Source organism: Hemitrygon akajei, chromosome 9, assembly GCF_048418815.1.
Source record: "Hemitrygon akajei chromosome 9, sHemAka1.3, whole genome shotgun sequence".
Classification (NCBI taxonomy): Eukaryota; Metazoa; Chordata; class Chondrichthyes; order Myliobatiformes; family Dasyatidae; genus Hemitrygon; species Hemitrygon akajei.
This window is the reverse complement of record NC_133132.1, coordinates 39,736,378-40,024,735: the sequence shown is the minus strand read 5'-3', so window position 1 is coordinate 40,024,735 and position 288,358 is coordinate 39,736,378. Positions and strand designations below refer to the sequence as shown.

At 48.5% G+C, this 288,358-nt stretch overlaps 2 protein-coding genes and 1 long non-coding RNA gene across 7 annotated transcripts; 1 reads left to right on the top strand and 2 right to left on the bottom strand.

The window, feature by feature from the left end:
• Positions 1–110,613: 110,613 nt before the first annotated feature.
• On the bottom strand, positions 110,614–159,278 carry LOC140733022 (interferon gamma receptor 1-like). Of its 4 annotated transcripts, XM_073055790.1 has the most exons (9): positions 159,115–159,237; positions 139,472–139,601; positions 135,234–135,360; positions 134,974–135,149; positions 131,755–131,909; positions 129,480–129,636; positions 119,145–119,330; positions 113,824–113,933; positions 110,614–111,596 (listed from the first exon to the last, which is right to left on the bottom strand). In XM_073055790.1, coding segments are annotated over exons 3-9 (1,206 nt in total). In that variant the 5' UTR covers positions 135,236–135,360; positions 139,472–139,601; positions 159,115–159,237; the 3' UTR covers positions 110,614–111,176. The 4 variants fall into 4 exon arrangements, with proteins under 4 accessions (XP_072911891.1, XP_072911888.1, XP_072911889.1 ...); XM_073055787.1 differs by lacking the exon at positions 139,472–139,601 and having other exon boundaries at positions 159,115–159,278; XM_073055788.1 differs by lacking the exons at positions 139,472–139,601; positions 159,115–159,237 and adding an exon at positions 154,305–154,472.
• Positions 159,279–166,907: 7,629 nt separating this feature from the next.
• LOC140733020 (interferon gamma receptor 1-like) lies at positions 166,908–230,738 on the bottom strand. 2 transcript variants are annotated; one of them, XM_073055784.1, is made up of 7 exons: positions 230,301–230,738; positions 183,694–183,823; positions 183,414–183,595; positions 178,441–178,604; positions 172,453–172,609; positions 169,749–169,855; positions 166,908–167,276 (listed from the first exon to the last, which is right to left on the bottom strand). In XM_073055784.1, the coding sequence occupies exons 1-7, from the start codon at positions 230,392–230,394 to the stop codon at positions 167,046–167,048; spliced, it is 1,065 nt and encodes a 354-aa protein (XP_072911885.1). In that variant the 5' UTR covers positions 230,395–230,738; the 3' UTR covers positions 166,908–167,045. The 2 variants fall into 2 exon arrangements, with proteins under 2 accessions (XP_072911885.1, XP_072911886.1); XM_073055785.1 differs by lacking the exon at positions 230,301–230,738 and adding an exon at positions 186,215–186,969.
• Positions 229,805–234,162, top strand: LOC140733021 (uncharacterized). The gene is made up of 2 exons (XR_012100205.1): positions 229,805–229,892; positions 231,768–234,162. It is a non-coding gene; the product is annotated as an uncharacterized lncRNA (long non-coding RNA).
• The last annotated feature ends 54,196 nt before the right edge of the window (positions 234,163–288,358 follow it).

The window sequence follows — 288,358 nt, the reverse complement described above, 5'->3', positions numbered from 1 at the left end:
ACCTCGTACCCACACTGACACACTCCTCTCCACAGTCCCTCACCACCCCTCCATCCCCCATTCACTGACACTCCACACCTCGTACCCACACTGACACACTCCTCTCCACAGTCCCTCACCACCCCTCCATCCCCCATTCACTGACACTCCACACCTCATACCCACACTGACACACTCCTCTCCACAGTCCCTCACCACCCCCTCCATCCCCCATTCACTGACACTCCACACCTCTTACCCACACTGACACACTCCCCTTCACAGTCCCTCACCACCCCTCCATCCCACATTCACTGACACTCCACACATCGTACCCACACTGACACACTCCTCTCCACAGTCCCTCACCACCCCCTCCATCCCCCATTCACTGACACTCCACACCTCATACCCACACTGACACACTCCTCTCCACAGTCCCTCACCACCCCTCCATCCCACATTCACTGACACTCCACACATCGTACCCACACTGACACACTCCTCTCCACAGTCCCTCACCACCCCTCCATCCCCCATTCACTGACACTCCACACCTCGTACCCACATTGACACACTCCTCTCCACAGTCCCTCACCACCCCCTCCATCCCCCATTCACTGACACTCCACACCTCGTACCCACACTGACACACTCCTCTCCACAGTCCCTCACCACCCCTTCATCCCCCAGTCACTGTCACTCCACACCTCGTACCCACACTGACACACTCCTCTCCACAGTCCCTCACCACCCCTTCATCCCCCAGTCACTGACACTCCACACCTCGTACCCACACTGACACACTCCTCTCCACAGTCCCTCACCACCCCCTCCATCCCCCATTCACTGACACTCCACACCTCATACCCACACTGACACACTCCTCTCCACAGTCCCTCACCACCCTCCATCCCCCATTCACTGTCACTCTACACCTCATTCCCACACTGACACACTCCTCTCCACAGTCCCTCACCACCCCTCCATCCCCATTCACTGACACTCCACACCTCATACCCACACTGACTCACTCCTCTCCACAGTCCCTCACCATCCCTCCATCCCCCATTCACTGACACTCCACACCTCATTCCCACACTGTCACACTCCTCTCCACAGTCCCTCACCACCCCTCCATACCCTATTCACTGTCACTCCACACCTCGTACCCACACTGACAAACACCTCTCCACAGTCCCTCACCACCCCTCCATCCGCTATTCACTGACACTCCACACCTCATACCCACACTGACTCACTCCTCTCCACAGTCCCTCACCATCCCTCCATCCCCCATTCACTGACACTCCACACCTCATACCCACACTGACACACTCCTCTCCACAGTCCCTCACCACCCCTCCATCCCCCATTCACTGACACTCCACACCTCGTACCCACACTGGCACACTCCTCTCCACAGTCCCTCACCACCCCTCCATCCCCCATTCACTGACACTCCACACCTCGTACCCACACTGGCACACTCCTCTCCACAGTCCCTCACCACCCCTCCATCCCTCATTCACTGACCCTCCACAACACATACACACACTGACACACTCCTCTCCACAGTCCCTCACCGCCCCTCCATCCCCCATTCACTGACACTCCACACCTCATACCCACACTGACACACTCCTCTCCACAGTCCCTCACCACCCCTTCATCCCCCAGTCACTGTCACTCCACACCTCGTACCCACACTGACACACTCCTCTCCACAGTCCCTCACCACCCCTCCATCCCCCATTCACTGACACTCCACACCTCGTACCCACACTGACACACTCCTCTCCACAGTCCCTCACCACCCCTCCATCCCCCATTCACTGACACTCCACACCTCATACCCACACTGACACACTCCTCTCCACAGTCCCTCACCACCCCCTCCATCCCCCATTCACTGACACTCCACACCTCGTACCCACACTGGCACACTCCTCTCCACAGTCCCTCACCACCCCTCCATCCCTCATTCACTGACCCTCCACAACACATACACACACTGACACACTCCTCTCCACAGTCCCTCACCGCCCCTCCATCCCCCATTCACTGACACTCCACACCTCATACCCACACTGACACACTCCTCTCCACAGTCCCTCACCACCCCTTCATCCCCCAGTCACTGTCACTCCACACCTCGTACCCACACTGACACACTCCTCTCCACAGTCCCTCACCACCCCTCCATCCCCCATTCACTGACACTCCACACCTCGTACCCACACTGACACACTCCTCTCCACAGTCCCTCACCACCCCTCCATCCCCCATTCACTGACACTCCACACCTCATACCCACACTGACACACTCCTCTCCACAGTCCCTCACCACCCCCTCCATCCCCCATTCACTGACACTCCACACCTCTTACCCACACTGACACACTCCCCTTCACAGTCCCTCACCACCCCTCCATCCCACATTCACTGACACTCCACACATCGTACCCACACTGACACACTCCTCTCCACAGTCCCTCACCACCCCCTCCATCCCCCATTCACTGACACTCCACACCTCATACCCACACTGACACACTCCTCTCCACAGTCCCTCACCACCCCTCCATCCCACATTCACTGACACTCCACACATCGTACCCACACTGACACACTCCTCTCCACAGTCCCTCACCACCCCTCCATCCCCCATTCACTGACACTCCACACCTCGTACCCACATTGACACACTCCTCTCCACAGTCCCTCACCACCCCCTCCATCCCCCATTCACTGACACTCCACACCTCGTACCCACACTGACACACTCCTCTCCACAGTCCCTCACCACCCCTTCATCCCCCAGTCACTGTCACTCCACACCTCGTACCCACACTGACACACTCCTCTCCACAGTCCCTCACCACCCCTTCATCCCCCAGTCACTGACACTCCACACCTCGTACCCACACTGACACACTCCTCTCCACAGTCCCTCACCACCCCCTCCATCCCCCATTCACTGACACTCCACACCTCATACCCACACTGACACACTCCTCTCCACAGTCCCTCACCACCCTCCATCCCCCATTCACTGTCACTCTACACCTCATTCCCACACTGACACACTCCTCTCCACAGTCCCTCACCACCCCTCCATCCCCATTCACTGACACTCCACACCTCATACCCACACTGACTCACTCCTCTCCACAGTCCCTCACCATCCCTCCATCCCCCATTCACTGACACTCCACACCTCATTCCCACACTGTCACACTCCTCTCCACAGTCCCTCACCACCCCTCCATACCCTATTCACTGTCACTCCACACCTCGTACCCACACTGACAAACACCTCTCCACAGTCCCTCACCACCCCTCCATCCGCTATTCACTGACACTCCACACCTCATACCCACACTGACTCACTCCTCTCCACAGTCCCTCACCATCCCTCCATCCCCCATTCACTGACACTCCACACCTCATACCCACACTGACACACTCCTCTCCACAGTCCCTCACCACCCCTCCATCCCCCATTCACTGACACTCCACACCTCGTACCCACACTGGCACACTCCTCTCCACAGTCCCTCACCACCCCTCCATCCCCCATTCACTGACACTCCACACCTCGTACCCACACTGGCACACTCCTCTCCACAGTCCCTCACCACCCCTCCATCCCTCATTCACTGACCCTCCACAACACATACACACACTGACACACTCCTCTCCACAGTCCCTCACCGCCCCTCCATCCCCCATTCACTGACACTCCACACCTCATACCCACACTGACACACTCCTCTCCACAGTCCCTCACCACCCCTTCATCCCCCAGTCACTGTCACTCCACACCTCGTACCCACACTGACACACTCCTCTCCACAGTCCCTCACCACCCCTCCATCCCCCATTCACTGACACTCCACACCTCGTACCCACACTGACACACTCCTCTCCACAGTCCCTCACCACCCCTCCATCCCCCATTCACTGACACTCCACACCTCATACCCACACTGACACACTCCTCTCCACAGTCCCTCACCACCCCCTCCATCCCCCATTCACTGACACTCCACACCTCGTACCCACACTGGCACACTCCTCTCCACAGTCCCTCACCACCCCTCCATCCCTCATTCACTGACCCTCCACAACACATACACACACTGACACACTCCTCTCCACAGTCCCTCACCGCCCCTCCATCCCCCATTCACTGACACTCCACACCTCATACCCACACTGACACACTCCTCTCCACAGTCCCTCACCACCCCTTCATCCCCCAGTCACTGTCACTCCACACCTCGTACCCACACTGACACACTCCTCTCCACAGTCCCTCACCACCCCTCCATCCCCCATTCACTGACACTCCACACCTCGTACCCACACTGACACACTCCTCTCCACAGTCCCTCACCACCCCTCCATCCCCCATTCACTGACACTCCACACCTCATACCCACACTGACACACTCCTCTCCACAGTCCCTCACCACCCCCTCCATCCCCCATTCACTGACACTCCACACCTCTTACCCACACTGACACACTCCCCTTCACAGTCCCTCACCACCCCTCCATCCCACATTCACTGACACTCCACACATCGTACCCACACTGACACACTCCTCTCCACAGTCCCTCACCACCCCCTCCATCCCCCATTCACTGACACTCCACACCTCATACCCACACTGACACACTCCTCTCCACAGTCCCTCACCACCCCTCCATCCCACATTCACTGACACTCCACACATCGTACCCACACTGACACACTCCTCTCCACAGTCCCTCACCACCCCTCCATCCCCCATTCACTGACACTCCACACCTCGTACCCACATTGACACACTCCTCTCCACAGTCCCTCACCACCCCCTCCATCCCCCATTCACTGACACTCCACACCTCGTACCCACACTGACACACTCCTCTCCACAGTCCCTCACCACCCCTTCATCCCCCAGTCACTGTCACTCCACACCTCGTACCCACACTGACACACTCCTCTCCACAGTCCCTCACCACCCCTTCATCCCCCAGTCACTGACACTCCACACCTCGTACCCACACTGACACACTCCTCTCCACAGTCCCTCACCACCCCCTCCATCCCCCATTCACTGACACTCCACACCTCATACCCACACTGACACACTCCTCTCCACAGTCCCTCACCACCCTCCATCCCCCATTCACTGTCACTCTACACCTCATTCCCACACTGACACACTCCTCTCCACAGTCCCTCACCACCCCTCCATCCCCATTCACTGACACTCCACACCTCATACCCACACTGACTCACTCCTCTCCACAGTCCCTCACCATCCCTCCATCCCCCATTCACTGACACTCCACACCTCATTCCCACACTGTCACACTCCTCTCCACAGTCCCTCACCACCCCTCCATACCCTATTCACTGTCACTCCACACCTCGTACCCACACTGACAAACACCTCTCCACAGTCCCTCACCACCCCTCCATCCGCTATTCACTGACACTCCACACCTCATACCCACACTGACTCACTCCTCTCCACAGTCCCTCACCATCCCTCCATCCCCCATTCACTGACACTCCACACCTCATACCCACACTGACACACTCCTCTCCACAGTCCCTCACCACCCCTCCATCCCCCATTCACTGACACTCCACACCTCGTACCCACACTGGCACACTCCTCTCCACAGTCCCTCACCACCCCTCCATCCCCCATTCACTGACACTCCACACCTCGTACCCACACTGGCACACTCCTCTCCACAGTCCCTCACCACCCCTCCATCCCTCATTCACTGACCCTCCACAACACATACACACACTGACACACTCCTCTCCACAGTCCCTCACCGCCCCTCCATCCCCCATTCACTGACACTCCACACCTCATACCCACACTGACACACTCCTCTCCACAGTCCCTCACCACCCCTTCATCCCCCAGTCACTGTCACTCCACACCTCGTACCCACACTGACACACTCCTCTCCACAGTCCCTCACCACCCCTTCATCCCCCAGTCACTGTCACTCCACACCTCATACCCACACTGACACACTCCTCTCCACAGTCCCTCACCACCCCTCCATCCCACATTCACTGACACTCCACACATCGTACCCACACTGACACACTCCTCTCCACAGTCCCTCACCACCCCTCCATCCCCCATTCACTGACACTCCACACCTCATACCCACACTGACACACTCCTCTCCACAGTCCCTCACCACCCCTCCATCCCACATTCACTGACACTCCACACATCGTACCCACACTGACACACTCCTCTCCACAGTCCCTCACCACCGCTCCATCCCCCATTCACTGACACTCCACACCTCATACCCACACTGACACACTCCTCTCCACAGTCCCTCACCACCCCTTCATCCCCCAGTCACTGTCACTCCACACCTCGTACCCACACTGACACACTCCTCTCCACAGTCCCTCACCACCCCCTCCATCCCCCATTCACTGTCACTCCACACCTCATACCCACACTGACACACTCCTCTCCACAGTCCCTCACCACCTCTCCATCCCACATTCACTGACACTCCACACCTCGTACCCACACTGACACACTCCTCTCCACAGTCCCTCACCACCCCTTCATCCCCCAGTCACTGACACTCCACACCTCGTACCCACACTGGCACACTCCTCTCCACAGTCCCTCACCACCCCTCCATCCCTCATTCACTGACACTCCACACATCGTACCCACACTGACACACTCCTCTCCACAGTCCCTCACCACCGCTCCATCCCCCATTCACTGACACTCCACACCTCATACCCACACTGACACACTCCTCTCCACAGTCCCTCACCACCCCTTCATCCCCCAGTCACTGTCACTCCACACCTCGTACCCACACTGACACACTCCTCTCCACAGTCCCTCACCACCCCCTCCATCCCCCATTCACTGTCACTCCACACCTCATACCCACACTGACACACTCCTCTCCACAGTCCCTCACCACCCCTCCATCCCACATTCACTGACACTCCACACCTCGTACCCACACTGACACACTCCTCTCCACAGTCCCTCACCACCCCTTCATCCCCCAGTCACTGTCACTCCACACCTCGTACCCACACTGACACACTCCTCTCCACAGTCCCTCACCACCCCCTCCATCCCCCATTCACTGACACTCCACACCTCGTACCCACACTGACACACTCCTCTCCACAGTCCCTCACCACCCCCCTCCATCCCCCATTCACTGACACTCCCACACCTCGTACCCACACTGACACACTCCTCTCCACAGTCCCTCACCACCCCTTCATCCCCCAGTCACTGTCACTCCACACCTCGTACCCACACTGACACACTCCTCTCCACAGTCCCTCACCACCCCCCTCCATCCCCCATTCACTGACACTCCACACCTCGTACCCACACTGACACACTCCTCTCCACAGTCCCCTCACCACCCCTTCATCCCCCAGTCACTGTCACTCCACACCCTCGTACCCACACTGACACACTCCTCCTCCCACAGTCCCTCACCACCCCCTCCATCCCCCATTCACTGACACTCCACACCTCGTACCCACACTGACACACTCCTCTCCACAGTCCCTCACCACCCCTTCATCCCCCAGTCACTGTCACTCCACACCTCGTACCCACACTGACACACTCCTCTCCACAGTCCCTCACCACCCCCCTCCATCCCCCATTCACTGACACTCCACACCTCATACCCACACTGACACACTCCTCTCCACAGTCCCTCACCACCCCTCCATCCCCCATTCACTGTCACTCCACACCTCATTCCCACACTGACACACTCCTCTCCACAGTCCCTCACCACCCCTCCATCCCCATTCACTGACACTCCACACCTCATACCCACACTGAACCACTCCTCTCCACAGTCCCTCACCATCCCTCCATCCCCCATTCACTGACACTCCACACCTCATTCACACACTGACACACTCCTCTCCACAGTCCCTCACCACCCCTCCATACCCTATTCACTGTCACTCCACACCTCGTACCCACACTGACAAACACCTCTCCACAGTCCCTCACCACCCCTCCATCCGCTATTCACTGACACTCCACACCTCATACCCACACTGACTCACTCCTCTCCACAGTCCCTCACCATCCCTCCATCCCCCATTCACTGACACTCCACACCTCATACCCACACTGACACACTCCTCTCCACAGTCCCTCACCACCCCTCCATCCCCCATTCACTGACACTCCACACCTCGTACCCACACTGGCACACTCCTCTCCACAGTCCCTCACCACCCCTCCATCCCCCATTCACTGACACTCCACACCTCGTACCCACACTGGCACACTCCTCTCCACAGTCCCTCACCACCCCTCCATCCCTCATTCACTGACCCTCCACAACACATACACACACTGACACACTCCTCTTCACAGTCCCTCACCACCGCTCCATCCCCCATTCACTGACACTCCACACCTCGTACCCACACTGACAAACACCTCTTCACAGTCCCTCACCACCCCTCCATCCGCTATTCACTGACACACCACACCTCGTACCCACACTGACACACTCCTCTCCACAGTCCCTCACCACCCCTCCATCCCTCATTCACTGACCCTCCACACCTCGTACCCACACTGACACACTCCTCTCCACAGTCCCTCACCACCCCTCCATCCCCCATTCACTGACACTCCACACCTCATACCCACACTGACACACTCCTCTCCACAGTCCCTCACCACCCCTCCATCCCTCATTCACTGACCCTCCACACCTCGTACCCACACTGACACACTCCTCTCCACAGTCCCTCACCACCCCTCCATCCCCCATTCACTGACACTCCACACCTCATACCCACACTGACACACACCTCTGCACAGTCCCTCACCACCCCTCCATCCCCCATTCACAGATACTCCACACCTCGTACCCACACTGACAAACACCTCTCCACAGTCCCTCACCACCCCTCCATCCCCCATTCACTGACACTCCACACCTCATTCCCACACTGACACACTCCTCTCCACAGTCCCTCACCACCCCTCCATCCGCTATTCACTGACACTCCACACCTCATTCCCACACTGACACACTCCTCTCCACAGTCCCTCACCACCCCTCCATCCCCCATTCACTGACACCACACCTCATACCCACACTGACACACTCCTCTCCACAGTCCCTCACCACCCCTCCATCCCCCATTCACAGATACTCCACACCTCGTACCCACACTGACAAACACCTCTCCACAGTCCCTCACCACCCCTCCATCCCCCATTCACTGACACTCCACACCTCATTCCCACACTGACACACTCCTCTCCACAGTCCCTCACCACCCCTCCATCCGCTATTCACTGACACTCCACACCTCATTCCCACACTGACACACTCCTCTCCACAGTCCCTCACCACCCCTCCATCCCCCATTCACTGACACTCCACACCTCGTACCCACACTGACACACACCTCTCCACAGTCCCTCACCACCCCTCCATCCCCCATTCACTGACACTCCACACCTCATACCCACACTGACACACTCTTCTCCACAGTCCCTCACCACCCCTCCATCCGCTATTCACTGACACTCCACACCTCGTACCCACACTGACAAACACCTCTCCACAGTCCCTCACAACCCCTCCATCCGCTATTCACTGACACACCACACGTCGTACCCACACTGACACACTCCCCTCCACAGTCCCTCACCACCCCTCCATCCCTCATTCACCGACCCTCCACACCTCGTACCCACACTGACACACTCCTCTCCATCCCCCATTCACTGACACTCCACACCTCATACCCACACTGACACACTCCTCTCCACAGTCCCTCACCACCCCTCCATCCCCCATTCACTGATACTCCACACCTCGTACCCACACTGACACACTCCTCTCCACAGTCCCTCACCACCCCTCCATCCCCCATTCACTGACACTCACCACCTCGTACCCACACTGACAGACTCCTCTCCACAGTCCCTCACCACCCCTCCATCCGCTATTCACTGACACTCCACAACTCATACCCACACTGACACACTCGTCTCCACAGTCCCTCACCACCCCTCCATCCCCCATTCACTGACACTCCACAACTCATACCCACACTGACACACTCGTCTCCACAATCCCTCACCACCCCTCCATCCCCCATTCACTGACACTCCACACCTCGTACCCACACTGGCACACTCCTCTCCACAGTCCCTCACCACCCCTCCATCCCCCATTCACTGTCACTCCACACCTCGTACCCACACTGACACACTCCTCTCCACAGTCCCTCACCACCCCTCCATCCCCCATTCACTGTCACTCCACACCTCATTCCCACACTGACACACTCCTCTCCACAGTCCCTCACCACCCCTCCATCCCCCATTCACTGACACTCCACACCTCAAACCCACACTGACTCACTGCTCTCCACAGTCCCTCACCACCCCTCCATCCCCCATTCACTGACACTCCACACCTCATACCCACACTGACACACTCTTCTCCACAGTCCCTCACCACCCCTCCATCCGCTATTCACTGACACTCCACACCTCATACCCACACTGACACACTCCTCTCCACAGTCCCTCACCACCCCTCCATCCGCTATTCACTGACACTCCACACTTCATACCCACACTGACACACTCCTCTCCACAGTCCCTCACCACCCCTCCATCCCCCATTCACTGACTCCACACCTCATACCCACACTGACACACTCCTCTCCACAGTCCCTCAGCACCCCTCCATCCCCCATTCACTGTCACTCCACACCTCGTACCCACACTGACACACTCCTCTCCACAGTCCCTCACCACCCCTCCATCCCCCATTCACTGTCACTCCACACCTCGTACCCACACTGACAAACACCTCTCCACAGTCCCTCACCACCCCTCCATCCGCTATTCACTGACACACCACACCTCGTACCCACACTGACACACTCCTCTCCACAGTCCCTCACCACCCCTCCATCCCTCATTCACTGACCCTCAACACCTCGTACCCACACTGACACACTCCGCTCCACAGTCCCTCACCACCCCTCCATCCCTCATTCACTGTCACTCCACACCTCATACCCACACTGACACACTCGTCTCCACAGTCCCTCACCACCCCTCCATCCCTCATTCACTGACACTCCACACCTCATACCCACACTGACACACTCCTCTCCACAGTACCTCACCACCCCTCCATCCCACATTCACTGACACTCCACACATCGTACCCACACTGACACACTCCTCTCCACAGTCCCTCACCACCCCTCCATCCCCCATTCACTGTCACTCCACACCTCGTACCCACACTGACACACTCCTCTCCACAGTCCCTCACCACCCCTCCATCCCTCATTCACTGACACTCCACACCTCATACCCACACTGACACACTCCTCTCCACAGTCCCTCACCACCCCTCCATCCCACATTCACTGACACTCCACACATCGTACCCACACTGACACACTCCTCTCCACAGTCCCTCACCACCCCTCCATCCCCCATTCACTGTCACTCCACACCTCGTACCCACACTGACACACTCCTCTCCACAGTCCCTCACCACCCCACCATCCCCCATTCACTGACACTCCACACCTCGTACCCACACTGACACACACCTCTCCACAGTCCCTCACCACCCCTCCATCCCCCATTCACTGTCACTCCACACCTTGTACCCACACTGACACACTCCCCTCCACAGTCTCTCACCACCCCTCCATTCCCCATTCACTGACACTCCACACCTTGTACCCACACTGACACACTCCCCTCCACAGTCTCTCACCACCCCTCCATTCCCCATTCACTGTCACTCCACACCTCATACCCACACTGACACACACCTCTCCACAGTCCCTCACCACCCCCTCCATCGCCCATTCACTGACACTCCACACCTCCTACCCACAGTGACACACTACTCTCCACAGTCCCTCACCACCCCTCCATCCCCCATTCACTGACACACTCCTCTCCACAGTCCCTCACAACCCCTCCATCCCTCATTCACTGAACCTCCACACCTCATACCCACACTGACACACTCCTCTCCACAGTCCCTCACAACCCCTCCATCCCTCATTCACTGAACCTCCACACCTCATACCCACACTGACACACTCCTCTCCACAGTCCCTCACCACCCCTCCATCCCCCATTCACTGACACACTCCTCTCCACAGTCCCTCACAACCCCTCCATCCCTCATTCACAGAACCTCCACACCTCATACCCACACTGACACACTCCTCTCCACAGTCCCTCACAACCCCTCCATCCCTCATTCACTGAACCTCCACACCTCATACACACACTGACACACTCCTCTCCACAGTCCCTCACAACCCCTCCATCCCTCATTCACTGAACCTCTACACCTCATACCCACACTGACACTCTCCTCTCTACAGTCCCTCACCAACCCACCATCCCTCATTCACTGACACTCCACACTTCGTACCCACACTGACTCACTCCTCTCCACAGTCCCTCACCAGCCCTCCATCCCCCATACACTGACACTCTACACCTCGTACCCACACTGACACACTCCTCTCCACAGTCCCTCACCTCCCCTCCATCCCCCATTCACTGTCACTCCACACCTCGTACCCACACTGACAAACACCTCTCCACAGTCCCTCACCACCCCTCCATCCGCTATTCACTGACACACCACACCTCGTACCCACACTGACACACTCCTCTCCACAGTCCCTCACCACCCCTCCATCCCTCATTCACTGACCCTCCACACCTCGTACCCACACTGACACACTCCTCTCCACAGTCCCTCACCACCCCTCCATCCCTCATTCACTGTCACTCCACACCTCATACCCACACTGACACACTCGTCTCCACAGTCCCTCACCACCCCTCCATCCCTCATTCACTGACACTCCACACCTCATACCCACACTGACACACTCCTCTCCACAGTACCTCACCACCCCTCCATCCCACATTCACTGACACTCCACACATCGTACCCACACTGACACACTCCTCTCCACAGTCCCTCACCACCCCTCCATCCCCCATTCACTGTCACTCCACACCTCGTACCCACACTGACACACTCCTCTCCACAGTCCCTCACCACCCCTCCATCCCTCATTCACTGACACTCCACACCTCATACCCACACTGACACACTCCTCTCCACAGTCCCTCACCACCCCTCCATCCCACATTCACTGACACTCCACACATCGTACCCACACTGACACACTCCTCTCCACAGTCCCTCACCACCCCTCCATCCCCCATTCACTGTCACTCCACACCTCGTACCCACACTGACACACTCCTCTCCACAGTCCCTCACCACCTCTCCATCCCACATTCACTGACACTCCACACCTCGTACCCACACTGACACACTCCTCTCCACAGTCCCTCACCACCCCTTCATCCCCCAGTCACTGACACTCCACACCTCGTACCCACACTGGCACACTCCTCTCCACAGTCCCTCACCACCCCTCCATCCCTCATTCACTGACACTCCACACATCGTACCCACACTGACACACTCCTCTCCACAGTCCCTCACCACCGCTCCATCCCCCATTCACTGACACTCCACACCTCATACCCACACTGACACACTCCTCTCCACAGTCCCTCACCACCCCTTCATCCCCCAGTCACTGTCACTCCACACCTCGTACCCACACTGACACACTCCTCTCCACAGTCCCTCACCACCCCCTCCATCCCCCATTCACTGTCACTCCACACCTCATACCCACACTGACACACTCCTCTCCACAGTCCCTCACCACCCCTCCATCCCACATTCACTGACACTCCACACCTCGTACCCACACTGACACACTCCTCTCCACAGTCCCTCACCACCCCTTCATCCCCCAGTCACTGTCACTCCACACCTCGTACCCACACTGACACACTCCTCTCCACAGTCCCTCACCACCCCCTCCATCCCCCATTCACTGACACTCCACACCTCGTACCCACACTGACACACTCCTCTCCACAGTCCCTCACCACCCCCTCCATCCCCCATTCACTGACACTCCACACCTCGTACCCACACTGACACACTCCTCTCCACAGTCCCTCACCACCCCTTCATCCCCCAGTCACTGTCACTCCACACCTCGTACCCACACTGACACACTCCTCTCCACAGTCCCTCACCACCCCCTCCATCCCCCATTCACTGACACTCCACACCTCGTACCCACACTGACACACTCCTCTCCACAGTCCCTCACCACCCCTTCATCCCCCAGTCACTGTCACTCCACACCTCGTACCCACACTGACACACTCCTCTCCACAGTCCCTCACCACCCCCTCCATCCCCCATTCACTGACACTCCACACCTCGTACCCACACTGACACACTCCTCTCCACAGTCCCTCACCACCCCTTCATCCCCCAGTCACTGTCACTCCACACCTCGTACCCACACTGACACACTCCTCTCCACAGTCCCTCACCACCCCCTCCATCCCCCATTCACTGACACTCCACACCTCATACCCACACTGACACACTCCTCTCCACAGTCCCTCACCACCCCTCCATCCCCCATTCACTGTCACTCCACACCTCATTCCCACACTGACACACTCCTCTCCACAGTCCCTCACCACCCCTCCATCCCCATTCACTGACACTCCACACCTCATACCCACACTGAACCACTCCTCTCCACAGTCCCTCACCATCCCTCCATCCCCCATTCACTGACACTCCACACCTCATTCACACACTGACACACTCCTCTCCACAGTCCCTCACCACCCCTCCATACCCTATTCACTGTCACTCCACACCTCGTACCCACACTGACAAACACCTCTCCACAGTCCCTCACCACCCCTCCATCCGCTATTCACTGACACTCCACACCTCATACCCACACTGACTCACTCCTCTCCACAGTCCCTCACCATCCCTCCATCCCCCATTCACTGACACTCCACACCTCATACCCACACTGACACACTCCTCTCCACAGTCCCTCACCACCCCTCCATCCCCCATTCACTGACACTCCACACCTCGTACCCACACTGGCACACTCCTCTCCACAGTCCCTCACCACCCCTCCATCCCCCATTCACTGACACTCCACACCTCGTACCCACACTGGCACACTCCTCTCCACAGTCCCTCACCACCCCTCCATCCCTCATTCACTGACCCTCCACAACACATACACACACTGACACACTCCTCTTCACAGTCCCTCACCGCCCCTCCATCCCCCATTCACTGTCACTCCACACCTCGTACCCACACTGACACACTCCTCTCCACAGTCCCTCACCACCCCTCCATCCCCCATTCACTGTCACTCCACACCTCGTACCCACACTGACAAACACCTCTTCACAGTCCCTCACCACCCCTCCATCCGCTATTCACTGACACACCACACCTCGTACCCACACTGACACACTCCTCTCCACAGTCCCTCACCACCCCTCCATCCCTCATTCACTGACCCTCCACACCTCGTACCCACACTGACACACTCCTCTCCACAGTCCCTCACCACCCCTCCATCCCCCATTCACTGACACTCCACACCTCATACCCACACTGACACACTCCTCTCCACAGTCCCTCACCACCCCTCCATCCCTCATTCACTGACCCTCCACACCTCGTACCCACACTGACACACTCCTCTCCACAGTCCCTCACCACCCCTCCATCCCCCATTCACTGACACTCCACACCTCATACCCACACTGACACACACCTCTGCACAGTCCCTCACCACCCCTCCATCCCCCATTCACAGATACTCCACACCTCGTACCCACACTGACAAACACCTCTCCACAGTCCCTCACCACCCCTCCATCCCCCATTCACTGACACTCCACACCTCATTCCCACACTGACACACTCCTCTCCACAGTCCCTCACCACCCCTCCATCCGCTATTCACTGACACTCCACACCTCATTCCCACACTGACACACTCCTCTCCACAGTCCCTCACCACCCCCTCCATCCCCCATTCACTGACACCACACCTCATACCCACACTGACACACTCCTCTCCACAGTCCCTCACCACCCCTCCATCCCCCATTCACAGATACTCCACACCTCGTACCCACACTGACAAACACCTCTCCACAGTCCCTCACCACCCCTCCATCCCCCATTCACTGACACTCCACACCTCATTCCCACACTGACACACTCCTCTCCACAGTCCCTCACCACCCCTCCATCCGCTATTCACTGACACTCCACACCTCATTCCCACACTGACACACTCCTCTCCACAGTCCCTCACCACCCCTCCATCCCCCATTCACTGACACTCCACACCTCGTACCCACACTGACACACACCTCTCCACAGTCCCTCACCACCCCTCCATCCCCCATTCACTGACACTCCACACCTCATACCCACACTGACACACTCTTCTCCACAGTCCCTCACCACCCCTCCATCCGCTATTCACTGACACTCCACACCTCGTACCCACACTGACAAACACCTCTCCACAGTCCCTCACAACCCCTCCATCCGCTATTCACTGACACACCACACCTCGTACCCACACTGACACACTCCCCTCCACAGTCCCTCACCACCCCTCCATCCCTCATTCACCGACCCTCCACACCTCGTACCCACACTGACACACTCCTCTCCATCCCCCATTCACTGACACTCCACACCTCATACCCACACTGACACACTCCTCTCCACAGTCCCTCACCACCCCTCCATCCCCCATTCACTGATACTCCACACCTCGTACCCACACTGACACACTCCTCTCCACAGTCCCTCACCACCCCTCCATCCCCCATTCACTGACACTCACCACCTCGTACCCACACTGACAGACTCCTCTCCACAGTCCCTCACCACCCCTCCATCCGCTATTCACTGACACTCCACAACTCATACCCACACTGACACACTCGTCTCCACAGTCCCTCACCACCCCTCCATCCCCCATTCACTGACACTCCACAACTCATACCCACACTGACACACTCGTCTCCACAATCCCTCACCACCCCTCCATCCCCCATTCACTGACACTCCACACCTCATACCCACACTGACACACTCCTCTCCACAGTCCCTCACCACCCCTCCATCCCCCATTCACTGACACTCCACACCTCGTACCCACACTGGCACACTCCTCTCCACAGTCCCTCACCACCCCTCCATCCCCCATTCACTGTCACTCCACACCTCGTACCCACACTGACACACTCCTCTCCACAGTCCCTCACCACCCCTCCATCCCCCATTCACTGTCACTCCACACCTCATTCCCACACTGACACACTCCTCTCCACAGTCCCTCACCACCCCTCCATCCCCCATTCACTGACACTCCACACCTCAAACCCACACTGACTCACTGCTCTCCACAGTCCCTCACCACCCCTCCATCCCCCATTCACTGACACTCCACACCTCATACCCACACTGACACACTCTTCTCCACAGTCCCCTCACCACCCCTCCATCCGCTATTCACTGACACTCCACACCTCATACCCACACTGACACACTCCTCTCCACAGTCCCTCACCACCCCTCCATCCGCTATTCACTGACACTCCACACTTCATACCCACACTGACACACTCCTCTCCACAGTCCCTCACCACCCCTCCATCCCCCATTCACTGACTCCACACCTCATACCCACACTGACACACTCCTCTCCACAGTCCCTCAGCACCCCTCCATCCCCCATTCACTGTCACTCCACACCTCGTACCCACACTGACACACTCCTCTCCACAGTCCCTCACCACCCCTCCATCCCCCATTCACTGTCACTCCACACCTCGTACCCACACTGACAAACACCTCTCCACAGTCCCTCACCACCCCTCCATCCGCTATTCACTGACACACCACACCTCGTACCCACACTGACACACTCCTCTCCACAGTCCCTCACCACCCCTCCATCCCTCATTCACTGACCCTCAACACCTCGTACCCACACTGACACACTCCGCTCCACAGTCCCTCACCACCCCTCCATCCCTCATTCACTGTCACTCCACACCTCATACCCACACTGACACACTCGTCTCCACAGTCCCTCACCACCCCTCCATCCCTCATTCACTGACACTCCACACCTCATACCCACACTGACACACTCCTCTCCACAGTACCTCACCACCCCTCCATCCCACATTCACTGACACTCCACACATCGTACCCACACTGACACACTCCTCTCCACAGTCCCTCACCACCCCTCCATCCCCCATTCACTGTCACTCCACACCTCGTACCCACACTGACACACTCCTCTCCACAGTCCCTCACCACCCCTCCATCCCTCATTCACTGACACTCCACACCTCATACCCACACTGACACACTCCTCTCCACAGTCCCTCACCACCCCTCCATCCCACATTCACTGACACTCCACACATCGTACCCACACTGACACACTCCTCTCCACAGTCCCTCACCACCCCTCCATCCCCCATTCACTGTCACTCCACACCTCGTACCCACACTGACACACTCCTCTCCACAGTCCCTCACCACCCCACCATCCCCCATTCACTGACACTCCACACCTCGTACCCACACTGACACACACCTCTCCACAGTCCCTCACCACCCCTCCATCCCCCATTCACTGTCACTCCACACCTTGTACCCACACTGACACACTCCCCTCCACAGTCTCTCACCACCCCTCCATTCCCCATTCACTGACACTCAACACCTTGTACCCACACTGACACACTCCCCTCCACAGTCTCTCACCACCCCTCCATTCCCCATTCACTGTCACTCCACACCTCATACCCACACTGACACACACCTCTCCACAGTCCCTCACCACCCCCTCCATCGCCCATTCACTGACACTCCACACCTCCTACCCACAGTGACACACTACTCTCCACAGTCCCTCACCACCCCTCCATCCCCCATTCACTGACACACTCCTCTCCACAGTCCCTCACAACACCTCCATCCCTCATTCACTGAACCTCCACACCTCATACCCACACTGACACACTCCTCTCCACAGTCCCTCACAACCCCTCCATCCCTCATTCACTGAACCTCCACACCTCATACCCACACTGACACACTCCTCTCCACAGTCCCTCACCACCCCTCCATCCCCCATTCACTGACACACTCCTCTCCACAGTCCCTCACAACCCCTCCATCCCTCATTCACAGAACCTCCACACCTCATACCCACACTGACACACTCCTCTCCACAGTCCCTCACAACCCCTCCATCCCTCATTCACTGAACCTCCACACCTCATACACACACTGACACACTCCTCTCCACAGTCCCTCACAACCCCTCCATCCCTCATTCACTGAACCTCTACACCTCATACCCACACTGACACTCTCCTCTCTACAGTCCCTCACCAACCCACCATCCCTCATTCACTGACACTCCACACTTCGTACCCACACTGACTCACTCCTCTCCACAGTCCCTCACCAGCCCTCCATCCCCCATACACTGACACTCTACACCTCGTACCCACACTGACACACTCCTCTCCACAGTCCCTCACCTCCCCTCCATCCCCCATTCACTGTCACTCCACACCTCGTACCCACACTGACAAACACCTCTCCACAGTCCCTCACCACCCCTCCATCCGCTATTCACTGACACACCACACCTCGTACCCACACTGACACACTCCTCTCCACAGTCCCTCACCACCCCTCCATCCCTCATTCACTGACCCTCCACACCTCGTACCCACACTGACACACTCCTCTCCACAGTCCCTCACCACCCCTCCATCCCTCATTCACTGTCACTCCACACCTCATACCCACACTGACACACTCGTCTCCACAGTCCCTCACCACCCCTCCATCCCTCATTCACTGACACTCCACACCTCATACCCACACTGACACACTCCTCTCCACAGTACCTCACCACCCCTCCATCCCACATTCACTGACACTCCACACATCGTACCCACACTGACACACTCCTCTCCACAGTCCCTCACCACCCCTCCATCCCCCATTCACTGTCACTCCACACCTCGTACCCACACTGACACACTCCTCTCCACAGTCCCTCACCACCCCTCCATCCCTCATTCACTGACACTCCACACCTCATACCCACACTGACACACTCCTCTCCACAGTCCCTCACCACCCCTCCATCCCACATTCACTGACACTCCACACATCGTACCCACACTGACACACTCCTCTCCACAGTCCCTCACCACCCCTCCATCCCCCATTCACTGTCACTCCACACCTCGTACCCACACTGACACACTCCTCTCCACAGTCCCTCACCACCCCACCATCCCCCATTCACTGACACTCCACACCTCGTACCCACACTGACACACACCTCTCCACAGTCCCTCACCACCCCTCCATCCCCCATTCACTGTCACTCCACACCTTGTACCCACACTGACACACTCCCCTCCACAGTCTCTCACCACCCCTCCATTCCCCATTCACTGACACTCCACACCTTGTACCCACACTGACACACTCCCCTCCACAGTCTCTCACCACCCCTCCATTCCCCATTCACTGTCACTCCACACCTCATACCCACACTGACACACACCTCTCCACAGTCCCTCACCACCCCCTCCATCGCCCATTCACTGACACTCCACACCTCGTACCCACAGTGACACACTACTCTCCACAGTCCCTCACCACCCCTCCATCCCCCATTCACTGACACACTCCTCTCCACAGTCCCTCACAACCCCTCCATCCCTCATTCACTGAACCTCCACACCTCATACCCACACTGACACACTCCTCTCCACAGACCCTCACAACCCCTCCATCCCTCATTCACTGAACCTCCACACCTCATACCCACACTGACACACTCCTCTCCACAGTCCCTCACCACCCCTCCATCCCCCATTCACTGACACACTCCTCTCCACAGTCCCTCACAACCCCTCCATCCCTCATTCACAGAACCTCCACACCTCATACCCACACTGACACACTCCTCTCCACAGTCCCTCACAACCCCTCCATCCCTCATTCACTGAACCTCCACACCTCATACACACACTGACACACTCCTCTCCACAGTCCCTCACAACCCCTCCATCCCTCATTCACTGAACCTCTACACCTCATACCCACACTGACACACTCCTCTCTACAGTCCCTCACCAACCCACCATCCCTCATTCACTGACACTCCACACTTCGTACCCACACTGACTCACTCCTCTCCACAGTCCCTCACCAGCCCTCCATCCCCCATACACTGACACTCTACACCTCGTACCCACACTGACACACTCCTCTCCACAGTCCCTCACCTCCCCTCCATCCCCCATTCACTGTCACTCCACACCTCGTACCCACACTGACACACTCCCCTCCACAGTCCCTCACCACCCCTCCATCCCCCATTCACTGTCACTCCACACCTCATACCCACACTGACACACTCCTCTCCACAGTCCCTCATCACCCCTTCATCCCCCATTCACTGTCACTCCACACCTCGTACCCACACTGACACACTACCCTCCACAGTCCCTCACCACCCCTCCATCCCCATTCACTGTCACTCCACACCTCGTACCCACACTGACACACTCCTCTCCACAGTCCCTCACCACCCCTCCATCCCTCATTCACTGACCCTCCACACCTTGTACCCACACTGACACACTCCTCTCCACAGTCCGTCACCATCCCTCCATCCCCCATTCACTGTCACTCCACACCTCGTACCCACACTGACACACTCCTCTCCACAGTCCCTCACCACCCCTCCATCCCACATTCACTGACACTCCACACCTCATACCCACACTGACACACTCCTCTCCACAGTCCCTCACCACCCCTCCATCCCACATTCACTGACACTCCACACCTCATACCCACACTGACACACTCCTCTCCACAGTCCCTCACCACCCCTCCATCCCCCATTCACTGTCACTCCACATCTCGTACCCACACTGATACACTCCTCTCCACAGTCCCTCACCACCCCTCCATCCCCCATTCACTGACAATCCACACCTCATACCCACACTGACACACTCCTCTCCACAGTCCCTCACCACCCCTCCATCCCCCATTCACTGTCACATCACACATCGTACCCACACTGACACACTCCTCTCCACAGTCCCTCACCACCCCTCCATCCCCCATTCACTGTCACTTCACACATCGTACCCACACTGACACACTCCCCTCCACAGTCCCTCACCACCCCTCCATCCCCCATTCACTGACTCTCCACACCTCGTACCCACACTGACACACTCCTCTCCACAGTCCCTCACCACCCCTCCATCCCCATTCACTGACACTCCACACCTCACACCCACACTGACACACTCCTCTCCACAGTCCCTCACCACCCCTCCATGCACTGACACTCCACACCTCGTACCCACACTGACACACTCCTCTCCACAGTCCCTCACCACCCCTCCATCCCCCATTCACTGACACTCCACACCTCGTACCAACACTGACACACTCCTCTCCACAGTCCCTCACCACCCCTCCATCCACTGACACTCCACACCTCGTACCCACACTGACACACTCCTCTCCACAGTCCCTCACCACCCCTCCATCCCCCATTCACTGACACTCTACACCTCGTACCCACACTGACACACTCCTCTCCACAGTCCTCACTACCCCTCCATCCCCCATTCACTGACACTCCACACCTCGTACCCACATTGACACTCCTCTCCACAGTCCCTCACCACCCCTCCATCCCCCATTCACTGACACTCCACACCTCGCACCCACACGGACAAACTCCTCTCCACAGTCCCTCACCACCCCTTCATCACCATTCACTGACACTCCACACCTCGTACCCACACTGATACACTCCTCTCCACAGTCCCTCACCACCCCTCCATCCCCCATTCACTGTCACTCCACACCTCGTACCCACACTGATACACTCCTCTCCACAGTCCCTCACCACCCCTCCATCCCCCATTCACTGACACTCCACACCTCATACCCACACTGACACACTCCTCTCCACAGTCCCTCACCACCCCTCCATCCCCCATTCACTGTCACATCACACATCGTACCCACACTGACACACTCCTCTCCACAGTCCCTCACCACCCCTCCATCCCCCATTCACTGTCACTTCACACATCGTACCCACACTGACACACTCCCCTCCACAGTCCCTCACCACCCCTCCATCCCCCATTCACTGACACTCCACACCTCATACCCACACTGACACACTCCCCTCCACAGTCCCTCACCACCCCTCCATCCCCCATTTACTGACTCTCCACACCTCGTACCCACACTGACACACTCCTCTCCACAGTCCCTCACCACCCCTCCATCCCCCATTCACTGACACTCCACACCTCATACCCACACTGACACACTCCTCTCCACAGTCCCTCACCACCCCTCCATCCCCATTCACTGACACTCCACACCTCACACCCACACTGACACACTCCTCTCCACAGTCCCTCACCACCCCTCCATGCACTGACACTCCACACCTCGTACCCACACTGACACACTCCTCTCCACAGTCCCTCACCACCCCTCCATCCCCCATTCACTGACACTCTACACCTCGTACCCACACTGACACACTCCTCTCCACAGTCCCTCACCACCCCTCCATCCACTGACACTCCACACCTCGTACCCACACTGACACACTCCTCTCCACAGTCCCTCACCACCCCTCCATCCCCCATTCACTGACACTCCACACCTCGTACCCACACTGACACACTCCTCTCCACAGTCCCTCACCACCCCTCCATCCCCCATTCACTGACACTCCACACCTCGTACCCACATTGACACTCCTCTCCACAGTCCCTCACCACCCCTCCATCCCCCATTCACTGACACTCCACACCTCGCACCCACACGGACAAACTCCTCTCCACAGTCCCTAACCACCCCTTCATCACCATTCACTGACACTCCACACCTCATACCCACACTGACACACTCCTCTCCACAGTCCCTCACCACCCCTCCATCCCCCATTCACTGACACTCCACACCTCGTACCCACACTGACACACTCCTCTCCACAGTCCCTCAACACCCCTCCATCCCCCATTCACTGACACACTCCTCTTCACGGTCCCTCACCACCCCCTCCATCCCACATTCACTGACACACTCCTCTCCACAGTCCCTCACCACCCCTCCATCCCCCATTCACTGTCACTCCACACCTCGTACCCACACTGATACACTCCCCTCCACAGTCCCTCACCACCCCTCCATCCCCCATTCACTGACACTCCACACCTCGTACCCACACTGACACACTCCTCTCCACAGTCCCTCACCACCCCCTCCATCCCCCATTCACTGACACTCCACACCTCATACCCACACTGACACACTCCCCTCCACAGTCCCTCACCACCCCTCCATCCCCCATTCACTGTCACTTCACACATCGTACCCACATTGACACACTCCTCTCCACAGTCCCTCACCACCCCTCCATCCCCCATTCACTGACTCTCCACACCTCGTACCCACACTGACACACTCCTCTCCACAGTCCCTCACCACCCCTCCATCCCCATTCACTGACACTCCACAACTCATACACACACTGACACACTCCTCTCCACAGTCCCTCACCACCCCTCCATCCCCCATTCACTGACTCTCCACACCTCGTACCCACACTGACACACTCCTCTCCACAGTCCCTCACCACCCCTCCATCCCCATTCACTGACACTCCACACCTCGTACCCACACTGACACACTCCTCTCCACAATCCCTCACCACCCCTCCATCCCCATTCACTGACACTCCACACCTCACACCCACACTGACACACTCCTCTCCACAGTCCCTCACCACCCCTCCATCCACTGACAGTCCACACCTCGTACCCACACTGACACACTCCTCTCCACAGTCCCTCACCACCCCTTCATCCCCATTCACTGTCACTTCACACCTCATACCCACAATGACACACTCCTCTCCACAGTCCCTCACCACCCCTTCATCCCCCAGTCACTGTCACTCCACACCTCATACCCACACTGATACACTCCTCTCCACAGTCCCTCACCACCCCTCCATCCCCCATTCACTGTCACTCCACACCTCGTACCCACACTGACACACTCCTCTCCACAGTCCCTCACCACCCCTCAATCCCCATTCACTGTCACTTCACACCTCATACCCACAATGACACACTCCTCTCCACAGTCCCTCACCACCCCTTCATCCCCCAGTCACTGTCACTCCACACCTCATACCCACACTGATACACTCCTCTCCACAGTCCCTCACCACCCCTCCATCCCCCATTCACTGTCACTCCACACATCATACCCACACTGACACACTCCCCTTCACAGTCCCTCACCACCCCTCCATCCCCCATTTACTGACTCTCCACACCTCGTACCCACACTGATACACTCCTCTCCACAGTCCCTCACCACCCCTCCATCCCCCATTCACTGTCACTCCACACCTCGTACCCACACTGATACACTCCTCTCCACAGTCCCTCACCACCCTCCATCCCCCATTCACTGACACTCCACACCTCGTACCCACACTGACACACTCCTCTCCACAGTCCCTCACCACCCCACCATCCCCCATTCACTGACACTCCACACCTCGTACCCACACTGACACACTCCTCTCCACAGTCCCTCACCACCCCTCCATCCACTGACACTCCACACCTCGTACCAACACTGACACACTCCTCTCCACAGTCCCTCACCACCCCTCCATCCCCCATTCACTGACACTCCACACCTCGTACCCACACTGACACACTCCTCTCCACAGTCCCTCACCACCCCTCCATCCACTGACACTCCACACCTCGTACCCACACTGACACACTCCTCTCCACAGTCCCTCACCACCCCTCCATCCCCCATTCACTGACACTCCACACCTCGTACCCACACTGACACACTCCTCTCCACAGTCCCTCACCACCCCTCCATCCACTGACACTCCACACCTCGTACCCAAACTGACACACTCCTCTCCACAGTCCCTCACCACCCCTCCATCCCCCATTCACTGACACTCCACACCTCGTACCCACACTGACACACTCCTCTCCACAGTCCCTCACCACCCCTCCATCCCCCATTCACTGACACTCCACACCTCGTACCCACACTGACACACTCCTCTCCACAGTCCCTCACCACCCCTCCATCCCCCATTCACTGACACTCCACACCTCGTACCCACACTGACACACTCCTCTCCACAGTCCCTCACCACCCCTCCATCCCCCATTCACTGACACTCCACACCTCGTACCCACACTGACACACTCCTCTCCACAGTCCCTCACCACCCCTCCATCCCCCATTCACTGACACTCCACACCTCGCACCCACACGGACAAACTCCTCTCCACAGTCCCTCACCACCCCTTATTCACCATTCACTGACACTCCACACCTCATACCCACACTGACACACTCCTCTCCACAGTCCCTCACCACCCCTCCATCCCCCATTCACTGACACTCCACACCTCGTACCCACACTGACACACTCCTCTCCACAGTCCCTCACCACCCCTCCATCCACTGACACTCCACACCTCGTACCCACACTGACACACTCCTCTCCACAGTCCCTCACCATACCTCCATCCCCCATTCACTGACACTCCACACCTGGTACCCACACTGACACACTCCTCTCCACAGTCCCTCACCACCCCTCCATCCACTGACACTCCACACCTCGTACCCACACTGTCACACTCCTCTCCACAGTCCCTCACCACCCCTCCATCCCCCATTCACTGACACTCCACACCTCGTACCCACACTGACACACTCCTCTCCACAGTCCCTCACCACCCCTCCATCCCCCATTCACTGACACTCCACACCTCGTACCCACATTGACACTCCTCTCCACAGTCCCTCACCACCCCTCCATCCCCCATTCACTGACACTCCACAACTCGCACCCACACGGACAAAAACCTCTCCACAGTCCCTCACCACCCCTTCATCACCATTCACTGACACTCCATACCTCATACCCACACTGACACACTCCTCTCCACAGTCCCTCACCACACCTCCATCCCCCATTCACTGACACTCCACACCTCGTACCCACACTGACACACTCCTCTCCACAGTCCCTCACCACCCCTCCATCCCCCATTCACTGACACTCCACACCTCGTACCCACACTGACACACTCCTCTCCACAGTCCCTCACCACCCCTCCATCCCCCATTCACTGACACTCCACACCTCGTACCCACACTGACACACTCCTCTCCACAGTCCCTCACCACCCCCTCCATCCCCCATTCACTGTCACTCCACACCTCGTACCCACACTGTCACACTCCCCTTCACAGTCCCTCACCACCCCTCCATCCCCCATTCACTGTCACTCCACACCTCGTACCCACACTGACACACTCCTCTCCACAGTCCCTCACCACCCCTCCATCCCCATTCACTGTCACTCCACACCTCGTACCCACACTGTCACTCTCCCATCCACAGTCCCTCACCATCCCTCCATCCCCATTCAATGTCACTCCACACCTCATACCCTCACTGACACACTCCTCTCCACAGTCCCTCACCACCCCTCCATTCCCCATTCACTGTCACTTCACACCTCGTACCCACACTGACACACTCCTCTCCACAGTCCCTCACCACCCCTCCACAGTCCCTCACCACCCCTCCATCCCTCATTCACTGACCCTCCACACCTTGTACCCACACTGACACACTCCTCTCCACAGTCCGTCACCATCACTCCATCCCCCATTCACTGTCACTCCACACCTCGTACCCACACTGACACACTCCTCTCCACAGTCCCTCACCACCCCTCCATCCCCCATTCACTGACACTCCACACCTCGTACCCACACTGACACACTCCCCTCCACAGTCCCTCACCACCCCTCCATCCCCCATTCACTGACACTCCACACCTCGTACCCACACTGACACACTCCTCTCCACAGTCCCTCACCACCCCTCCATCCCCCATTCACTGACACTCCACACCTCGTACCCACACTGACACACTCCTCTCCACAGTCCCTCACCACCCCTTCATCACCATTCACTGACACTCCACACCTCGTACCCACACTGACACACTCCTCTCTACAGTCCCTCACCACCCCTCCATCCCACATTCACTGACACTCCACACCTCATACCCACACTGACACACTCCTCTCCACAGTCCCTCACCACCCCTCCATCCCACATTCACTGACACTCCACACCTCATACCCACACTGACACACTCCTCTCCACAGTCCCTCACCACCCCTCCATCCCCCATTCACTGTCACTCCACACCTCGTACCCACACTGATACACTCCTCTCCACAGTCCCTCACCACCCCTCCATCCCCCATTCACTGACACTCCACACCTCATACCCACACTGACACACTCCTCTCCACAGTCCCTCACCACCCCTCCATCCCCCATTCACTGTCACATCACACATCGTACCCACACTGACACACTCCTCTCCACAGTCCCTCACCACCCCTCCATCCCCCATTCACTGTCACTTCAAACATCGTACCCACACTGACACACTCCCCTCCACAGTCCCTCACCACCCCTCCATCCCCCATTCACTGACTCTCCACACCTCGTACCCACACTGACACACTCCTCTCCACAGTCCCTCACCACCCCTCCATCCCCATTCACTGAAACTCCACACCTCACACCCACACTGACACACTCCTCTCCACAGTCCCTCACCACCCCTCCATGCACTGACACTCCACACCTCGTACCCACACTGACACACTCCTCTCCACAGTCCCTCACCACCCCTCCATCCCCCATTCACTGACACTCCACACCTTGTACCCACACTGACACACTCCTCTCCACAGTCCCTCACCACCCCTCCATCCACTGACACTCCACACCTCGTACCCACACTGACACACTCCTCTCCACAGTCCCTCACCACCCCTCCATCCCCCACTCACTGACACTCCAAACCTCGTACCCACACTGACACACTCCTTTCCACAGTCCCTCACCACCCCTCCATCCCCCATTCACTGACACTCCACACCTCGTACCCACATTGACACTCCTCTCCACAGTCCCTCACCACCCCTCCATCCCCCATTCACTGTCACTCCACACCTCGTACCCACACTGACACACTCCTCTCCACAGTCCCTCACCACCCCTCATCCCCCATTCACTGTCACTCCACACCTCATACCCACACTGACACACTCCTCTCCACAGTCCCTCACCACCCCTCCATCCCCCATTCACTGACACACTCCTCTCCACAGTCCCTCACCACCCCTTCCATCCCACATTCACTGACACACTCCTCTCCACAGTCCCTCACCACCCCTCCATCCCCCATTCACTGTCACTCCACACCTCGTACCCACACTGATACACTCCCCTCCACAGTCCCTCACCACCCCTCCATCCCCCATTCACTGACACTCCACACCTCGTACCCACACTGACACACTCCTCTCCACAGTCCCTCACCACCCCTTCATCACCATTCACTGACACTCCACACCTCATACCCACACTGACAAACTCCTCTCCACAGTCCCTCACCACCCCTTCATCACCATTCACTGTCACTTCACACCTCATACCCACAATGACACACTCCTCTCCACAGTCCCTCACCACCCCTCCATCCCCCATTCACTGTCACTCCACACCTCGTACCCACACTGATACACTCCTCTCCACAGTCCCTCACCACCCCTCAATCCCCCATTCAATGTCACTCCACACCTCGTACCCACACTGATACACTCCTCTCCACAGTCCCTCACCACCCCTCCATCCCCCATTCACTGACACTCCACACCTCATACCCACACTGACACACTCCTCTCCACAGTCCCTCACCACCCCTCCATCCCCCATTCACTGTCACATCACACATCATACCCACACTGACACACTCCTCTCCACAGTCCCTCACCACCCCTCCATCCCCCATTCACTGTCACTTCACACCTCATACCCACACTGACACACTCGTCTCCACAGTCCCTCACCACCCCTCCTTCCCCATTCACTGTCACTCCACACCTCGTACCCACACTGACACACTCCTCTCCACAGTCCCTCACCACCCCTCCATCCCCATTCACTGACACTCCACACCTCACACCCACACTGACACACTCCTCTCCACAGTCCCTCACCACCCCTCCATGCACTGACACTCCACACCTCGTACCCACACTGACACACTCCTCTCCACAGTCCCTCACCACCCCTCCATCCCCCATTCACTGACACTCCACACCTCGTACCCACACTGACACACTCCTCTCCACAGTCCCTCACCACCCCTCCATCCACTGACACTCCACACCTCGTACCCACACTGACACACTCCTCTCCACAGTCCCTCACCACCCCTCCATCCCCCATTCACTGACACTCCACACCTCGTACCCACACTGACACACTCCTCTCCACAGTCCCTCACCACCCCTCCATCCCCCATTCACTGACACTCCACACCTCGTACCCACACTGACACACTCCTCTCCACAGTCCCTCACCACCCCTCCATCCCCCATTCACAGACACACTCCTCTCCACAGTCCCTCACCACCCCCTCCATCCCACATTCACTGACACACTCCTCTCCACAGTCCCTCACCACCCCTCCATCCCCCATTCACTGTCACTCCACACCTCGTACCCACACTGATACACTCCCCTCCACAGTCCCTCACCACCCCTCCATCCCCCATTCACTGACACTCCACACCTCGTACCCACACTGACACACTCCTCTCCACAGTCCCTCACCACCCCCTCCATCCCCCATTCACTGACACTCCACACCTCATACCCACACTGACACACTCCCCTCCACAGTCCCTCACCACCCCTCCATCCCCCATTCACTGTCACTTCACACATCGTACCCACACTGACACACTCCCCTCCACAGTCCCTCACCACCCCTCCAACCCCCATTCACTGACTCTCCACACCTCGTACCCACACTGACACACTCCTCTCCACAGTCCCTCACCACCCCTCCATCCCCATTCACTGACACTCCACACCTCACACCCACACTGACACACTCCTCTCCACAGTCCCTCACCACCCCTCCATCCACTGACAGTCCACACCTCGTACACACACTGACACACTCCTCTCCACAGTCCCTCACCACCCCTTCATCCCCATTCACTGTCACTTCACACCTCATACCCACAATGACACACTCCTCTCCACAGTCCCTCACCACCCCTTCATCCCCCAGTCACTGTCACTCCACACCTCATACCCACACTGATACACTCCTCTCCACAGTCCCTCACCACCCCTCCATCCCCCATTCACTGTCACTCCACACATCATACCCACACTGACACACTCCTCTCCACAGTCCATCACCACCACTCCATCCCCCATTCACTGACACTCCACACCTCGTACCCACACTGATACACTCCTCTCCACAGTCCCTCACCACCCCTCCATCCCCCATTCACTGTCACTCCACACCTCGTACCCACACTGATACACTCCTCTCCACAGTCCCTCACCACCCCTCCATCCCCCATTCACTGACACTCCACACCTCGTACCCACACTGACACACACCTCTCCACAGTCCCTCACCACCCCTCCATCCCCCATTCACTGAAACTCCACACCTCGTACCCACACTGACACACTCCTCTCCACAGTCCCTCACCACCCCACCATCCCCCATTCACTGACACTCCACACCTCGTACCCACACTGACACACTCCTCTCCACAGTCCCTCACCACCCCTCCATCCCCCATTCACTGACACTCCACACCTCGTACCCACACTGACACACTCCTCTCCACAGTCCCTCACCACCCCACCATCCACTGACACTCCACACCTCGTACCCACACTGACACACTCCTCTCCACAGTCCCTCACCACCCCTCCATCCCCCATTCACTGACACTCCACACCTCGTACCCACACTGACACACTCCTCTCCACAGTCCCTCACCACCCCTCCATCCCCCATTCACTGACACTCCACACCTCGTACCCACACTGACACACTCCTCTCCACAGTCCCTCACCACCCCTCCATCCCCCATTCACTGACACTCCACACCTCGTACCCACACTGACACACTCCTCTCCACAGTCCCTCACCACCCCTCCATCCCCCATTCACTGACACTCCACACCTCGTACCCACACTGACACACTCCTCTCCACAGTCCCTCACCACCCCTCCATCCCCCATTCACTGACACTCCACACCTCGCACCCACACGGACAAACTCCTCTCCACAGTCCCTCACCACCCCTTCATCACCATTCACTGACACTCCACACCTCATACCCACACTGACACACTCCTCTCCACAGTCCCTCACCACCCCTCCATCCCCCATTCACTGACACTCCACACCTCGTACCCACACTGACACACTCCTCTCCACAGTCCCTCACCATCCCTCCATCCCCCATTCACTGACACTCCACACCTGGTACCCACACTGACACACTCCTCTCCACAGTCCCTCACCACCCCTCCATCCACTGACACTGACACTCCACACCTCACACCCACACTGACACACTCCTCTCCACAGTCCCTCACCACCCCTCCATCCCCCATTCACTGACACTCCACACCTCGTACCCACACTGACACACTCCTCTCCACAGTCCCTCACCACCCCTCCATCCACTGACACTCCACACCTCGTACCCACACTGACACACTCCTCTCCACAGTCCCTCACCACCCCTCCATCCCCCATTCACTGACACTCCACACCTCGTACCCACACTGACACACTCCTCTCCACAGTCCCTCACCACCCCTCCATCCCCCATTCACTGACACTCCACACCTCGTACCCACACTGACACACTCCTCTCCACAGTCCCTCACCACCCCTCCATCCCCCATTCACTGACACTCCACACCTCGTACCCACACTGACACACTCCTCTCCACAGTCCCTCACCACCCCTCCATCCCCCATTCACTGACACTCCACACCTCGTACCCACACTGACACACTCCTCTCCACAGTCCCTCACCACCCCTCCATCCCCCATTCACTGACACTCCACACCTCGTACCCACACTGACACACTCCTCTCCACAGTCCCTCACCACCCCTCCATCCCCCATTCACTGACACTCCACACCTCGTACCCACACTGACACACTCCTCTCCACAGTCCCTCACCACCCCTCCATCCCCCATTCACTGACACTCCACACCTCGTACCCACACTGACACACTCCTCTCCACAGTCCCTCACCACCCCTCCATCCCCCATTCACTGACACTCCACACCTCGTACCCACACTGACACACACCTCTCCACAGTCCCTCACCACCCCTCCATCCCCCATTCACTGAAACTCCACACCTCGTACCCACACTGACACACTCCTCTCCACAGTCCCTCACCACCCCACCATCCCCCATTCACTGACACTCCACACCTCGTACCCACACTGACACACTCCTCTCCACAGTCCCTCACCACCCCTCCATCCCCCATTCACTGACACTCCACACCTCGTACCCACACTGACACACTCCTCTCCACAGTCCCTCACCACCCCTCCATCCCCCATTCACTGACACTCCACACCTCGTACCCACACTGACACACTCCTCTCCACAGTCCCTCACCACCCCTCCATCCCCCATTCACTGACACTCCACACCTCGTACCCACACTGACACACTCCTCTCCACAGTCCCTCACCACCCCTCCATCCCCCATTCACTGACACTCCACACCTCGTACCCACACTGACACACTCCTCTCCACAGTCCCTCACCACCCCTCCATCCCCCATTCACTGACACTCCACACCTCGCACCCACACGGACAAACTCCTCTCCACAGTCCCTCACCACCCCTTCATCACCATTCACTGACACTCCACACCTCATACCCACACTGACACACTCCTCTCCACAGTCCCTCACCACCCCTCCATCCCCCATTCACTGACACTCCACACCTCGTACCCACACTGACACACTCCTCTCCACAGTCCCTCACCACCCCTCCATCCCCCATTCACTGTCACTCCACACCTCGTACCCACACTGATACACTCCTCTCCACAGTCCCTCACCACCCCTCCATCCCCCATTCACTGACACTCCACACCTCGTACCCACACTGACACACACCTCTCCACAGTCCCTCACCACCCCTCCATCCCCCATTCACTGAAACTCCACACCTCGTACCCACACTGACACACTCCTCTCCACAGTCCCTCACCACCCCACCATCCCCCATTCACTGACACTCCACACCTCGTACCCACACTGACACACTCCTCTCCACAGTCCCTCACCACCCCTCCATCCCCCATTCACTGACACTCCACACCTCGTACCCACACTGACACACTCCTCTCCACAGTCCCTCACCACCCCTCCATCCCCCATTCACTGACACTCCACACCTCGTACCCACACTGACACACACCTCTCCACAGTCCCTCACCACCCCTCCATCCCCCATTCACTGAAACTCCACACCTCGTACCCACACTGACACACTCCTCTCCACAGTCCCTCACCACCCCACCATCCCCCATTCACTGACACTCCACACCTCGTACCCACACTGACACACTCCTCTCCACAGTCCCTCACCACCCCTCCATCCCCCATTCACTGACACTCCACACCTCGTACCCACACTGACACACTCCTCTCCACAGTCCCTCACCACCCCTCCATCCCCCATTCACTGACACTCCACACCTCGTACCCACACTGACACACTCCTCTCCACAGTCCCTCACCACCCCTCCATCCCCCATTCACTGACACTCCACACCTCGTACCCACACTGATACACTCCTCTCCACAGTCCCTCACCACCCCTCCATCCCCCATTCACTGTCACTCCACACCTCGTACCCACACTGATACACTCCTCTCCACAGTCCCTCACCACCCCTCCATCCCCCATTCACTGACACTCCACACCTCGTACCCACACTGACACACACCTCTCCACAGTCCCTCACCACCCCTCCATCCCCCATTCACTGAAACTCCACACCTCGTACCCACACTGACACACTCCTCTCCACAGTCCCTCACCACCCCACCATCCCCCATTCACTGACACTCCACACCTCGTACCCACACTGACACACTCCTCTCCACAGTCCCTCACCACCCCTCCATCCCCCATTCACTGACACTCCACACCTCGTACCCACACTGACACACTCCTCTCCACAGTCCCTCACCACCCCTCCATCCCCCATTCACTGACACTCCACACCTCGTACCCACACTGATACACTCCTCTCCACAGTCCCTCACCACCCCTCCATCCCCCATTCACTGTCACTCCACACCTCGTACCCACACTGATACACTCCTCTCCACAGTCCCTCACCACCCCTCCATCCCCCATTCACTGACACTCCACACCTCGTACCCACACTGACACACACCTCTCCACAGTCCCTCACCACCCCTCCATCCCCCATTCACTGAAACTCCACACCTCGTACCCACACTGACACACTCCTCTCCACAGTCCCTCACCACCCCACCATCCCCCATTCACTGACACTCCACACCTCGTACCCACACTGACACACTCCTCTCCACAGTCCCTCACCACCCCTCCATCCCCCATTCACTGACACTCCACACCTCGTACCCACACTGATACACTCCTCTCCACAGTCCCTCACCACCCCTCCATCCCCCATTCACTGTCACTCCACACATCATACCCACACTGACACACTCCTCTCCACAGTCCATCACCACCACTCCATCCCCCATTCACTGACACTCCACACCTCGTACCCACACTGATACACTCCTCTCCACAGTCCCTCACCACCCCTCCATCCCCCATTCACTGTCACTCCACACCTCGTACCCACACTGATACACTCCTCTCCACAGTCCCTCACCACCCCTCCATCCCCCATTCACTGACACTCCACACCTCGTACCCACACTGACACACACCTCTCCACAGTCCCTCACCACCCCTCCATCCCCCATTCACTGAAACTCCACACCTCGTACCCACACTGACACACTCCTCTCCACAGTCCCTCACCACCCCACCATCCCCCATTCACTGACACTCCACACCTCGTACCCACACTGACACACTCCTCTCCACAGTCCCTCACCACCCCTCCATCCCCCATTCACTGACACTCCACACCTCGTACCCACACTGACACACTCCTCTCCACAGTCCCTCACCACCCCTCCATCCACTGACACTCCACACCTCGTACCCACACTGACACACTCCTCTCCACAGTCCCTCACCACCCCTCCATCCCCCATTCACTGACACTCCACACCTCGTACCCACACTGACACACTCCTCTCCACAGTCCCTCACCACCCCTCCATCCCCCATTCACTGACACTCCACACCTCGTACCCACACTGACACACTCCTCTCCACAGTCCCTCACCACCCCTCCATCCCCCATTCACTGACACTCCACACCTCGTACCCACACTGACACACTCCTCTCCACAGTCCCTCACCACCCCTCCATCCCCCATTCACTGACACTCCACACCTCGTACCCACACTGACACACTCCTCTCCACAGTCCCTCACCACCCCTCCATCCCCCATTCACTGACACTCCACACCTCGCACCCACACGGACAAACTCCTCTCCACAGTCCCTCACCACCCCTTCATCACCATTCACTGACACTCCACACCTCATACCCACACTGACACACTCCTCTCCACAGTCCCTCACCACCCCTCCATCCCCCATTCACTGACACTCCACACCTCGTACCCACACTGACACACTCCTCTCCACAGTCCCTCACCATCCCTCCATCCCCCATTCACTGACACTCCACACCTGGTACCCACACTGACACACTCCTCTCCACAGTCCCTCACCACCCCTCCATCCACTGACACTGACACTCCACACCTCACACCCACACTGACACACTCCTCTCCACAGTCCCTCACCACCCCTCCATCCCCCATTCACTGACACTCCACACCTCGTACCCACATTGACACTCCTCTCCACAGTCCCTCACCACCCCTCCATCCCCCATTCACTGTCACTCCACACCTCATACCCACACTGACACACTCCTCTCCACAGTCCCTCACCACCCCTCCATCCCTCATTCACTGTCACTCCACACCTCGTACCCACACTGCCACACTCCTCTCCACAGTCCCTCACCACCCCTCCATCCCCCATTCACTGTCACTCCACACCTCGTACCCACACGGACAAACTCCTCTCCACAGTCCCTCACCACCCCTTCATCACCATTCACTGACACTCCATACCTCATACCCACACTGACACACTCCTCTCCACAGTCCCTCACCACCCCTCCATCCCCCATTCACTGTCACTCCACACCTCGTACCCACACTGACACACTCCTCTCCACATTCCCTCACCACCCCTTCATCCCCCATTCACTGTCACTCCACACCTCGTACCCACACTGACAAACTCCTCTCCACAGTCCCTCACCACCCCTTCATCACCATTCACTGACACTCCATACCTCATACCCACACTGACACACTCCTCTCCACAGTCCCTCACCACCCCTCCATCCCCCATTCACTGTCACTCCACACCTCGTACCCACACTGACACACTCCTCTCCACAGTCCCTCACCACCCCTCCATCCCACATTCACTGTCACTCCACACCTCATACCCACACTGACACACTCCTCTCCACAGTCCCTCACCACCCCTCCATCCCCCATTCACTGACACTCCACACCTCGTACCCACACTGACACACTCCTCTCCACAGTCCCTCACCACCCCTCCATCCCCCATTCACTGTCACTCCACACCTCGTACCCACACTGACACACTCCTCTCCACAGTCCCTCACCACCCCTCCATCCCACATTCACTGTCACTCCACACCTCATACCCACACTGACACACTCCTCTCCACAGTCCCTCACCACCCCTCCATCCCCCATTCACTGACACTCCACACCTCGTACCCACACTGACACACTCCTCTCCACAGTCCCTCACCACCCCTCCATCCCCCATTCACTGACACTCCACACCTCGTACCCACACTGACACACTCCTCTCCACAGTCCCTCACCACCCCCTCCATCCCCCATTCACTGTCACTCCACACCTCGTACCCACACTGACACACTCCCCTCCACAGTCCCTCACCACCCCTCCATCCCCCATTCACTGTCACTCCACACCTCGTACCCACACTGACACACTCCCCTCCACAGTCACGCACCACCCCTTCATCCCCCATTCACTGACACTCCACAACTCATACCCACACTGACACACTCCTCTCCACAGTCCCTCACCACCCCCTCCATCCCACATTCACTGACACACTCCTCTCCACAGTCCCTCACCACCCCTCCATCCCCCATTCACTGTCACTCCACACCTCGTACCCACACTGATACACTCCTCTCCACAGTCCCTCACCACCCCTCCATCCCCCATTCACTGTCACTCCACACCTCGTACCCACACTGATACACTCCTCTCCACAGTCCCTCACCACCCCTCCATCCCCCATTCACTGACACTCCACACCTCGTACCCACACTGACACACTCCTCTCCACAGTCCCTCACCACCCCTCCATCCCCCATTCACTGACACTCCACACCTCGTACCCACACTGACACACTCCCCTCCACAGTCCCTCACCACCCCTCCATCCCCCATTCACTGACACTCCACACCTCGTACCCACACTGACTCACTCCCCTCCACAGTCCCTCACCACCCCTCCATCCCCCATTCACTGACACTCCACACCTCGTACCCACACTGACACACTCCCCTCCACAGTCCCTCACCACCCCTCCATCCCCCATTCACTGACACTCCACACCTCGTACCCACACTGACACACTCCCCTCCACAGTCCCTCACCACCCCTCCATCCCCCATTCACTGACACTCCACACCTCATACCCACACTGACACACTCCCCTCCACAGTCCCTCACCACCCCTCCATCCCCCATTCACTGACACTCCACACCTCATACCCACACTGACACACTCCCCTCCACAGTCCCTCACCACCCCACCATCCCCCATTCACTGACACTCCACACCTCGTACCCACACTGACACACTCCTCTCCACAGTCCCTCACCACCCCTCCATCCCCCATTCACTGTCACATCACACATCGTACCCACACTGACACACTCCTCTACACAGTCCCTCACCACCCCTCCATCCCCCATTCACAGTCACTTCACACATCGTACCCACACTGACACACTCCCCTCCACAGTCCCTCACCACCCCTCCATCCCCCATTCACTGACTCTCCACACCTCGTACCCACACTGACACACTCCTCTCCACAGTCCCTCACCACCCCTCCATCCCCATTCACTGACACTCCACACCTCACACCCACACTGACACACTCCTCTCCACAGTCCCTCACCACCCCTCCATCCACTGACACTCCACACCTCATACCCACACTGACACACTCCTCTCCACAGTCCCTCACCACCCCTCCATCTCCCATTCACTGACATTCCACACCTCATACCCACACTGACACACTCCTCTCCACAGTCCCTCACCACCCCTCCATCCCCCATTCACTGACACTCCACACCTCGTACCCACACTGACACACTCCTCTCCACAGTCCCTCACCACCCCTCCATCCACTGACACTCCACACCTCGTACCCACACTGACACACTCCTCTCCACAGTCCCTCACCACCCCTCCATCCACTGACACTCCACACCTCGTACCCACACTGACACACTCCTCTCCACAGTCCCTCACCACCCCTCCATCCCCCATTCACTGACACTCCACACCTCGTACCCACACTGACACACTCCGCTCCACAGTCCCTCACCACCCCTCCATCCCCCATTCACTGACACTCCACTCCTGGTACCCACACTGACACACTCCTCTCCACAGTCCCTCACCACCCCTCCATCCACTGACACTCCACACCTCGTACCCACACTGACACACTCCTCTCCACAGTCCCTCACCACCCCTCCATCCCCCATTCACTGACACTCCACACCTCGTACCCACACTGACACACTCCTCTCCACAGTCCCTCACCACCCCTCCATCCCCCATTCACTGACACTCCACACCTCATACCCACACTGACACACTCCTCTCCACAGTCCCTCACCACCCCTCCATCCCCCATTCACTGACACTCCACACCTCGTACCCACACTGACACACTCCTCTCCACAGTCCCTCACCACCCCCTCCATCCACTGACACTCCACACCTCATACCCACACTGACACACTCCTCTCCACAGTCCCTCACCACCCCTCCATCCCCCATTCACTGACACTCCACACCTCATACCCACACTGACACACTCCTCTCCACAGTCCCTCACCACCCCTCCATCCCCCATTCACTGACACTCCACACCTCATACCCACACTGACACACTCCTCTCCACAGTCCCTCACCACCCCTCCATCCCCCATTCACTGACACTCCACACCTCGTACCCACATTGACACTCCTCTCCACAGTCCCTCACCACCCCTCCATCCCCCATTCACTGACACACCACAACTCGCACCCACACGGACAAACTCCTCTCCACAGTCCCTCACCACCCCTTCATCACCATTCACTGACACTCCATACCTCATACCCACACTGACACACTCCTCTCCACAGTCCCTCACCACCCCTCCATCCCCCATTCACTGTCACTCCACACCTCGTACCCACACTGACACACTCCTCTCCACATTCCCTCACCACCCCTTCATCCCCCATTCACTGACACTCCACACCTCATACCCACACTGACAAACTCCTCTCCACAGTCCCTCACCACCCCTTCATCACCATTCACTGACACTCCATACCTCATACCCACACTGACACACTCCTCTCCACAGTCCCTCACCACCCCTTCATCACCATTCACTGACACTCCATACCTCATACCCACACTGACACACTCCTCTCCACAGTCCCTCACCACCCCTCCATCCCCCATTCACTGTCACTCCACACCTCGTACCCACACTGACACACTCCTCTCCACAGTCCCTCACCACCCCTCCATCCCCCATTCACTGACACTCCACACCTCGTACCCACACTGACACACTCCTCTCCACAGTCCCTCACCACCCCTCCATCCCCCATTCACTGACACTCCACACCTCGTACCCACACTGACACACTCCTCTCCACAGTCCCTCACCACCCCACCATCCCCCATTCACTGACACTCCACACCTCGTACCCACACTGACACACTCCTCTCCACAGTCCCTCACCACCCCTCCATCCCCCATTCACTGTCACATCACACATCGTACCCACACTGACACACTCCTCTCCACAGTCCCTCACCACCCCTTCATCCCCCATTCACTGACACTCCACACCTCATACCCACACTGACACACTCCTCTCCACAGTCCCTCACCACCCCTCCATCCCCCATTCACTGACACTCCACACCTCGTACCCACACTGACACACTCCTCTCCACATTCCCTCACCACCCCTCCATCCCCCATTCACTGTCACTTCACACATCGTACCCACACTGACACACTCCCCTCCACAGTCCCTCACCACCCCTCCATCCCCCATTCACTGACTCTCCACACCTCGTACCCACACTGACACACTCCTCTCCACAGTCCCTCACCACCCCTCCATCCCCATTCACTGACACTCCACACCTCACACCCACACTGACACACTCCTCTCCACAGTCCCTCACCACCCCTCCATCCCCCATTCACTGACATTCCACACCTCATACCCACACTGACACACTCCTCTCCACAGTCCCTCACCACCCCTCCATCCCCCATTCACTGACACTCCACACCTCGTACCCACACTGACACACTCCTCTCCACAGTCCCTCACCACCCCTCCATCCACTGACACTCCACACCTCGTACCCACACTGACACACTCCTCTCCACAGTCCCTCACCACCCCTCCATCCACTGACACTCCACACCTCGTACCCACACTGACACACTCCTCTCCACAGTCCCTCACCACCCCTCCATCCCCCATTCACTGACACTCCACACCTCGTACCCACACTGACACACTCCTCTCCACAGTCCCTCACCACCCCTCCATCCCCCATTCACTGACACTCCACTCCTGGTACCCACACTGACACACTCCTCTCCACAGTCCCTCACCACCCCTCCATCCACTGACACTCCACACCTCGTACCCACACTGACACACTCCTCTCCACAGTCCCTCACCACCCCTCCATCCCCCATTCACTGACACTCCACACCTCGTACCCACACTGACACACTCCTCTCCACAGTCCCTCACCACCCCTCCATCCCCCATTCACTGACACTCCACACCTCATACCCACACTGACACACTCCTCTCCACAGTCCCTCACCACCACTCCATCCCCCATTCACTGACACTCCACACCTCGTACCCACACTGACACACTCCTCTCCACAGTCCCTCACCACCCCTCCATCCACTGACACTCCACACCTCATACCCACACTGACACACTCCTCTCCACAGTCCCTCACCACCCCTCCATCCCCCATTCACTGACACTCCACACCTCATACCCACACTGACACACTCCTCTCCACAGTCCCTCACCACCCCTCCATCCCCCATTCACTGACACTCCACACCTCATACCCACACTGACACACTCCTCTCCACAGTCCCTCACCACCCCTCCATCCCCCATTCACTGACACTCCACACCTCGTACCCACATTGACACTCCTCTCCACAGTCCCTCACCACCCCTCCATCCCCCATTCACTGACACACCACAACTCGCACCCACACGGACAAACTCCTCTCCACAGTCCCTCACCACCCCTTCATCACCATTCACTGACACTCCATACCTCATACCCACACTGACACACTCCTCTCCACAGTCCCTCACCACCCCTCCATCCCCCATTCACTGTCACTCCACACCTCGTACCCACACTGACACACTCCTCTCCACATTCCCTCACCACCCCTTCATCCCCCATTCACTGACACTCCACACCTCATACCCACACTGACAAACTCCTCTCCACAGTCCCTCACCACCCCTTCATCACCATTCACTGACACTCCATACCTCATACCCACACTGACACACTCCTCTCCACAGTCCCTCACCACCCCTTCTTCACCATTCACTGACACTCCATACCTCATACCCACACTGACACACTCCTCTCCACAGTCCCTCACCACCCCTCCATCCCCCATTCACTGTCACTCCACACCTCGTACCCACACTGACACACTCCTCTCCACAGTCCCTCACCACCCCTCCATCCCCCATTCACTGACACTCCACACCTCGTACCCACACTGACACACTCCTCTCCACAGTCCCTCACCACCCCTCCATCCCCCATTCACTGACACTCCACACCTCGTACCCACACTGACACACTCCTCTCCACAGTCCCTCACCACCCCCTCCATCCCCCATTCACAGTCACTCCACACCTCGTACCCACACTGACACACTCCCCTCCACAGTCCCTCACCACCCCTCCATCCCCCATTCACTGTCACTCCACACCTCGTACCCACACTGACACACTCCCCTCCACAGTCCCTCACCACCCCTTCATCCCCCATTCACTGACACTCCACAACTCATACCCACACTGACACACTCCTCTCCACAGTCCCTCACCACCCCCTCCATCCCACATTCACTGACACACTCCTCTCCACAGTCCCTCACCACCCCTCCATCCCCCATTCACTGTCACTCCACACCTCGTACCCACACTGATACACTCCTCTCCACAGTCCCTCACCACCCCTCCATCCCCCATTCACTGTCACTCCACACCTCGTACCCACACTGATACACTCCTCTCCACAGTCCCTCACCACCCCTCCATCCCCCATTCACTGACACTCCACACCTCGTACCCACACTGACACACTCCCCTCCACAGTCCCTCACCACCCCTCCATCCCCCATTCACTGACACTCCACACCTCGTACCCACACTGACTCACTCCTCTCCACAGTCCCTCACCACCCCTCCATCCCCCATTCACTGACACTCCACACCTCGTACCCACACTGACACACTCCCCTCCACAGTCCCTCACCACCCCTCCATCCCCCATTCACTGACACTCCACACCTCGTACCCACACTGACTCACTCCTCTCCACAGTCCCTCACCACCCCTCCATCCCCCATTCACTGACACTCCACACCTCGTACCCACACTGACACACTCCCCTCCACAGTCCCTCACCACCCCTCCATCCCCCATTCACTGACACTCCACACCTCGTACCCACACTGACTCACTCCTCTCCACAGTCCCTCACCACCCCTCCATCCCCCATTCACTGACACTCCACACCTCGTACCCACACTGACACACTCCCCTCCACAGTCCCTCACCACCCCTCCATCCCCCATTCACTGACACTCCACACCTCGTACCCACACTGACTCACTCCTCTCCACAGTCCCTCACCACCCCTCCATCCCCCATTCACTGACACTCCACACCTCGTACCCACACTGACACACTCCCCTCCACAGTCCCTCACCACCCCTCCATCCCCCATTCACTGACACTCCACACCTCATACCCACACTGACACACTCCCCTCCACAGTCCCTCACCACCCCTCCATCCCCCATTCACTGACACTCCACACCTCATACCCACACTGACACACTCCCCTCCACAGTCCCTCACCACCCCACCATCCCCCATTCACTGACACTCCACACCTCGTACCCACACTGACACACTCCTCTCCACAGTCCCTCACCACCCCTCCATCCCCATTCACTGACACATCACACATCGTACCCACACTGACACACTCCTCTCCACAGTCCCTCACCACCCCTCCATCCCCCATTCACTGTCACTTCACACATCGTACCCACACTGACACACTCCCCTCCACAGTCCCTCACCACCCCTCCATCCCCCATTCACTGACTCTCCACACCTCGTACCCACACTGACACACTCCTCTCCACAGTCCCTCACCACCCCTCCATCCCCATTCACTGACACTCCACACCTCACACCCACACTGACACACTCCTCTCCACAGTCCCTCACCACCCCTCCATCCACTGACACTCCACACCTCGTACCCACACTGACACACTCCTCTCCACAGTCCCTCACCACCCCTCCATCCCCCATTCACTGACATTCCACACCTCATACCCACACTGACACACTCCCCTCCACAGTCCCTCACCACCCCTCCATCCACTGACACTCCACACCTCGTACCCACACTGACACACTCCTATCCACAGTCCCTCACCACCCCTCCATCCCCATTCACTGACACTCCACACCTCACACCCACACTGACACACTCCTCTCCACAGTCCCTCACCACCCCTCCATCCACTGACACTCCACACCTCGTACCCACACTGACACAGTCCTCTCCACAGTCCCTCACCACCCCTCCATCCCCCATTCACTGCCACTCCACACCTCGTACCCACACTGACACACTCCTCTCCACAGTCCCTCACCACCCCTCCATCCACTGACACTCCACACCTCGTACCCACACTGACACACTCCTCTCCACAGTCCCTCACCACCCCTCCATCCACTGACACTCCACACCTCGTACCCACACTGACACACTCCTCTCCACAGTCCCTCACCACCCCTCCATCCCCCATTCACTGACACTCCACACCTCGTACCCACACTGACACACTCCTCTCCACAGTCCCTCACCACCCCTCCATCCCCCATTCACGGACACTCCACACCTCGTACCCACACTGACACACTCCCTCCACAGTCCCTCACCACCCCTCCATCCCCCATTCACTGACACTCCACACCTCGTACCCACATTGACACTCCTCTCCACAGTCCCTCACCACCCCTCCATCCCCCATTCACTGACACTCCACACCTCGCTCCCACACGGACAAACTCCTCTCCACAGTCCCTCACCACCCCTTCATCACCATTCACTGACACTCCACACCTCATACCCACACTGACACACACCTCTCCACAGTCCCTCACCACCCCTCCATCCCCCATTCACTGTCACTCCACACCTCATACCCACACTGACACACTCCTCTCCACAGTCCCTCACCACCCCTCCATCCCCCATTCACTGACACTCCACACCTCGTACCCACACTGACACACTCCTCTCCACAGTCCCTCACCACCCCTCCATCCCCCATTCACTGACACTCCACACCTCGTACCCACACTGACACACTCCTCTCCACAGTCCCTCACCACCCCTTCCATCCCACATTCACTGACACACTCCTCTCCACAGTCCCTCACCACCCCTCCATCCCCCATTCACTGTCACTCCACACCTCGTACCCACACTGATACACTCCCCTCCACAGTCCCTCACCACCCCTCCATCCCCCATTCACTGACACTCCACACCTCGTACCCACACTGACACACTCCTCTCCACAGTCCCTCACCACCCCTCCATCCCCCATTCACTGACATTCCACACCTCATACCCACACTGACACACTCCCCTCCACAGTCCCTCACCACCCCTCCATCCACTGACACTCCACACCTCGTACCCACACTGACACACTCCTCTCCACAGTCCCTCACCACCCCTCCATCCCCATTCACTGACACTCCACACCTCACACCCACACTGACACACTCCTCTCCACAGTCCCTCACCACCCCTCCATCCACTGACACTCCACACCTCGTACCCACACTGACACAGTCCTCTCCACAGTCCCTCACCACCCCTCCATCCCCCATTCACTGCCACTCCACACCTCGTACCCACACTGACACACTCCTCTCCACAGTCCCTCACCACCCCTCCATCCACTGACACTCCACACCTCGTACCCACACTGACACACTCCTCTCCACAGTCCCTCACCACCCCTCCATCCACTGACACTCCACACCTCGTACCCACACTGACACACTCCTCTCCACAGTCCCTCACCACCCCTCCATCCCCCATTCACTGACACTCCACACCTCGTACCCACACTGACACACTCCTCTCCACAGTCCCTCACCACCCCTCCATCCCCCATTCACTGACACTCCACACCTCGTACCCACACTGACACACTCCCTCCACAGTCCCTCACCACCCCTCCATCCCCCATTCACTGACACTCCACACCTCGTACCCACACTGACAAACTCCTCTCCACAGTCCCTCACCACCCCTCCATCCCCCATTCACTGACACTCCACACCTCGTACCCACACTGACACACTCCTCTCCACAGTCCCTCACCACCCCTTCCATCCCACATTCACTGACACACTCCTCTCCACAGTCCCTCACCACCCCTCCATCCCCCATTCACTGTCACTCCACACCTCGTACCCACACTGATACACTCCCCTCCACAGTCCCTCACCACCCCTCCATCCCCCATTCACTGACACTCCACACCTCGTACCCACACTGACACACTCCTCTCCACAGTCCCTCACCACCCCTCCATCCCCCATTCACTGACATTCCACACCTCATACCCACACTGACACACTCCCCTCCACAGTCCCTCACCACCCCTCCATCCACTGACACTCCACACCTCGTACCCACACTGACACACTCCTCTCCACAGTCCCTCACCACCCCTCCATCCCCATTCACTGACACTCCACACCTCACACCCACACTGACACACTCCTCTCCACAGTCCCTCACCACCCCTCCATCCACTGACACTCCACACCTCGTACCCACACTGACACAGTCCTCTCCACAGTCCCTCACCACCCCTCCATCCCCCATTCACTGCCACTCCACACCTCGTACCCACACTGACACACTCCTCTCCACAGTCCCTCACCACCCCTCCATCCACTGACACTCCACACCTCGTACCCACACTGACACACTCCTCTCCACAGTCCCTCACCACCCCTCCATCCACTGACACTCCACACCTCGTACCCACACTGACACACTCCTCTCCACAGTCCCTCACCACCCCTCCATCCCCCATTCACTGACACTCCACACCTCGTACCCACACTGACACACTCCTCTCCACAGTCCCTCACCACCCCTCCATCCCCCATTCACTGACACTCCACACCTCGTACCCACACTGACACACTCCCTCCACAGTCCCTCACCACCCCTCCATCCCCCATTCACTGACACTCCACACCTCGTACCCACATTGACACTCTTCTCCACAGTCCCTCACCACCCCTCCATCCCCCATTCACTGACACTCCACACCTCGCTCCCACACGGACAAACTCCTCTCCACAGTCCCTCACCACCCCTTCATCACCATTCACTGACACTCCACACCTCATACCCACACTGACACACACCTCTCCACAGTCCCTCACCACCCCTCCATCCCCCATTCACTGTCACTCCACACCTCATACCCACACTGACACACTCCTCTCCACAGTCCCTCACCACCCCTCCATCCCCCATTCACTGACACTCCACACCTCGTACCCACACTGACACACTCCTCTCCACAGTCCCTCACCACCCCTCCATCCCCCATTCACTGACACTCCACACCTCGTACCCACACTGACACACTCCTCTCCACAGTCCCTCACCACCCCTTCCATCCCACATTCACTGACACACTCCTCTCCACAGTCCCTCACCACCCCTCCATCCCCCATTCACTGTCACTCCACACCTCGTACCCACACTGATACACTCCCCTCCACAGTCCCTCACCACCCCTCCATCCCCCATTCACTGACACTCCACACCTCGTACCCACACTGACACACTCCTCTCCACAGTCCCTCACCACCCCTCCATCCACTGACACTCCACACCTCATACCCACACTGACACACTCCTCTCCACAGTCCCTCACCACCCCTCCATCCCCCATTCACTGACACTCCACACCTCATACCCACACTGACACACTCCTCTCCACAGTCACTCACCACCCCTCCATCCCCCATTCACTGACACTCCACACCTCATACCCACACTGACACACTCCTCTCCACAGTCCCTCACCACCCCTCCATCCCCCATTCACTGACACTCCACACCTCGTACCCACATTGACACTCCTCTCCACAGTCCCTCACCACCCCTCCATCCCCCATTCACTGACACACCACAACTCGCACCCACACGGACAAACTCCTCTCCACAGTCCCTCACCACCCCTTCATCACCATTCACTGACACTCCATACCTCATACCCACACTGACACACTCCTCTCCACAGTCCCTCACCACCCCTCCATCCCCCATTCACTGTCACTCCACACCTCGTACCCACACTGACACACTCCTCTCCACATTCCCTCACCACCCCTTCATCCCCCATTCACTGACACTCCACACCTCATACCCACACTGACAAACTCCTCTCCACAGTCCCTCACCACCCCTTCATCACCATTCACTGACACTCCATACCTCATACCCACACTGACACACTCCTCTCCACAGTCCCTCACCACCCCTTCATCCCCCATTCACTGACACTCCACACCTCATACCCACACTGACAAACTCCTCTCCACAGTCCCTCACCACCCCTTCATCCCTCATTCACTGTCACTCCATACCTCATACCCACACTGACACACTCCTCTCCACAGTCCCTCACCACCCCTCCATCCCCCATTCACTGTCACTCCACACCTCGTACCCACACTGACACACTCCTCTCCACAGTCCCTCACCACCCCTCCATCCCCCATTCACTGACACTCCACACCTCGTACCCACACTGACACACTCCTCTCCACAGTCCCTCACCACCCCTCCATCCCCCATTCACTGACACTCCACACCTCGTACCCACACTGACACACTCCTCTCCACAGTCCCTCACCACCCCCTCCATCCCCCATTCACAGTCACTCCACACCTCGTACCCACACTGACACACTCCCCTCCACAGTCCCTCACCACCCCTCCATCCCCCATTCACTGTCACTCCACACCTCGTACCCACACTGACACACTCCCCTCCACAGTCCCTCACCACCCCTTCATCCCCCATTCACTGACACTCCACAACTCATACCCACACTGACACACTCCTCTCCACAGTCCCTCACCACCCCCTCCATCCCACATTCACTGACACACTCCTCTCCACAGTCCCTCACCACCCCTCCATCCCCCATTCACTGTCACTCCACACCTCGTACCCACACTGATACACTCCTCTCCACAGTCCCTCACCACCCCTCCATCCCCCATTCACTGTCACTCCACACCTCGTACCCACACTGATACACTCCTCTCCACAGTCCCTCACCACCCCTCCATCCCCCATTCACTGACACTCCACACCTCGTACCCACACTGACACACTCCCCTCCACAGTCCCTCACCACCCCTCCATCCCCCATTCACTGACACTCCACACCTCGTACCCACACTGACTCACTCCTCTCCACAGTCCCTCACCACCCCTCCATCCCCCATTCACTGACACTCCACACCTCGTACCCACACTGACACACTCCCCTCCACAGTCCCTCACCACCCCTCCATCCCCCATTCACTGACACTCCACACCTCGTACCCACACTGACTCACTCCTCTCCACAGTCCCTCACCACCCCTCCATCCCCCATTCACTGACACTCCACACCTCGTACCCACACTGACACACTCCCCTCCACAGTCCCTCACCACCCCTCCATCCCCCATTCACTGACACTCCACACCTCGTACCCACACTGACTCACTCCTCTCCACAGTCCCTCACCACCCCTCCATCCCCCATTCACTGACACTCCACACCTCGTACCCACACTGACACACTCCCCTCCACAGTCCCTCACCACCCCTCCATCCCCCATTCACTGACACTCCACACCTCGTACCCACACTGACTCACTCCCCTCCACAGTCCCTCACCACCCCTCCATCCCCCATTCACTGACACTCCACACCTCATACCCACACTGACACACTCCCCTCCACAGTCCCTCACCACCCCTCCATCCCCCATTCACTGACACTCCACACCTCATACCCACACTGACACACTCCCCTCCACAGTCCCTCACCACCCCACCATCCCCCATTCACTGACACTCCACACCTCGTACCCACACTGACACACTCCTCTCCAAAGTCCCTCACCACCCCTCCATCCCCATTCACTGACACATCACACATCGTACCCACACTGACACACTCCTCTCCACAGTCCCTCACCACCCCTCCATCCCCCATTCACTGAACCTCCACACCTCATACCCACACTGACACACTCCTCTCCACAGTCCCTCACCACCCCTCCATCCCCCATTCACTGACACTCCACACCTCATTCCCACACTGACACACTCCTCTCCACAGTCCCTCACCACCCCTCCATCCCCCATTCACTGTCACTTCACACCTCATACCCACACTGACACACTCCCCTCCACAGTCCCTCACCACCCCTCCATCCACTGACACTCCACACCTCGTACCCACACTGACACACTCCTATCCACAGTCCCTCACCACCCCTCCATCCCCATTCACTGACACTCCACACCTCACACCCACACTGACACACTCCTCTCCACAGTCCCTCACCACCCCTCCATCCATTGACACTCCACACCTCGTACCCACACTGACACAGTCCTCTCCACAGTCCCTCACCACCCCTCCATCCCCCATTCACTGCCACTCCACACCTCGTACCCACACTGACACACTCCTCTCCACAGTCCCTCACCACCCCTCCATCCACTGACACTCCACAACTCGTACCCACACTGACACACTCCTCTCCACAGTCCCTCACCACCCCTCCATCCACTGACACTCCACACCTCGTACCCACACTGACACACTCCTCTCCACAGTCCCTCACCACCCCTCCATCCCCCATTCACTGACACTCCACACCTCGTACCCACACTGACACACTCCTCTCCACAGTCCCTCACCACCCCTCCATCCCCCATTCACTGACACTCCACACCTCGTACCCACACTGACACACTCCCTCCACAGTCCCTCACCACCCCTCCATCCCCCATTCACTGACACTCCACACCTCGTACCCACATTGACACTCCTCTCCACAGTCCCTCACCACCCCTCCATCCCCCATTCACTGACACTCCACACCTCGCTCCCACACGGATAAACTCCTCTCCACAGTCCCTCACCACCCCTTCATCACCATTCACTGACACTCCACACCTCATACCCACACTGACACACACCTCTCCACAGTCCCTCACCACCCCTCCATCCCCCATTCACTGTCACTCCACACCTCATACCCACACTGACACACTCCTCTCCACAGTCCCTCACCACCCCTCCATCCCCCATTCACTGACACTCCACACCTCGTACCCACACTGACACACTCCTCTCCACAGTCCCTCACCACCCCTCCATCCCCCATTCACTGACACTCCACACCTCGTACCCACACTGACACACTCCTCTCCACAGTCCCTCACCACCCCTCCATCCCCCATTCACTGTCACTCCACACCTCGTACCCACACTGATACACTCCCCTCCACAGTCCCTCACCACCCCTCCATCCCCCATTCACTGACACTCCACACCTCGTACCCACACTGACACACTCCTCTCCACAGTCCCTCACCACCCCTCCATCCCCCATTCACTGACATTCCACACCTCATACCCACACTGACACACTCCCCTCCACAGTCCCTCACCACCCCTCCATCCACTGACACTCCACACCTCGTACCCACACTGACACACTCCTCTCCACAGTCCCTCACCACCCCTCCATCCCCATTCACTGACACTCCACACCTCACACCCACACTGACACACTCCTCTCCACAGTCCCTCACCACCCCTCCATCCACTGACACTCCACACCTCGTACCCACACTGACACAGTCCTCTCCACAGTCCCTCACCACCCCTCCATCCCCCATTCACTGCCACTCCACACCTCGTACCCACACTGACACACTCCTCTCCACAGTCCCTCACCACCCCTCCATCCACTGACACTCCACACCTCGTACCCACACTGACACACTCCTCTCCACAGTCCCTCACCACCCCTCCATCCACTGACACTCCACACCTCGTACCCACACTGACACACTCCTCTCCACAGTCCCTCACCACCCCTCCATCCCCCATTCACTGACACTCCACACCTCGTACCCACACTGACACACTCCTCTCCACAGTCCCTCACCACCCCTCCATCCCCCATTCACTGACACTCCACACCTCGTACCCACACTGACACACTCCCTCCACAGTCCCTCACCACCCCTCCATCCCCCATTCACTGACACTCCACACCTCGTACCCACATTGACACTCTTCTCCACAGTCCCTCACCACCCCTCCATCCCCCATTCACTGACACTCCACACCTCGCTCCCACACGGACAAACTCCTCTCCACAGTCCCTCACCACCCCTTCATCACCATTCACTGACACTCCACACCTCATACCCACACTGACACACACCTCTCCACAGTCCCTCACCACCCCTCCATCCCCCATTCACTGTCACTCCACACCTCATACCCACACTGACACACTCCTCTCCACAGTCCCTCACCACCCCTCCATCCCCCATTCACTGACACTCCACACCTCGTACCCACACTGACACACTCCTCTCCACAGTCCCTCACCACCCCTCCATCCCCCATTCACTGACACTCCACACCTCGTACCCACACTGACACACTCCTCTCCACAGTCCCTCACCACCCCTCCATCCACTGACACTCCACACCTCGTACCCACACTGACACACTCCTCTCCACAGTCCCTCACCACCCCTCCATCCCCCATTCACTGACACTCCACACCTCGTACCCACACTGACACACTCCTCTCCACAGTCCCTCACCACCCCTCCATCCACTGACACTCCACACCTCACACCCACACTGACACACTCCTCTCCACAGTCGCTCACCACCCCTCCATGCACTGACACTCCACACCTCGTACCCACACTGACACACTCCTCTCCACAGTCCCTCACCACCCCTCTATCCCCCATTCACTGACACTCCACACCTCGTACCCACACTGACACACTCCTCTCCACAGTCCCTCACCACCCCTCCATCCCCCATTCACTGACACTCCACACCTCGTACCCACATTGACACTCCTCTCCACAGTCCCTCACCACCCCTCCATCCCCCATTCACTGACACTCCACACCTCGCACCCACACGGACAAACTCCTCTCCACAGTCCCTCACCACCCCTTCATCACCATTCACTGACACTCCACACCTCATACCAACACTGACACACTCCTCTCCACAGTCCCTCACCACCCCTCCATCCCCCATTCACTGACACTCCACACCTCGTACCCACACTGACACACTCCTCTCCACAGTCCCTCAACACCCCTCCATCCCCCATTCACTGACACACTCCTCTCCACAGTCCCTCACCACCCCCTCCATCCCACATTCACTGACACACTCCTCTCCACAGTCCCTCACCACCCCTCCATCCCCCATTCACTGTCACTCCACACCTCGTACCCACACTGATACACTCCCCTCCACAGTCCCTCACCACCCCTCCATCCCCCATTCACTGACACTCCACACCTCGTACCCACACTGACACACTCCTCTCCACAGTCCCTCACCACCCCCTCCATCCCCCATTCACTGACACTCCACACCTCATACCCACACTGACACACTCCCCTCCACAGTCCCTCACCACCCCTCCATCCCCCATTCACTGTCACTTCACACATCGTACCCACATTGACACACTCCTCTCCACAGTCCCTCACCACCCCTCCATCCCCCATTCACTGACTCTCCACACCTCGTACCCACACTGACACACTCCTCTCCACAGTCCCTCACCACCCCTCCATCCCCATTCACTGACACTCCACAACTCATACACACACTGACACACTCCTCTCCACAGTCCCTCACCACCCCTCCATCCCCCATTCACTGACTCTCCACACCTCGTACCCACACTGACACACTCCTCTCCACAGTCCCTCACCACCCCTCCATCCCCATTCACTGACACTCCACACCTCGTACCCACACTGACACACTCCTCTCCACAATCCCTCACCACCCCTCCATCCCCATTCACTGACACTCCACACCTCACACCCACACTGACACACTCCTCTCCACAGTCCCTCACCACCCCTCCATCCACTGACAGTCCACACCTCGTACCCACACTGACACACTCCTCTCCACAGTCCCTCACCACCCCTTCATCCCCATTCACTGTCACTTCACACCTCATACCCACAATGACACACTCCTCTCCACAGTCCCTCACCACCCCTTCATCCCCCAGTCACTGTCACTCCACACCTCATACCCACACTGATACACTCCTCTCCACAGTCCCTCACCACCCCTCCATCCCCCATTCACTGTCACTCCACACCTCGTACCCACACTGACACACTCCTCTCCACAGTCCCTCACCACCCCTCAATCCCCATTCACTGTCACTTCACACCTCATACCCACAATGACACACTCCTCTCCACAGTCCCTCACCACCCCTTCATCCCCCAGTCACTGTCACTCCACACCTCATACCCACACTGATACACTCCTCTCCACAGTCCCTCACCACCCCTCCATCCCCCATTCACTGTCACTCCACACATCATACCCACACTGACACACTCCCCTTCACAGTCCCTCACCACCCCTCCATCCCCCATTTACTGACTCTCCACACCTCGTACCCACACTGATACACTCCTCTCCACAGTCCCTCACCACCCCTCCATCCCCCATTCACTGTCACTCCACACCTCGTACCCACACTGATACACTCCTCTCCACAGTCCCTCACCACCCTCCATCCCCCATTCACTGACACTCCACACCTCGTACCCACACTGACACACTCCTCTCCACAGTCCCTCACCACCCCACCATCCCCCATTCACTGACACTCCACACCTCGTACCCACACTGACACACTCCTCTCCACAGTCCCTCACCACCCCTCCATCCACTGACACTCCACACCTCGTACCAACACTGACACACTCCTCTCCACAGTCCCTCACCACCCCTCCATCCCCCATTCACTGACACTCCACACCTCGTACCCACACTGACACACTCCTCTCCACAGTCCCTCACCACCCCTCCATCCACTGACACTCCACACCTCGTACCCACACTGACACACTCCTCTCCACAGTCCCTCACCACCCCTCCATCCCCCATTCACTGACACTCCACACCTCGTACCCACACTGACACACTCCTCTCCACAGTCCCTCACCACCCCTCCATCCACTGACACTCCACACCTCGTACCCAAACTGACACACTCCTCTCCACAGTCCCTCACCACCCCTCCATCCCCCATTCACTGACACTCCACACCTCGTACCCACACTGACACACTCCTCTCCACAGTCCCTCACCACCCCTCCATCCCCCATTCACTGACACTCCACACCTCGTACCCACACTGACACACTCCTCTCCACAGTCCCTCACCACCCCTCCATCCCCCATTCACTGACACTCCACACCTCGTACCCACACTGACACACTCCTCTCCACAGTCCCTCACCACCCCTCCATCCCCCATTCACTGACACTCCACACCTCGTACCCACACTGACACACTCCTCTCCACAGTCCCTCACCACCCCTCCATCCCCCATTCACTGACACTCCACACCTCGCACCCACACGGACAAACTCCTCTCCACAGTCCCTCACCACCCCTTCATCACCATTCACTGACACTCCACACCTCATACCCACACTGACACACTCCTCTCCACAGTCCCTCACCACCCCTCCATCCCCCATTCACTGACACTCCACACCTCGTACCCACACTGACACACTCCTCTCCACAGTCCCTCACCACCCCTCCATCCACTGACACTCCACACCTCGTACCCACACTGACACACTCCTCTCCACAGTCCCTCACCATACTTCCATCCCCCATTCACTGACACTCCACACCTGGTACCCACACTGACACACTCCTCTCCACAGATCCTCACCACCCCTCCATCCACTGACACTCCACACCTCGTACCCACACTGTCACACTCCTCTCCACAGTCCCTCACCACCCCTCCATCCCCCATTCACTGACACTCCACACCTCGTACCCACACTGACACACTCCTCTCCACAGTCCCTCACCACCCCTCCATCCCCCATTCACTGACACTCCACACCTCGTACCCACATTGACACTCCTCTCCACAGTCCCTCACCACCCCTCCATCCCCCATTCACTGACACTCCACAACTCGCACCCACACGGACAAAAACCTCTCCACAGTCCCTCACCACCCCTTCATCACCATTCACTGACACTCCATACCTCATACCCACACTGACACACTCCTCTCCACAGTCCCTCACCACCCCTCCATCCCCCATTCACTGACACTCCACACCTCGTACCCACACTGACACACTCCTCTCCACAGTCCCTCACCACCCCTCCATCCCCCATTCACTGACACTCCACACCTCGTACCCACACTGACACACTCCTCTCCACAGTCCCTCACCACCCCTCCATCCCCCATTCACTGACACTCCACACCTCGTACCCACACTGACACACTCCTCTCCACAGTCCCTCACCACCCCCTCCATCCCCCATTCACTGTCACTCCACACCTCGTACCCACACTGTCACACTCCCCTCCACAGTCCCTCACCACCCCTCCATCCCCCATTCACTGTCACTCCACACCTCGTACCCACACTGACACACTCCTCTCCACAGTCCCTCACCACCCCTCCATCCCCATTCACTGTCACTCCACACCTCGTACCCACACTGTCACTCTCCCATCCACAGTCCCTCACCATCCCTCCATCCCCATTCAATGTCACTCCACACCTCATACCCTCACTGACACACTCCTCTCCACAGTCCCTCACCACCCCTCCATTCCCCATTCACTGTCACTTCACACCTCGTACCCACACTGACACACTCCTCTCCACAGTCCCTCACCACCCCTCCACAGTCCCTCACCACCCCTCCATCCCTCATTCACTGACCCTCCACACCTTGTACCCACACTGACACACTCCTCTCCACAGTCCGTCACCATCACTCCATCCCCCATTCACTGTCACTCCACACCTCGTACCCACACTGACACACTCCTCTCCACAGTCCCTCACCACCCCTCCATCCCCCATTCACTGACACTCCACACCTCGTACCCACACTGACACACTCCCCTCCACAGTCCCTCACCACCCCTCCATCCCCCATTCACTGACACTCCACACCTCGTACCCACACTGACACACTCCTCTCTAGTGTCCCTCACCACCCCTCCATCCCACATTCACTGACACTCCACACCTCATACCCACACTGACACACTCCTCTCCACAGTCCCTCACCACCCCTCCATCCCCCATTCACTGTCACTCCACACCTCGTACCCACACTGATACACTCCTCTCCACAGTCCCTCACCACCCCTCCATCCCCCATTCACTGACACTCCACACCTCATACCCACACTGACACACTCCTCTCCACAGTCCCTCACCACCCCTCCATCCCCCATTCACTGTCACATCACACATCGTACCCACACTGACACACTCCTCTCCACAGTCCCTCACCACCCCTCCATCCCCCATTCACTGTCACTTCAAACATCGTACCCACACTGACACACTCCCCTCCACAGTCCCTCACCACCCCTCCATCCCCCATTCACTGACTCTCCACACCTCGTACCCACACTGACACACTCCTCTCCACAGTCCCTCACCACCCCTCCATCCCCATTCACTGAAACTCCACACCTCACACCCACACTGACACACTCCTCTCCACAGTCCCTCACCACCCCTCCATGCACTGACACTCCACACCTCGTACCCACACTGACACACTCCTCTCCACAGTCCCTCACCACCCCTCCATCCCCCATTCACTGACACTCCACACCTTGTACCCACACTGACACACTCCTCTCCACAGTCCCTCACCACCCCTCCATCCACTGACACTCCACACCTCGTACCCACACTGACACACTCCTCTCCACAGTCCCTCACCACCCCTCCATCCCCCACTCACTGACACTCCAAACCTCGTACCCACACTGACACACTCCTTTCCACAGTCCCTCACCACCCCTCCATCCCCCATTCACTGACACTCCACACCTCGTACCCACATTGACACTCCTCTCCACAGTCCCTCACCACCCCTCCATCCCCCATTCACTGTCACTCCACACCTCGTACCCACACTGACACACTCCTCTCCACAGTCCCTCACCACCCCTCATCCCCCATTCACTGTCACTCCACACCTCATACCCACACTGACACACTCCTCTCCACAGTCCCTCACCACCCCTCCATCCCCCATTCACTGACACACTCCTCTCCACAGTCCCTCACCACCCCTTCCATCCCACATTCACTGACACACTCCTCTCCACAGTCCCTCACCACCCCTCCATCCCCCATTCACTGTCACTCCACACCTCGTACCCACACTGATACACTCCCCTCCACAGTCCCTCACCACCCCTCCATCCCCCATTCACTGACACTCCACACCTCGTACCCACACTGACACACTCCTCTCCACAGTCCCTCACCACCCCTTCATCACCATTCACTGACACTCCACACCTCATACCCACACTGACAAACTCCTCTCCACAGTCCCTCACCACCCCTTCATCACCATTCACTGTCACTTCACACCTCATACCCACAATGACACACTCCTCTCCACAGTCCCTCACCACCCCTCCATCCCCCATTCACTGTCACTCCACACCTCGTACCCACACTGATACACTCCTCTCCACAGTCCCTCACCACCCCTCCATCCCCCATTCAATGTCACTCCACACCTCGTACCCACACTGATACACTCCTCTCCACAGTCCCTCACCACCCCTCCATCCCCCATTCACTGACACTCCACACCTCATACCCACACTGACACACTCCTCTCCACAGTCCCTCACCACCCCTCCATCCCCCATTCACTGTCACATCACACATCATACCCACACTGACACACTCCTCTCCACAGTCCCTCACCACCCCTCCATCCCCCATTCACTGTCACTTCACACCTCATACCCACACTGACACACTCGTCTCCACAGTCCCTCACCACCCCTCCATCCCCATTCACTGTCACTCCACACCTCGTACCCACACTGACACACTCCTCTCCACAGTCCCTCACCACCCCTCCATCCCCATTCACTGACACTCCACACCTCACACCCACACTGACACACTCCTCTCCACAGTCCCTCACCACCCCTCCATGCACTGACACTCCACACCTCGTACCCACACTGACACACTCCTCTCCACAGTCCCTCACCACCCCTCCATCCCCCATTCACTGACACTCCACACCTCGTACCCACACTGACACACTCCTCTCCACAGTCCCTCACCACCCCTCCATCCACTGACACTCCACACCTCGTACCCACACTGACACACTCCTCTCCACAGTCCCTCACCACCCCTCCATCCCCCATTCACTGACACTCCACACCTCATACCCACACTGACACACTCCTCTCCACAGTCCCTCACCACCCCTCCATCCCCCATTCACTGACACTCCACACCTCGTACCCACACTGACACACTCCTCTCCACAGTCCCTCACCACCCCTCCATCCCCCATTCACAGACACACTCCTCTCCACAGTCCCTCACCACCCCCTCCATCCCACATTCACTGACACACTCCTCTCCACAGTCCCTCACCACCCCTCCATCCCCCATTCACTGTCACTCCACACCTCGTACCCACACTGATACACTCCCCTCCACAGTCCCTCACCACCCCTCCATCCCCCATTCACTGACACTCCACACCTCGTACCCACACTGACACACTCCTCTCCACAGTCCCTCACCACCCCCTCCATCCCCCATTCACTGACACTCCACACCTCATACCCACACTGACACACTCCCCTCCACAGTCCCTCACCACCCCTCCATCCCCCATTCACTGTCACTTCACACATCGTACCCACACTGACACACTCCCTTCCACAGTCCCTCACCACCCCTCCAACCCCCATTCACTGACTCTCCACACCTCGTACCCACACTGACACACTCCTCTCCACAGTCCCTCACCACCCCTCCATCCCCATTCACTGACACTCCACACCTCACACCCACACTGACACACTCCTCTCCACAGTCCCTCACCACCCCTCCATCCACTGACAGTCCACACCTCGTACACACACTGACACACTCCTCTCCACAGTCCCTCACCACCCCTTCATCCCCATTCACTGTCACTTCACACCTCATACCCACAATGACACACTCCTCTCCACAGTCCCTCACCACCCCTTCATCCCCCAGTCACTGTCACTCCACACCTCATACCCACACTGATACACTCCTCTCCACAGTCCCTCACCACCCCTCCATCCCCCATTCACTGTCACTCCACACATCATACCCACACTGACACACTCCTCTCCACAGTCCATCACCACCACTCCATCCCCCATTCACTGACACTCCACACCTCGTACCCACACTGATACACTCCTCTCCACAGTCCCTCACCACCCCTCCATCCCCCATTCACTGTCACTCCACACCTCGTACCCACACTGATACACTCCTCTCCACAGTCCCTCACCACCCCTCCATCCCCCATTCACTGACACTCCACACCTCGTACCCACACTGACACACACCTCTCCACAGTCCCTCACCACCCCTCCATCCCCCATTCACTGAAACTCCACACCTCGTACCCACACTGACACACTCCTCTCCACAGTCCCTCACCACCCCACCATCCCCCATTCACTGACACTCCACACCTCGTACCCACACTGACACACTCCTCTCCACAGTCCCTCACCACCCCTCCATCCCCCATTCACTGACACTCCACACCTCGTACCCACACTGACACACTCCTCTCCACAGTCCCTCACCACCCCTCCATCCACTGACACTCCACACCTCGTACCCACACTGACACACTCCTCTCCACAGTCCCTCACCACCCCTCCATCCCCCATTCACTGACACTCCACACCTCGTACCCACACTGACACACTCCTCTCCACAGTCCCTCACCACCCCTCCATCCCCCATTCACTGACACTCCACACCTCGTACCCACACTGACACACTCCTCTCCACAGTCCCTCACCACCCCTCCATCCCCCATTCACTGACACTCCACACCTCGTACCCACACTGACACACTCCTCTCCACAGTCCCTCACCACCCCTCCATCCCCCATTCACTGACACTCCACACCTCGTACCCACACTGACACACTCCTCTCCACAGTCCCTCACCACCCCTCCATCCCCCATTCACTGACACTCCACACCTCGCACCCACACGGACAAACTCCTCTCCACAGTCCCTCACCACCCCTTCATCACCATTCACTGACACTCCACACCTCATACCCACACTGACACACTCCTCTCCACAGTCCCTCACCACCCCTCCATCCCCCATTCACTGACACTCCACACCTCGTACCCACACTGACACACTCCTCTCCACAGTCCCTCACCATCCCTCCATCCCCCATTCACTGACACTCCACACCTGGTACCCACACTGACACACTCCTCTCCACAGTCCCTCACCACCCCTCCATCCACTGACACTGACACTCCACACCTCACACCCACACTGACACACTCCTCTCCACAGTCCCTCACCACCCCTCCATCCCCCATTCACTGACACTCCACACCTCGTACCCACATTGACACTCCTCTCCACAGTCCCTCACCACCCCTCCATCCCCCATTCACTGTCACTCCACACCTCATACCCACACTGACACACTCCTCTCCACAGTCCCTCACCACCCCTCCATCCCTCATTCACTGTCACTCCACACCTCGTACCCACACTGCCACACTCCTCTCCACAGTCCCTCACCACCCCTCCATCCCCCATTCACTGTCACTCCACACCTCGTACCCACACGGACAAACTCCTCTCCACAGTCCCTCACCACCCCTTCATCACCATTCACTGACACTCCATACCTCATACCCACACTGACACACTCCTCTCCACAGTCCCTCACCACCCCTCCATCCCCCATTCACTGTCACTCCACACCTCGTACCCACACTGACACACTCCTCTCCACATTCCCTCACCACCCCTTCATCCCCCATTCACTGACACTCCACACCTCATACCCACACTGACAAACTCCTCTCCACAGTCCCTCACCACCCCTTCATCACCATTCACTGACACTCCATACCTCATACACACACTGACACACTCCTCTCCACAGTCCCTCAACACCCCTCCATCCCCCATTCACTGTCACTCCACACCTCGTACCCACACTGACACACTCCTCTCCACAGTCCCTCACCACCCCTCCATCCCCCATTCACTGACACTCCACACCTCGTACCCACACTGACACACTCCTCTCCACAGTCCCTCACCACCCCTCCATCCCCCATTCACTGACACTCCACACCTCGTACCCACACTGACACACTCCTCTCCACAGTCCCTCACCACCCCCTCCATCCCCCATTCACTGTCACTCCACACCTCGTACCCACACTGACACACTCCCCTCCACAGTCCCTCACCACCCCTCCATCCCCCATTCACTGTCACTCCACACCTCGTACCCACACTGACACACTCCCCTCCACAGTCCCGCACCACCCCTTCATCCCCCATTCACTGACACTCCACAACTCATACCCACACTGACACACTCCTCTCCACAGTCCCTCACCACCCCCTCCATCCCACATTCACTGACACACTCCTCTCCACAGTCCCTCACCACCCCTCCATCCCCCATTCACTGTCACTCCACACCTCGTACCCACACTGATACACTCCTCTCCACAGTCCCTCACCACCCCTCCATCCCCCATTCACTGTCACTCCACACCTCGTACCCACACTGATACACTCCTCTCCACAGTCCCTCACCACCCCTCCATCCCCCATTCACTGACACTCCACACCTCGTACCCACACTGACACACTCCTCTCCACAGTCCCTCACCACCCCTCCATCCCCCATTCACTGACACTCCACACCTCGTACCCACACTGACACACTCCCCTCCACAGTCCCTCACCACCCCTCCATCCCCCATTCACTGACACTCCACACCTCGTACCCACACTGACTCACTCCCCTCCACAGTCCCTCACCACCCCTCCATCCCCCATTCACTGACACTCCACACCTCGTACCCACACTGACACACTCCCCTCCACAGTCCCTCACCACCCCTCCATCCCCCATTCACTGACACTCCACACCTCGTACCCACACTGACACACTCCCCTCCACAGTCCCTCACCACCCCTCCATCCCCCATTCACTGACACTCCACACCTCATACCCACACTGACACACTCCCCTCCACAGTCCCTCACCACCCCTCCATCCCCCATTCACTGACACTCCACACCTCATACCCACACTGACACACTCCCCTCCACAGTCCCTCACCACCCCACCATCCCCCATTCACTGACACTCCACACCTCGTACCCACACTGACACACTCCTCTCCACAGTCCCTCACCACCCCTCCATCCCCCATTCACTGTCACATCACACATCGTACCCACACTGACACACTCCTCTACACAGTCCCTCACCACCCCTCCATCCCCCATTCACTGTCACTTCACACATCGTACCCACACTGACACACTCCCCTCCACAGTCCCTCACCACCCCTCCATCCCCCATTCACTGACTCTCCACACCTCGTACCCACACTGACACACTCCTCTCCACAGTCCCTCACCACCCCTCCATCCCCATTCACTGACACTCCACACCTCACACCCACACTGACACACTCCTCTCCACAGTCCCTCACCACCCCTCCATCCACTGACACTCCACACCTCGTACCCACACTGACACACTCCTCTCCACAGTCCCTCACCACCCCTCCATCTCCCATTCACTGACATTCCACACCTCATACCCACACTGACACACTCCTCTCCACAGTCCCTCACCACCCCTCCATCCCCCATTCACTGACACTCCACACCTCGTACCCACACTGACACACTCCTCTCCACAGTCCCTCACCACCCCTCCATCCACTGACACTCCACACCTCGTACCCACACTGACACACTCCTCTCCACAGTCCCTCACCACCCCTCCATCCACTGACACTCCACACCTCGTACCCACACTGACACACTCCTCTCCACAGTCCCTCACCACCCCTCCATCCCCCATTCACTGACACTCCACACCTCGTACCCACACTGACACACTCCTCTCCACAGTCCCTCACCACCCCTCCATCCCCCATTCACTGACACTCCACTCCTGGTACCCACACTGACACACTCCTCTCCACAGTCCCTCACCACCCCTCCATCCACTGACACTCCACACCTCGTACCCACACTGACACACTCCTCTCCACAGTCCCTCACCACCCCTCCATCCCCCATTCACTGACACTCCACACCTCGTACCCACACTGACACACTCCTCTCCACAGTCCCTCACCACCCCTCCATCCCCCATTCACTGACACTCCACACCTCATACCCACACTGACACACTCCTCTCCACAGTCCCTCACCACCCCTCCATCCCCCATTCACTGACACTCCACACCTCGTACCCACACTGACACACTCCTCTCCACAGTCCCTCACCACCCCTCCATCCACTGACACTCCACACCTCATACCCACACTGACACACTCCTCTCCACAGTCCCTCACCACCCCTCCATCCCCCATTCACTGACACTCCACACCTCATACCCACACTGACACACTCCTCTCCACAGTCCCTCACCACCCCTCCATCCCCCATTCACTGACACTCCACACCTCATACCCACACTGACACACTCCTCTCCACAGTCCCTCACCACCCCTCCATCCCCCATTCACTGACACTCCACACCTCGTACCCACATTGACACTCCTCTCCACAGTCCCTCACCACCCCTCCATCCCCCATTCACTGACACACCACAACTCGCACCCACACGGACAAACTCCTCTCCACAGTCCCTCACCACCCCTTCATCACCATTCACTGACACTCCATACCTCATACCCACACTGACACACTCCTCTCCACAGTCCCTCACCACCCCTCCATCCCCCATTCACTGTCACTCCACACCTCGTACCCACACTGACACACTCCTCTCCACATTCCCTCACCACCCCTTCATCCCCCATTCACTGACACTCCACACCTCATACCCACACTGACAAACTCCTCTCCACAGTCCCTCACCACCCCTTCATCACCATTCACTGACACTCCATACCTCATACCCACACTGACACACTCCTCTCCACAGTCCCTCACCACCCCTTCATCACCATTCACTGACACTCCATACCTCATACCCACACTGACACACTCCTCTCCACAGTCCCTCACCACCCCTCCATCCCCCATTCACTGTCACTCCACACCTCGTACCCACACTGACACACTCCTCTCCACAGTCCCTCACCAACCCTCCATCCCCCATTCACTGACACTCCACACCTCGTACCCACACTGACACACTCCTCTCCACAGTCCCTCACCACCCCTCCATCCCCCATTCACTGACACTCCACACCTCGTACCCACACTGACACACTCCTCTCCACAGTCCCTCACCACCCCACCATCCCCCATTCACTGACACTCCACACCTCGTACCCACACTGACACACTCCTCTCCACAGTCCCTCACCACCCCTCCATCCCCCATTCACTGTCACATCACACATCGTACCCACACTGACACACTCCTCTCCACAGTCCCTCACCACCCCTCCATCCCCATTCACTGACACTCCACACCTCACACCCACACTGACACACTCCTCTCCACAGTCCCTCACCACCCCTCCATCCACTGACACTCCACACCTCGTACCCACACTGACACACTCCTCTCCACAGTCCCTCACCACCCCTCCATCCCCCATTCACTGACATTCCACACCTCATACCCACACTGACACACTCCTCTCCACAGTCCCTCACCACCCCTCCATCCCCCATTCACTGACACTCCACACCTCGTACCCACACTGACACACTCCTCTCCACAGTCCCTCACCACCCCTCCATCCACTGACACTCCACACCTCGTACCCACACTGACACACTCCTCTCCACAGTCCCTCACCACCCCTCCATCCACTGACACTCCACACCTCGTACCCACACTGACACACTCCTCTCCACAGTCCCTCACCACCCCTCCATCCCCCATTCACTGACACTCCACACCTCGTACCCACACTGACACACTCCTCTCCACAGTCCCTCACCACCCCTCCATCCCCCATTCACTGACACTCCACTCCTGGTACCCACACTGACACACTCCTCTCCACAGTCCCTCACCACCCCTCCATCCACTGACACTCCACACCTCGTACCCACACTGACACACTCCTCTCCACAGTCCCTCACCACCCCTCCATCCCCCATTCACTGACACTCCACACCTCGTACCCACACTGACACACTCCTCTCCACAGTCCCTCACCACCCCTCCATCCCCCATTCACTGACACTCCACACCTCATACCCACACTGACACACTCCTCTCCACAGTCCCTCACCACCCCTCCATCCCCCATTCACTGACACTCCACACCTCGTACCCACACTGACACACTCCTCTCCACAGTCCCTCACCACCCCTCCATCCACTGACACTCCACACCTCATACCCACACTGACACACTCCTCTCCACAGTCCCTCACCACCCCTCCATCCCCCATTCACTGACACTCCACACCTCATACCCACACTGACACACTCCTCTCCACAGTCCCTCACCACCCCTCCATCCCCCATTCACTGACACTCCACACCTCATACCCACACTGACACACTCCTCTCCACAGTCCCTCACCACCCCTCCATCCCCCATTCACTGACACTCCACACCTCGTACCCACATTGACACTCCTCTCCACAGTCCCTCACCACCCCTCCATCCCCCATTCACTGACACACCACAACTCGCACCCACACGGACAAACTCCTCTCCACAGTCCCTCACCACCCCTTCATCACCATTCACTGACACTCCATACCTCATACCCACACTGACACACTCCTCTCCACAGTCCCTCACCACCCCTCCATCCCCCATTCACTGTCACTCCACACCTCGTACCCACACTGACACACTCCTCTCCACAGTCCCTCACCACCCCTCCATCCCCCATTCACTGACACTCCACACCTCGTACCCACACTGACACACTCCTCTCCACATTCCCTCACCACCCCTTCATCCCCCATTCACTGACACTCCACACCTCATACCCACACTGACAAACTCCTCTCCACAGTCCCTCACCACCCCTTCATCACCATTCACTGACACTCCATACCTCATACCCACACTGACACACTCCTCTCCACAGTCCCTCACCACCCCTCCATCCCCCATTCACTGACACTCCACACCTCGTACCCACACTGACACACTCCTCTCCACAGTCCCTCACCACCCCTCCATCCCCCATTCACTGACACTCCACACCTCGTACCCACACTGACACACTCCTCTCCACAGTCCCTCACCACCCCTCCATCCCCCATTCACTGACACTCCACACCTCGTACCCACACTGACACACTCCTCTCCACAGTCCCTCACCACCCCCTCCATCCCCCATTCACAGTCACTCCACACCTCGTACCCACACTGACACACTCCCCTCCACAGTCCCTCACCACCCCTCCATCCCCCATTCACTGTCACTCCACACCTCGTACCCACACTGACACACTCCCCTCCACAGTCCCTCACCACCCCTTCATCCCCCATTCACTGACACTCCACAACTCATACCCACACTGACACACTCCTCTCCACAGTCCCTCACCACCCCCTCCATCCCACATTCACTGACACACTCCTCTCCACAGTCCCTCACCACCCCTCCATCCCCCATTCACTGTCACTCCACACCTCGTACCCACACTGATACACTCCTCTCCACAGTCCCTCACCACCCCTCCATCCCCCATTCACTGACACTCCACACCTCGTACCCACACTGACACACTCCCCTCCACAGTCCCTCACCACCCCTCCATCCCCCATTCACTGACACTCCACACCTCGTACCCACACTGACTCACTCCTCTCCACAGTCCCTCACCACCCCTCCATCCCCCATTCACTGACACTCCACACCTCGTACCCACACTGACACACTCCCCTCCACAGTCCCTCACCACCCCTCCATCCCCCATTCACTGACACTCCACACCTCGTACCCACACTGACTCACTACTCTCCACAGTCCCTCACCACCCCTCCATCCCCCATTCACTGACACTCCACACCTCGTACCCACACTGACACACTCCCCTCCACAGTCCCTCACCACCCCTCCATCCCCCATTCACTGACACTCCACACCTCGTACCCACACTGACTCACTCCTCTCCACAGTCCCTCACCACCCCTCCATCCCCCATTCACTGACACTCCACACCTCGTACCCACACTGACACACTCCCCTCCACAGTCCCTCACCACCCCTCCATCCCCCATTCACTGACACTCCACACCTCGTACCCACACTGACTCACTCCTCTCCACAGTCCCTCACCACCCCTCCATCCCCCATTCACTGACACTCCACACCTCGTACCCACACTGACACACTCCCCTCCACAGTCCCTCACCACCCCTCCATCCCCCATTCACTGACACTCCACACCTCATACCCACACTGACACACTCCCCTCCACAGTCCCTCACCACCCCTCCATCCCCCATTCACTGACACTCCACACCTCATACCCACACTGACACACTCCCCTCCACAGTCCCTCACCACCCCACCATCCCCCATTCACTGACACTCCACACCTCGTACCCACACTGACACACTCCTCTCCACAGTCCCTCACCACCCCTCCATCCCCATTCACTGACACATCACACATCGTACCCACACTGACACACTCCTCTCCACAGTCCCTCACCACCCCTCCATCCCCCATTCACTGTCACTTCACACATCGTACCCACACTGACACACTCCCCTCCACAGTCCCTCACCACCCCTCCATCCCCCATTCACTGACTCTCCACACCTCGTACCCACACTGACACACTCCTCTCCACAGTCCCTCACCACCCCTCCATCCCCATTCACTGACACTCCACACCTCACACCCACACTGACACACTCCTCTCCACAGTCCCTCACCACCCCTCCATCCACTGACACTCCACACCTCGTACCCACACTGACACACTCCTCTCCACAGTCCCTCACCACCCCTCCATCCCCCATTCACTGACATTCCACACCTCATACCCACACTGACACACTCCCCTCCACAGTCCCTCACCACCCCTCCATCCACTGACACTCCACACCTCGTACCCACACTGACACACTCCTATCCACAGTCCCTCACCACCCCTCCATCCCCATTCACTGACACTCCACACCTCACACCCACACTGACACACTCCTCTCCACAGTCCCTCACCACCCCTCCATCCCCCATTCACTGCCACTCCACACCTCGTACCCACACTGACACACTCCTCTCCACAGTCCCTCACCACCCCTCCATCCACTGACACTCCACACCTCGTACCCACACTGACACACTCCTCTCCACAGTCCCTCACCACCCCTCCATCCACTGACACTCCACACCTCGTACCCACACTGACACACTCCTCTCCACAGTCCCTCACCACCCCTCCATCCCCCATTCACTGACACTCCACACCTCGTACCCACACTGACACACTCCTCTCCACAGTCCCTCACCACCCCTCCATCCCCCATTCACTGACACTCCACACCTCGTACCCACATTGACACTCCTCTCCACAGTCCCTCACCACCCCTCCATCCCCCATTCACTGACACTCCACACCTCGTACCCACATTGACACTCCTCTCCACAGTCCCTCACCACCCCTCCATCCCCCATTCACTGACACTCCACACCTCGCTCCCACACGGACAAACTCCTCTCCACAGTCCCTCACCACCCCTTCATCACCATTCACTGACACTCCACACCTCATACCCACACTGACACACACCTCTCCACAGTCCCTCACCACCCCTCCATCCCCCATTCACTGTCACTCCACACCTCATACCCACACTGACACACTCCTCTCCACAGTCCCTCACCACCCCTCCATCCCCCATTCACTGACACTCCACACCTCGTACCCACACTGACACACTCCTCTCCACAGTCCCTCACCACCCCTCCATCCCCCATTCACTGACACTCCACACCTCGTACCCACACTGACACACTCCTCTCCACAGTCCCTCACCACCCCTTCCATCCCACATTCACTGACACACTCCTCTCCACAGTCCCTCACCACCCCTCCATCCCCCATTCACTGTCACTCCACACCTCGTACCCACACTGATACACTCCCCTCCACAGTCCCTCACCACCCCTCCATCCCCCATTCACTGACACTCCACACCTCGTACCCACACTGACACACTCCTCTCCACAGTCCCTCACCACCCCTCCATCCCCCATTCACTGACATTCCACACCTCATACCCACACTGACACACTCCCCTCCACAGTCCCTCACCACCCCTCCATCCACTGACACTCCACACCTCGTACCCACACTGACACACTCCTCTCCACAGTCCCTCACCACCCCTCCATCCCCATTCACTGACACTCCACACCTCACACCCACACTGACACACTCCTCTCCACAGTCCCTCACCACCCCTCCATCCACTGACACTCCACACCTCGTACCCACACTGACACAGTCCTCTCCACAGTCCCTCACCACCCCTCCATCCCCCATTCACTGCCACTCCACACCTCGTACCCACACTGACACACTCCTCTCCACAGTCCCTCACCACCCCTCCATCCACTGACACTCCACACCTCGTACCCACACTGACACACTCCTCTCCACAGTCCCTCACCACCCCTCCATCCACTGACACTCCACACCTCGTACCCACACTGACACACTCCTCTCCACAGTCCCTCACCACCCCTCCATCCCCCATTCACTGACACTCCACACCTCGTACCCACACTGACACACTCCTCTCCACAGTCCCTCACCACCCCTCCATCCCCCATTCACTGACACTCCACACCTCGTACCCACACTGACACACTCCCTCCACAGTCCCTCACCACCCCTCCATCCCCCATTCACTGACACTCCACACCTCGTACCCACACTGACACACTCCTCTCCACAGTCCCTCACCACCCCTCCATCCCCCATTCACTGACACTCCACACCTCGTACCCACACTGACACACTCCTCTCCACAGTCCCTCACCACCCCTTCCATCCCACATTCACTGACACACTCCTCTCCACAGTCCCTCACCACCCCTCCATCCCCCATTCACTGTCACTCCACACCTCGTACCCACACTGATACACTCCCCTCCACAGTCCCTCACCACCCCTCCATCCCCCATTCACTGACACTCCACACCTCGTACCCACACTGACACACTCCTCTCCACAGTCCCTCACCACCCCTCCATCCCCCATTCACTGACATTCCACACCTCATACCCACACTGACACACTCCCCTCCACAGTCCCTCACCACCCCTCCATCCACTGACACTCCACACCTCGTACCCACACTGACACACTCCTCTCCACAGTCCCTCACCACCCCTCCATCCCCATTCACTGACACTCCACACCTCACACCCACACTGACACACTCCTCTCCACAGTCCCTCACCACCCCTCCATCCACTGACACTCCACACCTCGTACCCACACTGACACAGTCCTCTCCACAGTCCCTCACCACCCCTCCATCCCCCATTCACTGCCACTCCACACCTCGTACCCACACTGACACACTCCTCTCCACAGTCCCTCACCACCCCTCCATCCACTGACACTCCACACCTCGTACCCACACTGACACACTCCTCTCCACAGTCCCTCACCACCCCTCCATCCACTGACACTCCACACCTCGTACCCACACTGACACACTCCTCTCCACAGTCCCTCACCACCCCTCCATCCCCCATTCACTGACACTCCACACCTCGTACCCACACTGACACACTCCTCTCCACAGTCCCTCACCACCCCTCCATCCCCCATTCACTGACACTCCACACCTCGTACCCACACTGACACACTCCCTCCACAGTCCCTCACCACCCCTCCATCCCCCATTCACTGACACTCCACACCTCGTACCCACATTGACACTCTTCTCCACAGTCCCTCACCACCCCTCCATCCCCCATTCACTGACACTCCACACCTCGCTCCCACACGGACAAACTCCTCTCCACAGTCCCTCACCACCCCTTCATCACCATTCACTGACACTCCACACCTCATACCCACACTGACACACACCTCTCCACAGTCCCTCACCACCCCTCCATCCCCCATTCACTGTCACTCCACACCTCATACCCACACTGACACACTCCTCTCCACAGTCCCTCACCACCCCTCCATCCCCCATTCACTGACACTCCACACCTCGTACCCACACTGACACACTCCTCTCCACAGTCCCTCACCACCCCTCCATCCCCCATTCACTGACACTCCACACCTCGTACCCACACTGACACACTCCTCTCCACAGTCCCTCACCACCCCTTCCATCCCACATTCACTGACACACTCCTCTCCACAGTCCCTCACCACCCCTCCATCCCCCATTCACTGTCACTCCACACCTCGTACCCACACTGATACACTCCCCTCCACAGTCCCTCACCACCCCTCCATCCCCCATTCACTGACACTCCACACCTCGTACCCACACTGACACACTCCTCTCCACAGTCCCTCACCACCCCTCCATCCACTGACACTCCACACCTCATACCCACACTGACACACTCCTCTCCACAGTCCCTCACCACCCCTCCATCCCCCATTCACTGACACTCCACACCTCATACCCACACTGACACACTCCTCTCCACAGTCACTCACCACCCCTCCATCCCCCATTCACTGACACTCCACACCTCATACCCACACTGACACACTCCTCTCCACAGTCCCTCACCACCCCTCCATCCCCCATTCACTGACACTCCACACCTCGTACCCACATTGACACTCCTCTCCACAGTCCCTCACCACCCCTCCATCCCCCATTCACTGACACACCACAACTCGCACCCACACGGACAAACTCCTCTCCACAGTCCCTCACCACCCCTTCATCACCATTCACTGACACTCCATACCTCATACCCACACTGACACACTCCTCTCCACAGTCCCTCACCACACCTCCATCCCCCATTCACTGTCACTCCACACCTCGTACCCACACTGACACACTCCTCTCCACATTCCCTCACCACCCCTTCATCCCCCATTCACTGACACTCCATACCTCATACCCACACTGACACACTCCTCTCCACAGTCCCTCACCACCCCTCCATCCCCCATTCACTGTCACTCCACACCTCGTACCCACACTGACACACTCCTCTCCACAGTCCCTCACCACCCCTCCATCCCCCATTCACTGACACTCCACACCTCGTACCCACACTGACACACTCCTCTCCACAGTCCCTCACCACCCCTCCATCCCCCATTCACTGACACTCCACACCTCGTACCCACACTGACACACTCCTCTCCACAGTCCCTCACCACCCCCTCCATCCCCCATTCACAGTCACTCCACACCTCGTACCCACACTGACACACTCCCCTCCACAGTCCCTCACCACCCCTCCATCCCCCATTCACTGTCACTCCACACCTCGTACCCACACTGACACACTCCCCTCCACAGTCCCTCACCACCCCTTCATCCCCCATTCACTGACACTCCACAACTCATACCCACACTGACACACTCCTCTCCACAGTCCCTCACCACCCCCTCCATCCCACATTCACTGACACACTCCTCTCCACAGTCCCTCACCACCCCTCCATCCCCCATTCACTGTCACTCCACACCTCGTACCCACACTGATACACTCCTCTCCACAGTCCCTCACCACCCCTCCATCCCCCATTCACTGTCACTCCACACCTCGTACCCACACTGATACACTCCTCTCCACAGTCCCTCACCACCCCTCCATCCCCCATTCACTGACACTCCACACCTCGTACCCACACTGACACACTCCCCTCCACAGTCCCTCACCACCCCTCCATCCCCCATTCACTGACACTCCACACCTCGTACCCACACTGACTCACTCCTCTCCACAGTCCCTCACCACCCCTCCATCCCCCATTCACTGACACTCCACACCTCGTACCCACACTGACACACTCCCCTCCACAGTCCCTCACCACCCCTCCATCCCCCATTCACTGACACTCCACACCTCGTACCCACACTGACTCACTCCTCTCCACAGTCCCTCACCACCCCTCCATCCCCCATTCACTGACACTCCACACCTCGTACCCACACTGACACACTCCCCTCCACAGTCCCTCACCACCCCTCCATCCCCCATTCACTGACACTCCACACCTCGTACCCACACTGACTCACTCCTCTCCACAGTCCCTCACCACCCCTCCATCCCCCATTCACTGACACTCCACACCTCGTACCCACACTGACACACTCCCCTCCACAGTCCCTCACCACCCCTCCATCCCCCATTCACTGACACTCCACACCTCGTACCCACACTGACTCACTCACCTCCACAGTCCCTCACCACCCCTCCATCCCCCATTCACTGACACTCCACACCTCATACCCACACTGACACACTCCCCTCCACAGTCCCTCACCACCCCTCCATCCCCCATTCACTGACACTCCACACCTCATACCCACACTGACACACTCCCCTCCACAGTCCCTCACCACCCCACCATCCCCCATTCACTGACACATCACACATCGTACCCACACTGACACACTCCTCTCCACAGTCCCTCACCACCCCTCCATCCCCCATTCACTGAACCTCCACACCTCATACCCACACTGACACACTCCTCTCCACAGTCCCTCACCACCCCTCCATCCCCCATTCACTGACACTCCACACCTCATTCCCACACTGACACACTCCTCTCCACAGTCCCTCACCACCCCTCCATCCCCCATTCACTGTCACTTCACACCTCATACCCACACTGACACACTCCCCTCCACAGTCCCTCACCACCCCTCCATCCACTGACACTCCACACCTCGTACCCACACTGACACACTCCTATCCACAGTCCCTCACCACCCCTCCATCCCCATTCACTGACACTCCACACCTCACACCCACACTGACACACTCCTCTCCACAGTCCCTCACCACCCCTCCATCCATTGACACTCCACACCTCGTACCCACACTGACACAGTCCTCTCCACAGTCCCTCACCACCCCTCCATCCCCCATTCACTGCCACTCCACACCTCGTACCCACACTGACACACTCCTCTCCACAGTCCCTCACCACCCCTCCATCCACTGACACTCCACACCTCGTACCCACACTGACACACTCCTCTCCACAGTCCCTCACCACCCCTCCATCCACTGACACTCCACACCTCGTACCCACACTGACACACTCCTCTCCACAGTCCCTCACCACCCCTCCATCCCCCATTCACTGACACTCCACACCTCGTACCCACACTGACACACTCCTCTCCACAGTCCCTCACCACCCCTCCATCCCCCATTCACTGACACTCCACACCTCGTACCCACACTGACACACTCCCTCCACAGTCCCTCACCACCCCTCCATCCCCCATTCACTGACACTCCACACCTCGTACCCACATTGACACTCCTCTCCACAGTCCCTCACCACCCCTCCATCCCCCATTCACTGACACTCCACACCTCGCTCCCACACGGACAAACTCCTCTCCACAGTCCCTCACCACCCCTTCATCACCATTCACTGACACTCCACACCTCATACCCACACTGACACACACCTCTCCACAGTCCCTCACCACCCCTCCATCCCCCATTCACTGACACTCCACACCTCGTACCCACATTGACACTCCTCTCCACAGTCCCTCACCACCCCTCCATCCCCCATTCACTGACACACCACAACTCGCACCCACACGGACAAACTCCTCTCCACAGTCCCTCACCACCCCTTCATCACCATTCACTGACACTCCATACCTCATACCCACACTGACACACTCCTCTCCACAGTCCCTCACCACCCCTCCATCCCCCATTCACTGTCACTCCACACCTCGTACCCACACTGACACACTCCTCTCCACATTCCCTCACCACCCCTTCATCCCCCATTCACTGACACTCCACACCTCATACCCACACTGACAAACTCCTCTCCACAGTCCCTCACCACCCCTTCATCACCATTCACTGACACTCCATACCTCATACCCACACTGACACACTCCTCTCCACAGTCCCTCACCACCCCTTCATCACCATTCACTGACACTCCATACCTCATACCCACACTGACACACTCCTCTCCACAGTCCCTCACCACCCCTCCATCCCCCATTCACTGTCACTCCACACCTCGTACCCACACTGACACACTCCTCTCCACAGTCCCTCACCACCCCTCCATCCCCCATTCACTGACACTCCACACCTCGTACCCACACTGACACACTCCTCTCCACAGTCCCTCACCACCCCTCCATCCCCCATTCACTGACACTCCACACCTCGTACCCACACTGACACACTCCTCTCCACAGTCCCTCACCACCCCCTCCATCCCCCATTCACAGTCACTCCACACCTCGTACCCACACTGACACACTCCCCTCCACAGTCCCTCACCACCCCTCCATCCCCCATTCACTGTCACTCCACACCTCGTACCCACACTGACACACTCCCCTCCACAGTCCCTCACCACCCCTTCATCCCCCATTCACTGACACTCCACAACTCATACCCACACTGACACACTCCTCTCCACAGTCCCTCACCACCCCCTCCATCCCACATTCACTGACACACTCCTCTCCACAGTCCCTCACCACCCCTCCATCCCCCATTCACTGTCACTCCACACCTCGTACCCACACTGATACACTCCTCTCCACAGTCCCTCACCACCCCTCCATCCCCCATTCACTGTCACTCCACACCTCGTACCCACACTGATACACTCCTCTCCACAGTCCCTCACCACCCCTCCATCCCCCATTCACTGACACTCCACACCTCGTACCCACACTGACACACTCCCCTCCACAGTCCCTCACCACCCCTCCATCCCCCATTCACTGACACTCCACACCTCGTACCCACACTGACTCACTCCTCTCCACAGTCCCTCACCACCCCTCCATCCCCCATTCACTGACACTCCACACCTCGTACCCACACTGACACACTCCCCTCCACAGTCCCTCACCACCCCTCCATCCCCCATTCACTGACACTCCACACCTCGTACCCACACTGACTCACTCCTCTCCACAGTCCCTCACCACCCCTCCATCCCCCATTCACTGACACTCCACACCTCGTACCCACACTGACACACTCCCCTCCACAGTCCCTCACCACCCCTCCATCCCCCATTCACTGACACTCCACACCTCGTACCCACACTGACTCACTCCTCTCCACAGTCCCTCACCACCCCTCCATCCCCCATTCACTGACACTCCACACCTCGTACCCACACTGACACACTCCCCTCCACAGTCCCTCACCACCCCTCCATCCCCCATTCACTGACACTCCACACCTCGTACCCACACTGACTCACTCCCCTCCACAGTCCCTCACCACCCCTCCATCCCCCATTCACTGACACTCCACACCTCATACCCACACTGACACACTCCCCTCCACAGTCCCTCACCACCCCTCCATCCCCCATTCACTGACACTCCACACCTCATACCCACACTGACACACTCCCCTCCACAGTCCCTCACCACCCCACCATCCCCCATTCACTGACACTCCACACCTCGTACCCACACTGACACACTCCTCTCCACAGTCCCTCACCACCCCTCCATCCCCATTCACTGACACATCACACATCGTACCCACACTGACACACTCCTCTCCACAGTCCCTCACCACCCCTCCATCCCCCATTCACTGAACCTCCACACCTCATACCCACACTGACACACTCCTCTCCACAGTCCCTCACCACCCCTCCATCCCCCATTCACTGACACTCCACACCTCATTCCCACACTGACACACTCCTCTCCACAGTCCCTCACCACCCCTCCATCCCCCATTCACTGTCACTTCACACCTCATACCCACACTGACACACTCCCCTCCACAGTCCCTCACCACCCCTCCATCCACTGACACTCCACACCTCGTACCCACACTGACACACTCCTATCCACAGTCCCTCACCACCCCTCCATCCCCATTCACTGACACTCCACACCTCACACCCACACTGACACACTCCTCTCCACAGTCCCTCACCACCCCTCCATCCATTGACACTCCACACCTCGTACCCACACTGACACAGTCCTCTCCACAGTCCCTCACCACCCCTCCATCCCCCATTCACTGCCACTCCACACCTCGTACCCACACTGACACACTCCTCTCCACAGTCCCTCACCACCCCTCCATCCACTGACACTCCACACCTCGTACCCACACTGACACACTCCTCTCCACAGTCCCTCACCACCCCTCCATCCACTGACACTCCACACCTCGTACCCACACTGACACACTCCTCTCCACAGTCCCTCACCACCCCTCCATCCCCCATTCACTGACACTCCACACCTCGTACCCACACTGACACACTCCTCTCCACAGTCCCTCACCACCCCTCCATCCCCCATTCACTGACACTCCACACCTCGTACCCACACTGACACACTCCCTCCACAGTCCCTCACCACCCCTCCATCCCCCATTCACTGACACTCCACACCTCCTACCCACATTGACACTCCTCTCCACAGTCCCTCACCACCCCTCCATCCCCCATTCACTGACACTCCACACCTCGCTCCCACACGGACAAACTCCTCTCCACAGTCCCTCACCACCCCTTCATCACCATTCACTGACACTCCACACCTCATACCCACACTGACACACACCTCTCCACAGTCCCTCACCACCCCTCCATCCCCCATTCACTGTCACTCCACACCTCATACCCACACTGACACACTCCTCTCCACAGTCCCTCACCACCCCTCCATCCCCCATTCACTGACACTCCACACCTCGTACCCACACTGACACACTCCTCTCCACAGTCCCTCACCACCCCTCCATCCCCCATTCACTGACACTCCACACCTCGTACCCACACTGACACACTCCTCTCCACAGTCCCTCACCACCCCTTCCATCCCACATTCACTGACACACTCCTCTCCACAGTCCCTCACCACCCCTCCATCCCCCATTCACTGTCACTCCACACCTCGTACCCACACTGATACACTCCCCTCCACAGTCCCTCACCACCCCTCCATCCCCCATTCACTGACACTCCACACCTCGTACCCACACTGACACACTCCTCTCCACAGTCCCTCACCACCCCTCCATCCCCCATTCACTGACATTCCACACCTCATACCCACACTGACACACTCCCCTCCACAGTCCCTCACCACCCCTCCATCCCCCATTCACTGACACTCCACACCTCATACCCACACTGACACACTCCTCTCCACAGTCCCTCACCACCCCTCCATCCACTGACACTCCACACCTCGTACCCACACTGACACACTCCTCTCCACAGTCCCTCACCACCCCTCCATCCCCATTCACTGACACTCCACACCTCACACCCACACTGACACACTCCTCTCCACAGTCCCTCACCACCCCTCCATCCACTGACACTCCACACCTCGTACCCACACTGACACAGTCCTCTCCACAGTCCCTCACCACCCCTCCATCCCCCATTCACTGCCACTCCACACCTCGTACCCACACTGACACACTCCTCTCCACAGTCCCTCACCACCCCTCCATCCACTGACACTCCACACCTCGTACCCACACTGACACACTCCTCTCCACAGTCCCTCACCACCCCTCCATCCACTGACACTCCACACCTCGTACCCACACTGACACACTCCTCTCCACAGTCCCTCACCACCCCTCCATCCCCCATTCACTGACACTCCACACCTCGTACCCACACTGACACACTCCTCTCCACAGTCCCTCACCACCCCTCCATCCCCCATTCACTGACACTCCACACCTCGTACCCACACTGACACACTCCCTCCACAGTCCCTCACCACCCCTCCATCCCCCATTCACTGACACTCCACACCTCGTACCCACATTGACACTCTTCTCCACAGTCCCTCACCACCCCTCCATCCCCCATTCACTGACACTCCACACCTCGTACCCACACTGACACACTCCTCTCCACAGTCCCTCACCACCCCTTCCATCCCACATTCACTGACACACTCCTCTCCACAGTCCCTCACCACCCCTCCATCCCCCATTCACTGTCACTCCACACCTCGTACCCACACTGATACACTCCCCTCCACAGTCCCTCACCACCCCTCCATCCACTGACACTCCACACCTCGTACCCACACTGACACACTCCTCTCCACAGTCCCTCACCACCCCTCCATCCCCCATTCACTGACACTCCACACCTCGTACCCACACTGACACACTCCTCTCCACAGTCCCTCACCACCCCTCCATCCCCCATTCACTGACACTCCACACCTCGTACCCACACTGACACACTCCCTCCACAGTCCCTCACCACCCCTCCATCCCCCATTCACTGACACTCCACACCTCGTACCCACATTGACACTCTTCTCCACAGTCCCTCACCACCCCTCCATCCCCCATTCACTGACACTCCACACCTCGTACCCACACTGACACACTCCTCTCCACAGTCCCTCACCACCCCTTCCATCCCACATTCACTGACACACTCCTCTCCACAGTCCCTCACCACCCCTCCATCCCCCATTCACTGTCACTCCACACCTCGTACCCACACTGATACACTCCCCTCCACAGTCCCTCACCACCCCTCCATCCCCCATTCACTGACACTCCACACCTCGTACCCACACTGACACACTCCTCTCCACAGTCCCTCACCACCCCACCATCCCCCATTCACTGACACTCCACACCTCGTACCCACACTGACACACTCCCCTCCACAGTCCCTCACCACCCCTCCATCCCCCATTCACTGACACTCCACACCTCGTACCCACACTGACACACTCCTCTCCACAGTCCCTCACCACCCCTCCATCCCCCATTCACTGTCACATCACACATCGTACCCACACTGACACACTCCTCTCCACAGTCCCTCACCACCCCTCCATCCCCCATTCACTGTCACATCACACATCGTACCCACACTGACACACTCCTCTCCACAGTCCCTCACCACCCCTCCATCCCCCATTCACTGTCACTCCACATATCATACCCACACTGACACACTCCTCTCCACAGTCCCTCACCACCCCTCCATCCCCCATTCACTGACTCTCCACACCTCGTACCCACACTGACACACTCCTCTCCACAGTCCCTCACCACCCCTCCATCCCCCATTCACTGACTCTCCACACATCGTACCCACACTGACACACTCCCCTCCACAGTCCCTCACCACCCCTCCATCCCCCATTCACTGACACTCCACACCTCGTACCCACACTGACACACTCCTCTCCACAGTCCCTCACCACCCCTCCATCCACTGACACTCCACACCTCGTACCCACACTGACACACTCCTCTCCACAGTCCCTCACCACCCCTCCATCCCCCATTCACTGACACTCTACACCTCATACCCACACTGACACACTCCTCTCCACAGTCCCTCACCACCCCTCCATCCCCCATTCACTGACACTCCACACCTCGTACCCACACTGACAGACTCCTCACCACAGTCCCTCACCACCCCTCCATCCCCCATTCACTGACACTCCACACCTCATACCCACACTGACACACTCCTCTCCACAGTCCCTCACCACCCCTCCATCCCCCATTCACTGACACACTCCTCTCCACAGTCCCTCACCACCCCCTCCATCCCACATTCACTGTCACTTCACACATCGTACCCACACTGACACACTCCCCTCCACAGTCCCTCACCACCCCTCCATCCCCCATTCACTGACACTCACCACCTCGTACCCACACTGACACAGTTACTGCCCTACTTTGTTTTCATGTGCCTCGCTGCTGCCTAGAGAGATTCTCTTGCCAAAGTCACTTTGTCATTGCCTGTCAGGAAATCTGTCATTTTTGTACAGCTACTGCTGCACCTGATGTCACTTTACATACAAACAGTCGATATTTATAAACTAATCCATGTGGCCACACTCAAAGAGTTGCCTGTGTATTGTGTTTTATAGGATAGCTTTTATTTTGTATATTTACTGTGTTTTTAAAACTGTGTTCTTTACGCTTGTTGTGTTTGTTGTGCTGCATCGGATCTGGAGCCAGAATCATTTTGTTCTCTTTTACACTCGTGTGCTGAAGAATGACAACAAACAGTCTTGAATTGAACGTAGGGAGAGGAGTAAAGGTTTCCCAGACAGATCGCTGGGATGACAGGACTGCTGTCCAGGAGAGATCAGTTAGCTGAGGTTGGTGTTCCCTGGAGATTAGAAGAATGCGAGAAGACGTTGTTTAGAGGTGTAAAATTCAGAAGGGTTGGATAGACCAAACGAGTGTAGCATATTTCTCCTGTCTGGGAGTGTATAAAGTAAATGTCAAAATCTCTGCTTAAAGGTCAGGAGATGAAGTAATTCCTTTACGCACTTGCTGGGGAAGCTGGAGAACTTTGCTCCCACAGAGGGTGTAGAGTCGTTGAGTCATGGAACACTATAGCACAGAGACAGGCCCTTCAGTCCATCTAGTCCGTGCTGAACTATTAATCTGCCTAGTCCCATTGACTTGCACACGGCTCGCAGTCTTCCACACCCCTTTCCATCTATGTACATCTCCTAATTTCTTTTAAATGTTGAAGTCGACCCCAAATCCATCACATTCCACCCTCTCACCATCCGCTGAGTGAAGAAGTTCCCCCTCACGTTCCTTTTTAACATTTCACATTTCACGCTTAACCCATGACCTCTAGTTGTAGTCTCCCCCAAGCTCGGTGAAAAAAAAGCCTACTTATAAGTGATCCTATGTATGCCCTTCATAGTTTTCTATACCTCTGTCAAATCCCCCCTCCGTCTTCCATGTTCTGGGGACTAAAGCCCTAATCTGTTCAATCTGGGAAATTAAGGGTTGTGGGGGAAGGGCAGGTAGTTGGAGATGAGTCCATGGTCAGATCAGCCATGATCTTATGACTAGTGGAGCAGGCTCGACGGGCAGATGGCCTACTCCAGCTGCTATTTCTTATGTTTCCCTTTAACTCAGATCCTCAAGGCCCAGCAACATTCTTGTAAATTTTCTCTGCTCTCTTGCAATCTTATTCATATCTTTCCTGTCGGTGGGTGACTAAAACTGGACACAATACTCCAAATTAGGCCCTTCCAGTGTCTTCTACAATTTCAACATAACATCACAAATCCTGTACTCAATACATTGATTCATAAAAGTCAATGTACCAAAAGCTTTCTTTGTGGCCCTATCTACCTGTGAGGCCACTTTCAATGAATCATGGATCTGCGTTCCCAGATCGCTGTTCCACTGCACTACTCAGTATTCGGCCGCTCTGCTTGTAAGACTTATCTTAGCTGGTCCTCCCAAACTGCACCAGCTCACACCTGTCTGCATTAACCTCCATCTGCCATTTTTCAGCCCATTGTTTTTTTTTCGAGCTGGTCCAGATCCATCTACAAGCATTGAAACACATCCTTGCTGTTCACCACACCACCAATCTCGGTGTCATCCGCAAATTTGTCATCCAGTTTACCACATTCTCCTCCAGACCTTGGACGTCGATGACAAACAACAATGGACCCAGCACCGACTGCAGCGGCACACCACTAGTCACAGGCCTCCAGTCAGAGAGGCAACCATCTACTGCCGCTTTCTAACCTCGCCCATCATTTACTACCTCAGCTTGAATGCTGAGTGACTGAACCTTCTTGATCATCCTCCCATATGGGATAAGCCTTTCTAAAATCCATGAAGACAACAGCCACTGCCTTGCCTTCATCAACTTCCCTGGTAAGTTCCTCTGAGATTGGTTAGGCTTGACTGACCACGCAAAGCCAGGTTGACTTTCCCTCATCAGTTTTGCCCCTCAAGTACCTCATTTGTTTCTACCTGCCTACATCTCCTATGCACCTTCTTTTTTTTAACCAGGGCCAAGCTCTCAAAAACTAAGCTTCCCTGAAGCTGTTATTTTGCCTTTTATTCTGACAGGAACAAAGAAATCTGGTGCTCTCAAAATTTCACTTTTGAAGGCCTCTCACTTTACAAGTACACCTCTGGCAGAAATCAAATTGTCCCAATCCACGCTTTCCGGGTTCTTTCTGATACCATCAACATTGGCTTTTCTCCAACTTAGAATCTCAATCCGAGAACCAGATCTATACTTTTCCATAATTAACTTGAAAGTAATGGCGTTATGATCATTAGAAGCAAAGTGTTCCCCCACACAAACTTCTTCCACCTGCCCTGACTCATTCCCTAACAGGAGAACTAGTATCACACACTCTCATTGGGACGTCTATGAACTGATTGAGGAAACTTTGCTAAACACATTTGACAAACTCTTTCCCATCAAGCCCCTTTACAAGATGGGAGTCCCAGACAATTTGTGGAAAGGCAAAAGCACCTACTATCTCAACCTTATGCTTCTTGCAACAGTCTGCAATCTCTCTGCAAATCCTGAGGACTTTAGGGTGGTCAGTAATATAATCCATTGACAAGGGATTTCTTATTTCTCAATTCTATCCCTAACCTGCAGAGGGATGGGCTGCACCAGGTTTCAGATGCCCAAGACACGTCGCATGATGGGCACACCAAACTGGTGTACAGCTTGTCGTGATGGCGCCCCAATGGCTCCGCCAGGAGTTAAGGGCGCAAGAAGAAGAATTCTATCCATAAAGCCTCGATAGACGAGCTCTCCAGTCTGTCCTGACAGAGCACTGCTCATCCACTTTCACAGACTAGTAATGCCACCCCTCCTTCCTTTAATGCCTCCCACTCTATCACATCTAAAACAATGGAACCCTGAAATATTCAGCTGCCAGTCCTGCCCCTCCTATTAATGGCTACAATGTCATAATTCCACATGCTGATACATACCCTAAGCTCATCCACCTTTCCTACAAAACTCCTTACATTGCAATATACGCAGCTCAGAACATCAGTCCCACCACGCTCAACCTTCTCATTCCTGACTTTGTACGTAGGCCTAACAACATTTTTCTCCACAACCACTATAATATCTGTTCTGGGCCTCTGGTTCCCATCCCCCTGTAACTCTATTTAAACCTTCCCGTGCAGCATTAGCAAACCTTCCCACTAGGATATTGATTCCCCTCCAGTTCAGATGCAAACCGTCCCTTCTGTACAAGTCCCGTATTTTCCTGAAAGGGAGCCCGATGATCTAAAAATCTGAAGCCCTCGCTCCTACACCAATACCTTAGACACATGTTAAACTGTTCGATCTTCCTGTTTCTGGCCTCACTTGCTCGTGGCAGGGGTAGCAATCGTGAGGTCATAACCCTGGAGTTCCTGTCCTTTAACTTAGCACCTGACTCCCTGAACTCACTTTGCAGGACTTTGTCCCTCCTTCTACGCACGTCAATGGTACTGAAGTGGACCAAAGCTCTGGCTGCTTACACTCCCACTGAAGAACACTGTTCTCATTCCAAGCTGTCCCTAACCCCGGCACTCAGGAAGCAACAAACTATCCGGGAATCTCACTCTTGTCCAGAGAACCTCCTTCCAGTTCCTCTAGCTAATGAATCCCCTATCACTGCAGTTCACCTTTTCTACCCCTTTCCCTTCTGAGCCACAGAGCCAGAGTTCTGCTAGGTCGTCTCCCCGCAAGGGTATCCAAAGCAGTATACCCTTTGTTGAGGGGAACTGCCACAGAGGTACTCTGCATTGGCTGCCTGTGCATTTACCCCTCCAGACAATCAGCCAGTTACCCATGTCCTGCACCTAGGGTGTAACTACCTTTCTATGTGTCCTATCTAACCCTCCCTCAGCCTCCCGAATGATCCGGAGTTCATCCAATTCCTGCCTCAACTTGTAGGGGCCAAGTTGCTCTTTATCAGGGGTTACCAAGGGGTCCCCTTGGTTAATGGTAGGGGTCCATTACATAAAAAAGTTGGGGAACCCCTGCTGTATACTTAAGAAGAATGATAGATTTTGAGAGACAAACAGCACCAAATGTTTCGGGGAGAATGTCAGAATATAGGATTAAAATCGGTGATCCGTCATGGTCACATTGAATGGTGGAGCAGGCCCAATAGGCCATCTCGCTGACCCCTGACCCTATCCTCAATATTTCTAAATCTCTCATTGCCTCATTTGTAAAATGCACAAAGCCACCTCAAATCTGGGTCACAAGATGCACAATTGGAGCAGAAACTGCGAAGTTCACCCAAGTAACCCAAGATGCAGAAGTATCATCGAGCACATCGTCAGCCTGCCACACTAGTCTACTGATGTCACAGTTCTCACTGCCACTGATTCCTACCATTTAACCAAGTTGACATTCACTCAACAGCTGGTGGCTCTGGAAGTCCACCCTGCTCGAAGCAGAGCTGGCAGAAAGTCTGAATGAATCATATCGCTGCCATCAAACTACGCAGGCAAATGTTTAAAACATTCAGACGAGGTCACTGGCAAAGCTAGAACTGATCTCCCATGTCTAGTTACGTTAAGGAGATGGTAAGTTGCTACCTTCCACACTCAGTATCATCTGACAGTGGCTGGATTTAAATCAGTTGCTGGATTTAATTTCCATGCCACCACAACGAAAGGCTTGGAAGGAAGTCGGTCTCCGGGTACCTGCTCCCTTAAACCTTGTCATGGTGGTCACAGGAAAACTTGGCAGCACCTCAGAGAATGTGTTAAGGAACTGGAGCTGCAGCTGGATGACCTTCGGCTCATATGGGAGACGGAGGAGGTGATAAGTAGGAGCTACAGGGAGGCAGTCGCCCCTAGGCTTCAGGAGGGAGGTAACTGGGTGACTGTCAGGAGAAGGAAGGGAAATGGACAGCCAGTGCAGAGTACCCGTGGCTGTCCCCCTCAATAATAAATATACCCCAATGGATACAGTTGAGGCAGACGACCTACTGGGAGGAGCCGCAGCAACTGGGTCCCTGGCACTGAGTCCGGCACTGTGGATCAGAAGAGGAGAAGAGGAATGCAGTAGTGATGGGAGATTCCATAGTTAGAGGAACAGAGATGGGATTCAGTGGACGCGATGGAGACACCCAGATGCTATGTTGTCCCCCAGTTGCCAGGGTCGGGGATGTCTTGGATTGGATCCACGGCATTCTAAAGGGGGAAGGGCGAGCAGCTGGACGTCTTGGTACACATTTGCACCAATGAAATAGGTAGGAGAGATGAGGGGTTCCTGAGGAGAGGTTTTAGAGAGCTAGGTAAAAAGCTGAAAAGCAGGAGGTCCAGGGTAGTAATCTCTAGATGACTGGCTGTGCCACGCCCCAGTGAAAATAAGAATGGGACGATTTGCAAATGATGGTGTGGCTGAGGAAATGGGTGCAGGGGGCAGGGTTTCGGACTTCTGGATCATTGGGACCTCTTCTGGGGAAGGTACGACTTGAACGAAAGGAACAGGTTACACTCCTGAACCTGAGGGGACTGATATCATTGGAGGCAGGTTTGCTAGAACTGTTTGGGAGGGTTTAAACTAACTTGGCAGGGGGGCGGGAACCAGAGTGATAGGGCTGAGGAAGGGGTAGCTGGTTTACAAACAGGAGTAGTGTGTGGTGAGACTGCTGGCAAAGAGAACCCAATGAGAGGGCAAAACAGCAGTCAACGGGATGAGTTGTGTAAAAGGTGGCCAAAACTGAAACGGGTGAACACTGGACTGACGGTGTTATACTTAAATGCGTGCAGAATGAGAAATAAGGGAGATGAACTTGTAGCACAGTTACAGATTGGCATGTATGATGTTGTAGGCATCACTGAATCGTGGCAGAGATATTATAGCTGGGAGCTAAACATCCAAGGATGCACTTTGTACTGAAAGGACAGGCAAGTAGGCAGAGGGGGTGGGGTGGTAAAAAATGAAATCAAATCATTAGGAAGAGGTGACCTGGAGTGCAAGGTATAGGATTGTTGTGGGTAGAGCTAAGAAACTACAAGGGTAAAAGGAGTTCCTGTATATACAGGTCTCCGAACAGCAGCAAAGATGTTGTTGAAAAAATACAATGGGAGATAGAAAATGCATGTCAAAAGGGCAATGCACGGAGGATTTCAATACGCAGGTAGATTGGGAAAAACAGGCTGGGTGCTGAATCCGAAAAGGGGGAATCTGAAGAACGCCTATGAGATGGCTTTTTAGAGCCGTTTGTGGTTCAGCCCTCAAAGGGATCAGCCACTCTGGATTGGGTGTTGTGCAATGAATCAGAATTGATTAGAGAGCTTAAAGTCAAGGAACCCTTAGGAGTAAAGGATCATAATATGATGGAATTCACCCCGCAATTTGAGAAGAAGAAGCTGAAGTCAGATGTATCAGTATTATAGTGGAGTAAAGGGAATCACAGAGGCATTAAAGTAGAGCTTGCAAAAATTGATTGGAAGGGAACACTAGCAGGGATGATGGCAGAGCAGCAATGGCTGGAGCTTCTGGGAGCAATTCAAAAGGTACAGGATGGATACATCCCAAAGAATTAGTAGGCAGGATGGTGCAACTGTAGCTGGCAAGAGAAGTCAAGGCCAACATAAAATCCAAAGAGAGGGGAAATAATAGCACAAAAATTAATGGAAAGCTAGAGGACTGGGAAACTTTTAAAAACCAACAGAAGGCAGCCAATGAAGTCATAAAGAAGGATGGAATATGAAAGTAAACTAGCCAATGATATTAAAGATGATAACAAAAGGTTATTCAGATATATAAAGTCTAAAAGAGAGATGAGAATAGATATTGGACGACTGGAAAATGATGCTGGAGAGGTAGCAATGGGGGAGGAAGAAATGGCAGAGAAACTGAACAGGTATTTTGCATAATTTTCACTGTGGAAGACACCAGGAGATTCCGGAAGTTCAAGAGGGTCAGGGGTCAGAAGCATGTGAGGTTGCCAGTAGGAGAAGGTGCTTGGGAATCTGAAAATTCTGAAGGAAGCTAAATCACCTGGATTAGAAGGTCTGTACCCCAGGGTTCTGAAAGAGGTTACTGACGAGATTGTGGAGGCATTAGTAATGATCTTTCTGTTAGAATTCTTTGAAGAAACAACAAGCAGAATAGACAAGGGAGAATTGATGGATGTTGTTTATTTGGATTTTCAGAAGGCCTTTGACAAATTGCCACACACGAGGCTGCTTGTCAAGTTGAGCCCATGCTATTCCAGGAAAGATACCAGCATAGATCGAGCAGTGGCTGACTGGCAGGAGGCAAAGAGTGAGAATAAAGAGAGCCTGTTCTGGTTGGCTGCCAATAACTGGTGGTGTTCTACAGGGTGCACTTCTTTTTACACTATGTGCTAATGATTTGGATGACGGAATTGATGGCTTCTTGGCCAAGTTTACAGACAATACAAAGATAGGTGGAAGGGCAGGTAGTGTTGAGGAATCAAACAGATTAGGAGAATGGAGATGGAAAGGGGGATAAAAAAAATACCTACCCAAACGTTTTACAGAATATTATTACCAGAATTACATTTAATTGAAAGCAGCCCTGGCAATCCACAAGGTGATATTAAATCTGTTAATTTCTATCCATTTAGACTTCCTCTATGCCCTCTCCACCATATTTACCAACAGCGATCATGGGATGTTAATTTGGGTATACAAGCAGTAAGAGGATTGGGTTTCAGGTTTCATATGTGCGAGGTGATGGCAGAGTTCTGTATAGTTCAAAACAAAATTTGAAATTATGTCATCTGAAAAAAAAGTGCCCAAGATCCTTACTTTCTAAATTAATTACTATTCTATTTTTCTTCCTTGCTCTCCACCTGTGCAAAGATTGACACTTTAGCTGTGCATCATAGAGCTATAGTACATATGGCACTACAACACAGTACAGGCTCTTCGGCCCATCATGTTGTGCTGACCTTTTACCTTACTCTAAGATCAATCCAGCCGTTCCTTGCCCATCACGTTTCAATCACCTAGGTGTCTATCAGTTCCGGATGCATCTGCACTCCAGGAAGGGTGTTCCACACACCCATCACACTGTGTGAAAATACCTTACCTCGGATATCCTCCAAACCTCCCACCAACACCACCTCCCCCCCCACCACATCGTACTTCCTTCCAGTCACCTTAAAATTATGTCCCTGAGTATTAGCCATTTCCTCCCTGGGAAAAAATCTCTGGCTATCCATGCCTCTTATCATCTTGTACACCTCTATCAAGTCATTGCTGATCCTCTTTTTGCTCCAAACAGAAAAGTCCGAGCTCGCTCAACCTCATATTAAACATGCTCTCTCGTGCAGGCATCATATTCTTTGATATCATTCATCTTGGAAAGGTTGAGCACTGTGGGACTAACGTTCTCCGTTTTCTCTATTTCACTGCAAGGAGTATTGGACATTGGGTGGCTGAGCTTAAGGCATGGATCAGCGTCTGGGGATTATGACATTATAGCCATTAGTGAGACCTGGTTAAAGGAGGGGCAGGACTGGCAGCTCAATGCTCAGGGGTTCTGTTGTTTTAGATGTGATGGGATGAGAGGGATTAAAGGAGGAGAGGTGGCATTACTAGTCAGAGAAACTGTTACAGTAGGTGCTCAGTCAGGACAGACTGGAGAGCTTGTCCACTGAGACTATATGGATGGAACTGAGGAATAAGAATGGGAGGACAGGCTAATGGAATTTATTGTATATTATAGAATTTGGTGGAACAAATTAGTAGAGAAGTTTGCACACAGTTATAAGAAATAAGATTGTGATAGTAGGTGATTTTAACTTTTCACACGTACTGACTGGGCTCTCATACTTTAAAGGGACAGTTTGTTCAGCTGAACTGAAGTCCTTGGGGCAGGTGAGAGCACAGCAGGCTGTGGTAGATGTAAAATTGAGACTAAGAATTCCTGTCTTAATTCACCTATCTGCAAGAAATAGTGACTGAGTTTCAATTCTGGATTTTCCCCAGCAGAGAACCACTGGGGGATCTACAAGGACTGCAGGGGTTCAAGGAAGTGGCTCACAGCTGGACTGGGCCATGATTAGTTCCCAGCTAGACTAATGTGTCCTGTTCTGAGCATCAGACATCAGGGTTGTGGACAACAGGCTGCCCTACTTGACATAAGGTGGGCGTTGGGAATAGACCCAAATGAAAGACACAGACACTGAGGTACTAAGGAGAGGACTAGGTGTATCAAGAAAGCAAGGGAAGTGGGGAAGAAACGACACTGGACAAGACACAGGCCCTGGCCAAGACTAGGAGACAGGGCATGGGCTAGGACTAGAGTAGGAAAGCAGGACCTGGACGAGGAACTAGGAACTGGGAACTAAGAACTAGGAACCTGGACAAGGACTCCGAGCCAGAGATTGGACAGGGACCCGGAACCTGGGTTTTGACTCAGGCTCGGACTCCGGATCCAGACAAGGACTGACGTGGGGGCAGGACGCGGGACTCCAGGGCTGGATGAGGACATGAAGCTCAGACTTGGTCTTGATTGAGGGAGAGCAGGAACCCAGAGCCTGGGTCGAGGGAGAGCAAAGCAGAAGCAGGGACAGGTGTAGCTGGACACAGACACTGGCCCTGGACAAGACCAGGACTCAGGGCCTAGGCTACAACTTGGACTTGGATACGGACTGGAACCTCCTCGGAGCATTGGACTGGAGCACAGGAATGCAGAACTCAGAGCTGGGACCCCTCCTTGGGAACAGGACGTAGGGCTGGGGCTTTAAACAGACTCAGGACAGGCGAGGACACAGGCGAAGTTGCTGGCAGGGCTTCAGGCAAGGCTTCAGAGGGAAGGAAGGGAACAGTCCAGCCTCAGGGTAACAGCAGACAGCCTGACTTACCCAACAGAGGCAAGGACAGAAAGGGACAGATCCCACCGTGGGGTAACAGCAAGGACGGCCTGACTTACCCCACAGAGGCGAAGACAGGATACCAACAAGACGAACCAGCAACCGCACACGAACCCAGGGCCACTTATATTCCAGCCCCAATATGAGATCAGGTGCCTGTGATTAAACCCAACTGAAGCAACGGACAGCCAGAAGACCCGGAGTCCAGAGTCCATGGACCGGACCGTGAACCGGAACACGGACTTCACGGACCTGACCATGACTCTACTGGTGTGATATAGGATAGATTCAAGTTCAATCGTGCAAAGTGAATGTGTTATCAAAGTATATATATGTCACCATACACTACCGTGAGATTCGTTCATGTGTTCTATTTGAACGATACATACTGTGTAACGCATCTCAATCTGCAAACACAAGAAGAAGTAAATAAATTACAGTGAAAACAGAAAGTGAAGAGCAAATTGGATGAGACGTCGGCTTTGCGGGAGAAGCCAAAGAGCAGTTGTAGATGGTTGCTTCACTGTCCAGAGGCCTGTGACTAGCAGAGTGCCGCAGGATCACTGCTGGGTCTATTGTTCTTTGTCATCTACATCAACAATATGGTTAATAATGTGGTAGACTGCCAAGATTGAATGTGTAGTGGACAGCGAGGAAGACTATCAGAGTGGGATCTGGACCAGCTGGAAAAGTGGGCTGAGAAGTGGAAGGTGGAATTTAATGCAGACACATGTGAGGTGTTGCACTATGGGAGGGCGAACCAGGGAGGTCTTACACAGTGAGTGGAAGGTCCCTGAGGAGTGCACTAGAACTGAGATCTGGGAATACAGCTCCACCATTCATTGAAAGTGACATCACAGGTAGGTAGGGTCATAAAGAAAGCTCTTGGCACATTGGCCTTCATAGATCCAGGTATTGAGTACAGGATTTAGGATGTTGTGTTGAAATTGTGTAAGATTTCTACAGAAGGCAATTAAAGAAGTCATCAAGAATGAAAAGATGGAATGTGACAGTAAGCTAGCCAATAGTATTAACGAGAACACCAAAAGTTTCTTCAGATATCAAGTGTAAAACTGAGGCGAGAGTGGATATCGGACCGCTGGAAAATGATGCTGGACAGGTAGTAATGGGGGACAAGGAAATGGCAGACAAACTGAATAAGTATTTTTCACTTATGAAAAATAAGTGAATCTGTGGAATTCTTTGCCACAGGCAGCTGTGGAGACCAAGACTTTATGAATATTTAAAGCAGAAGATGGATTCCTGATTGGTCAGGGCATGAAAGGATATGGGGCAGAATAGATTGATGGATCCACCATGATGAAATGGTGGAGCAGACTCGACGGGCTGAATGGCCTAATTCTGCTCCTATACCTTATTGCCTTATGGTCTTAAGATGTTGTTGATAAGGCCTGATTTGGAGTGTTGTGTCCAGGTTTGGTCAGAAAAGATGACCTACAGGAAAGATGTAAATAAGATTGAAAGGATGCAGCAAAAATTTACAAGGGTGCTGGCAGGCCTTGAGGACCTGAGTTATAGGGGAAAACTGAATAGGCTAGGATTTTATTCACTGCAGCATAGAAGATTTAGGGGAAACTTAATAGAGGTATACAAAATTATGAGGGGTATAGATAGGGTAAATTCAAGCAGGCTTTTTCCACTGAGGTTGGCTGAGACAACAACTAGTAGTCATGGGTTAAGGGTAAAAGATGAAAGGTTTAGGGGGAACATGAGGGGAAACTTCTTCACTCAGAGGGTGGTGAGAGTATGGAATGAGGTGGTGGATGTGATTTTGATTTCAATATTTTAGAGAAGTGAATAGGTAGATGTGCAGGGCTCTGGTCCCGGTGCAGGTCGATGGGACTAGGTAGTTTAAATTGTTCAGGACAGACTAGATGGGCCGAAGGAGTGTGTCCGTGCTGACAGAAGCAACACAGAAGGAACCAGTTGTGCAGATCCTCTCTGGCTGATTTCTTTCTGGTAGCTTGCAGACAGCAATTATCGATCACAGTGCAGATAAAATAAAATTTCCATCCATCTGCGTTGGCGAACGTTTCCTTCGTTCGCCTGGTCAGCGTCGAAGGTTTCTACGAGACGAGAGCGCCACCTACTGGCAGCATTACAATTTCCGTCGTCCATTATTATCCAGCAGATTCGTGTCAGACTGATTTATCTTCGTGTACGCTAGGCGGCAGTGAAATTCTTTGCTTGTGTGAAATTGAGTAAACAGTATATAGAGTATTAACAAATGAAACAATAAATTGCGAAGCCTAATTTGGAGTATTGTGTGCAGTTCTGGTCACAACCTCCAGGGAAGGTATCAATCCTACCTGACCTGCTGAACTCCTTCATATTTTGCGTGTATTGCTCTGGATTTCCGGCATCTACGGAATCTCTTGTGTTCAAAGAAAATTTACAAGATGTTGCCAGGACTTGACTACGTGCGCCATAGGGAAAGGTTAGGGCTTTATTCCTTAGAACGTAGGAGAATGGGGGGAGATTTGATAGAGGTGTACAAGATTATGCGATGATAAGGTCCCACATAGAAGATTGGTGGGTAAAATCAAAGCTCAGGGCATCGGGGGGAAGGCATTGACATGGATAGAAAACTGGTTGGCAGATAGAAAGCAAAGGGTAGCGGTGAATGGGTGTTTCTCGGAATGGCAGGTGGTGACTAGTTAAGATTATTAAGGGATTGGACAAGATAGAGGCAGGAAATATGTTCCAGATGCTGGGAGAGTCCAGTACCAGAGGGCATGGTTTGAGAATAAGGGGTAGGTCGTTTAGGACAGAGTTAAGGAAAAACTTCTTCTCCCAGAGAGTTGTGGGGGTCTGGAATGCACTGCCTCGGAAGGTAGTGGAGGCCAATTCTCTGGATGCTTTCAAGAAGGAGCTAGATAGGTATCTTATGGATAGGGGAATCAAGGGATATGGGGACAAGGCAGGAACCGGGTATTGATAAGGAATTGATCAGCCATGATCTCAAAATGGCGGTGCAGGCTCGAAGGGCCGAACGGTCTACTTCTGCACCTATTGTCTATTGTCTATTATGAGGGTGTAGATAGGTTTGAATACAAGCAGTCTTTTTCCACTGAGGTTGGGTGAGACTAGAACTAGAAGTTGTGGGTTGTGGCTGAAAGGTGAAATATTTAAGGAGAACATAAGGGGGAACTTCTTCACTCAAAGGGTGGTGAGAATGTGGAACAGGCTGCCAACGGAAGTGGTGGATGAGGGTTCGATTTCAGCACTTAAGAGAAGTTTGGATGGGAGTGGTATGGTCCAGGTGCAGGTTGATGGGACTAGGCAGAATAATAGTTTGGCACAGACTAGATGGGCTGAAAGGCCTGTTTCTGTGCTGTATGAGTCACAGCGTCATAGACTATGCAGCAACGAGTCCAAAACAAAGGAATGCCGCAAAGCGGTCATGCAAAAAGAAACGCCAGTGTCACAATAACACGATGTAGGGGTTCAAGAAGGTGGCAGCAACAGTGGGACGGTGATTTCGACCAGGTAGTTGGTCCGGTACTGAGAGCAAAACGGTTTCTGAGTCTGGTCAATGGGTCTTTCAATCTTCTCCCAGTCGGTGCAAGAGAGAAGAAGGAGTAGTTCTTTGAGGTAAAGTATTTCCACGTGGCACATAGCTGGATTCTGAAAAGTCGGTGCTGCAGTTGATGCTGGAAGTGTCAAAGTCGAATCTGAATAAAACCCGGGAGACCAGCTTCTAATAGTTACAACAGTTTCTCACGCACCCTCCTGCAGGAGTTTGAGACCCAGTTGTCGAAGGGAAGGCACGTGAGTACTGCCACCATCCCAGAAGTGGGCCAACTCTCTCCGGTTACAGCCGTATATTTATACACAGTAAGCCCAATACAATACTGCTGCAAGGTGCCATTTGAACTGGTACACCCACCAAGTCTGTTGGTGCAAAACTTAGTTACAGACTAGAGAATCTGTTAGATCAAGGCTTAATTACAGATGGATGTGATGTCCAGTCCTTATCAGTTATTCCCTTTGCTAGGCCTTGACTTAATTACAGATGGATGTGATGTCCAGTCCTTATCAGTTATTCCCTTTGCTAGGCCTTGACTTAATTACAGATGGATGTTCCTTCCTATCCTTATCAGTGAGCCCTCTTTCCCCTACTCAAACGAGGGTACAGTGTACAACGTTATCAAACTCTCAATGTCCCTCTGCAAGCCATGGAGAACTGATAATGAGGCTGTCTTAGCTAACTGCTGAAGAAAGAGTTCAAAAATTTCTATTCAGTCCCGATTATTCTTTTAGCCAGAGGTTACATAGGTTCGAAATGATTTTTTTTTTATATCCTCAATTTCTCAGAAGTAGAACCTGTTGTGGACTTCTGGGGGGAACTGTATGTACGTTGTGTTTGGAAAGATGGGCAGTGTTACAAAAAGGGCTTTAGGAAGTTGCTCTGCTGGAGGGCTGGTCGGTATAGACAGTCCTGTCATTCATTGTGCATTACCCGTGGGTCCAGCTCTGGAAAATGTCCCCAATGTTTTTAAAGAACAAATGCTCACAATTGAACTTTGTGCCTGTCGCTGCTGGAATCTGTCCACTGGTGGATGAGTCATCTGTAACAGTAATTCAGAATTACGACATAAATGCACAGAAAACCTTTGACTGGCACACTGGGGATTCCCCTCTCCTCCCCTCCTCTCTCACTTTCATTTTATCATTGTCTGACTCAGAATATACAGTAACACAAATATTGAGCAATTTTCCAAAACACATTTAATCCTCGAATCTTTCCCTTGGTCAGGATCACGCCAACAGTCCCCGTCAGTGTCCTGGAGAATGCTCTGCATCCACTTGCACTCCATACCGGAACAGATTCCCGTGTGTGATTATATTACACAGGCTCAAGCATCCTCCAAAGAAAACGTGTGACTTTCTGCTTCTCCATGAATGATGGCCGTGAAAATTGATGAATTTTATAAGACTGTAAGATATAGAGGCAGAATCAGACCATTTGCTCCATCGAGTCTGCTCCATTGTTTAATCAATGCTGATCCATTTCCTTTTCAGCCATAATCTCCTTCCTGCCATCTCCTCGTATCCCTTCATGCCCTGAATAATCCAACATTAAATATACCCAATGACTTGACCTCCACAGCCTCCTGTGACAATCAATTCCATAGATTCACCACCTTCTGGCTGAAGAAATTTCTCTTTAGCTTGGTTCTGAATGGATGTCCCCCTATTAATCAAAGCCAAAGGCATGAGTTTTAGAACAATAGAGGTGTGGTGCAGTTAAAACAGAAAGCAACAAATACTGGACTGTAAGTGTTAGATTTGAATGCACACAGCATAAGGAATAAAATGGACAGTCTTGAAATTCAGCTACAGATTGGCAAATATGACACTGAGGCCATCTCTGAAACTTGGTTAAAGAATGGCTGCCATTGGGAGCTGAACGTCCAAGGATATACGGTGCATTGGAAAGATAGGTTAATAAGCAGAGGGGCTGTTGTGGCTCTGTTTATAAGAAATAATATTAAATCATTAGAAAGAGATGACATAGGATCGTAAGGTGTAGAGTCCCTATGGGTTGAGTTAAGAAATGACAAGGGTAAAAGGACCCTAATGGCAGTTGTATACAGGCCTCCAAACAGCAGCCGGGATGTGGATTACAAATTACAGCAGGAAATAGAAAAGGTGTGTCAGAAAGGCAATGTCATGATAACTGTTGGGGATTTTTACATGAAAGTGGACTCCAAAAACCAGGTCAGTACTGGACCTCAAGAGAGAGAATTTGTAGAATGTCTACGAGATGGCTTTTTAGAACAGCTTGTTGTTGAGCCCACTAGGGGATCGGTTGTGCTGGATTGGGTGTTGTGCAATAATCCGGAGGTGATAAGAGAGTTTAAGTTTAAGGAACCCTTGGGGAACAGTGATCACAATATGATCGAGTTCACTTTGAAATTTTAGAGGGAAAAAATAAAATCCAATGTGTTGATATTTCAGTGGAATAAAGGAAATTACAATGGCATGAGAGGGGAACTGGCCAAAGTTGACTGGAAAGGGACACTAGCAGGAAGGACAGCAGAGCAGCAATGGCTGGAGTTTCTGAGAAAAATGAGGGAAGTGCAAGACAGATATATTCCAAATAAGAAGAAATTTTCAAAAGGAAGGAGGACACTACCATGGCTGACAAGTGAAGTCAGGGCCAAAGTAAAAGCAAAAGAGAGGGCATACAAGGAAGCCAGAACTGATGGGAAGATAGAGGATTGGGGAGCTTTTAAAAACTTGCAGAAGGAAACTAAGAAAGGAAGGAAAAGATGAATTTTGAGAGGAAGTTGGCGACTAATATCAAGGAAGATACTAAAAGGTTTTTTAAGTATATAAAGGGTAAATGAGAGTCAAGGGTCAATACAAAATGATCAATATGATGTATTGATCAATATAGGATCAATACAAAATGACACTGAAGATATTGTAATGAGAGAGGCAGAGAATGCGTATTTTGCATCAGTCATCACAGTGGAAGATATCTGCAGTATACCGGACATTCAAGAGTGTCAGGGAAGTGAAGTACGTGCAGTGAAAATTTTGATTGAGAAGGTGCTCAGGAAGCTTAATAGTCTGAAGGTGGATAAATCTCCTGGACCCGATGGAATGCACCCTAGGGTTCTAAAGGAAGTAGCTGGAGAGATTGTGGAGGCATTAACGATGATCTTTCAAGAATCAATAGATTCTGGGATTGTGCCGGATGACTGGAAAACTGCAAATGTTACTCTGCTATTTAAGAAGGGTGGGAGGCAGCAGAAAGGAAACTATAGACCTGTTAGCCTGACATCAGTGGTTGGGAAGTTGTTGGAATGGATTGTTAGGGATGAGATTACGGAGTACCTGGAGGCACATGACAAGATAGGCCAAAGCCAGCATAGTTTCCTGAAAGGAAAATCCTGCCCGACAAATCTACTACAATTCTTTGAGGAAATTACAAGCAGGGTAGACAAAGGAGATGCAGTAGACATGGTGTACTTGGATTTTCAGAAGGCCTTTGACAAGGTGCCGTACATGAGGCTGCTTAACAAGATAAGAGCCCATGGAATTACAGGGAAGTTACTAGGATGGGTGGAGCTTTGACTGGTCGGCAGAAAACGGAGATTGGGAATAAAGAGATCCTATTCTGGCTGGCTGCTGGTTACCAGTGGAGTTCCACAGGGGTCGGTGTTGGGACCGCTGCTTTTTACGATGTACGTCAATGATTTGGACTACAATACTAATGGACTTACGGCTAAATCTGCGGATGATACAAAGATAGTTGGAGGAGCAGGTAGTGTTGGGGAAACAGACAGCCTACAGAGAAACTTAGATAGTTTAGAGGAAAGGGCAGAGAAGTGGCAAATGAAATACAACGTTGGAAAGTGTATGGTCATGCACTTTGGTGAAAGAAGTAAACAGGCATATTATTATTTAGTTGGGGAGAGAATTGGGAGTCCTTGTGCAAGATACCCTAAAGGTTAACCTCCAGGTTGAATCGGTTGTGAAGAAGGTGAATGCAATGTTGGCATTCATTTCTAGAGGTATAGAATATAAGAGCAGGGATTTGATGTTGAGGCTCTATAACACACTCGTGAGACCACACTCGGAGTATTGTGTGCAGTTTTGGGCTCCTTATTGTAGAAAGGATATATTGACATTGGAGGGGGTTCAGAGAAGATTCACGAGAATGATTCCAGGAATGAAAGGGTTACCATATGAGGAACATCTGGCAGCTCTTGGGCTGTATTCCCTGGAGTTCAGGAAAATAAAGGGAGATCTCAGAGAAACATTCCAAATTTTAAAAGGTCTGAATGGATTAGACATGACAAAGTTAATTCCCATGTTAGGGGATTCTAGGACAAGAGGGCACGACTTCAGGATTGAAGGACATCCTTTTAGAACTGAGAAGCGTTGGAATTACTTTAGTCAGAAGGTGGTAAATCTGTGGAATTTGTTGCCACGTGCAGCTGTGGAGGCCAAATCATTGGGTGTATTTAAGGCGGAGATAGATGGGTTCTTGATTAGCCAGGGCATCAAAGGGTATGGGGTGAAAGCAGGGGAGTGGGGATGACTGGAAGAACTGGATCATCCCATGTTTGAATGGTGGACCAGACTCGATGGGCTGAATGTCCTACTTCTGCACCTATATCTTATGGTCTTATTCTGAGGCTGTACCCTCTGGTCTTAGACTCCTCAATATAGGAAACATCCTCCCAATATTGAGGCCTTTCAACATTCGACAGATTTCAATGTGATTCCCTCCCCCCCGTTCTCCTGAATGCCAGTGAGTACAGGCCCAGGGACTTCAATTGGTCTTCATATGGTATCCCTTTCATTCCTGGAATCATTTTTGTGAACCTCTTTTGAACCCGCTCCAAAGTCAACACATCCGTCTTAGATAAGGGGCCAAAAACACTTCACAATATTCCAAGAGAGGCCTCACCAGTGCCTTATAAAGCCTCAATATCACACCTTTGCTTTGGTATTGTAGTCCTCTTGAAATGAATGCTGTCATTGCATTTGCCTTCCTCACCATTGACTCAACCTGCAGAATAACCTTTAGAGAATCCCACACAAGGATTCCCAAGAGTCTTTTTTTTTAATTAAGAGGCAATCTATTCAGAGAAAACACACAGCTAGACCACATAATAATGTTGCCAGGTTCTGCCCTGATGAAAAGGTTGACTCTGTCTTAACCTCCACGGATGCTGCCTGACCTGCTGAGATCCTCTGGTATTTTATGTGCATTATTCCGTCCTGATCAAGTTCAAGTTTGATTTCACTCAACCGTGCACATGAATACCGCCAAACAAAATAGTGTTCCTCCGAGATCAGGGTGCAAAGCACTGTACCAACAGTCACACACAGCGCACGTAGCCTGTAAGCTTACGATAACAGAGAAACAAACAGTCACAAAAAAACCCCACATAACCCAAGTTGCTGAGTGTCATGACCTGAAGATTGACGGTGCACGGAATTTGGCCTGGAGCCACGTTCCGGCAAGAAGAGGGGTCTCAGACTGAAACGCCGACTGTTTCCTCTCCACACACGCTGCCTGACTTGCCGCGTCTTCCCATCACTCTGTGCGTGTCACACGGGGCTGCTTTAGCGAATGGAGGCAAGCTCCAGAGCATGGCAGCGGATGAAATGGGGCCTCTCAGAATTCCTACAGACTGCAAGGAGATAAAACGACCTGGTTTGCTGCCGAGATGTACAGCGAGGGAATAACCATCTGCCAGGAAACTAGGGGCTTCTGGCTCCTCTCCAAAGCAGTGCACATCCACCTGAGAGAAATAGTGCCCCAGTCACCTACACCTCCACCTGAGAGAGAAGCGCCTTCAGCTTTCTCAGATCTGCAGCACTCCCCCAGTACTTGATGAACCATCTCAGTTACATACACAAGACTCAAGGCTCAGGCTGAACCCTTCACTTTCTGACACATGAGGGGAAATTACCCAAGTTGAGCTCAGTTCATTAATAAACTGTGAGTCTTACTCCAGTGATTGGTAAGTTGATGGAGAAGATCCTGAGAGGCAGGATTTATGAGCATTTGGAGAGGCATAATATGATTAGGGATAGTCAGCAAGGTTTTGTCAAAGGCAGGTCGTGACTTATGAGCCTGACTGAATTTTTTGAGGATGTGACTAAACACATTGATGAAGGAAGAGCAGTAGATGTAGTGTATATGGATTTCAGGAAAGCATTTGATAAGGTACCCCACGAAAGGCTTATTGAGAAAGTAAGGAGGCATGCGATCCAAGGGGACATTGCTTTGTGGATCCAGAATTGGCTTGCTTACAGAAGGCAAAGAGTGGTTGTAGACGGTCATATTCTGCATGGAGGCCGGTGACCAGTGGTGTGCCTCAGGGATCTGTACTGGGACCACTGCTCTTCGTGGATTTTTATAAATGACCTGGATGAGGAAGTGGAGGGATGGGTTAGTAATTTTGCTGATGACACAAAGGTTGGGGGTGTTGTGGATAGTGTGGAGGGCTGTTAGAGGTTACAGTGGGACATTGATAGGATACAAAACTGGGCTGAAAAGTGGCAGAGAGAGTTCGACCTAGATAAGTGTGAGGTGGTTTGTTTTGATAGGTCAAATATGATGGCAGAATATAGTATTACTGGTGAGACTCTTGGCAGTGTGGAGGATCAGAGGGATCTTGGGGTCCGAGTCCATAGGACACTCAAAGCTGCTGCGCAGGTTGACTCTGTGGTTACGAAGGCACACGGTGCATTGGCCTTCATCAACCGTGGTATTGAGTTTAGGAGCTGAGAGATAATGTTGCAGCTATATAGGACCCTGGTCAGATCCCTCTTGGAGTACTGTTTTCAATTCTGGTTGCCTCACTATAGGAAGAATGTGGAAGCCATAGAACGGGTGCAGAGGAGATTTACAAGGATGTTGCCTGGATTGGGGAGCATGCCTTATGAGAATAGGTTAAGTGAACTCGGCCTTTTCTCCTTGGGGCAATGGGGGATGGAGGTGACCTGATAGAGGTGTATAAGATGATGAGAGGTATTGATTGTGTGGAAAGTCAGAGGCTTTTTCCCAGGTTTGGAATGACTGACGTGAGAGGGCACAGTTTTAAGGTGCTTGGAAGTAGGTACAGAGGAGATGTCAGGGGTAAGTTTTTTTACTCAGAGAGTGGTGAGTGCATGGAATGGGCTGCCGGCAATGGTGGTGGAGGCGGATACAATAGGGTCTTTTAAGAGACTCCTGGACAGGTACATGAAGCTCAGGAAAATAGAGAGCTATGGGTAACCCTAGGTAATTTCTAAGGTAAGGATATGTTCAGCACAGCTTTGTGGGCCGAAGGGCCTGTATTGTGCTGTAAGTTTTCTATGTTTTTTTCCATGTCAACTGCCTCAGAACTAATTATCCATTCATCTAGATTTTACTGGATTAATGTTCAGTTCATAACAGAAATCCAAGTTTTAAGCCCGTCATCCCTGCTGCAGCACAGGCCGCTGACAGGTCACCAGAATCCTCTGCCCTTCACGCTGTTCCCAGGTGTTGTCCACCTTCTTGGTGCATCCTTCCTCTCCCACGGATGACGTCCTTGGAGCTGCTGCTGGTGTTTCTGTAGCTCTGGGTTTTTATGGGATGGGGTCGCTAGCCCCGTACCCAACTCTTCTCCTTTCACGGCCAGGCTTGGAACCCTGCATGGCAGAGTTAGTTCTATATTGCTTGTTTTTATCCTTCTTGTTCGTGTGACCCCATCTGATAAGGGACAGCTTTGGAAACTAGGCCACAGCAAATGACTTCAGCACATTCTGTGAACAAACCATGAATTTGTACATAAGATAGGGCGGGGGGGGAAATCCCTTGGTACTTTCCAAAGAGACAGGCAGGGGAACCAAGCAGCTGTTAGAGCTTTCAGCTGAAACCTGGTTAAAAGTTTCTAAAGAGCATTAAGGAGGAAGAAGTCGCTAAATCAGTTACACAAACTATCAACCTCCTGCCATGTTCCCCTTGTAAGTCAGGAGAGTCCTGATAAAGGACCTCGCCTAAAATGTTGACTGCTTATTCCCCTCTAGAGATTCTGCTGAGTTCCTCCACAGTATTCTGTGTGAATTAAGAAGATATGTGGCTTTTACAACGTTAAATGTTAGTTTGGCAAGTAAAAAGGCTGAACGTTATTTGAATGGTGAATTGAAATGCTGAATTACACAGAGATCTGGGCATCATTGACTCAATCAAGAGTGCAGGTACAACAAGCAGTTAGGGCAGTGAATGGCTATTTGGCGTTCATTGCAAGAGGATACCCTGTTATAATTATAATACACTCTAGGGGTGACAGATCCCACCCACCCTGCTCAAGGACTGTTTGTCCCACTTCCATTAGGGAGGCTATGTAACATCCAGACCAAGACCGTGAGACACAGAAACACTTTCCCCAACGCAGTAAAACTGAAAAACACTCTCCACCACCACGACGTTATCATTTCCTGTCAGTCACCTTATGTACAGATACTCCTGTGCCTAGAGTCAATCTATGGATATAAGTTATGTACAAACACTTTGTATTTATATTTATCACATTTTAAAAATTATTGTGTTGCCAATCCTGTGTACTTTTTTTGTGGTGCATTGGATCCAGAGTAACAGTTACTTTGTTCTCCCTTACTTGTGTACTGGAAATGACTTTAAACAATCTTGAGTTTATTTTGTGCAATCTTGGTCTCTTTATCCAGGGCATCCACTGCCAGAGAGCGAGTGGATAACATGGGACTAACTGTGGGGTTGACTGAGGGTTTGTATTTATTACAGGAGGTAGAGAGGCCTTAAGTCTCACACCACCGGGTTCAGGAACAGCTACTTCCCTTCCGCCATTCAGTTCCTGAGCCAACCAGTACAACCCTCATCATGGCAATGCCACGACCACTCTGCACCACAGTAAACTTGGCTTGTTTTCGCTGTGTGTGTTATATTTCTTGTAAGTTTGTGTAGAATTCATGTTTTACTTGTGAAGGCTGCTTATCTGATGCTTTGCGTCCGTGATGCTGCTCCGAACAAGTTTTTTTCCATGATGCTTGTGCAGATGACAATGAACTTGACTCTTACTTTTGGCATAGCACAAGAGAATGATTTAAGATCAAGATAAGGAGAAATTGCATCACCTAGAGAGCCACAAAACTTCAAGAAGGGCAATTTGCTGAACATGTTTGAGATAGACTTCCCAACACCAAAGACTTCAAGAGATATTTGGAGAACAGGACGTTTGATTCTGAGAGAACACCGGGAGAAGAGACTCAGAGGGCTGATTAATCACCTCCTGCCCACAGTTATCAAAATGAGCAACCCATTTCAAATCTCCAAGTCTTTTGGAGTATGCACACTGTTTCCTGTTGATTACTCTAACAGCAGCTTACTCAGTCATTGATGGGTAATATGAAAAGCTCTCCCTCAGTGTCTTTTACCCTTCACTCACACCTTGCTCGTTTCCCCTTTTTCTGTCTCAGCTGTTGATTTTCTATCTTTATGATATTAGCTGTCAATAGGCAGAGGAAGGGCAAATTTTGCATTTTATTTCAGTAAATACCGCTAACAGTATATGAAACATTCTGCTGCTTTGAAAAGGGAGTGGCTGTCACCATTGTGTGCTTGTAGAATTAAATCACTCTCCTACATAGCAACAGTCCTTTTGACTCGCATCTGTGCCAGTGACCTGATCTAACAGATCCCATTTACCTGCAGCGGTAGTCCCATTACCTGCCCTACCCCTTTAACAGCCTGTCTAAATGTTGCTGCCATATCTACGATTACATACTCCCCTAACAGAGCTTTTACTACTTCACACATCTCCTTCAAACTTCCTCCCCCCCCCCCCCCCCCCCTTAAACTTATACCCTCTGTTATTTTACATTTCTAGCCTGGATAAATTATTCTCTTTGCCCTACCTTTGCCTCCCAGAATTTTACACACTTCTGTTCTGGGACTTCCACTCTTTGTAATTTTTATAAATGATTTGGACGAGGAGTCACTTCACGCTTCACAGGAAGGGTGGGTTAGTAATTCTGCAGATGACATGAAGTTTGGTGTTGTAATGGATAGTGGAAAATGATGTCATAGATAGGGTGCAAAACTGGGTTGAGAAGTGGCAGATGGAGTTCAGTCCAGCAAAGTGTGAAGTGATTCATTTTGGGAGGTCAAGCTCAAAGGCAGAATTCAGGGTAAATGGAAGGATTCTTTACAGTGTGGAGGAACAGAGGGATCTTGGGCTCCACGTCCAAATATCCCTCAAAGTTGCCGTGCATATTGATAGGATGGTTAAGGTGGCGAATAGCACGTTGGCCTTCATTAGTTGGGAGATTGAGTTCAAGAGCAGTGAGGTCATGTTGCATCTCCATTAAACCCTGGTTAGACAACTCTTGGAATATTGTGTTCACAGTTCTGGTTTCCTCATTACAGGAAGATGTGGAAGCTTTATTGAGGGTGCAGAGATTTACCTGGACTAGAGAGCACATCTTACGAGGAAAGGTTGAATGAGCTAGGAGATTGAAAGGTGACTTTACAGAGGCATACAAGGTAATAAGCATAGATATAATGGATAGTCAAACTTTTCCCCGGGGAGGAAATTATTAATTTGAGAAGGTGGAACCTTTAGTTGTTTGTTGGGAAGTATGGGGGGCTGTTAGAGGTAGATTTTTATTTATATACAGAGTGGTGGGTGCATGAAACACGCTGCCAGGGTGATGGTAGCAGTGGGTACATTAGGGGCATTAAAGAGACTCTTAGATAGGCACGTGGATGAAAGAAAAATGGATGGTTTGTTGGGAGGGAGTTTTGCATTGAGCTTGGAGTTGATTACAGGGTCAGCACAGCAAAGTGGACAGAAGGGCCTGTACTGTTCTATGTTCTGTCAGATCGCCTCTCAGCTGCCAACCCTCCAGAAAAAACAATCCAAGTCTACTCAATACACTTCAATCCAGGTAGGATTCTGGTGAACCTTGTCAGTCCCCTCTCCAAATCTTCCCTGTTCTATGCTCTGCAGATTGCACTCCAAATATCGTCTATCTACATTAGGAGTCCCTATGGCAGTCTTGAGTTCAGCACTGACTATCAACCCCTGCGACATTGCTGGTACCAAACTGCATCAGTCTCTGCCGTTCCTTTGGGTTCGTCAGATGCTTGGAGAGGGGGAGCCTGCTACATGGACTTCATATTGCCGTCCATATTGTACTGCCCAGGCTTGCATATCTAGTTAGGATGCAATGTCCCATGGTTGACCCTGACTGATGGAAACCTCATCCAATCTATCATACAGCTGCAGCATTATGAAGCTTTGCCAGCTTTTATACATGTCCTGACTGATGAAGACAAGTGCTTTCTTTACCATCCCACCTACTTGTGTTGTCATTTTCAGAGAGCGCTGGGCTTGCACCTCAAGATCTCTTCGTACATTAATGTTTCTCAGGGTCCTGCTATCCACCAGGTACTTTCCTCCTTCATTTGACCTCCTAAGATGTATCACCACACCCTCGTCAGGATTAAACGCCATCCGCCATTTCTCTGCCCAACTTTCCAACAGCTCTATTCCTATTTTCAGGTAATCTAGAAACTTATTAATCAAACTATCCATATTTTCATCCAATTCATTAACATACATTACTAACAAGAGGCCACTGCAGTGATCCTTGTGAAACCCTGGTGGTCAAAGACCTCCAGTTCAAAATACAACACTCCTTTACCACTACCCATCTTCTATGACCAAGCCAATTCTACACCGAACCTCCCAACTCACTGCATACCATCTGACTCAATCCTACGGATTAGCCTCCAATGAGGGACCTTGTCAAATGCCTTGTCATCTGTTGCTCTACCCTCAATCATTTTTGTCACCTCCTCAAAAGAAATCAATCAGACTTGTGAGCTAGAAATTCCCCTTTGCAAAGTGTAATAACTCTCTGCTTTCCCAAAATTCAAATTAATCCTTTCCTTAAGAATCATCTCCTCAAATGTCCTTCTTTGCTATAAAACTCCCTGGATTGTCCTGGTTGCCCTTCTTGAACAATGGAACAACATTGGCTATTCCCCGGAGTCTGGGATCTCACCTGTGGCCAGCACTTTCCATTCTCTAGCTGGAGACTTGTTATGCAGTAACAGAATAGAAACATAACTGTTCATAACATTAATGAGTCCTTCACTGTCTAAAACATAAATCAAACCTTTCACGAGGAATTTACAGAAAAGATTTGCAGGAAGAAAAAGCACTTTTGGCTGAACCAACAATGGATTTTTTTTTTTTTTTTTTACACAGCTGGAAACGTGGAGTGAAATGTTAACTTCATTTCAATGAGGTTGTTGAAAGGGAACCCAATTGCGATGTTTGGAGGTAAAAATAACCACACACACACACGAAACTTAAGGAATGCAGTTTAAATATTTAAATATATTTTACAGAAAGGGTGGCACGGGAGTGTAATTCCTGCCGCTGTAAGGAGTTTGTACGTTCTCCCTGTGAATGCATGGGTTTTCTCCAGTTTCCTCCCACATCTGAAAGACTTGTGGGTTAGTCGGTCAATTAGTCACTTGCTTGTGTTTGGGCGGTACAGGCTTGAAAGACTAGAATGGCCTGTATTGTGCAGTGTTGCTAAATTAAAGCATATACCATTTCACAACCAATGGAGTGTTTCTGAAGCGCAGACGTTTTCAGAGTGAAAAGTAGTTGGCAATTACCTGCCTTAGATTTCAATGAAATTGTGATTAGATAAAATGTTTTTAACTGTATTACTTGAAGGATAAATGTGACACAGCACAACTCTCCTCCTCGGATTTGAATAATACCCTGCGATTTTTTTTGTATATACACAATAATTCTGGTTAATTGGACCATCAGTTAATTGGAACACCCGCTTATTTGAACAACTCTTAAAGAACAAGAACTAGTCGGGAAAATAACTGAGATTCCCTTAGTTTATTTGGGATATTGTGCCGCTTAATCGGGACAGGGGTCGGTTACCGGATACTTTCTAACTAGTGTTGGTCAGGTGCACTTGTGTGGCCATTAGACACTACACTGAGCTTAGAGCAAACAGTTTTTAAAATACTATTAGCTGCGTGTGTTTGTGTCCAAAAAAGCAGTTATTTATATCACCAATAGTTGGTGAGAATTAAGCAGCAAGTCAATTCAAAACTGTTTCGGTCACTGTGGTTTCAAACATTCTGCTTGAGACGTGAGAAACGGATAGCAGTGAAAATGAAACATTTCACTACTTCCAGTTATGAGCTACAAAAACATTTAAAGTTATCGACAATCAGAGAGCAGTACAGCACAGGAACAGAATCATCTTGAACGTTATAAGGTAAATTAAAATTTGGAGGATACACATCATTGAAAGTATTGTATGAAGGTGGTCCATTATCCACAATACCCATCTGGCTAATTTTGGTCGCTTACAATCAACACAGCAGAATGCACTGTATGGATTCTTCCGTTGATAATTATGAGGAACCAATGGACAGTTTTATACTACTGCAGTAGTATTGGTAGTGTTTGAATTTGTTCTGTATTTCATTTAAATATATAATTTGTTGCTCAGTAAAAAATAGTTTGTCATTTTTATTCCATTTAACTATTTCCATATTTCTATGAAATTTCAACTAACTGGAGCAGCCACCTAATTAGGCCAAAATGTGCTGGTCCCAATTAACCGTAATTCACTATATAGACAATCAATAGTTAAGGTTTAGGTTGAATGGGATATAAATGTCTCAGGCTGTAATAACAGACAGAATTCTGTACGTTACATTTTTTATTATTGGCTTTAGAGATCTATTGTTTGTGCTGTCATTTGATATAATTGTTTACAGTTCCCGCCAATACAACTCTGCGCTAACTTTTTTTTGAGCCAACACTGGTGACAGTGCAGTTCTCCCTCAGTATTGTAGTAAAGTGCTGGTCTGAATTACAAGTTCAGTTCTCCTGAATAGTGCTTGAATACACAAACTATTTAACTTGGAAGAAAAATCAGCTCCCCCAAATCAAAAACGCTCCCCGTTCCATATATTATCCAGACACAAATTTACCCACTATCACACAACGGAGCAGTCAAGTACTTGCAAACCACATAAGCACGCAGGTTTTAACCTACGTCTCTCCCCCGGATGCGTCACCAGAACCTGCAAAGATGTGATCCAAGCATCCTCTCGAGAATGGCACATTTTGGATAATGGAACTGTGGGAGCTGGACTGTGGCCTCTCACGAAAGCATCCTCAGCACTGGGGTCAGTTCCTAGTCCATTCCACTGCAGAGTACGATGCTGTGCGGTTGTACTAACTCAGTCTTTGCACTGTTACTTAGAACATATCAAGTGGTACATGAGGTTTATCATAGCCCCAGTTATCAGCAGTGCAACTCAGTTTAATGCTGTCACAATGTGTCTTGCACAAGTCATGGCTGCTCCCTTGATCACTGCCAGCTTCTTGATCAATATGGTCCGTGCAGTCAGAGTTTTGATCTATGATACCTATATTTATTTTTGCGGCATAAGGATCACTCAAGTCAGTATTTACATGTTCACTGCTCCCTCCGTCAATAAGAGCTGAACGAGGGTCCAGAGTGTCTGAGGAGATGGAGGTTTCTTCTTGAACCTGAAAGTCTTGTGAGTCATCAGGTACGCTGGTCACCTCCTCTGGCTTTACAACTATACACACGCTGCTCTCCTCGCGCTTGGAGTTCATCACATTGTACGGCCGCTCACTCACAATGACCTGTGCCTAGAAGTTAGATAATAAACCCCAAGTTAAATTTAAACATCACATAATCTCTTCTATTTAAACGTTCTTATGTTTGTATTTGATTAAACTCTTGTACATAGAAATCTCAGGAACACAATATCGGAGAGCCGCTGTCCATTATCACCCCCCCCCCCCCCCCCCCCCCCCCCCGAGTTGTGTATCACCGTGCACAAATTTTAACCTCATACATCACTTCTGAAAGGAATTCGGACTCAAAAACAGTTATTTTCCCCAAGCAGTAAGGCTGACCCACACCTCCAGCCGATAACTCCACCACTAATTTATTAATTCATGTCAGTCATCTTATGTACAGGCTAGTGTCACTATGGACATGCAGTCAATATCCTATCTATCCTATGAGCCTTTTTGCTGCATCAGATTTAGAGGAAAAAAATTATTTCGTTCTCCTTGCACTTGGGTGCAGGAAAGGATATTAAGCAATCTTAAATCCTGAAATGCATTTTGTTACGTTCCCCAGTAACCGGGTGACTTATCAGCAAAGACAGATGGGTCCGCTGAAGCCTGATACTACTATTTTCAAACGTTTTTATTTATAAAGGGGCACAAACGCATGGTTAATACAAAACATTCAGATCATATACGTCGTCACAACTCAATCTAAAGCACAGGTATAGTAATAATCAATCAGAAATAAGCTCTATCGTTGTCTAGGGGTAATGTAGATATATATTGTTTACTGGATATTTAAAAGTCTTTGCGGTCACTGCAGTTCCACCAGCCGCCATCGGTTGTGGTGTCGCGTTGGTGCACTTTTGTTAGAAAGAGAGAGAGAATGAAACATTTACCCGACAGGTTTTCCAACCTGTAGGAGGTAGTCGGAAGTCTCGTTGGGGAATGGACTCTCATCTGTGGCTTCCCCTGTAGCTAGGCCATTCTTCCGTGGTGAGGTCGCCAATCCCAGGCAAGGAAAAGACGCACACGAACCCCACCACCGGCTGTCGCTCTCAAAACGCTGTCGCAGGAATTCTCGCGTATCTTCTGGTGCGTCTGAAGGGGTCCTCCCCCCCAGACCCTCCTTTATACTTCCTCACGGGACCGCCGGTGTCAATCTCTCTCAACCAGCCCACTTTGCCCCAGGGCTTTACACGTGGTCTTCATGAGACAATAGTCAAAGAGTCGCTTTATTCTGCTTCCCTGGGGAACGTGGTCTTCAGCACGTCTTCCTCTCTCTCTTGGGTCATTTGACCCCCCCTTGACTAGGGCTCTTGCGAATCTCACAAAGGAGGGGGCTGGGGTCATAACAGTTTAAAAATTCTTTTTCTTTTCTTCATTAAAACATCCTTTTTCCTGATTTCTACCTCGCTCTTATAAATTTAGAGCTCCATATCATGTCTGCCTTTATTCATCGCCAGCTATTTTTCCTGATCTTATCTCTGCGGTAGCCAATCACCCATCACCGTGATGATCAGCTACCTCAAGCCTTTGTTCCCTTTGAGTTTACAGATTTAATTCTTCCCCATTTTACAACTAGTCTCTCTCCGGGCAATCAAAATATGCAAGGTACAAACACATGCAAATGTTACACACCACTGGCTGCACATTTTGTTCAGACCACACTATTGCGAGTATTGCGAGCAGCTTTGGACCCCTTCTCTAAGGGAGGATGTGCTGGCATTAGAGACTGTCCAGAGAGGGTTCATGGGAATGATTACAGGAATGAGAGGATCAACATATGACGAGCATTTGATGGCTCTGGGCCTGTACTTGTTAAGTGTGGAAGATCTCACTCAACTTATCAAATATTGCAAGGCCTAGATAGAGGGGGATGTCTCCTAAGGTCTCAGACCAGAGGGAAGAGCCTCAGAATAGAGTGCCAAGAACAAGGAGGAATTTATTTAGCCAGAGGGTGGTGAATCTGTGCAATTCATTGCAACAGACGACCAGATCATTGGGTATATTTAAAGCAGAGGCTGATAGATTCTTGATTAGCCCGGGACACTAAGGATATGGGGAGAAGGCAAGAGAATGGGGTTCTGAAGGATAATAAATCAGCCACGACGGAGCAGACTCAATGGGCCGAGATGCCCAGTTCTGCTCCTATATGGTCTTATGGTCGGCTTATAGTTTACCGGTTAACAGAATAGCTGAATTCCTCATATCACACCCCAGTCCAGCTGTCCCAGCTTTTTGTACACTCTCATCTCTTACACCATTATATCAGTCTTACCAATAAAACATAACTTACCAAAGACTTGGGTAATACAAGCTTCTTTTTACATTTCCATAGGTAAATACCGACAAATATGAAAATGAGCAAGAGGACTATGACCACTGTTGAAATCGCAGCTGCAGCAGCTAGAACAAAGGAAGAACGTCAGACAACAGTCACACAGGAACAACAGCCATTTCATCCTTTCCACATGAAACATACTCAAAGGCCTAATCAAAAAAAACTTCGATTCCTAATCAAAGTTGAAATTGCAGTGTGATGCAATTAACCATTTTCCAATGAAGTTTTCTATAAAAGCGCCAAGCTATTCAGATTAAGTTACGCTTCTGAGAGTTCTCTTGAAATATTGTGTGCATTAAGGTGTTACGCAAGTGCAATTTGTTGCTAGTAAACTACATAAATCATCAGATTCTCCAATTTTTCCCTCCAACCAGTCACCCAGAGTTGGTGGGATGTCCAAAATAACATTGCACAATGGGTTTCAAAGTTTCACAGGACTGAAGAAAGTCAGCACAACTTTACAACCAGTTCCAAGTGCCAGTAACATCCTCGAAAACGAATAAATGATAAAAAAACTGATGATATATGTGAGGGTGTCACGGTACCGTAACGGTTAGCGGGAGGCTATTACAGTTCAGGCGGAGATCGGAGGTCAATTCCAGTGTTCTCTGTCAGAAAGTTTGTACGACCTTCCCGTTTGCGTGTGGGTTTCCTCTGTGTGCTCCCATTTCCTCCCACAGTCCAAATACAGTGCGTATAAAAAAAGTATTCTCCCCCCCACCCCCAAGAAGTTTTCATGATTTTTTTTGCAACGTTGAATCACAGTGGATTTAATTTGGCATTCAACAGAAAAAGACTCCCCCGTGTCAAAGTGAAAACAGATCTCTAAAAAGTGATCTGTTACAAATATAAATCACAAAATAACTGATTGCATAAGTATTCATTCATTTTTAATATGACATCCCAAATCATCACTAAATCCAATTGGATTTAGAAGTCACAATTAATTAAATGAAGATCACCTGTGTGCAGTCAAGGTGTTCCAATTGACTGTAGTAAAAATACACCTCTCCAACTGCTGGTAAGTCAGTATCCTAGCAAAATCTACACCATGAAGACAAAAGAACTCTCCAGGCAAATCTGTGAAAGGGTTACTGAAAAGCACTAGTTAGGAGATAGATACAAGAACATTTCCAAGTCACTGAATATCTTGGGAGTACAGTTAACTCAATCATCAAGAAATAGAAAGAATACGGCACAGCTGTAAATCTGCCTAGAGCAGACTGTCCTCAAAAACTTGAGTGATTAGTCAAGGAGGGGACTTGTGAGGGAGGCCACCAAGAGACCGATGACAACTCTGGAGGAGTTACAAGCTTCAGTGGCTGAGATGGGAGAGACTGTACATACAACAACTGTTGCCCGGGTGCTTCACCAGTCACAGCTTTATGGGACAGTGGCAAAGAGAAAGCCACTGTTGAAAAAAACTCACATGAAATCTTGGTTAGAGTTTGCCAGAAGGCATTTGGGAGACACTGAAGTCAGCTAGGTTCTATGGTCTGATGAAACCAAAATTGAGCTTTTTGGCCAATGGACTAAATGCTATGCTTGGCATAGGCCAAACACCGCACATCAAAAACATACCATTCCTACTGTGAATCCTGGTGGTGGCTGCATCATGCTGTGGGGATGCTTCACTGCAGCAGGCCCTGGAAGGCTTGTGAAGGTAGAGGGCAAAATGAATGCAGCAAAATACAGGGAAATCCTGGAGGAAAACCTGATGCAGTCTGCTAGAGAACTGCGACTTGGTAGAAGATTGTCTTGCTGGAAAACCAATGACCCCAAGCATAAAGCCAAAGTAACACAGGAATGGCTTAAAAATAACAAAGTTGATGTCCTGGAGTGGCCAAGTCAGAGTCCAGACCTCAATCCAATTGAAAATTTGTGGCTGGACTTGAAAAGGGATCTGTTCTCTTACGATCCCCATGCAATCTGACGGAGCTTGAGCAGTTCTGTAGGGACAAATTGCTGTGTCTAAATGTGCAAAGCTGATAGAGACCTATCCACAGAGACGCAAGGTTGTAATTCCTGCCAAAGGTGAGTTTCCTAAATACTGCCTTGAAAGGGGTGAATACTTATGCAATCAATTATTTTGTGTTTTATATCTGTAATTAATTCAGATCACTTTGTAGAGATCTGCTTTCACTTTGACACGAAAGCAGTGTCAAAAAGCCCAATTAAATCCAGTGATTCAATGTTGTAGAATATTAAAACATGAAAACTTCTGGGGGGGGGGGGGGGGAGGAGGGTGAATTTTATTTTTTGGCACTGTACCTACGGGTTAGTAGGGTAGTTAGTCATTGTAAATTGTCCTGTGATTAGGTCAAGGTTAAGTGTACGTCTTTTTTTCTTAAACTGGGTTCTTTCGGGTTTCTTTCGTGGCTGCCTGTAAGGAGGTGAATCTCAAGGTTGTGTAATGTATACATACTTTGATCACAAGTGTACAATGAATCCTTTGAAGTAGGTGTGTCCTGGGTGGTGTGACTCGTGCTGTAAGGGCCTATTCCACGCTGTATCGCTAAATAAAATGAGAGGTATGGGGGGGTTTTTTTAGAATAGAATTCTGAAGAATATACTCTTTGTGGCTCCAGGCAGAGCCATTGTGTGGGAAAAATGTGGCAGAGGCACAGATCAGACTGTTCCTAGAGGATAGCAAGCCCGGTTACATGAGATTCTGCAGATCCTGGAAATCCAGAGCAACTCGTGCAAAACGCTGAAGGAACTCGGGTCAGCAGCATCTGTGGAAATGAATAAATAGTCGAAGTTTCATCAGGAGAAAAGGGGCAAGAAGCCAGAATAAGGTGGTGGTGGGTAGTGGAAGTAGGATCAACTAGGTGATAGATGAAACCAGGTGGGCGGAGAAGGAGGGATGAAGTAAGAAGCTGAGAGATGATTGGTGGAAAGAGTAAAGGGCTGAAGAAAGTGGAGTCTGATAGGAGAGAAGAGTAGAGCATGGGAGAAAGGGAAGGAGGAGGGGCACCAGGAGGAAGTGATAGGCAGGTTAGGGGAAGAGGAGAGGCGAGTGGGGAGCTAGAGTGGAGAATTGAAGAGGGAAAAGGAGGGGGGAAAGATTACTGGAAGTTAGAGAAATTGATGTGCATGCCATCGTAGCAAGCTTGGGCAGGATAGGAGAATAAGGAATAGAAACGTCTTTGAAGGAACTTCTTTTTTTGATGTGTCTGAGCAAGGTCATGGATGAGGGGTGCTTGTGCTACGACATGAACAGCAATATTAGTCAATGGTGCGACACAGGGCTGTGGAGCAAGCTGCAATGGCAGCACCTGGGCCTTCTGCAGAAGCAAAAGAGCGAAGCAAGTTCTTCCTGGTGGTGAGGACGTGGAGTTGGCAAACTCCATCACGGGGCAGAATTTGTTGACCGCTATTAGACAGTAGGTGCAGGAGTAGGCCATTCGGCCCTTAGAGCCTGCACTGCCGTTCACTGTGATCACGTCTGATCATCCACAATCAGTGCCCCGTTCCTGCCTTCTCCCCATATCCCTTGACTCCGCTATCTTTAAGAGCGCTATCTAACTCTCTCTTGAAAGCATCCAGAGAATTGGCCACCATTGCCTTCTGAGGCAGAGCATTCCATAGATCCACAACTCTCTGGGTGAAAAAGTTTTTCCTCAACTCCTTTCTAAATGGCCTACCCCTTATTCTTAAACTGTGGCCTCTGGTTTTGGACTCTTCCCCCACCCCCCCCCCCCCCCACAACATCGGGAACATGTTTCCTGCCTCTAGCGTGTCCAATCCCTTAATAATGTTTCAATCAGATCCCCTCTCATCCTTCTAAATTCGAGTGTATACAAGCCCAGTCACTCCAATCTTTCAACATATGACAGTCCCGCCACCCCGGGAAATTAACCTCGTGAACCTACGCTGCTATTCTGAATGGTTTAGATATGTTAGATGCTAAGCAAAATAACAAACTGCCAGGGGAGTGCAGTGGGTTGGGCAGACTTGCGGAGACAGAGAGTTAGTGGACATGGGTCGAGATCTGGCATCAAGAGGTTTTAAACACTCCACCTAGTTCCCTTTCTATTAATGAAAACTTACACCCAGCTTTCCCAGTGGGTATAAAGTGTTATTTTAGGCCATAAGACATAGAGCTGCCTCTGCAGACCCCTTTACTTCACTGTAATACATTTTCACCTGCCACTGACCTACCTACGTGTACAATGTGTGCGTCAGCAGTGATTCTGTGCCACCTTTGCCAATTGCACCTGCTCTTCTACCTCACTGCTACCTAGCACTCAGCACCGTTTACAGAGGCAATCGCGCGCAGAATCGAAGTATTTTTAAAACTTTATATTTAAAGGGACTACTTGGGATGTGGCAGAACACTCGCGCCTGTACAAACAACGTGGCGTTCTCAGAGAACCGCCAGTCTGCAGTGAAGGTGTGAAGAGATTTTGCCGGAAGCAACTGCGCATGAACAGGTCTGAGCAAGGCAGCGAGCTCATCTGCAGGTTAGTATCCGGGCAACAAGAGGTCGTACATTGAAGGCCACTTCTCAGCACAACTCACGACAAAAGCAATAAAGCATTGGGAAGGTCAATACAATGGTGCTCATTATGGTGTTTCATTGGCCCTAAATCCATCATCCCAAAGGTTACATCACATGGGCATCAGCAGGCATTGCATGGATGCCAGGGGAGAATGGTATAAATTCCATGGCCAGCTGTGTGGCACAGATACCAGTGGGGCTGGCCAAAGAGAAGTCTTCAACACAGGCTCAGCCCCACTGGCTGCCTCTTCAGATCCAGGCAAATACAAAGCAAGCTTTAAACACGAGGTTCTGCAGCCGCTAGAAATCCAGAGTAACTAACACACACACACACACACACACACACACAAAAACGCTGGAGGAACTCAGCAGCAGCCAGGCAGCATCCACGGAAGTGAACAGACGGTCGACATTTTGGCCCCTTCGTTAGATCTCGGCTCAGAGTTCCTCCCAGCATTTTGTGTGTGGCTGCACTGGCATTTCAGAAATTCGGAGTCTTTATGAACAAAACTGGGTTAAAAGTGGCAAATTAAAGAAATGTGAGTCTGGAATTTGTTACAGATAATAATGAAAGGCAAGTTTTGTTCCAAAGGGTAACTTTGGCAGGAATGGCTCGCCAGCTTCAATTAAGGGGAGAATCTTTGGGAAAACAAAACAACAGCTTTGAATGTGCACCTCAGAAGCAATGCATACTAAACACATATCCAGGCATAATAGACATAACCCTGGAAGGGGGTTTCCCTTCTGGGAGAGACTCCATGTTCCAACTGACCTACGGTATTCTCTGGATCCTTAACTGAAGACATTGTGGAGTGGATGTCATTGCCATCATCATCCTTCTTGGTATAGTCATCATATTCATCATATTCGTCATCTTCTTCTTCTTCATCATCATCATTCTGATCATTAGGGTAATAGTCACACTTTTGTGGATGCAGCCAAGTCAGAATTGCTGAATCTGACAAAATATAGTACGGCATTTAGAAATGGCGTTAACTTTCACGTGGATGAACTTCAAACAGGGCCAAGTGCTCCAGCTTCTTCCCACATCATAAAGAGGTGCAGGGTGGCCAGTTAATTAGCCACTGGAAGTTGCCCCGAGCACATAGCTGAGCGGATTTGATCTGCGTTGCTGCTTGTTGTGCTCTGTCAAACATTGTGGGACATGCTATGTTGTGTGGCGACACTGGCAGGCTGCCCCCAGCATGCCTTTCGACAGGAAATTGAACTGCGGTTAAAAACTGGCCCATGTATTACCAGCACCAGCCTACCCACCAACAAGGATGTGTACCGGTGGACCCCGTTTTTCAAACGTTCGCTTTACGACAGCTCGCTGCTACGAAAGACCTACATTCATGCCTGATTTCGCTAACCAAAGAGGATTTTCACTTTTCTGGAAAAAAAAGACACCCACTTTATACGTGTTTACCCCGAGAAAGACTACCATGACTGTGAAACCTTGTGCGGGCAGTTGTGTACGCATGCGTGTATGTGCCAATTTTTTCTCCAAATCGATTTCAGCTCGCTGTGTTCCCGATTTTGATAAGTGAAACTACATTGTACATAAAATATTTCTACTTTATATAGACTGTATATTTATCATATCAGTCCTGCTTTTACTATATGTGATTTGGCAGTTTATTTTTTGTGTCTGGGAACGCTCAAAAATTTTTCCCATATAAAATAATGGTAATTCCTTCTTCACTTTACGACATTTTGGCTTACGAACAGTCTCATAGGAACGCCCTACCTTCGGATAGCGGGGGGAACCTGTATTCAGAAAGGTGCTGGAGAAGGCACCTGCCCATGGACCATTTGTTCCAATCCCATCGGCTACACAGCATCCACGCCAAGACCACCAGCCTCAAAACCAGTTACTTTCCCCAAACGGTAAGACTGATCAACCCCTCAATCCACTAACCCACCCCTCCATACCTCCAACCACCACTGTCAGTCACCTTCTGTACAGACACTCCTGTGCCTAGTATCACTTTATGGAGAGACAATCTATGTATATAAACTATCTTATGTATTTATATTTATTGTGTTTTTTTTACCTGTATGGAGATCCCTCAAAGGAGGCAGAAACAGGTAGATGATGAAAATGGCCAATGGGACAGTTGTGGAAGTCTTGGAAAGACTTCTAAAAATATTAGTTGTGGGTGCCACCCTAGAAGGGGGAGTATGATTGCGCTGGAGAGGAGATTCACCATAATTATTATGGGATTGAAAGGCCTGAGATACAAGGCGAGACTGCATTGGCTGGGCCTTTTCCTTCCCTGGAGCAGAGGAAGATGCAGGGTGAAATTAAAGAGGGACATTAAAGTGTGATGGACACAGACCTTTGCAAGCGTAGGGGAGTCTAAATCCACAGGGCATAGATTTAAGGTGAATAGAGAAAGAGTTAAAGGGGACACGTGGGACAACATTGTCTGCGCAGAAGGTGGTGGGGATGTGGAAAGTGGTAGAGGTGGGTACAATTACTAGGCCTGAGACAAGGGAGGCTGTTCAAGAAGGTTTAGTTGCTTGACATTCAAGATGAGGTAGTAAATTGGATTAGACATGAACTTTGCAGGAGAAGCCAGAGAGGTAGTAGATAGCTGCCTCTCTGACTCCAAGCCTGTGACTAGAAGAGTGCCGCAGGGATCGGTGCTGGATCCATTGTTGCTTATCATCTATATCAATGATCTGGATGATAATGTGGTAAACCGGATCAGCAAATCTGCAGATGCCACCAAGATTGGGGGCATATCGGACAGATGTACCAAGCACATCTTTCCCTCCCCCCCCCCTTCTGCTTTCCGCAGGGATCGCTCCCTACGCGACTCCCTTGTCCACTCGTCTGCCCCCATCCCTTCCCACCGACCTCCCTCCTGGCACTTATCCTTGTAAGCAGAATGAGTGCTACACCTGCCCTTACACTTCCTCCCTCACCACCATTCAGGGCCCCAGACAGTCCATCCAGGTGAGGCGATACTTCACCTGTGAGTCGGCTGGTGTGGTATACTGCGTCCGGTGCTCCCGGTGTGACCTTTTATATATTGATGAGACCCGACGCAGACTGGGAGACCGTTTTGCTGAACACCTACACTCTGTCCACCAGAGAAAGCAGGATCTTCCAGTGGCCACACATTTTAATTCCACGTCCCATTCCCATTCTGATATGTCTATCCATGGCCTCCTCTACTGTCAAGATGAATCCAAACTCAGGTTGGAGGAACAACACCTTATATACCGGCTGGGTAGCCTCCAACCTAATGGCATGAACACTGACTTCTCTAACTTCCGTTAATGCCCCTCCTCCCCTTCTTACCCCATCCCTGACATATTTAGTTGTTTGCCTGTTCTCCATCTCCCTCTGGTGCTCCCCCCCCTCCCCCTTTCTTTCTCCCAAGGCCTCCCGCCCCATGATCCTTTCCCTTCTCCAGCTCTGTATTACTTTCGCCAATCACCTTTCCAGCTCTTAGCTTCATCCCACCCCCTCCAGTCTTCTCCTATCATTTCGCATTTCCCCCTCCCCCCACTACTTTCAAATCTCTTACTATCTTTCCTTTTGGTTAGTCCCGACAAAGGGTCTCAGCCTGAAACGTCGACAGTGCTTTTCCTTATAGATGCTGCCTGGCCTGCTGTGTTCCACCAGCATTTTGTGTGTTGTTGTTGTTTGAATTTCCAGCATCTGCAGATTTCCTCGTGTTTGCACTTTCCTCTGAGGTTGAGTGGGACTACTAACAGAGGTCATGGGTTAAGGATGAAAGGTGAAATGTTTAAGTGCAACATCTTCACTCAGTTGTGAGAGACTGGAGCGAGCTGCAAGTGATAGGTGCAGGTTCAATTTCAACATTTAAGAAAAATTTGGAGAGGTACATAGATGGGAAGGTTATGGTCTGGGTGCAGGTCAATGAGACTAGGTAGATTAATGGTTCGCCATGGACTAGATGGGTCCAAGGACTGTTTCTGTGCTGTGGTGTTTTGACTTGATGACTCTACAGCCTCTGAGGTAGTAAAGTTCACCAGCTTCCCCAATGAGTGGGTGAAGAAATTTCCATCTCAGTTTAGTCTCTCTCGTCCTTTAAGCCAAGATCGTGACTCTCAGTCTGTGCACCCTGAGATAGGAGAAATATCCTAGTCTCATTTGGTCTGCCTAGCGCTATAGAATTTTATACCTCTGAACAAGGTCCTCTCTCATTCTTCTAAACTTTAGGGAACACAAACCTTGTCTAACTAATCTTTCCTGGTACAGCAGTCCTGTCATCCCAGCAATTTGTCAGGTAAACCTAGCTCCACTCCCTACGTTCAATTCAAGCTTCATGGAAGTACAGGAGCCTGAAGACACGCACTCAACTATTTAGGTATGGCTTCTTCCCCACCACCATCAGATTTAGAACACAGAACAATACAGCACAGTACAGGCCCTTCGGCCCACAATGTTGAGCTGACCCTTAAACCCTGCCTCCCATATAACCCTCCACCTTAAATTCCTCCATATAACTGTCTAGTAGTCTCTTAAATTTCAGTGTATCTGCCTCCACCACTGACTCAGGCAGTGCATTCCACGCACCAACCACTCCCTGAGTAAAAAACCTTCCTCTAATATCCCCCTTGAACTTTCCACCCCTTAGCTTAAAGCCATGTCCTCTTGTATTGAGCAGTGGTGCCCTGGTGAAAGAGGCGCTGGCTGTCCACTCTGTCTATTCCTCTTAATACCTTGTATTTCTGTGAACACTACCTCACTATTTTGCTCTTTTTTTTTTTACACCATAAATTTTTAATATATATCCTTATTGAAATGTGTAATATTTTTTTAAAATTACCCCACTGTCACAAAACAACAAATTTCACGACACGTCTGTTACAATGACGCAAAGCTGATCCTAATTGCTTGCACCCTCCCAAGATCTAACACGCATGCCCATTTTGTGGCTGGGTAAATTCTTCTCCTCGGAAGTCATGGGTCAAGAAGAACGTGCTACCAGGCTGACCCTGAGGCCAGGAAGATGCCAGTACATGAACTGTTGAAAGATTCCAGGAAAGCTGCTGCGTGCCAGCTACCAAACGTTCCCGACATTGGTCAAGCCTGAACAGTCATGGAAGACATTGGTACTGGCTGACCCACTGAGTGTTTGCAGTACTCAGATTTAAAATTTCCAGCAACTGCAGTCATTGCTTTTTGGCTGTGGTCTTGTGGTGTGCTAGAAGGACGGACAGGGATGGGAAGATAAGAGAACCTTGAATGTCCAGAGATGCGTTTAGTCCGGAAGAAAAACGAAAAGTATTGGAGCTTCGGAAGGAAGGATCAAAGGAAGCATACGCGTATAAAGAAGCTTAAAAAGAATTAAAGGGAATTAGGAAAGCCAGGAGGGGCCATGAAAAGTCCTCGGCAAGCAGGAGTAAAGTGAATCCCAATCCCAAGGCGTTCAATACATACATTAAGAGCAAGAGGATAACTAGGGAAAGGCTGAGACCACTCAAGGATGGGGGGGGAGAGGCGGGGAAGGAGAGAGAGAGAAGCGAGAACATTGGTTTGGGTGCATAGGATGTGAGTGGGATACCTAATGAGAACTTTGTATTAGTATTTACCAAGGAAAAGGACAGAGGACCAGGAGATCAGTCCTGGAGGACCAGTGGGTGGCTAATGTTGTGCCTCTGTTTAAGAAGGGAACAAGGGAAAATCCTGGGAACTATAGATCAGTGAGTCTCACTTCAGCTATTGGGAAATTTCTGGAGGAAATTCTTAGGGTTAGGATATATGAGCATTTGGAAAGCCATGGCCTAATTAGGGAGAGCCAGCATGGCTTTCTGAGTGGTAGGTCATGCCTTACCAGTTTTTTGACAAGGTGACGAGAAAGATTGATGTGGATGGTGTCCAAGTCGATTTTAATAAGGTGTTTGTCAAAGTCCCTCATGGGAGGCTAATCCAAAAGATTAAGATGCATGGGGTCTTGGCTGTTTGGATTCAGAACTGGCTTGTGCAGAGAAGACAGGGGGCAGTGGTTGAAGGGATTTATTCGAGCTGGAGGTCTGAAATTAGTGGTGTCCTGCAGGGATCTGTGCTGGGACCTCAGCTGTTTGTGATGTATATAAATGACCCGGATGAAAATGTTGATGGATGGGTTAGCAAGTTTTGCAGATGATACCAAGATTGGTGAAGTTGTGGATTATGTAGAAGACTGGCAAAGAGTACAGTGTAATGTAGATCAATTGCAGATATGGTCAGAGAAATGGCAGATGGAGTTTAACCCAGAAAAATGTGAGGTGTTGCACCTTGGTAGGGCAAATGCAAGGAGATAGCACAGTATTAGTTACTGAACAGAGCGATTTTGGGATCCAAGTTCATAGCTCTTTGAAAGTGGCTACACAGGTTGATAAGGTGGTTAAAAAGGTGTATAGAACGCTTGCCTTCATTTGTGAAGGCACTGAGCTCAAATGTCAAGAGGTTATGTTGTAACTTTATAGTACTCTGTTTAGGCCACATCCCCTGGAGTATTGTGTACAGTTCTTATTACCCCCACCTCCCTCTAGGGAGGATGTTGAGGCTTTGGAGAGGCTGCAGAAGAGGGTTAACAGGGTGCTGCCTGGTTTAGAGGGCATGTGCTATCTTGGGAAGCTGGATAAACTTGGGTTGTTTTCACTGCAGCACCGGAGGCCATGGGGAAATCTGATAGAAATTTACAAGACTGTGACAGGCATACAGTGCCTATAAAAAGTATTCACATCTCCCTTAGAGGTTTTCCTGTTTTATTGTTTTACAACATTGAATCCGAGGGATTTAATTTGGCTTTTTTTTTGACACCAAACAACAGAAAAAGACCCTTTCATTTCAAAAGTAATGCAGATCTCAACAAAGCCATCTAAATTAATTACACATATAAAACACAAAATAATTGACTGCACAAGTATTCATCCCCTTCATGTATTTAGTAGATGCACCTTTGTCAGCAATTACAGCCTTGAGTCTGTGTGGATGGGTCTCTATCAGCTTTGCACATCTGGACACTGCAATTTTTCCCTATTCTTCTTTATAAAATTGCTCAAGTTCTGTCACATTGCATGGGGATCGTGAGTGAACAGCCCTTTTCAAGTCCAGCCATAAATTCTCAGTTGGATCGTGGTCTGGACTCTGACTTGGCCACTCCAGGACATTAAGTTTGTTGTTTTTAAGCCATTCCTGTGTAGCTTTGGCTTTATGCTTGAGGTCATTGTCTTGCTGGAAAACAAATTTTCAATAGTTCTCTTGCAGACTGCATCAGGCTTTCCTGAAGGATTTCCCTGTATTTTGCTGCATTCATTTTGCCCTCTACCTTCACAAGCCTTCCAGGACCTGTTGCAGTGAAGCATCCCCACAGCATGATGCAGCCACCACCAGGCTTCACGGTAGGAATGGTGTAGTATTTGATGTGTAGTATTTGGCTTATGCCAAGCATAGCGTCTAGTCTGATGGCCAAAACCCTCAATTTTGAGTTCATCAGACCACAGAACCTTCTTCCAACTGACTTCAGAGTCTCCCACATGCCTTCTGGCAAACTCTAGCTGAGAATTCATGTGAGGTTTTTTCAACAGGGGCTTTCTCTTTGCCACTCTCCCATAAAGCTGCAACTGGTGAAGCACCCGGGCAACAGTTGTTGTATGTACAGTCTCTCCCATCTCAGCCACTGAAGCTTGTAACTCCTCCAGAGTTGTCATCGGTCTCTTGGTGGCCTCTCTCGCTAGTCCCCTTCTTGCACAGTCACTCAGTTTTTGATGACGGCCTGTTCTAGACAGATTTACAGCTGTGCCATATTCTTTCCATTTCTTGGTGATCGACATAACTGTACTCCAAGGGATATCCAGTGACTTGGGAATTTTCTTGCATCCATATCCTGGCTTGTGCTTATCAACAACCTTTTCACAGAGTTGCTTGGAGTGTTCTGTTGTCTTCACGGTGTAGTTTTTGCCAGGATACTGACTCACCAGCAGTTGGACCTTCCAGACACAGGTGTATTTTTACTCCAATCAACTGAAACACCTTGACTGCACACAGGTGATCTCCATTTCCTAATTATGTGACTTCTAAAACCAATTGTCTGCATGATGATTCGGTCTGCCATATTAAGGGGCTGAATACTTCTGCAATCAATTATTTTGAGTTTTATATTTGTAATTAATTTAGATCACTTTGTAGAGATCTGTTTTCACTTTGACACAGAAGAGTCCTTCTGTTCATCAGTGTCAAAAAAAGCCAAATTAAATCCACTGTGGTTCAATGTTGCAAAACAATAAAATATGAAAACTTCCAAAGGGGGTGAATCCTTTTTACAGGCACTGTAGCTAGAGTGGACAGAGAGTATCTGTTTCCCAGGGTCGAAATGTCTAATACCTGAGGGCATGCATTGAAGGTAAGGGGCATAGGTTCAAGGGGAATGTGAGGGGCAAGTTTTATACTCAGGAGTTGTGGATGCCTGGAATGTGCTGCCAGATATGGAGGTAGAGACAGATACATTAGAGGTTTTTAAGAGATGTTTGGATAGGCACATGAATGTAAGGAAGATGGAGGGATATGGACAAGGTCTAGGTAGGAGAGATTAGCATTGGGGTGTTCCTGGTTTGCTTTTCAGTTGGTTCCACATAAAACTGTGGACCAAATAGTCTGTTCATGTGCTGCACTATTCTATGTCCTAAATGTTTTCAGTGGAATTTTATAGATTTGAGAGTACTGTATTTGATTGTTCTCTGCTCTTAGGGAGAGTTACCGTCATTTAAGGAGCAGGACATCCTCCTGATATTCCCTTTATTCTATTCATGGGATGTAGTCATTAGAAGCAAGGTCAATACTTTAATATACAGTCCAAGAGAGGTCTGAATTGCTTCCTGATGCAGGAGTGAACAACTGATTACTGACAGAAGATATTTGGATATTTTTTTGACATTCCAGCAGATTTTCCTGTCATTGTTAGTGACACCAGTTTTATAATCCTGTATTATTTATTTAATTAAAGCTTCTATTGTTGGGATTTGCCATGCATCTTCAAGCCCGTCATTCTTTCAAAAAGATTGCTGTCCAGCTATTTTCTAATCAAAATGGAATTAAATAAAAAAATAGAAATTTTTCATCAAAAATATAATCAAAATGTGACAGAGAAATCTCCATATTACTTATAAAATAATTAGCATTGATCGACTGGGATATGATTAATAACAATTTTCAAACCTGAAATTAACACATTCATTGTCATTTACTAATCCTCCATTGATGGTAAATACATTATCCTCAATAAAGTGAACCCTTGTGGGGAAACCTTTTATACAATGTCTTATTAAGTATCTTTTACTAAATCCAAATCCATTATTTCACCCAGTTTTCTGTTGTCCACTATGACAGTTAACATTGTTGAGGAACTCTTAATATCCAAGCTTTTTTTCCCCCCGCATTTTTATTCCTTCTATGTCGACTCGTTAATGGTATTAGAGTTTTCTTGGTGTCCTGTTATTACTGCAGCATGGGACTGACTGTAAGGTTAGCTTAACTGCCTCCTGCTCCTTGCCTTCGCACTCTCCTGGGCATCAACATCTCAGAAGATCTAGCCTGGCCCAACACTGATGCAAACACAAAGAAGCCACGTCAGCGGCTCCGTTTCGTCGGGTGTTTGAGGAGCTTTGGTAGGTGAAAGACTCTTTTGCAAATTTCTACCGATATACGGTGGAGAACAATCTGACTGCTTGCAACACAGACTGGTATGGAAGCCTCAATGCACAAAGAGACTGCAGCTGTAGACTCGGGACCAGCTCGATCATGGGCACAATCGTTCCCACCAATGAGGACATTGCCACAAGAAGGCAGCATCCACAATGAAATTTCAAAGTCAAAGCAAATTTATTATCAAAGTATATATATGTCACCATATACCACCTTGAGATCATTTTTCTTGCAGATATTTACAGAAAAATGAAATACAGTATTTCAGTAAGCTTAAATGTGGCATTAAGGGCCCTTCAGCTGTTATTACTGTCAGGGAGGAGGTACAGGAGTCTGAAGAGTACAATCAACATTTCGGAAGACCTTCTTCCATTCTGCCATCAGGTTTCTGAACCAACAATGAAAACTACCTCATTATTCTCTTATTAGCATTATTTATTTTGTAATTTTTATGCGATTGCACTGTACTGCAGCTGCAAAACAACAAATTTCATGTCACATAGGGCAGGGATGGTAAACTGGATTCGGAGCCAATAGAAGGTTGGCGTCATTCAATGTCTGTAGTGAGATGCTGAAGATGTTCTATAGGTCAGTTGTGGAGAGCGCCCTCTTCTTTGTGGTGGCGTGTTGGGGAGGAAGCATTAAGAAGAGGGACGCCTCACGTCTTAATAAGCTGGTAAGGAAGGCGGGCTCTGTCGTGGGCAAAGTACTGGAGAGTTTAACATCGGTAGCTGAGCGAAGGGCGCTGAGTAGGCTACGGTCAATTATAGAAAACTCTGAACATCCTCTACATAGCACCATCCAGAGACAGAGAAGCAGGTTCAGCGACAGGTTACTATCGATGCAATGCTCCTCAGACAGGATGAAGAGGTCAATACTCCCCAATGCCATTAGGCTTTACAATTCAACCGCCAGGACTTAAGAACTTTTTAAAAGCTATTATTAATGCTTTTTGAGATAGTGATTTAGATGCATATCATATTTTTTACTGAGTTAAGTATTGTATGTAATTAGTTTTGCTACAACAAGTGTATGGGACATTGGAAAAAAAAGTTGAATTTCCCCATGGGGATGAATAAAGTATCTATCTATCTATTGTCGAAGGTGACATTATATTCATTTGAGAATCTGACAATCCTTGCTGAACATTGGGGATTCTTGAAAAATTGCAACCAATGCCTGAACTACTTCGTCAGCAAGATTTTCTGTAGGATATAGAACAAGAGACCTTGCATCTGTTTGTAACTAATTTTAACTAATTGATTTAACAGTTCCACCAGTCTACACTAGCCCTGCCCAACAGATTTGAGTAGAGATGCTCTTACTGGGGCCGATACGATGCGCGAGTCTGCCGCTGGAACAGTGCACAATCAGAAAACAGCGATAACATGCAACTTCATTTCAATTTCAGCAGCAAACTACCAGATTAAAGTGTACCTGAGTAGTTTCTCTGGGACATTCTCAAACACGTTTCGTTAGATTTCTTTCCAATAAGATTAATGGCTGATATTTCTACTTCAGCAGATACACAAACGGTTCCTTCAACAAAGTCCTCTTGATGAAGTGGGTTCTCTGCAGTCAGTGCCAGACAAATCTGTGGCAAATGAAATACTTGATTAGTCAACGTAGTGAAATACTACACAAGTTTACTGTGTGCAGTTAGTACAGACAACATCACAGAGACAGAAACCGTGAACTCGTCATGAATCGAAAACGTAACTCTTGATGTTTTACACATCCCAGATGCTCCGTCACCTACTGAGCAATTCCAATGCTTTTTTTTACTTTTTCAGATTTCTGGCACCACTGTATTTTCCTATTGGAGTACAAATAAAGGGACAAGGAGAAGGGGCAAAGGCGGGTTACGGGCACCTGAAACCATTCTCTTAGGGCAGATGGGGCTCATCAGCCATGGCTGGCAGCTCATCTACAAACCCCCTTTCCAGAAAAGTTGAGATATTTCCCAAAAATGCAATAAAAACAAAAATCTGTGATATGTTAATTTGGGAGTAATCCTCGAGGAAAACTCCAGAGCTAGAGTCCCTAAGGCAGTCAGTCTTACACTGACTGGCAACTCCCGCGACACTGCCGCTGTCAAACTGTTCCAGTCCCTGCCATTTGCTTCGATGCATCAGCTGCGTTGAGAGTGGGAACCTGCGGTATGGGAAATGGCTTGCTCTCCGTGTCACACGGCCCTGGCTCACGTACTGGGGGTTGCGTATGATAGCTAGGACGCAACGTCCATGGTCAAACCCAACCAATGGAGGACCTGATGACCTCGCTTTTGGACTCACGAACAACAAAAGCTGTGATGTTACATTTTAACGTGCTAAGATGTTTTTCTTTCTTATTTGCTTCAGTGTGCAGTCGTGTCCTTGAGCTTTTCAAAGCCAAAGAATTTTAAAACAACTTTTCGCTTTGTCTTTGAGAAGCACGTCTGAATGCCGGTGAATGTTGAGGATAGGCATTAAGGTACAGGTCACACCCATGCATCTGACAGGCCAGATGCCCAAGGTCAGGTCTCAAGAGCTGTCAGAAGGCCAGCACGAGTCTACGATGAGACAACCCGTGCGCGGTTCGGACGTGCAGGGGGTTCTGGAGTCGAGCTCCCAAAGGGAGACTGTAATCCAAGGCAAACTGAAGATTTGCCCCGATGTTTGTTTCCAAACCACCAGGCTTATTGAATTCAGATTCACAGCTTCCAATGCTGAGACTGCACGTTATGACTTGTGGATTGCTACGGCAGTATCAGAAGTGAGACACAGACAAATGCAAACCATGATGGTCGAGGTGCAGCTGTGGTGGCAAGGACAGAGAATACTTTGGTTACTGACCTTAGTCAGAACAAACAAGATGAGGCAACGCTGTCTAACGGTTTGGGGCGGCAGTGTGGTGTAGCAGTTTGGGCACCGCCTTGCAGTACCAGCAACGCGGATTCTATTCCCGCCACTACAGTAAGAAGTCTGCACGTTCTCTCCGTGACTGTGTGCATTTCCTCTGGGTGCTCTGGTTTTCACCCATATGCCAAAGAGGTAAGGGTCGGTAAGTTAAATGGTCATATGGGCGTAACAGAGCGTGTGGGCTCTCTGGGACTGGTACTGTGCTCATCTTTACATAAATAAAATTAAATGAAAGTAGTGTGAAAAATTGCTTTGAACTCATTGAACTTGTTCACACTTTCCATACCAAATCAAAAATGGTTTCCACTAAATTAACAAAAATGAGAGCTGATAGAAAAACAAAAGAATTCCGGAGCAAGGCAGCTCACGTCATTGGCCCCACATAACCCACCTTAAAATATTCACCTCCTATTGACAAAGTGCACTGGTTACTAACCCAGGCTAGTCTGACCACAGCCATCAAAGCCCATGACCACTAAACACAGGAAAGGATGAGGGTGGTAGGCATATGAGAAACCATTGCTGCTGGTTACCCACTAAGCCACACACCGCCCCGAGGCAATAAATCAAACCTGATGGAATGGCAGAACAGGCTTGAAGGCCTAATCCCCATGTCTTGCAGTCTTATACCATCAACCCTTCTTCAGCACCAAGCCTGAATCCTGGGATTCCTTGCCCATCAGCCCTGAGGCAGCAGTGCCCACCAGAGAGACAGCAGACTCGCCACTACTTCTAAAGGACGATTCAAGATGCACAATAAACCCCAGTACTCAAAGCGACAACAAATTAAAATAGTTTTTGTTAAATCTTACCGGATCGGTCTGGTTGGGGTGCCTGCAGTACACATGGTAGTATAAAGATTCCCGAAGCCTGCTGTTTGATGCAGAATTAAGAGGCGGATATTTGACTTCCACTGTTAACTGACTGCCATCAGCTGTGAGCTGCACAATAGGAGCTCCCAAGGTAGCTGCACAAGACAAAGTTACAATTACACATTTAACAATCCTCTTGTGAAAATTTCAATAAACACTGAGCAGACATTAGAGCTACAGAAAGAAACAAATTAATTACGTGCCAACAAGTAGGACAATTATCTTTGTGCAACACATTATTTGATATCAATCGCAACCTTAGTCTATTCATTTTAAAATAAAGAAGCAACATACATACAGTTGTATTTTAGTTATCCACACGCGTGACAAGGGGAAAATCTTGCGTTCAACTCGATCAATGATCACGGATGAAAAGTTAAATCTTTCTACCCAAAGCTGATCAGTTATAATCCTAATCTTGTAAAAATATCCTTCCCTGCAGGTTCCTTTTGCCACAATGTTTTGGTTGATACGTGCAGCAATGTTAACTTATAGAACTAAGATCATTCTAACCCTTCATAACCCTCTAAATAAACTCCATTTTTATATCATCCATGTATCTACCCAAGAGTCCCTTAAATGTCTCTAACGTGTCTGACTCTACAACAGAGTGGTAGGAACATGGAACAACCCTGGACTGTTCCTGTAAAATTATTGGCATAGTTGTATTTCAGACACAAAAGATGAAGCTCAATATTTATGTATTACGGAGTGAGATGATATTTAGGTGAAATTATAACCAACTAAGGCATAATAACTAGCTCCCTCAGCAATCATATTTCCTCATTAATCCCTCCATAATCTTTCTTTCTCTCTGCATTCCCTTCACCCTTCCTCCATTCTCCCTAGCTAATCCTCCAGTTAATTCTACAATTAAACCATTCTATAACACCTTTCCTCGTCACCCAACCCTTCAATTCTACCATTGAACATTCTACACACCTCCCTCCTCCCCACCCAATCCCCCATCAATTCTACAATTAAACCATTCCACAGACCCCATTCCTCCCAATCCCAGTCTCAATTCTACCACTGAACATTCTACACACCTCCCTCCTCCCCACCCAATACCCCATCAATTCTACCATGGTCCAAATTTGCTCACATAGTCACACAGAACAGAAACATGGCTTTTCACCCATCTAGTCCATGCCGAGCTATTGTCTGGCACTGTCCCATCCACCTGCACCTGGATCCCATCCACGTACCTATCCAAACATCTCTTAAATGTTAACCTGAATCCACTTCTGCTGCTGGCAACTTGTTTGATACTCTCACCACCCTCTGAGTGAAGAAATTCCCTCTCATGATCCCCTTAAACACTTTGCCTTTCACCATTAACCCTTGACCTCTAGTTCCAAGTCCCACTCAACCTCAGTGGAAAAAGCCTACTTGCATATACCCTAGTTACCGCCATTTAATCTCCCCTCATTCTCCTTTGCTGATGAATTTTCTGCATCCAGAAGCCCTGGATGAACCACGAGATCCCCAATGTGCGGAGGGCCAGATCAGAGGAATTCAAGTTCGATGTCCAAGGAAGTTAACAAGAGGGCCAGCTACAATCATCGGAAAGCCATCTCATGGGCAAAATGGAAATTCTGGACTGAACTTGAATCGAAGAAGGATGCTCGACAGCTGTGGCAAGGCTTGACTATCATCTCTTTCAAAGTGACAACAGGGCTTCGCTTCCAGACGAGCTCTATGCCTTCTACGCTCGCTTTGACCATCAAAACTTGGAGGGACGATCACAAACTCCCACAGGCCCCGATAATCCTGCGATTTCAGTTTCTGAGGCCAGTGTGCATGCACCTTTCAGGAGGCTGACCCCACGGAAAGAATCCAGCACAGATGCGGGTACCTGGCCGAGTACTAAAGGCTGGTGCGTTCAATGAGATCTTTAAACTCTCGCTTCTGCAGTCTGAGGTATCCACGTGCTTCAACCAGGCTCCAGTGCCCGAGAAGAACGTGAAAACCCGCCTCAATGACTATCGTCCAGTAAGTGCTTACATCCACAGCGATGATGTTTTGAGAGGTTGGTGATTAAAAAAAAATCAACTGATGCTCGAAAAGTGACTTAGATCTACTCCAATTTACCTACTGGAACAACAGGTCCATCTCATTGGCTCGTCACTCAACCCTTAAGTTCTGGACAGCAAAGATGCATATGTCAGGTTGCTCTTTACTGACTTCACTTTGGCATTCAATACTATCATCCCCTCGTTTGTTGTTGGTGTGGCCTTTCAGTGATTCTATTACAGCTATTGGATTTATTATGTATGCCTGCAATAAAATAAATCTCAGGGCTGTACATGTTGACATACATGTATTGTGATGATAACTTTACTGAGAAGTTTGAACTGAAGTCCTAACCTATTCAACCTTTCCCTATAACTCAGTTCCTCAAGTCCTGGCAACATCCTTGTACATTTCCAATGGTCACTCGAGGTGTGAGGCAGCAGCTTCACTCTCTCTCTAACATCCGCTCTTCCTTGACACACAGCTATTGTGTGACAATGACTGTATGCTGAGAAAGAACAGTAAATGTCTGATGGTAATATCCATCCCCACACTCAATGATACTACTGGAATTGTGAAATTGGAGAAAGAAATCTGAATTTACTCTTTAAGGTGGCACCTTTTAACTAACAGGTAACAGTGATTTATTTTAAGTAAAAACTGAGAAAGGCTCAGATTCCTAACAGTCACTCAGTAATAGTCCCAATCTCTTGCTGCTTTGGTAAGAAGAGGATTAACAATCATTGACAATATTTGCAGTTTGCCTCCTGTTCTCTTATGAAAGCAGTCGGCTAAGAAAGGAGATTCTAAAGAGACACGCCGTGTCACAATTAATATTTTACTGCCTGACCTGCTGAGTTTTTCCAGCAGTTTTTTGTGCTAATCTAGATTTCCAGCGTCCGTCCCTCCCTCTCTACCCCCTGCCTCCTTGTTTGTACGTGTGCATGCTTAGAAAAATAGAATGCTTAGAAAAACAACCCTTTTTAAAACTGAAATAAAGACAAGTACCTTAATATTTTCAAAAGCACATTTGTTTACACTCAAAGCCAATGTTCTTTGTCATAATTCTTCAGATACATTATGCAATGTTGACAGATTTTGGTTGTGATAAAGATCGTGGCTGTTCTTTGAATTCTAACTTACCATTTTGAGCAAAAGTAAACCGATTAGTCTGAGCAAACTCTGACTCTTGCAATCCCGTAACCGCTTTAACTCGGGCATAGTAACCACCCACTTGATCCTCAGTGGCGACGAAAACATTGCTGAGATCACAGTAATGTGTCCAAACATTGACACAAACTGGCTTCCATTCTGCAGTCCTGAAAACAAAAGCTTCGATTAACCTCCAATTCAGATTGCATCCATTGTTAACCATAACTCATTAAAAAAAAGTATAAACTTACATATATTCACGAAAATCGACATTAAACCTAGTTGTTTCACTTGAATTATGTACATCCCATTTCAGGACAGTGTGGAAGTCATGCGACTTGACTGAGAGATTCACTGGAGTCCACAAATCTAGCTGACCTGTTTAAAATAATTTTGATTAAAATGAGTCAGTTTCTCCCCCCTCACAGAATTACATTTTTGATTGGAAACTAATCTTGTAATTAGCGAAAACCCACACACACACACACACACTTTCAGTGGCTAACTTATTAGGTACACCCGTACACTTGCTCATTAATACAAATATCTAATCAGCCAATCATGTGGCAGCAACTCATTGTATAAGAGCACGCAGACATGGTCAAGCGGTTCAGTTGTTGTTCAGGCCAAACATCAGAACAGATATGTAATCTAAGTGACTTTGACCGTGGAATGATTGTTGGTGCCAGATGGGGTGGTTTCAAAATCTCAGAAACTGTGGAACTCCTGAAATTTTCTCGCACAACATTCTCTAGAATTTACAGAGAATGGTGCAGGAGACAAGAAAAAAAAATCCAGTAAGCGGCAGTTCTGTGGGGTCAGAGGAGAATGGCCAGACTGGTTCAAGTTGACAGGGAGGCGACACTCACTCAAACAACACGTTAAACAGTGGTGAGCAGAAGAGCATCCCCAAATGAAGGTGTCGAACCCTGAAGTGGATGGGCTATGGCAACAGACGGCCATGAACACACTCAGCAGCATTTTATTGGGTACCAGAGGCACTGAGTGTGTACGAAGCAAACCATATTTAGTTTAATTTCAGACTGACCAGATGCCCCATAATTCTGTTCCATACACATAACAGGAACATAATTATTTGAAGAATCAGAAATATTTACCACAGAAACAGGCCCTTTAGGCCCAGCTCTTTCCTGTTGACTGCTTATCTACACCAGTCCTATTTGCCTGAATGAGGCACATATTCCTGAACACATTTTTACATACGTGTTCAAACACCCATTGAAAGCTGCAACTGTATCGGTCTCCACCACCGACTCATTCACCACCCTCTGAAAAAATTCGGCCCCGCGATCTTTAAGTTTCTCCCCTCTCGCCTTAAACCTGCTCTCTAGTGCTCGACTTCTCTGCCTTAGGAAAAAGACTGCCTTTCTCTATCTCTGCCCCTCAGTTTTACCTGGTGTCACAATAGCGTGGTGGCTCGTGCAATTACTTTACAGCGCCAGCGATCGCTGATTGGGGTTCAATTCCCTCCACCTTCTGCAAGGAGTCTGTACGTCCTCCCCGTGATTCCTCTGAGTGCTCCAGTCCAAAGGCGCGAGGTAAGGTTAGGTAAGCAGGTTGTGGTCATGCTGTTTTGGTGTCAGAAGCATGACAACATTTGCGAGCTGCCCCCAGCATAATTACAGGGCTGTGTTGGTCATTGGCACACACAATGCACTTCACTAGGTTTTGACGTACACGTGACATGCAAAGATAATCACCCCTCAGCCACAGACATTCTAGTGAAAAATGTGCAAAAATAAAATCATAGGATTGTACGAGTCTGCTCTGCCATTCCATCAAGGCTGATTTATTTTCCCTCACAACCCCATTCTCATCCCTTCTCTCCGTAACCTTTGAAACACTGACTAATCAAGAACTCATCAACCTCCACGTTAAACGTATACAATGCCTTGGCCTCCACAGCCATCCAGGGCAATGAATTCCACAGGCTCACTACCATCTGGCTAAAGAAATTCCTCCTCATCTCTGATCTAAATGACATCCTCTATTTTGAGGATGTGCCCTCTGGTCTGAGATTTCCTCACTACAGGAAGGACCCTCTCCGTATCTACTCTGCCTAGGCCTTTCAATATTCATAGGTTTCAACAATGAGACACACCCCACCCCTCACTCTTCTAAACTTCAGCAAGTACATGCCCAGAGCCATCAAACAAACCCTTTCATTCCTGGGATAAATCTTGTGAACCTCCTTTGGATCCTCTCCAATGCCAGCACATCTTTCCTTAGATAAGGGGCCCAAAATTGCTCTCAATACTCCAAGTGCAGTCTGACCAACGCCTTATAAAACCTCAGCTTCATATCCTAGTGCTTATCACCACATACAACCCTGAGATTCTTTTTCTGTGGGCATACTTAACAAATCTATAGAACAGCAACTGTAAGCAGGATTGGTAAACTGTAATCAAACTGTGCAAATATAATTAAACAGCAATAAATAATGAGCATTAAATAACGAGATAAGAGTTATTGAAATGTAGTCATCTCCTTTCATTCAAGAGCCTGGTGATTGAGGGGTAGTAACGCTCCTGAACCTGGTGGTGTGAGTCCTGAGGCACTTCTACCTGATGTTAGCAGCGAGAAAAGAGCATGGCCTGGGTGGTGAGGATCTTTGATGATGGATGCTGTTTTTCTACAGCAATGTTTCATGTAGAGGTGTTCAATGGTTGGGAGGGTTTTGCCCGTGATGTACTGGGCCGAATTCACTACCTCTTGTAGGACTTTCCCCTCAAAGTCTTGGTATTCCCACACTGGGCCATAATGTAGCCAGTCAGCACACTTTCCACCACAAATCTATAGAATTTTGCCACGGTTTTCAATGGCATACCGAATCGACACAGACTCCTGAGAAAGTAGGGGCACTGCCGTGTTTCCTTCACAATTATATTTACTTGATGGGCCCAGGACAGGCCCTCTGAGACAGTGACATCCAGGAATTTAAAGTTACTGACCCTCTCCACCTCTGATCCTCCGATGACTACTGGCTCGTGGACTTCTGGCTTCCTTCTCCTGAAGTCTACAAACAGTTCCTTGGTCTCACTGACATTGAGTGAGAGGTTGTTGTTATTACACCACTCAGCCAAGTTTTTGCTCTCCCTCCTGTATGCTGATTCATCACTGCCTTCGATACAACCCACAAGAGTGGTGTGTTATAATCTAGTCCTCTTAAAATGGAGACTAACATTTGCCTTCCTTACCACCGTCTCACCAGCACCAATCCCTGCAGTACACTACTTGTTATGGATGTCCACAAACCTCTGTCTCCTACCACCAAGCCAATTTTGAATCCAGTTTGGCCACAGTCTTCAGATCCCATATGACTTAACTTCTGGACCAGCCTACCATGCAGACCCCTATCAGAAGCCTTCCTGGTCCATGTAAATAATGTCTAATGCTCTGCTTTCATCCATTTCCTCAGTTAACTTAATAGAAAAACTTAGGCAGATTCGTGAGATATGATCTTCCTGTACAAAACCATGCGGGCTCCTTCAAATGAGTCCTTGCCTCTCCAAGTGAATGCAGAATGCCCCTCAGAATCTGGTCCAACACATTCGTCACCACTGATAGGAAGCCAATGTGGTTACTGGGCACATCCACCAATTCTGCTGGCAGCTTGTTCCACAAAAGCACCACCCTCTGTATGAAGTAGTTCCCTCTCAACTTCCCCTCAAATATTTCATCTTTCACCCTCAACCTATGATTTCCACTTGTAGTCTCACCCAAACTTAGTGGGGAAAACCCTGCTTGCATTAAGCCTACCTACACCCCTCGTAATTTTATATTAAATCTTCACTCATTCTCCTTCCTCCTGAAAATGAAGTCCTACCCTACTCACCTTTTCCCTATAACTCAGGTCCTGCATTCCTGGCAACAGTCTTGTAAATTTCCGTTGTATTCTTTCAATCTTATCTACATCTATCCTGTTGGTAGGTGACCAAAACTGCACACAGTATTCCAAAGTAGGCCTCACCAACATCTTATACAATCTCAATACATTGATGGATAGAGGCTAATGTGCCAAAGGGCTTCTTCACGACCCTATCTTCTTGGCCTACTACTTTCAATGAATTATGGATCTGCATTCCCAGATCCCCCCCACTGATTTTACACACTCCTCAACACCCTACCGTTCACTGTGTAAGACCGACACTGGTTGGTCCTCCCAAAGTGTAATTGATGTATTAAATTCCATCTGCCATTTTTCAAGCTGGTCTAGCTCCTGCTGCAAACTTTGATAGTCCTCCTCGCTACCCACTTACACACTCATTCTGGGTTCATTGGCAAATTTCCTGATCCAGTTCAGCACACTGTCATCTATATTAACAACTCGGGTGATAAACAACAATGGACCCAGCGCTGATCCTGCGGTACCCCTGCAGTCACAGGCCTCGACAGCGATCTACAACTACTCTTTGGCTTCTCCCACAAAGCCAACGTTTAATCAAATTTACTAGTGTGAACTCTTCACCTTCTGCTCTCAATATTACTCATTCAGTTTTTGTGTTTGCACAGTTTATCTTCTTTTGTACATTGGCTGTCAGTCTTTGCGTGTAGTTTTTCATCGATCGTATTGTATTTCTTTGTTCTACTGTGAATGCCTGCAAGAAAATCAGGTTCAAGTTCTAATTCAAGTTTATTCTCAACTTAACCGTATACACACACACACCGCCAAATAAAACAATGTTCAAGAACTTGGCCTCCAGACCGAGATGCACAACAGTACGTAACACTCACATAAGACACATAAATGAATCTCACAGTAGGATATGACGACATATTTATACTTTGATAACACATTTACTTTGAACTTTTGAACATGGATTATCTTATTTCACAGCAGCAATGTTGCCTGTTGTCCACAACCCTGATGTCTGATGCTCAGAACTGGACACATTAGTCTAGCTGGGAACTAACCACAGCCCAGTCCAGCTGTGAGCCACTTCCTTTAACCCCTGCAGTCCTTGTAGATCCCCCAATGGTTCTCTGCTCGGGAAAATCCAGAAATGAAACTCAGTCACCATTACTTATTTGCTATGAATTAAGGCAGGAAGACAGTCTCAAAATATTACATCTATTACAGTCTGCTGTACCCTCACCTGCCCCAACGACTTCAGTTCAGCTGAACAAACTGTCCCTTTAGAGTGTGGGAGCCCCATCAATATGTGTGAAAACTTAAAATCACCTACTATCACAACCTATTATTTCTGACAACTGCCTGCAATCTCTCTACTAATTTGAACCACCTACTATCACAACCCTATGTATATTTAAGGCAGACGTCAACATTCTTCAGTGGTCAAAGCACGAATGGATATGGGGAGAAGGCAGACGATCGAGCTGAGGGAAAAAATTGATCAGCCATGATGAAATGGTGGAGCAGACTCGGGTCAAATGGCCGAATTCTGCTCCCATGTGCTTAGGGTCTTATATTTCTTACAACTGTCTGCAACTTCTCTAGTAATTTGTTCCACCAAATTCTATAATATACAATACAATTCCATTAGCCTGTCCTCCCTTTCTTATTCCTCAGTTCCATCCATATAGTCTCAGTGGACAAGCTCTCCAGTCTGTCCTGACTGAGCACCTACTGTAACATTTTCTCTGACTAGTAATGCCACCTCTCCTCCTTTAATCCCTCTCATCCCATCACATCTAAAACAACAGAACCCCTGAGCATTGAGCTGCCAGTCCTGCCCCTCCTTTAACCAGGTCTCACTAATGGCTATAATGTCATAATCCCCAGACGCTGATCCATGCCTTAAGCTCAGCCACCTGATGTCCAATACTCCTTGCAGTGAAATAGAGAAAACGGAGAACGTTAGTCCCACAGTGCTCAACCTTTCCAAGATGAATGATATCAAAGAATATGATGCCTGCAGTACAGAGCATGTTTAATATGAGGTTGAGCGAGCTCGGACTTTTCTGTTTGGAGCAAAAGAGGATCTGCAGTGACTTGATAGAGGTGTACAAGATGATAAGAGGCATAGATTGCAGTTCTGGTCACAATACTCCAAATTAGACCTCAATAACATCTTACAGAACTTCAACATAAGATCCCAACTCCTGTACCCAATACTTTGATTTATGAAAGCCAACATGCCAAAAGTTCTCTTAAGGACCCTATCTACCTGAGATGGGAACTGAAAGCAGCTCAAATCACATTGCCCAGGAATTTTGGTGTACCAGTAGTAAGCATAGTTATGATTTAATTCTCAATGTTGCTTATGGTGAAACATACTGTATTTTGATAATAAATTTTATTTGAACTTAAAAGTTAGTTTTTTTTAAAATGGGCATTAACCTTGCGGCTGCCTGTAAGGAGACGAATCTCAAGGTTGTATATAGTATACATGCATTGATAATAAATGCTCAAAGTTTATTATCAAAGTACATATATATCACCAGATAAAACTCTGAAGTTCGTTTTCTTATGGGCATACTCAATAAATCCATAATAGAATAATAACCATAATAGAATTAATTAAAGACCACATTAACTTGGGCATTCCATCGGTGTGCAAAGACAAAACTAAAGAAATAATTATAAATAAATAAGCAATATGAGGGGTGATTGATAAGTTCGCGGCCTACGGTAGAAGGAGTCAATTTTAGAAAACCCAGCACATTTATTTTTCAACATAGTCCCCTCCTACATTTACACACTTAATCCAGCAGTTGTGGAGCATACAGATCCCTTCTTTGTAGAAGTCAGCGTCTTGGACCTCCAGAAGTAGTCCACAGCAGGGGTGATTGACAAGTTTGTGGCCTAAGGTAGAAGGAGATGAGTTATACAGCTCTCGTTACATGCATGCGCAGTTCAACTCTTTGAGTGAAAGTGCAGAAAGTTTGAAGTTAGTAACTCATCTCCTTCTACCTTACCCCTGGTTTCCTCCTCCTAATCAGCTCCTTGCTCTTGCTGGCATTGGGTAAGAGGATGCTGCTGTTGCACCTCTCAGCCAGATTTTCAATCGCCTTCTTGTATGCTGATTCGTCACCACCTTCCATTCAGCCAACGACAGTGGCCGTCAGCAAACTTGAACATGGCAATGGAGCTGTGCTTAGACCCACAGTCGAGAGTGTAAAGCGAGCAGAGCTGGGGGCCAAGCACGCAGCCTTGCGCTGATGAAGGTCACGGAGGAGATGTCGTCGTCAGTCCGAACTGACTGGGGTCTGCAAGTGAGGAAACTGAGGATCCAATTGCACAAGGAGGTATTGAAGCCAAGGTCTCGAAGCTTATTGATTAGTTTTGAGGAGATGACGGTATTAAATGCTGACCTGTATTCGATAAGGAGCATCCTGATGTTGGCACCTCCACTGTACTGATGTTCCAGGGTTGAATGTAGAGCTAATGAAATGGTATCTGCTGTGGACCTTTTGCTCTGGTAGGCAAACTGGAGCTGATCCAATAATTCCTCATGCAGGAGTTGATAAGTTTCATCACAAACCTCAAAAACTCTTCATCACTGCGGATGCAAGTGCTACTGGATGGTAGTTACTGAGGCTGGTTACCATGTTCTTCTCAGGGATCAGTATACATTCAGACTACTTGAATCAGGTTTTTTTTTCCCCTCAGACTGTCAAAGTCAGAGGTTAACGATCTCAGTAAATACTCCAGCCAGTTGATCAGTGCAGGTCTTTACCACGAGGCCAGTTTTCCCATTCTGGCCTGGATACTTATCGTGGGTTCACCCTTCTGAAGGCTGCTCATACACTGGCCTCAGAGGCTGAAATCACAGGATTATTGGGGCCTGTGGGAGTTTGTGACAGTTCCTCCATATTTTGACGGCCAAAGCAAGCATAGAAGGCATTGAGCTCACCTGGAAGTGAAGCCCTGTTGTCACCTGTGTTGCTTGACTTTATAGATAGTATTCAAGTTCTGCCACGACCGTTGAACAGTCTTCATGGATACAAGTTTAGTCTGTTATTGCCACCACCAGTGAGATAGATTTTTGGAGGTCGTACCTGGACCTCTTGTAATTTTCTTAATACTTTGAACTTGGCACTTTAAAGAAGATGCAAGGGTGATCACTAAAATTTACTAGTCTTAATCTCAAAAACAATTATTTTTCCCCATGGTCAACCACACGTTAGCTGCTCCAGAACTGGAGATCTAAATAATCTTTACATTTTCACACTGGATTCAAATTATAGTGTATGCCAAAGAACTTCAATATTGAAATCAATATTGTGTGTAGGTGGATACTCGCTTAAAGATAATTATATTAAATGTTCATATTAATTCATTCATCACAAGTACATTCAAATATCTCAGTTGCATTAACAACCGTTACAATTTAGGGATGTTCTGGGGGCAGCAATATTCAGGTGCAAATATGTTTATTGAGTATGCATGTTTTTATTGATAACTTTGCTTAAATTGCATAATTTTAACCCACTAATTACTTTATTCACGGAATAATTACATTTAGTGGCCACTTTATTAGGTACTCTGTACACCTAATTGTTACTGCAAGTATCTAATGAGCCAATCATGTGGCATGCAGACGTGGTCAAGAGGTTCAGTTGTCGTTCAGACCAAACATTAGAATGGAAAAGAAATGTGGTCCAAGTGATGTTGGCTGTGAAATTATTGTTGGTGCAGAGTTTGAGTACCTGAGAAATTGCTTAGCTCCTGGGATTTTCATGCACAATATTCTATAGAGTTTACAGAGGATGGTGCAATAAACATTTTATTTCACTGACAAAAAGTGTTCTAAAATCTGATTGCATGGTAATTAATGCAAATGTTTTAGCTTTTGTTGCCTAATAACCCAAGCAATGCCGGGTAGAGCAGTGAGTCCTCTAGAAGGCCTGACTAACTCAGTCGTAGGAGTCAGGCTGAGGAGCGTCCAGTCAGATTTCTCACTATGCAATGCAACCCAGAATTGGACTTCACTGCGCTTAACTTAACAAATAAATTTTATTCATGAAACACTGAACAAAACATCACCAGCCAATCTAATTCCATGGTCAGGAATGTACTGGCCATTTCAACATGAACGGTAGGCAAAAACTGAGTATGCTAATTGAGAAGACACTTCCCATGTAACATATGAGGAGTGTTTAATGGCTCTGGGCCTGAATTTCCTGGAGTTTACAAGAGTGAGGAAGGGGAGGGGGAATCTGATTGAAACCTATCTAGTGGCCTAGACAGAGTGGTCGTAGAGAGGATATTTCCTGTAGTGGACCAGAGGGCATAGTCTCAGAATTGAGGGACGTCTATTTGGAACAAATGAGGACGAATTTTTTTTTATCCAGATGGTGGCAAATCATTGGAATTCAGAACCACAAGATGGCTGTCGACGTTGATAGGTTCTTGATCAGTTAGAGCATCAAAGGATACGGTAGAAGGCAGGAGAATAGAGTTGAGAGGGATAATAGATCAGTCATTATTGAATGGCAGAGCAGACTCGATGTGCCAAGTGACCTATTTTTGCTCCCGAGTCTTCTGGTCTTATGTACCAAGAGTAGTGGGAGAAGACCAAAATGACATTCTGACATTTAGTCATCAACTTTATATGAAAACATCTCTTTAATTCAATTTTTACAAAGTAGGTCAGATTTTATGGTAACCACAAAAACTAGCAATGAGCGTACTTTATGCATAACATTAAACACCCACAGGAAAATACTGGCAACCTTCTTTTACTCATTTCCAAGATAAAATATTTTTTAGATTAAGTGGATATGACTACATTTGAAAATTTTTATAGTCATGTCTGGACAATGATATGCTTCACATGGTTAATTTTGAAAACAGAGAACACTAGTCAAAAGTTCTAAGCATTAATTAGACCCCCACCATCCAGGCCATGTCCCCTTCTCACTAATACCATCAGGCAGGAGGTACAGGAGCCTTACTAACCCTTCAACCATCAGGTTCCTGAACCAGTGTGGATAATTTCACTCACCTCAACACTGAACTGATTTGACAACCTACTGACTCCATTTCAAGGACTCTTTACAACTCCTGGATGTATTCATGTGTAGTATGCAAGTACACAAAGTATATTAGCATGTACTTGCACAATGTCAATGTATAGTTCTCATACCATTGTTTATTTTCCCGCAAGAAGATGAACCCTAGTGTCGTATATGGTGACATATGCATAATTAAATAATAAATTTACTTTGATTTTGGCATCCTGAGTCACTTCTCCCAATATCACCTGAACAACACGGCACTGTTAATGCACAAAAAAAATTAGTCGAGAAGCTCTCGATACTAAGCCACAAAATAAAATCAGGATGGCTGCTTACATGTCTAGTCAACAATGTAAGTGTAAAGGAGTGGGATACATAGAAAGAAATGTTCAGGAAATTAACTTCAGAGCAGAGGGCAATAGGCCATCAATGGCAGAAAGGACACGTGTCCGTGAGTCATTTAGTGATGGTGAAACACGATTTGAGGGATTTGAAAACAAAGACAAGGAAGTTTAAAATCCACTAACAATGGCAATGACTTCATACACGAAGCGAGTCCAAACTAGGAGTTCAAAGTAAGTGATATTATCTAAGTGGCATGCAAAAGTTTGGGCAGAATTTCTGTTACTGTGAATAGTTAAGTGAGTAGAAGATGAACTGATCTCCAAAAGTCATAAAGTTAAAGCTGAAACATTCTTTTCAACATTTTAAGCAAGATTAGTGTATTATTCTTGTTTTGTACAATTTTAGAGTGAAAAAAAAGGAAACAAGCACCATACAAAATATGGGAACCTCAAGAGATCTGAGCTCTTATAACTTTTACCAAGGTCTCAGACCTTAATTAGCTTGTTAGGGCTATGGCTTGTTCACAGTTATCATTTGGAAAGGCCAGGTGATGCAAATTTCAAAGCTTTATAAATACCCTGACTCCTCAAATCTTGCCCCAACAATCAGCAGCCACGGGCTCCTCTGAGCAGCTGCCTAGCACTCTGAAAATTAAAATAAATGATGCCCACAAAGCAGGAGAAGGCTAGAAGATAGCAAAGCATTTTCAGGTAGCCATTTCCTCAGTTTGTAATGTAATTAAGAAATGGCAGTTAACAGGAATGGTGGAGGTCAATTTGAGGTCTGGAAGACCAAGAAAAATTTCTGAGAGAACTGCTCGTAGGATTGCTAGAAAGGCAAATCAAAACCCCCGTTTGACTGCAAAAGACCTTCAGGAAGATTTAGCAGACTCTGGAGTGGTGGTGAACTGTTCTACTGTGCAGCGACACCTGCACAAATACAACCTTCATGGAAGAGTCATCATAAGAAAACCTTTCATGTGTCCTCACCACAAAACTCAGCATCAGAAGTTTGCAAAAGAACATCTAAACAAGTCTGATGCATTTTGGAAACAAGTCCTGTGGACTGATGAAGTTAAAATAGAACTTTTTGGCTGCAATGAGTAAAGGTATGTTTGGAGAAAAAAGGGTGCAGAACTTCATGAAAAGAACACCTCTTCAACTGTTAAGCATGGGGTGGATAGATCATGCTTTGGGGCTTGTGTTGCAGCCAGTGGCACGGGGAACATTTCACTGGTAGAGGGAAGAATGAATTCAATTAAATACCAGCAAATTCTGGAAGCAAACATCACACCATCTGTAAAAAGCTGAAGATGAAAAGAGAATGTGTTCTACAACAGGATAATGATCCTAAACACACCTCAAAATCCACAATGGACTACCTCAAGAGGCGCAAGCTGAAGATTTTGTCATGTGCCTCACAGTCCCCAGACCTAAACATCATCAAAAATCTGTGGATAGACCTCAAAAGAGCAGTGCATGCAAGAAGGCCCAAGAATCTCACAGAACTAGAAGCCTTTGGCAAAGGATGGGAGAAAATCCCCCAAACAAGAATTGAAAGACTCTTAGCTGGCTACAGAAAGTGTTTACAAGCTGTGATACTTGCCAAAGGGGGTGTTACTAAGTACTGACCATGCAGGGGGCCCAAACTTTTGCTTCGGGCCCTTTTCCTTCTTTTGTTATTTTGAAACTGTAAAAGATGGAAATAAAAAAAGTAATCTTGCTTAAATGATTAAAGAAATGTGTCATCTTTAACTTTTTGCCTTTTGGAAATCAGGTAATCTTTTACTCGCTTAGCTATTCACAGTAACAGAAATTTTGACCGGGGTGCCCAAACTTTCGTATGCCACTGTATATGTCACCATATGCAACCCTGAGATTCATTTTCAAAGGATTCAAAGGTTCATTTATTAACAAAGTATACAACTCTGAGATTCTTCTTTACCCGATAGCCACGAAACCAAGAATAGCAATGCGATCATCAGCCCATGAGTCCCCCCCCGCATGAAACACAAGAACACCAGCCCCAAAATACTCCTCTTCTGCACAAAAAACCTCAAGAACGTCGACCCCAAACCCCCTCACTGCACAAAGAAAATCCAACAACATTGACCCCCAGATAAAACGCCAAAACAAGTCAATCTATAGAATAATAACCATAGCAGAGTCAATGAAACACCGCCCAACTAGAGCATTCAACCAGAGTGCAGAAGACAAACTGTGCAAATAGAAAAAAATATAATAATAATGAATAAATAAGCAATAAATTTTGAGAATATGAGGTGAAGAGTCCTTGAAAGTGAGTCCATTGGTTGGGGGAACATTTCAGTGATGGGGGTGAGTGAAGTTATCCCTTCTGGTCAAGAGTCTGATGGTTGAGGGGTAATAACTGTTCATGAACCTGGCGGTGTGGGTCCTGAGACTCTTGTTCTTTCTTCCTGATGGCAGTAATGAGAAGAGAGGCAGTTGTGATTTAATGCAAGAAGCGATAAACTGGAGCGGTAAATCAAATGCAAAATTATTAGGTGTTAGTGGAATAGACACGCTTCAGTAACCTGAGAACTAACTGCTAATGTCATACTGAACTCTAGAGTGTTTTGTTCGGCACTCAATGCTCAGATATGGGTCAAAAGGCATCTCAGCCGGCTACTTATTGAGAGAAAATTAACAGTTGTTGACACCTAATTTAATCCTGTAAGAGGTAACACTCAATTCTGCCAATAATGTTTCTCAAACACAGAAGAAAGGAAGAATAGAAAAAAAGCTCATCACTAGTGTGAAAATGCACAATTTTATGCTCATAGTATCTGCTGTTAGAAATAAATTATCTTATTTTTGTTTAAAAAAACCAAATTTGCATTTTTTGATTACATCTCTGCAAGCAGCTTGAACATAAGCTATGAATGTGTGATACAAAACTAGGGAGATGGAAATGAGATAAAGGGGTTCATTTAGAAACCACTGATCACGAAAACAAGCCAATACAAGAATGTTCCTTGATGCAGCAGGTAACTTGACTCAGTTCTACCACGCTCAACAGATACCTTGTATTTTCCCCATTCAGACAACACATGGAAGAAACAATGAAGAGCACAAGGACTTCCATTTATAACAAATATGAGGAGGAATTTCTTAAGCTACAGGGTGGTCAATCTGGGGAATTCATCATAGACGACTGTGCATATTTAAAGCAGAAGTTGACAGGTTCTTGATTAGTCAGGGCATTAAAGGTTACAGGGAGATGGCAGGAGGATGGGGTTGAGAGGGATAATAAATCAGCCATGATTGAATATGGAGAAGACTTGATGGGCTGAATGGCCTACCTCTACTTCGATGTCCAATGGTCGTCCTGACACTAAGTCAGGCTCAACAGACATTACCACATATTGGAATGCAGTAAAAGATGTTATCGATTTGTTTCATAAACATCCTGCTGAGTCATCGAGCATTGAGACTCCTCATGAAGTGATGTTGTTTCACTGGCACAGAGCACTGATTAGAATACGTGCTGGGATGAGGTGCAGAGAGATCATGGCAGGCAAAGTGACAGCTTCTAAGAAACACTGCAACAGGTGGATAGGGCAGTGAATAAGACAACTAACTTGCTTCCACTCATAGGCAGGGATATGAAGCACAAGAGTTGGAGCATCGTTAAATTCCTTGGCGTTTCTATTTCAGAGGATCTGTCCTGGGTCCAGCATGTGCCATTACAAAGAATGACTTGGCAGCACCTCTGCTTTCTTAGAAGTTTGCACAGATTCAGCAAGCCATCTAAAACCGACAAGTTTCTACAGATGCGCAATGGAGAATATATTGCCAGGTCCGGAAACACCAATGCCCTTGAATCCTGCAAAATGTAGTGGATATGGCCCAGTCCATCACAGGTAAAGCCCTCCCCACCACCGAACATTTCTATAAAGAGTGCTGTTGCAAGAAAGCAGCATCCAATATCATTGACCCCACCATCCAGGACTTATTCTCATTGCTACCATCTGGAATGAGGTACAGGAGCATCAAGACCTGCACCACCAGGTTCAGGAACAGTTACCACCCCTCAAACATAAGGCTCTTGAACCAGAGGGGGTAACTACTTACCCCAAACAGCAATCTTTTCCCCCACTAACAATGGACTCACTATCAAGGTCTCTACAACTCTTGTTCTAGATATTTATTACTTATTATTATTTGTTATATACGTGCAGAGTCTATCTCTTGCACATTGGCTGTCTGTATTTGTCAGGTGCAGTTTTTCATGGATTGTACTTTTGTTTTATTTACTGTGAAATGCCGCAAGAAAACAAATCTTAGGGCTGTATATGGTAACGTTTATGTACTTTGATAACAAACTTACTCTGAACTCTGTTGCGGTTGTACAAGACGTTGTTAGGCCGCACTTGGAAAATGCAGCCCTGGTCACCACACTACAGAAAGGCAGCACTGGAGAGAGTGCTGAAGAGATTCACCACCAGGATGTTGTTTGGAATGGAGGGCTTTAATTACAAGGAGAACTTGAACACGCTAAGACTGCTCTCAACACAGTGCAGGAGGTTTATAAAACTGAGAGGCATGGACGGGACAGATAGTCACCTTTTTCCAAGGGCAGAGGAGCTTGAAACTAGGGGAAAGTGGGGTTAACGAGAGAGAGGAAATATTTAAAGGTGATCAGAAGAGCGGATTTTCCCCACACAGAATGTGGGGACATTAAACAAGCTGCCAGAGGTGGTGGTCAAGGTAGGTACGCATACAGTGTTTGAAGAGCTTTTGCTTATGTTTTGGAAAGGAGTAAGTGGACATGCGTCAAGTGCAAGGAAATGAGATCAGTGTAGTAGCCATAGAGTCGTCAGGCCAAATGGCCTTTTCCCCCACTGCACATTTCTCTCTGGCTCCTTCACATCCAGCCTGGGATTAAATCTCTCAAAAATGATCTAAAAGGTTGTCTGCGGATAAAACCAAACAGCACCTGGATTGAATAAAAACGTGGCATCCAACAAACTTTTCATGTGATACCAGGGCTCCTATCTGAAAAAGGATCTAGTGCTTTCTCTGCTACCAGCCAGGTACAGATATCGATTACACAACAGTTTGATGACAAACTCTGCCATCTTCGTTAGGTGTGATGCCTGGGCACATCTAGTCCAGTGGTATTTATACCCTTGTCATCTGTCCCTCCTGATTGGTTAGTCCTCATCCAATCAGGTTTCCGCTTTCCCACCTTGTTTACAATCAAATTTCATTTCTTACAACGAGACCTTCATCTTTGTTAAAATTCTACACAAGACTACTGTGCTGCGCCAATGGCTTTTGGGACTGCCTGGTGAAGGAAGCCATTGAAATAAAACTAGAGGAATATCACAGCTCACTTTGCCACACGCCACTTGAGTAATGAATTCCAAAGGGTACCGGATATTTTATTACCATGCAGCAATCTCCTTACAATCCACATCACCTGACTTTATATCATCTCTAAATTCTGACATTCAGCCCCATCATCGGATTCAGATTGGAGATGATCAACAGCTGGGGACTGGAGCGACCATCTGTTAGCTGGCCTTCCAGAGTAACACGCGCAAAACGCTGGAGGAACTCAGCAGGTCAGGCAGCATTCTCTGAAAGGTCGATGTTTCAGGCCGAGACCCCTCACCAGCCAGCCTTCCATTTGTGCCAGAACATCAGTACGTTGTAGCACCCTCCCACACTATATACTGTTCAAGACAACATCTTGCCTGGCAAGTTACTGAAGGTCTCCTTTTCTGTTTTGCAGTGTTCCAAATGCCACAAGAGTCCTCAGTTGGATACAACTGCAACACCCCTTGGCAACTGTTTATTCGGGATGTGCAGGCAAGTTGCTGCACTCGTTTATTACTACCCGATTTACTTTCAGGAACCCATGGCTTGCACCCCAAGATGTATTCGTACATCAATGCTCCTAAGGGTTCTATAATTCACTCTATACTTTTGCCTTACATTTGACCTCACAAAATTCAACATCTCACACTTGTCCAGATTAAACTGCATCTGCCTCTTCTCTGCCCAAATTTCCAACTGATTCACACCTTGCCAAATCCATTGACAACCTTCCTTACCTTACACAACTCTGCTATTTTTGTGTCACTTGCAAACCTATTAATCAGTCCAACAAAATTGTTATCCAAGTCAATATATATCATAAATAGATCCCAGCACTGATCCGTGAACACCACTGGCCACAGATGAGAAATTTCTTCAACAAATGGTGACAAACTGTTGGAATTCTCAGCCCAAGAGGAATGTAGAGCAGAGTCATTTAGAATATTCAGGATAAAAAGAATGGTAGATTTTTGATATCCTTGCCGCATAGACTGCCTGGGGTGCAGGATCAATAGTCTAGGCTTCTACTCATCATCAAAACAAGGGTTGGCCTTACTGGAACATCTAAAATGTACAGGCATCACAACAGGACAAATACAGGAACGGTATTTCCTCGATGTGGGAATCAGGAACTAGGGGATTACGGGTTCAAAATAAGGAAGAGAATTTCCTTCACTCAGTATGTAGTGTGTCTTTGGTTTCCTTCCAAATGCAGATCAATTGACTTTTAGACATTGGAAGAATACGGAAATAGGACAGGCAAAGGAGAAGACCGGAAGATCTCTGCTTTAGTCGTCTGTGGTAATGAATGCCACAGATTCACCACCCTCCGGTAAACAGAAATTTCTCCTCGTCTCTGTTCTAAAGGAATGTCCCTCTATTCTGAGGCTGTTCCCTCTGAACATAGACTCCCCCACTACAGGAAACGTCCACTCTGTCTAGGCCTTTCAAAATTCGGACCAAAATGCAGACCATAATCTACCAGGAATCCCAAGATTCTGGACAGCCCTCTCAGCCTATTCAAGGAAGCAACATGTTATTTCATAAATGCCCACTTTATTAAGTATCTGTCATAGGGTGCATTTTGTAATCCCTTACTAAAGATTATAACAGGATCCTTATTAAATCATAAGACAGTAGTTATACGTGGTTCCACAGAAAGAATCAAGGTGTAGTGGTCAATATAACACTTTACAGCACTGGCGACCTAGGGTCAATTTCCGCTGCTGTCCGTGAGAAGTTTATACATTTGCCCCATTTGGGTTTGCTCCAGGTGCTCCAGTTTCCTCCCGCAGTCCAAAGATGTGCCTGGTGTTACACAGATGTAAACATACAGACATATACAAACCCCATTTCCAGAAAAGTTGGGATATTTTCCAAAATGCAATAAAAACAAAAATCTGTTATATGTTAATTCACGTGAACCCTTATTTAACTGACAAAAGCACAAAGAAAAGATTTTCAATAGTTTTACTGACAAACTTAATTGTATTTTGTAAATATACACAAATTTAGAATTTGATGGATGCAACACACTCAACAAAAGTTGGGACAGAGTTAAAATAAGATTGAAAAGTGCACAGAATATTCAAGTAACACCGGTTTGGAAGACTCCACATTAAGCAGGCTAATTGGTAGCAGGTGAGGTATCATGACTGGGTATAAAAGTAGCGTCCATCAAAGGCTCAGTCTTTGCAAGCAAGGATGGGTTGTGGCTCACTCCTTTGTGCCAAAATTCATGAGAGAATTGTTAGTCAGTTCAAAAGGAACATTTCTCAACGTAAGATTGCAGAGAATTTAGGTCTTTCAACATCTACGGTACATAATATTGCGAAAAGATTCAGAGAATTCAGAGACATCTCAGTGCGTAAAGGGCAAGGTCGGAAACCACTGTTGAATGCATGTGATCTTCAAGCCCTCAGGCAGCATTGCCTAAGAAACCGTCATGCTACTGTGACAATTATAGCCACCTGGGCTCCGGAGTACTTAGGAAAACCATTGTCACTTAACACAGTCTGTCGCTGCACCCAGAAATGCAACTTGAAACTGTATTACGCAAGGAGGAAGCCATACATCAACTCTATGCAGAAACGCCAGCGAGTTCTCTGGGCCCGAGCTCATTTCAGATGGACCGAAAGACTGTGGAATCATGTGCTGTGGTCAGATGAGTCCACATTTCAGCTAGTTTTCGGAAAAAACGGGCGTCGAGTTCTCCGTGCCAAAGATGAAAACGACCATCCTGATTGTTATCAGCGAAAGGTGCAAAAACCAGCACCTGTGATGGTATGGGGCTGCATCAGTGCCCACAGCATGGGTGAGTTGCATGTATGTGAAGGTACCATTGTCTCTGAGGCGTATATTAGGATTTTAGAGAGACATATGTTGCCATCAAGGCGACATCTCTTCCTGGGACGTCCATGATTATTTCATCAGGACAATGCCAGACCACATTCTGCACGGGCTACAACAGCGTGGCTTTGTAGACACAGAGTGTGTGTGCTTGACTGGCCTGCTGCCAGTCCAGATCTATCTCCTATTGAAAATGTATGGCGCATCATGAAGAGGAGAATCAGACAACGGAGACCATGGACTGCTGAGCAGCTGAAGTCTTATATCAAGCAAGAATGGACAAAATTTCCAATTGCAAATCTACTACAATCAGTATCCTCAGTTCCAAAACGATTAAAAAGTGTTATTAAAAGGAAAGGTGATGTAACACAATGGTAAACATGCCTCTGTCCCAACTTTTGTTGAGTGTGTTGCAGCCATCAAATTCTAAATGGACATTTAACCCATGAACACAACCTCACTACATTTTTTTTGTTTCTGTTCTTGCAGTACTTATTTTAACTATTTAATATACTTACTGTAATTCAGTTTGACTTCTATATTTGTAATGAATGGCATTGTACTGCTGCAGCAAAGTTAACACATTTCACGACATATGCCAGTGATATTAAACCCGATTCTGAACACGGAAGCATGGAAGACTTCTGATACAAGTTTACAGGGCCCCAGTGGGACTCCACTTGGATTATCACGTACAGGCCTGCTGTCCACAATTTACAAAGGATACTTTGCAGTGGATAGCAGTTTCACGAGGTCGATTGGGGATGAAGGGATTGATGCATCGAGGTAGAAAGGAGTGAACTAATGAAAACATTTGACATCCTGAGGCTCCTGTACCTTTCTGCCGATGGCAGCTGTGAGAAGCGAGCATGGTCTGGGTGGTGGGGGCCCTTGATGATGGATGCTGCTTTCCTGTCACCACGCTTCACGTAGATGTGTTCGATGATGGGGCGGGCTTCATCCGTGATGGTCTGGGCCACCTCCACCACTTTTTGTAGGACTCTCCAGTCAAGGCTATTGGTGTTTTCATACCAGGCTTGCGGGGAAATCTAAAACTAACTCCGCCAGGGACAAAAAAACAAGCCCATAAGGAGAAGGGTTGGACTTGGGGCTAGCAAATCCATCCCGTAAAAACCCAGAGCTACAGAAACGCCAACAGCAGCTCCAAAGACCTCAGCCTTTGGATAGGAAGGGTACATCAAGATGGGCTGCACCTGGAGACAACTTGAAAGACTGGCCCAGGATAGAGGACTCTGGCAAGCTGTCAGAGGGCTATGTATGGGTAGCGGTGATGGGCTTAAGTGAGATATCCAAATCCAGGGTCAGAGCTTTAGACCCAAAAGTTTATCTATCCAAGGGGAGCTTAAGAATTTCTTTTCTCATTCTTCACTCTTCGCAGTTCTTTACCACATTAACTTGCGGAGACAGTCATTGGATATATTCAGACATCTGAAACACAGAGGTCAAGTGGTAATGGGGAAAAAGTGGGGTCAGCATTAGCTTGCTGAATATCTAGTCAGTTCAAAATTGGCTCCCATTTGTAATAACAAATTCACATTCATAAGACGGTAAGACACAGAAGCAGAATTAGTCCATCGAGTCTGCTCCACCATTTCATCATGGCTGATCCACTTCCCCCTCAGCCCCAATCTTCTGCCTTAAATATACCCAATGACTTGGCCTCCACTTGGCAACGAATTCCACAGATTCACTACTCTCTGGCTAAAGAAATTCCTCAACTCCGTTCTAAATGGGTATTCCTCTATTCTGATGCTGTGCCTTCTGGTCCCAGACTCACCCAAAATAGGAAACATACTACCCACATCCACTATTATCTAGGCCTTTCAATATTCAATAGATTTCAATAAGGTCACCCTTATTCTTCTGAATTCAGGCCCAGAGCCATGAAACACTCCTCATACAATAATCCTTTCATTCTCGTGAACTTCCTCTGAACTTTCCCTAATGTCAGCCCTTCCTTTCTTAGATAAGGGGGCCAAAATTACTTAAAATACTCCAAATGAGGCCTTACAAGAGCCTTATAAAGCCTCAACGTTACATCCTTACTTTTATATTCTAGTCCTTTTGAAATGAATGCTAACAATGCATTTGCCTTCCTCACAACCAACAAATTAACTTTCAGAGAACCCTACGTGAGGACTCCAAGTCCCTTGCACCTCGGATTTTTTAATGTTCTCTCCATTTAGAAAACAGTCTACCCCTTTATTTCTTCTGGTAAAGTGCATGAGCAAACACTTTCAAACACTGTACTCCACCTGCCAGATCTTTGACCATTCTCATCGAAGTCCTTCTGTAGCCTCTCTACTTCCTAAAAACTACATGCCCCTCCAGCTATCTTCATATTGTCCAAAACCTTGGCCATAATGGCGTCAACTCCATCATCCAAATTATATAACCTAAAAAGCAGTCACAACAGACCCCTGTGGAACACCACTTGTCACCTGCAGCCAACTAGAAAAGGCTCCTTTTATTCCCACTCCTTGCCTCCTGCCAATCAGCCAATGCTCTACTCATGCTGGTATCTTGCCTGTAATACCGTGAGATCTTGTTAAGCAAACTCACATGTGACACCTTGTCAAAGGCCTTCTGAGAAGCCAAGCACACAGCATCCACAGATTCTCTTTTGTCTATCCTTATTATTTCTTCAAAGAATTCCAACAGATTTGTCAGGCAAGATTTTCCCTCAAGGAAACCATCCCATTTGGCCTATTTTAACACGTGCCTCCAAGTAACCCGAAACCACATCCTTAACAATCGACTCCGACATCTTCCCAACCACTAAGATCAGACTAACTGGCCTCTAATTTCCTTTCTCCTGCCTCGCCCCCTTCTTGAAGAGTGGCATGACATTTGCAATTTTCCAGTAATAGAGAAGCACAGCACAGAAACAGGCCCTTTGGCCCATCTAGTCCATGCCAAAACCATTCAGGCTGCCTACTCCCAACGACCTGCACCAGGACCATTTTAGCCCTCCATATCCCTACGATCCATGAACCCATCCAAGCTTTCATTAAATGTTGAAATCAAGCTCGCGTGCACCACTTGTGCTGGCAACTCATTCACACTCTCATGATCCTCTGACTGAAGACGTTTCCCATCATGTTCATCTTAAAATTTTTCACTTTTCACCCTTAAGCCATAACTTCTGCTTGTAGTCCCACCCAACCTCAGTGGAAAAAGCCTCCTTGCATTTACCCTATATCCCTATCTATATCCCTCATAATTTTGTACACCTCTATCAAATCTCCTTGCAATCTTCTACATTCTGAAGAATACAGTCATAATCTATTCAATAACTCCAGTCATCCAGACCCAGCAAAATCCTTGTAAACTTTCTCTGCATTCTTTCAATCTTGTTTACATCTTTCCTGGAGGTAGGTGACCAAAACTGCACACAATGCTCCAAATTAGTCCTCACCAGCATCTTACCCAATTTCAAAATGACATTCCATCTTCTGTACTCAATACATCAATTTATGAAAGCCAAAGTCCTCTGGACCCATGCCAGAATCCATTGACTCTTGAAAGATCATTCCTAATCTCTGTAGCCACCTATTTTATAACCCTGGGGTGTAGACCAGCAGGTCCAGGTGATGTATCTACCTTCAGACTTTTCAGTTTCCCAAAGAACCTTTTCCCCATTAATGGCAACTTCACTCACTTCTGCCCCCTGACACACTTGAACATCCAGCATACTGCTGGTGTCTTACACAGTGAAGACTGATGCAAAATACTTATTTTTCAGATACTTTTAGATAGGCAAACGAAAAAGGGGTGGGGGAAGATATGGATTATACCCAGGCTGAGGTGATTTCACGACAACATGGTCAGTACAGACCTGCTGGACTGAAAGGCCTCTCACTGTGCTGTACCATGTTCTATATTCCAGTGGTTTGCCTCCGAGTGATGTCTGGTGCCCACCTCACCCGGGGGAAGCAGCCCACCCACAACCCCCCCCCCACCCCAGTTAGATTCCTTCTTCTCTTTACTTATGGTCTGCCTCAGGAATTGCTGCTGCAGTTCTACACTGCAGTCATTGAGTCTGTCCTGTGCACCTCCATCATTGTGTGGTTTGGAGCCGCCACCAAGCAGGATAGAACCAGACTACAGTGCACAGTGAGGACTGCCGAGCGCATCATTGGAGCCTCCCTGCCCTCAATTGTGGACCTGTACTCTTCCAGGTTGAAGAAGAGGGCGGGGAACATCATAAAGGACTCCTCCCATCCTGCGCACGGACAGTTTGATCTGCTTCCGTCTGGTAGGCGCTTCAGATCCCTCCAGACTAAGACTAATAGGCACTGGAGAAGTTTTTTCCCTACTGCGGTCACTTTGCTGAACAGTTAACTGCCAGTTAACTGCCGGTTAACTGTCGGCTAACTATTACTTGGATTGCACTACCTGTATGTATAATCTATATTTTCATTTATATTTATCATTATTATTGTTATGAGCAGAGAGACAACATCTGCCGGAAGTAAATTCCTTGTATGTGCATAGGTACTTGGCGATTAAAGTCTGATTCTGATTCTGATCAAGGCGGAGGTACAGGAGCCTGAAGACTCACTCAATTTCAGGAACAGCTTCTTCCCCTCCACCATATTTCTGAATGGACCCTGAACCCATGTACACCCCCTCAGTACTTCCTCCTCTTTGTGCAATACTTGATTTATTTTTAACATATAGGTACTTCCTACTGTAATTTATAGTTTTTTTAAATTCTCACAAAATGTACTGCTGCCGCAAAACAATTTTCGCGACATCTGCCCAACTCTGATCCACAGTGACGGGAAGGCGAACGTGTTGCCCAGAGCGGATCCGCCAGACGTTTTGCAATCTTCCTTGCGCCACAGTCTGACCCAGCCAACCCCCAAAAGCAGTCTGTGCGCACTGAAAGCTGAGTAAATGCATTATCAAAATACCTACATGTCACCAGACACAACCCTTAGATTCGCCCCCGCCCCCACCCCGCGGGTATTCAGTAAACAGAAACAATGAAAACCCCCACTGATGACAGAAACCGACAAATAACCAACGTGCGAAACACAACAAAACTGTGCAAGCACGCAAAGAAGGAAAAAGAGAGAGCAAGGAGAACGAGACCCGCTTCTCGCCCATTACAGCCGGGCCCCGTTTATAAATAAACCGCATTGGGCCGGGGTTTTCCTACTATTCTTTGTGTGCCGTGCCTATTCCCAAAAGGAAATGACCTTCACTGCTAACTCCCCTGCGCCACTGAAAATTCCCCTCGTTTAGTTGGAGGCCCAACGTTCGTTGTTACTGCGCGAAAATCTGGCTGCTTAAAGCACGTATATAAAATTAAAGCGCAGCTGCTTGAAACGCTGCTGCCTTAGGGACACCTTTAACATATATATGTACGTTTTACTTCTCAATTCCCAAACTAAAACGAGCAGCGATCGGCTGAACACTGAACCCCCACCCATGATCACCAGCACCGAATGCCCCCCTCCCCTACCTGCCCCTCCCCGAGCTGCTGCTTTGCCCCGGGGCCCGGACCCCGGACCCGACAACGAGCCAGAACAAGGCTGCACCGACGGCGGTGTGGGAACGCGACTATTAAGGCGGCCGGTAGGAAGGGACGGGACGGGGCAGCGGCTTGGACACTTACCCCAGCTCGGCGCTGCCATTAGCAGGCAGAGGCAGAAGCTGCGCCATATCGCAGCGGCCGCCAACACGGAGCCGCTGTCTGCCATTTAGCTCCGCTCACTGGGTCCGGGAGGCAACCGCCCAGCCGATCCAACAGCGCCGGGGCTGGGAGGTGGTTCCTGCGTCAGCGCCTCCGCACAGTTAACCCTCTCCGTGCTGAAGTCCAGCAACGCCACGAGATCTCAGAGACACTCCCCGGAGCAGAGGGGCTGAATCGGCGTGGGTAATGGAAACATAGAAAACCTACAGCACAATACACCTTAGAAATTACTAGGTTTACCCATAGCCCTCTTTTTTTTCTAAGCTCCATGTACCTATCCAAAAGACTCTTAAAAGACTCTTATCGTATCCGCCTCCACCGCTGATGCCGGCAGCCCATTCTATGCACTCATCACTCTCTGAGTAAAAAAAACTTACCCTTGACATCTCCTCTGTACCGACTCCCCAGCACCTTAAACCTGTGTCCTCTTGTGACAACCATTTCAGCCCTGGGAAAAAGCCTCTGACTATCCACACGATCAATGCCTTTCATCATCTTGTACGCAAGAGGGGAAGAGACGACCCCCCCCCCGCCCCCAGCCTTTAGCTCAAGGGAATGGGAACAGGCAACCAAGGAGATCAAACGCAGCAGCCGAGCACCAAGGTTCAAGGCAGATAGAGCACGGCAGCACAGAAACGGGTCCTTTGACCCATCTAGTCTGTGCTGAACTGTTATTCTGCCTATTCTCATCAACTCACACCTGGATCACAGCCGTCCATACCCCTCCCATCGATGTAATCCAAACTTCTCTTAAATGTTGAAATTGACCCCCACATCCACCAGTTCTGCTGGCAACTTGTTCTACACTCTCACCAGAAGTTCACAGGCAGGTTCCCCTTAAATATTTCACCTTTCAACCTTAACCCCTGACCTCACCCAATCTCAGCGGGGGAAAAAACCTGCTTGCATTTATCCTATCATTACCCCCTCATTATTTTGTATACCTGTACTAAATCACCCCTAATTCTCCTATACTTTGGGAAATAAAGTCCTAACCTATTCCCTGTTCCCCTATAACTCATGTCCTCAAGTCCTGGCAATATCCTTGTAAGTTTTCTCTGAACTCGTTCAATCTTATTGATATCTTCCCTGCAGCTGGGTGATCAAAACCACTCATAATACTCTAAGTTAGGCCTCACCAACTTCTTGTACTGCTGCAACATAACATTCCATCTCCTGCACTTAGTACTTTGATTTATGATGGGCAGTGTGCTGTGGAAATGTAGTTTACCTGTTGTAACAAAATGGAACCTGGGTTGTACTAGAGTGTAATAGTATTTGTGCAACATTATGCTCATGGACTTTGAGTATATGACAAACTACAGAAAAACTAGAAAATGTGTTAATAGAAAAATACCAAGAACACTGATAGGCAAATGTATAGAATGTCCTTGAACTGAATCTAACACTTTGATATAAAATGATGATTGTGCAGTCTTGTCTTGTCTGGACTGCACCAACTGCTGCCACTGGGCTATAAACATGCAGGAGCAGTGTGTGGTTAAGTGTCTTGTTTCAAGGACACACACGCTGCCTCAGCTGAGGCTCGGACTAATGACCTTCAGATCACCAGCCCAAAAACTTCACCACTTGGCCACGTGCCAACATTCTGTGTTTTATCACCAGTTTAAATAGGGTAAATGCAAGCAGGATCCCCCCCCCCCCACTGATGTTGGGTGAGGTCGTGGGTTAAGGGTGAAAGGTGGAATATTTAAGGGTAACCTAGGTTCTTCACACAGAGGGTGGTGAGAGTGTGGAACAAGTTGCCAGCAGAACTGGTAGATGTGGGGTCAACTTCTTCTGCTTTGAGGCTGTGCCTTCTGATCTTAGATTCCCCCATAGGAAACATCTCCACATCCACTCTATCTAGGCCTTTCAACATCTGATAGGTTTCAATGAGATGTCCCTCTCCTTCCCCCCAATCATTCTTCTAAATTCCAGTGATAGTACATGAATGAGGAGGGTATGGAGGGCTATGGTCTGGGTGCAGTTCTATGGGACTAGAATAGATGGGCCAAAGGGCCTGTTTCTGTGCTGTTGCCCTCTATAACTCTATGACTTTAAATGCAGCTAGCTTTTAGGATGTTGCAACAGGTGTTTATTAAAATTAATTCTACAGGAGGGTACAGTGCTCATTAAACCCATCTGATAGGTTCCACTATTCAATATTTCATCCTCAATACCATCTCATGCACTTATTGCATTTTTTTTACCTATGCTAGTCTCTTCCTGAGGTGATTAAATCAATTGTGCAGAGTCTATGAAAGGACAGGTTATACACAATTTCTCGATACGAATGATGTTCAGATATACAGTCCATTTACATATCAGTGGTTCTTTATCAGGCAGCTATATGGAACATTCGCTGTTCAAAACACCAGTACAAATTTTATGTATCAAATGATCTTTTGTCCTGATTTGGATTTAATGTCCTTTCCATGATGAGCACAATGTTCACTTCATTGCACAAAAGGGCCGTGTGCTGTTGCACAAATTTTAGAGATACGCACAAAAAATCCCCAGCTACACTGTGGAAGTACATTTCTGTACCTAATAAGGTGGCCACTGAGTGTATGCTTGTGGTCTTCCACTGTTGTACCCCAACCATTTCAAGGTTAGATGTGTTGTATGTTCAGAGATGCTCTTCTGCTATAATACATGGTTATTTGAGTCAACTTGAACCAATTTGGCCATTCTCCTCTGACCTCTTTCATTGATCAGGCATTTTAGCCCCCAGAACTGCTTCTCACTGGCTGTTATTTATTCTTTGTAAACGCTAGAGACTGCTGACTCTGAAAATCCCCGGTAATCAGCAGTTTCTGAGATACTCAAACCACCCCATCTGGCACCAACAATCATTGCACAGTCAAAGTCACTTTCACCGCATCTCTTCCCCATTCTGATGTTTGTTATGAGCAACAACTGATCCTCTTGACCATGTCTGTATTGCTTTTCTGCATTGACTTGCTGCCTCATGATTGGCTGAATAGATTTTTGCATCAATAAGCAGGTGTATGGGTGTGCCTAATTAAGTGGCCACAGAGTGTAGATGTTAGGATTGGTTGATTAAACAAGGACATAGTAACAGTGTGGAGTTCCTTAGTAAGTACAGACATATACCTGAATTCCATTTCTGTGGAAATCCTCAAAAGGCGATGCTTTAAAACATATATATCAAACTCAAGGCCCGTGGGCCAAATCCTGCCTGCGGTGGAATTATCTTTGGCCCGTGAGATAATATCTAATTACTATTAAAGCTGGCCCCAGTAATCGAAGCGCCCATGGCGTATGATATAGCTAATGCTGAGTTTATTCAGGTAACAGGTTTTCAGGGTTTTTAGTGTTTATTCGGCAGTCTTGCTCGGCAGTCTTCTTCATAAGAAACGGAATTTGTAAAGTGAAACACTTTGTAGTTATAGCAGAGACTGAGACACATGAGAGCAGGCTGAAAAAACGGAGGCAACGAAAGCTGCGTTTGCACGCGTCCGACTGATCCGGCCCGCATGAAGCTACATTTTGCTCAATCCGGCCCGTGACCTAAAATGAGTTTGACACCCCTGCTTTAAAAGGACGGCAGGAATTCAAGATGGGGAACCAGGAATGAGCAAAAAATTTGAGCTTTGCTGGTGATATCTAGATCTCAGAAAATGAATATATAAAAATATATTTCTTCCCAAACAATCCTTATGTATTTGTATGTCTATGTGTTTAATTTTCAGTATTCCAAGCAGAACAAAGATGCAAATCATTAGAAAAATAGAGTGCATTCACAGGAGCAAAAATATTATGAGTTTAATACAGTTGTATGTATTGTTGCCATTTCCTTGGCAACAGTATGTGGTTAGCTGTTTAATATGGCCACACGTAGTTATTTTCCCGTCAATGTACTGAACACTATGCATACAACATAGATCAGATAACATCAGGGTAATGTGATATCACGTGGGTGGATAACTCTCCACAGTGCATGTGCAAATGCATGCTCAACTCGAACTGAGTATGAATTTGAACCAGCACCAGATTACCTTCCCCTGCCCTGCTTTCTGGTGCAATATAAGGCGACTAGATTCAATAAACAATACACAATTTTGTGTGTGTTGCTTGGATTTACAGCATGGGCAGATTTTCTCTTGTTTGTGACTAGATCCAGTGACTATTTTGTTAAATTAACCATGTTGTTCTTTAACATAAAGGTACAGGTTCAGTCCAACCTTGCTGCTCACTCCATGTTGTCCTGCAAGTTCTTTCCAATACTTAACTTTTCTTTTGACCACCGCAGTTGAACCTATCTGCATTACAATGCCTGTCGTTCCTGTCCAAACCCCAACCACTTCTTCCATATGTGGTTCTTTTGCCAGTCACCTTTCTTTAGTGTCCTCTAATTCTTGATCCTTTCACCAACAGGAGCAATCTCTCTTGATCTACTCTGCCTACACCCTTCATGATTTTAAATACCTTTATCTGTTTTACTCACAGTCTCTTCTATTCCAAGGAGAATGACTCAGGTCTTATGTATAGACTTCAAACCCTTCATTTTTGGAATAATTTAGTCACTTTTGCATCTTGTCCAAAGGTTTGTGTGAGGAGTGGTGTGCCACACAGTCTTTTGTTTCACGTCTTGTAAGGTATGCCCGATGCCGGCCTCCTAGGCCCGAGTCGACGTAGTAGTTATGCCTTAGTGTGGCATCAAGAAGTGGACACAAGACAAGACAGCAAGGATAGGACAGACAAAGAGAGTGCTGTTGAACAGAAAGACCTAGGAGTCTCCTGTATGATCCCCTGAATGTGGCATCACAGGTAGACAGTGTGGCAAAGAAGCACCCCAAGATACCCTTGTACTTCAATACTCCTAGGGATATTGAAGTACTTCATACTTCAATATGCTGATACTCACTATATTCTTGCATTTGACATCCCAAAGTGCAACATCTCATTCTTGTCCAGATTAAACTCTATCTGCCATTTCTCTGCCCAAGTTTCCAACTAGACTAAACCCTGGTGTAGACTATCTGCAATTCCATTAATTTTTCTGTTGTCTCCAAGCTTGCTCCTCAGCCCACCTATATATATGCTACAAACAGGGGTCCCAGCACTGATCTTTTATCACAGACCTCCAGCCACTATAACACAACTCCAACACTACCCTCTATGACCAAGCTAATTTTGAATCCAATCTACTAAGTCCCTGCAGATTCCATGCAGTTTAATCTTATTGAGGGACCTTGTCAAGTGTTTTCCTAAACTGCATGTTTCCTCTTTGTTACCTCCACATAAATTTCAGTTGAGTTTGTGAGATGTGACATCCCCCACACAAAGCCATGCTGTCTGCCCCTCATGAGTCCATGCTTTTCCAAATGTGGGTGAATCCATTTCCTAAGAACCTTCTCCAAAACTTCCCTGCCACTGATTTAAGGCCAGAAAATGGAATTTATGGCCTGTAGTTTCTAGGATTATTCTGATTTTCCTTTCTAAACTACGGAAGAAGAATAAGGTGTGAAGGTGAACATATTAAAAGTTATGCTCTGCAGCAGGAAGGTGCACAACTAAGATATCTATCCCAATATAGGACTTCAACAGAAATTATTACCATGTGCCGTGTTGTATGACATGGGCAATTGTGGTCTATTGACCACGATTGTTCTTGGAAAATCTTTCTGCAGAAGTGGTTTGACCTTGCCTTCTTCTGAGCAGTGCCTTTACAAGACGGCTGACTCATCCATTGAAGCTCTTCAGAGATAGTTTGCCTGGCGTCAGTGGTTGCATAGCCAGGACTTGTGATCTGCACCGGCTGCTCATACAACCATCCCCCACCTGCTCCCATGGCTTCACGTGATGGGGGAGGGGGTGTCTAAGCAAGTGCTACCCCTTGCCCAAGGGGTGACGTATCACCACCCTATTACCCAATAGGGATAGAGATGGGAAATCCTCAACCAACAGAGAGAAAGTCTCATTTAAATGTAGCTCATTTGTTAAAATTTGCATTCCCCCATAGTGTGTTAAACTAGATAGACTGCCAGAATTCCCAATCTAGTAGGCCAGAGGCTCATTGATGTTAGGACACAATTGGTTTGGAGGATTTACTCCTAATGCTCTTATAGAATTTTTTCCCCCTTTGCTTATGTCTCATTTACCTGACTGGCAAGCTACAGAATTGCACTGGAATAGTAGTACGATCACTTGAGTTGGGTCTGATGTTCTCCTGAGGCGTTGACCGTTGGTGGGTGGTCAGGTGGTTGTAGATGCTGATCTGGGATCCACATATTCTGTTGCAGTGTGGACAGGAGTAAGTGGTGGCTGTGGTTAATGGTTGCATCTTTTGGTTGCTCAGTCTCCCCTTTCGCAACTGCCACTAGTTTTCTGCAGTACAACTGAGGTCACTCTCATGTAGTGCAAGTTCCTCTTCAGCAGATTTCCTCCAGATGTATCTATTGAGTAACACACACACACACACAAAATGCTGGAGGAGCTCAGCAAGCCAGGCAGCATCATTGCAAAAGAGTACAGTCGACTCTTTACTCTCTTCCATAGAAGCTGCCTGGCCTGCAGAGCTCCTCCAGCATTTTGTGTGTTGCCTGGACTTCCAGCATCTGCAGGTTTTCTCTTGCATCTATTGAGTGCAGTTTTTAGAGGTAATGTTGAACTTCTTTAGACCGATTTTAACGTTAGCATTGAATCGTTTCCTTTGCCCACCAGGGGCTCGCTGACCTTCCTCCTACTGGGGGTAAATGGTCTGCTTGGGGAGACTTGAGTTAACACTGGAATGACAGGGCCTGTGATGATATTCCACTGAGGCCTTGCGAGCCCCAGCAGGTGATTGATCCACTCACCCTATTCTGGTGAAAATGGAAATCTCTTAATTTAGATGGTGATGGAGACAACACTTTGAATCTTTCCCAGTCAACATTTGCCCTTCAGTCCATGTCACCAAAATGGTTATTTGTGCTACTTGCTGAGTGAAAACGTGTGCCTGCCTTCATAACAATAATGACCACTTCAAAGTAAACCACAACATTATGATATACAAAAAATAAACAAATGTTTTTGTTACTTCTCTATTTTTATTAAAACTTGGATATTGAGCCATTCTTCCCCTAATCCTGGGCTGACCAAATATTGAAAGGCCCAGATAGAATGGATGTGGAGAGGATGGTTCCTATAGGATGCTGGGGCATCTAGAACCAGAGGGCAAAACCTCAGAGTAGAGGAATGTATATTTCAAGCAGAGACGAGGAGGAATTTCTTTATTCAGGGGGCAGTGAATCTCTGGAATTCACTGCAACAGGTGGCTGTGGAGGCCAAGTCACTGGGTATATTAAAAGCTGAGGTTGATAGGTTCTTGATTAGTCAGGGCATCAAAGGTTATGGAGAGAGGGCAGCAGAATGGAATTAAGAGTGATAATAAATCCGTCATGATGGAATGGTGGAGCAGACTTGATGGGCCAAATCGCCTAATTCTTCTCCTGTGTCTTATGGCTGTATGGTTCTTGATACCAGCTGGATCCTGAAAAGATTCTAAACCTTAAGTTGTTGGGCTTGCATTAGGAATTCCTTTCTAAGATGATTTAACTAATTCAGGGTGATTTAACTAATGTTTTAGTATTTCTTACAGTAATTTATAATAACATTTTATGTATCACAATATACTGGTGCCACAAAATAATAAATATCATGACTTATATCATTGATAATAAACATAATTCTGAGTGTGAGTCTGATTATGATTCATTACAGAGCATTCTCTAATTTATTTTGTACTTTTTTCACACAAATCATCTCCAGAGCATGGCAATAATGATGTACAATATCTGCCTGGGACAAGGAGTTGTAATGAAAGGAGGCAGCATCCTTGACAATTAAAGAACATTCCCCAGATTTTGAGGCCTATCATATTCATAGACCTTCCCAGCATACTTCACTTCAGCAACATGTGGTTCCGGCTCCTCAGGACCTGTGCTGGGTTTAGTAACTTCCTCAGTGATGTTATCACGCTCACCAGAACTCACTTCCTCATATTTAATCACAATAGATACAGTGTCTTCTTCAATCTTCTCTACATGTGGCTTGATGGCCTTTACAATTAGTATCTAGGAAGCAGAAGGGTCAAAGTCAGAGCACAGACACGTTCAACGTTAATAGACATGTTACGACTGGTTAAACAAGTACATGGTAACAATATGGAGTTACATAGTAAGTACAGACATATCTGATTTCAGTGCAACCCTTCAAAAGGCGATGCCTCAAAGACATGGTATACATCATTACCTCACTAGCCAGGACATGCCCTCTTCTCATTACTCCCATCAGAGAGGGGGTAACAGGCACACTCAGTCTTTTAGGGAAACCTTTTTCCCCACCGCTATCAGATCTCTGAATGGACAATGAACCCATATACACTACCTCACTTTTTGCCCTCTGTTTGCTGTACTTACTCATTTTTTGTATTTCCCATTTTAATTGTATGTATGGCACTGTACTGCTGCTGTAAAGCAACAAATTTCATGACATATCTCTGCACCCTCTCTAAAATGTACATATCTTTACTAAATTGAGGCAACCACAACTGATCACGATGCTCCAAATGTGGGCTAACCAGGGTTTCATAGTGCTGCAACATTATCTCATGACTCTTGAATTCAATCTCCCAACTCCCAATTAAAGGCCAACACACACCATACATCTTCTTAACCATCCTATCTACATGCATGACAACTTTGAGGGATCTATGGACATGGACCTCAAGATTCCTCTGTTCCTCCACACTGCTAACAATCTCACCATTAACCCTGTATTCTGCCTTCAAATTCGACCTTCCAAAATGAATCACTTCACACTTGTCCAGGCTGAATTCCATCTGCTACTTTTCCGCCCAGCTCTGCATCCTATCAATGTCCCATTGTAACCTACACCAACCTTCTACATTATCCACAGCACCACTAACCTTTGTATCACATGCAAACTTGCTAACCCACCCTTCCATTTCCTGTCCACCAGCTGCTCGTACGACCACCCACCATCTGCTCCCATGACTTCACTTGACCCTGATCGGTGGGGTGGGGGGGTGGGGGGCTAAGCAGGTGCTATGCCTGCAGGCTAGAAGAAGGATGGAGCACCTTACACCTCCTTTGGTGGAGCTGTATCTCCATCCCACCACCCTTGTCAAACACCTTACTACAACCCAAATGCACCACATCCATTGCTCTACCTTCATCACTGTGATTTGTCACATCCTCAAAAAAGTCGGTCAAGTTAATGAGGCACTATCTACCCTTCACAACACCATGACAACTATCCCTAATCAGACTATGCTTCTCAAATGCTCCCAAATCCTGCCCATAACAATCCTCACCTTTAGTCTTCTCACCACTGACATAAGGCTCACTGGTTTATAAATCCTAGGATTATCCCCATCACCTTTCTTGAACAAGGGAACAACGTTTGTCACCCTCAAGTTGTCTGACATTACTCCTACGGCCAGTGAGGATGCAAAGATCATCTTCAATGCCTCAGCAATCTCTTCACTCACTTTTGGTACTTGTTCCTTGTGGCGCATCGGGTGGCAACCTTGCCATTTCTTTAGGACTTCTGTCTGTTTTTTTAATGAGGTTGAGTAGCTAGCTTGACGATCCACCCAGCATGGATGGAAAGCATGCAAAGAGCTGGCCAGATTCGAACTCAGGACCAGTCATCTCGAAGTCCGGTGCGGATGCCACTACCCACTGGCTGGTTCCTGTAGCAACCAGTGTCTTATCTATTCTAATATTTTTCAAAAGCTCCAACACTGCCACTTTCTGAACCACACGTTCATTTACATTAGTCTTTTCTACACTGACCTCACATTCATGAAGGTCCCTCTCCCTGGTGAACATTGAAATAAAATATTCATTAAGGACCTCCCCTACTTTCTCCGACTCCAGGCACATCTTTCCTCTTCTAGCCCCAACTGGTCCCACTCTCACTCTAGTCATCCTCTAGATCTTCATGTACATGGAGAACACCTTGGAGTTTTTCTTAATCCTTCTAATCAAGGGCTTCTCATGCCCCCTTTTTGCTCTCCTAAGTTCAGTCTTAAGCTCTTTCCTGGCTACCTTATAACTCTCAAGAGTCCTTTCTGATCCTTGCTTTCCAAACTTTAAGTATGCTTCCTCCTCCCTCTTGTCTAAAGTGAATCTGTGGAATTCTTTGCCACAGGCAGCTGTGGGGCCAAGTCATTGGGTATGTTTAAAGCAGAGGTTGATGGGCTCAGTAATAGTAAGGGCATCAAAGGTTACAGGGAGAAGGCAGAATAGTGGAATTGAGGGCGATAATAAATCAGCCATGATGGAATGGCAGAGAAGACTTGAAGGGCTGAATGGCCTAATTCTGCTCCTACGTCTTGTGGTCTAAATATTCCACTTCCCTTGTCAACCATAGCTCCTCCATCTTACCATTCTTTCCCTGCTTCAATGGGACAACCCTATCCATAACCCCTTGCGAGTGCTCCCTAAACAACCTTCACATTTTTGCTGTGCATTTCCCTGAGACCATCTTCCCAATTTACTCAAAACAGATCTACTTACCAAAGATTTTGGCAAGACTGCTTCCTTCTTTAAAAGTTTCCAGAGAATAGCTGCACTGGCGAGCCCCAGGGCAAAGGCAATCACAGCCAAAAGGGCAATTAATATCTCTGGATGGAGAAGAAACCATTAAAACCACTGTGAGAAGGCTTTTGGAAATAAGGTTGGAATAAGTCTACCACACTACTATTGCCTTAGAATAATCTAAATTGAAGTCAGAGTGTAGCATCGTGGCCAGAAATTCATGAAGGTGTCCATGACTCTCTTTCAAATTTAAGCATTGGATCATTTGCACATATAACAGTAAATCAAAAATAAATATACCAGTATTGCTGGATGTCATGTGTTATAGAAAAGATAAAATATACTGTGCTGAATTCTACTGGTAGACGCTGACACAAACTGTGAGCATTTTTCACCTAGGAATGTAAGCAAATGTAAGACATGAGTGCGTGTGTAACTATAGTTGGAGGTCTTGGATTCCAGCTGGTAAGTTAGGCAGCTCTGCTACCGGAGTCCAGCAGAGAGAAAACTTACTGTGGTTCTCTAGAACTAGATAGATATCATAGCATTTGGGTTGAGGGAATCTGCTTATGTACCCTATTGCAGGTTAATTAGGTACAGCTTTTGCATCTGCCATTCAGTTCGATGGCAATTTTACGCGGCACCTGAATGAAAGGAAACTGCATGATAATTAGGGTCGGAAAAGGAATCAGGATGTGTTCAGAGAGTAAAGGACAATGGAATAGGCAGCTCACTTATACTAACATCAAAATGAAATAAAACTTTGAGAGAATAATGCAGTGTCTTCTATATATATTTTAGTTTATATATTAGATGTAGTTTTTAGTCATTAATTTTACATTGTCATAGTTTTTTTCAGCCTAAAATTCATGCCAAGGTATCATACTTAAGATTCAAAAGATCAAAAAGATGTAACCTTAATACAAGCTACATTGACTACTTTGAGTAAGATCTTTGATGGCAAACAGCAGTTTTGAAATATCAACTAAACAGGATCTACAGTTGAAAGCATCATAGAATCACACTGCATGAAAACTGGCCTTCAGCCCAACTAACTCATGCCAGTTAAGATCCCTATCTGAGCTAGTCCCCTTCGTCCACACTTGGCACAGATCCCTCGAAACCTATCCTATCCACGTACCTGTCCAAGCACCTTTTAAATGCTGTACTTCCCTCAGCCACTCCCTCTGGCTGCTCATTCCATATAGATATGAACCATGACTCAGCAATGGCCACAACGTCATACATGCCAATCTGTAACTGTGCTAAAAGATCATCCGTCTTATTCTGTATACTGGCTATATTCAAGTATAACAGCTTCAGTCCTGTATTCATTACTCTTTATGATTTTGGCCCCTTGTTACAATTTAAAATCCAACTGACTGCAATTTTGCCCTAACATCAGCCTGTTCTTCCGTCACAGTCTCACTGCATCTAGTTGTATATCAAGTACCCCATTCTCAGCCCAGTCACTCCAGCTCCCATCTCCTTGCCAAATTAGTTTAAACCCTCCCCAGCAGCTCCAGCCAATCTGGCCGCAAAGATATTGGTCCTCCTGGGGTTCAGGTACAACCCATCCTTTCTGTATAGGTTGTACCCTCCCCACAAGAGATCCCAACGGTCCAATAATCTGAAACGTTGCCCTCTGCACCATTTCTTCAGCCGCACGTTCATCCACCAGATCATCTGATTCTTACTCTCAATGGCGCATGGCACGAGCAGCAATCCAGAGATAACTACCCTGCAGGTCCCGCTTTTCAGCTTTCTACCTAGATCCCTAAATTCTCTCTTCAGGACCTCCTCCCCTTTTCCGACCTATGTTGTTGGTGCCAATACGTACCACGACTTCCGGCTGCTCACCCTCCCCCTTTAGAATGCTATGGGCTCGATCTGATACACCCCTGCAACGTACCATCCAGTGTCTCTTTCACGCCCACAAAGCTTGCTTTTTGCTCCTCTAATTATGAAATCCCCTAGCTCTACTGGATTCCAACCCCCTTCCCTTCCGAGCCGCAGGGACAGACTCAGTGTCACAGATCAGGTCGCTGTGGCTTCCCTCCAGTAGGTTGTCCTCTCCAACAGTTCCCAAAGCAGTATACTTATTATTGAGGGGGATGGCCACAGGTATACTCTGCACTACCTGCTATTCCCTTTCCTTCTCCTAATGGTCACCCAGGTACCTGCTTTCTGCAACTTAGGGGTGACTTCCTCCCTGTAGCTCCTATCTCTCACCTCCTCATTCTCCTATAGCAGCCAAAAGTCATTGAACTGCAGCTCCAGTTCCCTAACATGGTCTCTGAGGACCCATCCTTAACATGGTCTCATGCAGGGCATGACAAAGGGCCCTCACCATCCAGGACCTGCCCTCTCTCTCTCTCTGCTATGATCAGGGAGGAGGTACAAGAGCCTCAAATGCTCATATTCAACATTTCAGGAACAGCTGCTTTCCCTTTACCATCGGATTCCTGAACAGTCCACGAACCCATGGACCACAAAAAGTAGGAACTTTTTTGGCAATATTAATTTACTTCATAATTAATAGTAACTTTATGTCTTTGCACTGTATAAAGCAACAAATTTCATGTTATAGAAGGCAGTGAAAATAAATCTGATTCTGATTCAGCCATTTTATAAGGACAATTACACTGTAATACAAAATGCCTCTCTAACTTGGTCACGTTACCTTGTAGATTTAAGGAATAAACTTTGAAGCATTTTTTCCTTGACCATTCTGCTTTCATTTTCCATTTTTCTGAATTCACTTGAGCAGACACACATAAAGTAACTCTTGAATGGGTTACTTTAAACTTCAGTTTTAATCTTCTGATTGAGCAATTTGCCTTGGGTTAGAGATAGCAAAATGAAAGAGTAAGATTACAAGGCGATTCACATTAATGCTTTATGTAAATTAAAATTAGTTCTGTATTTGTATGTTCTGATTAATCTGTTCATAAGGAAGGATTCCATTTTTTAAAAAATAGAATAGCTCTTGTTAGGCGGATAAAGGTTGGAATGCAGAATATATAAATACTGCAGATATTCAGAATTCTGAAACAAAACAACAAATGCGGGAGGTACTCAATAGGTCAGATAGTATCTGACTGCAAGACCTTACAAAGGATTGCGAGGACTCCTAAGAGGATCATTTCTCACCCTTCGGACACATACTATTGTAAACCGGCAGGACTGTATTTGCAGGGCCCTTAGCATAAACAATGAGCCCTCCCATCCGTCCAACAATTTCTTTAACTCCCTACCATCAGGCAGGAGGTACCGTACGTAGCATTAGGACAAGAACGGTCAGGATGGGAAACAGCTTCTTCCACCAGGCTGTGAGACCATTCAACTCTCTGCCACCACCCAGGTCTCACCATGTAAGTTACACCAGTGTCGTTACTCTGCTTACTTTTTAAACTTACGTCTTAAATGCACCTTATTATCTGTTAGCAAACACGAGGAAATCTGCAGATGCTGGAAATTCAAACAACAACACACACAAAATGCTGGTAGAACACAGCAGGCCAGGCAGCATCTATAGGGAGAAGCACTGTCGACGTTTCGGGCCGAGACCCTTCGTTATTATCTGTTAATTTATTTGTGGTAATATTACTGTGCGAGTTGTGTGGGAGCTATATGTATTGTGTTCTGCACCTTGGTCCAGAGGAACATTGTTTCATTTGGTGGTATCCCTGTGTATGGTTGAATGACAATAAACTTGAACTTGAACTTTAGAGGAAGAGTGAGAGATAATGATTCAGATTTATGACCTTTCATTAATAGTGCCAACAACTGACTGTAGCTTCTGAGCGTGGTTAATTGTTCCCTGGTTCTTCACAGTACCTGGGAACTATCATTACCAAATTAACAAAGACTCACATCATGCATTAGAACAGTTACCCAGAAACTTGAACAGAAAAGTTAGAGGAGACAGACATAGAAAAGCAGATTGGCATAGCGTAGGAATTCCTGAGTTTGAGTGTTGTTCTCCATCTGGAACGTGCCCTTTCTCATTACTACTATCAGGGAGGAGTAAGGACCCACATTCAACTTTTTAGGAACAGATTCTTCTCCCTTTGCCATCAGAGTTCTGAATGGTCCATGAACACATAAACATTACCTCACTGTTTCGCTTTCTATTTGCACTATTTTCGGTATTATTTTTGGACTATTTACGTTTTACACTGTATATTTCTAATTGCTAGGGTAACGTAACTGATGGAAACATACATAATTCATGGCCACCACCACTGAATTGGGGCTCACTTTAAGAGGCTGGTCTGACGTGATGACATAATTACATAAAGTCCTTTTATGTGCTTTGTGTTCAGTGTTTGGATGGCAATAAGTGAGTTGCTACGGTGTTTTGTAAACATTAAACTATTGGCGAAAACCTACGTTGGTGACCCTGCTTCTCTCAAACGATTCTGGAGTTATAGAATATGTTGGCCAATGCAGTCGCTTTGAACCTGCTGGAGTTTTGGGAGTAAAATGCCATCGCTTGGTTTGTACAAGCTGAGGCCCAATTCGTGCTGTGAGAAATCACCGCTGATGATACCAAATTCTACTATGTGGTAGCATCACTCAGCAGTTCCACAGCTGAGAGAGTGGTGCGCCTACTAGAACACCTGCCTGAACACGATAAATACCGATCACTGAAAACTCACATTTATCAGACTTTTGGACTATCGGAGTCTTAGTGCACCAAACAGTTGCTCTCCTTGCCCAGCCTTGGCAATGATAAGCCATTGAAGCTAATGGACCGCATGCTGTCTGTCTTGGGAAATCACCATCCTTGTTTTATTGTTAAGGAACTCTTCATGCAGCAAGTGCCTGATCAAGTTCACATGGCCTTCACTAATGCACCCGTGAATGACTATAGAGCGCTTGCTACAGTGGCTGATAGTCTACACTCAGCTAGACAGCAGTGCACCATTCCTGCTCCCTTCTCTACCTCAATAAGCCTGGTCAGAAAAGACCCCAACATAAGGGCACCTGTGGCTGTAAAACAGACGATGCCAGGCCTGTGTTTTCACCACGCTCGCTTCGGTATGAACGCTAGGAAGTGCTGACCGCCTTGCAGCTTCGATGGTGCCAGTGCATCAGGACGCCAGAGGTCTGTGAACACCGTGGGTTCCGGCTGCCAGGGATGTCAGCTGGTCATTGCGGAGACCCTGTCAGGGCAATGCTTCTTATGTGGCACAAGTGCTCGAGTGAGTGTGCTGCCAGCATCACTTATTGATCAGAAGGCAAAGAGCGTTGAAACCTCGCTGGAAGATGCCAACGGCAGCAGGATCCAGACTTACAGGGCACGACAGGTGACGCTCTGCTTCAGTGGGCGACGTTACACATGGGACTTAGTCCTGGCTAAAGTGGCTAGATCTCTGCACGGTGCAGATCTCCTGTGTGCCCAAGAGTTATTAGTTGATCTTCGGAACAGCTGGCTTGTGGATGTCAAGGACTCTAGGTCATTACCCTGCTCCCCCAGTAAGTTCCTCACAACAACTCTGCCACGTGCATGCACCACCGCATTTGAGTTTATTTGACAGTCGGGCAAATTCCCAGGCCTCACCAAGCCCACATTCTCCATGACAGTCACAAAACATGGGGTTGAGCACCCCATTTCCACACCTGGCCTGCCAGTCCATGCCCCCGTGTGTGTAGACTGAACCCAGAAAAGCTGGCAACCGTGAAGGCCGAGTTTGCCAACATGGAAAGACTTGGCGTTGCAGACTGGTCAAATAACCCCTGGGCTTCACGCCTCCATATGGTCCCTAGCTCCAATACTGTCCATGTGCCGATTACCGATGCCTTAACGAGGCCGTAACCCCTGACCGTTACCCAGTCCCACACATCCAGGACATCTCAGCACATTTAACTGAAAAGTAAATTTTCTCCAAAGTCGATCTAGTTAGGGGCTACCTTCAGGTGCCTGTGTGCTCGGAGGACATTCCCAAAATGGCAGCGATAACCCCCCCATTTGGCCTCTTTGAGTGTCTGCACATGCTGTTTGGACTGAGGAACGTAGTGCAGATTTTCTGAACCTTGATGGACCCTGTATTAAAAGACTCAGAACTTCTTTCTGTTTACCTGGATGACATACTGTGTATCCAAGTCCGAACGTGTATCTCATCTCCACACACTCTTCAAGTGCTTAAATCAACAAGGGTTGATTATTAACCCTGCTAAATGCCAGCTTGGGTTGTCAACCATTTACTTTCTCGGCCATCACATCTCCGCAGAAGGTGCAAAACCCCTGCCATCAAAAATAGCCGCTATCATGGATTTCCCACCACCCCTCACTACTAAAAAAACATGCGTTTTTAAGCATGGTGAATTTCTGTCACTACTTCTTTCCACGAGCTGCTAAACTTATGCTTCCCCTGTATAGTTCACTTAAAGACAATACCCCTAATCACGTGCTTGACAGGTCAGTGGACATGACCAGGGCATTTGATGACGTCAAACAAGCTCTTTCCAATGCGACCCTACTGGCGCACCCACTCCCCAATGCACCCATAATTGTTACTAGTAACGTTTCAGACTATGCTGTGGGTGCTGTGCCTGAACAGATGGTCAGAGGCGTGTGGCAGCCGGTCGCCTTCTTCAGCCGGCAGCTCCGTCCTCCTGAAAGGAAGTAAAGCACGTCAGACCGTGAGCTTCTTGGTCTCTACCTTGTCATCCGCCATCTTTGTTTTCTTCCAAAGGGTCACCATTTCACAACGGTCATTGACCACAAACCCCTCGTGCACAGATTGGCCAAAATATCAGACCCTTGGTCTGCACGGCAGCAACGCCCCCGGCCTACAAATCAGAGTTCACGACTGATATACAACATGTCAAGGGGAAAAATAATGCCGTGGCTGATTGCCTCTCATGGCCAGCTGTTGAAGCCATACACATCGGGGTTGACTATGCCAACATGGCAGCCAACCAAACTACTGACCCAGAGGCCCAGGCTTACCAAACAGCAGTCACAGACCTGCGGTTGGCTGACATTAAGTTCAGGGAAGCTGTGGTTTCTCTCCTGTGTGGTGTCTCACCCGGTTGCCCTCACCCCATAGCAAACTGGAGCTGGACTGTTTTTATCTCCATTCGTGGCCTCTCGCATCCAGGCAGGAAGGTTTCACAGAAACTGGCTGCACTAAAGTTTTCTGTGGCACGGCCTTATTAAGAATGTGTGTGTGATTGGACTGCAGCCTGTGTGGGGTGCCAGTGGGTGAAAATTAACCGTCATGTTCAGGCGCCATTGGCACCTTTTGAGGACCCTGAGCGAAGGTTTGATGATGCCAATGTGGACCTTGTTGGACCTCTTTCCCCCTCCTGTGGTTTCACACACCTCGTTACCATGGTGGACTGTACCACAGTGGTTATCCTCTAGCATCAACAATGGCCGCAGATGTGGCTTGGGTGTTCGTCAGCACCTGCGTTACTCACTTTGGCACCCCATCTGATCTTTCCTCTGACCACAAGTCCCTAGCTCATATCAGACCGCTGGGCTGCGATGGCCTAGAACCTTGGTGTTAGGCTACGTCACACCACGGTGTATCACCCATAGTCCAATGGCCTGTGCAAGCGGTTTCACCGCTCCTTAAAGGCTGCCTTGAGAGCTTCCCTGACAGATAAATGTTGGCATGCTGGAGCTCAGAACAGCTCCCTAAGAGGACTTGCAGTATATGGGCAGCCGATACAACTGCCAGGTGATTCTATTCCTGACTGCCTGCTCGGCCACTCAACAGCATTCCACCCTTCTCAATAAATTCAATACCTTTGCACCTATTCCTACCTCCCTTCATGGTATACAGCAATCTTGCATTCCTGTTGACCTACGCTCTGCCTCGTTTGTTTTCATCTGCCATGATGCGCACCGACATCCCCATAGGCCTGTTCAACATTTTAGAACGGACAGAAAAGACTCTTATCACAGATGAGGGGGTAAACCTGGATGTAGTTCGGTAGATGGCTTTAAACCGGCCCACCAAGATTTGGAGGCTTCCACTGCTGTCACGATATGACCATGAGTGTGTCAACAGGCCTGTGGATGAGCCAGAAGCACCTGCAGTTCCTCCGCCCGTGCAACATAGGACCTGACCCACACAGCTCGTCCCAGCTCCAGACAGGCTCACCACGCTGAATTCTGCGGGTGACTCTGTGGGACAATATAATTGCTGGAAACGTACGTAATTCACAACCACCGACTTGAAGGTGTAATGACAGAATTGTGTAAAGTAGCTTTACTGTGCTTCGTACTCAGTGCTTGGAGTACAATAAATGAGTTGCTGTGGTTTCATTTAAACATAAAACGCCTCTGCCATTTGATTTGTGAAAACGTACCTTTTTTTGTAATTTGTATGTATTGGACTGTACTGCTGCCCGCAAAACAACGTGACGTATGTCAGTGAGAATAAACCTGCTTCTGATCAGCTGAAGGAAATACTATGTCCATAATAGCTTTATTAGAAAGTGCTGTGAATAAATATTTAAATAAAACTTCTAAATGATATGGGAAAAATAATGCTATAATACTTTTATATAAACCTGCTTCACATAATTGTTTAAATACTGTTAATAATTTTTAGATAATTATAACCACAATGTAATTATAACAGCTTTGCTTAATAAGTGCATTAAATCTGGATTTACAAAAGACATTTAATTATTGAACAGCACTCACCAATACATTGTGCCCTTCCTGCTCAACACAAATTTTACACTTAAAGTCATTGTTGATGTTCAAACCGGTCTTTGTGGTCACGTTTCCAACACGGGGATAAATGCATCTTAAAGTAACTTCTTGTCCACGAATCGCCACAGCAACCGTTGGAGCACCCAGTGTGGCTATAAAAAAACAGGGCAACATTATAATCAAAGAATATTCAGAAACCTGCTCAAGTCTACTTAAAGGCTAGAATCGTCACCATTGAGGACTCTTCAATAGGCAATGCCTCAAGAAGGCAGCGTCCATCTCTAAGGATCCCTTATCATCCAGGACATGCCCTCTTCTCATTGCTACCATTAAGGAGGAGGTACAGGAGCCTGAAGGCACACACTCAATATTTCAGGAACAGCTTCTTCCCCTTTGCCATCAGATTTCTGGACGGACCTTAACCCATGAACATTATTTCACTTTTTCCCTTTTCTTTACACTACTTATTTATATATTTCTTATTGTAATTTATAGTATCGTTTAAGTTTTGCACTGTACTGCTGCCGCAAAACAACAAATTTCACAGCACAAATCGCTGATAATAAACCTGATTCTGATAGAAATTACGGTTCACAATCAGTAGCAGAGGTCCTGATGCACTTTAAGTAATAGATCCCATGAAAAATGGAGAGCTACATGGGAGGGAAGGGTTAGATTGACATTAGAGTCAGTTAAAAGGGTGGTACAACTTCATACTCTAATATTCTACATTCCAAATACCTGCATCAGTAAAAACTAATTCTTCCTGCTTTGGACATTTTTCCAATTGTCTTAAACTGAGACAATGATTGAAGTTAATGCTTCATTGAAAGAAGCTTTGTGAGTCTTTGATGGAGATTGGTCTGCACACTACACTCACTGGAGTTGAGAAGAATGTGGGGATTGACAGGGTGAGATTCTAAGAGGTTGTTACAACCAGCAGCAGATCTCAGGAGAGAGGCCAGCCTCTTAATCCTCAAATGAGGGTTGTCAGTCTTTAGATTCCTTTCTCTCAAAGTGCTGTAGATGCTCGGTGCTTATGTACATTCAACTGATAGACTTCAACGCCAACATGATCAAGGGAGAAGTGAATTTGAACCGTAAAATCAGCTTTACTAAATGGTGAGGTAGGCTTGCAGGGCCTTTTCTTTCTCTGCTTCTGATAGTCCTGATTACCATATTGATTGGAACATAAGAACAGAAGAGCCAGGAGTAGGATTCGGCCATTTGGCCCATCGAGTGAACTCTGCCATTCAATGAGGTCATGGCTGATCTGACTGTGGGCTCTGCTCCACTCACCTGCCTCTTACCCAGAACCTTTAATTCCCCTGCTAGGCAAAAAGCTATCTAACTGTTTCTTAAATATATTTAATGGGGTGGCCTCTACTGTTTTCTTGGCAGAAAATTCTACAGATTCTCTACCCTCCGGTAGAAGCAGTTTCTCCTCATCTCCATAAGACCAAAAGACAGAGGAGCAGAGGCCGTTCAGCCCATTGAGTTTTCTCTGCCATTCCTTCATGGCTGACCTCCATCCTAAATCTACTCCACCGAACTTTATCTATTTATTTATTTATCTATATATCTATTTATTTATTTATCTAGTTATTTATTTGTTTATTTATCTATCTATATATCTACATGTTTATTTATCTATCTATTTATTTATTTAAAATCGGAAATACAGTTTGGAATAGGCCCTTCTGGCCCTACGAGCCGCACCACCAGCAACACACCAGTCCAAATCTAGCCCAATCACGGGACAATGTGCAACGATCAATTAACCTACTGCCTGGTGCATCTTTGGAATGCCGGAGGAAATCAGGGCACCCAGAGGAAACCCATACATTGTACGGGGAGGACGTACAAACTCCTTACAGAGGACACCGGCACTAAACTTTGAATCCCGACACCCTGAGCTGTGGTAGTGTCACGTTAACTGCTACGTTACCGTGACGCCGACTCTTGAGCCCGTGTGCCCTGGCACTAGTCTGTCTGGTGATATGAAAGGCCATTCCCCGTGTCTTAAAATAATAACGTGTCTTGTACCTTCTCATACTAAAATATACTGGTTGAAAGATCATTTGGAGAAGATCAAAAGTCTCTAAATGAGGCAAAATGATAGTAAGTGAAGTAGATTTACTTTACAAAATTCTGTCTCCTTCACCCACCAGTGAAGAGGCAGCTGCACTACATGAGAGCGACCTCCACTGTGCCGTAGAGAACAGGCAGCAGCTGTGAAAGCAGAGACTGAGCAACCAAAAGACCCAACTACTATCCACAGCCACCACTTACTCCTGTCCACACTGCAACAGAATATGTGGACCTCAGATCGGCCGCAACATCAGGGGTTCCCAACCTGGGGTCCATGGACCCCTCGGTCAATGGTAAGGCTCCTTGGCATAAAGAATGAAGAGCCACCAACAGACAGCCCCTTTGGCGAACATCTTCCTCGACTCGAGTGATTGCACTATTATAACAACTTAGCAATCCAGGTGAAACTCATCTGCTTTCATTTGTGTCAAGAATGCGAATGTACGGGGAAGAAAAACACTCCCAGTTAAATACAAATAATGACTCAGATTAAAAAACTTCCCTTCCCAACTGTGCTTAAGAAATAAAAAATTCCAGCCATCTGCACAGAGTATACAGCTGGTCTGATTTGTGGTCTGGTTTCATGTTTGTTTATCTGTCAAAAGTTCAGTCGGAGTTTTCTTTTCATAGAACAATTCAACATGATCTTTTCATTGGCTCCAATGGTACAGTCAGATCTTACGTTGATAACATGGGTTTGTCGTGGTGCAGACAAGCCCAATAAAGAACTGCATGGAGTCTGAGTGGAACTGAGAATTTCAATATCAGGCACTCATTTATTTAGAAGTTTTGGAATTCATCAAACACTCAGTCACAGTTGGAATGGAGCAGCAAAGAGAATTTGTTGATAACTCCTCGTGCTTTCCTTGAATTTGTATGAAAGCAAGACAGAGGAATTAATTCTGAAGGCTTTGTCCACTTGTTGATGCAGGCTTTTTCAGCCTCTTTACTCTAAGTCTCCAAATCCGCTTACAACTGATCCCTCTTTAAACCCCACAAGTAACCAAAAGAACAGTTTAATAACTGCACCTCTTGAACAGAGAGGATAACTCCACTCACCCCGTCACTGAACTGTTCCCAATGGACTCACTTTCAGGGACTCTTCATCTCACGTTCTTGATATCTATTGCTCAATTAATATTATTTTTATTTCTTTCCGTGCACTATGAAATTGTGAACTTGCTGTCAGTTTTCAATGCGGGCTGCCCCCCAACACATCGGAAAACAAGAGTAAACGTTTTAGACCCGTTCCAATTGAAGGAGAGACACAGAGCTAAACCTCAGCTCGTGTGCACGGAGACCGTCTGTAACATGGATCTCTTGGCTTTCCCCATAGACCGTGAGACAGCTTTAATCTCGTGGCTTTGAACCTCCCCTCTAGCAGAATACAACCTGAAACTCAACTCCTGCACTTTACGCCATGTACCATTTCTCTGCCCAAATTTTCAACTGATCTGTGTATCCTTTGACAACCTTCCTCACTATTCATAATTCCACCAACATCCACATTGTCTAAGCAGACCACTCACACTTTCATCCAGATCATTAATATATTTTTTAAAATTATTACAGAAGTCTGAGCACTGATCCTCGAGAAGCACCACTGGCCACAGACATCCCGTCAGAATAACACCCCTCTCCCACTACCTTGACAGTTTGATGGTTTGTGGCTAGGCTTGCGGATGATATGAAGAAAGGTGCAGGGGCAGGTTTGTGTTGAGGAAGCAGGGAGTCTGTAGAAGGACTTACCCGGTAGACAGATTGGGAGAATGGACAAAGAAATGCCAGGTGGAATATTAGTGTAGGGGACGTGTATGGCCATGCACTTTGTTAGAAGGAATAAAGGGGTAACTATTTTTTAAATTGGGAGAAAATTCAAAACTCAGAGGTGCATAGAGACTTGGGAGTCCTTGTGCAGGACTCCTTAAAGGTTAGCTGGCATGTTGAGTTGGTGGTAAGGAAGCCAAATGCAATATTAGCATTCATTTCGAGAGGGCTAGAATATAGAAGCAAGGATGTAATACTAGGCTTTATAAGGCATTGGTCAGACAGAACGTGGAGTCTTATGAGCAGCTTTGGTCTCCTTATCTAAGAAAATATGTGTTGCCATTGGACAGAGTCCAGAGGAGGTTCATGTGAATTGTTCAGGGCATGAAAGGTTTCACATATCAGGAGCGTTTGATGGCTCTAGGTCTGTACTCATTGGAGCTGAGAAGAATAAGGACACGTCTCATTGAAACTTATAGAATATTGAAAGGCCTAATTGGAGTGAACGTGGAGAGGATATTTCCTATGGTGGGTGAGCCTAGGACCTGAGGGCACAGCCTCAGAATAGAGGGACATCCATTTACCACAGGGTGGTGAAAAATTCATTTAGCCAGACGGTGGTGAATCTGTGGAATTCTTTGCCACAGACAGCTGTGGAGGCCAAGTCATTGAATATATTTAAAGCAAAGGTTGTCAGGTTCTTGATTAGTCAGGGGTGTCAAAGGTTATGGAAAGAAAGCCGAAGAATGCGGTTGAAATGGATAATAAATCAGCCATGATGGAATGGCAGAGTAAATTTGATGGGCCAAATGGCCTAATTTAGCTCCTATGTCTTATGGTCTGTTGGACTTATGTTCTTCTGCGACTGAGAATTTTGGATCCAACTTTCTAACTCACTGTGGATCCCGTGTGACAGAGTCTTCCAGATCATTCTGCCGTGAGGAACCTTGTTGAATGCTTTACTAAAGTTGAGAGGGAATGGCTGGTGCAGAAAGCATCTTTACAATCAGCACAGACGCAGTGGACGAGAAGTTGTATTTCTGGGCTATACGACTACTTATGAAAGTCACTCTCCCAAGTTCTGTTTAACACAATCAACATACCATTGTCTTTGAAAGAAAATCTGTCAGTCAAAGCGAACTGTGATTCTTGAAACTGTGTAACGGCCTTGACTTTAGCATAATATGAGCTAGTTGCACTGAGGTTCACACTGAAGGCTTCGGTGACATCACAGAAATGTGATGAGATACTTGAGCAAGGTGAGAATACGGCCCACTGAGCCTTTCTGTAAAGACACAAATAGTTGTTATTCTTGTTGGCCTTGTCAAATTACAGCCTGTCTGGAGCAAACAGAGCAAGTTAATAACAATGAACAATACATACTCATAATTCCTGGCCTCAACAGTAAAGTTTGTCGTCGCAGGCGTTTGGCCTACATAATCCCATGTTAAAATGGTCTTAAAGTTGTAAGATGATAAAGAGAGGTTTACTGGAGGAGGAAGCCCTTGGTAATCTGCAAAATAAATAGCATTCAAGTGTAAGGAAGATGAATGAATTTACAAGATTCCTGCACGTTATTCTATTTAGAGAAACAACACAATTAAGAAACCCTTCCGGCCCAACGAGTCTGCGCCGCTCAATTACGCCCGTGTGCCCAATTAACCACTAACATGTGCGTCTTTGGACTGTGGGAGGAAACCAGAGCACCCGGAGGAAACCCACATGGTCACAGGGAGAACGTACAAACTCCTTACAGAGAGCGGCGGGAATTGAACCCGGGTCACTACCGCTACAATATCATGCCACCATAAACAAGATGAGTAAGCGCACTTTATTAGCCACAATTCATATTCATGTTCCTATCTACCATACTTCCCATCAAAGGACTAATTATGACGAAATCATGGATCCCTGTCAAAGTAATTAACCAGTCACGGTGTTTTTTTTAAAAAAAGATAGACAGTACGTAGAAGTTAAATTGCTATTGAGCCCAAAGAAAAAGAAATCGTGAATTTCTGACGTATGTTGGAATGACAAAGGTCATGGGTCTTAAGATGAATGAAGTCATCTGTCATTCTTTGGAACTTCAGTAAACATACCCAACCTGCTCAGCCTCTCTCCAAATGTCAACACCTCAACCAGCTGAACTTGCTTTTTATTGCATCCACTAAAAATACATCATTTGCTTGATATCGAGAGCAGAACTGCGTGCAGGTATATTCTGTGTGTGACCTCAGCAGCTCTTGGCAACACTTAGCTTCACTCCTCTGTCTCTACATCCCGGAACCCGTGTGTTACTCATGGATTCAGACACACACACACACACACATACAGACACACACAATAGTCTTGCTCCAAGCAGCAACTGCCTAGTCAGAACAGAACACTTTAGAACAATTAAATTTAATGTCACTTTTCCACTTTTCTGTGTTTCCTTCTGCTCGGGCACTTTCATAGATTTTAACCTGAGTCTTTTGGGCCTTTATCTCCCTTCGATCATGTACACCTTGCTCATTGCCTGTTTCTGCCTCAGCCTCTTCTGCCAACACCTCCCTACCCCAATCCCTCTGTTGAGACCTCAGGTCTCTCAATGAGGCAGGGGTCTGCTGGCCCTCGGTCTGCCTTTCCTCCTTGGAGCTAAACACAGCTTTGCCTCAGGAGGGAACAGAACATGCTGCTGGGAATGACGGGCCATAGACTCTAGAGTAACTTCTACTGCAATAACCTTCATTACCGAGAGCCTGGACACCCTCGGGGAGCACACCCACCACTCTGGCACCTACAGCACCCATGTTCAGGTCACTGGGCTTGAAAGAGTTCTGAGCACTAATAACCACATACTTCTAACCCCATCGACAATCAACCCCCAGAAATAGAGTTTTATAGTGGCAGCACAGTGCAATACATAATATTGAAAACGACTTACGGTGGTAATGAGAAGAGGGATGGCAGGGGTCCTTCAAAGTTCCAAGTTGCAAGCAAATTTATTGTCAAAGTACATATACATCACCGTATAACACTCTGAGATTCATTTCCTCGCAGGTATTCACAGTAGCAAAAAGAACTGCAATTGGATCAACGAAAAACTACACAAACACAAAGACTAACAACCAATGCGCAGAAGACGAATCGTGCAAACACAGAAAATAATATACAAATAGTAAATAAACAAAACTGAGATCATGGGTTGCAGGGATCTTGAAAGTGGGTCCACTGGTTATGGAATCAGTTCAGAGTTGAGGTGAGTGAAGTTACCCCCAGCGCTCTGAAGGCTGAGGGGTAATAACTGTTCCCGAACATCGTGGTGACCTCCTGCCCGATGGCTGCAACGAGAAGAGAGCATGGTCTAGATAGTGGGGATCATTGATGGTGGATGCTGCTTTCTTGGGGCGGAGCTCCTTGTAAGTGTAATTGAAACTCACTGGTTTCCTTGGCTGCATAAATCTAGGGTCTTCAGTCCCACCAAACGGCTCTCCCACCCCAAACTCCAGTTTGTGTGGATGCCGTGTAATTTGCTACCCTGTTACAGATTGGCGCCACGAAATAACAGACAGCACAGTGCACGCGATTAAAGGGATTATATTTATGAATCTTAACTTAACTAGAGGGTTAGTAAGGAAAAACAAAGCGAAAAGAGCCCATTTTAACTAAGCAGTGAAATGTGCACAAGTTGGAGCTCAAGGTTTCCCCATGTTCATGATCCTCCATCGATCACTCCCCTGGCTCCGTCGAATCACGGTCCCGTTCCAGGTCGAATCCTACGACTGGTTCTCCCCAGCAATTTCCCTCTTCATCTCCCACCAAACAAAAGCCCCAAGCCCAACCTTAGTGTCGCTCACCAAAGAAACCTCCCCTCAGTTCTACCATCCTAACTGGATGGCACACATTTCTCCTCATCCCTTACCTTCAACAATAAACAAACAGGCTGAAAGCAGAACAGACTGCTCGTACAGAAATGCTAAATGAAACACATACTGCATAACAGTAAACATTCGAACCAGGGTATTACGTCATCAGTTGACTGATCTGTAATCTGTCAAAGCAAATCCCGTGACTGAAAATTTCCCACCAACAGGATATCACACTGATTAATGTTGAGAAAATAACCTGCAGCACTTTCTGTCTTTTTTGGGGTATATTTCTGGACCAACGTTCCAGAAATTCAGGTCATACAAACATCCCAGATATGCAATCTCAATTGTTATTGACCTTGCTGTATCAGTCTCCCCAGGGCATAGCCTGTGATATTTCCTGGCACTGCTGAAGGGAAGAACAGAAAGATAATTGTTGCTGTATTTTTGTAACAACGGTTAAAAAAGCATCTATTTTTGTATGCATTGTGTAGTGGTAGCTGCATATTCCAGTCAGAGACTTATACAGTATGCAGAAGGCCCTTCAGCCCATTGAGTCTTTGCTGACCAACAACCACCCATTTACTAATCCGACATCAATCGGATCATTTTTATCCTCCCTACATTCTCATCAACTCTGCCCTCAATCTACCACTTGCCTACTCGCCAGCAGCACGTTAGGCTGCTTAATTAACCTATCAACCCGCTTGCTTTGGGAATGATGGAGGAAAACATGCAAACTCCACACAGACAGAATCCGACCTTTGTTTGCATGTGTGATGAAGGTAGACTGAGTGAGCTTGACTTCCTCACCGGGAGACCACAGACTGTGCACATCGCAAATAACATCTCTTCCTCGCTGACAATCAACACCGGAGCATCTCGGGGGGGGGGGGGGGGGGGGGTGTGCTTAGTCCACTGCTCTGCTCTCTCTGCATCCACAATAGCGTGGCTAGGCATAGCTCAAACACCATCTATAAACTTGCAAATGGCACAACTATTGATGGCAAAAATTCCGACAGCGATGAGGAGGTGCGTAGGAGTGAGGTAGATCAGTGAATATGCTTCATTAGGAGTTTGAGGAGAATTGATATGTTACTAAAGACACTCACTAATTTAGACAGATGTACCATGGAGAGCGTTTTAACTGTCTGGTATAGAGAGGCCACTGCACAGGATTGGAGGAAGGTGCAGGAAGTTGTAAACTCAGCCAGCTCCATCGTGGGCACTGACCAGCATCCAGGACACCTTCAAAATGCAATGTCTCCAAAGGGCAGTATCCATCCTGAAGGACTCCATCACCCAGGGTGTTTCTTCTTCTCATGGCTACCATCAAGGAGGAGGCACAGGGGCCTGAAGGCACACACTCAGTGTTTCAGGAACTGGTTCTTCATCTCCGCCATCAGATTTCTAAATGGTCAATGAACCCATGAACACTACCTCACCATTTCCCCCTCTCTTTTTACACTACTTATTTAATTTTTTATATATATACGCTTTTAATTGTAATTTATAGTTTTTATTATTACGTATTGCAATGTACTGCTGCTGCAAAAAACAACAAATTGCACGCCTTACGCCAGTGGTATTAAACCTGATTCTGATTATTTCGGTTCCTGCCACCTTCCTGTCAGCCTGAACCAGTCTGGCCATTCTCCTCTGACCCCTCCCACTATCAAGGCATTATCGCCCAGAGAACTGCTGCTCACTGGATAAGTTTTGTTTTGTGCACGTCATCTAGAGACTAATGTGCTTGAAAATCCCAGGACAGCAGCAGTTTCTGAGATACTCGAACCACTCCGTCCAGCGACATGAATATTGCTGCCTAGCCACACAGTCGTGGATGCAGAGAGAGTAGAGCAGTGGATTAAGCACACACATCTTTGAGGGTGCGCCGGTGTTGATTTATCAGTGAGGTGGGGATGTTATTTCTGATCCGCACAGTCTCTCGGTGAGGAAGTCGAGGATCCAGTTGCAGGGGGAGGTACAGAGGCCCAGGGTTTTGGAGCTGGCTGATTAGAACTGAGGTTATGATTTTATTGAACGCTGAGCTGTAGTCAATAAACAGCAGCCTGATGTAAGCTTGATCGAATGCTGAGTGGAGAGCCAGCGAGATTGCATCTGCTATCGACCTACCGTGGCGACAGGCAAAATGCAGGTCCGGGTCCTTGTTTAGGCAGGAGCTGATTCTGGCCATGTCCAACCTCTCAAAGCACTTCATCACAGCAGATGCGAGTGCAATTGGGTGGCAGCTCCCCCTGCTCTTGACCATAAGACATAGGAGCAGATTTATGCCATTCAGCCCATGCAGTCTACTCCTCTGTTTCTTCATGGCTCATCCTGGATCCCTTTCAACCCCATACACCTTCCCTCTCACCATATCCCCTGATGCCCCGACCAATCAGGAAACTATCAACTTCCGCTTTAAAAAGACCCACGGACTTGGCTCCAATTGCTGTCTGTGGCACAGATTCACCATCTTTTGACTGAAAAATCCCTCCTTACTTCTGTTCTAAAAAGCTGCCCCTCAATTTTGAGGCGGCGCCCTCCAGTTCTGGATACCCTCACCAGAGGAAATATCCTCCCCACATCCACCTTTGAACATTCGGTAGGTTTCAATAAGATTTCCCACGCATTCTTCTAAATTTCAGTGAGTACAGGCCCAAAGCTGCCAAACGCTCCTCATATGTTAACCCCTTCATTCTCAGAATCATCCTTGTGAACCTGCTCTGGACTCTGTCCAATGACAACACATCCTTTCTAAGATAAGGGGCGCAAAACAGTTGACAATACTCCAAGTGCGGCCTGACTAGTGTCTTCAGCATTATCTCATCTCTCTGTTCCTAGATGCTGCCTGTCCTGCTGAGTTCCTCCAGCATTTTGTGTGTTGATCAGCATTATCTCCTCGCTTTTATTTTCTATTCCCCTTGAATAAATGCCAACATTGCATTTGCCTTCTTTACCACGGACTCAAACTATAAATTAACCTTCTGGGAGCCTTACGCGAGGTCTCCAAAGTTGCTTTGCATCTCTGATGTTTGAACTTTCTCCCCATTTAGATAACAGTCTGTACAATTGTTTCTTTTACCAAAATGCACTGTCATAAATTTCTCTACATGGTATTCCATCTGCCACTTTTTTGCCCAGTCTTCCAATTTCTCTAAGTCCTGCACAGCTTCCTCAGCACTAACTATCCCTGCACCTGTCTTCATATCATCCACAAACTTTGCCACAAGGCCATCAATTCCACTATCTAAATCATTGACACACGATGTGAAAAGCAGCGGTCCCAATACTGACCCCTGAGGAACAACACTACTCACTGGCAGCCAATCAGAAAGGGCTGCCTCCGATGCTGTCAGCCATTCCTCTATCCTTGCCAGTATATGTCCTGTAACACCGTAGGATTTTAACTTGTTAAGCAACCTCATGTGAGGCACCTTGTTAAATGCGTTCTGAGAATCTAAGTCAAAGGCACCCACTGCCTTTCCTTGTAACTTCTTCGAAGAATTCCAACAGATTTGCCAGGCAAGATTTCCTTTCACAGAAACCATGCTGACTATGACTTACTTTATCATTAGTCTTCAAGTACCCCGAAACCTTGTCCTTAATAATGACTTCCTGGGCACTGGTGTGATCGTATGATGAGTAACAACCTCGGCAGTGAGAGACTGAAAATGTCCTTGAACACTCCCACCAGTTGGTTGACGCGGATTTCTGAACCTTCAGGGCCTGACGCCCTGAAAGTGTTAACCCTCTTGAAAGGAGCTCTGACGTCGGCCTCTGAGACAGGGGTCACAGGGTCACCTGACACTGTAGGGATCTGGAGAGATGTAGTCTTATTCTCCCTTTCCAAGTGTGCATAAAAGGCATTGAGCTCATCTGGGAGGGCAGCATCATGGTGTTAGGTTTCACATTGTAAATGCTGCCAGAGCTGACGTCCATCAATTCCATCTCTAACCTCAATTGGAACTGCTTTCTTGCCCTTCTGTAGGTCATACCTGCGCTTCTTGTTCAGATCTGGAACAATGCCACAGATCTCGCCCTCAGCAGACTTTGAATCTCCTGGCTCATCCATGGATTTTGGTTTGGCTATGTCTGGTATCTTCTCGAAGGCACACACTCATCCGCACAGGTCTCGATGAAGTCGGTGACAACTGCGACATATTCATTCAGAGGTGAAGCTGAATCCCTGAATATTGATCAGTCCACCAACTCAAAGCAGTCAGGTAAGCTCTCCCTTGTCCATTCCTTCTTTGTCCTCGCCACTGGCACTGCGGTCTTTCGTGTCCGCCTATAGGCGGGGTGCAGCACACTCAGATGATCAGCCTTTCCAAAAGTGTGGGTGTGGGTTGGCACGCTAAGTGTTCTCGATGGTGGTATAACTGGTTAAGTGTGTTGACTCTAGTTCCACAGGTGATATGTTGGTGATAGTTATTCAGAGACTTCTTTCAGCCGGCCAGGTTGAAGTCCCCCACAACGATAGGGAAGGCATCAGGGGAAGCTGTTTCACGACTGCTACTCACGGTGCTCAGCTCCTCCACTGCCTATCTGACGTTGCCCTGAGGTGGAATGTACACCGCTACCAGGATGATGGAGGAAAATTCCCTCAGCAAATAAAATGGACGACATTCGACCACCACATGTTCCAGGTTGGGTGAGCAGGACTAAGGCACAACCACCACATCTGTGCACGGTTCCATGAAGCATACTCCACCTCCTCCTCCTTTAAGAGACTGAGCTACCCTGCGCTGGTGGAGAACAGCCTTCGGGCTGCAGAGCTCTGAACAAAATGGGGGGGAAGCCATGTTTCCATGAAGCAAACAACACAGCAGCGTCTGATGTTTCCCTGGTACAGCTATCTTGCTGTGGAAAAATTTATTTTCCAGAGGCTGTGCATTTGCCAGCAGGATTGTGAGGTGTGGGGGTGGGGTCTAAGTCTTCTGTCTTTCAATTGTTCCTGCAGGCCAGCACGCCTTCCTCTCTTCTGTTTTCTGAATGGGGAACTGCAGCCAGAAACCAAGTCTACAGTCCAGGATCCGTCAATTTTGTGTATCAACTACTTCAGCAGTTTCAGAGATACTCAAACCACCCCAACTGGCACCAACAACCATCCCACGATCAAAGTCACTTGTATCAAACTTCCCCATTCTGATGTTCGGTCTGAACCACAAATGAACCTCTTGACCGTGCCTGCCTGCTTTTCTGCATCGAGCTGCTGCCACATGACTGGCTGATGAGGCATTTGCATTAACGAGCCGGTGCCGGGGTGTACCTAATAAAGTGGCCAGTGAGTGCAGACTCTCCTGCAGCATTGTGGTTCTTGCCGTGTACCAGCTGTGAATGTTTTTACCGCGAGCCGTGACGCCGTGGCTAACACTTGTCTCCGGTCGCCTCTCTGTGGTTTGAAGTGGTGATGTAAAGGAAGCTGATACAATGAGAGTGACGTGCTTACGGAAGGCAGAGCTTGATACTGTGGTCATACACCATTGAGATGCTGAGTGTTGTAGACCTTTTAGTTTGAGTGCATGGTGGTGTCATTACAAAGCTAACTGAATGCTCCCTCTACCACTGTGTAAGTATCTCAATTAGGCTGTCTACTTCCTCTCTTTGCATAGAAAGCCCCAGAGAATCAATAAAGATCGGCAGCAACTCCTCTGCCACGATTATTGGCATTGATTTATTATTGTCTTTCATGCACATATCTAAGAGTATCTTAATGTATCTACCCCAACCACCACATCTGGCAGGGTGTTCCATGGTAGCATAGATGTTATTACAGCTCAGAGTGTTCTGGAGTTTGGAGTCCAATTCCACACCGTTCTGTAAGGAGTCTTTGCATGTCCTCCCCTTGGAATGCGTGGGTTCTCTCCAGGTCTTCCACTTCCTTCCACAGTCCAAAGACATACCGGGCAGGTTCACTGGTCATGGTAAATTGTCCCCTGATTTGATTCAGGTTCATTGAGTTTCTCGGGGGTCACTGGGGCGAAGTAGCTCGAAGGGCCAGAACGGCCTACCCCGCACTCTATCACTACAGAAAAGACACTCAAATGTTTCTCCTTCCGCAAAGCCTGCTCAAAAATGTGAACTTCTGAATCTTCAGCGTCAGCTCAGCAAAAGATAGTTACATTGCCGATCAAACAACCAGCTCTAGGCTGGTTTATGAAAGATATTCAGAGGTGGTACTTCCTTTCCAGTGCAGCTAGCAACCCAAGGGAAAATGCACTCGTGCTTTCACCAAGAGAAAGTGGGATTTCAGTTCAATATATTTACATAAATACAAACATAAAAGCTCCCAGGAGCAAGCAGAAGTGCACTTCATTATAAACTGTAGTTGTTTACCTCATTAAGTAATCCTGTTAGAGTATCTTCCAGTTCACCTTCGCTGTCATTTAACTGTTCACATGATACCACTAAATGAAATTACCTTCCCTTAGACCAAGGAGCAGAACACCGCACATATAATTCAAGCACGTAACACATAAAGTAGTATTACCACAAATAAAGTATCAAAGAATAAGGCTCATATACTGTACAAGTTAAAAAGTGAACAGTGTAATATTACCGGCGCTTCATACATGACGGGACCTGAGTGGTGGCGGGGAGATCAGCCGCCTCATGGCCTGGGGGAAATAGCAGTTTCCCATCTGAACAGTTCTTGTCCAAATGCTATCGTACCTGCTGCCTGATGCTACGGGGTCAAAGAGATTGTCGGACGAATGGGAGGGATCATTGACAGGGCTCCTGATAAATATTCTGGCGAGCATGTAATCCTAATGACAGGCGAGGAAGCTCGTTAGCTCAAAACTGTTTTACTGTGATAAACACAAGACAGACCGGGCACCATGACGCAGAGAGTGAACCCAACCCGTCTCACGCTGACCAGGGAGGTGACCATCACACACCCCGGCTGCAGTTAAAGTGACCCACAAATACACCAGCAAAATAACTGTATAGCCCAAGCTAAAATGTAACAACTGGAACTTCCCACCATAATCCCACAAAAGTGTTTTAACACAAGAACAATAAACAGCACCGGTCATTAGAAATGCAGGGGTGGGCTGTCAAAAATGCGCCCCCCCCCCCCGGAGTGTCACACTGCCCCCGCCCGAGGGGTCAGCCATCCCTGGCAACAGCAAAGTCCGTAAGTCCTGGGTGGGCGTTGACACTGCCGCCTGTTTGGGTGAGGCAGTCCTCGCATGGCTCTGGCATCACGGGTTCTCCGGTGCGGGTTGCTACGAAGGCGAGTGATACGCCCCGCTCTGTCCCCCTGGTTGGGGAGTCTGGGTACGCTCGACCCATCGGGGCTCTCTGGGAAGGCACAATGCTGGGCTCCCAGGTCCTCTCTCCGGGTCTTGTCTTCACAAGCCCTGCCCATGCGTACAGGGCATACCGCTTTGACCCACAGCCTATTCCCCGGGTCTTAAGGCATTCATCCAACGTTGAAGCTCTTCAATCTCGTCGTCGATCTCGCATCCCACTCCTGACACCAGTGTGGCGAGCATTTGGTCCAGACCAGGAAGCTCTTTAACAGTTTTATTGTGATAAACACAAAACAGACCGGGCACCATGACCCGGAGAGTGAACCCAACCACTCTCATAACGCCAGGGGAGGTGACCATCACACACCCCGGTTACAGTTGGGGTGACCCACAAATACACCAGCAAAATAACGGTATAACCTGAGCTAACAATAAGTGAACTGGAACTTCCCATCATAATCTCACAAAGACATTTTAACACAAGAACAATAAGAAATTGTCTTGTGATTAGAAAGACCATTTCTAATGACCAGAAAGGCCACGATATGTTGGATGGGTGGAAGAGAGACTCTGATGATTCTGTCAGCAGTCCTCACAATCTTGGTGTGTTTTAATTAACATAAGTGAAAATTACTAGGTAACCACAGTAAGTAAGCACTTTTACTTACTGATGTGACTTTCAACACATTATTCAATTTTGAAACCCCATACAGCAATTAGACATTTCACTGATCAATTTTGTAAGCAGTTAAATATATCTTTTTATTTAACAAATGCCAATTGTGCTTCATGGTTCCATGGCTGTGAACTCACTCTCGGGGAATCAGCAGTTCATGCTCTGAGTATTATTTGTTAACTTGTTTTACTGTTTGAAAAATTTGTTTCTCTCTTTGCACATTCAGTTGTTTGTTGGTTGTGTGAGGATCTTTTGATGGTTCTATTTTGTTTCTTTGCTTTGTGGCTGTTTGCAAGAAGGTGAATCACAAGGTTGTATATAGTATACATACTTCGATAATAAAACTTTTAAACTTTGCATCAAGAAGTTTTGTTTTATTTCACACTGTTGAATAAGTTGTTTTGTGATTGTCGTTAGTTATGTGGGTGGATATTGCTGAAGCAAGCATGTATCATACCAGAAACATGGTCATTTCTTTAGTACAGATCTGCGTGGTTTGAAATAAGAGTGTTTTGAGACAAAAAAACACACACAGCTATTTAATGGAAAGCAGTTTCCAATGAGTTGGGTGAACAACAGGATGCCATTACAAAGTAAACTAGATTAAAACGAGAACAAACACAAGAGACTCTGCAGATGCTGGAAATGCAGAGCAACACACACAAAATGCTGGAGGAAATCTGCAGGTCAGGCAACATCTGTGGAGAGGAATAAGGTGACATGTCAGGCCAAGACCTGGACTGGAAAGGAAGAGGGAAGACCCAGAAGGCAAAGGAGGATGGTTGGAAGTTGATTGGTGGGTGGGAAAGATCACAGGCTGGAGAGGAAGGATTCTGATAGGAGAGGAGAATAAGCCAGGATGGGGAATAGAAGAGGGGAGGGGGAGGGAAAAGGTTTTTCATTGGATGTGAAAATCAATACTCATGCCATCAGGTTGTTGGCTACCCAAGCAGCATACAAGGTGTTGCTCCTCCACCCCAAGGGCGGACTCAAAGTGGCACAAGAGGCCATGGACCGACATATCAGAACGAGAATGGGAATCGGAACAAAAATGCTTGGTCACCCAGACAGGGCAGATGTGCTCGATGAAGCGGTCCCCCAATTTACGATGCATCTCATAATGGAGAGAGGGTCGCAATGGGAGCACCAGAGACAGTAGACAAACCCAGCAGATTTGCAGGTGAAGTGTTGTCTCACCTGGAAGGACTGTTTGGGGCCCTGAATGGAGGTGAGGGAGGAGGTGTAGGGGCAGGTGTAGCACTTGTTCTGCTTGCAGGGATAAGTGCCAGGGGGGAGCTGGTGGGGAGGGACGAACGGACAAGGGGATCATGAAGGGAACCATCTCAGTGGAAAGCTGAGAGTGAGAGGAGGTAAAGATATGGTTAGTGGCGGGATCCCTTTGGAGATGGCGGAGGTTGTGGGGGGATGATGTGTTGGATGCGGAGGTTCATGGGGTGGTAGGTGAGGACAAGAGGAACTCCAGCCCCGTTAAGGCAGCAGGAAGCTGGAGTGAGCAGGAATATGGTGGGAAATGGAGGAGATGCAGATGAGGACAGCATCAATACTGGAGGAAGGGAAACCCTGTTCTTTGAAGAAGGAAGACATCTCTGATGTCCTGAAGAGGAAAGCCTCATCCTGGGAACAGATGTGGCAGAGGCAAAGGAACTGAGAAGGAATCACATTTTTATAGGAGACAGGGTGGGAAGAGATACAGCCAAGAAACATGTTTTAAAAAAATGTTACTTTATTCATAATATTTTCAAATATACATCGTATTTAAATGCCATAATTTTCAGGACAAACCATGCGATTCCAGTCAGCCTGATATCGATTTACCTTGGCACACAGTCTGAACTTTGATTAAACAGTTTGAAAGTTTATCACACTAATTTTAACCCTCGGCTTGCAATCCCAAGGCCTTAATGTGTAACATTTCCCAGAAAGCTTTTGGGCACGACAAGGCGAGAGAACTTTCCGTAGCTTGTTTCTGGATCATGGCCTCTGTGTTAGGCAACTGTTCCAGGCCATCTCTGCAAATGTGCCCTCCAGAAATAGATTAATAACGGTGTCCATCCGAGCTGAGCTGCCGTTAGAGTATCATTGTTCATTGGCAATAGTCACTAGCTGTGCCCAGATAAGGGAGGAACCTTTATCACCATTAGTCAAATGACATGACCTTGAGGGTAGCAGTGACCTGCTGCAATACTCGTCTACAGTCACAGTCACAGAGCATTACAGCACTGAAATAGGACCTCCAGCCCATCTAGTCCATACCACCCTGATCTAGTCGCATCTACCTGCACCTGGTCCATATTCCTCCATATCCCCCTCATCCACGTTCTGCACTCTTCAAGCTTCTCTTAAATGTCACAATTGAACCCGCATCTGCCACTTCCACTGGCAGCTCACTCCGCCTTCTCACCACCCCCTGAGGGAAGCAGTTTCCCTTAACTATTCACCTTTCACCCTTAACCCATGACCTCTGGTTCTAGTCTCATCCAACTTCAGTGGGGAAAAAAATGCTTGCTTTTACCCTGACTATACTCCCCATAATTTTGTATATCTCCATCAAATCTCACTTCATTCTCCTATACTCTTGGGAATAAAGTCCTAACCTATTCAACCTTTCCCTGTAACTCAGGTCTGCAAGTCCCAACAACATCCTTGTAAACCTTCTCTGCACTCTTTCAATCTTATTGACATATTTCCTGTAGGTACGTGACCAGAACTGCACCCAGCTGAACACTAAACACCTTTCCAATTGATCTTTAGTTTTTTATCCTGTCCTTGCTTAGTTGGTTCTGACCATCATCAATTCTATTTTTGCTCATTGTAATGTAACATCTTATTTAAACTAGTATCTTCAGTTTTTATGGAGATAGACTTGTGGCTATCTACAGTATATATGGACAGGTTAGTTGGTCTTTGTAAATTGTCCTGTGATTAGGCTGGGTTTACTGGGCGGTTTGTCTAAAAGGGCCAGAAGGGCCTATTCAGCCCTGTATCTTCATAAATAAATAATAGAATTTTCTTCTGTAACCTTTGACAGAACAATTCTCTGCTATTTTTACATTACAGTAACATACACAAGATGCTGGAGGAAACCAGCCCATCAGGCAGCATCTATGGAGAGGAATAAACAGTCAATGTGTACAAAAAATGCTGGAGGAACTCAACAGGTCAGGTAGCATCTATGGAGAGGAATAAGCCTGGATTTATATTCAGCCCTACTGGCTGGTCATTTATCGATACCTGATCTTGAGATTTGTTTCCTGTCTTTTCCATTCTATAGACACAAAGCAAGTCTAGCCCTGCTTTATGTGAATTGACCTCAGAGTTATGTAGACTTCTTGTCTGCAAAAAAAAAAATATTCAGATTCACTCTGAATCTGATCTGGGTCATGCTCTTTTCTTCTTCTTAGGAAGAAGGTATAGGAGGCTGAAGACCCATACCACCTGGCTCAGGAACAGTTATTACCCTTCAACCACCAGGCATCTGAACCAGAGTGGATAACTTCACTCACCTGAACACTGAACTGATTCCACAACCTATGGACTCACCTGTAAGGACTCTACAACTCATGCTCTCAGAGTTACCTATTCACTTTTTTTTAGTATTTTCACAGTTTTACTTCTTTTACGCATTGGTTGTCAGCATTTATATATTTATGTGTAGTTTTTCATTGATTCTGTCTTATTTCTTTGTTCTACTGTGAATGCCTGCAAGAAAATGAATCTCAGGGTAGCATACGATTACATATACATGTATGTAGAACAAAGAATAATACATTTACTTTGAATAAATCTGAATATCCCCTCTGCAAAGTTTTGCTCTGTCAAAGGTTAAGGAAAAAAATTCTATTAGGTTTGCTCTGGTAGGGGGTTTTGTTTTCAGATTAATATGCTATCATTTAGCCATTCCTTTCTCTGACACACAGTATATAATGTTCTCAAAGTGGCAGATTGTGTGGAATGGCTGCCATTGCATCTGTAGCAAGAGCTCATGCCATCTGCTGCCAATGATATGGACTGCGTTTTGGGAGCCATTGTTTTGTTGCGGGCTTCTAATTCTGTGTTGATTATATTTATGGCTGACGATGGCCAAAATTCCTTGGCATCTTTCACGTCCATCATCATCATAACTCCGCAGTGGACGGTCTCAAGCCCGGCTGCGAAAGGAGGAAGGGTAGGCATGGAGCTTGCAAACCCAGTGCTTCAAAAAGATAACATAAGCTCCAAAGACCTAATCTTGGGGAGGAAGGTTCTTCACCTAAAAGAGTCGTGATGTCATGTGGTGAAAGTGGAAGATGCAGTGCTGATCATCTTTTAGCCCCGGACAGAATACTCCGCTGTTGACAGCCACTCCCCCTTCCTTCTTTTTCTATTTCTCACTCCGGCCTCTTACCTCCCAGCCTATCACTACCCTCCTTCTTCCCTTTCTCCCATGGTCCACTCTCCTCTCCTATCAGATTCCTTCTTCTCTAGCCTTTCACATGGCTTCACCTATCACCTTCTTCCTCTCCTTCCCCTCCCCTAACCTTCTTCTTCCGCCACCTTCCCTCTTCCTTCACAGTCCGGATGGAGGCTCTCGGCCTGCAACATCGGCTGTTTGCTCATTTTCACAGAAGCTGCCTCATCTGCTGAGTTCCTCCAGCATTCTGTGTGTGTTGCTATGGTTTCTTCTGCTCTTTGGTTTCTCATGCTGAATTGTTACATACAGTCAAAGAAGAGGTCAGGTTTAATCTACCACAGAATTGAGTGTTAATGCATTTGGCCATGTGAGGCAAGCAGGACTTGTAACTGATATGTATCGTGCATCTGTGTTAACCCCAATATCGTGCTCCTGATTCTAACGGCAACCTTCCCGCCAGAAAACTCAGCTGATGAAGGGAACGCCAAGATCTTCTGTTGAGGTGGCTGCAGGAGAAGTTCAGCAGGGAAGGAAGTGAATTTGGCTGCTCACAGATAACAAGGGCAAGGTGCTGGTTAATGCTGTTAATCACGCGTCATGTATCTCTGGTTGATTGCATTTCTTGTTATCTTTCAGCCAAAGTGCTGCAGTCACTATCTCCCAGAATCAGAATCAGGTTCACTATTAATGACGTACACTCAGTAGCCACTTTATTAGGCACACTCGTACACCGGCCCATCAATGCAAATATCTAGTCAGCCAATCATGCGGCAGCAACTCAATGCGTAAGAGCAGGCAGGCGTGATCAAGAGGTTCAGTTGTTGTTCAGACCACAAATTAGAATGGGAAATAAATGTAATTGAAATGACATTGATCGTGGAACCAGTTGGTACCAGACGGGGAGGTTTGAGAATCTTATCTTTCTGGTAAAATGGCTCAGATGCAGCAGACACTCTGGGTCCAAACAGAGGTGTAATTGTTCGTCCTTTAAGTCTTTTCTGTGATTGCAAGACACTACTGGTTGACATAATTTTAAACTACTAATTATTTTATTTGCAGAATAATTACATTCAGTGGCCATTTTATTAGGGACATCTGTACACCTGCTCATTAATGCAAGTATCTATCATAGAAACATAGAACACATGCAGCACAACACAGGCCCTTCGGCCCACACAGCTGTGCCGAACATGTCCTTAACTTAGAACTACCTAGGCTTTACCCATAGCCCTCTATTTTTCTAAGCTCCATGAAACCATCCAGGAGTCTCTTAAAAGACCTTATTGTTTCCGCCTCCACCACCGCCATTGGCAGCCCATTCCATGAACTCACCACTCTCTGCGTAAAAAACTTACCCCTGACATCTCCTCTGTACCTACTTCCAAGCACCTTAAAACTATTCCCTCTCATGCTAGCCATTTCAGCCCTGGCTATCCACACAATCACTGCCTCTCATTATCTTGTTCATCTCTATCAGGTCACCTCACATCCTCTGTCGCTCCAAGGAGAAAAGGCTGAGTTCACTCAACCTATTCTCATAAGGCATGCTCCCAAATTCAGGCAACATCCTTGTAAATCTCCTCTGCACCCTGTCTATAGTTTCAACATCCTTCCCATAGTGAGGCGACTAGATTTGAGCACAGTACTCTGAGTGGGGTCTGATCAGGGTCCTGTATAGCTGCAACATTACCTCACAGCTCTTAAACTCAATCCCATGATTAATGAAGGCCAATGCACCGTATTCCTTCTTAACCACAGAGTCAACCTGCGTAGCAGCTTTGAGTGTTCTATGGACTTGGACCCCAAGATCCCTCTGATCCTCCACACTGCCTTACCATTAATGCTATATTCTGCCATCATATTTGACCTACCAAAATGAACCACGTCACACTTATCTGGGTTGAACTCCATCTGCCACTTCTCAGTCCAGTTTTGCATCCTATCAATGTCCTGTTGTAACCTCTGACAGCCCTCCACACTATCCACAACACCCCCATCCTTTGTGTCATCAGCAAATTTACTAACCCATCCCTCCACTTCCTCATCCAGGTCATTTATAAAAATCACAAAGAGTAGGGGTCCCAGAACAGATCCCTGGGGCACACCACTGGTCACCGGCCTCCATGCAGAATATGACCCGTCTACAACCACTCTTTGCCTTCTTGTAGGAAAGCCAGTTCTGGATCCACAAAGCAATGTCCCCCTGGATCCCATGCCTTCTTACTTTTTTGGGGTACCTTATCAAATGCCTTGCTAAAATCTATCATCCAATCATGTGGCAGAAACACAATGCATAAAAGCATATAGATATGGCCAAGAGGTTCTGTTGCTGTTCAGGCTAAATGTCAGAATAGGAAAGTATGTGATATAAGTGACTTTAACGATGGAATGGTTATTGGTGTGATACGGTACAGTTTGAGTATCTCAGAAATTGCTGACCTCTTGGGATTTTCATGCACATTGGCCTCTAGAGTTTACAGAGACCATTGCGAAACATGAAGAAACATCCCGCGAGCGTCATTTCTGTGGGTGAAAATGCCTCGTTACTGAGAGAGGTCAGAGGAGAATGGACAGACTGGTTCAAGTTGACAGGAAGGTGACAGTAACTCATATAACCACAGGTTACAACAATGATGTGCAGAAGGGCATCTTTGAACACACAGCACATTGAACCTTGAAGTAAACCGGCTAAGTATACATTCAGTGGCAACCTTATTAGGTACAGTAGGTACCTAATCAAGTGGCCACTACAAAGCACAAAGTTCAAAGTAAACTTATAATCAAAGTATGTATGCAACATATAAACCCTAAGATATGTCTTCCCACAGACAGACATGAAACAAAGAAACATCATGGAAACTATTCAAAGAAAACATCAAACGCCCAACTTGCAAAAAAAAAAAGAACAAATCACGCAAACGGCAAACAGCAGGTGAAGAACACAGTACGTAAAGCATCAAACCACAGAGTCATTGAAACGGTCTTGGAATGTTCAGTTTAGTTCAGTTCAGTTCAATTTAGCGTTGACTGCAGGTCGCAGAGCCAGCCTGCCCCGATCAAAATCGCACAAAATAGCGGTAACCAGAAACCAGAAACACATAACAACATGAACTACAGAGTCCAAACCACAATTTGTGTCAATTAAACCTTGCCCAACACCCAAGACTCCAGCACCATTTTCCGGCAGCATCGAGCCAGAGGGAAAGAGAGACTGATCAAACGAAGGCCAACAGTGCTGGACGCCCTCTCACCTTCAGCTCGCATGCTTGTTGATCTCAACATTGCTCGGCACTTTAATTGGTGAGATCAGTGAGAAGTGGAGTCGATCGTGGGCTTGCGCCTCGTCCCCTGGCTTCTTGGCCTCCAGGCCGCACTCACCACTTGAAACCTCAGCAATCTCCCTCAGAGACAGCAAAGTGCCAGATCCCTCAATCGGCCCGAAATCACAGGTTCCAATAGTTAGCAAAATCATATTTGAAAGAAGTGAAAGGAGTAGACTTGTGAACTGTCTGCGGGACGGCATCTTTGCGTTGTTGCGCCATCTTTTTTCAGATCACTAAGTATTTGTTGTTTTGCAGCAGCAGGAAGTACAGAGCAATATGTAAAAATTACCGTAAGTTACAATAAGAAATATAAAATTATAAATAAGTGGTGCATCTGTGAGTTACATGCTGCATGCAGTCTATTTAATACAGGAAGCCAGTTTACAGATGCATAAACACTGAATATGGCTACTATGTTGAAACAGTACAGATAAGTGGGATTTACTGTACCGGATGCAGCACAGTCAAAGGGTCATGGGACAATGACTCTATTTCAAATAGAGAGGAATTAGGAAATGGGTTTGGTAGATTGTAGTGTGTTAAAATAACACTGCACTATCATGCTTGTTCAAAGAAGATATGGAAAGTGGTGTGTTTAGCGGAGATAGAGCAGAGTTGATAAAGCTGAAGCACACGTCCATAGTCATTAGGAATGTGTCGCCTATCTGGCTCTGTAAAATAACACTGAATTCAAGTGGTTGTTCAAAGAAGATGGGGAAAGTGGCAGACATCAAACAGAGTTGATGAATCTGAAACACACGTCTGTAGGGAATAGAAATGTTTCAGCCATCCCTTTCAGCTTGCTCCATCGTTCTTGGCTGACCTCTTCCAGTGCCCATTTTCAATACCACCCTCAAACCCTTGCATCCTTATTGAGTCAATGGACACCACAGCACAAAAGCAGGCCCTCTGGCCCGGCTAGTCTGTGCTGAACTATTAACTTGTCGAGGCCCAGCAACCCGCACCTGGCCCATAGCCCTCCATACCCTTCCCAATCCATGTACCTATCCAAATTTCACTTACATGTTGAAATCAAACCTGCATCCACCACTTGGCAGCCCGTCCCACACTCTCACCACCCTCGGAGTGAAGAAGTTCCCCCTCATGTTCCCCTTGAACTTTTCACCTTTCACCCTGAACCCATGACCACTGGTTGTAGTTCCACACGACCTCAATGGGAAAGCCTGCTTGCATCTATCTGACCTATCCCCTGCATACTTTTGCATACCTGTAACATTAAGAAGCCTGTTGAATGAGCAAATAGTCAAGTCAGAGTAGAGAATTCCAAACATTCATCTCATCTGCTTGCAGTTTTTGGAATTGTACACTCTGGTCCTAGACCAGTTTTGTATCTATCAAGCCCATTAGGAAACTGTGGTGTGGTCTCTGAAATATCTGAACTCTCCCAAAGTCTGAAAATCTGAGTCCACTGGAGGCCTGTCCTGGGGTTTAAGGTCTGTGTATGTGGGTAGGTGGGGTGAGAAGAGGAAAGAGGCTTGCTTTGCTGTTGTCTTACAGCTTGTGTTCTGTATTGCTCTGCTGAATATTGCGGGTGTGATACGTTGGCACTGGAACGGGTGCTGGGCTGCCCCCGGCATACCCTTGGGTGTATTAGTTGTTAATGCAAACAACCGCATTTCATCCTACGTTTCAATGTACACGATAAATAAACCTGAACATTGCATGTTAAATCTTGAATCTCTATAGAATACAGTCCCGGCCAACTCAATTTCTTAGACCATAAGACATAGGTGCAGAAGTAGGCCATTCGGCCCATCGAGTCTGCTCTGCCATTCAACCATGGGCTGATCCACTTCATCCAATCATCCCCACTCCCCTGCTTTCACCTCATACCCTTTGATGCCCTGGCTAATCAAGAACCTATCTACCTCTGCCTTAAATACACCCAATGACTTGGCCTCCACAGCCATTCTTGACATATTCAAATCCGCCATTCCTTGAAACTGCACCTTCCATGGAAAATATATCCTTTCTTGCGGTAAAAGACTAAAACTATATTGTATATTCCACAATAAGCCGTGTTGCACCAAAACCCAAGACAACTATAATAAAACGTCCTTAAGGTGTTTAAGTCCTTCTATAATGAACCCTTGAGGAAGACCCACCACGGTAGCGTAGCGGTTAGCGTGATTCTATTACAGCTCGAGGCATCAGAGTTCAGAGTTCAGCTCCGCACTATCTGTACATCCTTGTGGAATGTGTGGGTTTCCTCCCCAAGTCCAAAGACGTACCGGTTAGGAGGTTAATTGGTCATTGTACATTGTCCGGTGATAAAGCTAGTGTTAAATAGGTAGGTTGCTGGATGGTGTCGCTCACTAGGCCGGAAGGGCCTGTTCTGTACTGTATTTCTAAATAACATATATAAACTAAAAAAAATAAAATGAACACTAACATCCCATTTGCTAGGCTAACACATCAGTCTTTAGTGACTTGGGACGAGTATTCGTAGGTCTCTTTAAACATCGATCCTACCTAATGTCTCCTCGCTGAACAAACTGATCTCTCTTCCGTTAGGTGTGGCACCTTTCACATGCTGTTCACTTATTCACTCCACTTGCCAATATCCCCTGAAGGCCTCTTTACATTGCCCTGGGGTCGACCTTGTCAGCAGAAGTCTGGCAATGGTTAGGTCGGACTTGAGTCCAGGCTCCGAGGGAGAGGTGAGGGTGGTAGAAATGAAGGCCAGCGCCACCTTCAAAGTTCAAAGTAAATTAATTATCGAAGTATATAAACGTCGCCAGGTACAGCCCTGTGATTTACTCTCTTGTGGGCATTCACAGTAAATACTAAGATACACAACAGAATCATTGAAAAACCAAACACAAGGCAAACAACCAATCTACAAAAGACAACAAACTGAGCAAGCACAAAAAAAGCCCAAAATAATAAAAATAAATAAATAAACAATAAATATTAAGAGCATGGGATGAAGAGTTCTTGAAAGCCAATATAGGGGGGCGATGTCCTGTGGGACGGCTCCAACAAAATTATAAAGCTGTGCCCACAAGACAGTGTGGCGATAGCTGGGGAGGGGGGTAGATCTTGGTTAAGGAAGTAGGAATGACAGTAAAAGCACGAATGGCCTTACTGAGGTGGGGCATCCTGGGTTAAAGCTGAGGCTTTGGCTATGAAATAATCATTTGGGGTCAGAGGGAATCACAGCAGGGAAAAAGGGTGAGATTTGAAGGAGTAATAGAGAAAGGAAGTTGAAAGATCAGAGGCTTTGGTGTGCAAGTTTGCAGTGCTTCCCAAGGTGAATAGCAGACATGTGTAACATCCGTCAGTGTGACGCATCTAAAATGACTTTGCTTGGGAATACTGCTTCAGGCATGGCCTTGTTGATGTAAAAAAGCAGAATAACAGTTCCCTGAATAAAGGTGAACAGGTTTAACCGATTCGTCATTCTTTGGGGAAATGACACGCTATGTTCAGTGGAAATGTGCTGCCCAGCCCATGATTACTGTATGCACTATATGTTTAGCTGCATTCCTGACTGCAACGTCGCATTGCAAACATTGCAATGAATCTGAAAGAGCCTTTACTTTATGAGGGGGTTAGGTAGGTTTGGCATGTTATGGAGCATTCTGATGAAACTTGTGAGCTAGCCCAGCACATCCTTAATGTGTTGGTTGTCGATGATAAGTCATAGAACAGAACTCATTGTACATCATAGTACAGCATGTTGGCCCACAATGTTGTATCAAACCAATTAAATTAATCTCCTCTGCTTACACAATGTCCATATCCCTCCATTTCCCTTGCATTCATGTGGCTATCCAAATGTCTCCAAAAAACCTCTAATGTATCTGTCTCTACCACAGCATCCCGGTAAACCTCTTCTGGAGCCTCTCCAAAGCCGCAACATCCTTCTTATAGTGGGGAGATCACAACGCTATGTAATGCTCTAGATGTGGCCTAACCAGTGCAGAAGAGGTTAAAGTCAAGCTTATTGTCAGATACATAAGAGCACAGGTACACTGAAAATATTCCTTGTAGCAGCATCACAGGCACATAAGCACGTGAACTTAGAACAACTATACACAATTTTTACAAGGTTTACCAGGATGTTGTCGAAGTTAGAATGTATTATCTATGAAGTGAGGTTGGACAAAGTTGGGCTGCTTTCTCCAGAGCGTAGGAGGCTGAAGAAGGTCTGATAGGAATTTAGACCAATATTCTTCTTCTTCTTCTCTCTTCTTCGGCTGTCCATCGAGTTCGATGTTGACTGCGCTGAGAGTCTAGTCTCTGCAGGCACGTCTATGGGCCACAAGACCAGCACTGGATCGTCACTGTCTCCCACATTGGTTGCATTTGTGATTTGACTGGTCTAGCACCGAATGTCTGCGTTCATGACCTGCTTCATATTTCTTCTGCCTTTTTCTCCTCGATAGCCGGGATTGACTTCTTGACAATGCAGCGCCAACTTCTTCTGTCCAAAGCATCTTCCTCCCAGGTGTTGACATTCATGTCAGTGTTCTTCATATGGTGCTTGAGTACATCTTTGTAGCGCAGCTTCTGACCACCATGCTTCCTCGTTCCTTCATGTAGCTCACCACAGAAAACAGCTTTGGGTAAACGATCATCGCTCATTCTTGTGACATGACCGGTCCAACGCAGCTGAGAGGCTGTGATGAGCGATTCTGCGCCGACTGTCCCAGCACATTTGAGCACCTCCACATCTGGTACCCTCTCTTGCCACTTGATGTGTAATGTTTGGCGTAAACGCCTGAGTTGTGACTTGGTCAATTTCTTGATGTGCTTCCGATACAATGTCATCGTTTCAGTTGAATAAAGAAGAGATGGTAAAACAGCTGTGTTATACACTTTGACCTTGGTTGCCATTTTAATGTCGTGGCGAGACCAAAGTCACTTTTGTAAAGCACAGAAGACTTTTGTAGCTGATTGAATTCTTCTCTCAGCTTCCAGATCTGATGAGTTGGTGTTGGTAACAGTGCTTCCTAAGTAAGTGAAAGAGTCAGAGCATTTCAGCGCTACCCCAATGACCGATATGACTGGTGGTTGGGTCTCACTGGGACTACACAGAGGAGGAGGCTGGTACAGAAGTTCGGTTTTGGAGACATTGATTCTTAGGCCAAAAAGAGTGGCAGCAAATGAGAAGCGGTCTACAATTTCCTGAATCACATTAACATCAGTAGCAACCAGGGCTGAGTCGTCTGCATACAGAAGCTCTCTGACACACATCTCACTTGATTTGATTGAGGCTTTGAGTCTTGACAGGTTGAACAATTTTCCATCCTGATGTACACACCTTTGTCCAAATTATGCTCCGTTATTTCCAAAACTGCAGCAAGATATAGTGTGAACAAATTGGAGCAAGAACGCATCCCTGTTTTACCCCGTGACTTCGCTGATGTCTCCTCCGATAGATACCTTGCCAGAACATGTTCTCATGGAACAACTTGATCATCGTAACCAGCCTATCTGGACAGCCATAGGTTTTGAGCACTTCCCAGAGCGTTTCTCTCTCCACCGTATCAAATGCTTGTGAGAAATCAACAAAGGCAATGGACAGTGGTTGCTGCTGTTCTACCGCCTTCTCCTGGAGTTGCCTCAAAGTAAAAATCATGTCAGTGGTTGCTCTTCCAGCCCTAAAGCTGCATTGGCTTTCAGGAAGCACATCTTCTGAGATGATCTTGAGCCGGCTGAGCAGTATCTTCGCCATAATCGTACCAGCTGTGGACAGAAGGGAGATTCCTCAGTGGTTTCCACAAACACTACAGTCACCTTTCTTCTTGTAGATGGTGACTATCAGCACATCTTTGAAGTCCTGAGGGAGACACTGATTCTGCCAACAAGCATTATATAAGTTCAACAGTTCAGTCTTCAAAGCAGGACCACCTGGCTTCAGTACATCTGATGGAATGCCGTCTTGTCCGGGTGCTTTACCACTTCTGATATCTTTTAAAGCCTTATTAAATTCTGTCATAGTGATGAGTCCACCAATAAGAGGCTCACAGGTGGGGTAGTCAGCGACTATTCCCCAGGGGGTAAAATGCCAAATACTAAAGGGCACACTTTTAAAGTTGGAGGGGAAAGGTTAAAGGGACTTTCTGAGGAAAGTTTTCTTTGCACAGCGGCTGATGGGTGCCTGGAACATGCTGCCAGGGGCTGCTTGTGCAAACAGATAGATAGCAACATTTTTAGAGTCAGACACGAGACTGGGCAGAGAACGGAAAGACAAAGACATGTGCAGGCAGATATACAGTTTATATTCGCATCATGGTTGGCATAGATACAGGAACAAGCCTATTCAGCCCACAGTACCTGTACTGGGCCATGTTCTGAGATCACAATGTGGCTGCTGCCACTCTAGATCTTTGCCTGCTATAGGCATTTCACAGCTCAGAACCACATAGGATTAGACTAGATTTATTTATCAGATACACATTGAAACTTACGTTCTGAATGCTATTTGCTTACTTTTATTGTTTGCACATTTGATTTGTATTCCCTCTCTGCACATTGGATGTTTGACAGCCTTATTTTTTATGGGTTATTTTGGACTCTTTTGTGGCTGCTTGTAGGAAGATGAATCTCCAGGTTGCATAATGTATACATACGTGATAATAAATGTACTTTAAATTTTGAACTTTCAAATTTGCAGTATTGGACTGAATTGACTCTATTATTTACAGCCTTTGTATACACGAGTAAAAATCTTTACGTTACGTCTCCATCTAAATGTGCAATGTGCAATTTATAGTAAATTGCAATAAATAGTAAGTACAACAATATAACATAGAAATACAGTTGTGTCAGCATGAATTAATCAGTCTGATGGCCTGGTGGCAGAAGCTGTCCTGGAGCCTGCTGGTCCTGGCTTACATACTGCAGTACCATTTCCCAGATGGTAGCAGGTTGAACAGTTTGTGGTTGGGGTGACTCAGGTCCCCATTGATCCTTCAGGTCCTTTTTACACACCTCTCTTTGTAAATGTCCTGAATAGTGGGAAGTTCACATTCACAGATGCACTGGGCCATTCACACCACTCTCTGCAGAGTCCTGCGATTGAAGGAAGTACAGTTCCCATACCAGGTGGTGATATAGCCAGTCAGGATGCTCTCAGTTATGCCCCTGTAAAAATTTCTCAGGATTTGGGGGCCCATACCAAACTTCTTCAGCAGTCTGAGGAGAAGGAGGCACTGTTGTGCTTTATTCACCACACAGACAGCTGGTATGTACAGATCACGTGAGATCCTCGGTGATGTGTAAGCCAAGGAACTTAAAGTTGTTCACCCTCTCAACTCCAAATCCATTGATGTCAACAGAGGTTAGCCTGTCTCCATTCCTCCTGTAGTCCACAACCAGCTCCTTTGTTTTTGCGACATTGAGGGAGAGGTTGTTTTCTTGACACCACTGTGTCAGGGTGATGACTTCTTCTCTGTAGGCTGCCTTGTTATCATTTAAGATTAGGCCAATCAGTGTAGTGACATCAGCAAATTGGAGCTGAGGGTAGCAACACAGTCATGGGTATGCAGAGAGTAAAGGCTTAGGATACAGCCCCGAGGGGTATGTAAGGAAAGAGTTAAATTTTTTCCCCCTTGGTATGCTAAAATGTACAATACTAAATGGAAGTTTGTAAGACTGAATTGTGTTAGTGTAGGTGTAGGAATGTTTTGAGAAAGGACAAGGGAACGATTCCATAGCCATGTTTTGAGAACTTATTGTGAGAACTAGCCTACAGCCTTAATGGTGAAAAGCATGCTTCCCTGGGAAGGGAAAATTGATTCTGCAGGTGCAGATAACTCCTGGCACTGTCCCTTTGGGAAGTACAAGGGTAAATAGAGTATAAAAAGGGGCATATTCTTGGTGGAATCAGAATCTTCCCTGGCACTGGGTAAAGAGAAGTTTGTTGGACATTTCTAGTTGCCACTGGCATTGTATAGATTAGTTCATTAAATGGATGATAATATTGTGTTGTTTCCTTCTCTGCTTCATTAAGCATTCTTCCTTCTTTTCATATTTTTTTCATCATATAATTCCAATAAAGTGCTTTTTATATGCTTTAACATGAGTATGGTGCCTCCTACGTTTGTTGCTGAATCAGAAAGTAGCAAAGGAATTTTAAAATATTTTTGTAATGAGTGAAGTGCGTTAAAAACCAATACCACCTGAGAATGTGCCAGGGCCAGATCTTTGCCTTGTTTTAAATTACTTACACATTGGAACTGTGTAACTTTATGGAGTATACAGCATATTGTGCATGCAGGGTCTTATCCACGTGAAGGGAGGATGTCCAGCAAGCAGCCACAAGGTTATATAGTGCTCATCTGCCCTGGCAGATGAATAACAAGGAGAATAAAATGGATTTTGCACATACACCAGAGGCACATAACTGCTGAAGCCTTTGCTATTTTTAAGTCAGTGGCTGCACGCACTACATAATTCCACTAGGATAAATGGATAAATAATTTATTGATATGCCTGCAATCCCACCCCCCGACGGTACGCAGTGACTGTCACTGCGCCATCTACAGTCCATTTTGAAGGCATAGCAAGCCCTTTTCATCGTTTGTAAAGTCTAAATCAAATACCCAGCTCCACACACACACACACACTCACTGGAAGAGCTCAGCAGGGTCAGACAGTGTGTGCTGTATGAAGGGGAATAAACAGCCAACGTTTTGGGCCGAGGCATTGCATCATGACTGGAAAGGAAAGGGGTCAGAAGGTGGGGGAAGTGGGGGGAGTACAAGCTGGCAGGTGATAGGTGAGGGGGAAGGGCTGACGAAGAGGGAATCTGATAAGACAGGACGGTGGACCTTGGAAGAAAGGGAGGAGGTGGGGAACCAGAGGGAGGAGATGGGCTCCTAAATCATTCCTTTTCACCTCCCTTCCCCCTTCACCTGGTCCCACCTATCACCTGTACTCCTACCCCTCCCCCAACTTCTTACTTCAGCTTCTGACCCCTTCCTTTCCAGTCCTGATGAAGGGACTCCACCTGAAACATTGACTGTTTCGCTTCACAGATGCTGCCTGACCTGCTGAGCTCCTCCAGTATTGTGTGAGTCTGGGTGTGCACATGTGATTGTGTGTGGGTGTGTTGCTGCAGAAAATCGGCAGAAATTGATTTAACTTTGCTTTTTTCTCTCTCTCAGTAATTCGTTTGCATTAGAATGTTCCAGGTGAATCTGGATTGGGACTGGTTAAATTCCTCTCCGCCAATGACTGACAGTTGCCAGGTAACTGAGTAGATGCAGTCGAGTCACGTGACAGCGCCCCGCCTGAGGTCCGGGCTGTCTCGCTGACTTGCTGCTGGTGGGGCCTGGTCTTCTGACTCCCAGTCCCGGTCCCCGTTACCGGGCGACCTCGGTCAATGCTGCCCGCCCCAACGGACCCATCCCTCGGGAACCTCGCATCACCCATCCCCTTGGGTGCCCCTGAACCCTACAACACCCACACCTCCGGAACCCAACATCACCCATCCCCTTGGGTGCCCCGAAACCCACAACTCCCACCCCCTGGGGACACCACTGAACCCATTCCCTGGGTGCCCCTGAACCCCACAACAACCCCCCCATAACTCCTCTATACCCATCCCCCTAAGTGCCTCTGATCTCCACAGCCCTAGATGCCCTTGAACCGCACGCCCCACCACCCACTGCCAGCGTGTCCCACGACACTCGTGACAATTTACATGCTCTGTAGGTGTTGCTACGAAGAGCTGATCAGGAGAGAGAGCAGGAAATGCAACGTGAGCTGGTGACAGCTCAGAGAGGAAGTAAGTGCCAGGAAGTCAGTGGGCAGCTATGCAGAACTTCAGCATTTCTGGTTCACCTAGTTCAGGACGGGTTTGCAGGCTTTGAAAAGGTTCACCAACGCTCAGATTTACAGGGTTGTTTTCCCTGGCACAGGGGAGACCAGTCAGAGGTTTATAAAATTAAGAAACTTACACAGGGTGGACAGAATCTTCTTTCCCTGGGTAGAAATGTCAAGCACTGGGGTGGGGGGGGGGTGGAAACTAAAAGGAAATTTAAGAAGTTTCTTTTAAGAGTGGTGGGGTCTGGATGGTGGGTGTAAGGTGCTCCTTCTCCAGCCTGCAGGTCATCCTTGGGTAAGGTTACCCCTCCCCCACCCCCGATCGGGGTAACGTGAAGCCATGGGAGCAGGGGCGGACGACCGTACGAGCAGCGGGCACGTAGCCACAAGCCCTGCTTATACGATCGGGGTCACCCGCCCCGTAGGGACACTGACCGGAAGAAGACAGCGGCAAATCACTTCTGTAGAAAAGTTTGCCAAGAACAATCTTGGTGATGGAAAGACCGTGATGGCCCACATCACATGACTTGGCACATAATGATGCTGGGTGCCTGGAACGAGCAGCCTAGGGTGGTACTGAAAGTAGACAGAATACTGGTGTTTAAGAGGGCTTTAGAAACATAAGTCTCAAGGAACGTGGGTCTTCAGTTTAATTCAGCATTCTGTTTACTAAGACAATGTGGGCATTGTGTTCCTGTGCTGCATTGTCCTGCGTCCAGCGACATGTTTAAAAAAAAACAATGGGCCTTAGCAAGCATGCAACCAAGACTCTCACAGTATCTAAACTATCATGAGATTAACAACGGGTTTTTTTCAGCAAGCACACCACAGGCCTGTGGGTTTGGTGTGGTTGCTTAGTATCACACGATCTGGATCAGAACAGGGAACAAGTGTCCACCTGCTGTGATGTTCTATCTTTGGACAATCATGGACATTATTAAATGTGGAAATGGGCAACTATGTGGCAATAATATATCATAAACACCAATAATGCGATTTTGTTCAATGTGCTTCACCACCACTACTTTATCATTTTCTGTCAGAGTCACCTTATGTCCAGACACTTCCATGAACAATTCGTTTTTCTCTCCTGTGCACTGGAAATGGCATTCTACAATCCTGAATCTTGAACCTTCAACAGTCAACGGCTCAGGCTGAGACCCTTCATCGTGTCCTGATGTAGGGTCTCAGCCCGAAACTTCTTGACAGTTTTTCTCCCTCTACCAATGCTGCCTGACCTGCTAAGTCCCTCCGGCGATTTGTTTTTGCTGAAAGATGGTAGGTTTCTGCTGCTCAGCGATGGTTGAGGTGTGACTGCACTAACCAGCATGCTGACACGAGAGACTGCTGAAATCTCAAACCTTAAGCTAACTACACTAGGAACTCAGCAGGTCATGCAGGATCTGTGGAACGGAATGGATAGGCAACGTTTCAGGTCGTGACCCTCCACCTCGACTGAAAGACAAGGTGGGCTGTACCAGTATAAGGAGATGGACAAGAGCAGGCTGGATCCAGCTGAGAGGAATTTTCAACAGATGGAGGGGGGAAAGGTTGGTGGGGGGGGGGAAATCGCGACCGAGGCTAGGAAGTGATAGTAGCTTTTTCACCATCGAATATACCATAAGACTATAAGTTATAGCAGCAGAATTACGCCATTGGGCCTAGTGAGTCTGCTCCTTCATTCCATCATGGCTGATTTATTATCTCTCTCCACTCCATTCCCCTGACTTTTCCCAGTAACCTTTGATGCCCCGACTAATGAAGAAACCATCAAATTCCACCTTAAATATATCCATTGACTCGGCCTCCACAGCCATCTGTGGCAAAGCATTCCATAGTTTCACCACCCTCTGCTAAAGGTATTGCTCCTCATCTCTGTTCTAAATGGACAGCCCTCTATTTTGAGGCTGTGCCCTCTGGTCCTAGACTCCACACGTCCTCTCCACATCCACTCTATCAAGGTCTTTCAATAATTGATAGATTTCAATGAGATTCCCCCCCCGCCCCCATTCTTCTAAAGTCCAATGGGTACAGGCCTGGAGCCATCAAACGCTCATACATGTTAACCCTCATGTCATTCTCATGAACATCCTCTATACTAGGGGTTCCCCTTACTCAATGGTATCAAAAAGGTTGGGAGCCCCTGTTCCGTACCTCTCCAGTGCCAGCACATCTTTTCTTCGATAACGTGCCAGGATTTGCTCAGGTGAGTGCAATTCTGGCAACATTCAAACATCAGACTCCTCCGTTGCCATTAAATGTTGAAATCAAACCCGCATCCACCACTTGTGCCAGCAGCCTGTTCCACACTCTCATCACTCTCTGAGTGAAAAAGTTTTCCCTCATGTTCCTCTTAAGAATTTCACCTTTCACCTTTAACCCATGACCTCTGATTCCAGTTTCACCCAATCTCAGCTGAAAAAAAACAGTTTTTACTTAGCCTGTCCATACCTCTCATAATTCTGTATCTCTATCAAACCTCCCCTCACTTTCCTTCGTTCCAGGGAATAAATTCAAAATCTGTTCAACCTTTCCTTATAGCTCAGGTCCTGACAACTTCCTTGTAAATTTTCTCTGAACTCTCAATCTTAATGATACATTTCCTGTAGGTAAGTGACCAGAATTTCACACAATAAAATTGTTTGTTACTGTTTCGTTGAGCTCTGACATTGAGTCTTTGATCTGAAATATTAATTCTGTTTCCACAGCTGGTGTCTGACCTAGTGAATGTTTCTAGCACTTTTTTCTATTTAGTTCTGATTTCCAGCATTGCAGTTCTTTGATTTTCTCTTTCTTCAGGCTTGCCGCCAGAAACAGTTCCTCAATAACTGGCGGGTGCTGCTCTGAGTGTCAGTGGCTGGTTCTTCCTCAAAACTAAAGGTTCATCAGTCATAGAGTTATACAGCTTAGAAACAGGCTCTTTGGGCCAGCTTGTCCATGCCAGCCAAGGTGCCCGCGAGCTTGTCCAACATATCCCTCTAACCCTCTCCTATCCATGAAACTGTCCAAATATCCTCTAAACACTGTAACTGGACCTTCCTCTGGCAGCTCATTTCACAACACTGGAATTATCATTGTGAATCTCTTCTTCATCCTTTCTAGTTTAACCATATTCTTCCTCTAGCAGGACATCCATAGATACTTATATTTTGCTTCAAACTAAATACAGGAGGAACTCAGCAGGTCAGGCAGCATCTACAGAGAGGAATAAACAGCCAATGTTTTGGGCCGAGACCTTCATCGGGATTGGACAATATTCTACCATTAAGCATGGAATCCTTGGACTCCAGGTTTGGAACCCCTGCTCTAAACCTTTGTCAGTTTCAATGCTATTTATATTCCATGCTCACCAAAAGAGTTGAATAAAAACTTGTATTTATTTAAGAACTTGCAGACTCCTGATGAAGGGTCTTGGGCTGAAACTTCAAAGTACAAAGTAAATTTATATTTAAAGTACAAATACAGTGCATATAAAAAGTATTCGCGCCCTTCAGAAATTTTCACATTTTATTGTTTTACAACATTGAGTCACAGAGGATTTAATTGGCTTTTTCTGACACAATCAACAGAAAAAGACTCTTTCATGTCAAAGTGAAAACAGATCTCCTCAAAGTGATCTAAATTAGTTACAAAGATAAAACACAAAATAATTGATTCCGTAAGTATTCACCCCCTTCAAGTCAGTATTTAATAGTTCTGTCAGATTGTATGGAGATTATGAAAGAATAACCCTTTCTCAAGTTCTGCCACAAATTCTCAATTGGATCAAGGCCTGGACTCTGATTTGGCCACTCCACGACATTATCTTTGTTGTTTTTAAGCCATTCCTGCGTAGCTTTGGATTTATGCTTGGGGTCTTTGTCTTGCTGGACAACAAATCTTCTCCCAAGTCGAATTTCTCTTGCAGACTGCATCAGGTTTTCCTTCAGGACTTCCCTGAATTTTGCTGCACTGAATTTACCTTCTACCTTTGCAAGTCTCCCAGGTCCTGCTGCAGCACATGATGCAGCCACTACCATGCTTCACGGTAGGGGTGGTGTGTTGCTGATGATGTGCGGTGTTTGGTTTACATCAAGCATAACATTTAGTCTGAGCATCAGACCATAGAACCTTCTTACAGCTGACTTCAGAATCTCCCATGTCTTTTGGCAAACTCTAGCTGAGATTTCCCGTCAATTTTTTTCAACAGGGGCTTTTTCTTTGCCACTGTCCCATAAAGCTGCAACTGGTGAAGCACCCGGGCAACAGTTGTTGTATGTGCAGTCTCTCCCATCTCAGCCACTGAAGCTTGTAACTCCTCCAGAGTTGTCATCGGTCTCTTGGTGGCCTCCCTCACTAGTCCCCTTCTTGCACGGTCACTCAGTGTCTGAGGATAGCCAGCTCTAGGCGGATTTACAGCTGTGCCGTATCCTTTCCATTTCTTGATGATTGGTTTAACTGTTACTCCAAAGGATATTCAGTGATTTGGAAATGTTCTTGTATCTATCTCCTGACTTGTGCTTTTCAATAACCTTTTTGTGGAGTTGCTTGGAGTGTTCTTTTGTGTCCATGGTGTAGTTTTTGCCAGGATACTGACTCACCAGCAGTTGGACCTTCCAGACACAGGTGTATTTTTACTACAATCAACTGAAACACCTTGACTGCACACAGGTGATCTCCAATTAATAAATTATGTAACTTCTAAAACCAGTTGGCCACACCAGTGATGATTTGGTCTGTCATATTAGGGGGGGGGGGGGGTGAATATTTATGCAATCAATTATTTCAAGTTTAATACTTGTATTTAATGTAGATCACTTTGTAGAGATCTGTTTTCACTTTAATACAAAGAGTCTTTTTCTGTTGATCAGTGTCAAAAAAGCTGAAATAAATCACTGTTAATAAATGTTGTAAAACAATAAAACATGACAACTTTCAGGGGTGGGGGGGGAATTCTTTTTCTTAGGCACTTATATGTCACCGTATAACCCTGAGATTCATTTTCTTTTGGGCATATTCACTAAATACAATAACCGGTGTAGAATGCACCTACTGGGATTACAACCAGTGCGCAAAATACAGCAAACCGTCTAAATACTAAAAAACAGAAATATTAAAAATAATAAATAATCAATAAATATCGAGAACTTGAGATGAAGTGTTCTTGGATGTGAGTCCATAGGTTGTGGGAACAATTCAGTGATGGCACAAGTGAAGTGAGCAAAGTTATCCTGTTTGGATTGAGAGCCTGATGTTTGAGGGGTAGTAACTGTTCCTGAAACTGGTGGTGTGAGTCCTGAGGCCCCTGTACCTAATTCCTGATGGCAACTGTGAGAAGAGAGCATGACCTGGGTGGTGGGGGTGATAACGGATGCTGCTTTCCTGTGATACTGGTCTGGGTAGATAGCTCAATGGTGGGGACAACTATACTTGTGATGGACTGGGCCATGCCCACTACTTTTTGTAGGGTTTTTCATTCAAAGGCATTGGTGTTTCTGTACCCGGCTGAAATGCAACCAGTCTATAGACTCTCCACCACACAGCTACAGGAGTTGTCAAAGCTTTAGATATTATGCCAAAACTTTGCAAACTCCCAAGGAAGTGGAGGAGCTGCCGTGCTTACTTTATAGTTTCACTTACATGCTGGGCCCAGGACAGGTCCTCTGAAATGATAACACTGAGGAATTTAAAGTTGCAGACCCTCTCCACCTCTGATCCCCCGATGAAGACTGGCTCATGGACCTCCGATTTCCTCCTCCTGAGGTCAACAATCAGCTCCCTGGTCTTGCTGGCATTGAGTGAGAGGCTGTTGTGGCACCAGATTTTCAATCTCCCTTCCAAGTGCTGATCCGTCACCTTTCCTTTCCGTAGGAGCTGCCTGGGCCGCAGAGCTCCTCCAGAGCCGTGTGCGTCCCTTGCATTTATTTTTGCTTTTCATGATCTGAGCCACACACTGCTCTTTCAGAACTGCACCGTAATGTCAGCTTGGTCTGTGTGGTTAGGTTGCTCGAGTAGGGTTTATGCCCACAACCTGTCTCAGAAGCCAGAGTGGTGTTACTGCACTTCCATCACAATAGCAGTCACTGAGTCATAGGGTCATACAGCATCGGAACAGGCCCTTCGGCCCATCTGGTCCACACTGACCGATATTCCCATCTGAGCCAGTACCATTTGGCCCATATCCCTCTAAAGTAAGGCTTTCCAACCAGAGACCCTTCACTTAATGGTAGGGGTCCATGGCATAAAAACAGTTGGGAACCCCTGCTCTAAACTTTTCCTATCCAAGGACCCTCAAATGTTGCTCATATACCTGCCTCAACAACTTCAATGGGATAAAGGTGCTGGAAAAGGGTCAGTTACATCATGAAGAATCCCACCCATCCTGCTCATGTCCCGCTCCCATAAGACCATAAGATATAGGAACAGAAGTAGACCATTCGGCCCATTGAGTCTGCTCTGCCATTTGATCATGGGCTGATCCAATTCTTCCAGTCATCCCCACTCCCCTGCCTTCTCCCCATGCCCTTTGATGCCCTGGCTAATCAAGAACCTATCTATCTCTGCCTTAAATACATCCAATGACTTGGCCTCCACAGCCGCTCATAGCAACAAATTCCATAGATTTCCCACCCTCTGACGGAAGTAATTTCTCCACATCTCTGTTCTAAATGGACATCCTTCAACCCTGAAGTCGTGCCCTCTTGTCCTCGACTCCCCTACCATGGAAGTAACTTTGCCATATCTAATCTGTTCAGGCCTTTCAACATTCAAAATGTTTCTAGGAGATCCCCCCCTCATTTCCCTGAATGCCAGGAATTCAGATCAAGAGCTGCCAGACGTTCCTCATACAGTAACCCTTTCATTCCTGGAATCATTCTTGTGAATCTTTTCTGAACTCTCTCCAATGCCAGTATAAACTTTCTAAAATAATGAGCCCAAAACTGCACAAAATACTCCGTATGGTCTCACGAATGCCTTATAGAGCCTCAACATCACATCCCTGCTCTTATATTCTATACCTCTAGAAATGAATGCCAACATTGCATTCGCCTTCTTCACAACTGCCTCAATCTGGAGGTTAACCTTTAGGGTATCTTGCACAAGGACTCCCAAGTCCCTTTGCATCTCTGCATTTTGAATTCTCTCCCCATCTAAATAATAGTCTGCCCGTTTATTTCTTCCAGCAAAGTGCATGACCATACACTTTCCAACATTGTATTTCATTTGCAATTTCTTTGCCCGTTCCCCTAAACTATCCGAGTCTCTTTGTAGGATCTCTGTTTCCTCAACACTACCTGCTCCTCCACATATCTTTGTATCATTGGCAAATTTAGCCACAAATCCATTAATCCCATTGTCCAAATTATTGACATACATTGAAAAAAGCAACGGTCCCAACACTGACCCCTGTGGAACTCCACTGGTAACAGGAAGCCAGCCAGAACAGGATCCCTTTATGCCCACTCTCTATTTTCTGCCGACCAGCCAAAGCTCCACCCATGCTAATAACTTCCCTGTAATTCCATTGGCTCTTACCTTGCTAAGTAGCCTCATGTGCGGCACCTTGTTAAAGGCCTTCTGAAAATCCAAGTACACAACATCCACTGCATCTCCTTTGTCTACTCTGCTTGTAATTTCCTCAAAAAATTGCAGTAGGTTAGTTAGACAGGATTTTCCTTTCAGGAAACCATGCTGGCTTTGGACTATCTTGTCATCTGCCTCCAGGTACTCTGTAATCTCATCCCTAACAATCGATTCCAACAACTTCCCAACCACTGATGTCAGGCTAACAGATCTATGGTTTCCTTTCTGCTGCCTCCCACCCTTCTTAAATAGCAGAGTAACATTTGCAGTTTTCTAGTCATCCGGTACAATTTGAAAGATCATCGTTAATGCCTCCACAATCTCTCCAGCTACTTCCTTCAGAACCTGAGGATGCATTCCATCAGGTCCAGGAGATTTATCCACCCTCAGACTATTAAGCTTCCTGAGCATCTTCTCAATCAAAATTTTCACTGCACATATTTCACTTCCCTGACACACTTGAATTTCTGGTATACTGCAGATGTCTTCCATGTGAAGACTGATGCAAAATACACATTCAGTTCCTCTGCCATCTCTGTTTCTCTTATCACAATATTTTTAGCATCATTTTCTATTGGGCCTATATCTACCCTCAACTGTCTTTTACCCTTTATATACTTTAAAAAGTTTTTAGTATCTTTTTGATATTAGTCTCCAGCTTCCTTTCATAATTTATCTTCTTAATTGCCTTCAGAAAGTTTTTAAAAGCTTCCCAATCTATCTTCCCACTAGCTTTGGCTTCTTTGTATGCTTTCCCTTTTGCTTTTACTTTGGCTCTGACTTCACTTGTCAGCCTCGATAGTGTCCTGCTTCCATTTGAAAATTTCTTCTTATTTGGAATATATCTGTCTTGTTTTTCCCTCATTTCCGTCATTTTTCACTGAAACTCCAGCCATTACTGCTCTGCTGTCCTTCCTGTTAGTGTCCCTTTCCAGTCAACTTACCCAGTTCCCCTCTCACGCCATTGTAATTTCTTTTATTCCACTGAAATACCAACACATTGGATTTTATTTTTCCCTCTCAATTTTCAATGTGAACTCAATCAAATTCTGATCACAGTTCCTTAATAGATCCTTAACCTTAAGCTCTCTCACCACCTCCGGATCATTGCACAACACCCAATCCAGCACAGCTGATCCTCTTGTGGGCTCAACAACAAGCTGTTCTAAAACACCATCCCTTAGACATTCTACAAATTCTCTCTCTTGAGGTCCAGTACTGGCCTGGTTTTCCCAATCCACTTTCATGTTAAAATCCCCAATGATTATCATGACCTTGCCCTTCTGACATGCCTTTTCTATCTCCTGCTGTAATTTGTAATCCACATCTCGGCTGCTGTTTGGAGGCCTGTATACAACTGCCATTAGGGTCCTTTTACCCTTGCCATTTCTTAACTCAACCCATAGAGACTCTACACCTTACGATCCTATGTCATCTCTTTCTAATGATTTAATATTATTTCTTATACACAGGGCCACACCACCCCCTCTGCCTACTAACCTATCTTTCCGATACACCGTATATCCTTGGACATTCAGCTCCCAATGGCAGCCATCCTTTAGCCAAGTTTCAGAGATGGCCACAACATCACACTTGCCAATCTGTAGCTGAATTTCAAGATTGTCCATTTTATTTCTTATGCTGTGTGCATTCAAATATAACACATTCAGTCCAGTATTTGTTGTTTTCTGTTTTAACTGCACCACGCCTCTATTGCCCTGTAAATCATCCCAGTGGCTGTGATGATGCCTCATCTCCTGCCTATCCTTCCTATCATCTCTGTTGCACGCTATCTTTGATTTATTTCTGTTTCTCCCTTCCTCAGCCCTATCACTCCCATCCTCCTGCCAAATTAGATGAAACTCTCCCTATGTTAAACCTGCCTTTTTGATATTGGACCCCTTTGAGTTCAGGTGTAACCCATCCTTTTTGTACAGGTCATACCTCCCCCAGAAGAGGCCCCAATGATCCAGGAACCGGAAGCCCTGCCCCCTACACCAGTCTCTCAGCAATGCATTAATATGCCTGATCATACTATTCTTTCACTCATTAGCACGTGGCACAGGCAGCAATCCTGAGATTCCTACCCCGGAGGTCCTTCTTCCCAGCTTCTACCCAACTCCCTGAATTCTCTCTTCAGGACCTCCTCCCTTTTTCTACCTACGTCACTGGTACCAACATGTGCCAAGACTTCTGGCTGTTTACCCTCTCCCTTCAGAATACTCTGCACCCGATCCGAGACATCCCGTACCCTGGCACCTGGGAGGCAACACACTATGCGGGTCTCTCTATCAGGCTGACAGCACTTCCCGTCTGTTCCCCTCTCTATGGAATCCCCTATGACTACCACATTCCTCATCATCTTCTCTCTCTCTTCTGCACCACGGAACCGGGCTCAGTGACAGAGACCTGATCACCGTGGTCGTCCTCTGTCAGGTCACCCCTCAACAGCATCCAAAACGAGATAACGATCACTGAGAGGAATGGCCACAGGGATGCTCTCTACTATCTGAGTGTGGTGAACTATATATACCTGTCTGGACACGCCCCCCCCTGCTGACTGCTCCTTTGGCTCCTCCCACGGACCCCGGTATAAAGGCGATTGGAGACACAGCCCCGGCCTCAGTCTCCAGGATGTAGTGTGGTGGTCAATTGCTGCTTGTTCTTTCTTCCAGCCAATAAAAGCCTATATCTCGCCTCACGTCTCCGAGAGTTATTGATGGTGCATCACTGAACTCTTCCCTTCCCTTCCTGACAGTCACCCACTTGTCTAACTCCTATGGCCTCGGTGTGACTAACTCCCTGTAGCTCCTATTTATCTCCTGCAGACCTGGGAGGAGGCATCTAATCATCCACACCGGGCTCAAAAACAGTTACTTTCCCCAAGCAAAAAGGCTGATCAATACCTTTTCACACTAACCCACCCACCCCACTCCAAACCCCACTACTTTATCATTTCCTACCCATCTCTCCTGATTCAATCTATGTATATAAGCTCGAGAAAATCTGCAGATGCTGGAAATCCAAAGCGACACACACACAAAATGCTGGAGGAACTCAGCAGGCCAGGCAGCATCGGCGGAAAAGAGTACAGTCAACATTTCGGGCCAAGACCCTTCATCAGACTGGTGAAGGGTGCTGTAACAATTATTTTGTTTTGAGTACAGTCAACGTTTCGGGCCAAGACCCTTCATCAGACTGGTGAAGGGTGCTGTAACTATTATTTTGTTTTGAGTACAGTCAACGTTTCGGGCCAAGACCCTTCATCAGGACTGGAGAAGGGTGCTGTAACAATTATTTTGTTTTGAGTACAGTCAACGTTTCGGGCCAAGACCCTTCATCAGGACTGGAGAAGGGTGCTGTAACAATTATTTTGTTTTGCTTTACACTTGTCTGGTGGAAATGACATTAAACAATCTTAAATCTTAAATCTAGAAGCATTTTCCATATTCTGATGACCCTCAGAATGAAAATGTTGCCTGTCAGGCACTGATTAAATCTCTCCCCACTCACCTCTAGTTCGTAGAACATAGAACATGGAACAGTACTGCACCTTGTGGACCCTTCAGCCCACGGTGTTGTGGTAACCCATAGAAACACGCTCCATGAGTATCAGTTCCTGGTTCCCCAAAGGATGATAGAAAAATTGAGAGTTACTATGACAGAACAGGTCTGCCACAAGTAATTTCTTCCTCTTCCTCCCCCCAGTAGCCCCGTCATTCTCATTATCCCTCTTTGGGATAATCGGGTACACATGCAGCATGGCCACTTTTGTTTGTATTTGCACACTCCAGGACAGCGGCACTCTTTGACACATCCTGTTGTTGTTGCTTCCTATTTCAGGGAGGGGACTTGACTGATGGGTGGGGTGTCTTACAAAGGGTGCCTGCTTGTCCATAGACGCTGCCTGGCCTGCCGAGTTCCTCCAGCATTTTGTGTGTGATGAAAGTCTGTGGAAGAGTACATTTTGGGGGATGGGAAAGGTGCTGGCTCCCTGGGAAATGGTTAGCTGTCGATTGCTTTTCTTGAATCATGTCATTGTGATCTTATTGTGAGGAATTTATTTGTGGACTTCAGTGATTGAGAAGAAGAATGTGAATTCCTTATTTTGTTTTGAATAAATGTTCCACTTCTCTTTTCTCTGAATCTGATTTCTCAGATTCTGCGTTCCCAAGATTCTGTTTCGCAAAGATTCCGCATCTCAGTTATGTAGAAGGGAACATAGAACATAGAATAGTACAGCACAGTACAGGCCCTTAGGCCCACAATGTTGTGTCAACCCTCAAACCCTGCCTCCCATATATACCCCCACCTTAAATTCCTCCATATACCTGTCTAGTAGTCTCTTAAATTTCACTAGTGTGTCTGCCTCCACCACAGACTCAGGCAGTGCATTCCATGCACCAACCACTCTCTGAGTGAAAAACCTTCCTCTAATATCCCCCTTGAACTTCCCACCCTTACCTTAAAGCCATGTCCTCTTGTATTGAGCAGTGGTGCCCTGGGGAAGAGGCGCTGGCCGTCCACTCTATCTATTCCTCTTAATATCTTGTACACCTATATCATGTCTCCTCTTATTCTCCTTCTCTCCAAAAGAGTAAAGCCCTAGCTCCCTTAATCTCTGATCATAATCCATACTCTCTAAACCAGGCAGCATCCTGGTAAATCTCCTCTGTACCCTTTCCAATGCTACCACATTGGAAGGGTTGATTAATCTTAGAGTGGGCTAAAGGGTCGGCAGAACATTGTGGGCTGAAGAGGCCTGTAATATGTGATGCACATGTGACCTAATGTTCTATGTTCTAACCCTGGGATAGGCACATTCACTCTTCTTAATGTCCCTCATGGTTTTGTACACCTCTACGTGATCACATTTCAGTCTCCCAGGAATAAAGTCCCAAGCTCTCTCCGTAACCCAGTTTCTTGAGTGCCGGAAACATCCTTGTAAATTTCCATTGTACTCTTTCAAGCTTAATGGCATCTGTAACTGGGCAACTAAAACTGTACATAATACTCTAAATGCAGCCTCACCCAAATCTTGAACGACTGCAACACACAATATCCCAGCTTCTGTAGTTAGTTCCTGACTGATGACGGCCAACACACCCAACACACTTCATTGCTCTGTCCACCTGTGATGCCACTTTCGGAGAACAGTGTACTTGTACCCCCAGGTCCCCCCTGTTCTACAAAGCTCCCCAGGACTCTTGCCTTTCATTGTGAAAGTCCCGCCCTCATCTGTCTTCCCAAGACACAGCCCCTTGCGCTGATCCGAACTAGACTGCATAAAGACCAGAGGAATTGAGTCTGGTGATCTCTCCTACCCTGTTCATGGACTGTTTGTCCTACTCCCATCAGGGAGATTACCCAGCATTCATGCCAGGTCCACCATACTCAAAAACAGTTATTATCCCCAAGCAGTAAGGCTGATCAACACCTTCACACCCCAACCACTACTTTGTCATTTCACCTTTATGTACAGACACTCCTGTGCCTAGCGCCACTTTATGGCCATACAATCAATCTGTGTATGTGTGTTATCTTATGTACTTACAGTGGCATGCAAAAGTTTGGGCACCCCTGGTCAAAATTTCTGTTCCTGTGAATAGCTGAGCAAAGAAAAGATGACCTGTTTTCCAAAAGGCATAAAGTTAAAGATGACACATTTCTTTAATATTTTAAGCAAGATTACTTCTTTATTTCCATCTTTTACAATTTCAAAATAACAAAAAAGGAAAAGGGACTGAAGCAAAAGTTTGGGCCCCCTGCATGCTCAGTACTTAGTAACACCTCCTTTGGCAAGTATTACAGCTTGTAAACGCTTTCTGTAGCCAGCTAAGAGTCTTTCAATCCTTATTTGGGGGATTTTCGCCCATTCTTCCTTGCAAAAGGCTTCTAGTTCTGTGAAATTCTTGGGTCGTCTTGCATGCACTGCTCTTTTGAGGTTCAGACACAGATTTTTGATGATGTTTAGGTCGGGGGACTGTGAGGGTCACGGCAAAACCTTCAGCTTGAGGTAGTCCATTGTGGGTTTTGAGGTGTGTTGTAGAAGCCATCCTCTTTTCATCTTCAGCTTTTTTACAGACAGTGTGAATTTTGCTTCCAGAATTTGCTGGTATTTAATTGAATTCATTCTTCCCTCCACCAGTGAAATGTTCCCTGTGCCAATGGTTGCAACACAAGCCCAAAGCATGATCGATCCACCCCCGTGCTTAACAGTTGGAGAGGTGTTCTTTTCATGAAATTCTGCACCCTTTTTTCTCCAAACATACCTTTGCTCATTGCGGCCAAAATGTTCTATTTTAATTTCATCAGCCCACAGGACTTGTTTCCAAAATGCATCAGGCTTGTTTAGATGTTCCTCTGCAAACTTCTGACGCTGAGTTTTGTGGTGAGGACGCAGGACGGGTTTTCTTCTGATGACTCTTTCCATGAAGGTCCTATTTGTGCAGGTGCCACTGCACAGTAGAATAGTGCACCACCACTCCAGAGTCTGCTAAATCTTCCTGAAGCTCTTTTGCAGTGAAGCAGGGGTTTTGATTTGTTTTCTAGCAATCCTACAAGCAGTTCTATCGGAAAGTTTGCTTGGTCTTCCAGACCTCAACTTGACCTCCACCATTCCTGTTAACTGCCATTTCTTAATTACATAGAAGCATAGAAAACCTACAGCACAATACAGGCCCTTTGGCCCACAAAGTTGTGCCGAACATGTCCCTACCTTAGAAATTACTAGGCTTACCTATAGCCCTCTATTTTACTAAGATCCATGTACCTATCTAAAAGCCTCTTAAAAGACCCTATTGTATCCGCATCCACCACTTACTCATCCAGGTCATTTATAAAAATCACGAAGAGCAAGGGTCCCAGAACAAATCCCTGAGGCACACCACTGGTGACTGACTTCAATGCAGAATATGACCCGTCTACAACCACTCTTTGCCTTCTGTGGGCAAGCCAGTTCTGGAACCACAAAGTAATGTCCCCTTGGATCCCATGCCTCCTTACTTTCTCAGTAAGCCTTGAATGGGGTTCCTTATCAAATGCTTTGCTGAAATCCATATACACTACATCTACTGCACTTCCTTCATCAATGTGGTTAGTCACATCCTCAAAAAATTCAATCAGACTCGTAAGGCACAACCTGCCCTTTACAAAGCCATGCTGACTACTCCTAATCATATTATACCTCTCCAAATGTTCATAAATCCTGCCTCTCAGGATCTTCTCCATCAACTTACCAACCACTGAGGTAAGACTCATTGGTTTATAATTTCCTGGTCTATCTCTACTCCCTTTCTTGAATAAAGGAACAAAATCCACAACCCTCCAATCCTCTGAAACCTCTCCCGTCCCCATTGATGATGTAAAGATCATCGCCAGAGGCTCAACAGTCTCCTCCCTTGCCTCCCACAGTAGCCTGGGGTACATTTTGTCCGGTCCCGGTGATTTATCCAACTTGATGCTTTCCAAATGCTCCAGCACATCCTCTTTCTTAATATCTACATGCTCAAGCTTTTCAGTCCACTGCAAGTCATCACTATAATCACCAAGATCCTTTTCCATAGTGAATACTGAAGTAAAGAATTCATTAAGTGCCTCTGCTGTTTCCTCCGGTTCCATACACACTTTCTCATTGTCACACTTGATAGGTCCTATTCTTTCATGTCTTATCCTCTTGCTCTTTACATTCTTGTAGAATGCCTTGCGGTTTTCTTTAATTCTGACCGCCAAGGCTTTTTCATGGCTCCTTCTGGCTCTCCTAATTTCCTTCTTAAGCTCCTTCCTAGTAGCCTTATAATCTTCTACATCTCTAACATTACCTAGCTCCCTGAACCTTTTGTAAGCTTTTCTTTTCTTCTTGACTAGATTTATTAAAGCCTTTGTACACCACGGTTCCTGTACCCTACCACAACTTCCCTGTCTCATTGAAACGTACCTATACAGAACTCTACACAAATATCCCCTGAATATTTGCCACATTTCTTCCGTAATTTTCCCGGAGAACATCTTTTTCCAATTTAAGCCTCCAATTTCCTGCTTGATAGGCTCATAATTCCCCTTACTCCAATTAAACGCTTTTCTAACTTGTCTGTTCCTACCTCTCTCCAATGTTATTGTAAAGGAGACAGAATTATGATCACTATCTCCAAAATGCTCTCTCACTGAGAGATCTGACACCTAACCAGGTTCATTTCCCAATACCAAATCAAGTACAGTCTCTCCTCTTGTAGGCTTATCTACATATTGTGTCAAGAAACCTTCCTGAACACACCTAACAAACTCCACCCCATCTAAACCCCTTGCTCTAGGGAGATGCCAATCAATGTTTGGGAAATTAAAACCTCCCATCACGACAACCCTGTTATTATTACACCTTTCCAGGATCTGTTTCCCTATCTGCTTCTCAATATCCCTGTTACTATTAGGCAGGCTACAAAAAACACCCAGTAAAGTTACTGACCCCTTCCTGTTCCTAACCTCCACCCACAGAGACTCCATAGACAATCCCTCCATGACGTCCACCTTTTCTGCAGCTGTGACACTATCTCTGATCAGCAGTGCCACGCCCACACCTCTTCTGCCTCCCTCCCTGTCCTTTCTATAACATCTAAAACTTGAAGTAACCAATCCTGTCCCTGAGCCATCCAAGTCTCTGTAATGGCCACCACATCATAACTCCAAGTACTGATTCACGCTCTAAGCTCACCCGCTTTGTTGACAACACTCCTTGCATTAAAACAGACACATCCCAAGCTGTCGGTCTAGTGTGCGTCCCTTCTCTATCACCTGCCTATCCTCCCTCTCTCACTGTCTACAAGCTTCTCTGTTTCTGAGATAACCTCTTCTTCTCCAGTCTCTTCAGTTCAGTTCCCAACCCCGAACAATTCTAGTTTAAACTCTGTCGGTCCCCGTGGGATTCAAGTGCAAGTCGTCCTTTTTGTACAGGTCACACCTGCCCCAAAAGAGGTTCCAATGATCCAGAAATCTGAATCCCTGCCCCCTGCTGTAATCCCTCAGCCATACATTTATCCTCCACCTCATCCTATTCCTATACTCACTGTCGCGTTGCACAGGCTGTAATCCCGAGATTACTACCTTTGCGGTCCTGCTTCTCAACTTCCTTCCTAACTCCCTGTAGTCTTTTTTCAGGACCTCCTCCCTTTTCCTACCTATGTCATTGGTACCAATATGTACCACGACCTCTGGCTGTTCTCCCTCCCACCGCAGGATATCTTGGACGTGATCCAAAACATCCCAGACCCTGGCACCTTGGAGGCAAACTACCATCCGAGTTTCTTTCCTGCATCTACAGAATCGCCTGTCTGACCCCCTAACTATAGAGTCCCCTATCACTACTGCATTCCCCTTCCCTTCCATACCCTTCTGAGCCACAGGGTCAGACTCTGTGCCAGAGGCATGTCCACTGCTGCTTCCCCCAGGCAGGCTGTTCCCCCCCCCCCCAACAGTACTCAAACAGGAGTACTTATTGTCAAGGGGTACAGCCACAGGGGTACTCTCTAGTACCTGACTCTTCCCCTTCCCTCTCCTGACTGTGACCCACTTGTCTGTCTCCTGTGGCCCCAATATGACCACCTGCCTGTAACTCCTCTCTATCATCTCCTCGCTGTCCCTACTAGGTGAAGGTCATCCAGATGCATCTCCAGTTCCCTAACTCGGTCCCTCAGGAGCTGCAGCTCGACACACCAGGTGCTGGGAGAGTCCAGGATCCCCCTACATCTGACACTGAGCACAGAAAACTGGCCTCACACACATACTTCCTACCTCGCCTCGTCCCGTTATCACCTAAGCCTGTTGAGCCAAAGCCCTGTCAATCTGCTGCCCGCTGGATATGGCGGCCTTCTTTTTAAACCTTTCGCGCTCTACTGGCTGACGTCACGCGCCTGCGCAGTCTCGCCTCTCTTTAACCCGAGTAATAAAAAACTCCCTTCGCTCCGAAAAATCAGCAGTTCACTCACAGCCTTCTTGCTTACATTACGAACTGAGGAAACGGCTCCCTGAAAACACATTGCTATCTTCTTCTAGCCTTCTCCTGCTTTGTGGGCATCATTTATTTTAATTTTCAGAGTGCTAGGCAGCTGCTTAGAGGAGCCCATAGCTGCTGATTGTTGGGGCAAGATTTGAGGAGTCAGGGTATTTATAAAGCTTTGAAATTTGCAGCACCTGGCCCTTCCTAACGATAACTGTGAACAAGCCCTTGGTAAAAGTTATCAGAGAGCTCAAATCACTTGGGGCGGCCAAACTTTTGCATGGTGCTCCTTTCTTTTTTCTCCATTCTGAAATTGTACAAAACAAAAACAATCCACTAATCTTGCTTAAAATGTTGAAAAGAATATTTCATCTTTAACTTTATGACTTTTGGAGATCAGTTCATCTTCTACTCACTTAACTATTCACAGTAACAGAAATTTTGATCAGGGGCGCCCGAACTTTTGCATGCCACTGTATATATATTATTATCGTGTATTTTTAAAAAAAATCTTATTGTGTTTTTTTTTTGGTGCTGCATCGGATCCGGATTAACAATTACTCCGCTCTGTTTGACATTTGTATATTGGAAATTGCGTCAAGCAATCTTGGTTGATGGATTGAGATGTCTTGAAGCTGACATCCCCGGAGGTGACTGTCAGCAGCTGCAGTCCGTATTCAGTCACCGCATTTTGAGGGAACCCGCGGGTAAGTACTGGAAAATCGGATCGCCAGAAAATCCTCAGGAGTTGTTTCTGTGCGACACCGGCAGTTTACAGAAATCTGCCAGTTCCTTTGTTTCCCTGCGCGCAGCCTTTCTGCACAGTCAGTTCCCGAGGTCAGACAGCGGCTGTCCAGAAACGTAACCAGTTACTAACCAAGATGAATCATTGATCGTCCGGAAATTTTAAACCGACTTACGATATTTTGACCCAAGTGGATAAGAGACTGATTCATTCTCCTCTCCAGAGTGGGGGGTGGGGACAGGGCATTAATGTTCCAGAGGCAAGTTAATCGGAACTGATTGTCAAATGCTCATTAACTAGCTCCCGGACGGTGACAGAAGCCAGGCCGAGGAGCCGCCCCGCCCTCCCGCCCCTGTGGCGCCCTCCCTACCTGAGGAGTCCCGTCCGAGAGCAGGAACCGCTGCACAATGCCGGCTCACACAACTCAGGCACAGCGATAGAGCCAGGATTCCAGCCCCAGACATGCTGTCCTGCCCGGCCGACTTCAGAGAGCCATGTTCCTTCAGCCAGCGCTTCGCCACGGGATTACAACGTCCAGGTTTCGCTTTCAAATATGCTCTGCTGGCTCACTGACTCTTGTTTTATGCCCAGACTGCGCGGGACTTCCCTGCTCCTTAGACGAGAGAGAAATGAGATTTCCATCACATGTTGACCACTCAGTTGTCTTTACTGGCAAATCATCACTCACACAAAAAAAGACATTCCCCTACTCTTGGACATGCGGCCGAAGTGGACTAGTTTCATGTTGGGATAAAAGGACATCTATACCAGAAAGGATGTAAACCCAGTGCACAGACACTCGCTGCCAGTCAGCCTCTTTGCAGGGTAAATATCTCGCTCTACAACCCCTAGTAGGCACATCCACCCTGGGGGTCTGGCAAGAGCAGCGTTTAGACCATAAGTCCATAAGACAAAGGAACAGAATTAGGCCATCAGGCCCATCAAGTCTGTTCCGTCATTTCATCATGGCAGATTTATTATGCCTCTCAACCCCATTCTCCTGCCTTCTCCCCGTAATCTTTGACACCCTGACTAATCAAGGACTTTTCAACCTCTACTATAAATCTACCCAATGACTTGCCCTCCACAGCCATCTGTGGTAATGAATCCCACAGATTTACCTCCTGCTAGCTAAGGAAATTCCTCCTCGTCTCTGTTCTAAACTGAGGCCGTGCCCTCTGGTCCTGGACTCCCCACTTTAGGAAACATCCTTTCCAGATCCACCGTATCTAGGCCTTTCAATTTTCAATAGGTTTCAATGAGGTCCCCCACCCCCCATTCTTCTAAACTCCGGAGTGCAGGCCCAGAGCCACCAAACAGACCCTGTACATTAACCCTTTCATTCCTGGAATCATTCGGGAACCTCCTCTGGACCCTGTCTAATACCAGATAAGGGGCGCAGAACTGTTCACAATGCTCCAAGTGCGGTCTGACCAATGCCTTATTTATTTCCTCTGCCCGTGAGAAGATAGTGCGCTGCTTGCTTGACCCTGTGTGATGAAGCAATTCTCATGGCACCCGTGATACCAAAGACCCCTTAACTATTGTTTTGTTGCAGACACTCCTATAAGACACAGCCTTATACCAGTCGGGGCCTGAGGGAGCCACAGTTTTCATGGAACCGCAGTGACAGATGGAATTGACTGGTGCTCCGGAAGATTGTCCCCTCAGCCCCTACTCGGCTACAACACAGTCCAGGCCCTTCAATCCACGGTGTTGTGCCGATTTTTTTAACCTATTCCAAAACCAATCTAACTCTTCTCGCCTTCGTAGCGCTCCCTGTGCACTTGTCACTGCGTGGCCAGATTTTTTGCTAACCCCATCTGCATATTTTCAGGTGCAGTGGGCCATATCTCAACTAATGCGGAGTCAGAGTGCGGGAAGGTGATGGCGACGCAGTGCCATGACAACACCCTCTCCCTCAATGTCAACAAAAATAAGAAAGCCGGTCATTGGCTTCAGGAAGGGGAGGGGTGCACGTGCTCCTGTCTACACCAATGGTGTTGAGGTTCATAGTGTCGGCCATCAAGCTTGCGGATGACACAGCGGTGGCTGGCTTTATCAAGGGCGATGGCGAGATGGAGCATAGAGAGGAAGTGGAGCTGCTGGTGGATTGGTGTGAGAAGGACAACCTAAGCCTGAACGTGGAGAAGACCAAGGAAATCAGTGTGGACTTCAGGAAGGTGCTGACAAACCATCCCCCCTCTATGAATACATGGCCCCTCCATAGAGGGAATTAAGTGCACCAGGTTCCTGGGAATTCACATCACGGATGACCTCACCTGGTCCTTTGATAACACCTCCCTGAACAAGAAGGCACAGCAGAGCATGATCTTCCTAAGAAGATTGAGGAAAGCAAGGCTCCCCCCTCCCCATCTTAACTGCATTATACAGGAGCACTACTGCAGTCATTCTGACAAGTTGCATCTTCAACTGGTATGGGAATAGTCGAGCGTCGGACTGAAGTCCCTACAAAGGACTTTGGGAACAGCTGAGAGGATTATAGGTCTCCCTACCATCCATCGGGGACATTTATCAGGAGTGCTGCACTACACAGGGCCCTTAGTATTATTAAGGATCCCACCCATCCATCCAGCATCCTCTTTGACTTTCTACCATCAGGCAGGAGACTCCGATTCATAAAAACAAGAACGGTCAGGATGGGAACCAGCTTCTTTCCCCAGTCCATTAGGTTTCTCAACTGCCGGCTGGGTCGTATTCCAAGTGTCAATGGTTAATCTGTTCCATACCTTACAATATTTAATATTAATGCACTTTAGTGCGATTTATGTGTGATTCACCTGTAGATTTTATCCGTAGTTTCATAAGTTATTGTGTGTAATGTGCATTACTGTGCTTTACAACCTGGTTCAAAGAGACTTTATCTTGTTTCTATATACATTATATGGTTATATACTCTGTGTAGATAAATGACAATAATCTTGATGGAGTCAAGAGCTTCAAGTTCCTGGGTGTGAACATCACCAATAGCCTGTCCTGGTCACAATCACATGGACAAGAAAGCTCACCAACACTTCTACTTCCTCAGAAGGCAGAAGGAGTTTGGCAAGTCCCCACTGACTCTCGCAATACACCATAGAAAGCATTTGTCTGGATGCATTTGGCATGGCAATTGCTCTACACCGAAACTGCAGGGAGTTGTGGGCACAGCTCAGCACAGCGCCGAAACCAACGTCCCCACCACTGACTCTGTCTATACTTCTTGCTGTCTCAGTATAGCAGCCAGCATAATCAAAGACCCCACCCACCACAGTCATCCTCCCTTCTTCTGTCTCTGATCAGAGAGAAGATGCAAAAGCCTGAAAGGACAGACCATCAGGCTCAATGATAGCATCTACCCCACTGTTATCAGACAATCAGATGGATATTTGGCCTCACGTATGCTCTAGCTCGTTTTGACCTTGCACGTTATTGTTTACCCGCATTGCACTTTTCAGTGGCTTTTACACTTTGTACTGTTATGCCCTTGGCCCCCTCCTTTGTGAGAATCGCAAGAACCCTAGTCAAGGGGGGGTCAACTGACCCAAAAGAGGAAGAGACGTGCTGAATAGACACAGGAAAACGGGAGAGAGAGAGAGAGAGAGACCACGTTCTCCCAAGAAGCAGAATAAGGGCGACATTGACTATTGTCTCATGGAGACCACGTGAAAAGTCCTCGGGCAAAGTGGGCTGGTTGAGAGAGAGATTGCATTACCTGCAACCTTGATTGACACCTGCGATCCTGTGAAGAAGATAAAGGAGGGTCTGAGGGGGGGAAACCCTCAGACGCACCAAGGAAGCACGACACCGATTCCCGTGGGAGCGGGAAGCCATTTTGAAGGAAGCCACATGCGTTAGATTCCAAATTTTGAATCTGTGGCTAGAACCAACGAAAGACTGCTTTTAACTAACAACGGGGAAGCCTGCTCCCCTGATTCCAAGGATTTGCTCCGTAAAGACAACGGGCAAGTGTTTATCTTTTCTAAATCATCTCTCTCTCTACAACGTGAAAACCCCAGTGGTTCCCAAAAGGGAAAAGCCTGCGAACTTCTGAGTGACTCTTTATATTTCAATTGGACTCAGTATTACCCCTAGACAACTATAGAGCTTATTTCTGATTGATTATTGTTACACCGGTGGTTTAGATTGAGTTTTGACGATGTATATGATCTGAATGTTTTGTATTAACCATACGTTTGTGCCCTTTTTGAATAAAACGTTTGAAAATAGTAGCATCCGACTCAGCTGATCCCGCTATCTTTGCTGGTAAGTTACCTGGTTACGGGGTTTCATAACAAGTGGGGTTCTCGTCCCGGATTTGAAACCAAACGGGAGGGTCAGTGAATCGGGCTGTAAGTCCAAACTTAAATCTGGTTACGCAGGTAGCCAGATGGGAAACCAGCAAAGATGGATGTGGATGAATTTATGAGAAACCCGACGGTAGAGGTGCTAGGGAAGGCTACAAAATCAGACTTGGTAAATTTGGCGCAGGCGTTAGACCTCACAGCGGTGAAGCCAGCAATGAAAAAGCAGGAAGTGCGAAGGGTCATACAACAGCATTACGTTGGGAAGAAGGTGTTTGCAGCTGAGGATTTGGAAAATATTCCCGAAAGGAGATTAGCGAGTGGGACAGATCAGGCAGAGTTGGAGAAAGCAAGGCTGGACCATGAGCTTAAAGTAAAGCAGCTAGAAGTAGAAGCAGCTGCGAGGGAAAAGGATGCAGAGAGAGCTGCGAGGGAAAAGGCTGCGGAAAGAGAGCATGTGTTCAAACTAAGGGAATTAGAGATGAAATGGGATCATGAGCTCCAGCTAAAGCAGCTAGAAGTAAAAGCAAGAGAGAAAGAGAAACAAAGGAGCCATGAATTGGAGCTGGACAGGCGAAGGCAAGAGCAAAGAGCTCAAGGGGAAGAGAGAGGGGAGGGGGACGATTTAGCCAGAGGTATGATTTCGGCAGCCAGGATGCCGACCCACCGACCGGCGAGTACGGTCTCCCCGCTCCTAGAGTCCCAAAGCTATCACGCATGCGCGGTCACTCACAGCCTGTCGAGAAAAGCAGCTGAGAACCAGAGCAGTTTAAATCAGGCCAGTAGTGAATTGGCCAAGACGTTTTTACCGACCCTGTACCACGAGGGTTCAGAGGGTGGTAAAACAGAAAGGAGTAAAGGGAAAGGGGGTAAGGAGATAGCCCCCCCTTAGTGAAGAGAAAGGTCCTAGAGGTAGGAAATAAAGATGAGAAATGGATAAAGCTGTTAAAACGTCCAGAGTTGGACGTGGTTGATCTGTCTGGTTTGGCAGAATTGTTTGGAGAAGTTGAGAGTTCTAAAGGTGTTCTCGATGGTCCCGAGAGTGAAATGAGGGCAGTCTTAAAGAGGAAGGGTATCCTTGCTGTGGAGAAGTCAGCTGAAATGGCCGAGGAGGTTGTTTCAGCTCGCAGGGTTGCGCCTTCCCCAACGGGGGGCTGCCTAGAGAGTAGCTGGAAGGATCGGGGGACGTTAGAATTTGAAAAAGGTACGGGTGTTGAAAGCCTGGAAGAGGCCATTGTCCCGTTTGAGTGTGTCCAAGATGGGGATGCACGTGGTGCTGAACCTAGTCACGGAGCTCAGGAAAAAGTGGAGGTATTTGACTCAGCTCGACGAGACGGCCGTCCTTTTAGAGCAGATAGACTTGGTTTGGAAAAAAAAGGGTTAACCTTGGGAAGTGAGAGTTCCCAGGTGGTTGTGCTCGAAAGTGGGTTACAAGTTGGTGAGGTGAATATTATTATTGAAGGAAAAGGGAAATGTGTAGTTCCCAAATTGACTGAAGAAAATTTAAAGGCTGGACTGATATCAGAAGCAGCAACCAGGCTACAGAGACAATGGCTCGGTACCACAAAGCCTGTGAATCAATTACAGGTTGAGTTGGAAGGTAAAGGGGCCCCACACGCTATTGTTATTCAAGGGTGTGGTGTGAACAGGCAGCACTTGACATGCTGTCTGAACAAAGCGGGATCGCTTGCAGATCTTAAATTGGAAACTAATAGCATGACGGGTCCTGAAGAGAAAAATAACAAATTGCATAAAATTAAAGAATTGGGTGGAAATTCGGAAGATGGTCTAAGTTTGGAACACATTGTTGATAAAATAACTCCTATGAAAGGAGCGGGCGAAAGCCTATTTCGCCAGGGTGCCCAAGATCACCATGAGGGAATTAACCGGAAAAGAGGCGAGGGTTAATGGGGACGCCATTTTTAAATAGCAGAAGCCGGTTTTAAGGGATTTTGACAAAGATATGAATAATAAAGACAACACCCATGGAAGCTTGACTGTTAAGTTTGAAAGTAACATAAAAATTAGTATTCTGCATGAACTTTTGTAGTACACACGTAAGCTAAGATCACAACTCTTAGTTATGTTGCTGAAGAAAGCAAATAAATAAGGTGGTTATTGAGCTGAAGTTTGATGCTATCAGACTTTAGTATGGCACGTGAGGTTAAGGTATTAAAGAAAAGGGGCACTGTACTTGTTACCTGTTTAGATACTGACTTGAATGTATAACAGTAGTACTCTGTGAAGAGAAAAGCTTGTGTAGTATGTAGATTCAAAAAAAAAAATCCTGTACCAACCTGTTTTTAACCACTGGTTAAAAACCCGTTATGGGGGGAGGTGTTATGCCCTTGGCCCCCTCCTTTGTGAGAATCGCAAGAACCCTAGTCAAGGGGGGGTCAACTGACCCAAAAGAGGAAGAGACGTGCTGAATAGACACAGGAAAATGGGAGAGAGAGAGAGAGAGACCACGTTCTCCCAAGAAGCAGAATAAGGGCGACATTGACTATTGTCTCATGGAGACCACGTGAAAAGTCCTCGGGCAAAGTGGGCTGGTTGAGAGAGAGATTGCATTACCTGCAACCTTGATTGACACCTGCGATCCTGTGAAGAAGATAAAGGAGGGTCTGAGGGGGGGAAACCCTCAGACGCACCAAGGAGACACCAAGGAAGCACAATACCGATTCCCATGGGAGCGGGAAGCCATTTTGAAGGAAGCCACGTGCGTTAGATTCCAAATTTTGAATCTGTGGCTAGAACCAACGAAAGACTGCTTTTAACTAACAACGGGGAAGCCTGCTCCCCTGATTCCAAGGATTTGCTCCGTAAAGACAACGGGCAAGTGTTTATCTTTTCTAAATCATCTCTCTCTCTCTACAACGTGAAAACCCCAGCGGTTCCCAAAAGGGAAAAGCCTGTGAACTTCTGAGTGACTCTTTATATTTCAATTGGACTCAGTATTACCCCTAGACAACTATAGAGCTTATTTCTGATTGATTATTGTTACACCGGTGGTTTAGATTGAGTTTTGACGATGTATATGATCTGAATGTTTTGTATTAACCATACGTTTGTGCCCTTTTTGAATAAAACGTTTGAAAATAGTAGCATCCGACTCAGCTGATCCCGCTATCTTTGCTGGTAAGTTACCTGGTTACGGGGTTTCGTAACAGTACTGTATCGTTATTTAAAAAATTTTATTTTGCACTCCCAACTTTATTAGGTACCGTGTGGAATTGCTTTTCTGCACACCACTGTTGTAATGCGTGGCTATTTGAGTAAATGCCACCTTCCTGTCAACTTGAACCAGTCTGGCCATTCTCCTCTGATCTCTCTCGTTAACAAGGTATTTTTGCCCACAGAATTGCTGCTCACTGGATGTTTTTTTTTGCATCATTCTTTGTTAACTTTAGAGACTGTTGTGCATGAAAATCCCAGGAGATCGGCAGTTTCAAGTTCGTTCGAGTTTAATTATCAGTCAGTCACAGATGAATAAGCCAAATGAAAGAGTGTACCTTTGGGGCCAATGTGCAGAACGTGTTAACAACAGCACACAGCACATAGCGCAACTGGTCATGATAGCAGAAAGCATACAGTCACAAAATATTAATATAGCCCAAATCCCTGATTGGCATGGGATGTTGTCCTGGTCCAGTGTGTTCTTCTACTAAGTGAACACTGGGGGGCAGCACTGATGGAAGGGGCCTACCACCAACCCACCTTAGACTCCAACACACCCACAGAGGCCTCTCCAACACTACCTCAGCATCTTCTCTCCTGGACGGCTGCAACAGGCAACCACGCGGCCTAGGCCTAGTCCTCCCCATAACCGAGGCAGCACAGCTGCCCTGCTGTCGGTCTTTCCAATGAACCTATGAGCCGGACTCGCACTATTCCAAATGATCAATGTCCAACAGGGTCTTGCGACCACAAGAAAACCATCCAAGACAATCACTCGCACTGCGCACTGACTCGGCACAATAATAATACGCAACAGGTCAAGGTGGCAACAGAACAGCACACAATAAATCTGGCTTATGGCTATCGAGCAGCTCACTGATGGAGTAGACCTGCAGTGTCTTCTGACCATTAGAAAGGCAAAAAGGGTGAGGAGTTGCACCTTTAGTTAGACCCAGAGTGGCTGCTGCACCTGAGCCTTCTGCCATCTTACCAGAAAGATAAGATACTCAAACCACCCAGTCTGGCACCAACAATCATTCCACAGTCAAGGTCACTTAGGCCACATGCCTTCCCCATTCTGATGTTTGGTCTGAACAAAAACGTACCTTTTGACCACGTCTGCATGCCTTTGTGCATTAAGTTGCTGCCACCTGATTGCTTGATTACATACTGTATTTGCATTAAACTACATTTAATAAAGCTGCTTACAATGTAAATACACGCTGCTATTTATGCACATTTTATTCCATATCCGTTCTTTAACCTCTGACTTCATGTTTTATCAAATTGTTTATTTGTTATAATTGTTGAATGTTGTTGCTTTTGTTGCACGTGACACCCTGACCCACACACCACAGCAAATTCCCGTCACCATAAATGCGCATGGTGAATAAAGTTGCTCCTTGATCCTTGAATACTGTGAAAGGTGAAAACAAGATGGGAACATGGGCACCTCGGTGGAGTAGCAGTCGGCACGGCTCTCTTACAGTGCGGGCCATTGGAATTCGGAGTTCAATTAAGGAGTCTGTATGTCCTCCTCGGTAGAATGTGTGTATTTCCCACGGGTGCTCCAGTTTCCTGTCACAGTCCAGAGGTGCACCGGTAGGTTAATTGGTCGTTGTAAATTGTCCCATGATTAATTGCCCCAGGGTTAAATCAGGGGTTGCTGGGCAGTACGACCCATTAGGCCGGAAAGGCCTGTTCTGTGTGGTATCTCAATAATTAAATAATTAAATACCATGTCTCGAAGTAGATACCTGAACATAAGCGAAGCTTAGCACACTGCATACAGTTAATTGGTCATTGTAAATTGTCCCATGATTAATTGTCCCAGGGTTAAATCAGGGGTTTCTGGGCAGTACGACTCATTAGGCTGGAAAGGCCTGTTCCGTGTTGTCTCTCAATAAATAAATACCATGTCTCGAAGTAGATACCTGAACATAGGTGAAGCTTAGCACACTGCATGCAGTCATGTAGCAAATACCTGCCCAGTGATGGGTTTTTAAAAAGTAACAGCAGGCTCAGTAAGGAGATGGGAGAGTGATGCTCTGTATGCTTGTGTAGTTCTGTCAAAGAACAACAGGCTCGGTAAGGAAATGGGAGAGCGATGCTCTTTATAGTTGTGTAATTTTGTAAAGGAACAACAGGTTCAGTAAGGAGACGCTCTGTGTACTTGGATTGTTTTACTTTCTTGAAGTTAATTTGCTTCCTTGATTGGGCCATTACTTTAACGTTGAACCTGCAACATACCAGTGGTTTTAAGAGAATGTTTTCAGGATGTCTTGAGGTTTAACAGAAAGTATAAGAATATCTCCTGAAGGTTTCTTTGGTTTCGCACCTCTGCAGTTTAACCATGAAGCCCGGGTGTGAGAAAGTGACACACAGACTCTGTAAGAGGTTGTATCATCTTTACACTCAATGCTGTTGGTTTGGTCTTTAGACTGTCAGATGACACTGGGAGCACAAAAGTATGGTCAGAGAGCCTGAGAATTATCTGCCGCCAGTATCTTTGAGCTCTAGATTCAGAAAAGCGAAAGGCAAACAACGTTAAACGAGGTGGAGATGACGTGGCATTCATACAGCCTGCAAGTGCAACGGTACACTTTCCGCTCTGACAAAAACTCTACTGTAAGATTACTCTGCAGAGTTGGGCTATCACTGTCACCATGGCTCCATCACCTCAGGCAGCTCCTAAACCTGTTGAGATTTCTACGTCTGTGTGATTTTGCCAATGTTGTACTTTAGAATTACAGCTTCCTTGAAAAGTACAGATTGGATTGATCCATTCATCTTCTAATTTGATACATTTTTCTGCATTTTATGCAATACTTTATCAAACTTTATACTCCTGTTAAGCAATATGTTTATTGATTTTTTTCAAATCTTTGGTTACAAGTGGGCATTGCTCTTTCCTAATGACCTTGAGGAGATGGGGTAAACCCTATTAGACCATAAAACCATAAGATATGGGAGTAGATTTAGGCCATTTGGCCCATCAAGATTGCACCAGTTCACATGGCTAATCCAATTTACCTCTCAGCCATAATCTCATGCCTTCTCCCTGCATCCCTTCATGCCCTGACCAACCAAGAATCTACCAATCTCTGTCTTAAATATACATAAAGACTTGACCCCACTGTGGCAATGATTTCCATAGTTTTACCGTTCTCTGGCTAAAGGACGTGCATCTATTCTGAAGCTGTGTCCTCTGGTTTTAGACGCTCCCACCATAGGAAATATCCTCTCCACATCCACTCTGTCAAGGCCTTTCATCATTCAATAGGTTTCAATGAGGTCCCCCCCTATTCTTCTGAATTCTGGTGAATACAGGCCCAGAGCTGTCAAACGCTCTTCATATGACAAGCTGTTTAGCCCTGGAATCATTTCCATGAACCTCCTTTGAACCGTCGCCAGTTTCAGCACATCCTTTCTAAGATAAGGGGTCTGAAACTACACACAGTACTCCAAGTGAGGCCTCTCCAGTGCCCTATAAAGTCTCAACATTCTATCCTTGCTTTTGTATACTAGACCTCTCAAAATGATTGCTAGCATCCCGTTTGCCTTCCTCACCACAGACTCAACCTGCATACTAACAGTTAGGGAATCCTGCACAAACGCTCCCAAATCCCTTTGTGCCTCAGTACATTCTATTTGTTACAAATTACTATAGTTTGCATATTGGACATTCAGACAGAAACCTAACGTAAAGATTTTTACTCATGTATGTGAAGGATGTAAGAAATAAAGTCAATTCAATTCAATTCAATTCTCTCCCTTCTTGAACAGTGGAATGATATTAGCAAATTTGCAGTCTTCTGGAACCATGCCAGAATCTATTGATTCTTGAAAGATCATTACTAATGCCTCCACAATCTTTTCAGCTACCTCTTTCAGAACCCTGGGGTGTAGACCATCTGGTCCAGGTGACTTACCTACCTTCAGACCTTTCAGTTTCCTGAGATCGAGGGACGTCAGCTAATTAAACCAGCATGAAGAATTTAAAAGGAGACAGTTTTACAGAACGGGTGTAGCATAGAGGGAGCCAAAGTAGGAGGACTTTGGTTCAACGGGCTTTGGTAATAACGGGTCGAGGCGAAGTAGGCTGCCTGTGAAGAATAGAAGCAGGAGGTATGTCTGTGAGGCCGGTGTTCTGTACTGGGTGTCAGGTGTGGGAAGTCCGGGAGACGCCCAGCCTCCCGGACGGCCACATCTGCACTGAGTGCGTCGAGTTGCGGCTCCTGAGGGACTGCGTTTGGGGAGTGGGGCTGCAGCTCGATGACCTTCGTCTGGTCAGGGAAAGTGAGGAGGTGATAGAGAGGAGCGATAGGCAAGTAGTCACACCGGGGCCTCGAGAGACAGATAAGATGGTAACAGTCAGGAGAGGGAAGGGCAAGAGTCAGATACTAGAGAGTACCCCAGTGGCTGTCCCCCTTAACAATAAGTACTCCTGTTTGAGTACTGTTGGGGGGGTGGACCTACCTGGGGGAAGAAACAGTGGCTGCGCCTCTAGCACAGAGTCTGATTCTGTGGCTCAGAAGCATAGGGAAAGGAAGAAGGCAGCAGTCATAGAGAACTCTATAGTTAGAAGCTCAGACAGGCGATTCTGTGGACCCAGGAAAGAAACACGGATGGTAGTTTGCCTCCCAGGTGCCGGGTCTGGGATGTTTCTGATCATGTCCACTATTCTGAAGTGGGAAGGTGAACAGCTAGTGGTCGTAGTAGATATGGTACCAACGACATAGGTAGGAAAAGGGAAGAGGTCCTGAAAACAGACTACGAGGCGTTAGGAAGGAAGTTGAGAAGCAGGACCTCAAATGTAGTAATCTCGGGATTGCTGCCTGTGCCACATGACAGTGAGTATAGGAATAGAGTGAGGGGGAGGATAAATGTGTGGCTGAGGGATTGGAGTAGGAGACAGGTATTCAGATTTCTGGATCATTGGGACCTCTTTTGGGGCAGGTGTGACCTGTACAAAAAGGACGACTTGCACTTGAATCCGAAGGGGATCAATATCCTGGCGGGCAGGTTTGCTAAGGCTATTGGGGAGAGTTTAAACTAGAATTGCTGGGGGGGTGGGAACCAAACTGAAGAGACGGAGGATGGGGCAGTTGGCTCACAAATAGAGAAAGCTTGGAGGCACTGTGAGAGGGAGGGTAGGCAGGTGATAGAGAAGGGATACACTCAGACCGATGGTTTGAGATGTGTCCATTTTAATGCAAGAAGCATCATGAACAAAGCAGTTGAGTTTAGAGTGTGGATCAGTACTTGGAGCTATGATGTCGTGGCCATTACAGAGACTCGGATGGTTCAGGAGCAGGAATGGTTACTTAAGAGTGCCAGGCTTTAGATGTTTCAAGAAGGACAGGGAAGGAGGCAAAAGAGGTGTGGGCGTGTTGTGGCTGATCAGAGATAGTGTCACTGCTGCAGAAAAGGAGGAAGTCATGGAGAGATTGTCTACTGGGTGTCTGTGGGTGGAAGTTAGAAACAGGAAGGAGTCAATAACTCTACTGGCTTTTTTTTAGACCAACCAATAGTAACAGACATAGAGGAGCAGATAGGGAGATAGTTTCTGGAAAGGTGTAGTAATAACAGGGTTGTCGTGGTGTGAGATTTTAATTTCCCAAATATTGATTGGCATTTCCCTAGAGTGAGGGGTTTAGATGGGGTAGAGTTTGTTAGGTGTGTTCAGGAAGGTTTCCTGACTCAATATATAGATAAGTCTACAAAAGGAGAGGCTGTACTTGATCTGGTATTGGTAAATGAACCTGGTCAGGTGTCAGATTTCTCAGTGGCAGAACATTTTGGAGACAGTGATCACAATTCTATCTCCTTTACCATAGCATTAGAGAGGGATAGGAACAGACAAGTTAGGAAAACGTTTAATTGGAATTAGGGGAACTATGAAGCTATCAGACAGGAACTTGGAAGCATAAATTGGGAACAGATGTTCTCAGGGAAATGTCAGAAGAAATGTGGCAAATGTTCAGGGGATATTTGAGTGGCGTTCTGCATAGGTACATTCCAATGAGATAGGGAAGGAAGGTAGGGTACAGGAACCGTGGTGTACAGAGGCTGTTGTAAATCTAGTCCAGAAGAAAAGAAAAGCTTACGAAAGTTTCAAAAAAACTAGGTAATGATAGACGTCTAGAAGATTATAAGGCTAACAGGAAGGAGCTTAAGAATGAAATTAGGAGAGCCAGAAGAGGCCATGAGAAGGCCTTGGTGAGCAGGATTAAGGAAAACCCCAAGGCATTCTATAAGGATGTAAAGAGCAAGAAGATAAGACGTGAGAGAATAGGACCAATCAAGTGTGACAAGTGGGAAAGTGTGTATGGAACCAGAGGAGATAGCAGAAATACTTCAGTATTCATTGCCGAAATGGATCTTGGTGATCATTGGGATGAGTTACAGTGGACTGAAAAGATTGAGCATATAGACATTAAGAAAGAGGATGTGCTGGAGCTTTTGGAACGCTTCAAGTTGAATGAGTCTCCGGGACTGGATGAGATGTACCCCAGCTACAGTGGGAGGCGAGGGAGGAGATTGCTGAGTCTCTGGCAATGATCTTTGCATCATCAATGAGGACAGGAGAAGTTCAGGAGGATTGAAGGGTTGCAGATGTTGTTCCATTATTCAAGAAAGGGAGTAGAGATAACCCAGGAAGTTATAGACCAGTAGGTGTTACTTCAGTGGTTGGTAAGCTGATGGAGAAGATTGCGAGAGGCAGGATTTATGAACATTTGGAGAGGTATAATATAATTAGGAATAGTCAGTATGGCTTTGTCAAAGGCAGTTTGTGCCTAACGGCCTGATTGAATTTTTTGAGGATGTAACTAAACACATTGATGAAGGAAGAGCAGTAGATGTAGTGTATATGGATTTCAGGAAGGCATTTGACAAGGTACCCCATGCAAGGCTTATTGAGAAAGTAAGGAGGCATGAGATCCAAGAGGACCTTGCTTTGTGGATCCAGAATTGGCTTGCACACAGAAGGCAAAGAGTGGTTGTAGATGGGTCATATTCTGCATGGAGGTCAGTGACCAGTGGTGTGCCTCAGTGATCTGTTCTGGGAACCCTTTCCTTCGTGATTTTCATAAATGACCTGGATGAGGAAGTGTTGGGATGGGTTAGTAAATTTGCTGATGACACAAAGGTTGGGGGTGTTGTGGATAGTGTGGAGGGCTGTCAGAGGTTACAGCAGGATATCGATAGGATGCAAAACTAGGCTGAGAAGTTGCAGATGGAGTTCAACCCAGATAAGTGTGAAGTGGTTCATTTTGGTAGGTCAAATAGGATGGTAGAATATAATATTAATGTTAAGACTCTTGGCAGTGTGGAGGATCAGAGGGATCTTGGGTTCTGAGTCCATAGGACACTCAAAGCTGCTGCGCAGGTTGACTCTGTGGTTAAGAAGGCATATGGTGCATTGACCTTCATCAACCATGGGATTGAGTTTAGAGCGGAGAGGTAATGTTGCAGGTATATAGGACCCTGGTCAGACCCCACTTGGAGTACTGTGCTCAGTTCTGCTCGCCTCACTACAGGAAGGATGTGGAAGCCACAGAAAGGGTGCAGAGAAGATTTACAAGGATGTTGCCTGGATTGGGGAGCATGCCTTATGAGAATAGGTTGAGTGAACTCGGCCTTTTCTCCTTGGAGCCACGGAGGATGTGAGGTGACCTGCTAGAGGCATTGATAGTGTGGATAGTCAGAGGCTTTTTCCCCAGGGCTGAAATGATTAACACGTGAGGACGCAGGTTTAAGCTGCTTGGAAGTAGGTACAGAGGAGATGTCAGGGGTAAGTTTTTTATGCAGAGAGTGGTGAGTGCATGGAATGGACTGCCGGGGCAACGGTGGTGGAGGCGGATATAATAGAGTCTTTTAAGAGGCTCCTGGATAGGTACATGGAGCTTAGAAAAATAGAGGGCTATGGTTAACCCTAGGTAATTTCTAAAATAAGTACATCTTCGGCACAGCATTGTGGGCCAAAGGACCTATATTGTGCTGTGGGTTTTCTATGCTTCTATGTTTCTAACCTTCTCCCTAGTAATGGTAACCTCACACACTTCATGACCCCTGATGCGCTGGAGCTTCCACTATACTGCGAGTGCCTTCCACAGTGAAGACTGATGTAAATATTTATTCAGTTCGTCTGCCGTTTTCCAGTCCCCCATTACTACCTCTCCAGCGTCATTTTCCAGCAGTCCGATATCCACTCTCACTTCTCTTTTACACTTTGCGTATCTGAAGAAACTTTTGGTATCCTCGTTAATATTATTGGCTAGCTTACTCTCCAATCAATCTCTATCTTCTTAATGACTGCTTTAGTTGCCTTCTGTTGGTTTTTGAAAGTTTCCGATCCTCCGACTTACCACTAATTTTTGCTCTATTATATGCGCTCTCTTTGACTATATTTTGGCTTTGGCCATGGTTATTTCACCTTGCCTTTAGAATACTTCTTCCTTTTTGGGATGTACAGTATATATCCAGTGCCTTCTGAATTGCTTCCAGAAATTCCAACCATTGCCGCTCTGCCAGAGAAACTCAATTCAGTGACTCTGCTGTGAAACTCAAAATCTTGATCAATCCTGCTGAAGGGTCTCGGCCGGAAACATAAACTGTTTACTCTTTTCCATAGAAGCTGCCTGGCCTGCTGAATTCCTCCAGCATTTTGTGTGTGTTGCCTGGATTTTCAGCAGCTGCAGATTTGCTTTTGTTTGTATAAGAAAACATCCTTTCCACATCCACTCTGTTAAGGGCTGACCCTAGATGGGGTCAGTGGTGCTGGGAGGATTACATTCCTGGACTTCTCTAGTGCCTTTAACACCATCCAGCCCAAGATCTTAAGGCACAAACTAACGGAGATGGGAGTAGACTCTCACATGGTGGATTGGATAGTGGACTACTTGACAGATAGACCTCAGTATGTGCGGTTGGGAGACTGTAGGTCTGACACGGTGGTCAGCAGCACAGGAGCGCCGCAGGGGACCGTGCTCTCTCTGGTCCTGTTCACCCTGTACACATCGGACTTCCAATATAACTCGGAGTCCTGCCATGTGCAGAAGTTCGCTGACGACACGGCCATAGTGGGGTGTGTCAGGAATGGACAGGAGGAGGAGTATAGGAAACTGATACAGGACTTTGTGATATGGTGCAACTCAAACTACCTGCATCTCAATATCACCAAGACCAAGGAGATAGTGGTGGACTTTAGGAGATCTAGGCCTCATATGGAGCCAGTGATCATTAATGGAGAATGTGTGGAGCAGGTTAAGACCTACAAGTATCTGGGAGTACAGTTAGATGAGAAGCTAGACTGGACTGCCAACACAGATGCCTTCTGCAGGAAGGCACAGAGTCGACTGTACTTCCTTAGAAGGTTGGCGTCATTCAATGTCTGTAGTGAGATGCTGAAGATGTTCTATAGGTCAGTTGTGGAGAGCGCCCTCTTCTTTGTGGTGGCGTGTTGGGGAGGCAGCATTAAGAAGAGGGACGCCTCACGTCTTAATAAGCTGGTAAGGAAGGCGGGCTCTGTCGTGGGCAAAGTACTGGAGAGTATAACATCGGTAGCTGAGCGAAGGGCGCTGAGTAGGCTACGGTCAATTATGGAAAACCCTGAACATCCTCTACATAGCACCATCCAGAGACAGAGAAGCAGTTTCAGCGACAGGTTGCTATCGATGCAATGCTCCTCAGACAGGATGAAGAGGTCAATACTCCCCAATGCCATTAGGCTTTACAATTCAACCGCCAGGAGTAAGATATGTTAAAGTGCCGGGGTTGATTGTATTTAATGTATTTAAGTAAACTACTTAAGAACTTTTTAAAAGCTATTATTAATGCTTTTTGAGAGAGTGATTTAGAGGCATATCATATTTTTACTGAGTTAAGTATTGTATGTAATTACTTTTGCTACAACAAGTGTATGGGACATTGGAAAAAAATGTTGAATTTCCCCATGGGGATGAATAAAGTATCTATCTTTTCATTCTTCTAAGCTCCAGCAAACACAGGCTTGGAGCCATGAAAATGCCTCATACATTAATCCTTTTATTCCTGGAATAATTCTAGTGAGTCTCCCCTGGACCCTCTTCAATGCCAGCACATCTTTTCATAAATAAGGGCCCAAAACTGCTCACAGTATAGATTTTTATAGATGCACCGTAGAAAGCATTCTTCTAGGGTGTATCACAACCTGGTATAGAAGTTATCCTGTCCAAGACCGGAAGAAGCTGCAGAAGTTTGTGAACATAGCCCAAGCACATCACCCAAACCAATCTTCCATCCTGGGACTCACTTTACACCACACGCTGTCGGAGCAGTGCTGCCAGGATAATCAAGGACAAGACCCACCCAGCCAACACACTTTTTGTCCCTCTTCCCTCCGGGAGAAGGTTCAGGAGCATGAAGATTCGTACAGCCAGATTTGGGAACAGCTTCTTTCCAACTGTGATAAGACTGCTGAACAGATTCTGACCCGGATCTGGGTGGTACCTCCCAAATATCCGGACCTGACTTGCACTACCTTACTTCCCCTTTATAATTTTCTAATTATGATTTATAAATTAAATTTTTGTTATATTTACTTCGATTTGTACTCCAGGGAGCCCGAAGTGCAGAATCACATATCGCTGTGATGATTGTACGCTCCAGTATCAATTGTTTGGTGACAATAAAGCAAAGTACTCAAAAAGCAGTCTGACCAATACCTTATAAAGCCTGACCATCCTTGCTCTTATATTCTAGTCCTCTCAAAATTAATGCTAACATTCCATTTGCCTTCCTTGCCGTCAAATCAAACTGCAGGTTCATCTTTACAACATCCTGCACGAGGACTCCCAAGTCCCTTTGCATCTTTGATTTTTTAAAATTTTCTCCCCATTTAGAAAATATTCTACACCTTTATTCCTTCTGCCAAAGTGTATGACTATGCACTCCTTTGTATTCCATCTGCCATTTCTCTGCCCGTTCTCCTAATCTGTCCGAGTTCTTCTCTAGGCTCCCTGTTTTCTTCAAGACCACCTGCCTCTCCACTTATCTTTGTATTGTCTGGAAACTTGGCTACAAAGCATCAATTCCATCATCCAAATCGTTGACATATAGCGTGCAAAGAAACGGTCTCAATACCAACCCCAGCAGCACACCACTAGTCAACCAGAATAGACCTTTATACCCACAGATTAAGGTTACAGTGAGAAGGCATAAAAATGGGGTTGAGAGGGATGTAGTGCTAGAAGTATTTCCATATTTCCTTTAATTATTAAAAAAAAATTTTTGTTCGCAGATTATGTGTTTAGACTCGGTACCGATCCGCTGGGACCTTCTCCAAAGCTGTGCAAACTCGGGCGATTTACCACTCAGTGCAGGGCCCCCCTCCTCAGTTTGGAGGCATTCAGGTTAAACACGGGGTAAGTGGTCCGGAGTCACAAATCAACCAACACAGAAGGTACGATGCTGACCAAGTCAAGAATGAAGTATGCTGTCTGACACTACAATTAAATGTGCCGCCCAAATCAAGAGGCTGAATTGCTCTCACTGGGTCTCCTGGCACAAGCTCGTAGAAATGCTGCCCACAGTCGTGGCCAATGTTCAGTCATTCAGTGCTCTAAGATCCCTCACCAGGCTACACCATTACAGACCACTTGGTGTCCCTGTGATATTGTCTATTTCAACTGAAAGGGAAAAAGGGGCGACTATGTAAGATTGAAGCGTTAGATTAATCTTCCGGCAGGTTAAAGGTCAGCACAACATTGTGAGCTGGAGGGCCTGTTCTGTGTTCACGGAGAAAGTGCCAATGCTTTAAAATAGAAGTTACAAATATCCTTGGTTACAAGCATCGAATGCAATAGACAACCCAAAAAGATTTTCCTAATTGTATTTTCTTATTGCTGTCTCACCAGTTGTGGGTGAAGGGCGGCAAACTGTAAAGCCGCCTGTGGCAACCGCATTGAACAAGCACAACTTTATCTCCCCCTCCCGCCATTCCCCGCGTTCTCCAGGGTTACGCTCCCTCCGTGATTCCCTTTTCCATTTTGTCTCTTCCCACAGATCTCCCTCTTGGCAACTAACCTGGCAAGTGGTCAAAGTGCTGCACCTCCCTGTTCACCTCCTCCCTTCCCTTCCCATGGTCCCTCCCGGTGAGGCAACTCTTCACCCGTGAGCCTGTCGGGTTTGTCTGTTTTCTGTTCTCTCATGGTATCCAGTGCTCTCGATGAGACCTCCTCTACAATGGTGAGGCCTTACATAGACTGGGGAAGATGTTGACAATTCAGGAGTGTGGGGGTGGTGATTTTTGACGTTTCTGGGAGTATGAGGGTGGGGTTTTTGACTGTTTTGGGAGAGAGGGGGTGGAGATTTTTGACAACACTGTGAGTGTGGGGTCTGGGATTTTTGACATTTCTGAGAATGTGGAGGTAAGGATTTTGGATCATGCAAGGAGTGTGAGTGTACAGGTATTTGACAATACTGGCAGTGTGAGGCCTGGGATTTTAGGCCCTGCAGTGTGTGTGTGGGTTGGGATTTTAGGCCCTGCAAAGTGTGTGTGGGTTGGGATTTTAGGCCCTGCAGAGTGTGTGAGGCCTGGGATTTTAGGCCCTGCAGAGTGTGTGAGGCCTGGGACTTTAGGTCCTGCAGAGTGTGTGTGGGTTGGGATTTTAGGCCCTGCAGTGTGTGTGTGGGTTGGGATTTAGGCCCTGCAGAATGTGTGTGGGTTGGGATTTTAGGCCCTGCAGAGTATGTGGGGCCTGGGATTTTAGGCCCTGCAGAGTGTGTGAGGCCTGGGACTTTAGGCCCTGCAGAGTGTGTGTGGGTTGGGATTTTAGGCCCTGCAGAGTGTGTGTGGGTTGGGATTTTCGAGGAAAGGTAGTCGGCACATGGTTTCTGCTGTAATGGGGCGGCGCACTGACAGAACCGCCGAACTGTTAATCTGCTTTCCTGTTTCTCCTCGTAATTTTAACAACATTACTTTTGTTGTGATATTTGAGAACAAAACTGAAGCTTTCACATTCAGTACAAAACATGCTAAACCAGTTAACAGTGTGTGTGGGGCACTTTCAGAAATTCAATCACCAGCAACTGCCCACAGACTGTAACATCGTGCTTTAGTGAAATTATCTGAGGCCATTGGTCAACCTTTTCCCTGTTCTCCCCTGAAATGTGAACCCCGGCATTGTTTATACGCATTAGGGAATGCATGTGGTCACATCCAAAAACAAACTCCTCTTACAATGCCGTCATCTCAATTTCACCTTCTTCACTATGGAAAGGAGCAAACCATCAACACTGTGGGCTGAGACCATTCACTGTGACTGTTCATTTAATAGGAAGTATGAGGAGTCTTAGAAACCCTAGGGACAGATACATTGACAACATTTCAAAGGCACTTGGACAGGTAGAACGACGGGAAGGGTTTAGCGGGATAGCGGCTGGATGCAGGCAAGTGCTACCAGCTTTGACGGGTATTTCGGTTGGCATGAACCAGTTGGGTTGAAACGTTTGCCTGCATGTTGTGTGATTCAACTGAAGCAGGGCTGATCACCTCAGCTACGTTGGAGGAGAGGACATCGTGAGGTTGGTTGATAGTGAGTCATTAAGGAATGTACAACCTCCAAGATTCTTCACTCTGGTCTTTTTGAACTATTAAACCTTAATTAGGATATATTTATTGTCTATATTTGAGGCAGAAGTCGATAGGCTCTTGATTACTCAGGGTATCAAAGGGAGAAGGCAGGATAATGGGGTTGAAAGGGGATCGTAAATTAATCATGAGATGGCCTAATTCTGTTCCTGTTGTCTTACGGTCTTCATCATTTGCAGAACAGCACATTGCGGTATTGGCTGGAGCCTCGTGTAGGGGCAAGTTGGAAGCATAACAAAAGCTGTTCCTTACAGTGCAGCTCGTTGTGCTGGCGAATGGCCTCCTGCCCCTCACTGCCTGGGTTTCAGCAGGACGCTTGCCCCTGTGGGAAGTCTGAAGCAACACACACAAATTGCTGGAGGAGCCCAGAAGGTCAGGCAGCATCTACGGAAATGAATAAGCAGTCGACATTTCGGGCCGAGACCCTTCGTCAGGTCTGTGAAGGAAGGCGGAAGGTGCCAGAATAAAAAGGTGGGAGGAGGGGAAGGAGGGCAAGCTGGAAGGTGATAGGTGAGGCCAGGTGGGTAGGAAAGATAAAGGGCTAGGGAGGAAAGAATCTGAGTGGACCATGGGAAGGGGGCGGTGACAAGCAAGTGAGAAGAGGTAGGAGGCCAGAGTGAGGAATAGAAGAAAAGGGGAAGGGGAGGGACAGGTTTTTTTTACCGGAACGGGAATGGGAATTGGAATTAAAATGTTTGGCCACCAAAAAGTTCCATTTGGGGTGGATGGAACAGAGGTGCTCAATGAAGCGGCCCCCCAATTTACGATGGGTCTCGCCAGCGTAGAGGAGGCCACATCAGGAGCACGGGACACAACAGACAACCCCAGCAGATTCGCAGATGAAGTGTTACCTCACTTGGAAGGACTGTTTGGGTCCCTGAATAGAGGTGAGGGAGGAGGTGAATGGTCAGGTGTAGTACCTAGGCCACTTGCAGAGTTAAGTGCTGGGAGGGAGGTTAGTTGGAAGGGAGGCATGGACAATGGAGTCACGGAGGAAGCAATTCCTGCAGATAGTGGAGAATAGGGTGGTGGGGGTGGAGGTGAAGATGTGTTTGGTGATGGGATCCCTTTGGAGATGGCAGAAGCTGCGGAGGATGATGTGTTGGATGTGTAGGCTCGAGGGAGGGTAGGCGAGGACAAGAAGAACTCTAGCACCGTTAAGGCGGTGGGAAGATGGGGTGAGCACGTATGTTCAGGAAATGGAGGACAGCATCAATGGTGGAGGAAGAGCAACCTCAAACTTCTTTGAAGAAGAAGGACATCTCTTATGTCCAGGAAAGGAAAGTTACATTCTAGGAACAAATGAGGCAGTGACCAAGGAACTGAGAAAATGGAATAGTATTTTTACAGGAGACAGGGTGGGAAGATAACCATGGGAATCGGTAGGTTTATAAAAGATGTCACTAAATGGCTTACTGACAGAGATGGGGACAGAGACATAGAGAAAGAGGAGAGAGATGTCAGAAAAGGACCAAATGGATTTAAGGCAGGGTAGAAGTTGGAGGTAAAGTTAATGAAATTGACGAGCTCAGCATGGCTGCATGAAGCAGCACCAATGCAGTCATCAATGTAGTTCAGGAAGAGTTGGGGAGCTACCAGCGAAGGCTTGGAACATGAACTTTTCTATGTAGCCAATGAGAAGACAGGCATATCTGGGCCCATGTGGGTGGCAATGGCTACCCCTTGAGTTTGGAGAAAGTGGGAAGAGCCAAAAGAGAAACTGGTGAAGGTGAGGACCAGTTCTGCCAGACAGAGAAGGTTGATGGTGGAGGGGAACTGGATGGGTCTTATGAAGTGGAATGGTTTGAGGCTCTCTTGATGGGGGACAAATGTGTATAGGGACTGGGCATCCTTTGTAAAAGTGAGGGAATTGGAAGTTTCTGAGAACATCAAGAGCATGAGAGGTGTCACTGTTGTAGGTGTGAAGGGACTGAAGCAAGAGGGATAGAATGGAGTCGAGGTATGAGGACACGAGTTCAGTGGGGCAGGAGCAGGCTGAGACAATGGGCCTACCCAGACAGCCAAGTTTGTAGATCTTGTGTCAAAGGTATAAACAAGCAGTGTGAGGAAAGGGAACTATAAATTCGGTGGCAGTGGATGGGAGTTCTGCAGAATTGATGAGGTCAGTGATGGTGCTGGAGTCAGTTTTCTAATAGTCCAGAGTTGGGTCCTCTTCAAGGAGACCTGTGGGGAGCAAAGGTAGGAGGCGACCAGCCATATTTCATTAGGAGAGTTGGTATGCCACGAAAGGCTCTACCAAATTTCTGCAGATATACAGCGAAGGGAATTCGAACTGGCTGCATCACTGTCTGGTATGGAGAGGCCACTGCACAGGTTTGGAAAAGGTTGCAGAAAGTCCTAAACTCCGCCAGCTCCCTCATGGGCTATAGCCTCCGTAGCATTCAAGAATGGTGCCTCAGAAAAGTGGCTTCCGTCATCAAGGACCCCCACCACCCGGGACATGCCCGCTTCTCATTGCTACCATCAGGGAGGAGGTACAGGAGCCTGAAGACACACACTCAGTGATTTGGAAACAACTTATTCCCCTCTGCCATCCGATTTCTAAATGGACATTGAACTGATGAACACCACCTCACTAAAATGTGTGCTACCTTTTTAAACTTCCCATTTTTGCATTACTTATTTAATTTAACTACTTAATGTATGTATTATCATATTTAACTATTTAATATGCATATTATCATACAATCAGTTTTTTAACAAATTTCACAACATATACCGGTGATATTAAACCTGATTCTGATTCTAAATATATTGCTTGATTAAGCATTCTTGCTTAAATTTAAATAATTCATTATGGGTTATATGTAAAGATAAGTGAATTACATATGTCATGACGTAACTATGAGATACATAAAAGTAAAAACTGAGTTAGTCTCCTGCCCGTTCTTCAATTAGATTAATGTTTTGGAGTGATTGGTAAACCTCATTCAGACTAGGGTGAGGCCCGCTCACCAACAAGTCACCTTTACAGCCTGTGGGGAAGGAGAGGACGTTGGCCCCACCTGCTGGCCAGTGCCAGAACCGCGGGGTGAGCCATGGTAGTGGAATGACACACGGTTTCCTGTCATTCAATAGATCAACAAAGAGTGAAAATTCCCAGGGTGCACACTTGCACATATTTACCATGACCATTACAAGAATATCAAACATCACGCACCACCTGAAAATCCCGCCAATTATCTGTCATTTGGACTTCTGCTTTCAGGAATTCCCACTCAAAACTGCACTTCCTGTGTAATACAATCGACTGCAGCGCTTCTCCCCGTGACTGGATTTCCCCTCCCACCTTTGGTTTTAACCTATTGAATACTGAAAGGCCTGGGTAGAGTGGATGCAGAGAGGATGTTTCCTATTGTGGCTATGTCTAGGGCCAGAGGGCACAACCTCAGAATAGAGGGATGTCCATTTAGAACAGGGATGAGGAGGAATTTCTTTAGCCAGATGGTGATGAATCTGTCGAATACATTGCCACGGATGGCTGTGGAGGCCAAGTCAATGGGTATATTTAAAGCAGAGGTTGATGGGTTTTTGATTAGTCAGGGTATCAAAGGTTACAGTGAAGAAGGCAGGAGAATGGGGTTGAGAGGGTTAATAAATCAGCCTTGATGGACTGGTGGAGGAGAGCTGATGGGCTGAATGGCCTAATTCTGCTCCCGTGCCTGTGGTGTCGCGTCATCGACAAGTCCATGGTTTGAGACCTGGGTATTTCGGGGCCCTTCTCCTGGGTTCTTATTCAGTGAGTTCTGGGTTTGATATCACAGGTCAAAGGCCAAAGGTCTGCCCAAAGCCCAGAGGTCGAGATCCGATGGCTAAATCCCTGCATCTGTGAGTCCACTGGGGAGCCCGAAGGTTAACATGTCTGCTGGCGGGGTCCAGAGACTACAGTACCTGAAGTTCTTAATGTCCAGCATTTCCCTGCGATGTAAGAAAAAAGTTTAGAAAAGACAAGATCTCCTTTGGGTGGTCCCCAAGAGGCCATTGTGTCTAAACACGTTGCCATCTTACTGGAAATCTTATCGGCTTAGGGGTGTACCTGCATAATTCTCTGAAGGTGATGACATAGGTAGACAGAGTGGTGAAGAAGGCCTTTGGCTTGTTGGCCTCCTGATGCTGAGATCAGGAGTAGGGATGTCATGTTGCACCTGCATCAGATATCGTTAGGCCACACGTGGAACACATAATCCTGGTTACTCTGCTGTGGGAAGGATGCCATTAAACTGGAGAGGATGCAAAGAAGATTTACGAGAACGTTACTGGAAGTGCAGGACTTGGTTTATAAAGGAGAGAACGGACAGGCCTGCAGCTCTGAGAGCTTGATTCACGACCCCATTTCCCACTTGCAAGTTGACCAGGTTTGGAACAGTTTACAGGAGCAGAGCTTGCCCGAAGCGGAGGGCAGCCTCTCATTGTTTTCTGAGTGCAGCTGCATGTCAGTGCCACTAGATTAAATCCATTGGGTCCCTGCAGCTGATGTTGAGTCTGTACAAGGCACTGGTGTACCCTCTCTTGGAGTATTGTGATCAGTTTTGCACCCCTTGTCAAAGAAAGGATGTGCTGACATTGGAGATGGTTCAAAGGAAGTTCATGAGAAAAGGGTTACCATATGAGGACCAATTGATGGTCCTGGGCCTGTACCCACTGGTCTTCAGAAGAATGAGGGGGGATCTCACTGAAACCTATTGAATGTTAAAAGGCCTGAAGAGAGTAGATTAGGAAAGAGTGTGTCCCATGGTGGTGGAGTTTAGGACCAGAGGACACAGAATAGAGGGATGTCCATTCAGAATGGAGATGAGGAATATCTTAGCCAGAGAGTGGCGAATCATTGTCCTAGGTACCTGTGGAGGGCAGGTCTTTGGGTGTATTTAAGGCAGAGGTTGTTAGATTCTTGATTTGTCAGACTAAATGAGCATGTAATCGCCAGGAGGGAAGAGTCAGGAATATCAGAAGCTGGAGAAAGAACATGGAGGCAGTCATCATTAGTATGAAACTGGGGAAAGAATGAGCAATGGTTTTGTATTTGCATCAAATAGATTTAGATTTCCCGCAAGCGAAATGAGGAACTGATCAACCAAAATAATGTAAGGCACTTATTCTGTGTGTTGGGTGTCATCTGCTGACATTGCTAGGGCGATAAATTGGAAAGGAAAAGAGAAACATGTTTCATCATTGGCCCTTCAACCTCGCAGGGTCTAAATTCTGGAGTTCATATTCCACAAAGAAAAGTCAGAACAGCAACGTGTCTTCAAAGTACCAAGGGAATAAAGTGAAGATCCGAGCAGGAACAGATAAAGCTGATAAAAAGATGGGAAGCTCATCCAGCTTCATCATAGAAAAACCAGCAAGAGGGTCGCCGGGGTCTCCCTCTCCCCTATTTGTGACATTCACCGTGAGGGTTACTGGAGTTCCCCTTCCCCTTATTTGTGATATTTATCGAGAGGATTGCTGGGGTCTCACTTCGCCCCCGTATGTGATGTTTGCTGAGAGGGTATCCAGAGTTCTCCTCCCCCTCTTTGTGACGTTGACCGGGAGTGTTGTAGATGAAGGGCCCAAAGCACTGCCTGGGATCCCCCCTCCCCCACCCATCCCACGACCATCAGGAAGGAGGTACAGGATCATCAGGACTGGGACTGTCAGACTGGGTAACAGCTTCTTCCCTCGGGCTGTGAGACTGATGAACACCCTGCCATCACCGAGGTCTCATCACTAGGACAGCGAGCTGTTTGCCATTTCCCTGTGCTGTGCACTTCACATGCATTTTGAATGAGATTTTATTGATGGATTTGTGTTAATATCATACCCTGGTTTAAGGCCATATTTTATTTTATTTATACAGTCATGCTGTTGGGTAATTTGGTTTTGCAAATTTTCTCAAAATACAATGTGTTCCTTTAATTACATTATACAATCAGGTATTTCATTTTTTTCTGTTTAAAATAAAAATCTAGTTGATTGAGTTGTTAAATTAGCCAATAGGATTTGTCTTACGGATATAACTTTTTTGAGAGAATGCAGGAAAGAACAGGGAGCCATTTACTGGAGGGAGCGTGGGATCGAAGGAGAGAAAAGGAGAGTGGAAACGGACAATGAACATCGGAGAAGAAGATGGTGAAACATTCACAGAAGCCATTTGGAAGGACGACTGACGCTGGGAAATCCTCATGCAGACAATGGTCTAACTTTTAGTTAGCTAATTCAGCACACAACACTGGAGAAAGTTTGATGTCTTTCTCCTTGGGTGTAGTGTGGACATTTATTTATGTTTTGCTTGGACTGGGTTTTCAGGCAATAGCATTTCAGTACCGTGAGTAAACAAAGTGAAACAAACTGGATTGATTATGCAACAATGAGCTCCGACAATTACCTGCACTATATAGACTTATATAAATGTAATGGGGCATTTTCTTTATTTGGTATTATATTGCATTATTTTGTTTGTTATAGTTTAAAATATTTTGTCAATACAATTTCGATCTCAGATTATACTGTTGTGAGCTAAATTATTGTTCCCTGGCAAAAGGTAAATTTGCATGGGTGTGTCAATGTTCATAAACTTAATTTCCTTCATTTTCCCTTGGAAAGAACATTCAGACTTTTATGTGTGCGTATATCCAAAATCATGCTTATTTAATGGGAATGCTCTTTTCACCGTTATTCCCGTGCATTGTGGAGTTACGTTGCTATTAGTTTTAACTCACAGTAATAGCTAACTCATTATAAGCCTATGGTGACAGGGTTACAGTTTTGTATCATGTGTTGCCTGTGATGTATGCTTTGTGGGTGCTCCACGGTCAGCAGGAACATTGTTTCGTTTGGTCGTATAAATGTACAGTCAGACGGCAATGGACTTCAATCTGGTCATGAGCACTAGTGTCTTCACCACTGAGGACACTTTCAAAAAGCAATGCCTCCAAAGGGCAGCAAGCGTCACCAACGGACTCTAATCACCAGGACATGGCCTCTTCTCACTGCTACCATCAGGTAGGAGGGACAGGAGCCTGAAGACGCACACTCAGTGTTTTAGGAACACCTTCTTCCTCTCCACCACCATCAGATTTCTGAATGGACATTGAACCCGTGTACACCACCTTGCTATTTTTTGGTCCTTTTTGCACTACTTACTTAATTTAATCTTTAACAATATATCTCTCTTCATGATTTATATTCTTATTACATCTTGCAGTGTAGTACTGCGGTAAAACAATGGGTTTCACGCCGTTAAACCCGATTCTGATTACCTTTACAGTTTGCTCAGCAAGATAGTTTTGTGAACCCTCCGTAAGGAGACCGAAGCCAACGGGGGAGCTTTGTGATCGTCAAAGAAAAACAGCTCTAGAGATCAGACTGCAAGTAGCGACGCCTTTATTCAACATGATATCATGAAGAGCCTTCAGAAATGTGCAAGGCTCTAGGTTACAGAGCAATTCTGGCATACATTTATACTGATGAACTGATGAGGCTACCGTGTTGGCGCGTGGCCAAGTGGTTAAGGTGTTCGTCTAGTGATCTGAAGGTCGCTGGTTCGAGCCTCAGCTGAGGCTGCGTGTGTGTCCTTGAGCAAGGCATTTAACCACACTTTGCTCTGCGACGACACCGGTGCCAAGCTGTATGGGTCCTAATACCCTTCCCTTGGACAACATCAGTGGCATGGAGAGGGGAGACTGGCAGCTTGGGCAACTGCCGGTCTTCCATACATCCCTGCCCAGGCCTGCACCCTGGAAACTTTCCGAGGTGCAAATCCATGGTCTATGAGGCTACTAACATGCAAGTGAACCTGTTACACAAGCAGAAGCAACAAAAAGCTACATAACCAGAAACAAATAAGCAAATCCATTACTCAAGATATTTTAATCACAGAACAGATAAGGGATTAAATCGTATGAGTGTGTGTTCCTCTTTTCAGTCATTCACAGTCAACACAGGATGTGCTGCATCCTGATTGTGAAAAACTGTCTGGTATGTGCAGGTCTTAGATTAGGACATTGGGTTATAAATCTCAAATAGAAAAATGTTACTTAGTTCATTAACCCTTTTGTTCAGGAGTTGGAACTGCAAAGCATTCTTCCTTGCTATTTCAATGTATGACTGCCCCATGGGTAGTGAAGAGAGGAGTGGGTACTGAAAATAAAGTCTTACACTGTTAAGGTGCTTTCAGATGACCCATCAGGATGTCTAACTAAGTACTGTTGAACTGAGGTTATTTTTCCCCAAATAAGAAGCCGGGCAGACAATTTCGACACAGTAATCTTCCACAAACAACTAATGACTAGATCTTGATCTAATATTTATCTAGGCATAGATATAGAACATAGAACGTATAACATAACAGCGCAGTAAAGGCCCTTTGGCCCACAATATTGTGCTGACCTTTAAGACCAAACTAACCATTCCCTGCCACTTAGCCCTCCATTTCCTAACACCTATGTGCCCATGTAAGAGTTTCCTAAGCGTTCCTATAGTGTCTGCCTCTACCACCACCCCTGGCTGAGCATTCCATACATCCGCTGACCAGATGGAATGAAGGAGGGCTGGCAATGTGGAACGTAACCTGGGCCATGATTTGTGGAAGGTCAGGGGTTGGGAAATTTGTGGTGAGGCTAATTGGTCTCTGGAGAAGGATGGGATGAGGGATGAGGGCAGGTCTCTCAGTTTAGCATTGCAACATGAAGCCATTGGGGCAGTTATCCCACCGTTGGACGACTCCCTGACAGCACCGTCCAAACACTCGGCTGACCTTTATGCACCGGCATCACTTAAACCAGGGCTTCCCATCCTGGGGTCCACGGAGCTCTTGGTTAATGATAGGGGTCAATGGCATAAAACGGTTGAGAACCCTTGCCTTAAAATCTCCAATGAACTGAGAGAAACTTTTGTGTCATTGGGAGCTGTGCATACCGACCTCTTAGTGGAAGCACACTGAGGGAACGATAAATGGGCAGGTGAAGAATGGCAAAGAATTTCTGCAGTTCAACACAGAACCATCCAGCATTTTTGCCCTCAGCAAAGGAAGGTCAGACGTAGATGAAGCTTTTTGTACTCCAGTCAGTGTCCTTTACTCTAGCATTCCCACTCTGCTCCCTTTCTGCTAGCCCACCATGAAGTGGGAGACTTACTCACCCCTTACGTTGGGCTAGAATAGCTCAGAGCCAGGGCAATGTCCATTTCAAAAGAGCCTAACCACCTAGGCCATTCCGTCTTCTCTCAGCTGCCTTCGGACAGGAGGGACGGACGACTGAAGTCACGCATCACCAGGTTCAGAGGCACCTGCTTCCCATCAACCAATCGTTCCAGCCGCGCGAGGGCAGCGGTCGTTTCAGCCAAGGAAGCGGCCTTTTCAACAACGGTCACCTTTCGCCGCACTGAGCGAGCTTCAGCTTGGCACCCACCTTAATGGGACGCGGTGCGGCATGGCAGGCGTGACCCGCCAGCCCACCCAGTGGAGTGGCATTGGGCTGTAAATGCTGGGCTTGCCACTCATGCCCACATCTTTGTAAAGAAGGGGAAATAGGAGTGCATTTTCTCCGATACCCCTCTGTCCAGTTACACTTTGCTCCGAGATTTCATAGTGTGAGACGCTAAGCTCATACACACACACACACACACACACACACACAGAAACGGCTACACACCGCATATAAGCATGCACAAACACTTAAAACCATAAGAAGCACACACACACAGACATGCACACATTGGATTTGAACACTTTTGGCTATTCGGAAATGTCTAACTATTTTGATTGAGTGTTGGAGCCAGAGAATCAGGATGCTGATTTTCATTCTCACTTGATGCGTTCCAGTGTCCATACTGAATATCCCTCTACTACAACCACCGCAGATCATTCGGCATCGTTCACGACTGTTAGCACAAAAATACCCATGCTGGAGCCTCACGCTGCTTCTTCTGGCTGCGGAGCACAAGTACTGCTGTTACCTGGAATCCTGCCCTTTGTAGGCCGGATTCAAATGCAAAGTTAACTTTCCACAGTTGCCCCCCCCCCCCCCCCCCAGGGTTGCGGAAGCATATAGAGGAACAAAGGAAGAAAAGGAGACTTTTCTGCACCTTGGGTTTGCCGCATTAGTCAACCAGATAGTGGTTATTCTCCATTCTCCATATCCCTAAACAGAAGTATTGAGCATGGGAACATTGCGTGCACACTGTCAAGCTTAACAATTGTTACAAGCGCCTTTTTTCAGCCGTTTTTCAGGGCCTGTAAGACTTGAGTAACTGTTCCTCCAAGTTCTTCTTCTGCTTTTAGTATTGAATAAAAAGATGTTATTAAAGGATTAGGTTCTAGCCTGCAACTTCAGCCACTTGGCTTTGGTTCTATAATGCTGAATGACAGACTTGCATGTTGAGTTAACTGCACGGGTAAACCGAAGGAGTTGGTTTTTTAGCATATATTTCGAATTCCAAAAATAAAGATTGCTGCAGGATAGTTATAACCACAAGGGATTCTGCAGATGCTGCAGATCCAAAGCATCACACGCAAAATGCTGGAGGAACTCAGCAGGCCGGGCAGCGTCTATGGAGAGAAATAGATTATTAACATTTCTGGCCGAGACCCTTCATTAGGACTGGAGAGGAGAATTATTCCCGTTTTGGAAAGGAAAGTGAAATTATTCTATTGTGGAATAATGACACGCATAACATTACACACCATTACAGGTATATTGAAAAATACTGTGACTTTACTCAGATTACAAACTATGCTTTGGACCATCAATCTGCTAATGCCGTTCTTCACTGCTACAAACTGAATTCCAAGTCTCTGTCGGACAGCGATGGGCGAGACAATGAGATGCTTCTTTATTAGCTCACCACGTGCCAGCTGGTGAGCCCGATGGGGCCTGGCATCTTTGTGGTCATGCTCTGATCGGTGACATTCCCTCACCCAGTCCTGGCACCCAGCTCTCACCATCGCCCTGTCTGTAACAATGATCGGCAGTGATCACTGACAATATCCTGCCTCACAGCCTGGCCTTGGGAATGGGGTAACACTGACATCAAGCATTCAGTAGGGCGGCAACTGAATAGTAATGTCTTTATTTTTAAAAAAAATCATTTATAATTTACATATTTAATTAGTTGTGCTAGCGCGTGTTCAAACGAATACATCCAGATAAGCAGATGTTGTGAAGCTTCAGTTACATCCCGTTTCCCAATTTCATGGATGGGTCTCACAGAAAGATTTCTCATTATCGATGCGGGGGAAGTCTCACTATATCAAGATGAGGAACAACAGACGAGATGTTGAAGTGTCCAGCGACGGTGACAAAGTATCCTGCTCCTGACAGCAGACGGACACTGGGGTGAGAGTGTTTATTGACTGGGCAGCACTCCTTCCGGGAACGTTGAAAGGTAGTTTTCTTTCATTTGCATTGCCACTTGTTTAAATCTTCGCTGTTCCCTTGAATCTTATAACAAAGCCCTTCTCTGCTAATCAATGCAATTTTGAAAAACTTGTTTCCATTCATCTGTAACCCATACTATGTTCATACGGTTCATTTGATAGCATGCCTGGGATTTTACAGCATAAAGCCCAGAATATGTCTTGCCCTGACATTTAGGTAAACTAAACTCAGATTCTGGCTAAGTATGACGGAATTATGATTTATTTCCCTAGCATGTTCGTACAAAATAAGCAAGAGGAAAAGATGCGAATGGGAAGACAGCGAGTGTGATGGATCTCAGCTTGTTACACAACAACTCCTGCAGACTCAAACACAGGTCTGCGTGGGGAGGTTTACCAGGACGCTGCCTGGTTTAGAGGGCACGTGCTATCACGAGAGGCCGGATAAACGTGGGTTAATTTCTTTGCTGGGTCAGAGGCTGGGATGGAGGGGGGGGGGGGGGGGGGAGATCTGCTCCAGGTTTACTAGATTATGAGAGGCACAGATAGTGTAGACAGAGAGAGCCTGTTCCCCATGGTTGAAATATCTAACATTCATGCTTTGAAGGTGGGGGGGGGGGGGTAATTTCAAAGGGGATGTGAGGGGTAAGTGTTTTACTCAGAGAGTGCTGGATGCCTGGAATTCACCGCCTGGTATGACAGTAGAGGCAAATACAGTAGAGGCTTTTACGAGATGTTCAGATAGGCACATGGACGTGAGGAAGATGGACATGGTGTAGGTAGAAGGGATTAGCATTTGGGTACTTTTGATTTGCTTTTAGCTGGTTCAGCACATCATTGTGGGCTGAATGGCCTCTTCCTGTGCTGTACTGGTCGATGTTACACAACTCCTGTAGACCCAAACGCAGATCTGCGTCGGGAGTGTTAGAAGCTGATGTCCTTTATACTTTTTTATAAGGTATGAGATGAATTAATGTTTTTAGTAAGTCTGCAATTGTTGTTTCACTAACATATAACTTGTATTTTTCACAATATGTGGTGTTAGACTCCACCTGCTGGTGGTAGGATAATATAGTTCTATAACCGTTATTTAGGATTCCCATCACTCAGGACATGCCCCGTTCTTATGCTACTGCCAGAAAGGAGGTACAGAGGCCTGAAGGCACACACTCACTGATTCAGGAACAGATTCTTCTCTTGACATCCAATTCCTAAATGGACATTCAATCATGAACTTTTTAAAAATTATTTCTGTATTTGCTTTATGTTCAATTTCTCTATTTGATATAAATGCATGTACTTACTGTGATTGCGCTGTCCTGCTGCTGATGATATTAAAACTGACTTTGATTCTGATCATCTTCGATTTTTCTTTGCCTAAGTGCTAAACATGCAATGCCTGGTGTGTTCTAATTGGCCCTTCGCTTATCATAGGAATTTGTCTCACCTCAGTATAAGAACGCCTGCCTCTGCAGAAATCAACATTTTTGATCTTGTCTTTGTCTTTAGCCTTGGTTCTGTACTTAAGTTTCATGTGTTCTGTGCCTTGTCTTTTGTAAAAAATCGTAAAGCTGTACGTTTTCGCTCATGCTCAGACTACTGAAAGAACGGAAAAAAATTCACTGGATCTGACAATTTTGGCGTCACGAATTCTGGGTTATGAAAAACAGAGTTTGAAAATTCCTCTGACAAAGAAGGAACTTCTACTGCTTACATAACAGGAGGTTAAAAACATCCTCTATTCCTGAATTGTTGGAGAAATTGTCTGATTTTGCTTCTTCATACCACCTGAGGGAAGTCCAAGAGTAAGAAGAATATTATTTTATTTTGGTGTATGTGCCAGATCCTTGCTAAATATTCCAAGTTGGAACTCTATTGGGCCCAACTCTACTAAAAAAAAATCTGTTTCTGGCTCCATTGAAGCCCTATTAATGTTTTGGGGTTGTGGCTCTATTTAAATCGTGGGTCGACTGCTGATTTTGGGCACATCTCTGTTCAAGTATTTTGGGCAGTTTGGGTTCTAACTCCAGAATTATATTTTCAGTTGTGACTCCTGTGAGACGATTTGGGTTGCAATTCTAATAACAACTGTGATTGATGCCTCAAGTGAAGAATTCTCGTTGAGATCAAACTTAAAACACTGGCCAAAGTTGTGAAGGTGCAGAATAACATTCAGGCAATGCTTCTGGGAAATTGAGAGAGAAAAAAACTGGCTGGACGCAAGGCCGTATCATGAAAGCTGAGGAAGTGTAATCATGCTGAGCTACAAGGTCAAATAAATGAATTTAAACATGAACGTGCTGAGTTGGAAAATCAAGTGAACTAAGGCAAGTACATGCTGAATCGAGCAGTGAGCAAGTAAATAATTTAACTGATCGATTGGGGGAATGTGTAACATGCTGAAGGATGATAGAGACAGGAAAAAGATATGTGAATGAATTGACTGAGCAAGTGAGAGAACAGCATGATTTACAGGACAAACTGAAACAGAACTGCAATGCACAGCAGGGACCTTCTGCCAACCTAGTGCTAGCAGTGATGTCACTCACGTTGGAGTGCGGCCAACGCTGAGTAGTCTTCCAGAAACAGCGCCACCTAGGGGACCTCAATGAACTGCAAAACGCAGGTAACACTGGCTCAGACCTCTGGTGACTCAGGTGATGAGGCAGTTTGGGTTGGCAGGCATGTCACGACTCGCCCCGAATAAAAACTAAGGGAAAGAAAGCATGCAAGGATGAAAATAGAAACTATGAAAGGAGTTAGGAGGTTTGACATCAACCACCAGACCCAGAAAAAAAATTGACACTAGACACTAGAATACTACAGCACAGTACAGGCCCTTCGGCCCTCCATGTTGTGCCGACCCATATTATCCTTAAAAAAAAGTACTGAACCCACACTACCCAGTAACCCTCTATTTTTTCATCCATGTGCCTGTCCAAGAGGCTCTTAAATACCCCTAATGTTTTAGCCTCCACCACCATCCCTGGCAAGTCATTCCAGGCACCCACAACCCTCTGTAAAAAACTTAGTCCTGATCTCTCCCCTAATCTTCCCTCCCTTAACTTTGTACATATGCCCTCTGGTGTTTGCTATTCGTGCCCTGGGAAACAGGTACTGGCTATCCACCCTATCTATGCCTCTCATAATCTTGTAGACCTCTATCAATCCCCTCTCATCCTTCTACGCTCCAAAGAGAGAAGTCCCAGCTCTGCTAACCTTGCTTCATATGACTTGTTCTCCAATCCAGGCAACAGGAGATTCTGGTAAATCTCCTCTGCACCCTCTCCATAGCTTCCACATCCTTCCTATAATGAGGTGACCAGACCTGAACACAATATTCTAAGTGTGGTCTCACCAGAGATTTGTAGAGTTGCAACATGACCTCCCTACTCTTGAACTCAATCCCCCTATTAATGAAGCTTAGCATCCCATAGGCCTTCTTAACTACCTTATCAACCTGTGCAGTGACCTTGAGGGATGTATGGATTTGAACCCCAAGGTCCCTCTGTTCATCCACACTCTTAAGTAACTGAACATTAACCCTGTACTCAGCCTTCTGGTTTGTCCTTCCAAAATGCAAATGGTCCAAAGAACTTCCACATCCTTAAAAAAAGGAAGCTTAAAGACATGGACTGAATTTCAACAAATTAAGAACAAATACAAATTGCATTCATATGATGGCATCCAAATTTTAGCTACCTTCTCTTTGCAGCAGATAAGACAGTTGACACGTCAAGCTGAGCATGGTACAGGAGAGGGTAAACCGAATGTACCAGGTGGTTGAGACACAACTATGAAATGATTGGAATGACAATCTCAAACACAGACTGGAGAAAAACAAAAGGCTTCAGGGGATGTTTCTGAATGTGGAGACTGCTATGGGACAGATTGGATCAGCTACTCTGGAGTTCAAGCAATAGGAGAATCCACATACGGCACCCTCAGATGGATTTCAAGGAAGGCTTGAAGCCAGAAGTTGCCAAGATGGTAAGGCTAACAATAGCAGATTTGGAGAGAAACTGCCATTTCCGACAGTGATCTGGTGCACACTGCCAAACGAGCGGAGCAAAATATCGAAGTCAGAATCAGATCTGTACAGATGAGCCAACTGTCTACACTCGCTAACCAACAGAACAAGTGGAACTGGAATTCACAGAAGTAGGTTAATTTACCAGTTTCAGGGAGACAAAGCAAAACTGGACAAAGCATAATCGCAACAAGAGGAAGTAGCTTACTTGGGGCAGAAAACTTCCCGAGGCAAACGAGAAATCACTAAAGGTTGTGCAAAGGCCACTATATCAGCAAAACCAGCGGCAACAGTCCAGCAAATTCAGTCATTTCTGGGTTTGTACAACAACAACAACGGAGCACAGGTCAATTCACACGCTGAAATTGCTCAGCCCCTCAATTGCCTGCTGAAAGGAAGTCAGCCCTCTGACAACCCTGTGACTCCTAATGAAGGACAAGTGGAAGCTTTTCAGACTTTAAAGGCGATATTAGGTCCTGCACCTGCGATGGGAATCTCTGATACGGGAAGGACCATTTACCCTGTAGGTCAATGAGAACCATGGCTTCATGATGGCAGTTTTAACTCAGGAACGTGGAGTTCAGCAGCATCTTGCTGGTTTTTACTTTGCCAAGTTGGGCAATGTAGCATTAGGATGGGGCTCATCAGTGCAGGAAACTTACCTGGCAGTCATGCCTGCTTATGTCTGCTGTTATGCAGACATAACAGGTACTCTTCACTCATATTTTTGCTAAAGTATTCACCTGCAAAGAGCAAGTGTCAGCAATATGGCAGTAAGCGTAGAGAAAAATAAGCTTGTTTTAAGTGACGTGGAGATCTTAGAAAGGGAAAAAGCTGGAAGTTAATAAATCCCCAGGGACAGCCAACATATATCCAAGGGTACTTAAAGAAGTCTGTGATTATATATACAAACCCCTAACATGTATTTTTCAAAAATTTATTGAAGACTAGTGAAATCCCTAAGGAGTGGAAATATTGAAAATTTTGTCCCAAGAAGTTGTCCTGGTATATAAGAAATGTGACAACACTGACCCTGGTAACTACAGACCAGTAAGCTTAACCTATATTGCATGCAACGTAATGGAAACAATAATAAAAGAAAATTAGATGGAAAAGCAGTTGATAAGAACGGGCATGTTAGCATAGAGCCAGCATGGATTCAGAAAGGGGAAATCATGTTTTTCTAATATGCTGGAACTCTATGAAGAAGCAACTAAAATTGTGGTAACTATAGAGTGGTTGATATTTACTTGCACTTTCAGAAGGTATTTGACAAGCTACCCCATGAGAGGTTAAAAAACAAATTACAGGAGGCAGGGACTCAAGGTAAGTTGTGTGAATGGGTGCAGAATTGGCTCAGAAACAGAAAATAACGAGAGTAATGGTGAGAGTATCATTTTCACCCTTAGACGATGTTAAAAGTAGGTTTCTGTAGGGATCGGTTCTGGGGCCACTGCTGTTTTTAATTTACATTAATAATTTGGATAAGCACGTTACAAATAAAGTAGTAGATTTTGTAGATGACACAAAATTAGGGTGACGGGCTGATAACATTCAGGCAGCAGAACCAATACAGTTAGATCTAAACCAAATCCTGATGTGGGCAGGTAGATGGCAGATGAAATTTAGTGTAAGTATATGTAAATCATTACATATAGCAAGTAGAAATATTAGATATAAATGGGGGTAGTTTGTTATAAAATGCACTGTATGAGAAGTGTCTAGGTGCCCTGGTAGACATCACTCAACAGTGCACAGAAGTGTTTACATAGAATGTTGGGCTATATAATGCACTCAATGGAGTTCAAATCAAGAGACATTTCCCTTAAGCTGTATAATGTGCTTGTGAAGCCATACCTTCAATACTGTGTACAGTTTTGGTTTCATACTGTGTGAGAGAAGGGCGACTAGACTCCATCTTAGTCTGCAGGGAACGAGCTATGAAGAAAGATTGAAAGAATTAATTTTTTTTTAGCCCAAGTAGATGTAGAATGAGAGGAAACAAGATGGAAGTGTTTAAAATCATTAAGGGTATAAGTAGAACCATAGAACCATAGAACATTACAGCACAGAAACAGGCCCTTTGGCCCTTCTTGGCTGTGCTGAACCATTTTTCTGCCTAGTCCCACTGCCCTGCACCTGGACTATATCCCTCCACACACCTCTCATCCATATACCTGTCCAAGTTTTCTTAAATGTTAAAAGTGAGCCCGCATTTACCACTTCATCTGGCAGCTCATTCCACACTCCCTCTCTGTGTGAAGAAGCCCCCCCCAATGGTCCCTTTAAACTTCTCCCCCTTCACCCTTAACCCATGACCTCTGTTTTTTTACTCCCCTAACCTCAGTGGAAAAAGCCTGCTTGCATTCACTCTATCTATACCCATCATAATTTTATACACCTCTATTAAATCTCCCCTCATTCTTCTATGCTCCAGGGAATAAAGTCCTAACCTATTCAACCTTTCTCTGTAACTCAGTTTCTCAAGTCCCGGCAACATCCTTGTAAACCTTCTCTGCACTCTTTCAACCTTATTAATATCCTTCCTGTAATTAGGTGACCAAAACTGCACACAATACTCCAAATTCGGCCTCACCAATGCCTTATACAACCTCACCATTACATTCCAACTCTTATACTCAATACTTTGATTTATAAAGGCCAATGTACCAAAAGCTCTCTTTACTACTAGTAAGGTGGATACCAGCTGCTGTTTCAAAATTAATCCATCATCAATGACACAGGGCCATAGGTGGAGACAGGTTAAAGGGAGATTTCAGACTAACATCAGGAAGCATTTCATTACACACGGAATAAACTACCTAGTTGTGCAGTTGAGAGTAGTACCTTAGAGATTTTCAAATCTAAACTCGGTAGTTCTTTCAACACACTGTGTGAATAGGAATTTGGCAAGCTTTGTTAGGCTGAATGGTTTGTTCTTGTCAAAGACTTCCTCTTATTCTAAACTGATTCAACTACCACCGGAAGTTGCCGTATTGAAATGTAAAGTTCACTCCAAAGTGACCGCAATGGAAAGCAATGGAAATGCATTTACAGACAAAGCCGCAAAAGGGCAGCAAGGAATAAAGAGACAGAATAAATAGAAGAAAACCCGATAAGCAAGTTGATGGATATACAAGATATTTGAGAAATGCAAAAATCAATGCTCAAAACAAGGAGAGAGATGCTGGATGGAAAATGGTCGATGGAGTCTGGAGGTATGGCACTAGTCATAGGCTGGTAGCCCTAACTGAATTGCTTCCTTATTTGGCACAGCAGATCCCATTGGAGCACAAAAGATGATTGGCAGATTCTCTCAGAGGTGGTGGAATCCAGAGTTCAGGATGCAAGATCAACAAACAGTTGAGAGGTATACGACATGCTAGAAAACAAACCCAGGATCAGTGGTAAAGTACTACGTCAGCTCCTGCTTTACCTGGTCCACTTTTACATCTACAAGCGGACTAAGTACATTACTTTACCAAAGTGTCAATGATATTCGGATGCCCTGGTAATAGTGGACAAAGTTTCAAGATGGGTGGAAGCCATCCCAGCAAGAAAAGCTATGGCCACACACACTCTGATTAAGGAATATGTTCCTAGATAGGGATTGCCATGTCACATTGACTCTGACCAAGGAACACTTGTCACAGGAAACGTTTACCAAGAATTACGTCAACTGATGAACATTAAATGGCCTTTTCAGAGAGAGACACACAGAGACACGGAAAGGGAAGCGTGGTGTCAGAGATGGGCACAGTTTATCTACAGACATCTTTTATAAACCACTGACTCGCACAGCTGCCTGGACGATACCTCTTCAAAGTTCAAAGTTTAAAGTAAAAATTTATTATCAGCGTACATACATGTCGCCACATACAATCCTGAGATTCTTTTATCTGCAGGCATACTTTAGAACAGTAACCGTAAACAGGATCTGTAAACAGGATCTGTAAACTGTAAACGTCAGGAGCTATGCAGATATAAATAAATAGCATTAAATAAGAAGCATGAAATAACAAGTTAGGAGTCCTTAAATGAGTGTAGTCATCTCCATTTGTTCAAGAGCCTGGTGGTTGAGGGGTAGGAACTGGTTTCGAACCTATTGGTGGGAGTCCTGAGGCTCTTGTACCTTCTACCTGATGGCAGCAGTGAGAAAGGAGCACGGCCTGGGTGGTGAGGATCTTTGACAATGGATACTGCTTTGCTACGGCAATGTTTCTTGTAGATGCGCTCAATGGTTGGGAGAGTTTTACCTGTGATGGTCTGGGCCGAATCCACGACATTTTGTAGGATTTTCCACTCAAAGGCATTGGTGTTTCTGTACCAGGCAGCCAGTCAGCACACTTTCCACCACACATCTATAGAAGTTTGCCCAGGTTTTTGTTGACACGGTGAATCTCCACAGACTCCGGAGGAGGTAAATATGCTGTCGTGCTTTCTTTGCAATTATATTTATTTATATGATGGGCCCAGGACAGGCCCTCTGAGATAGTGGCACCCCGGAATGTAAAGTTACTGACCCTCTCCACCTCTGATCCTCCAATGATTACTGGTTCGTGGGTCTCTGGTTTCCACCTCCTGAAGTCTACAATCAGTTCCTTGGTCTTATTGACATTGAGTGAGATGTTGTTGTTATTACACCACTCAGCCAAGTTTTCAATCTCTCTCGTATTTTGTCACTTGAAAAAATGCTGTTCCCTTTTCTCAGTTCCTCTGTCTCTGCCATGTCCTCTCTCAGGATGAAACTTTCCTTTCTTTTTCCAATATTTTCATTAAATTTCATATACACAAATACAGAATTCATAAGGATACTTACTATAAATCAAAATAAGGTAGCACAAAATGCACTATATGTAAATCACACTGATACAATCACGGTATCCCACATTCATGATCAATCAAATAAAATAAATTGAATTACGAAATACAATAATAATATGTTTAATTATATTATAAAATAATCTTTCCATTCTAAGTTTCTGTCCTTCTCCTTCAAAGACAGGGGTTTCCCTTCCTCCACATCAGCGAAGTCCTCACCCTCATCTCTTCTATTTTGTGCACATCTGCCCTCACCCCATCCTCTTGCCACCACACAAGGGATAGGGTTCCTATTGACCTCAACTACCACCCCTCAAGAACATAATTCTCCTTAACTTCCATCATTTCCGACGGGATCCCACCATCAAACACATCTTTTCCTCAACACGTGCAAACAAGCTGGATGAACCCAGCAGGTCTTCTTTTCCCCCCACTCGCCGCTCTCCCTCCAGGGATCACTCCCTGCACAACTCCCTTGTCCGTTCATCCCTCTCCACTGGTCTCCCTCCTGGTACTTATCCGTGCATATGGAAAAAGTGCTGCACCTGTCCCTGCACCTCTCTCGCTATCATTCAGGGCCCCAGATAGTCCTTCCAGGTGAGGTGACACTTCACCTGCAGGTCTGTTGGGGTCATTGACTATTATCTGGTGTGGCCTCCTGTATATTGACGAGATCCGATGTAGATTGGGAAACCGCTTCGTCGAGCACCTTCGCTCTGTCCACCACAAAGAAGCGAGACTTCCCGGTGGCTAGCCATTTCAATTCTACTTCCCATTCCGACACAAGACCATAAGATCATAAGATATAAGAGCAAAATGAGGCCATTTGGTGCATCACGTCTGGTCCACCATTTCATTGTGCTGATCTGGTTGTCCTCTCAGCTTCAGTCTGCTGCCTTACCCCCACCGCCTCACTTCATGCCCTGACCAATCAAGAATCTATCAACCTCCGCCTTAAATATACATAATGACTTGGCCTCCACAGCTGCCTGTGGCAATGAATCCCACAGATTCACCACTCCCCAGCTAAAGAAGTTCTTCCTCATCTCTATTCTAAAAGAATGCCCCTCTGTTTTGAGGCTGTGTCCTCTGGTCTTAGACTCTCCCACCACAGGAAGCATCCTCTTCACATCCACTCTATCAAGGCTTTTCACCATTCGATAGGTTTCAATTAGGTCACCCCTCATTCTTTTAAATGTCAGTGCATGGCCTCCTCTACTGTCATGATAAGGCCACACGCAGGTTAGAGGGTCAACTCCTTATATTCTGTCCGGGTAGCCTCCAATCTGATGGCATGAACATCCATTTCCTTGAACTTCCAGTAATTGCCCTCCACCTTTACCGTCCCCCATTCCTGTTTCCCTCTCTCACTTTATCTCCTCACATCATCTCCCTCTGGAGCTTCTCCCCTTCCCTTTCTTCCCTGGTCTTCCGCTTTCTCCTATCAGATTGCCCCTTCTCCAGCCCTTTATCTCTTTCACCAATTGACTTCCCAGCTCTTACTTCACCCTCTTCTCATCTCCTGGTTTCACCTACCACCTGCCACCTTATACTTTTTCCTCCCCCACTAGTCTGTCTTCTGTCCTTCCATTCTAGTCCCGATGAAGGGTTTCTGCCTGAAACATTGGCTGTTTACTTTTTTCCATAGATGCTGCCTGTCCTGCCCAGTGTGTGTTGCTTTGGATTTCCAGCATCTGCACATTTTATCAAGTTTGTGCTTTGCAGAATGCAGTGCCGGGTGCCACCTGCTGGTGGTAAAGCAACATAACAGCTACATAACTCTTCATCAACTTCCATTCTTCATTGGCGAAGAGTTAAAAATGCTATGCCATTGTGTCTTCGATCGGCCCTTTGCTTATCTCAGGAATTTGCTTTATCTCGGTACTAAAGTTTGCCTCTGCAGAAATCACCATCTTTGATCTTATCTTTGTCTTCATCCTGAGTTCTTTTTTTAAGTTTCATGTTATCTGTGCCTGTTCCTTTGTTTAGACTTTCAATAAAAAAATCATAAAGCGACAAGTTTTCAATTCATTCTTAGACTTCCAAAATAACCTGTAGACTCAAGCACTGGACCCAGTGTACAGAGGTGACGTGTCCCCTGCAGACTCAAGCACTGGACCCTGTGTACAGAGGTGACATGTCCCCTACAGACTCAAGCACTGGACCCCGTGTACAGAGGTGACGTGTCCCCTGTAGACTCAAGCACAGGACCCCATGTACAGAGGTGACGTGTCCCCTGTAGACTCAAGTACTGGACCCGTGTACAGAGGTGACGTGTCCCGTGCAGACTCAAGTACTGGACCCTGTGTACAGAGGTGATGTGTCCCGTGCAGACTCAAGCACTGGACCCCGTGTACAGAGGTGACATGTCCCGTGCAGACTCAAGCACTGGACCCCGTGTACAGAGGTGACGTGTCCCGTGCAGACTCAAGCACTGGACCCCGTGTACAGAGGTGACATGTCCCGTGCAGACTCAAGCACTGGACCCCGTGTACAGAGGTGACGTGTCCCCTGCAGACTCAAGCACTGGACCCCGTGTACAGAGGTGACGTGTCCCGTGCAGACTCAAGCACTGGACCCCGTGTACAGAGGTGACATGTCCCGTGCAGACTCAAGCACTGGACCCCGTGTACAGAGGTGACGTGTCCCCTGCAGACTCAAGCACTGGACCCCGTGTACAGAGGTGACGTGTCCCCTGCAGACTCAAGCACTGGACCCCGTGTACAGAGGTGACGTGTCCCGTGCAGACTCAAACACTGGACCCCGTGTACAAGGTGACGTGTCCCGTGCAGACTCAAGCACAGACTGGTGTGGGGAGGTTACAGAACTCTTGTATACTCAAACACAGCTCTGCGTGGGATGATGACACAACTCCTGTAGATGTTACAATTGACTAGGTAACTTCCTCAGTTTTAATTTTCTTCACACTGAATAGTGGTGAACCCAATTTGCAGACAAGTCACAAAATTACAAGAAAAAAAAAATCCAACAAGGATTTACTAGATTCTTTAGCGAGTAAGATAGAGGCAGCAGGTCCAAAAAACTCACAGGCCAAGTCAAAATTTAAAAAAAGCATTAACTGAAGTTTCAGAAATCAGAGATACCTACAAACAAAGGGAAGGCTTCACTTATAAAAGATGTCTCCAAGACTCAACAATAAAACAAGGAACTTATATCGGTCTCCAACCAAGGCACAGGTGATAACAGTGAACTGCTAATTCACCGAATAGGCAGGTGAACAGGAAGGAGTTGTCCTTCTCATCTCTGGCTCCCTCTAGTGGCTGTTCAAGGTGTGACAGTGCCTTCCCCTCTGGCCAGGTCCGTCCGGGTCTAAGATATATTATGCCGGCACCTAGGTATGCTCCCCTGGACCATATCCTTCCCAGTCAACCATGTAGTGGAGGTTCTCACCACGATGTTGAGAATCAAGCAGCCTCCTCATTGTATTAGTGGGACCACCACCTACGATGTGAGAGGTGGGGGGCGGGGAGGGAATTGGAGGAGACAGAGGAGATGTTACCACTGGGAGATATAAAAAGTGACGCTTACTCTCATAGACCCAGGCTGAGCCAGCTAGAATCCGGCAGGGTTGACCCGTATGATTATCCCAAAAGGCCCAACAATTCTGGAGTCAATTATCTGGACGACTCACAAAGGTAATTCCTATGTTGTGAGCCAAACCCTCCATCCTGGCCTGAACAGATGAATAAATCTCCTCCTTCTGTTGGCCTGCCTCTGGTGATGAGTTGAGGTGTGCTTCAGGGCTGGCCGAGCCCTGCTCTAGGCCTTCCTGCATCGAGCAACAAACTTCTCAGCAGTGGGAAGCCCAACCTCCACTTCCTGACCGGAGAAAAGTGACGGCAGAAACTGGAATTGGCCTTCAAATGGGGACAAGCCAGAGGAGGAGCTCTGCAGAATGTTATGTGCGTGTTCTGTTTCAATCAAGAGCTGACTCCAGGAGGACACAAGCAGCGGAGGTATTCCGCGAGGGCCTGGTTAAACCGTTCCATCTGATCATTGGTTAAAGTCTGTCCCGAGCCTTATGGGCTTCATCAGGCCGGTGTTTATGCCAGTTTCCATGGCATGAAGCGACTGAGAGTACGAGATAGGACGCTAGTCTATCGTGAGGTTAACCCCCAGCATTTTGCTGGTACCCATTTTCAGCTGGGTGGACTGGAAGAATGTGTGGTTAAGTGCCTTGCTCAAGGACTCAACACGCTGCCTTGGCTGGGGCTCGAACTCACGACTTCCAGATTGCTAGTCCAACGCCTTAACCACTTGGCCACGCGCCACCTGATCATTGGACTGGGGGCGGAAACCTGAAGAGAGACTGAAGGAAGAGCCAAGCAGGCCAGAAAGCCCTCCAGTAATGGGACAGGAACTGGGGGCCACAATCGGACAATGTCAGCTGGCATGCCACAAAACCTGACAACATTCTCCAGCAAAACATCAGCAGCTTCTTAGGCGGAGGGAAGTTTAGGCAGGGCAAGTGAAGTGAGCAGCTTTAGAAAAATGGTCTACCACCACCCAGAATAACAGTGTTACCTTGTGATGATGATAGGCTTGTAATGAAATCTCAAGGTAAATTTCATTACCTTGTAATGAAATCGATATGGATGTGGGATCAGGGGTGTTGTGGGATGGGCAGAGGGTGTAGAAGCCCAAAAGGATCTGTGTTGAGCACAGATAGAACAGGAGTGCACAAATGATTGGATATCCCTCGTCATCTCTGGCCACCGGAAGTGTCTTTGAATAAACTCCAAAGTCCCCTCCACAAATAGCGAAATGGGAAGCGTGAGCCCGCTCAGGTGAACCTTGGATCTTCCTGCCTGGGGAACAGACAAACATCTCACTGGAACCCCATTAGGGTTGGATTCGTCGCACTGTGCCTCACAGACAGTGTCTCCGACGGAATGGCAACAGGAGGCAGAGTGCTGTCCCTGGATATGATGGGCTGTGGAGAGCGGTCCTTCTCAGAACAGGCGTACTACCAGGAAAGGGCATCATCCTTCACATTCTTTGAGCCTTGTCTGTAAGAGTTGTTTTAAAAAAAAGTGCCCATCTAGCCTGTCGGAGATTCAGGCATTTAGTCTCCTGGATATAGGCAGGATTTTTGTGATGGTTCAATCCAACAAAGGGGCGTTTTGAACCTTCCAACCATCGGTGCCACTATTCTAATGCCAGTTGGACTGCTAAGCACTCAGGTATCGACCTCATAGTTCCTCTCGACAGGGACAGGATGTGGAAAAGAACGAGCAGGGGTGAACCTTATAGTCAGTCCCAGACCTCAGAGAGAACAGCTCTAACACCAAGCTCGGACACATCAACCTCAACAATAAAGAGTAGCTCAGGGTCTGGGTGCATCAGTATTGGGGCTGAAGTGAGTAGACTCTTTAATTCGTCAAAAGTAGTTTTGCACCTCAGTAATCCAATGAATACGGAACAGTGATCCCACAGTGCGGATAGAGATTGGAGCGACAATCATGGTGAATGAAGTGCCTATAGAATTTGGCAACTTTTTTTGAGTCACCATATTTTTCAATCTTTAAAACATTGTTTTTTTTCCCTTTGAGACACTGTAAATGTTACCTACTTCGATGTACTCTTGTTATTTTGGATAATAATAATAAAAAGATTTGAAAAGAAAGAAATTGGCAAAGCCAAGACACCCATGCACTTGCTTTAAGGTCTTTGGCTGTGGCCAGTCAGTGATGGCAGTAACCTTCCCTGGCTCCATCTACGTGCCTTCTGGAAAGACAACATAACCTAGGAAGGAGACTTTGGAAGAATCGAATTCGTTTTCCAAAGCTTCACAAAGTTTCTGGCAGACCTGCCAAACATGATAAATGCATGAATATACTTTGTTTATTCACTTACAGGAATGTGGGTGTCACCAGCTAAGCCAGCATTTATTGCCCATCCCTAGTTGCCCTTGAGAAGGTGGGGATGAGCTGTCTTCTTGAACCACTGCAGTCCCTGAGGTGTAGGTACACCCACAGTGCTGTTAGGGAGACAATTCCGTGATTTTGACCCAGTGATATGTTTCCAAGTCAGGATGGGGAGTGACTTGGAGGGAGATTTCCAAGAGGTGGTGTTCCCAGGTATCTGCTGTTCTTGGCCTTCTAGGTGGCAGTGGCCGGGGGTCTGGAAGGTGCTGCTTTAGGAACGTAGGTGTATTGTTGCAGTGCATCTTGTCGATAGTACACACTGCTGTAACTGTCCGTCGATGGTGGGGGGATTGGATGCTTTTGGTAGTGGAACCGAACAGGTGGGCTGCCTTGTACTGGATGGTGTCAAGCTTCTTGTGTGTTGATGGAGCTACACTCATCCAGGTGAGTGGCGAGTATTCCATTACACTCCTGACCTGAGCCTTGTGGATGGTGGACAGGCTTTGGGGAGTCAGGAGGTGAGTTACACTCCACAGGATTCCTAGTCTTTGACCTGCTCTGGTAGCCACGGTGTTTATATGGCTAGTCCAGTTCAGTTTCCTGTCAATGGTAACCTCCAGGATGTTGATAGTAGGGGATTCAGTGATGGTGATGCCACTGAGTGTCAAGGGACGATGGTTAGAGCCTCTCTTGTTGGAGATGGTCATCGCCTGGAACTTGCGTGGCTCGAATGTTACTTGGCACTTGTCAGCCTAAGCCTGGATATTGTCCAGGTACTGCTGCATTTGGGTTTGAACTGCTTCACTATCTGAGCAGTCATGAATGATGCAGAACATTGTGCAGTCATCTGCGAACAACCCCACTTCTGACCTCATGACGGATGGAAGGTCATTGCTGAAGCAGGCGAAGGACACCGCCCTGAGGAACTCCTGCAGTGATGTCCGGAGGATGAGGTGATTGACCTCCAACCACCTCAACCATCCTCCTCTGTGTCAGGCATGATTCCAACCAGTGGAAGGTTTCACCCCTAATTCCCATAGACTCCATTTTAGCATTTTAGCTAGGGCACCTTGATGCCACACTAGGTCAAATGCTGCCTTGATGTCGAGGGCTATCACTCTCACCTCACCTCTGGTATTTAGCAGGCAATGTCAGTAGGAGAGGGTAATGGATAATGGTAATTTCATTGAGACCTAGATAGTTAATACAGGGATGAAGACCACAGTCTTTATTGGGAACAAAGAAGCCAGAAATGGCCAGTGAGGGGGAAGGGCAAATGGAACATCCTGGATATATTCCACCATGGCCGTGGTTTCTGGGGTAGACAGAATATAACCAACCTCTTGGGGGAACAGCGCCAGGGAGAAGTTCAAAGGTACATTCATATGATCTGCAAGGTGGCAACTCAGTAGCTCCGTTCACTAAATACCTCACAGGTCACGAAGTTCAGGAGGCAAATGTGTAAGATGCAATGAGGAGTCAGGAGAGTCACAGGGACTAACCCTTCAACTGTTGCAGCTGCTTCTTTGTGCACCGGGGACGCAGGAGCGGTACGGAAACTCAGGAGCGAAGGGCTTCACTGAAGAGATCCAGTGGCCCAGGTGAAGGCGCAGCCAGGGATAGGCGAGAATCAGAGGGCCTCGAGAGGATTCAAGAAGGTACAGAGAAATTGTTTCAAGGTGGTTTTTGCCTATGGAAAACCAAAGAGGCTTTGTTCTGTACTTAGTTTCCCCAGAGCCGATGGCCTCACCATCTAAAACTTGAACCTTCCAGAGTGTGGGACAGACCTCTAAGGGAATGCACATCTTCTCTGCCAATTCGACATTGAGGATGTTATCAGCTGCACAAGTCCATAAATGCGCTAAGCGCAGTGGCCTTCTCAATGGATCATGGTAAACGGGAGCAGGGGGTGGGGTGTGGAGTTGGGTCGTTCTGCTCACTAAGGTCCTCCCATCCCCTGGCGAGCTTCTGCCCTTTACTGCTGGCTCAGGGCAGGTGGCCAGTAGCTCCGCAGTAAAGACAATGCCCCCCACTCATGTATCTCTCCCTCTCCTCAGGTGTCAGGGGAGTTTGTCGGAACTGGATTGGTTCGCTTTCTGACCCTTCAGGAGCTGGTGACGTCAGTGACAGTGGACGTGGAGTGACACGAGAAGAACAACATTCTCACCTCTCACAATCCAGAAGGCCGTGATTTTCAGCTCCTCCGGGCTGGACCTCCACTCCCTACTGGCAAGTTCATCCTTCACAGTGAAAGGCTGTGAGGAGTGCTTTCAAATCCCACTTGCTTTCAGCTGCCAGCATCTGGAATTCTATTGCAAAGTCTGCAACAGATCTAGTAGCCACCTAGCTGCCTGTCAGCCACTCACTGGGTGATCAAAAACCTGTTTTAGGGTGTCTCTGAACACTTCTAGGTCACTGCAAAGTGGAGATTACTGGGACCACGGAGCAGTTTCCCACTCCAGTGCACAAAGTGACAGCAGAGATATAACATACGCAATCTGGGATTCATCATAGAACCGTGGAACATTACAGCACAGAAACAGGCCTTATGGCCCTTCTTGGCTGTGCCGAACCATTTTTCTACCTAGTCCCACTGACCTGCACCTGGACCATATCCCTCCATACACCTCTCATCCATGTACCTGTCCAAGTTTTTCTTAAATATTAAAAGTGAGCCCGCATTTACCACTTCATCTGGCAGCTCATTCCACACTCCCACTACTCTCTGCGTGAAGAAGCCCTCCCAATGTTCCCTTTAAACTTTTCCTCCTGCACCCTAAACCCATGTCCTCTGTTTTTTTTCTCCTCTAGCCTCAGTGGAAAAAGCCTGCTTGCATTCACTCTATCTATACCCATCATAATTTTATACACCCCTATCAAATCTCCCCTCATTCTTCTACACTCCGGGGAATAAAGTCCTAACCTATTCAACCTTTCTCTGTAACTCAGTTTCTCAAGTCCCGGCAACATCCTTGTAAACCTTCTCTGCACTCTTTCAACCTTATTAATATCCTTCCTGTAATTTGGTGACCAAAACTGCACACAATACTCCAAATTCGGCCTCACCAATGCCTTATACAACCTCACCACTACATTCCAACTCTTATACTCAATACTTTGATTTATAAAGGCCAATGTACCAAAAGCTCTCTTTACTACCCTATCTATCTATGACACCACTTTTAGGGAATTTTGTATCTGTATTCCCAGATCCCTCTGTTCTACTGCACTCCTCAGTGCCCTACCATTTACCTTGTGTATTCTACCTTGGTTTGTCCTTCCAAAGTGCAATATCTCACACTTGTCTGTATTAAACTCCATCTGCTATTTTTCAGCCCACTTTTCCAGCTGGTCCAGATCCCTCTGCAAGCTTTGAAAACCTTCCTCACTGTCCACGACACCTCCAATCTTTGTATCATCAGTGAAGGACTGAGGGCTGGAGCTCAAAGAGAAGGCCTCATTGAATCAGAAAGCCTTTGTATCTACTGGATTGCTGGGGACCTTGGGTTCTTTGGCTGGCTCACTTGCAGGTGGCACTGTCCCAAGAGGCAAAACCAGTGCAGGTGCTGGCACAGCGCCAGGGCAAGGAAGGCATGGGTGTAACTGCTGAAGAGACTCTGCTAACTGCTTAACAGCAGCCATAAGTGCTGTAGTTGTTTTTGATGCAAACCAGGCACCAAGCAGGCCTCACTACCAGGCAACAGCAGCACAGAGCGGTTCCTTATCCGCTGGGTCCATCTCAATGGACCAGTCTTACAATCACGGCCATCTAGGTAACACCTTCAGTTTTAACTTCCCTCATAGCGAACCCAATTGCAGAGACAAATCGTGAAATTAGAGGAAAAACATCCAACAAGACTTTACTTCGGATTCCTCAGCAGGCGGGCTACAGGCAGAGGGTCCGAAAAAAACTCACAGGCAAAGTCAAAACCTTAACTGCACTTTTCAGAAACTAGAGATTCCTACAAACAAAACCAAAGCTTCACTTACAAAAGATGATCTTCTTCTGACTTTTAATGGCGGTTGGCTGTCCGACTTAAAGGCGCATTACTGCCACCAACTGGACAGGAGTCCGCTGTAGAGAGTTGGGAAATAAAACCCCTACTCGTTCTTTATCAAATGAAAACTAAATTACCACAAAAAGTCCTATAGATTTTAAATAATGAAAGATGATATTGTGAATTAAAGTCACTTCCATAACTTAGTGAAGATTTTAAGTGAAAACTGTCAACCCCCAAAGCCAGTGGTGCAGCCTTCATTGGCTTTCTTTCAACCTTGTTTGCTTCACTTTGTAATAGAATGTGGTCAAACTGTTTCATAATGATGACAGCACCTACACACCCCAGATACGGGAGCACTTGGTGTTGGTTTTGGCTGGAAAACTGCAAGACGTCATACCTCTGTAGCATGTGGGAGAGAAAGGTTGGATTGATCGTGGACTAGGTTTAAAAGCCAGCTCTATATCATTGGCCAAAGGGTCTGCCGTGTGTTGTAATGTGCTGTGTACATTGCTGGACCCATTGCGACAAGTCCACTCTTCAACTTTCTTCCCAAGAATCTGCACTGCGGGGAGTGCTTACTCGATAATTTCCTAACTTGCTGATTTGAGGCTCAAGATTGAAGATTGTTTGATGACATTTCCAGTACACAAGTGTAAAGGAGATCGAAATAATTGTTACTCCGAATCCCATGCAGCACAACCCACCTCCCAAAAAGGTAAAGAATATAATAGTAATAAAACACAATAAATATAAATACGTAAGATAGCTCATATACATAGATTGATTGTATGTCCGTAAGGTGACACAAGGCACAGGAGAGTCTGTACATAAGGTGACTCTGACAGGAAATGATGAAGTAGTGGTGGTGGGGTATGTTAATGGGAGGAGTTGTTGATCAGCCTTACTGCTCGGGGAAAGTAACTGTTTTTGAGTCTGGTTGTCCTGGGTGTCACGTGGCCTCCTCCCAGATGCGAGTGGGACAAACAGTCCATGAGCAGGGTGGGTGGGATCCTTCATGATGTTACTGGCCCTTTCCTGGCACCTTGCTGTATCCAAGTCCTTGATGGTGGGCAGGTTGGTGCCAGTGAGGTATTGGGCAGATTTGGCTACCCATCGTAAGGCCTTCCTGCCCACTTCAGTGCAGTTTCCATATCACGTAGTGGTGCAGCTTCTCAGGATGCTCAAACCCTGCGACCTGGTCAGCCCGACTTCCTCGTTCTCTCCTGACTGGCATGATACAGGCTTGGCTCTTTCCCTTTTATCACCAGATTCTTCCTTCAGGCTGACCGACCCTTCTGAGCGCATTTGGAATTGCTTTAGTTCAGCTGAAATCACGATACATACACGCAAAAACTAGGTAAACTTTCTGCTGCCATCTCCACCAGCTGCTCCAACCAGAGTTGGTTAAAACGTTTGGCCGCATTTTCAGAAAGGAACCACATGGGACATTACCGGTCACATTAACGGCGGAAGTAAAGACAAATCCGATTTTTCCGTCTTTTGTGGATTAGCAGCCTCCAGATGGACTGACAGATCATTCTAATCTACAATACTCGTATTAATCAAGGGCGGCACGTTAGTGTAGCGGTCAGCACAATCGCTTTACGGCACCGGTGACCGCTGAAAGGGGTTCGATTCTCACCATTGTCTGAAAGAAGTTTGTACGTTCTCACCATGACTGTGTGAGTTTCCTCCAGGTGCTCTGGGCTCCCCCCATATTCTGAAAATGTACACTTATGGTTCTGGTTAGTAAGTTGTGGGGATGCTACTGTATGTTGCTGCTGGAAGCATGGCGCCACCCATGGGCTGCCCCCGGCTGATCTGGTTTGATGCAAACGAAGCATTTCAATAGGTTTCCACAGGTACATTTAATGTCAGAGAAATGTATACAGTATACATACTGAAATTCTTCTTCACAAAAACAGAGGAGTGCCCCAAAGAATGAATGACAGTTAAATGTTAGAACCCCAAAGACCCCTCCCAGCTCCCTCCTCCCACACATAAACAGCAGCAAATCAACAACCTCCTCCCCCACCAGCAAAAAAAAAGCATTAGCCCCCCCCCCCACCAAGACCTCAAGTGTGCAGCAAAGTATCAATAAAGACACAGGCTTGCAGTACCCCAAAGACTATTCGTTCACCTGGTAGTTCGATGTTCCACAGGCTCTCTCTCTCTCCCTAATAAGGGGAAAGAGGTGTCCCCATTTCACAGTGAGAAGGGAGACATAACAAACAACTTGCTGATTTACAATGTTAAAAGTCTGTTGTGTTGCTTTTTCCAAGCTCTGTCCCAAAGAACTCGGGTCTCTGAGCACACGGCCAGCAGCTGGCTCGCTGCTTCCGATCTTCCGTGTCCCAGGACACATCAGGGGGTGGCGGCACCGACCTTGAACCCTCCCACCTCCAGAGCCGTGAAAATCCGGCACCCTGAAGGAGCGCTGGTCTTCCGGGCCGCGTCCTTGACGTGTCGAAAAGCGGCCGGTCGTGAGGCCCCGAGAGCGGGTCCCATCTCCGCAAAGAAGCAAAGTCAGCGTGTGGCTCCAGGCCAGGGTCTTCAAAAGACCCCTGAAAAGGAAAAAAAAAGAGCTGGTTCCAAAGATGCAAACAGAGGCGTCGTCGTTAGGTGCCAACGTCCTCCCAAGTTTGATGTTTGATGTACATGTGACATATAAATAAATCTAATTTAATAATTGAAGAGTATTTGGATCTATCCAAGACGCAGAGAATTTTGAAAAAGTTTGATTTGGAATTTAGTTGATTGCTTCTCAGACTGATCAAACTGATCTGTTTTTGAAGTGTTATAATTGAACATAAATACTGATTTAAGATCATCTTTTAATTTGCAGTGATTTTCTAAACCAGAATTAGTGACCAAGCAATTTCTTAAATTCTTGAGGTTCCCGGTTCCAGGGATAATTCCGGAGCCTGTGGTCTGTGCTGTATGTAGAGAGAAAGGCAAAGTGTATGCGTAAAGGGGAAATGTAAGGAGCGTATTTGTTTAGATAAACATGGTCCAATGAGCAGTTGCCTTGCTGGGACGTTCATCTTGAACATCGCCAAGTTCCAGAGTTCTGGCAGGATTGATTGATTACTCTGTTTGTTTGTTTATTCATTTTCTTATCTATTTACCCATCTATCAATCTATTGATTGATTGATTGGGATACACCGCAGAACAGGCCCTTCTGGCCTTTCGAACCATGCCACCCAGCAGTAGCTGATTTAACTCTAGGACAGTTTACAGCGATCAATTAACTGGTTACATCTTTGGACTGTGGGAGGAAACCGGAGCACCTGGAAGAAACCCATGCAGTCAAAAGGACAACGTACAACCTCCTTGCAGGGCAGTGATGGGAATTGAACCCATGTCACTGGTACTGTAAAGTGTGTGCCCACCACTATGCCCACGTGCCACCCCACCTTCAGAGACTCAAGATCTTGAAAACAGTTATCTTACAAAGTATCAGAACACTTTTAGTTTCAAAGTTAGTGCAGTGTCGAAGAAGCAAGCTCTATAATCAGAGCCTGAAAAGAAAGCATAGATAAAAGGGAGATGATATATTGTATTAAGTAGACGATCTATAATATACATGTAAGTTTTCAATCTATCCTCAGGTAAGATATTTGTACAGGAGATATTGCAGTAGGTTATTTTGTTATTGCACTTGCTGGGTAGTAAGATTTACACATTTTAGTCTGCAGAGTTTCTGTAAAATTTAAGCAAGATAATTGGATTTGCTTTCAGAAATCTGATTCTGAGTGTGAGTTGCAAAGGGTAATGAAATGTTTATCTGCTCTTTCAGAAAAATGCAGTCCAGGAGTACAGTTCTGGTTATTGTGTACAGTTCTGGTCACCGAATTATAGGAAAGATATCAATAAATTAGAGAGAGTGCAGAGGCGATTTACTAGGATGTTACCTGGGTTTCAGCACTTAAGTTACAGAGAAAGGTTGAACAAGTTAGGTCTCTATTCATTGGAGCGTAGAAGGTTGAGGGGGGATTTGATCGAGGTATTTAAAATGTTGAGAGGGATAGATAGAGTTGACGTGAATAGGCTGTTTCCATTGAGAGTAGGGGAGATTCAAACGAGAGGACATGATCTGAGAGTTAGGGGGCAAAAGTTTAAGGGAAACACGAGGGGGTATTTCTTTACTCAGAGAGTGATAGCTGTGTGGAATGAGCTTCCTGTAGAAGTAGTAGAAGCCAGTTCAGTTGTGTCATTTAAGGTAAAATTGGATAGGTATATGGACAGGAAAGGAGTGGAGGGTTATGGGCTGAGTGCGGGTAGGTGGGACTAGGTGAGATTAAGAGTTCGGCACGGACTAGGAGGGCCGGAATGGCCTGTTTCCGTGCTGTGATTGTTATATGGTTATATGGGAGTGACCAAACTATTAGTCCAGTGTGCTCGCTCACCATTCAGAACAGCTAATGAACCTCTGATACAAATTCTGCACATTGTACGAAGAATTCTGGAACGAATGAGCAGCCCAGCGCGCTTGCTCGCCGTGCAGAACAACTACTGAATTCTAGACATTGAAAAATATTTGCACGGAACTGCGCACGGTTGCTTTTCTCTGAGAGCGTGGCTTCAGTTCCCAACTGCAAACAAGTTCGAAGCTGGTCTTGGATAAAGTCTTGCACCGAAAAGCTTAAAGTCTGCTGTCCTTTCCGATGTCGCCTGATCTGCTGTTCCTTCCTTTGCGTCCCGTCCTTGCCGAGCGCAAAACACTTTAACAATTTTTCAGCTCGTCTGCCATTCCAACTTTACACCACTGACAGCAAAATAAAAGCCAAATTCTTGGTATCTTCCCGAGAAGAGAAACAAAGTGCCGAGACTTTCATTCCTAACTAACTCCAGCTGTGATAGGTTTCCACAAACCCCGGGATGTTATTTTTTGAAAACTGATAAGCAGAATCAAAGACCCACATTAAAACGGAAAGTCAGAACTCCCGTGTTACTGAAAAGATATGGTGAAGTTACCTATTTATCCTGCCCGAACCACGTTATCAATGAGGCTTTAACAGAATTTTAAATAAAAGAATCTTTCTTTCTGCAGACCAAGAAACCTTGTATTTTAAATGCGATTTCATACATTTATGTTGTGGTGTAAAGCTGAGCAGCATTCTTGTGTTGTTGCCACGGAGGGGGATTGTTAGATAACATGTCACACATAGCGTTGTACTCAGACTCCATGCTGGGCTGTGAACTGATCCCATGGTCACCCTGTGACATTTCTGTGGAGACAAGAGCGGGTGTAAAGCAGGGGCATAAGGATTCATTCTCTGTCTCCTCTTCCTGCCTGTGTCTGTCTCCAGCTCAGTCTGTCCCCCTATTCATTCTCTCAGGGTTATTCATGGGCGGATCACAGGGAAAAGGCAGTTGAGAGGCAAGTCACTCCTGTGCCATAAATTACGGAATGACATTATGTGAGTCTTGCCCTTCGGAATTTTCAGTCTTAGTTTATCAATCATCGTAATGCTGAACTGCTCTTGCCATTAAAACTCAAAATATTTTTTTCTTTTATCATTTGCAGTGAAGTATCGCTGGAATTAGAGCTGTGCTGGTTCGGGAATCAATGGAGCCACTTTAAAAGGCGACTGTTACTGGCTTCAAAGACCTTGTTCACACATAAAGGAGAATATAATTTTGAAGGTGGCGGAGGGACGTTCTGTTGCCTGGCATCACTGATCAGTTGCATCTGAGTTGAAACCTCATCCTGATTTGTAAATAATCGCCAGCAAGTTGGCAGAGGTTTAGATATTACTCCGAAATGGATTTCTCTCAGCTGTTAAAACTATCTGAGAGAATTCTCGGACTTTTCACTATAACGACACCTGCTTTGGAAAAGTAAATGCTTGTTTCTGGTTTTAAACCGTATGCAATATAGCGTAATGAGGTTCCATGTAATTAATCTACATCACAAAATAGTGTAATGACAACCCTAATTTTATGATCTTCACGTTCAGATTTATTTATCTATCACACGTACGTGGAACCATACAGTGAAATGTGTTGCTTGTGTTGACAACCAACACGTCCTAAGGATGCACTGGGGGCTCAAAGTGCTGTCAAGCATTCCAGAGGCAACGTAACACACCACAATGTTCATCAGAACAACGTAGACATCCCAGTGGCAACAGAACCAGATATTCCAGTGGGAACTGTAACACACTCGCAATGTTCATCAGAACAACGTAGACATCCCAGTGGCAACAGAACCAGATATTCCAGTGGGAACTGTAACACACTCGCAATGTTCATCAGAACGTACCAGTGGCAATGTAACACAACATACGGCAGAACAGCACAAGCAGCAGCAACAACAGACACACTGAGTCCATTTCTTGCTTCACAATACACACACACAGATAGTCCTCCAACCACAGGTCAGGCTGCCCCCGGGGCCTCCAGCCTCCAGTGGACTCAGAGACTCGAGGACACAGGGCCTCAGTCATCGTGGGTCAACTTCCGGACTTCCAATCAACCTTCAGGCTTCATCCTTTGGTATTGACCCCAGGACTCAAACTGTGGACTCACCAACGACAGAACCCTGAACTCCAGACCTTGAACCCTGGACTCGCTGAATCGCGTACCTAGGGGGTCACCGGCCCACAGAGACTGCCTGAGGGGGAAGTACTGATCTCAGGCCATTTCAAGCAAGGTGCAAAATGAATACATATGATTTTAATTTGGGGTATAGGCATCTGTTAGTCTCGAGAGACCATGGAAAGTTTCCAGGGTACAGGCCTAGGCAGGGTTGTATGGGAGACTGGCAGTCGCTGCAAGCCTCCCCTCTCCACGCCACCGATGTTGTCCAAGGGAAGAGCAAGGGCTGATACAGCTTGGCACCGGTGTCATCGCCGAGCAATGTGTGGTTAAGTGCCTTGCTCAAGGACACAACACGCTGCCTCAGTTGAGGATCAAATTAGCGACCTTCAGATCACTAGACCAATGCCTTAACCACTTGGCCACGCGCCACAGGATAATGGCCAGATATTTTGTTAACGAAAATGATTAACCTTACAAACAATATTACCTAACTGTATAAAAGAAATTGACAATAAGAATGCAAGAAATGAAAGCATACACCTGCCATTCAACCATACCTTTTGAGATCCTCTGTCCCAGATGAACTTTACCCACCTCCCTAACCTGCGTGCCAGCCGAGCATCCAACAATCTGTAAATGACAGCCTTCAG

Excerpts from the sequence above, each read along its gene's own strand:
- LOC140733022 (XM_073055787.1), bottom strand. The coding sequence starts at position 159,199 with ATGGCAGACAGCGGCTCCGTGTTGGCGGCCGCTGCGATATGGCGCAGC. Across the intron at positions 131,910-134,973 it reads GTTTACTTTTGCTCAAAATG|CTACCTTGGGAGCTCCTATT; the intron begins GTAAGTTAGAAT and ends TGTCTTGTGCAG. Across the intron at positions 111,597-113,823 it reads TTGTATTACCCAAGTCTTTG|GCACAGGTCATTGTGAGTGA; the intron begins GTAAGTTATGTT and ends TCTAACTTCTAG.
- LOC140733020 (XM_073055784.1), bottom strand. The coding sequence starts at position 230,394 with ATGTCTGGGGCTGGAATCCTGGCTCTATCGCTGTGCCTGAGTTGTGTG. Across the intron at positions 183,824-230,300 it reads TCTCGGACGGGACTCCTCAG|ATTACCAAGGGCTTCCTCCT; the intron begins GTAGGGAGGGCG and ends TTTATTTTGCAG. Across the intron at positions 167,277-169,748 it reads CAGTCTTGCCAAAATCTTTG|ATACTAATTGTAAAGGCCAT; the intron begins GTAAGTAGATCT and ends TCTGCTTCCTAG.